The sequence below is a fragment of the Hylobates moloch genome, unplaced genomic scaffold (genome assembly GCF_009828535.3).
Source record: "Hylobates moloch isolate HMO894 unplaced genomic scaffold, HMol_V3 SCAFFOLD_17, whole genome shotgun sequence".
Lineage (NCBI taxonomy): Eukaryota > Metazoa > Chordata > Mammalia > Primates > Hylobatidae > Hylobates > Hylobates moloch.
In genome coordinates, this window is record NW_026652292.1 from 9,191,403 (window position 1) to 9,442,179 (window position 250,777).

Below are 250,777 nucleotides of genomic sequence, written 5' to 3' on the forward strand. Positions count from 1 at the left end.
CTGGTTAAAAATAAAGGTAGGAAAACCAGAAAAAAAAAAAAATGTTGCTTCACTGTTACTTTGCTTTGTACACTGCTATTGAGAAAGCTAATGCCAGCCTAATTTCCTTACCCTTCTAAGTAATATTGTCTTTTTGCAATATTTTTTCTTTGTCTTTAAAATTGGAAAATTTTTGTCTTTAAAATCGGAAAATTTTACTACACCATTATAGCCTAGAGTTGATTCTTCCATTCCATTGTTCCAGGCATATCATGGGCCATTTCAATATTTAGATTAAGGTTTTCTCTTATTTCCAGAAAGTTTTCTTGAAATATAGTTTTAAGTATTAGATCTGTTTCATTGTTTTATTTTTCTTCTTCTTCAAATATGCTTTCATTTATTCTTCTTTCTTGAAACATAGTTTTAATATTAGTTCTGGTCCATGGGTGGTAGTAAATCTTCTTCTCTTTCTCCTCCTTTGCTTCCTCCTCCTACTCCTCCTCCTTCCTCGGTATCATCTTCCTCATCTTCATTGTCTTCTTCTTCTCCTTCCCTCCCTCTTCCTCTTCTTCAGTTTTACAAATGTTAGATCTGCTTTGCCTCTCTTCCAATTCAATCACTTTCTATCTGGCCCTTTTTACTCCTGTCTTTATCTCATTGTTATATTCTTGGTTGTTTGCCTACCTTTATTTAATAGTCTTATTAAAATTTCCAGGTACAAATAGCTTCACTAATAAATTTTACCACTGCTTAAAAAAGGAATAATAGCATTTGTGTGTCTAATTCTACACAAACTCTATCAGAAAAGAGAAAATAAGGAAACACTCTTGAACTCAAATGGCCAGCATTGCCCTGATACCAAAACCCAAAAAAGACCTTCGCAAGAAAAGAAAACTAAAGATCACTATTCTTTATGAATATAGGATACAAAATTTTTCACCAAAATATTAGCAAATGAAATCAAGTAATCATAAGAAAGATTATTCATTATAACCAAGTGCAATTTATCTTCGCAATACACAGCTAGTTCAACATTCAAAAGTCTATTAATGTCATTCATCATGTCAGCAGACTAAAAAAGAAAATATGTGATCATCTTGACAGAAACAGATAAAGCATTTTGAGGAATGCTTTTAATCAAATGATTGACATCAATTCATTATTTGTAAAACCTCAGCAAACTAGGAATATAATAGAACTTTCTCAAGCTGATAAAGATCATGCTCAAAAAAACTACAGCTAAAGTTAACATAAAGCTTCATGGTGAAAGATTGAATACTTTCTTCCTAATACACGATAAAAGGCATGGATGTCTTCTTTCCCCACTCTTATACAATATCAAAGTGAAGATCTTCACCACAGCAATAAGGCAAAAAAAAAGAATGCATACAGATTAGAGAGGAAGAAATAAAACTGTCCCAATTTGTAAACAAAATTGTGAATATTAAAAATCACAAAGACAGCTTGGCCAACATGGCGAAACCCCATCTCTACCAAAAAATACAAAAATTAGCTGGGCATGGTGGCACATGCCTATAGTCCCGGATACTCTGGAAGCTGAGGTGGGAGAATCTCTGGAACCCAGGGACAGAGGTTCCAGTGAACTGAGATCACATCACTGTACTCCAGCCTGGGTGACAGAGTGAGACCTTGCCTCAAAAAAAAAAAATTATAAAGAATCTACAAAGGAACTACTAGTAAGCTTAGCAAAGTCATTGTCAATATATAAAAATATATAAATATACAAGTATATAAAAATCAGTTGTAATTCTATGTACAAGGAATAAAACAATTCTAATTACAAACTGAAGTTTTTTAAATACCATTTACAATAGTACCCAAAACGTAAAATACTTAGGTATAAATCCAAAAAAAGTGCAAGATTTATATACTGAAAACTATAAAACACTGACGAAAAATTTTAAAGACCTAAATAAATGTGAGATAGACCATGTTCATATATTAGAAGACTCAATATTGTTCAGATATTAATTCTCCCAATTTAATAGATTTAATGTAAACCCTTTCAAAGTCCCAAAGACTTTCCGGTAGAAGTTGATAAGAAATGCCAATGAAAAGACAAAGCAATTTCAATATAGAAAACAATGTTTAAAAGGAACAAAGTTGGAGACGTACCATCCAATTTCAAAATGTACTATAAAGCTGCAATACTTAAGACTATAGAGTATTAAATAAAGGATAGACACATAAATCAGTGGTACAAAATATACAGTTCCAAAATAGACTCACATTTACTTTGGCCAATTAATTTTCAACACAGATGCAATGGCAATTCAATGGAGAAAGAATAGTCTTTTGAACAAAGAGTACTCTACCAATTGGGTAGCCATATGCAAAGAAATAAACCTTAATCCATACCTTATCCCATAAAAACTAACCCAGAATGAATCATAGACCTAAACTGTAAAACCTAAAACTATAAAACTTCTAAAATTACACATAGAAGAAAATCTTTGTGACTGTAGCAAAGATTTATTACATATGACACCAAAACACAATTCATAAAAGACTGATTAAATTGGACTTCATCAAAATTAAAGACTTCTGCTTTGCAAAAGACACTATTAAGTGAATGAAAAGAAAAACTAGGCTGGGCACAGTGGCTCATACCTGTAATCCCAACACTTTGGGAGGCCGAGGCAGGAGGGTTGCTTGAAGCTAGGAGTTCAACACCAGCCTGGGCAACAAAGCATGACCCTGGTCTCTATTTTAAAAAGAGAAAGGAAGAAGGGAAAAACAAAAAAGAAAGAAAGAAAAGCCCACAAACTAGGAGAAAATATTGGCAAAACACATTGAGCCAGGCGCAGTGGCTCACGCCTGTAATCCCAGCACTTTGGGAGACCGACACGGGCGGATCACCTAAGGTCAGAAGTTTGAGACCAGCCTGGCCAACATGATGACACCCCATCTGTACTTAAAAAAAAATTTATATATACAAAAATTATCTGGGCATGGTGGCACACACCTGTAGTCCCAGCTACTCAGGAGGCTGAGGCAGGAGAATTGCTTGAACCTAGGGGATGGACGTTGCAGTGAGCCAAGACTGGGCCCCTGCACTCCAGCCTGGGCGACAGAGTGAGACTCTATCTCCAAAAAAAAAAAAAAAAAAGTCTGATAAAGGATTTGTATCCTATATATATAAGGAATTATCAAAACTCAATAGTAAGTAAACAAACAACCCAATTTTTAAAATAGTCAAAAGATCTGAACAGACAGTTCACCAAGGAAGATCCATAAGTAGCAAGCAAGCATATGAAAAGATGCTCCACAGAGTATGTCATTAGGAAAATGAAAAATGAGACCCTAATAAGAAACCAGTACATCAGGACAGAAGGGAGAAAACTAAGAAAACCAAGTGCTGATGAGGAAGCACAGCAACTGGAGCTGTCGTACACTGCAGGTGAGTATGCCGAATGGAACAGCACACTCAGGCAGCTTGGTGGGCCAGGCCCAGGGGCCCCCTGCTCTGTGCAGCCTGGGGTGGAATTATATGGTTTGGCTGTGTCTTCAGCCAAAATCTCATCTCGAATTGTAATCCCCATAATCCCCACATGTCAAAGGTGGGACCAGACGGAGGTAATTGGATCATGGAGGCAGTTTCCCCTATGCTGTTCTTGTGATCATGAGTGAGTCTCACAAGAGCTGATGGTCTTATAAGCGTCTGGTATTTCCCCTGCTTGTACTCTCTCTCTTCTGCCCTGTGAAGAAGGTGCCTGCTTCTATTTTGCATTCTGCATGATTGTAAGTTCCCTGAGGCCGCCCCAGCCATGCGAAACTGTGAGTCAATTAAACCTCTTTACTTTATAAATTACCCAGTCTCGGGTATTCTTCATAGCAGTGAGAGTGCAGACTAACACAGGTAGCAAGCAAGCATATGAAAAGATGCTCTACATAGTATGTCATTAGGAAAACACAGAATGAAACCCTAATAAGAAACCAGTACATTAGGATAGAAGGAAGAAAACTAAGAAAACCAAGTGCTGATGAGAATGCAGAGCAACTGGACTGTCACGCACTGTGGGTGAGAATGCCAAAGGGTGCAGCACACTCAGGCAGCTTCTCATAACATTCACACATAACCCCACTTGCTTACACAACGTCAACAAAAACTCACGTTCACAACAGAAAACCTGTATGCAAATGTTTATAGTGACCTTATCCATAATCATCAAAATGGGGAAAATCCAAATGTTTCCCTACTGGTGAATGGATAAACAGACAGGTACATCCATACAATGGACCGCTACTCATTGATGAAAAGTAATTAACATGCAACAACATGGATGAAACTCAAATGCGTTATACTAAGGGAAAGAAGCTGGACTCAAAGGGCAATTACATTCTCTGTGATTCCACTTATGTGGCATTATAGAAAAGGCTAAACTAATTGCACTCCAGCCTGGGCAACAGAGTGAGACTCTGTCTCAAAAAAAAAGAAAAGAAATAAATAAAAGGCTAAACTATAGGGACAGAAAACAGATCAGCGGTTACCAGGAAGTAGGAGTTAGAGAGGAGCTGACTTAGGGGGCACAATGGAATTTTGTGGATAATGGAATTTTTCTACCTCTTGATTGTAGTGATAGTTATGTGACTGTATGAATTGTTAGAACTCACAGCACTGTAAACCAAAAAGGGTGAATTTGTCTCTATGTAAATCATACCTCAATTTTTTTAAGTGTATGACTTTCATATTCTTCTGTTAACACCTGGAAACATTAAACTAAAACATTCCTACATAGCACTTACATAACTTATCATTATCAACCTACACTCAGAAGATATTTCTATTTTCTCAGGACAGAATATTGGTTTTTCTGAACAAATGATTGAAAACTGAAAGAAAATACTATCAAGCCCACTTTGAACCTTTCTCCTGCTGTGGGGAAAAATTGCCTATAAATTGCAAATCACTGTCCTTCATCATTTCCCTTCACACACAAATTGAGCGGTAAAATCCTGTTTCTTGTTTTAATTTCAGCAATAGTTCATTGGCTTCTGGGAAAGAATTCATCATAATCAATCTGATTATTTTCATGTTTGCTAGCAGTTTGCATGATTTGACCAATAGTCATATGGATAATTTGAAATATTTGTTTGTTCATATCAGTCTAACAATAATCCATTGTGTTCTGTAGCAAAGTAATTCTTTATGCCTAAAAAAAAAATCAGAATCATCTGTTTTAATGCAAACTCTCCTGATACAGGATAAAATTCCTGTCTTAAATGGCATTGAGTAAAACCAACCTGAAGAAATAATCACCAAATGACTGAAGACACAAAACACCTACTCGTGAGCCAAACCGTGAAGCAGAATAAAATGTAAATCTATCACGTACTTATCTCATCTCAGAGAACAGCTGAGCACTCAAGCTTCTCTTCTTCTTTTTGCCTAAGTGGGTAGAAATGTTTTCCTTTCATTTACTGGAAACAAAAGTGATGCCGCATCAGCAGATAGACTACGAAATGAAACATTAAAAAAAAAAAAAGATGATGCCTAGTTAAACGTAAACAAGGCACACGACAGGAGACTCCATTAGGGCATGAATTTTGCAATCAAAAACTGTATTGGAAGCCAGGCTCAGTGGCTCACACCTGTAATCCCAGCACTTGGGGAGGCCAAGGCGGGCGGATCACCTGGGATCAGGAGTTCAAGACCATCCTGGCCAACATGGTGAAACCCTGTCTCTTACTAAAAATACAAAAATTCACCGGGCATGGTGGCACGTGCCTGTAGTCCCAGCTACTAGGGAGGCTGAGGTAGGAGGATCACTTGAATCTAGGAAGTGGAGGTTGCAGTGAGCTGCGATTGCACCACTGCACTCCAGCTTGAGTGACAGAGTGAGACCCTGTCTCAAAAAACAAAAATTGGATTGAGGAAATTGTAAGTGTGGAAGGAAAAGGCCTATGATCCTATCAAGGACAGAAAGAGCACACAGCACATGCCAGGACCCACAGGGCCCAAGATGCAATATAGATAGGACAGCCAAAAAATACACCAAGTTAGCAGTGGAGGGAGGACGAGAGAAGTCAGCTCAACCAACCAGTGAACAGGAAAAAAACAGTAAGTGGAAAAGAATTCATAAATTGTAAATAAAATTAGAAACATGATCAATGTGAAATAAAGAATTCTATTTTGGGAACACACCCTCCCCAAAAGACACGTTTTGACACATCATAAATGAAAAATGTTAGTAGAGTGAAATGTTCTCTCAATTAGTCATTATGCTAAGAGAAAATCTGTTATTAAAAATTCCAGTTTGGACTAATTGGACTTTACGAAGGTCCTTACAGTCAAAACAGAGAAACAGAAGCTAGAAGAGAGCATCATTGAGTAGATTATTAGCTAAATAAACAATCAGCCAGGTGCGGTGGTCCCAGCACTTAGGGTGCCCAAGGCAGGTGGATGGCTTGAGCCCATGAGTTTGAGACCACCCATGGGCAATATGGAAAAACCCTGTCTCTATGAAAAAAAAAAAAATGCAAAACTTAGCCGGGTGTGGTGGTGTATGCCTATAGTCCCACCTACTCAGGAGGCGGAGGTGAGAGGATCAATTGAGCCCAGGAGGTAGAGGCTGCAGTGAGCCATGATCACGCGACTGCACTCCAGCCTGGGCAACAGAGGGAGAGCTATCTCAAAAAAACAAATAAGTATATAAATAAATAATCTCCAAAGAGTGCTTAACAACAGCACAAATCAGATACAACTTGTCAGCTAGGGAGGTCTCAGGTGTCTGATCACAGCCCTGTCTCAAAGTTTGTGTCTGTTCCTCTCAAACAACAGACAAGAACACTGATCGAATGGTTATTAAAGTCGCATGTGGCATAAAGTACACAGAGATAACCAAATGATTGGTTAAATTTACACCCCAAAAGCCCTAAATAACCCATAGCAATGGGGCAAATCTAACATGATGAAATTTAAAAAGGAATATATTTCAGGTTCCTCAGTTGCTTCAAAAACATAAAACCCACTTGGGTCAAAAATAACTCCACTTACATGGTTTATATAAGATATATGATGTGGCACATGTGGCTTATCAGAAGCATAAGCAAAAATTCCACCGAAGTTGAGAGTGTGATGTCCCAGCCTCACTCATGAGCAAGGAAAGGGGTGGTCTGTTCTCCTCTGCACTAGGTGGCCCACACCAGCGGCTGTGTCTGGCTCTAGGAGCCACATTCCAGAAAGATGATTTACAACCTAGCTTCTGTTAAGAAGAGTTACCAGCCTAGGGGACCACTGGGTTATGTAAAGAACTGTAAGAACAGAAGACTGGGGACACGAGAGACCTTCTGGCATTCCAAGTTCTAGCCCATAGTGAAAGTGTTAGATTTGCTCAGCCTGGTCCCCAGAGGATGAAATTAGGGCCAGTGGGTGGCAAATGCTAGACAGCCAGGTTTTAGCCAGATATAGGAAGACATTTCCAAGCTAGGTGTGGTCCCCGTAATCCCAGCACTTTGGGATGCCGAGCTGGAAGGATCACGTGAGTCCAGGAGTTCAAGGCCAGCTTAGGCAACAGTGAAACCCCATCTCTATAAAAACTTTTTTTTTTTAATTAACCAGGTATGGTGGTGCATTCCTATAGTCCCAGCTACTCAGGAGGCTGAGGCAGGAGGATCTCTTGAGCCCAGGAGGTCAAGGCTGCAGTGATTGCACCACTGCTCTCCAGCCTGGGCAACAGAGCAAGACCCTTTCTCTAAAAAAAATAAAAAAGAAAAGAGAAAAGAGGAAGACATTTCTGACAGGGGTGCCTCAAGGTAAAACAGGCTGCCTTAAGAATTGGGAGCAAATTGCCAGTTTCTGGACACATTTCTGCAGAGGCTCCAAAACCACAAAAGAAATATTTTAGATGAGGGCTGATGGTCATTTGGGGTTAGAAACCTAAAGGTTCCTCTCGGTGCTGTTTGTGTGTGTCATTTGCTCTTCACCCAATATGTCCTCTTTTAGACAATACAAAAAGCAAAAGAGAACGTGTCTTGGCTTTTATCCTGCTGTCAAAATCTGGTGCAGGAATAACCAGTTCTAAAAGGTAGCATTAAACTTTCAGAGAAGGCAAGAAAGGACAAGGAGGGCCAAGGGCAGAGGGAGGGCCACTGGAGACCAGATGTCACCCACCATGGCCAGGGGATGGGAAGGACCCACCGAGAAGGGGGTTCCACCCAAGGCTGCTCCCTTGCTCCTCCACGCTGAGTCCGAGGCCTTTCCCTGCCCACCCGCTGTCTGCCCCTTGCTAACTTTTTCAGTTCTTTAAGCTGCTGTTCTAAATCTCACAAATAGTGTATTTCTGTCTTTTTCTTTTATTATAAAAACGTAACAGAAAAAAAAAAAAGGGAAAGGACTTAGAAGTTTAAAATAAATCAAATCATGAACTAACACTATTTACCCAATGCAAGTCATCTGAAATTACCTTCTCCATCTTCGGGAAAGCTTCGCTCTGAATGCTAGTGGATTTGCCCTGAAGTACCCCAGCTCTGATTTCCGGAGCATTATTTACTACTGTACGTGGTCACGACAGTTCAGTCTATTTCAGTCCCACAGCAACACTGAGTATTTCTCTCTTCTATACTTGCTTTAAAAAGTTGCAACTCATATGTGGATCAAAGCTAATCTTCTATTTAAATGTGCAAGCCTTCAAAACCTTTTATTGAAAAGTCATAAACACAGTAAAAAATGCCGAAAATATTTTAAAATATATAATGAAGAAGAAGTCTTCCTCTCAGGTCCCAATCCCCATCCACCTTCCCCAAAGGCACAAGTGATGACCAATTTCTTGTATTAATCTATGCATAGATTATTTCTTTATTTTATTTATTTTTGTTTTTTTGAGATGGAGTTTTGCTCTTTCACCCAGGCTGGAGTGCAGTGGCATGATCTTGGCTCACTGCAACCTCTGCCCCCCGGGTTCAAGCAATTCTCCTCCCTCAGCCTCCCGAGTATCTGGGATTACAGGTGCTCGCCACCACACCTGGCTAATTTTTGTATTTTTAGTAGAGATGGGGTTTCACCATGGTGGCCAGGCTGGTCTCAAACTCCTGACCTCAGGTGATCCACCCGCCTCAGCCTCCCAAAGTGCTAGGATTACAGGCGTGAGCCACCGCGCCCAGCCTGCACAGATTATTTCTAACATGATATGCAAGTGCATGTGTATGCTCACACACACACATATGTGTGCATGCATCAACATGTGAACACTCTTTTTCACATAAATAGAAGCAACTCTCACATTGTTCTGCCTTGTTTTTGCACTCAACAAGGTGTGCTACACTTGTCACTATACCAATTAACTCACACACCACTGGCATGCAGAGGATGAAGTGAGAGTAACCTGAAAGTTGCGTTGGTTCATAAGCCATTTTTTCTAGGCAAGGGGAGCTTAGCTTTGAATTACAAGTGTAGAATTAGAACCTTCAGCAAGAAAGGAAATGGCTCTCCACATAAAAGTCTTTCAGTAGTGTCTTAAGAAAATGTAAAAGGAGTGCCTGCACGGCCCCAGAGAGGAACACCCCACCCCGCCAGTCCCCACCTTGTCGGTCCTGGGCTTGCAACAAGGTGTAAATCCTTCAGTGCTCATGTGCCTGCCATCCCCAAAGCAGTATCCCCACGCCATTTATTATTAATAGTATCATCATCCCCTCAAGCAGTTTCAGCTCCACTGAGCTACCTGCCTGGACTGCCCAAGTTACCTCCCTATGTACCAGGATTGCTTCTGTCAATGCTCAGGTTTGGAAGTTGCACGTGTCTCGAGAGGGGTCCTAATAAAGCTGCCTTTTCTATAAAGCTGGTTATGTTTAATGTGTGCTGGGCAGAGTGCATATGATAGCAGAGAAGGCTGCATCTTGGGAATCCCACATGAACTGGTGCAGGTCACTGGACAGTCTTCCTCACAGCTGCTCCATACACTAGCTGTGTACTTCACTAGTCTCCAACCAATGCCCATCCAGGCTGCATGCAGTGACTTCCTAATTAAATGATGCTGTAATTAACCTAGGAAGGCATAGTTATGAACTGAATTGTGTTCCCCTCCAGAATTCATATGCTGAAGTCTTAACTCCCAGGACCTCAGATCGTGACTGTATTTGGAGACAAGGTCTTTAAAGAGGTAACTACAGGGCCGGGCATGGTGGCTCATGCCTGTAATCCCAGCACTTTGGGAGGCCGAAGAAGGTGGATCATCTGAGGTCAGGAGTTCGAGACCAGCCTGGCCAACATGGTGAAACCCTGTCTCTACTAAAAATACAAAAACTTAGCCAGGCATGGTGGCAGGAACCTGTAATCCCAGCTACTTGGGAGGCTGAGGCAAGAGAATTGCTTGAACCTGGGAGGTGGAGGTTACAGTAAGCCGACATCGTGCCACTGCACTCCAGCCTGGGTGACAGAGTGAGACTCTGTCCCACAAAAAATAAAAATAAAATAATAAAGATATAATTAATATATTAAATATAATAAATATAATAAAATAAAAATAGCAATATGTAATCTAACACTTAAATCAAAGATCAGCGGGCATGTGAAAAAAAAAAAAGCCATGTGATAAAATCACAAAGGGTAAGTGCCTGGGATGAGGCGTAGGAAAGCAGAAAGGGAAAATCCCCTGCAAGGTGGAAGATTTACCTGCCTCACAATCCTAACTGCTAGCTGTGCTTTACCTGGATTTAGCCTAATGCATCATGTCACCCTGTCGCTCCTTTAACTCTCACAGTCCACACGAGAAACACTACAAAGCCACTTTACAGCAAACCCTATCGGACCGTGCCACTTTCATGCACCACCCAGTGTGGGATGCACATGCATTTTGTGAAATTATTCTGACATTTGGATTCTTTTAAAAGATAATTGTGTGGCCCACTTTTTCATTCCATGATATTACAGAGAAGAAAGCTAATTTGATTCCTTCTTTCCGGCTTTGAATTAAACCTAGTGATCAATGAACTAGTGTTTTATCAATCTTTCCTGGATAATGTTCACACCATAATATTAAATTAGAAAAAGAAGACATCTAATTTCCCTCACCTATAAAAGTTATATGATCTTTCTGCTCATGTTCAATTTGCACCAGTCCATTGAGTCACAAGTGTTCCAACTCCAATATAATCGTGATGTGTCATTATCACGGGAGCACCTCATTCTGAAGGAATAAGGTGTTCCGCCTAAGAGGAGTCCCAGATAACTAAAGTTTGCTATTTGAGCACAGGAACTTTATTATTTAAATGCAGCTATCCTTACATTTATATACCTGTACATTTTTCTATTTAAATATACAGCCCGCATTGTCTTTGGGGGATAATAAGTTCCTTGTGTTTAATAATTGCCATGGCAAGTGGTATTTCCATTCATCATAAAATCACTTATGTCATAGTGGAGTTCTTCCAGGAACATGACACTCAATGTAATCAGATGAGGAGACAAGCCCAGACGTTCTGAGGTTCAGTGGCAGCTCTGCTCCTGCTGAACTCAGGGCCAAGGCCCCGCTGGCCAGTGGATGGAGTGAGCCCCTGGCTTGGTCTTACCCCTCAGGATGGTGGCCTGCTCCCTGGACTCAGAGAAAAGCCTGACTGTTATTCTCCCATCTCTCTCACAGCCACTGCCATTCCTCTGGCCTCAATCTCATGACCTTAATTCTATGTGCCCAATCTTTCTGTTCCCTAAATTCTCAACATGGAAGCTGACATCTCATCTCTTCCTGCCAGCCACTTTGCTGGCCAGCCTACAGCCTGGCCTGCTTTGGCTCAGAGGCCCAATACTGATCCCATCCGTTGGGGAAGGGCTGGAAAGGGGCAAGGGTTGGTCCTCATAAGGCTGCTCCCTTGGCAATGAAGCAGTGTCACTTAAAAGAGGATGAGACACCACTAGTGACATATTCCCAACAGGGGCTTCAAGAATAGTCCCCCAGTTCTAATTGGCATGGGGTAAGCATCACTGTGTTAGCTCCAGCTAAACCCTCTGGGATCTGACAGACGCCAACTTTCTCTTCTGAGCATCCACACTTCCTGGCTGGATTCTGATACAGTTTACCTTCATCCATCACCTTTGCCAATATTTTGGCTACTTTGTTAGGCAATACCAGAGTGAAAAATTGCCACAGCGCCCTCATGTCTCGGGGGATGCTAGGTTTAGATGGAGTTACGTGACACACTTTTATTGCCAAAGTTTGCTTTAGTGCCTCACAGATCTTCCGCAGAGGTCTGCCGAAAGGATTCAGGTGGCCCTGCTCAGACTGGAAAACTCCTCATCGTTCAGGGTGATTTTAGGACTCCATGCCTGCCTGTAGATGGATCCCTTCTACAACATCCCCACCAAGTCGCTGTCCAGCCTCCACTCTGCATCTCCAGGAAGAAGGAACTGCGCCCACAGGCAACGCATTCTAACTTTTAATGACTTTGTTAAGACGGTACTTTGTATTGAGCTTAAACTTCACATCCCTTCGACATCCACCCAATGACCCTACTTTGCTCCCCAAAGCCGATCAGAACAGGTTTACTTCCAGGGAAGCAACTGAGTGTAACAAAGACCTGGTGCTCCTGTGTCTGGCTGTGATTCTGAGCAAGTTAACTACCCTTGATTTAAAAAAAAAAGGGAAGTCAGGGCTATGTCCCTGCGGAAGAGAAGGGTATACAGTGCATGGAAACCCCTGGCACACAGTCATGTCCACTACCTTCCTTTCATCTGCATGGCAGCCCTGCAGATATGTGAAAATACCTGTCATGCTGCCTCCAAACATCCTCTCGTCCAGAGTAAACATTCACAGCCTCTTTAATTGTGCTGCCTAGGATATGTTTTCAAGGCATTGACCATCCGGAATGTATTTCTGTTGATCAGTGTGGCTTCTGTTCCTTTTTTCTATTTCTAGTTTTTTATCTCATCCATTCTAAACCATTGTTAGTTTAGGGACAGGCCATACCAAAGGCATCTCCCATTGTGAACCAGGAAGGGGAGGCTCAGAGGAGACCCCACCCAAGAAGACCTCCCCATGGAGGGATGGTGCCAACTGTACCCCCAGTTGCCACGCACAGGGACAGTGGAACTTCTGGTGCCTGTTTAGCCAACCAGCTGGACTGTCATGCTACAGGTATGGTTGGCCTCTTCCCGGCCACCCCACTGGAGAATCCTTTGGAAGTATGGCTCCCTCCACTTCCCATCCTAATGAGGGCTAAGGAGATGTTGACTAGAGCTGGGAGAAGAGTGGATAGTGCTGGGGCTCAGGACTGGGGGTGGCTCTTCTAAGTTACCAGCTCCTATACTTGGTAACCCTACCTGCCAAGAACAGCAGTCTGAAAGTGACCTTCGTTTCCCTAATTCCTTTCTAATCCTGAGAAATAGTCTCCTCGCCTATAAAGCTCTCTGTGGTATGAGGGCATGGCTGAGGCTATGCTGTGGCTTGCCCATACGCCTAAGAACAGGATGCCCTCCTGGGGTGACTGGTGTTCCTCAGGAGCCATCTGATCACCTGGGAAGTCTGGTCCAAATGCACAGCCCTCTTGACTTGGTAGAGTTCCCCCAGACACCACTCCTAGGAGCTACTGTGAGTGGGGCTCCCTCCCCCTGGGAAGTCTCCATCCCTCACATGCTCCAGACGCACCTTCCAGTCCTCTCTGGGTGGAGAGAGTGGCCTCTCCATGCCTGCACTGCACAGTCGGCTCCCCTTGCCCCAGGTCAGCCTTACAACCCTCCTTCCTCCTTCAGGATGATGTAGGGTGCAAATAACACAACACTCATGTAAAGCAGCATAAAACACGGGCTTATTACTTCACATAACAAGACATCTTGCAGTACGAGGCTCAGGGTCAATGCAGCAGCTCAGCAGCATACCCAAGACCCAGGGTCGTTCTGTCTGTCTGCTCCACCAGCCTTGGCATCTTGGCTTCCATCTTCGCTTTTCCCCGCATGGTTACAGAGTAGCTGCTAAAGCTCCAGGCATTACCGTCTTACAGAGCATGTCCAAAAATAGGAAGGATGCTTGCTCCTCATGTGACACCTTCTATTAGCAACAAAAGCCTTTCCCAAAGCTCCTAGCAGACTTCCCCTCAAATCTCATTGGTAGGAACCAGGTCACATGCCCACAGCCCACCCTAACACCCATGGCAAAGGGGAATGGAATTGGGTAATTGATAGGGCCTCTCTTCACTGAGCACATTGATCCTGACACCTGAGAAATGGAGGGCTCTGCTCGCAAGACAAAGGGGCGGGGGTAGGAGGCAGGCAGTGTCGGCACACCACCTTCCCAGCCCCCTAGTGTCCCTGCTCCAGGACAGGCGAGCTGGGTCAGAAGCCTACAGATGTTACTGCACAGCCAGGTAAGAATAGCTCCATGGTTCGGATGACTTCAGGCATCTTAATGAAAGGCTGGTCACACTAAGGCACATAGGGCCCCAAGGGTACTTCTTGTTCTTCTGTTTGTTGACTTAAGTAGACTCCTGAAGTATGCACTGCAATGACTACGGTTTCTCCCAGAATGTGCTCAGCCAGCGATAAGCTAAGAAATAAATGCAATGGCACAAGCTCACAAGACTCCTGGACTTCAGAACACTTATTTCTTCACAGCCAGGTCTTTAACACCTTTGGCCACCAGGGAAAGTACTTTGGCAGAGGAATGGAATCCAGCTGCATGGCTTAAATGTCAAAAATCTTGCATTGCTTCTATACTGTTGAGTTGTAACGTATGTTGTGCATAACATCTCCCAGCAATGATGAACACAGTGTATCTGGAAGAAAGTCTCACTTCTTAACTCTTTTGAACTTGATCTCTCCTGTACTTAATGGAGCTAAGCATCTGAGGGAGTCTGAACACCAGAACTAACCGAGGGTCTGAGGAGTCCACCTGAGACATCTGGGGAGCACAGGGTTGCATTCCTGGGGGTCATGCTTTTGGAGGAAGATGCATTCAGATGGGAGTTTGCTTACGTCATCAGCCCAAGTGTTCATGGAAACCCCCATTTCTGTCTATCACAGGTCCTGTTAGGCTACATCACCCCTAAACTATACTTCTTTTGTTTTCGATTTTATCAAGTTAGCATTGGCCCCTGATTTCAATCTGTACCTGCATTTATAAATCCTATTTTTGACAGCCAACACAGTAGCTCTCATTCCCTGATTCATGTCATGTACAAATTTGATCGATGTCCTTAACCTAATAACTGATAAAAATTTAAATCAGAGAAGCCACACTAACCTCTGCAGGAAAATCCTTACTGTACAGTTTACTTAAAAAGCCACAATTTCAAAAAGCAATTAAAGATCCTGCAGACTCCAAATCACAACACTTCTATGAAACAGCCCGTTTGAGGCTGAGAGACAAGCATCATCTAATTCTTGTGAAACTAAGTGCTAAGTTATTAATAACTTAATTAAAAACAAAAATGCTAAGTTATTAATAACTCTGCACATAGCTTGATGCCTGTATTAGTCTGTTTTCACACTGCTGATAAAGATATACCTGAGACTGGCCAATTTACAAAATAAAGGGGTTTAATTGGACTTACAGTTCCACATGGCTGGGGAAGCCTCACAATCATAGCGGAAGGCAAGGAGGGGCAAGTCACATCTTACGTGCATGGCGGCAGGCAAAAAGAGCTTGTGCAGGAAACTCCCCCTTACAATAACCATCAGATCTCGTGAGACTTACTATCATAACAACAGCATGGGAAAGACCTGCCCCCATGATTCAATTACCTCCCACTGGGTCCCTCCCACAACACATGGGAATTCAAGATGAGATCTCAGTGGGGACACAGCCAAACCATATCATTCCATCCCTGGCCCCTCCCAAATCTCATGTCCTCACATTTCAAAACCAATCATACCTTCCCAACATTCCTCCAGAGTCTTATCTCATTTCAGCATTAACTCAAAAGTCCACAGTCCAAAGTCTCATCTGAGACAAGGCAATCCCTTCCACCTATGAGACTGTAAAATCAAAAGCAAGTTAGTTACCTTCTAGATATAATGGGGGTACAGGCATTGGATAAATACAGCCATTCCAAATGGGAGACATGGGCCAAAACAAAGGGGCTACAGGCCCCATGCAAGTCCAAAATCCAGCAGGCGGCAAATCTTAAAGCTCCAAAATGACTCCTTTGACTCCATGTCTCACATCCCGGTCACACTGATGCAAAAGGTGGGTTCCCATGGTCTTGGGCAGCTCCACCCCTGTGGCTTTGCAGGGTATAGCCTCCCTCCTGTTCATGGGCTGGTGTTGAATGTCTGTGGCTTTTCCAGGTGCACAGTGCAAGCTGTCAGTGGATCTACCATTCTGGGGTAGGCCCTCTTCTCACAGCTCCACTAGGCAGTGCGCCAGTAAGGACTCTGTGTGGGGGCTCTAACCCCACATTTCCCTTCCGCACTGCCCTAGCAGGCCTCACTGCCCACGAGGGCCCCGTCCCTGAAGCAAACTTTTGCCTGGGCATCCAGGCATTTCCATACATCTTCTGAAATCTAAGCGGAGGTTCCCAAACCTCAATTCTTGACTTCTGTGCACCCACAGGCTCAACACCACATGGAAGCTGCCAAAACTTGGGGCTTCCACCCTCTGAAGCAACAGCCCGAGCTGTACCTTGGCCCCTTTTAGTCATGACTGGAATGGCTGGGACACAAGGCACCAAGTCCCTAGACTGCACCAAGCACAGTGACCCTGGGCATGGACCACAAAACCACTTTCTCATAGGCCTCCAGGCCTGTGATGGGAGGGGCTGCCATGAAGACCTCTGACATGCCCTGGAGACATTTTCCCCATTGTCTTGGGGATTGACATTCAGCTCCTTGTTACTTATGCAAATTTCTGCATTCAGCTTCAATTTCACCTCAGAAAATGTGTTTTTCTTTTCTATTACATTGTCAGGCTGCAAACTTTCCAAACTTTTATGCTCTGCTTCCCTTATAAAACTGAATGCCTTTAACAGCACCCAAGTCACCTCTTGAATGCTTTGCTGCTTAGAAATTTCTTCTGCCAGATACCCTCAAGCATCTTTCTGAGGTTCAAAATTCCACAAATCTCTAGGGCAGAGGCAAAATGTCACCAGTCTCTTTGCTAAACATAACAAGAGTCACTTTTGCTCCAGTTCCCAACAAGTTCCTCATCTCCATCTGAGACCACCTCAGCCTGGACCTTATTGTCCATATCACTATCAGGCTTTTGGTCAAAGCCATTCAACAAGTCTCAAGGAAGTTCCAAACCTTCCCATATTTTCCTGTCTTCTTCTGAGCCCTTCAAACTGTTCCAACCTCTGCCTGTTATCCAGTTCCAAAGATGCTTCCACATTTTCGGGTTATCTTTCAGCAACATGCCAATTTACTATATTACTCTGTTTTCACGCTGCTGATAAAGACATACCTGAGACTGGGCAATTTACAAAAGAAACAGCTTTAATTGGACTTACAGTTCCATGTGGCTGGAATATCTTACGTGACTGGTAGCAGGCAAAAAGAGCTTGTGCAGGAAAATTCCCCCTTATAATAACCATCAGATCTCATGAAACTGACTCACTAACACGAGAACAGCACAGGAAAGACCTGCCCCCATAATTCAATCACCTCCCACTGGGTCCTTCCCACAACACATGGGAATTCAAGATGAGATTTGCGTAGGGACACAGCCAAACCTTATCAATGCCTCTATAAATCCACCAGGAACACTTCTAGAAAATGTTGAACACCTCCAAGGCCCCACAGAACCCTCCTCTACCCACATCTTCGTGGTAAGGAGCTACCATGGATCCCCCTCCAAGTGTGCCCAGACCATTACAGGACTGGCTACAGTGGAAGGCAACTGAGAGGCACAGAGCAAGAGCTGCCCTCCCACTAAAGCCACACACCACAGTAAGAACTCATTCTTCATAAGGAGATTGGAGCTACTGGAAAAGGGACAGACACTAGCTGCCAAAAACCTGGCTGAAGTCCACAACATCGCATCCCCTCATCTCAGACTCACACAGGTGCTCTCTACACCATCACACTGTTTACTTCTTTCAGAGAACTCCACACACACTAAGACTCCCTTGCTTATTTGTTTGTCTCTCCTTTCCAGAATAGGAATTCCATGAGGCCAGGGGCTTTGCATGTCTATTCACCGCAGAATCTCAGAGCTTCTTCTACAGTAGATACTGAATACATATTTGTTGAATAAATGAATTTGTCCCCAGATGTTACTCATTTAAATGAAAATTATCAAACTGACCAATTTTTATAAGTTGAGTTAAAGATGTGACCATCTTACTTCATTACATCTCCATTAAGACAGTTTGGTATTTCAGTTACAGGTGTATGACTGGGAGTTCAATTCTTTTCCGTGTTAAGTACAAATGACTCAAGCTACCATTCAATATTCACTTTACAGATATATGAAGCTTGTCTACTCACGTTCAAAGGTTTTCGTTAATTCATCTTTTATCTAAATCAGTCAAGTCTCTTCTCATAAATGAGAAATATTAAATAAGTGGCAGCTCTCAAGAAACAAAAAAGTGACTAGCAGAAATAATCTGCAACTTCTGTGAATAAGATTTTTCTCAGTGTCTAAAATAACAAACACCATTTATGGACCAAAGACTAGGTACCATGAGTTTTAGAAATTGGTCCCCAGTCCACTGTTATGTGTACCATTATCCCAATGGCAGAGATACACAGAAAGCCAAGACTCAGAGGCAGTAAGTTTTGGGTCCGAGGCCTCTTGCTGATGACGAAACTGGAATCTGAACCCACGTCGGGCTTACATTTACACATACATGTACACAAATGTACACACATACAGCTTAGATTCCATAAAATACAGTAATCTAGTAGTGGAGCACATTATTTCTAATAAATGTTACAAAATATAAACGCCTCTCTGAATCCTTTAGAAAATTAATTTTGCCATGAAGTACAAAAAGGAAAGAGATACAACTTAAGTATGAACAAAGTTATAGGAGACTGCAAACATTTGGTAATATATACTGTCTTTAAAAATCATTTCTCCTTATCGAGGCATTAAGCCATATTGTTTATAATGTGAAGAGCTATTGGCATCTTATTTTCCTACCCATAACCATGACCGTCACTTATTCATCTTTTCATGCATCCAGGTGCACGAAAAGGCAGTAAGTACATTTTTTAAGAAAACAGCATCAAAAGCAGATTTTAAATCTACCCGTTTTTCTTCTGTTTGTTTTCTCCAACAGTTAAGGAAAGTAATAGTAATTTCTCATTCCAAACCAAAGACAATTACGCTCCTTTGCTAAGGACACAGCTGTAAGTCTCTACAAGATCAGGGACGACTACAACACTTCAGAACAGCACTCTCAGTAAGGTTTATGCTTGAATGGGCGGCTGGAAATGCATCGATGTTCAGGGCCTCTTTTCACGGCCTCTGAAAGTGCTCGCATCATATGCCCACACTGTGTCTATCCCCTCCCCCGTGACGTGGTCCGGAGTCCAGTGTGGGAAAGGGAACCGGCAAGCAATGACTCGTGCATCATCCTCAAGTTCAAGTTCAAGTTTCTTCTCCAACTGCAGCATCTGTGGGGAGTAACAGCTATTATTTTAATGAGCAGTGAGTCAGAGGAAATGATCCCAAAATTTCCTCTATGTTTAAGAGTCCCTGAAAATACCTGAGCAAAAATTACTACTTGTTAAAAAGAGCACTCTGGGACACAAACACATGAACAAACAATCCACTGAAATACAGAAGATACACTGACAGCAGTTGTAAGAACATCTTCTAGTATTAATTATAAAATATGCCATTTTTAGCAGATGTCTATCATAGATTGTTTTCTAAATAAAATCAGGATGTGGCAGTAATTATAAGAAGAAGCAGTTTTAAATAACTTACTTCAACACTTCAACATACCTAGTCTCATATATTTAAGACATTATTTTTCCATAATTTTTTAAGAGAGAGGGGTCCTGTTATGTTGCCCAGGCTGGTCTCAAACTCCTGGGCTCAAGCAATCTGCCCACTTCGGCCTCCCAAAGTGCTGGGATTACAGGCATGAGCCACTGCGCCCAACCACATTTTTCCACATTTTTAACATCTCTGAAATCAGGACACATCACACAACACTAATTGTCTTAGAATTATAATTAGCAACTTTTTTGTTTCTCAATAGCAATGGTGCATCCTAAAATCAAGATCTACAGCCAATGAAATGTGGTATAGTTAGACCGTGAAAAAATATACACAATTCTACCAACTGGAAATATCATGAAATATTTCATAATTTTTAAAAATGTATCCATAATATACTGATAATGAATTTCTTGATAGTTAGCCTAACTTATACCACCGCTGTACCATTTTATTATCAATCTACCAATAAAGAGTTTTTATTATTTGCTAAAAGTATTGATATTTTAATTACATCAACAAATTAACAACTACTTAAAAATTTAACTGCAGATTCTAAAAATATATTACCACCTTCACCATCTTCACATCCTAAAAATACTTTTTTTTCTACTTTCTTCTTTTAACTTGCTATTTTGGGATGATTTCAAACTTCTAGAAAAGTTGCAATAACAGAACAAAGAACTCCTGTATACCTATACCTGGGTTCAAATAATTTTTTTTTTTTGAGACAAGATTTATTGCCCAGGCTGGACTGCAATGGTGTGATCTTGGCTCAATGCAACCTCCGCCTCCTGGACTCAAACCATCCTCCCACCTCAACCTCCTAATTTTGTAGAGATGGGGTTTTACCATGTTGCCCGGGCTGGTCCTGAACTCTTGAGCTCAAGCCATCTGCCCGCCTCAGCCTCTCAAAGTGTTGGGAATACAGGCGTGAGCCACTGCACCTGGCCTACGGGTTTACCGATTTTCAACATTTTGTCACATTTGTTCTCTTCCTCTCTCTCTGAACGTTTTTTTCCTAAACCACTGGAGAAAAGGTTGTATACAATATGCTCCTTTACTCCCTTAATACTTCAGTGTGTATTTTCTAAGAAAATATTTTCATACATAATCCCAGCACAGTTATATTCAGGAAATTTAACATTGTATTCCAATAGAATAATTCCAAATAACACTGCGATTCTGTCATTGTCCCAATAATGTTCTGTATAACATTTCCCAAGGGTATGATCCAGTCCAGGATCATTTTTGCATTTAGCCGTAACATTCCTTTGGTCTCCTTGGATGGAAAACAGTTCCTCAGTCTTTCTTTGGTTTTCGTGACAATAAAACCAAAGTGGCCCTGGCGGTGGGTCCTCTGATGTATGCTCACGAGCAGTGCAGTGTGTGGTCTCTGGCAACACCCCACCTGTGAGGCTGTGAACTTACCAGGCTCCACAGACACCCAGGAGGCCCTTCTGCTCTTGATGATGGCAAGGGGGGATCCGGTGTTTCCATTGTGTGGTTGCTTTTTCTCCTTTTATAATGAGTAGTGTGTGGGGAGATGCTTTGGGATGATGTAAATCCTGTTACTCATCAGAGAGTCCCCACACTTGAAGTAGCACTCACGGATGATTCTGGCCTGAATCAATCTGCTAATTCTGTCCTTTCTTCTAGATGTACGGTTGGCACTCTACCATAAGGAACGGCTTTCCCCTCACCTGATCTGCCTCTCTCTCTCTCCTTACCTACCAATCTGCTATAAGGACAAACACCTATATTCTTATTTCATTGGACGGATTATAATCCATTACTGTCCTTGTGTATTCGAATGCTCCAATTCTCCTAATGTGGCCACTGGGAGGCTCTTGCCGCTGGCTTCTCTGTCCTTTGGACATGCTGTTATCAAATATTGTGAGCACTTCCTTACATTCAGGCTCAATAAAATGTTCCTGGCTTTTGTATCTTCTCTTCCACAGTCCTGATTCAGCCTTTTTCTCCAAGATTCCTGGTTCCTCTTAGTGAGAAGTGATATTTAGAAAACAAGACCTAAGCAAAAATTACTCCTCTAAAAAGAAACAGATTAAATCAGGATGAAATTGATAGGGCTTCTATGATGGTTTTATTCCTGACCTATATCTTATAAAAGTGCTTAGAAAAACTCTTCTACATGACCGATGGTTGGAATGAACCAAATTCTAATTCTTCATTAGAATCAATGCCAAGATAACACAGAATAAATTCTATTAAGGATGGAGAAATTTCTATTCTTTTAACAGCCAGTATAGGATTAAAAAAAAAAAGTTCTGTTCCTTGAGGGAAAAATTAAATAAGCAAAGAATGAAACAATATGTGTTTTTCCAAAATATCAGAGATTTCTTATGGTAATTTTGTTCATAAAAAGGATAATTGTAAACTTATTCATGATGCTATTATTCTTTTCTCTTTTATAGTTTCTTTTATTTCCAAATGATTGTCATATGCTAAGTCAAGATAAACCTAAAAATGAAAGGAGCTATTTCCATCATAAGAAATTAACTGACTAAATTACACATAAATATGCAAAGAATCTGGTGCTTGATATCATACACAAAGAGAAGCCATGATGTGTCATGTCTGCCTAATGGAATTCAAAATTATTCATACAATTATAGGTTTCAAAGTGGCATGAACTCATCCTATTCTAATTACGTCTACAAAACTTTAAACACAGTTCTCAAAGGTATAAGATAACCCAGCCCCACCACACCTACACACCCTGCCCCCCAGGAACCCTGGTTTCACTGGGCCACCAGGGTAACTCACTCCTGGCACTTCCTCCTCCCCAGGCTCCCCTCTCAAGTCCTACTGGTTGCTCCTAATTTCCCAAACCTCTAATGCCAGGGTCTAGAGCCCAGGCCTTCAACAGCTCATCCTCGTGCTCCCCAGGGAATCTCTGCTACTCCCAGGCTCCATCTGTGCGGATGCCCAACAAATCTACATCTCCAGCCCACCCTCTGGCCCGAACCCCAGACTCCTTCTCACCCACCACCGCCAGCCTGATGTCATGTACACCCAAACTTCACATGCCCATGCTGACTTTCCCAGCCAGCTCCGCCTGCACCTTCCCCAGCATAGTTCAAGGCAACCCCAAGTGTGTGGCAGGATGGCCCCGTGGTCTAAGGTGCTAGACACAAGCTTCCACTTCCCAAGGCAACTCCAAACTTCCAGTAACTTGGGCCAACACCCTGGGGCTGCCTGTGACCCCGCCTTTGTCTCTCTCCCCAACGTTAGATCTGCCATCTAGTCCTGTGGATTTTATCTTCACAATGCACACAGAATTTGACGCTTCTCACCAGCTACTCTGTGGCCTGGACACCCGCAAGAGCTTATAACCTGTCTCCCAGCTTGTACCCACCCCTGCCTCCACATGGCAGCCTGTGACCCTTCTCAAGCCCAGCCAGCCCTGCACTCCTCTCTGCTCACCCAAGGCTCCTGCCCTTCCAAGGGCTGGTGTCCTTCCCATCCTGCTTCCTCTCTGACCTCCCCACGCACACTCATGTCACACCTGCCTGCTTGCCGCACTGCCCCCCACCCTGCCCGAGGCGCTCTTCCCTGCACGCCCCCTCCCTAACCTCAAAGGTCACCTTTGCAGGGATCCTGTCCCTGCCCCACCCCACCCTTGCTTTGCTTTGCTCCACAGCACTTTTGCTTCTGCTGTATGATGCATCTTCTACAGGCGTCTCATGTAATATCTGCTCTCCCCACTAGCATATGAGCACCTGGGGCAGGTGTGTTTTCTCTTGTACTCACTGAAGTATTCCAAGCGATTAGAACAGGGCTTGCTATAGTGGCCACACTTGTCAAATGAATGAAGGAAGGAAGGAAGAAAAAGTGATTCGGCTATGAGTTATTTTTCTTTACTAGAACATAACGATAATATTTTTGTTCATCAGTTCATAAAAGCCAAGCATGGTGGCTCACGCCTGTAATCCCAACACACTGGGAGTCTGCAGCGGGAGGACTGCTTGAGCCCAGGAGTTTGAGACCAGCCTGGGCAACATAGTGAGACTCCGTCCCTACAAAAACTAAAACCATTAGCCGGACATGGTGGACACACCTGTATTCCCAGCGACTTGGCTGGCTGAGACAGGTGATCGCTTGAACCCAGGAGGCTGGGGCTGCAGTGAGCCAAGATCACTCACTACTGCACTGCAGTCTGGGCAACAGAGTGAGACTCTGTCTCAAAAAAAAGAAAAAAAAATTCATAACAGAATTTGTAACTAAAATTAGTCATTCTTTGAAGTTATGAAAGTAGACAGTTTTCTGGGAAAAGCATAAATAATGGCTATACTTAGACCACATTGATTCATTCATTCAGCAACCGTTTACTGAGTGATGCCTGTGCTGGTGCTGTGGTGCTGGAGGCCTGGGCCAGCTAGAAGAAGAAAGGCCTGGTCCCTGCCCCTGAGCTGACGGTGCACTGCACACAGCAAGCACTGTCGAAGGCTTCAGACAAAGAAACACACAATAACCCATCTAAGGACAGGGCAACAAGGTACTATATGAGTGCAAAGCAGGCCGCTGGAGCTCGCCTCACTGTCATCAAGGACTGCCTTGCAGAGGAAAAGACAGCTGGCCCGTGAGTGGTCAGTGCTGTTCAATGAAGTCCAGAGCCAGGAGGACCACAGTCAGAAGGAAGGAAACAGCCCCAGGCTCTGGGAAGAGCAGCAATGGTGAGGTCCAGGGGGCCGAGAGAAGGACGGAGGGCTGGTGCAGCGCGCTGAGGGCAGCACGGCCCAGGGGAGGCTGGAGGGGAGCAGGGGCCACTGCACGCCAGCCTCAGGGCCACAGTGAGCGTTTGGGCCTTATCCCTAAAAACAGCAGGAAGTCACAGAAGGGTTTTACACAAGAACAAGGTTGATCTGCTCTGCACTTTGAAAAGATGCTCTCGGTGCATAAGCTCAAGTTAAACGTGGATGTTCACAACCCCACAACTGGCTTGACCAGATCCAGATGGGATTCCTGCTCCTTTGTAGATAGATACGTACCTGTGTAGAAATGCTAGGGCACCTCTGATTTTGAGCTACAACTGCACAGAGCTGTTAGGGATCATCAGTCTGGTATCAGAAGCAGGGGTGAGGGTTTACAGCCCCAGGGATTCCTGGCTCTGGACCTCCCCAAGGCTCCCCTGGCTCTCTGAGTATCTACCTGGGCATCAGCAGGGAACGTCACATGGCATGCCAGCTTTGTGGAGTCACCCAGCCACGGCTGCGATGGTGACTGGCACAGCAAACGCCCCCTCCCCTCATGGCCTCCACTGAGACATAGCTTGATGAAGGCTGAAAGTAGGGCCCTTCAAACACAAAACTCAGCCTTCCAAACCAACAGAAGCCATCCCGGCCCCCGCACCCCTGACTGACCCACCAGCGTGGAGACAGCAAGCTGGCCAAATCCCTATTACAGGGAACATGGACACTGTGTATCTTTCAGCTGCTCCCCTTTCTCCTTGGGAATAGTGAAATGCTGCATGTTCCTTATTTCAGATTTCTCTACATACAGAAGAATGGACAGTAATCACAAAAGTATTCATAAATAATAAGACTCCTATTTCCCCTGACCGAACAGCTCCATGAAGTGAGTCAGTCCACTTCAAACATGGTAAGCACCCGGAGTCGGCTCCACAGGTCCTGGAGTGACAATGACTACCAAAGGCCACTGCTGCCCCCCGCTGGGACAAGTAACCCCAATTTCATCATCCTGCCTCTCCACAACGCACGGCATTTCCAGTAAATGCTAACGTTCTATTTTTATAAAGCATAGATTCAAATTAAAGTTACTTGTCTACAAAAAGCTAACAATTCCATTTTAGAACAAAAGCCCAAACATCACAGGTAATAAATCACCATCAAAATTACATATCGAGCTATGATCCCAATCAGTTTTTTAAAAACAACCAGGGAGTGTGCCCTTCTACCTCATTTCACTCCTATAAGAAAAGGCTGAATACCAAAGTGTGGTCTTAATTTTAGGCCTAATGAGAATTATGAATGTACAGGATACTGTCACTTTCCAGAACATTTTACAAGACCGGGCACAGTGGCTCACACCTGTAATCCTAGCACTTTGGGAGGCCAAAGCAGGCAAATCACTTGAGGTCAGGAATTCAAGACCAGCCTGGCCAACATGGCAAAACCCCACCTCTACTAAAAATATAAAAATTAGCCGGGCGTGGTGGCAGGTGCCTGTAGTCCCAGCTACTCAGGAGGCTGATGCAGGAGAACTGCTTGAACCAGGGAGGTAGAAGTTGCAGTGAGCCAAGATCATGCCACTGCACTTTAGCCTGGGCAACAGAGCAAGACCCTGGCTCAAAAAAAAGAATATTTTATAAAAGCATTTCTACATTATATTTTAAAAGTAAAGAATATGGTATTATGCTGAAGGTCTTAGTAGTAGAAATACATTTCTCAAGCACTGAAATGTCTTATACAAAAATTTGGGTATTAATTAAAAAACAAAATAAAAAAAGGTAAATTGTCTTTTTAAAAAATTAAAACCCTATCAGCTATATCACAGCATTTTAGCAAACATCCAATTCTGCCAATTTTATTATGGCTACAATGTTAGACTTTGAAAAGTGAAAAGGGATTTCTTTCCATGGTCTGTGCACCAGCAATACAGTAAAAGCTTCCCACCATGACCACCCTTCCAAAGGCTAAGGAGGGCCATTTTCAGTACAATACTGTGGCATTTTCACTTTTGAAAGTACATAATCAAAGTTCAATACGCCATTCTTTAGCAAATCAGTAAACTGAGGTAAACTGAAACTACTCAATGCTCATCCACCCAGAAAATTATCTTCCTTCCAAATGGGAGGAATGATCAATTCAGAGGGAACATCCCATTAACTTTCCAGAGTGATTTCAGCGAAGTGGAAGTGAGCGGCTGTGAAAACTGCAAACTACGTTACACACGGGGACCTCAGAAAGCAGTTTCCAAACTGGAATGTTTAAGGCTTAGGGAAATCATTGAGAATTTCATCTGAAGCCAAAGTTTAAAAGTATGACTGAATCTTTTATGATTAAACTTCTAAGACTCTGGAGTATTTTATTAAATCAATGAACTGAAACCTAGTGTTCCCTAAAATCTCTGGGAGGCCATCACCGTCACACGGGTGAGTGGTGGTGTTGTGGCTGGAAGGGCCTTCAACATCATCTAACCCCAAACAGAGAGCAGGAAAGTGCGTACTCACCATTTGAGGCACACCGAAAATAACAACGTTCGAGTACTGCGAAAAAGTAACCTGAACAAGTGGGAAAAGAATCGGTAGATTACGTGCAAAAAGCCAAACGTTAAGCTTAACCTGTTTCACAGAAACGGAGAGCAGTTTTCCATTTTACCAAATGGTGGGTTTTGACAAACTCCTAAAAACAGCGGCTCTCCTTAAGATTTCACAAGGAAAAAAATGACATGTTCATGCTCTCATTCATTTTAATTCAATCCATTACAGTTTTCCACATGCTTCCCTGTAAGTCATCCCATCTCATCCTCAGGGCAACTCCATGCAGGGCTCGCCCCAGTGATCAGGTGTCAGACAGCTAGTGACCACACTGTGACCCCACTGTGACCAGCTGGTGGCACCAGGGCCACGTGTTCCCACACCAGTCCACTCTACACCACCAGCTTCACCAGAACACAAGAGACTGCAGAACCATCTGTGTTTTGTTGTTGTTGAACCATCCTTAAAATTTGAATCCCCCTCTTCTTCTCTAAAATACTATATAAAAAAGTACAATAAAATGGTCTTTAGTTGAAAAACTGGGGGGAAATGTGCTTTGCCAGTTAAAATTCTTATTGCCCAATAAAAGCCTTATTTACTCTATAGAGAGATCGTTTATGCACATACGGCATAAAAAAACAATGCAAGCAAAACTCAAGTGAATTTTTGTAAGCTACTGATGACACTATTACAATGGAAAATTCTTATTTAAGAAAAAGCATTTTATGGAACATTCCTAAAGCAAAATTACAGGGCACTTTTAGAGTTTTTAGCGTACAAATAAATTTGGAAGTATCTTATACTTTATGAGGATATGAAATAACCATGACAGCATGATTCTCTAGCAACCATCTCTGTGTCTCTCTAAATATACGAATATGCATACACACACACACACAGGCACACAAATGGAAAAGTCTAATATTTATCAATAATAACTTATAGGATTTCCAAATGAGATGAAAAATCTCATTATTTTATAAGAAACAGAAACGACAACATTTTAATTTAGTAAATAAATTCTTGGAATTCACAAGACCTATCACATAAAAACCTTAAACTTCTCTCTAAAGGAGACTATTTGTAAAATGTATCAATGTTACACATTTCATTATGCCAGAATATTCACTTGGATTTTAATTATTTTTCTTTTAATAAATTTTTCAGTTTTCAGTCATACTAATTTTGAATAATAAAATTTTCCCTTGGATCTCTCTAGGGCCATTCTCTGCCTTACATACCTTCCACAAATCCGAAATATAAAATTTGGCAGAACCATGCACACCTTCTCGCCAAGCGCGGTATCTGGAGTACCAAACTAGCCATGGGTTTAATTCATAACCAACTGCTGTGAACCCTTCCTTCGCAGCCGCTATGACCTGTGGAGAGAGGCAGGATTTATTCAAAATAAGAAGAAAAAATGAACATACATGGTCAAACAATATGAATATTTCCTATCGACGGTTTAAACATCCAATCAAAAAACGCCTCCTGTGACTAAGACCTCATTTAAAAATGTGTCTCTAAAGTGATACAGCTTTGTGGACAAGGTAACAGTCAACCCACGTAACTTAGTTTTCTTGATTGGTTAAAGATTTCACCTCAAGTATCAGAACAGACATTCAGGTTCACTTTGAACACCTCCATAATTGATTCTAGGTCAGCCAACCCCCAGGGAGGTCCAACAAAACACTGCTGAAAATCCACTGCATCTCTCCATCAGTGGGCTAGCACAGCAGCAGTGAAATGAATGTGTCTAGGAGGATGGTTTTGTCAGCAAGTAATAATATGCAATAAAAATAACCTGTCAATGAAAAGTCTGCAATTAGTTACATATTTCCTTTGTAGTTAATGACTGTTCACTCAAAACTGAAAAAAGGTAAAAGTAAAATGAAATGAATCCCAATAACGTCAACTGTGGAATCCCACCGGCCTCTGGAGAGTTGGAGAGGTGTGAGGCAGTCCAGGGTTCTCTCTGCCCATTCTGTCCTGCCCCATTCTTTCAGGGAGCATCCCTTGACTCAGCTGTCCCACCTAAGATGGTTCCCAAGTAACTGCAGTGCTCCAAGAAAACATTTCCTCGGAAACCACAAAGATACTGTTCAAATACGTAAAGCATTCAAATCTGGATTTTAAAATTTTCTCTTTGATTTCTTGATATGGTTTGGCTCTGTGTCCCCGCCCAAATCTCATTTTGAATTCCCATGTGTTATGGGAGGGACCTGGCGGGAGGTAACTGAATAACGGGGGCAGGTCTTTCCCATGCTATTCTCATGACAGTGAATAAGTCTCACAAGATCTAATGGTTTTATAAGGAGGAATTTCCCTGCACAAGCTCTCTCCTTGCCTGCCACCATCCATGTAAGACATGACTTGCTCCTCCTTGCCTTTCACCTTCCCCCATGATTGTGAGGCCTCCCCAGCCATGTGAAACTAAGTCTAATCAACCTCTTTCTTTTGTAAACTGCCCAGTCTCGGGTATGGCTTTATCAGCAGCATGAAAACTGACTAATAAATTTATTTTTTTTTTTCTTTTGAGACGGAGTCTCGCTCTGTCACCCAGGCTGGAGTGCAGTGGCATGATCTTGGCTCACTGCAGTCTCCGCCTCCTGGGTTCAAGCGATTCTCCTGCCTCAGCCTCCTGAGTAGCTGGGATTACAGGCATGCGCCACCATGCCTAGCTAATTTTTGTATTTTTAGTAGAGAAAGGATTTCACCATGTTGGTTAGGCTGGTCTTGAACTCCTGACCTCGTTATCTGCCCACCTCAGCCTCCCAAAGTGCTGGGATTACAGGCACGAGCCACCGTACCCAGCCACTAATAAATATCTTAGAAACAAATAGTGGCTCCCAGAGGGTGAGGGGAGGAGGGGAACAGAAAGTTATTATTTAATCAGGGCAGAGTTTCAGTTTTGCAAGATGAAAAGAGCTCTGGAGATGGGTGGTGGTGATGGTGGCATGGCAACGTGAATACGCTTCATACCCTGAACCATACACCTGCACATGGTTAAGATGGTAAACACTACGGTATGTCTATCAACACAATTTTAAAAGTAAAAAAAAAAGTTAAATTAAAAATATCTTAACTTTCTAAACTCCTCCTGATTATTCTAGCTCAGAATCACAAAATCAGTCTCTATGTCTGCAGGAGCTGGTGATAGAGCCCTGCTGGCCTTCACACTAAATGCTTCATAGCACCAGCCTTTCCCACTGCTGCTGGAACTTTTCAGCTCATCATTGGGATGAAGCCAAGGATGGTGCCACCCTGCCCACAGAGGAACCTGCTCTGAGACACCCACTTGCCCGTCAGTGGCCTTTTGTCTTTATTTATAGGTGCCCAACTGGGGTCAAGTGAGAGAAGTTCATAAGAAGTCTGATCTTCAGCTTAGTGAGGGTTAATCACTGGCTCTTTCTTATTTTAACTCTATATTACCCCACAGGAATTATTACTTATAATACATGGATAAATACAGACAAATATAGAAGCAAACAACTATGGGGCAAAAATGTAAAGGAGTGAAACACCATGATTTAACATGTTTCTTCTCATGCCACCTCTGTCGGCCTACGTATTTTAACAGACAATTTGATAATTACCAGTTAACTGTTCTTTTTCACCTGGCATGTCTACAGCATACTTCCTCCTTTAAGAACAAATTAAATCTGGGAAAAATGAATTCCAAATACGCTGGTAGTTTAATAGTTTGGTCAAACAAACATGAAATGAGCACTCTTTCAAGCTGTCAGATTTAGTAAGTCTTTGTGTAGCCTTATTAAATGTAAAGCAAAAATTTTAAGTTCTGGCTCCAAACCTTAAAATGTTTTAGCGGAACTCACAATGCGTCCGTCGCCACTACCAATGTCTACAAGGGATCCTCTTCGGCATCGCAACATTTTCACAACATTTTCAATCTGCTTTGCAGTTGCAGGTACAAACGGCAAACAGACTTTTCGAAGGGCTGGCGTTACAAACGGTGTGGCTACAGCATACACAGCCACCAGGGTCCCACCCACAAGCCCAGTAAGTAAGAAACCCCAGTTGCTTTTCTGCAAACTGTTGGCTTCAAAACTTGCAGGTAGAGCATGTCTTGACTGACTTTCTTCTTTAAGTGTTTCTAGGGGTACACCTAGATTGAAAGCAAGCAGAAAAGACACATGTAGCACCAAATCTGAAATCCAAGACAGTATTTTTTTCTACAATTCTCATTGACAAATAAACTCATGCTTTTTAAAGAACAATTTAGCTGAATACAAGCTAAATGTCAAGTGTAGGATCCCACAATAAGTTCTAAATCCTATTAAGATATTTTGAAGAACATTATTCAATACTACAAGAAGACTAAAATCTTTTCTTTCCAACATATTGATTTTTTGTGCGTCTAGGAGTCATCCTTAGAAAACAATGTATTCAAACTTATTGAGTAATTTATTAATTTAATATCCATTAGTACAAGTTTTAATCATGCACTACATATTTTTATGTTATGAACTAACAAAGCCTCATAAACAAATAAGCATAAAGACATCTAATTATTACCCAATTTCAAGTAGAATTAAAGGATTCCACATCAAATCTGGTCTGGCAACTACAATCCAGTTTCACCAATGAAATTTTAAAGTAATAGAAGAGACAAAAATCAGGTTTTACCAAATATCTTAAATAAGTATGGTTATAAAGAGACTTTTACAGCAGATCCAAAAAGAATAAAAAATAAGGCCAGGCGTGGTGGCTCAAGCCTGTAATCCCAGCACTTTGGGAGGCCGAGGAGGGCGGATCACGAGGTCAGGACATCGAGACCATCCTGGCTAACATGGTGAAACCCCGTCTGTACTAAAAATACGAAAATAAAAATTAGCCGGGCCTGGTGGCGGGCACCTGTAGTCCCAGCTACTTGGGAGGCCGAGGCAGGAGAATGGCATGAATCCGGGAGGCAGAGCTGACAGTGAGCCAAGATAGCACCACTGCACTCCAGCCGGGGTGACAGAGTGAGACTCCGTCTCAAAAAAACAAACAAAAAAAAAGAATAAAAAATAAGATCATCATTTTAGTACTATCATAAACATAAAATAATGCAGACCCCAATCACTGATTACAAAGAAATGAACGGTACCTTAAATATCCTTTTGAGATTTGTCCTTTAAAATGCATTTAAATGGGATCTCAAGATTTTGAAATTAATATTGACTTGAAATTGATTTTAAAATTGATTAATGAGGAGCACAGCACAGGAGGTAAACGCAGGACTCCTCCAGAGCCAGCCAAAGTTAGGATCCCAGCTCTGCCACCTCACTAATGATGGGACCCTGAATCCCTTGTCCTTGCTGAACCTGTTTTCTCATCTGCAAAGTGGGGGTCACAGGGATATTGTGAGGAGGAAATGAGTGGATGGAGGTAAAGCACTTAGAACAGGGTCGAATGCAGTTATAGGTTTCCTGTAACTGCTGTAAGAAATTGCCACAAAATTAGTGGCTAAAAATAACACCATTTATGGCCAGGCGCAGTGGCTCACGCCTATAATCCCAGCACTATGGGAGGCCAAGGCAGGCAGATCACCTGAGATTGAGAGTTCAAGACCAGCCTGACCAACATAGAGAAACCCCATCTCTACTAAAAATACAAAATTAGCCAGGTGTGGTGGTGCATGCTTGTGATCCCAGCTACTTGGGAGGCTGAGGCAGGAGAATCGCTTGAACCCGGGAGGCAGAGCTCGCAGTGAGCCGAGATCACACCATTGCACTGCAGCCTGGGCAACAAAAGTGAAACTCCATGTCAAAAAAAAAAAAAAAAAAGAAAAGAAAATCACCATTTATTATCATACAGTTCTGGAGGTCAGTCTGAAATGAATTGGCAGGCCTGCGCTCCTTCTGGGGGCCCTCGGGCAGGTTTTCTTGTCTCTTCCCGCTTCCAGAGGCTGCCCACATTCCTAGGCTCTTGATCCCACATCATTCCAATCTCTGCTTCTGTCCTGACATCACCTTCTCTCACATGCCTGGCTCCGTCTTAATTTATAGGAACCCTCATGATAATACTCGGCCCACATAAATAATCCAAAATAATCTCCCATCTCAAGACCATTGATTACATCTGTACAGGTGCAGGAATTAGAATGTGGACGTTCCTGGAGAGGACATTTTTCTTCCCACCACACCCGTGAACTATGGCAATCTATTCTAGTGCAGTACAAATTTGAACCCAAGACACACAGAAAGCTGACACACAGCAGTGGGTCACCCTCAGGGCAGCCAGCCAATCGCCAGCATCCCCCATTCAGAGCAGCTTTGTTCTTGATTCCTGAAGCCCCTTAAAATGAGTTGTAAAGCTGATTTCATAGTGGAAAACCAACTGGGTTGGGGGAGGCGGCGGTGGGAGGAAGAATGCTACTAGTGCTAGTGCTAGTATTAATGCTAGTGATGGTGGTAAAGAAAATTAACTTTAAGAAGGTGATGGCATTTGATAGAAAGCAAAAGCTCTAAATAATTTCAGTTATAATTTTGGCATTTTACGGAGGAACTTACAGGCATACCTTGGAAATATTTAGTTCCAGACCACTGCAATAAAGTGAGTATTGCCATAAAGCAAGTTACACAAACATTTTTGGTTTCCCACTGTATATAAAGTTATGTTTACACTATACTGGAGCCTATTATGTGCGCAATTGCACTGTTCAAAAACAATGTATGTACCTTAATTTTAAAATCCTTTATTGCTTGACATTTTGGTCTGATTTATCTTCAAAAAATTTTTTTTTAATTTTTAAAAAATAGTTTATTGCTAAGAAATGCTAATGATCATCTGAGCCTTCAGTGAGTCATAATCTTTTCACTGGCGTAGGACCTGGCCTTGACGTTAATGGTTGCTCACTGATGAGGGTGGTGGTTGCCGAAGGCTGGGGTGGTTGAGGCAATTTTTAAAAATAAGACAACAATGAAGTTTGCTGCATTGATAGACTCTTCCCTTCATGAAAGATTGCTCTGCGGCATGTGATGCTGTTTGACAGCATTTTACCCACAGTAGAATTTCTTTCAAATTTGGAGTCAATTTTCTCAAACTCTGCCACTACTTTATCAACTAAGTTTATAAAATATTCTAAACTCTTCGTCATCATTTCAACAATGTTTACAGCATCCTCACTAGTAGTAGATTCCACCTCAAGAAACAACTTCCCTTGCTCATCCATAAAAAGCAACTTCTCATCCACTGATATTTTATCATGGGGTTGCAGCAACTCAGTCTCATCTTCAGGCTCCACTTCTAATTCTCTTGCTATTTCGACCACATCTGCAGTTACTTCCTCCACTTAAGTCTCAAAGTCATCCATGAGGATTGAAATCAACTTCTTCCAAACTCCTATTAATGTTGGTACTTCGACCTCCTCCCATGAATCATGAATGTTATTAATGGCATCTAGAATGGTGAATCCTTTCCTGAAGGTTTTGAATTGACTTTGCCCAGATCCATCAGTGTAATCACTATCTATTTCATCTCTAGCCTTGCGAAATGTATTTCTTAAATAACAAGACTTAAAAGTCAAAATTACCCCCTTGATCCTTGGGCTACAAAATGAATGCTGTGTTGACAGGCATGAAAACAACATTCATGTGCTTGTACACTGCCACCAGAGCACCTGAGTAGTAACTAGGTGCATTATCAATGAGCAGTAATATTTTGAAAGGAATCCTTTTTCTGATCAGTAGGTTTCAACAGTAGGCTTAAAATATTCAAAAATCATGCTGTAAAGAAAGGTACTGTCATCCAGGCTTTGTTGTTCCATTTATAGAGCAAGGCAGAGTAGATTTAGCATCATTCCTAAGGACTCTGTGATTTTCAGAATGGCCAGTGAGCACTGGCTTCAACTTAAAGTCACCAGCTGCACTGACCCCTAACAAGAGAGTCAGCTTATTCTTTGAAGCTTTGAAACCAGGCATTGATTTCTCTTTAGGTTCCAATAGAAGGTTGTTTCATCCATACTGAAAATCTGTTGGCCAGGCACAGTGGCTCACGCCTGTAATCTCAACACTTTGGGAGGCTGAGGTGGGTGGATCACAAGGTCGGAAGTTCAAGACCAGCCTGACCAACATGGCGAAACCCTGTCTCTACTAAAAATACAAACATTAGCCAGGCGTGGTGGTGTGCGCCTGTAATCCCAGCTACTCAGGAGGCTGAGGCAGGAGAATCATTTGAACTCAGGAGGCAGAGGTTGCAGTGAGCCAAGATCAGGCCACTGCACTCTACCCTGGGTGACAGAGCGAGACTCTGTCTCAAAAGAAAAAAAAAGAAAAGAAAAAAAAAGGAAAATCTGTTTAGTGTAGCAACCTTCATCAACAATCTTAGCTAGATCTTCTGGATAACTTGCTGCGGCTTCTCCATCAGCACTTGCTGCTTCACCTTGCATTTTCATGCTCTGGAAATGGCTGCTCTTTCCTTAAACCTAATGAACCTACCACTGCTAGCTTCACACTTTTCTTCTGCACCGTCCTCACTTCTCTCAGCCTTCAGAGAACTGAAAAGAGTTAGGGCCTTGCTCTAGATTAGGCTTTGGCTTAAAGATATGCTGTGGCTGGTTTGATTTTCTATCCAGACCACTCAAACTTTCTCCGTATCAGCAATAAAGCTGTTTCACTTTCTTATGATTTGCGTGTTCACTGGAGTAGCACTTTTAATCTCCTTCAGGAACTTTTTCTTTGCATTCACAACTTGGCTAACTGTTTGATGCCAGAGGCTTAATTTTCAGTCTATTTCAGTTTTCCACATGCCTTCTTCACTAAGCTTAATAATTTCTAGCTTTTGATTTAAAATGGTAGAAGTGTGACTCATTCACTTGAACACTTGGAGCCCATTATAGGGTTATTAATCAGCCTAATTTCAATGTTGTTGTGTCTCAGGAAATAGGAGGGCCCAAGGAGATGGAGAGAGATGGAGGAATGGCCAGTGCAGCAGTAGGAACACACACATTTATCGATTAAGTTCACCCTTATTTGGGCATGGCTTGCAGAGCCCCAAAACATTTACAATAGAAACATCAAAAATCTCTGATCATAGATCACCATAACAGACATAAAAATAGTGGAAAATTTGAAATATTGCAAGAATTACAAAATGTGACACAGAGACAAAAAGTGAGCATGATGCTGTTGAAAAAATGGTGTCAACAGACTTGCTCCATGTAGGGCTGCCATAAACCTTCCATTTGTAAGAAGCACCTTACTGAATGGGGCATGTTGGTTCACACATGTAATCTCAGCTACTTAGGAGGCTGAGGCCAGAAGATTGCTTGAGCCCAGGAGTTTGAGACTAGCCTGGGCAATAATAGCAAAATCCCATCTCTAACAACAACAACAAAAAAAGGGCACTACCTGCAAAGTGCAATAAAACCAGGTATGCCTCCACTTGCTAAAGTGGTAGTCATGCATTTAATTATTTAAGAAAAGTCGGCCAGGCACAGCGGTTCATGCCTATAATCCCAGCATTCTGGAAGGCCGAGGCAGGAGGATTGCTTGAGGCCAGGAGTTCAAGAGCAGCCTGGGCAACATAGCAAGACCCTATCTCTACAAAAAATAAATTAGCCATGTGTGGTGGCATGCACTTGTAGTCCCAGCTTTTTGGGAGGCTGAAACAGGAGGATCACTTAGGCCCAGGAGGCTGAAGCTGCAGTGAGCCATGATCACACCACTACATTACAGCCTGGACAACAGAGCAATACCCTGGTATCAAAAAAAAGAAAAAAGAGAAAGAAAGAAAGAAAGAAAGAAAGAAAGAAAGAAAGAAAGAAAGAAAGAAAGAAAGAAAGAAAGAAAGAAAGAAGGAAGGAAGGAAGGAAGAAAGAAAAGTCAAGGCACATTTGTCAGGCCCTCTATAAAGAAATTATCTTGTGGACATTCCAATTGTACAGTACAGCAGTTAAGAAGATTTGGGTCACACAGTTCTGGAGTCTCAGAACTTAATTAGTTGTTTAACACAAGTTAAGTTGTTACTAAGGCATGGCTTTCTCCTTGGTAAAATTTAGAAATAATTTGTTTAAACACAATTCAAAATTGGCCAGGCACAGTGGCTCATACATGTAATCCCAGCACTTTGGGAGGCTGAGGCGGGTGGATCACCTGAGCTCAGGAGCTCAAGATCAGCCTGGGCAACATGCCAATACCTCATCTCTACCAAAAATACAAAAAATTAGCCAGGCCTTGAGGTGTGCACCTGTGGTCCCTGCTACTTGGAAGGCTGAGGTGGGAGGACTGCTTGAGACTGGGAGGTGGAGGTTGCAGTGAGCCGAGATCACGCCACTGTACCCCAACCTGGGTAACAGAGTGAGACCTCATCTCAAAAAAAAAAAAAAAAGATTTTGCAGTAATACTATCCTCATAGGATTCTTGGAACAGGTAAATAATGTAAACAAAGCATTTAGCACAAGCCTGAGAGGCTAAGTAATGACTATTCATTGCTATTATTATTCTCAATACTATCATTTGCAGGGAAGGGCTCAATTTTTAACAGCTTTGAGATATAATTCATATACATACAATTTGCCCACTTAAAGTATAAAATTTAATATTTCTTTTTATATTCAGATATATGCAACCATCACTACAGTCAATTTTTGAACATTTTCATTACCTCAAGAGGAAACCCCTTATCCTTTAGCTATCACCCCCGCATCCACCCTCTATCCCCCAGCCCTAAGCAACCACTAATCTACTTTTTGTCTCAAGAATCCCCTATTCTGGGGCCAGGTACGGTGGCTCCCACCAGTAATCCCAGCACTTTGGGAGGCCAAGGTGGGCAGATCACTTGACGTCAGGAGTTTGAGCCCAGCCTGGCCAATATCGTGAAACAACATCTCTACTAAAAATACAAAAAAAAAAAACAAAAAATTAGCCAGGCATGGTGGCACACACCTGTAATCCCAGCTACTTGGGAGGCTGGGGCAAGAGAATCGCTTGAACCGGGGAGGCAGAGGTTGCAGTGAACAGAGGAGCCAAGATCGCATCACTGCACTCCAGCCTGGGAGACAGAGCAAGACTCTGTGACTCTGTCTCAAAAAAAAAAAAAAAAAAAAAAAAAACACAACAAAATCCCCTATTCTGGACTTAAAGGAATGGAATTGTATAGTGTGTGGACTCCCGTAACTAACTTTTTTCACTCAGCATATCTTCAAGATTCATCCATGTTGCAACTTGCATCAGTTCTTTCTTTTTATGGCTTAATAATATTCCATTGTATGATATGCCGTATTTTTGTTTACCCATTTGTTCACCAAGTTTATTAAGCAAACACAAGTCAAATGACCCAAATTTCATTTAACCTGTGTAGATATGTACCGTTCAATTCAACCAGCAAAAGACATAATAAAAAGTTCCTGTTCTTCACAGCCTCCCATCTAGGCAGATGAGAGGTGGGGTCCAGGAGAGGCAGACACGTCAGGTTCTGAGAAATGCTATAACACAAACAAAACGCTACAGGTGTACAGGAGAGGTGGAGGAAACACTGATTCCAACAATAGGACCAGGAAGGTGTTGGCAGAGAGAATATTTGAGCTGGAGCCAGAAGCAGCAAGCCTTGGAACCAAGGTGTGGAAGGCAGGGAAAGCCTTTCTGGAGCACAGAGTGAGAGATAAGCAGGAAGGCAGGCCTCTGAAAGCCAAGCTCAATGTGTATTTTATTCTATGTGTACTGTGAGGAAACTTTTTGAGCAAAGTCACTATAATATTTGTATTTTTAAGAAAGGCAACACAGGCAATGAGTCTCTTGATGAAATCATTCTATTTTCTGTCCCAAGTTTTGATGCCTGCAAGTCTTGCAATGTCACAAACATTCGCATGGGGAAATCAAGATCCATACCCATTGCCAGAGCTTTGGAAAGAGTTACTATGTACATCCAGTAGAGGAGTACATCCAATATAGGACTACATTGTTAGCTCCCTTCAGCAAAAACAATTGATTCCTTTCTGAAATAGGGTCTCACTTTGTCGTCCAGGCTGGAGTGCAGTAGCACAATCACAGCTCACCATAGCCTTGACCTCTCAGGCTCAAGCGATCCTCCCACTTCAGCCTCCCAAGTAGCTGGGACTACAGGCACATGCCACCACACCCAGCTAATGTTTTTAATTTTTTTTTTTTTTTTTTTTTTTTTTTTTATAGAGACAGGGTCTCCCTATGTTGCCCAGGCTGGTCTCAAAACTCCTGGGCTCAAGCAATTCTCTCGCCTCAGCCTCCCAAAGTGCCTCCATGCCAGGCCCTGTATTGATTCTTATCAGTGAAAATCAGGCCCTTAATATTCAAAACTAAAATCAAGACTGTTTCTACAAATCCTTCTAATGGAACATGTTCAGACTCCCAGACTATCCTATATATAAATGGCAAGAAATTTCTGTCAGGTGTTCTTTGGAACAAGGAGCCATTCTATTAAATAACGGCTGCGGTGGCCACTGGCTACTTTCATTGAGCACTTAGGAGTCTATCCTTGAAAGTCAAACACAGGATGAGGTTAACTTCTACTGTGTCCAGGCCCTGCTTGCTTACTGACTTCTAATATTGGTTGAAAACTTCAATTTTCAGTGGCAGATTTGGATCAACTGAAGCTAGAGGCAGTGACAGATGTACAATAAGGTACTCAAGGTTCTTATCCAAGTTCAAGCCAAAAGAAAAAGGCCAGGAAGAGAGAAGGAGCCTGTTTGGAATAGTAACTAGCCACGTGTTTAAAGCGGGCTTATATCAGAATGTCACAACTCTTAAGGACTGTTCATTGTGCACTTGTATGTGCATACGTGTTTAATAACTACAGCATATGTTATGTCCCTTTAGCATATATTCTTATGTCCTTACGAACCCTTTCTTATACTAGTCTAATGTCATTTGTGTCCTTTTGACATACATGAGCTATTGATATTAGGAAAAATCCTCTCTCGCTCCCCAGTGTTTTGACAGGGAATAAACTACACAGAGGATGCCATAGGACATTCTATTTTTCACAACAATCGAAGGAGCCAAATGAATTGCAGAAGTCAGCATTTTTAATGAGGAAACACTGAATTGGTAAAGGTAACGTGAAATAAGACCTGACTTCAAAATCTAAAATGTCCTTCAAGTGTTACTCTACGTCTAGCGCGTAAGTATTGCAAGCATGAAGAGTCAACAGATCACCAACCATCCCATGACAAAGTCAGTCCTCCCTGTTTTGTCTTAGAGACAGAATCTCGCTCTGTCGCCCAGGATGGAGTGCACTGGTGCGATTATAGCGCACTGTAAACTGAACTCCTGGGCTCCACCCATCCTCCTGCCTCAGCCCCCGGAGTAGGTGGGAACAGTCGCCAAGTCTGTTCTTGAGTTTCAGGCCAGGGTCAAATGTTACAGTGCATGTATTCATTTCAGCATTTAGTGGGTGCCTAATAAAGTCTGGGAATAATACAACTTTATTAGTTAAGTCCCTGCCTATGGCAGTAGGGGAGAAGCAAGGCTGGAAACCTTCAACAAATAAATCTAAACCTATCAAATATTAAGTCATGATCTTGGAGGGCGGGGAGGAAGGCAGCATGAGAGCTTTAGAGGACAGCTGCGGTTGCCAAGATCTTTCTGAGGCAGCATAATACAGGGCTTAAGAGTGGGACCTGCCGGGCACCGCGGTGGCTCATGCCCAACACTTCGGGAGACCTAGACGGGTATTATCACTTGAGGTCTGCAGTTCGAGACTAGCCTGGCCACTACGGCGTAACGCCGTCTCTACTAAAAATACAAAAGTTAGCGAGCGTGGTGGTCTGTGCCTGTAGTCCCAGCTGCCTGGGAGGCTGAGGCACGAGAATCACTGGAACCCGGGAGGCAGAGGCTGCAGTGAGCCGAGACCGCGCCACTGCACTCCAGCCTGGGCAACAGTCTTGTCTCAAAAAAAAAAAAAAAAAAAGAGTGTGGGACGCATTGCATCAGGCTGTGTAACTGTTTCTTACTAGCTGTATAACAGTGGCAAGTTACTGAACCATTTGTGCAAAAGGTTAATTTATTTACCAACACTGTGTTCAGCTTGCCAGGCACCGTTCTCCTTGAATCTCACAGCAGCCCTGTAAGGTAGGCACTACTGTTACCACCGTCACTTTGCAGACAGGGAACCCGAGGGACAAAGAAGTTAAGGGACTTCCCCAAAGCCACAGCTAGGAAGAGCGGCAGAACTGCGATTCCAATCCATCAGTGTGCCTCCACTATCCCTATTCCTTAAGATCGTGCTAAAGGCTGAGTGACTTGCACTAAGTAGCCTACAACAGTCTCTGGGGAAACGCGCCCGCCGCCAAGGATCGCCAGAACCGGCGCGGGCACGGCGCGGCGGCCAGGAGCTCTGGGCACCGAACGCCAGGCTGGAGGCCAGGGCAGCCGCCCGCACCCGGTCACCAACTCGACAGTGGAGACCTCAGCTGACCGCGAGCCCCCCGGCCCGCCCGCACCCCTTCTCACGCCCGCAGGAGCCCACCATGCCGCTCCAGCCTCACCTCCTCCTCCCTCCATCGCGAGATTTCCAAGAGCGTTTAAAAAAAAAAAAAAAAAAAAAAAAAAAAAAAATACGGAAATGGATCCTACCATCTTCTCGGAGCAGGAGTGCTAAGAAATGAAGAAATAGTGCTTTAAGTCCATGAATTCCTCCTTGGGACCCACTATCGAGAAACCATCAATGGTAAAGTTTTAAAAAATGACAAATTCAATCTGCTCTTGATTTGTATGTCCTAAGATTTCCACTAAGTGTCTTCAAACCTCCCCCCACGGCTTCCTGGATAATAGAAGTTCCCGAAGGCCGCCGATTCCAGAAGATACTGTCTGGCGTGAAATTAGTCTCAGTAGAAACATAAGTCTCGCGCGTCTTGTGCTGCGCGTGCGCAAGCTTTTGGGTCCTCCCGCGAGAGGAAAGTGCGTTCTCGCTTCCGTAGCGGTCTCCGCCGGTTGGGGGAAAGTAACTCCGGCTGTTGCACCATGGCGTCCATGGGGACCCTCGCCTTCGATGAATATGGGCGCCCTTTCCTCATCATCAAGGATCAGGACCGCAAGTCCCGTCTTATGGGACTTGAGGCCCTCAAGGTAATGGCACAGGGACCTGCTTGAGGTGGGCTAAGGGGAGGCGGCCGAGGCCGTGGCTCTGCGCCTGCGCGAGCTTAGGAGCGACTCTGCCATGTGCTCCCTGGAAAGGTCGAGAATCTCCGTCTCCCGGCGGTCTCCGGCCCCTGCGCACCCCGCTCACTGAGCTCGGGAGAGGCCGGGGCCTAATCCTGGGCTCGGAATGTGGGGGCCAGCCAGGCTGGGCCACCAGCCCCCTTCGGAGCTGGGCGGGGCCGCTCAGTCCGGTCGCCCTCGGGAGCGAAGCGGGACCGCCTCCCCGCCCGGCCCCTCCAGCCTGACGGCCGCGTGGGACTGCGCTCCAGTGGGAAGGCGCCGGGGAGATGCTCCGTCACCTGTCGGTTAAGGCGCTGCTGCTTAACCTTTCGCTGGTCCACCCGCAACGGCCCTTCCGTTTTCTTTGTCACTCGTAAAGGTGTGGTCACTTAACAGGGTATTTCATTTCTGAGTGCTTTTTTGCCCACCCTTGAGGAGAAATAGCGAAGAGTGAAAAACGGACGCACATAACCGTAATACAAGGCGGTGTGCAGTGGGGACAGCTACGGAGAGGGTGCAGATAAGCGTGGTGCTGGAGGACAGCTTTAGATCGGGGTAAGAGGTAGCATTCTAGGGAGAGGAAACGGTAGAAGTAAAGGCTTGGGCAAGAATGCGCATGGCACGTTGTAGAATGGAAGAGCCATTCGGTTTTAATGGAGCATTGACTACTTTAACTTACAGTATTTCCCGAAGGTGGAAGTTATTGAACGCCCGACATGGAAAATACGACGTTATCTTTGGGGAAGAAGGGGAGCCATTGAGGGGGTTTTGAGCAGAATTTCAGTAGAGCTGCACTTCAGGTAGTAAAGCTTGAGATAGACCGAAGGGAATAAGGAAGACCAGAGGGGTTAAAGAAACCAGGGCAGGGGTGCAGGTAGGAAAGGAATGGTCATCTGAGCACCAGACGTTGACAGAAAATGCAGAGTAAGGGACACTCCGAGAGGGCCTTCAGGATTTGTTATAAAGTGAATTCATAATAGACCATTCCACCAGGTCTCAGGTGTCCTTGCTCACTTAGTGTCTTGGAGGTTTATTACACAAAGTTAGAAACAGTACAGTTACCCCATGGACTCTTCGTTTGACTTAGTGCTAGTTACACAACCTCTCGGAACCTCCTTTTCCAGTGGAGGTGGTACGCCTCCGTCAAGCTGAAGACTTGACAGTGATATTAAATGGAGTGACTTAGAGGGGCTGCACAGTGGTTGATCCATGGTGGGCACTCAGTATTTGTTTCCTTTCTAGAAAGAAAAAAGTTTCAAGCTACTTGTTTTATGTATTCCAGTTTATTTTCCACTTAAGAGGGACCTGCAGAGAAAGTAACATCCAATACACGCACCTGGTATAACAACATAACTAAAGCTAGGTGACTTTGCGTCAGCCATTTTGTTCTAACTGCCTGCATTTGTGCCCAGAAGTCTCACACTCTGAGACAGGTGTTATTTTACAAAACTGGGGACTTGGGCCCAGAGCAGTTGAGAAATTGTTCTAAAGAGCAGTTGCTACTAAAGAGCATTACCAGGGTTCAAGGCCACCTCTGTCAGAGTCAAAGCCAGTGGTCTAGAGCAGCATTCTCAAGTTTGACATTATTGACATTCGAGGTTGGATCATTCTTTGTTGTGGGAGCTCGTTTGGACAGTAACCTGGGTGTTTAAGTCTCTTAAAAGAGTTGGATGCTATGGGTAAGCATCCTTTGAGTGTTGAGGCTCAGCAGTTTAGGGATATACACTTGCTCCCTACCTCATAGAACGTCCAGCTAACTTGAAGAACCAAAATATATGGAAATTGAAGGCAATGGTAAAAGAAATGTATAGGCCAGGATGTGAACGTTTTAATGGTAATGGTCACAGTTCTTTCTCTCTGGTCGTTTAGAGCCTTAAAGGTAATATGTATTTTGTTGAGATTCTTCAGTTGTTTAACACTTAACTGTATAATATTTCACCTTAAAAATAAAGGCATTGACCGGGCATGGTGGCTCACGCCTGTAATCCCAGCACTTTGGGAGGCTGAGGCGGGTGGATCACGGGGTCAGGAGTTCGAGACCAACCGACCAACATGGTGAAACCCTATCTCTACTAAAGATACAAAAAGAAGCCGGGCATGGTGGCACGCACCTGTAATCCCAGCTACTTAGGAGGCTGAGGCAGGAGAATCGCTGGAACCTGGGAGGCGGAGGTTGCAGTGAGCCGAGATCACGCCACTGCACTCCAGCCTGGGTGACAGAGCAAGACTCTGTCTCAAAAAAAAAAAAAAAAAAAAAAAAAAACAGGCATTAGTTGGCTTAGGAAGGAATCATATTCTAAAACAGAGCAGGCCAGCCAGCATAATTCTGTTTTATGCATGTATTATGCCTTGATGTTTAGACTTTTCCCTCAGACTCTTCCCTCTGGAAACACACAGAAGTAGCAGAAGGAAGAAAAAGGTTTTTTCCACTTTCCCGAGCAGTAGGGTAAAATAGATCTCGGGATTTCGAGATCTCTCCTATTTGCCAAATTCTTTACATCCTTTTCTTTCTGCCTCTTGCTTTCTCCTTTAAAAAAAAAAAAAATTCTGTCACTCAATTTGGTAGCTAAATGTGAAAAAAAAAAACAGATAACTTTTCTATTGTCACTTTGACAGCTACTTACCTTCCTTAAGAGGGCCAGTTGTGGGCCAGGCACGGTTGCTCACACCTGTAATCCTGGCACTTTGGGCAGCCAAGGCGGGTGGATCACCTGAGGTCAGGAATTAAAGACCACCTTGGCCACATGGCGAAACCCTGTCTCTACTAAAAATCCAAAAAAATATGAGCCAGGTGTGATGGCGCGTGCCTGTAATCCCACCTACTGGGGGGCTGAGGCAGGAGGATCACTTAAACCCGGGAGGCGGGGGTTGCAGTGAGCGGAGATCATGCCACTGCACTCCAGCCTGGGCAACAGAGCAAGACTGTGTCTCAAAAAAAAAAAAAAAAAACTAAAGAGGGCCAGTCACTAACTTTCATCTATAAATATAATTATTGGGATTTCAGGTGGGTGGAGGAAGATTTTTAAAGCAAGAACATTTTTTCTTTTTATTTCGTGACGGGGTCTCGCCATGTTTCTCAGGCTGATCTCAAACTCCTGGCCTCAAGCGATCCTCCTGCCTCAGCCTCCCAAGTAGGTGGGGTTACAGGCTCTAGTACTGCATCCAGCTCAAAAGATTACAATTCTGCAGTAAATCATAGTGTGACAGTAAGGTGTTGTATGTTTACAGTTGGACTGTTTGTCATGAGTACAGGCCCCTCCTGATCTGCAGATGGGGAACCCGCAGATATAGAAGCCTAGATGCAAGGGACTGGAGCGTCTGTGAATTTGGGTATCCTCAGAGGCTCCTGGAACTGGTTCCCCATGGATGCTCAGGGAGGACTGTGGCTCCTGGAACCAATTCCGTCGTAGTCATACTGTCCCTCTTCTCAGCTGTAAATGGGCTGGAAAAGAATCTGTCTCGTTAATGTGTTGAAAATTCAGTGAGATAACACAAAGCACTTGGTTTTCTTTTACGTAAGAATTACTTATTAAAACTGGAGTTGTAAATGTCATAATACTTAAACCTGTCTGTTGCCCCTTAAATGTAGAAGCTTCTAGAAAATAGAAACTAAGTCATAAGTGATTTTTGTAATCATCAGATGTGTGCTTTTAACCATTGAAATTATATGTAACAGTGTTTGCTTTTTCTGTTTGTTTCATTAGTCTCACATAATGGCAGCAAAGGCTGTAGCAAATACAATGAGAACATCACTGGGACCAAATGGTAAGAGTCCACCATTCCGTGTTTTTTAGCAAAAGATTTAAATCATAAAACTGTCAATACAAACCTCTCTACAGATAGGTGGAGTATTGAGGGGAGGCATCTTACTTCCTTAGCACAGCCAGAATTTTTTAGTGTATTTCAGGTTTCTTAAACATGGTTATAATCGTGTGCAATTTTAGGTCGGACCTTTTTTTTTTTTTTTTTAACATGTAACATCATTTCATTAGCATTTTCCAAATCATAGTTGTCTTTTGAAATTAACACTATACTTAATGATGCTCCATAATTTTTTGCCATTTATGTTAGCCAATCTAAAAATGCCTTCATGCAGCTACTATTTTGTGTATGTCGAATTATTTGTATATAGTAAATTGCATAGATAAGAGCTGGGTCAAGAGGTCTTTTTTTATAGTTTGTGATACTGGTTGCCAGTTTCTTGCCCAAAGCCTACTAAACGTTGTTTTTTTTTAGGGCTTGATAAGATGATGGTGGATAAGGATGGAGATGTGACTGTAACTAATGATGGGGCCACCATCTTAAGCATGATGGATGTTGATCATCAGATTGCCAAGCTGATGGTGGAACTGTCCAAGTCTCAGGATGATGAAATTGGAGATGGAACCACAGGAGTGGTTGGTAAGAAAAGACAAAACATCCTTCCTTTCTCGCTTAAGAGACGTCGTTTAAGACCACAGGGCTAACACGCCTGCTGAGATTGTTGTCTCTGAATCAGAGCATGAAGAGACAGACAAATCCAAGTTGAAGAACACGCTACAAAACAAATGCCTTGGACTTTCAAAACTGACAGTGTTACAAAAGAACAGAAAGAGGGCTGGGGATTGTTAGGCAAGGAGAAATGTGTAATGATTGATTGGACACTGATTTTGTTTGTCTTTTAAGCTATAAAGGATGTTTGGGAAACGTGGAGGAATTTGATTATGGATCATGTACTACAATGCTGAGTTTCCTCAGTGAACTGTGACCATTATGTTGCAGATGTGTAGGAGAATGCCCTTGTTCTTAGCTGTATACCTAAATACTTAGGAGTGACACGTCATGGTTTCTGTAACTAATTCTCAAATAGTCGAACAGAAACAGTATGTACATGTAGAGAAAATGTGGCAAAATGTTAATAAGTAAACTGGTATTCATTTTAGTATTGTACCTTTTTTTTCTGAAGATCTGAAATCTTTAAAATGTTGGGGAGATTGAAGACAAGATACCAGTAAGGTTACCTTTTCTGCAGATGAAATTTGAATTCATTCAACAAATATTTATTGGATACCATTGTGTGCCAAGCACTGTTCTCTGTGCGCTTGGAGAGCTGTAGATTTAAACAAAATTCATCTTCGTGACCCTAAAATGAGGAGAAAGGAGGATGGGGGTGGGGGGAATAAATAATAAACAAATGTTTTAGTCTTATCACTTGGGTGAATTTCACTGAATACACCCCGGCCCAGGAAACATAATAGCTTTTTACCTCTTAGAAAAATGTTCTTTTTGCATTATATTCTTTAGTTACATTCTTTACATCACTGAGGGTTGAATGTTCATCTGTAAGGGGACACATGTCCTATTCGACCTTCACTAGAACCGAAACGAGGCTTTCTTTTAAAAATAGATGGTTTCTGCCTCTAAGATGACTTCCAGCTTAATTCTAGAAGCTGCTTCTTTCCATGATAGCATCTAACTTGTGCTGATTATACTAAAAGTGAAGTTTCGTTGTTTTCCTGAACTGATTGTCTGCTGGCTTATTTGCAGTCCTGGCTGGTGCCTTGTTAGAAGAAGCGGAGCAATTGCTAGACCGAGGCATTCACCCAATCAGAATAGCTGATGGCTATGAGCAGGCTGCTCGCGTTGCTATTGAACACCTGGACAAGATCAGCGATAGCGTCCTTGTTGACATAAAGGACACCGAACCCCTGATTCAGACAGCAAAAACCACGCTGGGCTCCAAAGTGTACGTTTCAGTAGACGATATGATTACACATTTGTAGAGGAGGCAGTTTGTTTGCCATTTCTTAAAGGCAACACAAAATGACCACTGGTGAATTTGTATCTATTTTGATTCTTTTGATTACTTGGTTTTGCTTTGTTTCTAATGTAGACGTAGACACATTCATTTTGTATATAAGTTGAGAACTGAATTTCTAAGTTCAGGTATAAATCTCCTTGACAATATTTGCAAAATACAGTTATTTTAATTTAGCAGAATAGGTTGTGTTAAAAATCAGCTAGGGCTGGGTGCAGTGGCTCGTACTTGTAATCTCAGCACTTAAGGAGGCCAAAACAGTAGCCTGCTTGAGCTCAGGAATTCAAGACCAGCCAGGACAACGTAGTGGGACCCCATCGCTACAAAACAAAAAACTAGCCAGGCATGGTAGCACACACTTCAGCAACTCCAGAGGCTGAGGAGAGGTCGAGGGTGCAACAAGCCGTGATCATGCCACTGCACTCCGGCTTGAGCAACAGAGTGAGACCCTGTCTCAAAAAAAAAAAAAAATCAACGAGAAAGGGTCCTACCTGGAGGATATGTGAATTTTCTTAACACTTCTTTCTATAATTTCTTTGCTGGGGAGCCACTGGGGGTGGGTTCCACTTTTTATTCAGCAAATTGCCGATCCAAAATTATAATTTAGTAAAGAGAGTCTTGAAAGTGACTTGCCTCTGGTGTTTTCAGCGTTTGCGTAGTATCTGTTTGCCAGGCTTACTGCCAGGTCGTATGGGCACTAAGACACAGCTCTTCTCCCAGGAGACTCTAAGCAACCTCAGCCAAGGGGTGCACTGATTATGAACAATGCCAAAGACTTGAGGTCTGTTGCCATAATATAAAAATCCAGTGTAAGCTGCTTTATTACATTATATTAAATCAGTGAGAGATGTTTTCAATTGTGTGCTTGTGGTAGTTTTAGCAAAAAGGAATGAGGGATCTTCTAAACTCAGAGTAGTCAGGGAAAATGCAGGAAAAGTGTCTGCTTCTATTGCCTTTTCCCCTGAGCAAAGCCTGTGTTAGGGCAGAAGCCTTCAGCAATGCGTGCTGTCCTCCTCTAACCACGGATCTCAGCAGAGACTAGCTCCCTAGGCAAGAGTGAGTACCCTAGGGGTAGCCTCTGTCACAAGTATAACACTTAATTTCTCATAAAAGGAGGACATCATCATTACTTGAAGTGTGCAAATCTGTTTTCTTGTTGCTTTATAGGTTGGCCTTGTTCTGTTTGCAAGTATTAAGTCATCTACTTAAGATACAACATGTTTACTTTCGTGGTTCTCTTTTATAGATAACCTACGATCTCAGACATTATTTCAAGTGCTAGGTTTCCCTAGTTGTTTTTCTTGGCTCAAAAATTAATTTATTGAGCAGTCTATTCACATGTTTCAAAGCTTTCAAAAAGGTAACACCCTCCATCTGTAATGGATGTTGTGGTGAATTCTTGGAAAGTTTGAATGCCTTGTCCAGTCCTTTCACTTCCCGGTTAGTGCTACACTTCATTGAGGTAAGATTGAATCTTCCTGAGTGATGACTTACCTTTCCCACTCTGTTCTGAACTTGTAAAATAGTAACAGTATTCTGTAAAAGTGGTGCGTTCTAAGAAGACCTTAATTCATGCCAGACTACAGTGGTTTCTTCAGTACATTCATAATGGAAGGAAATAGTAAATTTCAGAGTTAGCAAAAATAAAGATGTAATTTTTTTCCCATTTAAGTATACGGTCCCCTTTAGGGCCCATGTATCACAGTTTAAGAATCTGCCCCAGACTGTTGAAAATGCAGGTTGAGATGGCATTCCCTTCTAGAAGACTCAAAACGTCATTTTATTTATATCTTTGAGTAACATTGTATTATGTGGCCTGCTTTGGTTGCAGTAATTGTGAAACCAATGAAGTTTGTTTTGTGGTGTTTTCATCAGGGTCAACAGTTGTCACCGACAGATGGCTGAGATTGCTGTGAATGCCGTCCTCACTGTAGCAGATATGGAGCGGAGAGACGTTGACTTTGAGCTTATCAAAGTAGAAGGCAAAGTGGGCGGCAGGCTGGAGGACACTAAACTGATTAAGGGTGTGATTGTGGACAAGGATTTCAGTCACCCACAGATGCCAAAAGTAAGCCATTGCATTTCACAGCTTCGCACTGTTGGTTCACTCTTAATTCCACCAATTAAAATGTCCTTATGTTCCCCCATAGAAAGTGGAAGATGCTAAGATTGCAATTCTCACATGTCCATTTGAACCACCGAAACCAAAAACAAAGCATAAGCTGGATGTGACCTCTGTCGAAGATTATAAAGCCCTTCAGAAATATGAAAAGGAGAAATTTGAAGAGATGATTCAACAAGTAAGTCTCACCAGAGTCCTCAAACTCCCAAAGGATACAGTTAGGTTTGGTTAGTAAATATGTGTAGTCTTTCTTCAGTTCTAAAACATAGGAAAAAACCAAATTGTATAGAAAGGCATAAACAGGGAAGAATTCTAATTTTGTCTTAAAATGGTAGCGTGTTCAGGCCAGGTGCAGTGGCTCACGCCTGTAATCCCAGCACTTTGGGAGGCTAAGGTAGGCAGATCGTGAGGTCATCGAGACCATCTGACTAACACAGTGAAAACCGATCTCTACTAAAAACACAAAAAATAAGCCAGGCGTGGTGGCAGGCACCCATAGTCCTAGCTACTCAGGAGGCTGAGACAGGAGAATCTCTTGAACCCGGGAGGCAGAGGTTGCAGTGAGCTGAGCTCGCGCCACTACACTCCATCCTGGGCGACAGAGTGAGACTCTGTCTCAAAAAAAAATGGTAGTGTGTTCAGGGTCCTGAAAGAAGTGACCCTTTTACCTAAAGCTGTGCTTTCAATTGTACATACTATATTTGCTGTCCTGGACAAATTTAACGTAGCTTACCTTGCCTTTAAGATTTCTGACTATACCTTTTAGGCAAGAGTTAATGAGTAACTGGAGTTAAACCAGAATGCACTTATAGTAATCCCAGTTCTTCCCTCAGTTAAGTCTAGTTTGGGTGCATGACTACATTAGCGTAGGTGTGCTTTCTCTCTGACGTAGCAACTCCTCTTTGGGGGCTTCAGCCTTGGGAGTTGAAAACACCAGTACTCAAGAAGACAGGAACATGGGTTGGTTAGAGCATTATTTATCATAGCAAACCAACTAGAGACTATTTTCATGTCTGTTCTTGGGAAAGTTGTTGAATTTACTCATTGATGATATGGTTCTTTGTGCCTACGACGTACCAGGCTCTGTTGTAGGCACTAAAGGTACAGCAGGGAATGAAGCCAAGCTTGTGTCTTGAGGCACAGATCAGGGAAAAGTGGGTACAGCTCCATTACAGACACTGGTCAGAGACGTGACCTATCAGGAGAGGCCAACATTGGGTGAGAGCAGTGCCCCTGGGGGAGGAGCATTCCAGGCTGAGGACAGATGGGGTTGCTCTTGAGCCAGAAACGTTGTTGGCTTGTACAAGGAAGAGCCAGCCTCAGGGATTGGAGCATGCTGGCAGGAGCTTATACATAAAAGGCCATCGTCTGGGCCAGTGGGACAGTGGTCATGAGAATGGTGCCTCAGCTGTGCTGGGGGGTCACAGATAAACTGAGAGGCCAGGGATGTTACTGGATCATGCTGGTGAGGCACAGGTTGCTGAGAATGAGAAAGGAATGGTGATGGGGCTAGATGCTAAAATGTTAAAAGAATGAGAGGCAGGGACCCAAAGAGGAACATTGTAGGTGACTGAGGAGCAAGAAAGACCCCTCTCCTGTTTTGAGCACGTGAGAGGGAAAGCAGCTGCCATCTGAGGAGGGTTGCAGGGGCAGGCTGGTTTTCAGGGGTTGTGACGGAGAGGTTGTATAAGGAGGCTGCTGTTCTGGACTGAGTTCCAGAGGGTCAGGGAAGGAAGAGAGGGAGAGCCAGGCAGTAGCAGGTCGTCTGGGAGGCCTGATGAAGACAGGTAAGAGTTCTGGGACACGGTGTGGCAGTCCCAGGTGAGCACCAGAGGTGGGGTGGGCAGCCTGATCGTTGCCCTCCCAAGGAAAGGTGACTTTGCCATTCGCAGGTCGGGGTGAGGGTGCTTCTTACTGGAAGCAGGGTTGCCTCTGTGGGCGCCCGAATTAGTTTATGGATCCACTGAGGATTGTCCACTCAGGTGAGAAGGGCAAGTTGCAAGTGATTCATAACGTTGTTTGTTTAAAACATACTCAGATGAAACTACTGTAGGTATTTGTGACAGGACAGAGCTATTAGCTCTTGGGAAAGGGTGTTAGCTTTGTTTATTGACATTTCTGTTGGTTTTGCATCACTGTAACAACAGGGTGCAGCATGAATTACTGCTTGTGGTTTTTAAAGCATAGTTTAAACAATGAGGTGATCCCCATTGATAAAATATTCACTATTTAGAATTTGGAACTGACAGAAAAGTGGACACTTGCCTATTTCCTTCCTTCTCTTTGCTTTGCTTTTGTGTTTGAGTGCACCTGCCTTACACCCAACTGTGCCTCTCCTTTTTTCAAACATTGTAATGAAGAATAAATACCCATTTTCTCTTAATACGATTTGTGGTGTTTCTTTTCCCAGATTAAAGAGACTGGTGCTAACCTAGCAATTTGTCAGTGGGGCTTTGATGATGAAGCAAATCACTTACTTCTTCAGAACAACTTGCCTGCGGTTCGCTGGGTAGGAGGACCTGAAATTGAGGTAGGATGTTCCACGGGAAGAGACTTTGGGATGCAGGAGTTTAGCTTATGTGTTGAGGGGTGTTTTGATAGCCCTGCCTTAAATAACTGCATCACACCAAGGCTGGCAGATGAGGGGAGGGTGAGCTGGGAGAGAGGAAAGTGCTGGAATCTTTGTTACTGTTTGGATAACAGTGCTGTGTGTTTCTGGTGTTCCCTGGCATTTTGAAATTCTCTCCCTGTGTTGTCTCACTTGGCCCTGTTGTTGACTTATTAAGGCTGGAAGACCTGGTCTCATCCAAATACTAATGGCAGTCCCAGGCAACGATGCCTCGGTGGTTCTCACTGCAGCACGGTGCAAGGAACATGCAGGCTGGGTTCCCAGAGAGAGGGAGGGCTGCACAGAGGGGAGATGAGGGCATGAGCTTAGGGGACAGGCACCGGATGATAGATCCGGGCAGCACCAAAGCCCCAATCAAGACGCCCAGCTCCTCAAGAGCCTTGTTACCTAACAAGGTGCCTTGGGTTGAACTGGAGATGTTTTGGTCAAAGTGGGGCAGCAATTCTAGTGAACAAGTTGGTCTTAGATCAAGTTTTGCTCATTTGTGGCCCAGTTTTGAAAGTTAACTTCACCAGTACTGTCTTCGTGCTTCTCCCTGACCACCCCAATTAGCTGATTGCCATCGCAACAGGAGGGCGGATCGTCCCCAGGTTCTCAGAGCTCACAGCCGAGAAGCTGGGCTTTGCTGGTCTTGTACAGGAGATCTCATTTGGGACAACTAAGGATAAAATGCTGGTCATCGAGCAGTGTAAGAACTCCAGAGCTGTAACCATTTTTATTAGAGGAGGAAATAAGATGGTGAGAATTCAACTATTTGTCCTATTCTATTGCTTATTTTGCTTCATGGTCTGGCTTTTTTGCCTGTATGTATTTAACAGAGACACAGTCACCGTAAGAAAAATAATCATGTTTCTCAAATAGTGATGTATCATGGTGTAAAATTACTGAAGACCATGTTAAATTGTTAATTTCACAAGGCACATTTGCCTTTCTGCTGTCCCTTAGAGTATACAATATACACTATGAGATTTTTATATCTTTTTAATACTTAAACACAGTTTAAATATTCAAGTCCTGGATTTTAGAATGTTTGATACAATTACCTTAGGGATTGGTTAAGCTGTTAGTCCTAGCAACATAAAACTCATTTTAATAACAAATTACAATATGGTATTATTACCAAGGATGACTTACATCTGTCCCTTAGGTAGAAAAAGGGAACCCGAGTGAATAACCATTGACAATCTCTGTTCTTTGAGAGTGAGTTTTTAGCACATTGTGGTAAATCTTTGCGAGGTTTGTCAGTTTTTGACTCTTGCTTGACCGTGTATCCTCGAATGAGTCACTGGCCGCCTCTGCCTCTTGAATTTTGTTAACTACGTTGCAGGAAGGGAAGCTAGAAAGATACAGGTTATCCGATAGTGGAGGCCATCTAAATATTAGAGCACAGCCTCTCTGTCTTTAAAAAGGTGCCAGATATTTGGCTCTAAATTGAATAGATCTTGATCACATTAATTTAGGCAAAGCTGTTTTCCTTAGATCATTGAGGAGGCGAAACGATCCCTTCACGATGCTTTGTGTGTCATCCGGAACCTCATCCGCGATAATCGTGTGGTGTACGGAGGAGGGGCTGCTGAGATATCCTGTGCCCTGGCAGTTAGCCAAGAGGCAGATAAGGTAAGAGATATGTGGAGATTTAGTGAAAGACTCAGGCCTCGCTGGTGGTAGAGAGTGTGAAGCTGCGGAATAGCGAGGTGCTGGACGCAAAACGAACAAAAGCATCGTGAGCTGTGTGTAGGTGACAGGTGTTTTAATCTAAGTTAAATCCCACGTTCCTGTATTCAGATTCTGGTTACCATAAACTAGCATTTCTCAGCTGTTTTCAGCCAGTTCATCCTTGAAATAATCTCTAGTCTCTTAATGTTATTTGAAATTCAAAATTAATATTATAACTTAAAAAATAAAGCCATAAGAGCTGCTGTATTTTGAGACATCTCTCACATGTATGTGTACCCTCTGCCTGTATTCTGTGGTGACATTATAATATTCTGATAGATACAAAGATAAAGACAGCCTATTCTTAAAATTCTTCGTGAGCTGACTTTTCAAAGTGTGTGATAGTTATGTTTTCAAGGTGCCGCTGGGTTGTTTTGTTTCACCAAGTGCACTCACCATACCTCTGTACCTTTCCAGTGCCCCACCTTAGAACAGTATGCCATGAGAGCGTTTGCCGATGCGCTGGAGGTCATCCCCATGGCCCTGTCTGAAAACAGTGGCATGAATCCCATCCAGACTATGACCGAAGTCCGAGCCAGACAGGTGAAGGAGATGAACCCTGCTCTTGGCATTGACTGTTTGCACAAGGGGACAAATGGTGAGGAGCCGTCACGCCTCTGTGTGGGGTGTCTGATTTAAACTGAATAATCATCCACTGTATGTGCTGTGAGATGATGGTGTCTTTTTAAATATGTAAACCCACTTCAGGTATTCAAGTCCTGAATTTTAGAATGTTTGATTGCCGTAGGAATTGGTTAGACTACTAGACCTAGCAACATAAGACTCATTGTAATCACAGTAAACTGCATATGGTACTATCACCAAAGATGACTTAGGTTTTAATCTCTGGTTTTTGGGAAGTAATGCCATATTGCTGTTTTTACACAAATGTCTGTCAGTGGACAGCATATATATAACAGCTCTGAAGTGGGCTTTAGTTCGCAGTTCACTGTGTGGTTAATCCTGCACACTGTGGAGCGTTTTCTAAATGTAATACTATAACCTCTGTAGCCACTTGTGTAGCTCAGCTCCCGAAAAGATACGGTGACAGTAGCTTGTTGAAGCAGTGGTCTTGGGCATTTCTGTACGAAATCAGGCCGTGTCTGTGATCCATTCACAGAATGTGACAGTTTTTGCTTAAGGTATAGGTACATTGTGCTTTCCATGCTCATATTCCAGGGGTTTCAATAATAGCAACTCTTTGCGAGGCAAATATGTAATGTTTCTAACTTGAATGCCTGGTTGTACTCAAATTTAGCATTTCTAGGGCCGGGTGCAGTGACTCATGTCTGTAATCCCAGCACTTTAGGAGGCCAAGCCAGGTGGATCACCTGAGGTCAGGAGTTTGACACCAGCCTGATCAACATGGTGAAACACCATCTCTACTAAAAATACAAAAATTAGCCAGGCCTGGTCAGGGCAGGCACCTGTAATCCCAGCTACTCGGGAGGCTGAGGCAGGAGAATCGCTTGAACCCGGGATGCAGAGGTTCCAGTGAGCGGAGATCGCACTGTTGTACTCCAGCCTGGGTGACGCCTGTCTCCAAAAAAAAAATTAGCATTTCTAGATCTTTCTTGGAAGTATCTTACATTTCAGCTATGGTCACATTCACTTACTTTAGATTTCCTAAGTTAGAGTATGGATACTTTGTGGGATAAGATGTTACTGAAAAATTTCACCCTGTAGTTAGTCATTGAAGACAGCACCCTCCCAACAGCTCTCTTTACCAGGTTCGAGTTCCAGAGTGTCCTTGGAAGTAATGAAATTACATTCATCTGAAAATGAAATATAACTGAAATTAGTGGCTTCCTGCTTGGCTTCCAGGAGTTCGTATTTCTTAAGTCTTACTGTGCTTCCACAAATCAGGAAGAGCTGGTTATTGATAGTTTATTGTATGCTATTTTAGGATAATCAATGTCCTTGTATTTTTCAGATATGAAGCAACAGCATGTCATAGAAACCTTGATTGGCAAAAAGCAACAGATATCTCTTGCAACACAAATGGTAAGAATGATTTTAAAGATTGACGACATTCGTAAGCCTGGAGAATCTGAAGAATGAAGACACTGAGAATACTATGTAGCAAGATCTACTTCTGTGATTAAGTAAATGGATGTCTTGTGATGCGTCTACAGCTATTTATTGTTACATCCTTTTCCAGACACTGTAGATGCTATAATAAAAATAGCTGTTTGGTAACCATAGTTTCACTTGTTCAGAGCTGTGTAATTGTGGGGGTACTATCTCAACTGCTTTTGTATTCATTGTATTAAAAGAATCTGTTTAAACAACCTTTATCTTCTCTTCGGGTTTAAGAAACATTTATTGTAACAGTAATTAAATGCTGCCTTAATTGAAGGGGTTTGGGTGGTTTTTTTTGTTTTTTTTTTGTTTTTTTTTTGTTTTTTTTCTTAAAATAAGCTGTAGGGGGCCAGGCGCGGTGGCTCACGCTTGTAATCCCAGCACTTTGGGAGGCCGAGGCGGGCGAATCATGAGGTCAGGAGATCGAGACCACGGTGAAACCCCGTCTCTACTAAAAATACAAAAAATTAGCCAGGCGTGGTGGCGGACGCCTGTAGTCCCAGCTACTCGGAGAGGCTGAGGCAGGAGAATGGCGTGAACCCGGGAGGCGGAGCTTGCAGTGAGCCAAGATTGTGCCACTGCACTCCAGCCTGGGCGACAGAGCGAGACTCCGTCTCAAAAAAAAAAAAAAAAAAGCTGTAGGGACTATTTTAACAGCTTAAACATGAGCTCTCAAGATGCAGTTTCGTGTTGAGAGGAATATGGGCTTGATTCTCTTCCTATCTAAATGGGTGGGCCCTTTGATTGTAGAGGGTCCACCACAGAATTATGGGATGCCTTAAGTGTTGTTACTAGGTTGCTCACAGCCTAACCTAGCATGTTTAGAGCTGATGGAGACCCGTGTGAGCCTCTGCTTTCCTCTGGCCCTGGCCCCACCCTGAACACATCTCATGTGCAGAATCAGAACTAGCATGTGCAGAGCTGACGACCAGCACAGGCTTAGGGCAGTTCAGAACCCACTTGTTTTCCTATCAAAGGGACACAGTTAAGTGGAGGTTAAAGTAAATTACAGGAAATAAGGGAGAAATCTTGCAGTTAACCATGTTCAGATAGAGTGACTGAAATTAATTGTACTTGCTAAAGTAGTACTAGCTAACTGATGGGCCAAGACTTGCTCCGAGAACTCTACCTGGATTGTCTGTTCTCACAACCCAGTGAGGCAGAACACTTTCCTACTGCTCACATCTTACAGGTGAGTACTAATAATTTGCCAGCATCTCACCACCAGCAAGTAGTAGGGCCACGTCAATCCCAGGCAGTCTGACCCCAGAGTGGCCCAGCTCATCCTCTACCCTATTCTGCTATTTGCTTGTTAATGATTCTCTAGATTTTCTAAAATAATGTTTCTTAAAGAGCATCGTGATGATAAAGCTCATCATGAACTTTATCACTAGTTAAGCCACCTTAACTAGTCAGATTCCCTAGAATTAGGAGATGGTGACTTGTCTCAATTTGCTTAAGTGATGAATTTGGGTTACCTTCTCATGTGAACCTGGAGATTTACCAGTCTTAACTGTTGGGTCATTGTCTTCTCTCTATACATTGATGCATTGGATGTTTTGCTAAATAACTCCTGTGGATTTAGGAATGTGTGCTAATAGCATTCTTCCTAATTTTCATGTTTATATGGAACTCTGCAGTTGAGTATTGAAAGTTTTCAACAGTGTATTTACAAGGACTGATTCTAGCCTACAGAGAACATACAGCAGCCTTCTTTGGACCACAGTCTTATCCAAGGGGTCTATGGTTGTATCAGAAGAGCCGCTAAACCAATCCCGCTTTCCAAAATTGAACCTCACAGACATTCCTGATATTTTTTGTGGTTGAGAAACTGGTCAATTAACAGAAAAACTTAGAGATGTTTCACAAGCCTTTGATTTTTGTTTCATTTATTTGTAATAAACCTCTTCCAGGTGATGTCTTTTATCTTTCACATTCCACATCACTCAAGTTTTATTTTGCTGGTACTTTGGCCACACTCTCTCCTTCCCCATGTGGAGCAAAAGCAACTTAGGCTGCTTGACCCAAAGGCTAGATTCCCATGTGAGTCCCCATGTATTACTGCTGGTTCCCGATTTCTACACCTGCTGGATTCATTGGAGGTTTGTTAAATGTCCTGTTCTTAATTTCAGCCTACTCAATTTCTATGTGGGGGTGGTTCCAGGATGTCCTGTAGGTGCCAGATTTCATGAATGCTCAAGTCCGTGATAAAAATCATGTGGTATTTGCATATAACATACATCCTCTTGTATAATTTAAATCATCTCTGTTATTCATAATACCTAATATAAATGATATGTAAATGTCATACTGTATTTAGGGAGTAATGACAAGAAAAAATCTACATGTTCAATACAGATGCAATTTTTTTTCTCTGAATGTTCTCAACCTGAGGTTGGTTGAATTCAGATGAGGGTCAACTCTGCAAGCAGCCGCTGGGAGGGCTGAGAGGCCCATCTGTTACATGGGACTGAATTTCCTGAATCTCATTTTCTTTCTGTAGGTGAAACAGCTCCAACAGATTGAGGGTTGAGGGGGGCCAGAGGATGCTAACAGGGTAGTAACTGACTAATCAGTAATTTGTAAGCATGGAGAAGTTTCTCCAACCTAGATGTTCCTTGCAGGCAGCCTTGGCAGGATGGGGTCATCTAAAAGCACCAGAAAAGTGGGGACCAAAGGCAAATGGCTGAGAAAGTGTTGAAGGGCAGGAAAAGTGGGGAAAACATGACAAAGTAGTAAAAATGTAAATGTGTGTGCCCTATCACTGCTCTAAATGGTTTATGTACATTAAAACTGGTTTTCAAAGTCTGCTCCATGGATCCCTCGGCGTCCTGGGTCTTTTCAAGGGGCCTGTGAGGTCAAATGTATTTTCCTACACTAAAGTTACTGCCTTTTTCACTGTGTTGACTTTTGCACTGATGGTGCAAAAGCTGTGACCATTAAAACCACATCTTAGTGTGAGTCAAGTAGTGGCACCATACACTTTCAAAAAGAAAATCAATTTTTTTGGCCAGGTGCAGTGGCTCGTGCCTGTAATCCCAGCACTTTGGGAGGCTGAGGCAAGGGGATCGCTCTAGCCCAGGAGTCAGAGACCAGCCTGGGCAACATAGACCCTGTCTCTACCAAAAATAAGTTAGTTGGGCCTGGTGGCATGCTTGTGTGGTCCCAGATACTTGGGAAGATCCTTTTGAGCCCAGGAGGTTGAGGGTGCAGTGAGCCATGGTCACACCACTGCAATCCAGCCTGGATGACAGAGCGAGACTCTTTCTCAGTAATAAAGGATGAATCTTTGATATTGCATAATGAAATGTGTCAACAACTGGAAGATCTGCTCACTAGACCAATATTTGCCAAATATGCATATGATGTTACAGCATCATGCACAGGTACCAGACCTTTTCAAGATGCAAGATGGACCAGTGTGACAGAAGAAAGCGTATTCAGTCTATCACTTGTTGGGTTTTGCTGCAATATTGAAGAATATCCAGTTTTGTGAAAGGCAATTAAAATACTTCTCCCTTGTCCAACTACATATCTGTGTGTGGCCAGATCTTCATATTCCAGAACATGCTGTGGCCAGGCACAGTGGTTCATGCCTGTAACCCCAGCACTTTGAGAGGGTGAGGCAGGAGTATCCCTTGAGCCTAGGAGTTCGAGACCAGCCTGGGCAACAAAGTGAGACTCTGTCTCTACAAAAAAAAAAATTGTTTAATTAGAGGGCATGGTGATGTGTGCCTGTAGTCTTACCTACTTGGGAAGCTGAGAAAGGAGGATCCCTTGAGCCCAGGGGGTTAAGGCTGCAGTGAGCCATGATCATGCTGTTATTGGCGTTGAATCTGTACAGGTCTGCAACAGCCTCAATTCTCGCCTCCTTAGAAGAAAGAATTCGACTGAGGGGCATAACGCAGGAGAGACCAAGGCAAGTTTTAGAGCAGGAGTGAACGTTTGTTAAAAAGCTTTAGGCCAGGCGCGGTGGCTCACGCCTGTAATCCTAGCACTTTGGGAGCCCAAGGTGGGCAGATCACTTGAGGTCAGAAGTTTGAAACCAGCCTGGCCAACATGGTGAAACCCCATCTCTACTAAAAACGCAAAAAAATTAGCTGGGCGTAGCGGCAGGAGCCTGTAACCCCAGCTACTCAGGAGGCTGAGGCAAGAGAATCGCTTGAACCAGGGAGGCAGAGGTTGCAGTGAGCCGAGATCACGTCACTATACCCCAGCCTGGGTGACACAGCAAGACTCCGTCTCAAAAACCAAAAATAAAAACAAAAAGCTTTAGAGCAGGAATGAAAGAAAAGTACACTGGGAAGAGGGCCAAGCAGGCAACGAGAGATCCAATGCAGGGTTGGGCCTTTCAACTTGGGGTTTTATATGTTGGTGTACTTCCAGGGTCTTGTGTTACTTCTCCCCTGATTACACCCCTGGCGTGGGCTGTCGCATATGCAGTGGTCTGCCAGCACTTGGGGGAGGAGCAGGGCAGTATGTTTACTGGAGTTCTACACATGCTGACTTGAGGCCTTCTTCCCTTACCAGTCTAGCGTTCCAGTTAGATGACGCCATTTTGCCTCTTAATGCGCATGCTTGAGTCCACCTGCCCAACTCCTGCGAGCTTGTCAGGCAGCTGCTCATCACCAGTTTCAGGTGTTTTCTCTCTATTGGGAGACTGCCCTTCCCTGGCACCAGCTGTGACCAATTATTATTTTAGGGAGACAGTTAACAACCGCCTGACCATCACCTGAGGGTCAGCTGGCATCACCTGAGGGGGCAAAGAGTTAGGGGCCGCTCTTTCTGCCCTGCTCATGCCTGACTAGCTACCTACTGTTAACAGTGTCACTGCCTTCCAGCCTGGTCAACAGAGTGAGACCCTGACTCAAAAAAAAAAAAAAAAAGTGTAAAAGAATCCTAAAACCAAACCATTTGATCCTCATCATAATCCTAGTCATTGACAAGTCCAAGAGACACTGCATAATTTGAATGGACCACTCCCTTATGGAAATAAACTTTTTAACTTTATATGGTTTTCAGTCTAAGCAGCTGAAACTGTGCACTTAGCAGGATGTCTTATTTATCACATTATCTTGACGCCTACTGCAAAGACACAACTGAAGCCAGCAGTGTGTCTTTCAGCTCCTGGGCTCCCACTTCGTTTGCAGCAGCTCATCGTCCCTCACCTCCTGTAAGAGGCAGAATTCTAAAGCTGTGCTCCCAAGAGCCCATCTGGTTATTCCTTCAGGCACTGATCTAGATACTGTGAGAAGGGACTTCGCGGATTTCATTAAGGTTACCAATCAGCTGACCTTAAAAGAGGGCAATTATCCGGGTGGGTCCAATGCAGTCACACAAGCCCACAGAGGCTCACGGATCAAGATGAAAGATACAGCAGGAGACTCAAGAGATGGCGGCCTTGGCCAGGCACGGGGGCCCACACCTGTAATCCCAGCACTTAGGAAGGCCGAGGCAAGTTGATCACTTGAGGAAAGGAGTTCAAGACCAGCCTGGCTAACATGGCGAAACCCCGGCTCTACTCAAAATACAAAAATTATCCGGGCATGGTGGCAAGTGCCTGTAATCTCAGTTACTCAGAGGCTGAGACAGGAGCATCACTTGAACCCTGGAGGCAGAGGTTGCAGTGAGCTGAGATCACACCACTGCACTCCAGCTTGGGTGACAGAGGGAGACTCTGTCTCAAAAAAAAAAAGAACACCCTGAGGATTCCACATGCCACTGCTGGCTCTGAGATACAGGGAGCATGTGCAAGGACTGAAAGCTCTGGGAACTAAGTGTGGCCTCCAGCTGACAGCCAGAGAAAACAGGAACCCTGATACTACAGTCACAAGAAACTGAATTCTGCCAAAAACTCAAATACACTTGGAAGTGGCTTTTTCCCAGAGCCTTCTGACAGGAATCCAGTAAGCCAACAACCTTAATTTTGGCCTTGCGAGTCCCACAGCAGAGCAACCAGCCAAGGCTTCTGATCTACAGAACTGTTAAGATAATAAATTTGTGTGGTTTAAGTTGCTATGTTCGTGAAAATTTGTCACAGCAGCGATCAGAAACTCATACGCTTCTGTCTTGCCTCAGTGGGGGAGGAGAGAGGGAAGGGTACCCTCCTCCTGCCCAATACAATTCCAATGTCCTATTGATTCCATCTCTCGGAGCTTGTTTCTCATTTCTGCATCTGAGATTGTCTTTAGTGCTCCTCAGGACGCATTCTGGACTTATAGTAGGATTGCACTGCCCAGACTCCTTGTGGTTGGATGGGGTTCTGTGACTAGTGAGGGTCTCAGAATACAACACCCCAAAATTAAGGCTTCAGAAGCAGCTCTCTCTGACCTCCTTCCCTCCTGTTTCTGGCCCTTCATTCTGCCCTGAAGCTGAAAACCAGAATCCCTCTTCCCCTAGGCGGTCATAGAAACCAGAACCCCTTTCCTCCAAAGCCAGCCACAAAACCTAAAAGTATTACTCTAAAACCACCCCCTGTTGCCACTTCCCTGTAAAAACTGGCCATAAAGAAATTATCTGACCTATCTTGTTTGCCTGTAATTCATAGGACCCCCATTCCAGAGAGGGTCCTGTCTGATAACCAGAAGGAAGAGATGCTGCCCTGAGATGCCAAGAAGAGTCTCACCAGGCCTTGCTAGGGCCCCCACTCAGTCCACTGGCATTAGACCAGACCCTTTTTCTCCAACCGTATTTCCACGTGCTGCCCACACTTTGTTGAACCTAAGCATAAAAATGGACAGTTTCGTGGCTCATGACTGTAATTCCAGCACTTTGGGAGACTGAGGTGGGAGGATCACTGGAGTCCAGGAACTCCAGACCAATCTGGGTAACACAGTGAGAGTTCATCTCTACAAAAACCTTAACCGGGTGTGGTGGCACGCACTCGCAGTCCCAGCAACTTGAAAGGCTGAGGCTGGAGGATTGCTTGAGCCCAGGAGTTGGAGGCTGCAGTGAGCCATGATCACAGCACTGCACTGCAGCCTGAGTGACAGAGCGAGACCCTGTCTCTAAAACAACCAATCAGTAAAGGACAATTTCCCCTGTGTCTTTGGGTCATCGTTCTGATGGCTCCCACGTCACATAAAACTATGATCAAATAAATTTGTATGCCTTTTTTCCTCTTAATATGCCTCTTGTCAGTGACTTTCAGAGGGTGATATGGAAGTTTTCCCTTAACCCCTACACTAGTACAGTCCAGTGTCCTGTGGCAGCAGTATGATTTCCAGGTTAGAGCATGTACATGCCAAGGCAAGACCCTCCAAGGCTCGCTCTTCTGAGCACACAGTATAGTGCACTGTTCAAGGCAGTGGCTGCCCCATCCGCTGAGGCTCCCCGGAGGTGAAGATGATGTAGGTCCTCTGCCAACATGCAAGGGACATGGAGCATGGTAAGAATCCAGCTCTTCGCTGGTTTAGACCCTGAGAATAGGCTCCTCCTGTCTGTAAATCTTTCTTACCTGCACACACAGCCTCCCCTCCTCTGTTAGCACTTTCCAGCATGAATCTCACCTTAAAAAGCAAAAACCAGCCGGGTGCAGTGGCTCACACCTGTAATCCTAGCACTTTGAGAGACTGAGGCAGGAGGATCACTCGAGTTCAGGAGTTCAATACCAGCCTAGGCAACACAGTGAGACTCTGTCTCTTAAAAAAAGAAAAAAAGCCAAGTGTGGTGGTATGTACCTGTAGTCCCTGCTACTCAGGAGGCTGAGGAGGGAGGTTTGCTTGGGCCTGGGAGACAGAGGTTGCAGTGAGCGGTGATTGGACTACCGCACTCCAACCTGGGCAACACAGCCAGATCCTCTCTCAACAAAAAAAAAAAAAAAGAAAGAAAGAAAAAACCAAAGCATAGGAAAACAAAACCCTTCAATTTTGTCCCCTGGAGCCATCCCTTCCTGTTCACTCCGTTACTCTGCGGCACTGTTGTCAGCCCCCCTTCCTCTCCTGCCTTCCACCTTCTGCTCCCTCCACCCACAGTGATGGTCTGTGGACCCCGCCCTTCATAGAAACCACCCGTGCTGCAATCACTGTGTCCTGCTGCTGCAAATCCCTGGGGTGCTCTCTGAGTTGGAGTCCTCTTTCTCACACCCACAACCTTTTCCTGTCTTTTTTTTAAAAAAATTTCTCTTCCTTTTTGAAGCTCCTCTGGTGGCTTTCCTGGAGCTCTACCCTCTAGTTGCTCCCACATCCCTGGCTGCTCCCCACCTCTGGCCATTCCCCTCTGCAGCTGCCACTTAATATGCATTCAGGGAGAACCACCCTGGGTCCACCAGCATTTACTCAAGGCTGAGGCATGCTGATGACACTTCACCTACTGTTACCAGTGTGAATCTGAAGCGTCTACATCAAATCAAATCCTTGCCTCCTTGAATGAAAGAATTCAGCTGAGGGTCGTAAGGCAGAGGGACAGACTGAGGCAAGTTTTAAAGGAGGAGTGAGAGTTTATCAAAAAGTTTTAGAGCAAGAATGAAAGGAAGCAAAGTACACTTGGAAGAGGGCCAAGTGCCCTGTTTGGTCCGTGACTTGGGGTTTTATACACTGGCATGGTTCTGAGGTTTGCATTTCTTTTCCCTTCCAAGGGAAGATTCAAACTCTTCCTTTGGAGCAGGCTGTCCACCATCTTGCCTCTTAGGGTGCATGCCTGGGTCTGCTTGCCCAAATCCTGAGATCTTATCAGGAAGCTACTGATCACCAGCTTCAGATGTTTCTATAGGGAGACTGCCTTTCCCTGGTGCTGGCTGTGACCAAGTATTATTTTAGAGAGACAGTTTAGCAACCACCTGACCATCGCCTGATGGTCACTCGACATTCCTGGGGAGGTAGACCTCTCCTGCCCTGCTTATGTCTTCCTGACTACCTACTCTAACAATGCACCCCTGCAGAGTTATGTTATTTTACTGAGTTTATAGCTTTTACATTGAGAAAAACTGAGGGTCAGAGAAGTACATTGCCCAAATCCACAGCAAGCTAAACATGAAGCATGGACACATCCAGCTCTTCCCTCTCTCGCTTCTCACCCTCCCTTCTCACCCTCATCTTCCTCACACTCTCCCTCTGCCATACCTGCCACAGCCACCTCATGGATGACTTCCAACGTTACAGAGCCACATGGGTCTCATACAACTGCCCCCCACAACAAGCCTCCACACTCCTCTTCACGGTCCCCCAAAGCCCAGCTCTGTCCAGAGGGAGCGCACCCCATCCCTGGCTAAGTGAGTCAGGGTCTAATCCAATCCAGTCACCAATTCCCCTTCAGCTGATGCCCAGGTCCTCAGCCTCTCCCATGACACAGGGGGCACACAGCTGGGGGATTTCCCTCCCTCGCTAAAACAGAGGTGCAGGAAAGAGCTCCTTCCTTCCCTTCCTGTTGTGGCTGGAATTTGTAAGGCCCTAGGACCCAGAGAATGCAGGCACCAACCCGGGTCCTGACACCAAGAAACCCCCAAACCACCTTGGATCCCTGGAGGACTGTGTGGGAGATGCTTAAATGTTACCCTCTTAGCCACTGTCAGTCAGGTTTTCTGTTATTTGCAGCCCAAGAAAACTCAACTGATATTCCAGGCTGAACCAAAATTAAATTCTGTTTCCTCACAGCCCGCTTCTCTTCAGGATTCTGTGCTGGATAATCTGTGCTGAATTATCTCTAAGCCAACCTCAGGGTCTTGCTTCTTGGTGTCCTCTCAGTCTCTGCAGTAAAAGCAGTTGCATCTCTCAGCAACTCTCCACTCTGCTGCCTCGGTCAGTGTTATTAGTCTGTTCTCACGCTGCTACTAAAGACATACCTGAGACTGGGTAATTTACAAAGAAAAGAAGTTGAATTGACTCACAGTTCAGGATGGCTGGGGAGGCCTCAGGAAACTTACAATCATGGTGGAAAGGGAAGCAGGCATATCCTCATTCACATGGCAGCAGCAAGGAGAAGTAGAGCGCAAAGTGGGAGGAAAGCCCCTTATGAAACCATCAGATCTCGTGAGAACTCACTTTCATGAGAACAGAAGGGAGGTAACTGCCCCCATGATACAATTACCTCCCACCAGGTCCCTCCCATGACACATGGGGATTATGGGAACTACAATTCAGGATGAGATTTGAGTGAGGACACAGCCAAACCATATCAGTCAGGCTCACATCTCTGCTTCCTGCTGCTGTGCTCCTTCCCTCTCCAGAGGGGCCTAACTTTAATCTTTCTAAAATGCAAATACCATTGATAACTTCTGCCGCTCTCATCTAAAGGCCTGGAAAGCACATCTCCACCTTGGGACTCAGAGGGGCCCGCCCTACCTGGACTGGCTGCCCTTTTACAGAAGTAGGGGTGGGTGTGATCCTGAGGCCACAGGCATCCTTCTTGCTTGGTCTTTCAGAACAGGAATGCACTGAGTTTGCAGGTTGCTGGCGCCCCAGGACTGATAAGACTTTGCCCACGTTGGCCAGGCATTGGGATGAAAACAGCCCCAATCTGGAACTCAACGAGAATTAAGGTCTCACCTGATGGAGGGAGCTGCCTGCAGGGCCCAGGCCTGCATGGGAGGGAAAAGAAGTGGCCTTTTTGGTGTCTGCAGACGTGGAGAGGGGCTAAGCGGAGGCACAGATCTAGGCTTGAGGAGTTTGCCAAGTAAATAAATTATCTGGCTGTAATTGAGAAAAACCATGTTAACCAAAAAGCGACCGAGGCAGCTGTCAATCCATAGATGTTTATTTCGCCAAGGTTGAGAACACGCGCATGAAAACAACCACAAGCCACAGAAACATCTGTGAGCTGTGCTTTTTCCAAAGGGGGTTTCGGGCACGGCAATATTTAAAAAGGCAAGGGCAAGCAGGAGGGAAAAGACGGGGGAGGAAGGCAGTGAGGCAGAAGCTTGCATTCTTATGAGGCTCTGAGTCTCAGTAAATCTACATTCTATACATGAAAAAAAGGAAGCACAGGAAAAGTCAATTATGCATTTGTCTCAGGGATGATTTCTGGTCTGGTCTTTGTCCTCTCTGTGAGGATCAGCCGGTAATTGACATCGTCAGGGTGAGATCCAAAAAAACTTATTTCAGGGCTAGTTTATAGGGGGTGGATATAGCCTGAAAGCTCTAGCTGCTCACAAGGAATTTCTGTGTGAGCGCTCTGGGAGGGAGGTCACCTGGAGAGATGTGTGGCCTTCCATGGTTGTGGGATCCTGGCTTACGGATGAGGCTCTAACACAGGGTTGTGACATTGCAGCTGTCTGTTTGGGAAGGAAAGGAAGGCAGTATTGCACAGTTCCCAGGCTGAACTTTCCCTCTGGCATAGTGACTTTCAGGTCCTGAGCGTCTATTTTCTTTCACTACCAGCTGCAGGGCTGTCATAAGGCGGACAAACAGGATTAATGGAAAGTCAACAGGATGCAGCTGGGGATGTGAATCTTCCTCGCCAGTGTAGACTCGCAGGTGTGGCCAGTGACTACCCTGCTACAGGGTTAGCGCTCCTGGGGAGGTCAACTTTTCATTTCATTTTAATTCATTTAAATTAAAAAACTGAAGCAGTATAAAATATTTCTCCTGGGCTGGGGGCAGTGGCTCATGCCTGTAATCCCAGCACTTGGGGAGGCCAAGGTGGGCGGATCACTTGAGGTCACTTGAGACCAGCCTGGCCAACATGGTGAAACCCTGTCTTTACTCAAAATACAAAAATTAGCTGGGCTTGGTGGTGGGTGCCTGTAATCCCAGCTACTCGGGAGGCTGAGGCAGAAGAATCACTTGAACCCAGGAGGCGGAGGTTGTAGTGAGCCGAGATCACACCACTGCACTCCAGCCTGAGTGACAGAGCAAGACTCTGTCTCAAAACAAACAAACAAACAAAACTTCTCCTGAAAAAATGACAAGAAAAAATATTGTGGAAAGCTCTGTTGATCCCACCACACTCGGATCTCTGTTCGGTGTGTGCTAGACCCTCTGACCTTGGTGCTGTCAGCACTGAGATGACAGTGACGCAAAAGCCAGTGAATTCACTTCATTTAGATTGACGTCGTTTTGAAATGGATGCGCTTTTGCTTCAAAGTCAAATCAATTATTCTAAAACAAATGAAGCAGTTTCGTCAATGTGGGAGGTGAACTGTAAAGGAAATGACTTTTGATGCTAGACTCAGTTATCGGAAAACTTAAATATGTAAATCTACTGAACTATAAATTTTGTGAAATCTAAACACAAATCAAGTACTTCTTTTTTTTTTTTTTTTCCTGAGTCAGGGTCTTGTTCTATGGCCCAGGCTGGAATAAAATGGCACCATCTCAGCTCACTGCAACCTCCACCTCTGGGTTTAAGCGATTCTCCTGCCTCAGCTTCCCAAGTAGCTGGGATTACAGGTGCCCACCACCATGCCTGGCTAATTTTTGAATTTTTAGTGGAGATGGGGTTTCACCATGCTGGCTAGGCTGATCTTGAACTCCTGACCTCAAATGATCAGTCCACCTCAGACTCCCAAAGTGCTGGGATTGCAGGCATGAGCCACTGTGCCTGGCCAAATCGAGTACTTCTGATGAAAAGATAGCATCCAAATTGAGATATGTGTAAGCAGAAAATACACGCCAGATGTCAAAGAGGACAAAAAAAAAAAATACAAAATATCTCACTCATGATTCGTTATATTGATTACCCGCTGATGGAACATTTGTGATAAATTGGGTTAAAATGTATTATTAAAATTAATTTCACTTGTGTCTCTTTCCTTTTTTTAATGGAGCTATGAGAAAATTTAAAATTACATACATAGGGAAAAAAGCTAAAGTTGCCATTTTTTCCCTTTACCTTCATTTATCTGTTTGTCTAATAGTCACTGAAGAACAAACCTTTTTAAAGAAGTACGTGTATGACTTATATTATACTTCTATCTGCAGTGCTGGTTCAGAACACCATGACATTTGACCAAAGGACTCAGCAGAGGGAAGGCTGCCCAGGCCCCAAGCTCACCATGAAGGATACAGCCACACCCTTGGTTCATTTTCGCACGAATTTTAGCCCCTCCCATCTATGTTGAAGACTCTGGCTACTGGCTACGTGCTCACCAATACCGTTCCAGGGCAAAAGCCCAGCACATCTCAGGGATTTCCTGGGAGGCCGGATGAATGTGTGAGGCCTCCTGGGAGCAGCCCTCAGCAGGCAAGGGCTTTGGCCTGTTGGGGTCCACAGCTAAGTGTCCACAGTAGACCAGCCCTGCTCAGGCCTGGATTCTCTCAACATTAGGCAAAGGGTCTCCCCATACCCATTTGACAGATGCAAAAACTGAGGCTCAGGAAGCTCAAGTTTGGGAATTCTTTGAATTTTACGTTTCCTGAGCATCTATTTGAATATAAGTTGGACTTTCTCATACTAGAAGCAGGGATTAGTAACACAGTTTCCAGTTATCCAACTTCTCCCAGTTCCTCAAGGTGGTCGATCCAGACATCTGCCTTACAAAACCGCCTCCTGGCACCACCTCCCCGTGGACAGCTTGATACCACCTGCTTGACTTGTCCCACTGACCCCCACACCCGCATGGGCCGTGCTGATATCCTACCCACACTGACCCCTCTCAGTCACAGTGTGAGTCCCCAGGGCTCATGCCTGCTTGCTCTAAACCCCCCAATTAGAACCTCCAGGGGAAACCTGCTGAGATGACACCCTGGACCCCCAGTAAAGGCTTTGGCTCACAGCTCATCTCTCTCTCTTGTCCCCCACCTTCTGGTTGAGCCCATGTGTCCTGGATGGCTCCCCCATTTTGCTGGCCCTGCGAAGCGTGCTGCCCTCTGTTCTCTGGATCTGTAAGCAAATGATCTTCTGTCATTTCTTGGGTTCTGATGAGTTGCCTCCTCCAACCCATCCTAACTTCTTTCCTGGTCAGGGCTCTCCGGGAGAGTGGCTGTCTCAGTAGGAATAAACTGGACACAGGTCAGACGAGAGCCACAAGAGCACGTGCCAGGATAAACAAGCTTCCCGTGAGAGGGACACCTGGCCACAGGTTGGACACTTAGGAATCAGTCGTCTGCCAGGACAAAGAAGGATCCCATGAAAGGCACATGGGAAACACCCACGACCACATCCCCACGATCCCGTCACAGCAGGGCTAGAGTCTACAGTCACTCTCTACCGAGAAGGACGTCAAGACAAAATTAGGAAAAAAACTACAACATCAAGTCACTTGCCCAAAGTCACACGCACGCACCCCGCGGGTGCAGGTGCAGAGTTTCTCACCGGCTCTCCCCTTTACGCCACCACCAGAAACACAGGAGATATTTCTGAGGTAGCCTCAGGCCCTGGGACCCAAAAATGCCAGTGCTTGGAAATCCACTGCTTAGGAGACAACAGCTGGGTGACAACTCTAGCCCACCGTTTTCTGCTATCTTTTTAAAAAAGCTGCAAATTCAAAAATTCAAAAAATTAGTTTATTAGCTTAATATAATTAGGTCAATGGAATCCTGTTTTGATCTCAATACTTCCCATATTGCAATACATAAATGTGACAAATTCAGCTGTTTTGTGGCATAGATCTAAGTGTCTAAGCTGGACAGTTAGTCTACCCCAGTTTATAGTTCATGTTCTTCATGGCTTTGCAGCATTTGTCACTTTCTATGATGTGTTCAAAGACCAAAAAAGGCCACGCCTGACCTGTCAGCTGGTCCTTGAACACCTGTAGGTTTTTTTTTTTTGAGATAGAGTCTCCCTCTATTGCCCAGGCTGGAGTGCAGTAGCGCAATCTCAACTCACTGCAACCTCTGCCTCTGGGTTCAAGTGATTCTCCTGCCTCAGACTCCTGAGTAGCTGGGATTACAGGCACATGCCATCATGCCCAGCTGATTTTTGTATTTTTAGTAGAGATGGGGTTTCACCATGTTGGCCAGGCTGGTCTTGAACTCCTGACCTCAAGTGATCCACCCGCCTCGGCCTCCCAAAGTGCTGGGATTACAGGCATGAGCCACCACACCCAGCCTGTAGGTTTTAACTAGTAATTAGGGTATTACTCTATCATTCTCTATCATTCAAATTCTCCAGGTACTGATCTGGTTTTTATTTTATTTATTTATTTATTTACTTATTTATTTTTGAGACAGGGTCTCACTCTGTTGCCCAGGCTGGAGTACAGTGGTGGCACGATCTTGGCTCACTGCAGTCTCCACCTCCTGGGTTCTACTGATTCTTGTGCCTCAGCCTCCCAAGTAGCTGGGACTACAGGCGTGCACCACCACACCAGGCTAATTTTTGTATTTTTTGTAGAGATGGGGTCTCACCATGTTGGCCAGGCTGGTCTCAAACTCCTGACCTCAGGTGATCCACCCACTTGGGCCTCCCAAAGTGCTGGAATTACAGGCATGAGGCACTACACCCGGTCAGACCTTGTTTTTAAATTATGATTTGATGTACATGTTAAAAATTAAATTATCTCATGCATTACATCCTACTGAATTTGTGTTTCAAATGAAATAATGAATTTTAGGATTCCTACACGTATTTTATAAAAGTGAAAATTAAATCAAATGATCTAAGTATTTCCAAGCAAATTTTGGGGTGAAAGCTATTCTAGGAAGGCTTGCCCTTGATTCTTGCTACATGTACTTGTTCAGCCACTCAATTAAATTCCTTCTCGCCTCGTCAATGTAGGGCTTGTCTGCAGGTGAGCAATCTTCTCTCTTCCGATGCACAAACCCATGAGTCTGCCCAGAAAATGTTTTAATTTGATATTCAACTTTGCAGTGTTCTTTCAACTTCTGAGTCAGCAGAGATACCTGGTGTGCAAAAGATTTCATGATTTTAACCCTTTAGTGATACTTTCCATTCTCCAAATCTTCAGTGAGTGTTCATAACAGAAATTAAACATCAATGCTTTAAATTAGAAACAAGTTCCACAGTTACACTGAATTCTTTCCCACTAATTTTTTTCTTTTTAGACAGGGTCTCACTCTGTTGCCGAGGTTGGAGTTCAGTGGCGCCATCTCGGCTCACTGCAACCCCTGCCTCCCACGTTCAAGTGATTCTCCCGCCTCAGCCTCCGGAGAAGCTGGGATGACAGGCACCTGCTACCATGCCCAGCTAATCTTTGTATTTTTAGTAGAGGCAGGGTTTCACCATGTCGACCAGGCTAGTCTCAAACTCCTGACCTCAAGCGATCTGCCTGCCTCCGCCTCCCAACGTGTTGGGATTACAGGCGTGAGCCACTGCGCCCGGCCTTTACTGCTAATTTTATAACTAACACAGTTCTTATGTCTGGCAAAGGAAAGATTTCAGGGTAATGTAAAAATGATACATCTGTTATTTGAAATAATTTGCATTAATATATTAGTTACTAATATTATAACAATAATTTCTAAATGACTGCTTTTTTTTCTTAGAGTCAGGGTCTCACTCTGTCACCCAGGCTGGAGTGCAGTGGCACAATCGCGGCTCGCTGCAGCCCCCAACTCCCGTGCTCAAGCAATCTTCCTGCCTCAGGCTCCCAAACAGCTGGGACTACAGATGTGCACCACCAACCCAGCTAATTTTTTTATATTTTTGTGGAGAAAGGATCTAGCTAGACTGCCTAGCCTGGTCTCAAACTCTCAGCCTCAGTCAATCCTCCCACCTCAGCCTCCTGAGTTTCTGGAATTGCAGGCATGAGCCACCATGCCCAGCTAAAGGACTGCTTTTGAACCATACTTTTCTTCTGCTTTTTCCTTATCAACTGACTTTGTTTAATAAATCCTTGTCTTTAAGGTCACAGACGTTATTGCGATTTGTGGGTTAGCATGGAGGTGGGGCAAGAGGTCCTGTTTCTCCACCAGGTAACCAGGCCATGCTGAGAATACCTCCCTCAGACATTTCCTTAAGCATGTTTTGGGAAGGTTATACTTCCACAGTGGAATTATGTAAGTGGAACTGAATAAAACCCATCTTTAAAATGTTAATGTTGGAAATATTTGGAGCAACAAATGAATCCTTCAAGACTTCCCACTCCCCGTAGAATGTCAAATCGTGCTATTAAATATATAAATGAGGCCAGGCGCGGTGGCTCACGCCTATAATCCCAGCACTTTGGGAGGCCAAGGCAGGCAGATCACCTGAAGTCAGGAGTTCAAGACCAGCCTGGTCAACATGGTGAAACCCCATCTCTACTAAAAATACAAAAATTAGCCGGGCATGGTGGCGGGTGCCTGTAGTCCCAGCTACTCGGGAGGCTGAGGCACAAGAATGGCTTGAACCTGGGAGGTGGAGGTTGCAGTGAGCCGAGATCGCGCCACTGCATTCCAGCCTGGGTGACAAAGCAAGACTCCGTCTCAAAACAAATAAATACGAAGAGAAAAGATGCCAACTTACGTCCTTGAGTGGAATCACAACATCATTTTCAGCAAAAATGAACAAGGTGGGGTTCTTTAAATTGTAAATGTCTTCAGAATCCTTGACGATGCCTGAAAAACGAGCACAGAGGCATGATGTCGGATCCCCACACTCATGCCACAGAAAACTGCAACATTTGGGTTTGATTTTTCAAAGCAAAATCTCTGCTTTGTAGTCTTTATTTTCTTTTTTAGCCATTCCACAGAAATGGCCTCGCTTGTAAGATTAGCGTAAAAGAAGGCCAGGCGCAGTGGCTCACGCCTGTAATCCCAGCACTTCGGGAGGCTGAGGCAGGTGGATGGCTTAGGCTCAGGAGTTTGAGAGCAGCCTGGGTAACATCGCAAAATGCTGTCTCTACAAAAAATACAAAAATAAGCCGGGTGTGGCGATGCGTGCCTGTAGTCTCAGCTACTTGGGGGGCCTAAGGTGGGCGGATCGCTTGAGCCTAGAAAATTGAGGCTGCAGTAAGCCATGTTTGTGCCACTGCACTCCAGCTTGGGCAACAAAGTGAGACCCTGTCAAAAACAAAAAACAAACAAAAAAAACACCCCAAAGCCTGGGCACAGTGACTCAAGCCTGTAATCCCAGCACTTCGGGAGGTCAAGGAAGGGCGGATCATGAGGTCAGGAGTCCAAGACTAGCCTGGCCAACATGGTGAAACCCTGTCTCTACTAAAAATACAAAAATTAGCCGGGTGTGGTGGCACGCGCCTGCAATCTCAGCTACTCGGGAGGCTGAGGCAGGAGAACTGCTTGAACCCGGGAGGTGGAGGTTGCAGTGAGCCGAGATCATGCCATTGCACTCCAGCTCTGGACAACAGAGCAAGACTCCGTCTCGGGAAAAAAAAAAAAAAAAAAAAAAAAAAAAAAAAAAAAGGATTATAAGAGTACAAGAGAAATTTATTTAGTCAGATCTTCCTACTCTCTACCTCCCCACTTTATGGACTAGGAGTTAGGCCATTAAATAATTGAATGAGACCTCGTCCGCTGCTTAGTATGCAAAGATGCCGGAGCAGCCTGAGGAGTGTCCCGCTGGGATGTACGTTCATTTACAAAGAGGATCAATTTCAAACCTTCGCTTGAGAAGTTTCTCAGGTCTACACAAGCCCCACAGGTTCTGGCTTGAATGTACTGAGTAGTTTTATTTGTAAGAGGAGCTGTCTTTTGAATGGGTATTTAGACTCGCACCAGACCACGAATGTGGAAGTGTGGAAGTGTGAAACTGCCTGGGCCTAGCAGGTCAGTCTATAAAAAACAGTTTTTGGCCAAGCGAGGTGGCTCACACCTGTAATCCCAGCACTTTGGGAGGCCAAGGCGGGTGGATCACTTGAGGTCAGGAGTTCGAGACCAGCTTGGCCACCAATGCAAAACCTTGTCTCTACTAAAAATACAAAATTAGCTGAGTGTGGTAGCCCCAGCTACTCAGGAGGCTGAGGCAGGAGAATTGCTTGGACCCAGGAGGTGGAGGTTCAGTGAGCCAAGATCGTGCCACTGCACTCCAGCCTGGGTGACAGACCAAGATGCTGTCTCAAAAATAATAATAATAATAATAATAGTTTTCATCTTTCATCTCAGCATTCATTCGAGATTAATTCTGAAATTAGAAGCATGCTCTGCCTGACCCAGGTTGTCTGAAAACAACCTGTGGGTGTGTCCACTTCTATGGGAAAATAAGTAAGTAAAAGATTTGCAGCAAGTTACCATTTTAAGATAAGAAGAGGTAAATAACATAACTTTTTTTCCACTTCCTGCTGGCAGCAGAAGAGCTAAGTAACAGAGAGAGCCTCCTTCACCTGTAACTCCTCTTTAGGAGGCAGGGAGCCACGGGAAAGGTGGTCCCGCTCCCTTCCCCACTCTAGCAAAGCTACTCCATGTGGACGGGCCTTTTTTGATATCCCTGGGCCTGAGCCCGGCCACGCTCTGCAGCTCACGCACTGCACAACAGTGGCCAGAAGGTGGCGCCGGGGAGGCATCCACTCCTGACCGCCTTTTGCTAAATCGCGCAAAAGCATGGTCTGGACAAAGCATCTCTCAGCTCCATTGTTCCCAGAGGCAGCTGGCCACTGCCTTTTGAGCTTATGTCCTTTTGCGTTGTCCTAAGTCAATATTTAAAGGGGTTTTTAACTCTAAAAGTAGTTGAAAATACCACGGTGAGGAACCATTAGGCCAAGAAAGAATCATTAGTGTAACTTTATGATCTGCTTCAGATGGTCCCACGCCTAACGATGGTTCCACTTGTCATTTTTTGACTTTACAATGGTGCACAAGCGACACTCATTCAGTAGAAACTGTTCCCCAAGTACCCAGACTACCATTCTGTTTTTCACTTTCAGTACAGAATTCAATATACTGCATGAGCTATTCAAGACTTTATTATAAAACAGGCCTTGTGTTAGATGATTTTGCCCAACTGTAGCCTGATGCGGGTGTTTTGGGTAGGTCAGGTGAGGCTATGATGTTTGGTGGATGAGGTGGATTAAATGCATTTTCGACTTGAGATATTTTCTATTTATGATGGGTTTATCAAGACTTAGCCCCATTGTAAGTAGACGAGCATCTGCATTATTTTTAAAGGCTATATTTCCTATGTGTCTTTCTTGTTTTTGTTTATCTATTGGTCTGAATACTTCCGTATCATGAACTTAGCAAGCAGTTTCTATATACAGATATAATGTTATTTCATTGCTATAGTAACTTTGGTATGTTTTGGCCAAAAATGTATAAATTGCTATTTACATTTTAGACTGTGTTTTCCTTGGCTTTCTTTCCTTTATTTTATTTTAAGAGACAAGGCCTCACTCCCTGTCACCCAGGTTGGAGTGCAGTGGTGCATTCATAGCTCACTGCAGCCTCAAACCACTGGGCTCAAGTGATTCTCCTGCCTCAGCCTCCTGAGAGGCTGGGACCACAGGCATGTGCCAGTACACCCAAGTAATTTTTTTCTTTTTCTTTTTTTTTTTTTTTTGACAGAGTCTCACTCTGTTGCCTAGGTTGGAGTGCAGTGGCACGATCTTGATTCACGGCAACCTCCACCTCCTGGGTTCAAGCGATTCTCCTGCCTCAGCCTCCTGAACATCTGGGACTACAGGCACCCGCCAACATGCCCAGCTAATTTTTGTATTTTTAGTAGAGACGGGGTTTCACCATATTGGCCAGGCTGGTCTCGAACTCTTGACCTCACGATCCACCCACCTCGGCCTCCCAAAGTGCTAGGATTATAGGCGTGAGCCACCACGCCCGGCCTTAAAATTTTTTATAGAGACAAGGTCTCTCTATGTTGCTTAGGCTGGTCTCGAACTCCTGGGCTCGTGCCATCTGCCCATCTTGGACTTCCAAAGTGCTAGGATTACAGGCGTGAGCCATCGCGCCTGGCTGCCTTTGCTTTCTTTCTGTCTTTAGTGTGTGCATGTTTGTGTACAGTTAGAGCAATTTGTATCTTGGAAAAATCTTTCTTTCTTTCTTTCTTTCTTTCTTTCTTTCTTTCTTTCTTTCTTTCTTTCTTCTTTCTTTCTCTCCTTCCTTCCTTCCTTCTTTCCTTCCTTCCTTCCTCTCTTTCTTTTCTTTTTTTTTTGAGACAGGGTCTTGCTCTGTTGCCCAGGCTGGAGTGCAGCAGCATGATCATAGCTCACAGCAGCCTTGACCTTCTTGGGCTCAAGGAATTTTCCCACCTCAGCCTCCTGAGTAGCTAGGAATACAGGTGCACGTGACCACGCCTAGCTAATTTTTGTATTTTTTGTAGAGACAGGGTTTTGCCGTGTTGCCCAGGCTGGTCTTGAACTCCTGAGCTCAAGTGATCTGCCCGCCTAAGCCTCCCAAAGTGTTGGGATTACAGGCATTAGCCACCACCAGAAAAATATTTTCATAGATGTTGCTCATAAAAATATTGTGTGATATTGATCATCATTACATAAAAAAAAAAAAATGCTATCCCCTTCATCCTAGGTGAAGAAATGGAGAGTTCACATTAGGTGGCTTTCCCAAAGTCACACCACTGGGACCCAGACCTCTTGACTCCCGGTGACATCCTCTGGTTAATTGCATGACAAACCTCCACCTCTATTTTCAGATTCTTAAAACCCATTTCCATAAGATGGGCAGTCTTCACATTATTGGGGGTTGTGTTACACTGGATGGGGAGGCTTGTGATTGCTGTCACTCTTCCACCCCTCCCTTTTGCATGGAGTAAAAATGCACAAGGCAGATTTACCATAGACAGACACCCCTGCCCTGAATTCTGAGTATTTCACCATCAAATGATGGACAGCAGTTCCACCCCAGCAGAATCCCACGATGCCAATTTTCTGGGCATGACACTGTTGTTTCAGATACTTCAGGATAGCACTGATCTCTCTAGAACAGAAAGAAAAAATATTCAAGAATCAGGCTTATTTTGTGAACCCCTCAAAGAGCTGTGCTGATGATAACAGGGCTGTATCAGCAACTGTTTTTGAAGTTGCCAAAGATTCTTCTTCTGGGAGCTCCATCCTCACTACGTCTGGCCCAACTGATGCATCATCCCAGCACGTCTTCCTGCCAAGCCCAACCCTCCTCCAACTGCCTGACAGCTGCAGGCAAGCTGGGCTCTTCCCAAAACACAGATCTAACCGCCTCACTCCCAGCTGAGAGCTGAGCAGTCTTCCACAGCCTCGGGATGAAGGCCACAGCCCACAGCATGGTTTGTAAGACCCGAGTCCACGATCTGCTCCCTGCAGAATGCCCCAGTCTCCTCTGTCCCCTGAGTCTCCCAGGAGAAGGGTCTCCTCTCTCCTGTCTCCCATGACCAGCCATAACTACAGGCAGATGCCCAGACACTCTCTGATTTCACACGTTCACTCTCTCCCCAAATCTCCCCACTCTGCATTGCTCGTCTCCTCCCCCCACCGCCCAGTGAAGCCAAATTTGGAAAGCCATCAGGACTATTTCAGCCATGAGGGGACCAAGAATAGTGGCCCTTGTCTGGCAAATGATTCATGTGCAAACTGATTGTTTGGAACTCAGAACACATTCTCAACTAGAAGCAATGTACCAAAGTGGAGGTGGGCTGCACGCGTATGTTTATTGCAGCACAATTGCAAAGATATGCAACCAAAGTGCCCATTGACCAATGAGTGGATAAAGAAAATGTGGCCTATATACACCATGGACTATTACTCAGCCATAACAAAATAGTATATTTTGCAGCAACTTGGATGGAGCTGGAGGTCACTGTTCTAAGGGAAGTAACTCAGGAATGGAAAACCAAATACTGTATGTTCTCACTTATAAGTGGGAGCTAAGCTATGAGTAGGTTCACAGAGGCACACAGAGTGTGCACTCTCCCAAGCTGGAGTGCAGTGGTGCCATCTTGGCTCACTGCATCTTGGCTCACTGCAACCTCCGTCTCGCAGGTTCAAGCGATTCTCATGCCTCAGCCTCCCAAGTAGCTAGGACTACAGGCGTGCGTCATGACACCCAGCTAAGTTTTTTGTTTGTTTGCTTGCTTTTTGTATTTTTAGTAGAGACAGGGTTTCACCATGTTGGCCAGGCTGGTCTCAAACTCCTGATCTCAAGTGATCAGCCAGCCTCAGCCTGCCAACGTGCTGGGATTATGGGTGTGAGTCACCATGCCCAGCCTAAAAATTTTAATTAAAAAAAATCCCAGCACTTGAGACCAGCCTGGCCAACATGGTGAAACCTTGTCTCTACTAAAAATACAAAAATTAGCCGGGCGTGGTGGCAGGCGCCTGTAATCCCAGCTACTCGGGAGGCTGAGGCAGGAGAATTGCTTGAACCTGGGAGGCAGAGGTTGCAGCGAGCCGAGATCATGCCACTGCTCTCCAGCCTGGGCTCTGACAGAGCAAAAACAAAACAAAATTTTTTCTCCTTTGTGCCATGGGAATGATTCCATTGGCCATGGAGAAGTCCTACCCCGAGGTGAGGAGTAGTGTCTGAAAGGTGAAGCCCACCCAGCTCTCACCTCCCTAACCCATGCCGCGCACATGGCCACGTCTGCGGATAACTCACCTATCAATCTTCTGGGCATTTCTTGTTTTCAGCCACTCAGGGAAGATGGACCAGTCGCCAGAGGGGTCCCAAGGCTCTTGCCCTACAAAGAAGTCTGGAACAATGGTTCTGCAAAATATGGACATGAATTGATCTTAGTTTCAGAGTTGCTTGACTCAGTATTTTGCTTGCACTTATTTAAAAACTTGCTACGTTGGCGATTCTGGCTCAGAGAAAAGGAAAAGTAGTGGGTGTGAAGGCCAACTTTGATCGCAGCAAAGCAGCCACCTGGCACCAGGCCAAGCCATCTTAGGTTTCACAACCGCAGGTGCACAGCGTCTGGCAGCCTGCTGGTAACCCAGCCCTGCCAATGAGGAGGCTATCCACAGGGCACACTCCCATGGGATAGGCTGGCATGGGGTGTGGGGGCACCTGGGGGAGTGGGCCTGAGGCGGGTGGCTTTGAGGGCCCCTCCTGCCCCTCTCAGCCAGTCTGGGGGGGACTCCTGGCCTTTCACATGAGCCTCAGGCCGGAGGGCACACCTGGCTAACTTGTCCAGTCACTATGACCAGGCAATGTTCCCAGCCTCCACCAAGACGCCGACGAAGCACAGTTTCCTATCCAGAGGGTATGTTCTAAGACGGGCAGCAGAGCGCAAACAAGCCTGGCCCCCGTCCAGGTCGCTCTTCCATTGCAAGTCAACCCAGAGGGATAGAGCCAACCGCTCTGGTCAAGTCCTGTTTCCCAAAATAGAATTGCCACCTGGTTGGAGGAACAGGGCTCCTCCTATAGGGGTAGAAAGAACACTGAAACTGGAGGGAGAAAATCCCAGTTCGAGGCTCAGTACACCCCACGCTGCTGTGTGGCCTTCACAAGTCATGTCACCACTTCTAGCCTCATTTTCTCATCTGACAAATAAACAGCACGCTTGCACTGCCTAACCCCAGAGGATCCTCTCGATGGCAAAAAAAGTTGTATACCTGTGAAAGGGCTTTGTAAAACAGGGCTCTTTCCTCATCTTTTATTTCCTGACCCCTGCTAAAGGACCCGCCGTGAAAGAACAGAAACAGCAATGCCATTTGATCGGCTGCTTGGGCCAGTGATCTGGGGCAGCCGCAAAGCGCTCTCTTTATGGCCTGGTTTCCTAATCTGCAAAATGAGAGCAATAACATCTCCTCCCTCAAGGGGCTGCCAGGAGGGTTAAGGGCAATGAGCCCAGTCATGCCCTTAGCACTGCGTCTAGCTGAGCAACTGAAACTAGCTATTTATTTACTTATTTATTTTTACTGGGCTTGCCCCTAGAAAAGTTAAGTCCCCTCATATGGGGACGTGAAAAAGGAAAACTTCAAGGAAGGTCTTTTCATTCAGCACCAACTCTGCATGCCACCAGAGTGGGCATGATTCCTTTAAGCCAGTTTCTCTTCCTAGAAAAACAAGGTAGGCTCCCCTTCTGGTTTCCAGCTTCTCTTTCTATGAAAACAAGGGAAATCCAGCTGTGCACCAAGCTCAGGGCTGGTTGGGTTGACGCTTTCTGACGCTGGAGAGGAAGGAAGGTTCTGGCCCTCCTCTGCGCTTTACACCGGGGCAAATAAGAAGCAATCGGGTATCAGCCTTGGCCAAAGGTGGCCACGGCCACTTGGCCAAAGAGGTAAACTTGGGGAGGGAAGCAAGGTCTCACTGTGCCTCTTCTGAACCCCAGTCTAATTCAGATGGGGCCACGACCGTACGTGTATGGACCAGGAGGGGCCTTGGACACCCTGCCGTCCAAATGGGCCTGTGAAATCTGACATGAGGCTGAGCTGCTTGAAGGACCAAGTCACGGGTCCATTTGAGAGCTGGTGAGGTCGGCCCAAGATGTCCAGTGCCTGCGTCTGGCCGAGGCCCCACACGGGAAAAGAATTCTCAATGTCCAGCAAGTCTAGAGGCCAGGTACTCCCGGGAGGACAGGAAGCCCAGGGATGGGGTTAGGAGCACCAGGTGGGTGTCAAGACATTTCCCATCTATCTTCACGGCAGTGAGATAAGGAAGTTTCTAACGTACAAGAGATACTGTATAGTCAGACCGGTGTGGTTTTATTTTTTAAAGGGAACAAAATAAACCACTGAAATTTATATGAATTTAAACAAAGAAACACAACTTTATACATACGTGTATCCATTTCCTGAGATCATGTCAGCCATATATCTGGTATTGGGCAACTGCCAGCCAAATATATCTTGAATGACAATCACAGCTTTGCCTGCATCATTGGGGGATTTGGTGACATAAGCCTTGATGTGCTCGACTTGAACTTCACGGCCTAGCCCTCCATACTCAAGTCTGTGGCCAATGTCACACGGACAAGGATAGGCTTCGTTAGCCATTGCAGAGATTTAAGTCGAGCTATGGAGAGAGAAACATGTGTTATATTCTGAATGCTGCAAATCTAAAGGCTATAAATGGTAAGTAAACCTCAAATCAAGATTATAGAAAAACATGCATTTTAACTACATCTATGGTATTACGTAAGAAATCAATGGTAACTTCTGGTTCTGGCAACCCTGCAGAGTAAGGCTATAAACACTAGAAATGCCAGATTGAATAACAACAACAACAACAACAAAATAGCGATGAAAGAACTCATAGGGAAAAGGGACTCTTCAGGGGCCAGGATTGGAGAGGAAACAGAAAGCCAGAGTGAGGGTGACACCCACAGATGCTGACGGGGCCCTGTGATGCTGGGGACAGGGCCCGACCCAGGAGCACACCCTAACAGTCGGGTGCTTAGGATTTTGTGTCGACGTGTAGAATGAGCCATCCAGGCACATGAGACGGGAATCTGTAAAAGACCCACGCCTGCAATGTCGAGCCCCAAAGGTTCATGTCTCAGGGAAGGGGGCCAAAGCAAAAGGAGAAGAGCTCCATCCGCCAGGCTCAGGTGTGTGCAAAGAAACCCATCTCCGTCTAGATTCTGAGTGGAAGAGAAAAAAGAAAGCAATCCTCGGCCAGGCGTGGTGGCTCACGCCTGTAATCCCAGCACTTTGGGAGGCCAAGGCGGGCGGATCACGAGGTCAGGAGATGGAGACCATCCTGGCTAACACGGTGAAACCCCGTCTCTACTAAAAAACAAAAAATTGGCCGGGCGCGGTGGCGGGCGCCTGTAGTCCCAGCTACTCGGGAGGCTGAGGCAGGAGAGAACCCGGGAGGCGGAGCTTGCGGTGAGCTGAGATGGCACCACTGCAGTCCGGCCTGGGTGAAAGGGCGAGACGCCGTCTCAAAAAAAAAAAAAGAAAGCAATCCTCAAATGTATATCATGGTTGCAGAGTAGGAATACCTGGCTAAGAAATTAATACAATTGACCCTGGGCCGGTGAAACGCCTGGAACACCAGGCAGAGGCAAATGCAAATGCACTTTACCACAAGACTTCCACAATCCAGAGCAGCTCATCAGCAAAACCTATACACAAGAAGGTGATCCAAATAAACAAGAATCAGCGGACACAACACCTGGGAGGAATTTACAGTGGGAATAGGGTTTGAAATTCACCTAGAAATACTTGGTGAATCAAAATAGAAAACAGGAAGGAATTAGGAAATTAAAAACCTGTTCATTAAAAAGCAGGAAAGGAGGCGGCGAAAGCGGGAGAAGAGTAGAACGAGGAATTTGATTTGTAAATGACTGTGAACAATCAACTGAGATAACTCACCGCCATCAGGCCTGCCTAAATTTAAATAAATAGAAACAGGTTAAACTCACTAGCTGAGACAGATTCTCAACTTGGATTTGTTTTGTTTTGTTTTTTGAGACAAGATCTCGCCCAGGCTGGAGTGCAGTGTCACAAACGGCTCACTGCAGCCTCGACCTTCTCCCTGGGCTCAAATAATCCTCCCACCTTAGCCTCCCAAGTAGCTGGACTATGGCACACACCACCACAATCAGCTCCTTTTTTTAGAATAAAAATTTTATATAGATGAGGTCTCATTATATTGTCCAGGTTGGTCTCAAACTCCTAGGCTCAAGCAATCATCCAGCTTCACACTCCCAAAGTGTTAGGATTACAGGTGTGACCCATCATGCCTGGTTGAAATTAGACTTTTTAAAAATTAAGGTTCTGGACCAGGCATGGTGGCTCACGCCTGTAATCCCAGCACTTTGGGAGGCCGAGGCAGGCGGATCACAAGGTCAGGAGTTCGAGACCAGCCTCACCAACATGGGAAAACCCCGTCTCTACTAAAAATATAAAAATTAGCCAGGCGGGGTGGCAGATGCCTATAATCCCAGCTACTTGGGAGGCTGAGGCAGGAGAATCGCTTGAACCAGGGAGGCAGAGGTTGCAGTGAGCTGAGATCGCACCATTGCACTCCAGCCTGGGCAACACGATGGAAACTCCACCTCAAAAAAAAAAAAAAAAAAAAAAGAGCAAAGAGACTGTGCAAAAGACAGAGGGAAGATACAGGGATGAGCCTTTTTTTTTTAAAAGTGGAAGAAATCTCAGCCTATTTGTATGTGGATGAGAATGATACCATAGAAAGGTAAACAAACAAAACACAATCAATGACCCCGGGAGAGAGAGAACTGGAGAGTGCGAGGGGAGGGTCTGGCGCATAGCGGAGGAGCTGCCTTCTTTGACAGAGTGGACAGTCCTCATGCACCCAAGGGAGGCTGAGGACGTGGACACAGACACAGGTGGTGGTGGGTGTGGGGCAGGAGAGTGTGGATGCTCCCTGTTGGCATCTGTTTGCTCACAGAACTGAGAAGCAGAGTTAGCAGCTCAGGGTGAGAGGCGGGATGAGGGCTGGGGAGAGGATAAGCAGGAAAACAGGGCACCAGGGAGAAGTACTGTGGTCAGGGAAACGTATGGCTATTTCCTCCAGCCAGGTCCAGCAGCCGGAACAGGGGCAGAGCAGGCAGAGAGAGGGGGTCAGATACAATGGGGCTCTGTAGTCATGAGAGGGGGCAGGAGGGACCTGTCGAGGGAGGAAGGACTGGCCGTCAACGGGGCAAGGCTGCAGCACGAGCTACCCAGGTGAGAAAACAAATCACCATGGATTCCCACCTACCCCAGTGCACGAGCATATCAAATGGCTAGAAATATAAGTAGGAAAGGCGAAATTCAACAATCAGAGGGAAATACTGAATACTTTTTTCTTGTACTTTGGAATAAGGCAGAATTTCTTAAATTTGACCCAAAAAAACATAAACCAAAAAGAAAAGGATTATAAATCCCATTTCATTGTAACCAATTTAAAAAAAAAAGGAAAGACAACTGCAGAAAACTGAACACTAAGTGGATATTTGATGATATTGCAAATTATTGTGAATTTTGGCAGGGGAAGATGATGGCATTGCAGCCATGTGTTTTTGAGTCCTTGTCTTTCATAGATGCATCATGATATCATGATGTACACACAGATGACATGACCAGAGGTCTGGGATTTACTTCAAAATAGCCCCATTTGGGCTGACCGCGGTGGCTCACACCTGTGATCCCAGCACTCTGGGAGGCCAAGGCTGGTGGATCACCTGAGGTCAGGAGCTCGAGACCAGCCTGGCCAACATGGCAAAACCCCGTTTCTACTAAAAATACAAAAATTAGCCAGGCATGTGATGAGCGCCTGTAATCCCAGCTACTTGGGAGGCTGAGGCATGAGAATTGCTTGAATCCAGGAGGCAAAGGTCGCAGTGAGACGAGATCATGCCACTGCACTCCAGCCTGGGCAACAGAGCAAGACTCCATCTCAAAAAACAAACAAACAAAAACCCAAAATAGCTCCATGTGGGGTAGGGTGGACAAGGTGTCCACGTGCTGATGGTGGTGCAGCTGGAGTGTCCTGTGTACTAATGTCTCTACTTTTATATATGCCTGAGATTTTCCATGACAAAAAGCTTTTAAAATTGCATTAATAAGATAGTAACTAAGATGAAAGATTAATAAGATAATGATTAACATTAATATTAAAAGTCTCCATAAACAAAGTGAGAAAACAAGATAGACAAGGAGAAGGTATTATTTTAGGAACAGAGGACTTAGTGTCTAGATAAAATATATAAAGAATTCTTATAAGTCACCAAGAAAAAGATAACGCAATAGAATAATTCATATGAATGGACAATTTACAAAAAAGCACACCTGAATGACCCATAAACATATGAAGAGATATTCAACCTCACTGTTCTTAAGGAAACCATAATAAAAACAAGAATGAAATACGACTTTCCATCTTGCAGATTGGCAAATGTCTGTTAACACAGAGATGATGGTACACTTGTAGGGAAATGGGAGGGCATGTGAAATGATACAAACCCTGGAAGGGGTCTAGCAAAGTTAAAGAAGCAGATGCCCTGCACCCCAGATATCCCACCACTAGATATTTCCCTAGAGAAATTCATATCACATGTGGTGGGACACGGTGGCTCATGCCTGTAATCCCAGCACTTTGGGAGGCCAAGGCGGGGGGAATCACTTGAGCCCAGGATTTCGAGACCATCCTGGGCAACATGGTAAAACCCCATCTCTCCAAAAAAAAAAAAAAGGAAAAATTAGCCAGGCATGTGGTGTGCACACGTGTTCCCAGCTACTCAGGAGGCTGAGGTGGGAGGATTGCTTGAGCCCAGGAGGTCAAGACTGCACCACTGCACTCCAGGCTTGGTGTTAAGAGTGAGACCCTATCTAAAAAAAAAAAAAGAAAGAGAGAGAAATGCCCACACAGGCACACGCAGTGATTATGGAAAAATGTTCTTGGCACCACTAATAAGATGACAACACCTGGAACCAATCTAATTGACCACCAACAGGAGAATGAATAAACTGTAATTTATTGATCGATGTTGGTTGAATTGTGTTCCCCCAAAATACATGTTTAAGTCCTATCCCCCACTCCCCGTGCATGTGACCTTAACTAGACACAGGGTCCTTGCAGATGTCCTTTAGTTAAGATGAGGTCATACTGGAGTACGGTAGACCATAAACTCAATGACTGGTGTCCTTCTAAGAAGGGGATAATGTAGACAAAGACACAACAGACACACAGAAGAGAAGGCCGTGTGAAGATGGAGGTGGAAACAGGAAGGATGCACCTGCAAGCCAAGGATTGCTGGCCCCCACCAGACGCTGGAATAGGCAAGGAAGGGCTCTCCTCTACAGGTTTCAGAAAGAGCAGAGCCCTGCTGGCACTTTCAATTTGGACTCCTGGCCTCCAGAACTATGAGGTACTGTGTTGATTTAAGTCACCCAGTATCTGGTAATGTTATGGCAGCCCTAGAAACCAAATACATTCATAAAAAGTACATTACACAACAGTTCAATGAACAGGCTGCACCTGTAATTTATCAATACAATAAATCTCCAGACTGCACGGTGCTTCACGCCTGTAATCCCAGCACTTTGGGAGGTCAAGGCATGGTCATAGCTTGAGGCCAGGAGTATGAGACCAGCCTGAGCAACATAGGGAGACTCCATCTCTACAAAAAATTTTTTTTAATTAGCCGGGCATGGTGGCATGCACCCGCAGTCCCAGCTACTCAGAAGACTGAGAGGAGGATCACCTGGACCCAGGAATTCAAGGCTGCAGTAAGCTATGATCATGCCACTACACTCCAGTCTGTGCAACAGAGCGAGACCCAGTCTCTAAAAATAAAAATACGAAACTTAAAAAAATCTCAAAAACATAATGCTATGTAAAAAGACATAGCATTTTGATTCTAAATAACAACCAAAAAACATACATTTTGATGCTAAATAAATAACAACCAAAAATATACATTTTATTAATAAATATACTGTAGGAAAAGTATCACGCATGAGAATGAACTATCACCATTAGGACAATGGTTACTGGGAAGAGAGGGGAGAAAAAATGGAGATCGTGGGCTTTATTACATTTTATTTCCCTAAAAAGTTTTGATTTGAAGTATATAGGGCAAAATGGCATTATCTTTTAAACACGGGTGATGTGAAAGGGTGGCTGTTACATAATTTCCTTCACATTACTGAATATTCTTAGTGTTTCATAATTAGAAATAAAGTAATTAGATTTTGAGAAGAAATTAATAACTAGTTATCCAATCAAGGACAACTGGACTGTAGTTTTCTTGGTTTGGTTTTCATAAGCTGCATTATAGAACTATAATTAGTAAGACTCAACAATTCAACATTGTCATTTGACGCCGTTTCAGAAAAACTTTCAAGCCATGTTTCCCTCTGCTCTCACAATACAATGACCATCAGCACTACCACCAAAGGTAAGTGGGTGGGGCGGGGGGGTAGTGAGGGCCCAGTTCCCAAGACTGCCCTACCCCTCAGACACAAGCGGCAAGTCCAGGCCTGTAGAGCTTTCTTTTTTTCCGTTCTGTTCTGTTCTGTTCTGTTCTGTTCTGTTTGTTCTGTTCTGTGTGTTCTGTTCTCCTGTTCTGTTGTTCTGTTCTGTTCTGTTCTGTTGTGTTGTGTTGTGTTCTGTTCTGTTGTGTTCTGTGTGTTCTATTCTCCTGTTCTGTTGTTCTGTTCTGTTCTGTTCTGTTCTGTTCTGTTCTGTTGTTTTTTGGACATGTAGTCTCGCTCTCTCACCCAGGCTGGAGTGCAGTGCACGATCCCCGCTCACTGCAAACTTCGCCTCCGGGTTCAAGCGATTCTCCTGCCTCAGCCTCCCAAGTAGCTGGGACTACAGGTGCCTGCCACTACGCCCGGCTAATTTTTATATTTTTAATAGAGACAGGGTTTCACCATGTTGGCCAGGCTGGTCTGGGCTGACTTCTTATCTGGGCTGTTTGTTCTATGAGGACCTAGGGATCACAGAAAATCCTGGCCATTCCAGGAAGCCTCTAATCTGAATGTTTTTACTTTATTTTCAGTTGATATCCATTTTGCAAAAGGAATGCTTACAGCCAGGCGAGCAGCCCTCTAGGCTGATCCTGCAAGGTTATTCTCCTAGAGGAGAGGCCCATGTGTGTCGAAGGCTGGACTCCTGCCCAGACCCTCCCTGTGGGTACAGCAGCCAGGCCACACCTTGTGCCAGGGGCCAAGTCCACAATGGGCAGGGCGAACAGTTTCTACCCTGGCAAGTCTCAGGGAACATACCCTTGACCCTCAACTAACTGTACTATATTTTCTGTATATATCTTTCAGGATTTTAGCTTCCTCCTGCAAACGCACTGTAAATCAAAAATAAAATTCCAAGCCTCCCAACTAACTGAATGGACCTCTCCTCTTGGCCAAGGGAATTCCAAAGAAACCTATAAAACTAATTCAGGCCATGACAGGAAGGAAGGGCTGGGCTCAGTGGCTCATGCCCATAATCCCAGCACATTGGAAGGCCAAGGCTGGTGGGTTACTTGAGGCAAGGAGTCCAAGACCAGCCTGGCCAACATGGCGAAATCCTGTCTCTACTAAAAAAAAAAAAAAATTAGCTGGGCATGGTGGTGCACACCTGTAATCCCAGCTACTTGGGCGGCTGAGGCAGGAGAATCACTTGGACCCAGGAGACGGAGGTGTCTATGGTTGAGATGCCATGAATTAGGAAGCTACCTGGATGAGCACACACTGGCCCTCTTAGACATGCCAACGACGCCCCTGCAGAATCTGCTTTTTCTCTGGCTGTTCCCAGGCCTGGATAGGGTTCCCAGGCCTGGATAGGATTCCCCGGATACCGGCAAGGCTCATTACTAACCGCTTTATTTTAAATGGGCTTTGAAAACAACAGGTGGCATCTTCCATCAGCAAGTGGGACATAAATCTCAGTGGCCAGTGTTTCCAAGGCCTGCCCGACCCACATGGCTGTGGGGTGTAAACTGTCCAGTCGTTCTTGGCAACACCTACCCAGCATTTAGGATGTCCCACTCTTAGATCCATAGACCCAGCACCTCTCTTCTTAATACCCACCATAAGGAAAAGCTGCCGAATGTGGATACTGATTTAGATGCAAATATGCTCAGTTTTTTAATAGTTTTATATTAGTAAAAACGCTACAACCAGAATGTGTCACTGCAGGAAGATAGTTACAAGGAGTATTTAACGGCATGGAGGAAAGGCTCCTCCGTGCTAAATGGCCAAAACGAACGCAAGTTTGCATACGGTGTGATTTCCACTATGTCTTTAAAATGTATGGCGAAGCACACTACAGGAAAACACCAAAATGTAAACAGCGGCTGCTTCGAACGCTTGGGATCGTGGGGGCTGCTGTTGTGCAACGACAACGTATCACTTTTATGAAAGTCAGCTTCTGAAAACGGACTCTGGGAAGCTCCTTACCCGTGCACGCGGCAAAGACCTTCTTTGCCACAGTCAGAACACACGCGCGAGTTCAGAGGAGCGGGGCCCGGGCTTGTGTGCCCCGGGGACGCGCACGTACCTTGTCCCGCGGCCTGAGACTGCGCTGCACAGCGAGGAGACCGAACCCAGAGGAGGCGGCGTGGCGCCGGGCGGGGACGCGAGAGGGACTTGGACGCGGCGACCGAGGACGCGGGGATCCTTGCGGGGCCAGTGGCTCCACCCGGAGTCGTAGTCTCCTGGGAGAGCCGAGCCCGGAGGGGGCGGAGAGGAGGAGGAGGGAGGCCTGGGGGAAGAGAGGTCTGTAAAGTTGGGGAAAGGAAGGAAGGCCAGGAGGGAGGGAGGCGCAGTGGGGAGGAGAGGAGAGAAGGGAGGGAGGGAAATGTGAGGGGAGGGGAAGAAGTGGGGTGGTCAGAGGGTGTGGGAGGGAGGAAGAGGGAGGGAGAGATGGGACAGGCTCCAAGGTAAAGAAATGTGCAGGGAGAGGGGGTGGGAGGGAGGGAACCGCAGAGGGGAAGGGAGAAGAGAATCAGGAAGCCTTGAGGGAGGAGGCAGGGAGGCCAGGAGAAGGAAGACAGCCAGCCTTCTGTGAGATTTACGTGCGTGCCTGGCTTCCAAGACAAGTAACTTCTGTTGTAAATAAAAATTAAGCTATTTTGTGTGTATTTTATTTTATTTTAGAGATGGGGTCTTATTCTGTCACCCAGGCTGGAGTGCAGTGACACAATCATAGATCACTGGAGCCTCGAACTCCTGGCTTCAAGTGATCCTCCCCCTCAGCCTCCCAAAGTGCTAGGATTACAGGTGTGAGCCACCATGCCCAGCCGCAATTTTTTTTTGAGATGGAGTCTCGCTCTGTTGCCAAAGCTATAGTCACTCAGGCTGGAGTGCAGTGGCACGATCTCAACCTCCACCTCACTGCAACCTCCACCTCCCGGATTCAAGTAATTCTCCTGCCTCAGCCTCCCCAGTAGCTGGGATTATAGGCACGCGGCACCACGCCCAGCTAATTTTTGTGTTTTCAGTAGAGACGGAGTTTTATAGTGTTGGCCAGGCTGGTCTCGAACTCCTGACCTCAAGTGTTCCACCTGCTTCGGCCTCCCAAAGTGCTGAGATTACAGGTGTGAGCCGCTGCGCCCGTCCCCAGCCCCAAATTAAGCCTTTTTTTAAAAAAGAAATTAATACACGTTTCATACTTGCCTCCTCCTTTGTATTTTCTCTGGTCATCTGCCCAAGGCTATGATAACAGCTTCAACTTGGCTGCAGAAGTACACCCCTGTGGCTCACTCAAACTGGAAACATACAAGGAAAGGGAATTCTAGGAATATAGCTCAGCCTGGACAAATGGGCACATTAAAAAGCCATTGCACCATGGTGGCCGCACTTCCTGCCCTTCCCGCTGCAAAGGTGTTGTTATGCACTGAATGTTTGTGTCCCCTCCCAAATTTGTGTTGTTGTGTGTTGAAATCCTAACCCCTCTATGATGGTATTTGGAGGCAGGGCCTTTGGGAGATGCTTAGGTCATGAGGGTGGAGCCCCCAAGAATGGGATTTGTGCCGTTACAAAAAGAGGCAAGGGAGCTTGCTTCCTCATCTGTATGCCAAAAAGAGGACACCCACCAAGAACCCAATGCTGCTGACCCATCCCAGACTTCCAGCTTCCAGAACGGTAAGAAATAAATGTTGTTTAAGCTGCCCAAGTCTATCTATGGTGTTTTTGTTGTTGTTGTTGTTGTTGCTGTTTTTGAGACAGATCTTCCTCTGTCGTCCAGGCTGGAGTGCAGTGGCGCCATCTCGGCTCACTGCAACCTCTGCCTCTTGGGTTCAAGCAATTCTCCTGCCTCAGCCTCCCAAGTAGCTGGGATTCCAGGCGTGTACCACCATGCCCAGCTACTTTTTGTATTTTTAGTAGAGACGGGGTTTCACCATGTTGGTAAGGATGGTCTCAAACTCCTGACCTCAGGTGATCCACTGGCCTCGGCCTCCCAAAGTGCTGGGATTACAGGCGTGAGCCACCTCACCCAGCCTGGTGTTCTTGTTATAGCAGCCCAAACGGACTAAAACAGTGTTTTCCTGCTGGAGGTACACTAATTTTCCTTCAGACAGGACCTTTCAAAACCCAGTCTGAAGCATCTGCAGTTGAGTTATTTTATGGGCTTGGAATTTCTCCAAAATAATGGTTAGGGTTTTTCTTTTTTTTTTTTTTTTGAGATGGAGTCTCGCTCTGTCGCCCAGGCTGGAGTGCAGTGGTGTGATCTCGGCCCACTGCAAGCTCCGTCTCCCGGGTTCACGCCATTCTGCTGCCTCAGCCTCCCGAGTAGCTGGGACTACGGCTGCCCGCCACCACGCCTGGCTAGTTTTTTGTATTTTTAGTAGAGACGGGGTTTCACCGTGTTAGCCAGGATGGTCTCGACCTCCTGACCTCGTGATCCGCCTGCCTCGGCCTCCCAAAGTGCTGGGATTACAGGCGTGAGCCACTGCGGCTGACCGGGATTTTTTTTAAACATCAGAATAATTTAAAAAGTTACCAAAGTGTTATTATCCAGAACAAATTCAGGGTCAGCCCCAGAGAAAAAAATTTATTTACTTTTTTTGAGACAGGGTCTCACTCTGTCACCCAGACTGGAGAGCAGTGGGACGATCACAGCTCACTGCGGCCTCTACTTCCCTGGGCTCAGGTGATCCTCCCACCTCAGCCTCCTAAGTAGATGGGACCACAGGCATGTCACCCAATTAAGCTTTTTGTTTGTTTGTTTGTTTGTTTTTGTTTTTGTAGAGACAGGCTTTCACCCTGTTGCCCAGGCTGAAGAAAAATTCTTGTTTCCATCCTACACTGCGCAAATTGCTTGTGACACCCAAAAGGACAATTTTTCAGCTTCACCAATTTTAGTGCCAAACTCCATGGAAAAATAATCACACAAGTGATTACTTAACCTAGGCTCTTAAAAAAATTTTCTTTCTTATAGAAACCCTCAGTGGAAATGAACACTAAGATTTCATGGAGTTCCCTATAAATTAAAGAGCTATGACTCAGCGTTTGCTGCTCGTTACCCCTCCAAAGTTATTTTTATTTGTCATTATAAAATAGGTAACTAAATTCCAGGGACAGAATGAGTCCAAGCTGAATTAACAAACAGGGCAAGGTCAAAGTTAAACAAAATTGCTGACTCTGCTCAAACTCCTGTGATTTACACTGACCTTGAAGGCAAGGTCAGGAAAAGTATTCCTTGGAATTGCTCCTCTAAAGACACTTGGAACAAAATCAGAAAAAGTGCTGCTGTGTTTCAGAACATCTCAAAATAATACCTGAGGGCAAACACATTCTATGTCATCTGTTACCATTTCCTGGCCATGTTGCTGACTCAGCCTCCAGCCCTCCTTGGTGGAGCTGCAGGGAGCCTGCTGGGAAAGCACTGAATCCTGTGCACAGGGCAGGCACCACTGGTGAAGACAGGTGAGAGGCTGGGTAGCTGATTTCTAGAAGGTTCTTGAGCACCAGTCGGCCATCTTGTCATCCCCAGATAAAAAGCTTAAATTTGCTTTTTTTTTCACTTTTTATTAATGAAAATGTACAAACATATAGAAAGGTAGAAAGAAGAATACAATTAACTCCCATATACCCTGGGCCTAAATATAATTATCTTTAGTATTTTGCTAAACTTGCTTCATCAAATTTTTTTCAAAAGCATGGAAACTATAGACAACCTGACATTTCAACCCTTAATAATTTTGTAGTAGCCAGCCTCCAAGATGACTCATAACGTGCCCTGCCTCTGAGAAATCACAACCCTATGTAGTCTGCCACACTTAACATGGTTGGTCTGTGTGACCAATAGAATACAGACATAGTGATGGTGTATTAGTCTGTTTTCACGCTGCCAATAAAGACATACCCGAGACTGGGCAATTTACAAAAGAAAGAGGTTTAATGGACTTACAGTTCCACATGGCTGGGGAGGCCTCACAATCACGGTGGAAGGCAAGGAGGAGCAAATGACATCTTATGTGGATGGCGGCAGGAAGAGAGAGCTCATGCAGGGTAACTCCTTCCTATAATACGATCAGCTCTCGTGAGAGTTACTCACTATCACGAGAACAGCATGGGAAAGACCTGCCCCCAGGCCAGGTGCCGTGGCTCATGCCTTTAATCCCAGCACTTTGGGAGGCCAACGCGGCCAGATCACCTGAGGTCAGGAGTTTGAGACCAACCTGGCCAACATGGTAAAACCCGATCTCTACTAACAATACAAAAAATTAGCCAGGCATGGTGGTGGGCACCTGTAATCCCAGCTACTCAGGAGGCTGAGGCAGAAGAATCGCTTGAACCCAGGACAGGGAAGTTGCAGTGAGCTGAGATCGCACCACTGCACTCCAGCCTGGGTAACAAGAGCAAAACTGCATCTAAAAAAAAAAAAAGACCTGCCCCCATGATTCATTACCTCCCACCGGGTCCCTCCCACAACACACAGGAATTCAAGATGAGATTTGGGTGCAGACACAGCCAAACCATATCAGATGGTACGTCTCTTCCAACTTCCAACATTAGATTACAGAAGACTCTGCGACTTCCACCTCTCTCTTCTCTCTCTCTCTTTCTGTGTGTGTGTCTGTGTGTGTGTGTGTGTGTGTGTGTGTGTGTGTGTGTCTAGCCTTGTCTCTCAGATCACATGCTCTAGGGGAAGTCAGCTCCCAGCCATGTCTTGAGTAGCCTCTGGAGCAAAGAAATCTGTGACCCACAGCCATGTTCCTGGGCCATCCTGGACAAGAATCCTCCAGCCTCAGCCAAGTGTCAGATGCTATAACCCCATGGTAACCTCCTGAGAGACCCTGAGCCAGAAACTCCAGCTAAGCCACTCCCAGACTCCTGAACCTCAAACTGTGTAAGATAATAATGTTTATTATTGTGAGCTGCTAAGTTTTAGGCTAAATTATTACACAGCAATTGTTAGTTCACACAGATGTTGATACCTTTGATACCTGGAAGTGGGGTGCTGCTATGACGACACCTCATGTGTGAAAGTGACTTTGGAACTGTGGCTTTGGATTATCGAGAGTGTTAGTGAAAGCCTTGATTTACCTGAAAAAAACTGTTGATAAAAGATTCACGTCTTTTGTTTTTGTTTTGTTTTGTTTTGTTTTTTAGAGACAGGCCCTCACGCTGTTGCTCAGGCTGCAGTGGCATAGCCATAGCTCTTTGCAGCTTCAAACCCCTGAGCTCAAGGGATCCTCCTGAGTCAGCCTCCCAAAGTGCTGGATTACAGGCACATGCCACCACACTGGGCCTAAGACTCGGTTCTTTAAAGGTTGCAAGTGAGCACTTGTAGGAAAGTGAGGTCAATGAACTAGAACCTGGAGGAAGGGGGTCCTTGTTATGCAGTGGCAGAAAGTTTGGCAATGCTGTTGACTGCAGTTATGTAGATAGAAGCAAATTAGCTGGGTAATCTGGCCAAGGAGATCCTCAATTGGTGTTGAAAGTACTACCTAGTTTTTTCTAGTTCCTTCTAGTAAGACCCTAGAGGAGAGGTCAACAAAAGGAAAGACAGTTAAATATAAATGAGTTAGAACTGGACAGTTCTGGAAATTCTGAGTCTGCCTAGATGGCAAATGTATTAGGCCGTTCTTGCACTGCTATAGAGAAATACCTGGGCCAGGTGTGGTAGCTCACACCTGTAATCTGAGCACTTTGAGAGGATCACAGACAAAACAGGAGGATCACTTGAGCCCAGGAGTTTAAGACCAGCCTGGGCAAGGTAGTGAGACTCTGTCTCTACAATAAAATGAAAAAATCAGCTGGGTGTGGTGGTGCATGCCTGTAGTCCCAGCTACTGGGAAGACTGAGGTGGGAGGATTGCTTGAGCAAAGGAGTTCAAGGCTGCAGTGAGCCAAGATCACACCACTGCACTGCAGCAACCATCAGGCTCTGTTGCTCAAGATGGAGTGCAGTGGCATAATCTTGGCTCACTGCAGCCTCAACCTCCCAGGCTCAAGGAATCCTCCCACTTTAGCCTCCTGAGGAGCTGGGAATACAGGTGCGAGCCACCACACTCAGCTATTTTTAAAATTTCCTTGTAGAGAGAGGGTTTCACCATGTTGCCCAGGCTGGTCTCGAACTCCTCGGCTCAAGCTATCTGCCCACCTCGGCCTATCGAAGTGTTGGGACCACAGCACCTGGCCGTCAGACACTTACACAAGCAGATCTCGTGGGAACTCAGAGCAAGATCTCACTTATCACCAAGAGGATGACTCAAGCCATCCGTGAGCTTCAGTTTTGAATCACCCCCATGATCCAAACTCTGCCCTCCTACCAGGCCCCACCTCAAACATTGAGGATTATATTTCAACATGAGATTTGGGTGCAGACAAATATCCAAACTATATTAGCAAATTATGAAACAATTAAGAAATGGCTTCTAAGCAAAGATTAAATGCAGGTCTTGCCAGAAAAACTGTGGTCCAAGATGAACCCTTAGGTGTGACTGTAAGATTCCAAAGAGATATAAGGTGGCATCTCAGAGTACCACTGAGTCAGACAAAGGGCCTGCTCTATAGAGTAAAGGTGCACCCCACAGTCTCTCATTCCTAGAAGGAGAGTGCTTCTAGGAAGCTTAAGGGCTTTGTCCCTCAGCTGTCTGCAGAAGCCAAAGGTAGAGAACAGATTTGTGGGTGTTGCATTTGTCTATGGAGAGAACCCCAATAAAATTCACAGAAAATCCATAGTTTAAGAGAATTGTATATACGGAAACGTTACCAGCTTGGACTGAAAGGAACAGAGATAATACAACCTAAAAATAAGACCTTATTTGTTACTTTTTTTTCGGGGGAGGGGACAGGGTCTTGCTCTGTCAATCAGGCTGGAGTGCAGTGGCACGATCTTGGCTCACTGTAGCCTGGACCTCCTGGGCTAAAACAATCCTCCCACCTCAGCCTCCCCAGTAGCTGGGACTACTGGCACATGTCATCATGCCTAATGAGCCATGTCATCATGGCTAATTTTGTTTTTATTTTTTGTAGCAATGAGGGTTTCACTATGTTGCCCAGGCTGGTCTGGAACTCCTGGGCTGAAGTGATCCTTCCACCCCAGCCTCCCAAAGTGCTGGGATTATGGGAATGAGCTACAATGACTGGCCAAAAAGAAGACCCTAAAAATTCTACTGTCAAGCAGTGGACTGAGGCTGCTCCTCAGCCACACACGCGACACCTTTTTTTTCTCCCTTTGTGAACAGGGGCGTCTGGAGTAGTTATTCTGTGTTCTCTTACATGTTCAATGGGGAGGGAGAGGCAGAGGTAGACGGACAACCTATCGAGAAGAATTATAATGTAGAAACTGTATTTAAGGAAATAAAGTCCCACCTGGACTTGATTTAGATGATCTGGAGATAGAACTGATGCTACAGTAGGATGAGCCTTTGGGGAACTTTGGAAGGACTTGACGGTATTTTGCATGTGGGAAGGATGTGAACCTTTGGAGACCAGAAGGTGGACTGTGGCTGTCTGCTGGCTGGCCTGTACTGATTCTCACCTTCTGGCAGTAATACCCTTCCGTAGTCCCCAACCCCGCTGTGCCTCATCGCACCATAGTTGGTCTGTGAGACCAGTGACATGCAACAGAAGTGATGTACTATGGTTTGAATGTTTGTCCCCGCCAAAGCTCATGTTGAAATTTAATCCCAAATGTGGCAGTGCTGAGAGGTGGGGCCTTTATGAGGTGATTGGGTCATAAGGGCAAAATGGATCAATTCATTCACGGATTCATGGATTCAAGCATTTATCTTGGGAGTGAAACTGGTGGCTTTATAAGAAGAGGAAGATCTACCTGAGCTAGCACGCTCAGTCTCCCTGCCACCTGATGCCCTGCGCTCCTTGGGACTCTGCAAGCTCCGCCAGCAAGAAGGCCCTCGCCAGATGCAGCCCCTCAACTGTGGACTGCTTGGACACCATAACTGTAAGAAACAAGTTCTTTTTCTTTGCAAATTACTCAGTTTTAAGTGTTCTGTTATAAGCTACAGAAAAATGGATAAAACATAATAGGCTGTCACTTCTGATGTTAACTTATGTTTATAAGTGGCTTCATCTTGGCCTCTATTTTCCACTCTCGCTCCCTCTGTCAGATCACTTGCTCTGGGAGGTGCCAGCAGCGCTGTGAGGAGGCCCACGTGGTGAAGAACTGAGGCTGCTGGCCAGAGCCAGCCATGAACGGAGGCTTCCTTCCAGGAGCCATGTGGCTGGGTCATCTTGGACACAAATCCTCCAGCCCCAGTGAAGTTTCAGATGACTGCAGCTCTGGCCAACATCTTGATGGTCACTGCCTAAGAGACCCTGTGCCAGAACCATGAGCTAAGCCACCCCCAGATTCCTGACCCTCAAAAACTGTATGAAATTCTACATGTGCGTGTTTTACATTACTAAGTGTATTAAGCATGTGTTTCTTTTTCTTTTTCTTTTTTTTTTTTTGAGATGAAGTCTCGCTCCGTCACCCAGGCTGCAGTGCAATAGCACGATCTCAGCTCACTGCAACCTCTGTCCCCTGGATTCAGCAACTCTCCCACGTCAGCCTCCCAAGTAGCTGGGACTACAGGCACGCAACACCACACCTGGCTAATCTTTTTGTATTTTTAGTAGAGACAGGGTTTCACCATGTTGGCCAAGCTGGTTTTGAACTCTTGACCTCAAGTGATCTGCCCGCCTCGGCCTTCCAAAGTGCTGGGATTACAGGCCTGAGCCACCAGGCCTGGCCCAAGCATGTGTTTCTGATTTTTTCACAGGTGGGGCCTTACTGACCCTGGAAAGGCTGCCCTTCCTGGGGCTGGCCAGTTGCTACTGGAGAGAGTGCCTGCCTTTCGAACGCAAACCAACCAATCCAGAGCCCCTACTGCACCACCTCCTTCACTGAGCTCTCACAGTGTTGCAGGACTTCTCCTTAGTTCAGCTAAAGATGGAGTCTTTATCACCCAGCCACGAAAATTTAGGCTCGCAGACAATTGAAGAGTGAGAAAAATGGGGCTTACTGGGCAAAAAGAAAAAAATGGGAAAGAGAGACTTTTAACAAAGCAAGAGAGTGTGCTTCCTGCCTGTGGGCTTCCCGCCTCGCAGATTGAATTCCAGGTTCCACACAGGAAGAGGAGGGGCCAGGCTCCTCCCCGCTTCAAACTGCGCGAACTGCTGTGGCTCCGCTCCAGTGCCCAGGTAGGTCCGAGGCTCTGCCAGGGAGCCCTTCCCACCTGGCTGTCTCAACAGGGTTCTCAGGGCCACTCTCCACCTGCACTAATAACTCTAGGGCCAGGTACCAGACAACTAGAGTTGGCCCTTATGTCGCAGAGCCTGCCGAAAGTATTCAGACTCACCAATCCTCACACCTGCTTATCCTGCCTTCCCCATTCCTGCCTTCAAAAACCACAGTCAAGCCTCTTGTTAACATTTGCCCTGCTCCTTCTGCTTCTTCACCCACCACGGTGCTTCCCAACATAGCCACCTGTGGCATGATGTGTTTCTCTTTCTTTCTTTCGTTCGTTCGTTCGTTCGTTCTTTCTTTCTTTCTTTCTTTCGAGACACAGTCTCGCTCTATGGCCCAGGCTGCCAGGCTGGAGTGCACTGTTCTCCTGCCTCAGCCTCCCGAGTAGCTGGGATTACAGGCGCCCGCCACCACGCCCGGCTAATTTTTGTATTTTTAGTAGAGACGGGGGGGTTTCACCATTTTGGCCAGGCAGGTCTCGAACTCCTGATCTCAAGTGATCCACCTGCCTCAGCCTCCCAAAGTGCTGGGATTACAGGCATGAGCCACTGCGCCTGGCCGCTTTTGGTTCTTTTATCTCTGTAGTCTTTTTTAACCTAAATAATCCCATTGGTGATTTTAATTTTAAAATATGTCTACAATGCTTTTTCCTTTTCTTTCTCTCTCTCTCTCTTTCTCTTTCTTTCTTTTTCTTTCTTTCTCTTTTTTCTTTGTCTTTCTCTCTCTCTCTCCTCTCTCTTTCCCTTCCTCCCTTCCTCCCTTTCTCTTTTTCTCTCTCTCTCTTTCTTTCTTTCTCTTTCGTGACAGGGTCTCACTCTATCGGCCAGGCCAGAGTTCAGTGGCATATGGCGTGATCTCAGCTTATGGCAACCTGTTCCTCCCAGGTTCAAACAATTTTCCTGCCTCAGCCTCCCGAGTAGCTGGGATTACAGGCATGCACCACCACACCTGGCTACCTGACTAATTTGTATAATTTTAGTAGAGAGAGGTTTCACCATGTTGGCCAAGCTGGTCTGAAACTGCAGGTGTGAGCCACCGCACCAGGCCCCACAAATGCTTTGATTCTCCGCATTCAAAAGACACAGCTTCCCCTTGAGTTTGGGCTGTATTTTCTAATAACTAGAATCTGGCAAAAGTAAAAGCCTGTGCCTTGCGGCACTAGGTCATAAAAATCACGTGGCTTTCCCCTTGATTTCTCTTGGGCCACCTTGTGAGCTGTTGTTTACTGGTGTTTTAAGTGTTGGAGTAACTTATTAGTTGGCAATAGATAACTGAGACGGTGTCCATTTAACTCACTCCTTTACCATATTTCCTGTGAACCAGAAATTAAATTTAGAGGCTAGATTAGTTTCAGGTTAAACATTTTTGACAAGAATATTTATAGACTGTCTTAAGAACTTCATGTCACAATAAATCAGGAGGTACATGCTAGATACTCTACTATTAGTGGTGTTAAGTTTGATCACTTGGTTCCATTACTAAACATCTGATACCACGTGGTAGAGTAGATTATTGCTCAGAAATCCTCCCTGGCCCATCCAGTTCTCATAAGAGGGGTGTTTTTCTGATCCCACTGATACTTGGCTCAGCCATGGGACTTCCTTCGGCCAATAGGATATTAGTATACGTGATGCAAGTTGAGGCTTGAAGCACGCTAGTGTGCTTGGCCCTGCCTTCCTGTGTCTGCCATTACCACGAGAAGGGCTTGTCCCAGACAGCTGTCCTCCCCTGAACCTGAGCCCCAGCCAGAGTCACCCCTTGAAGCAGCACTGTCCAGCCAAGCCCAGTCTACATCACTGGCCTCCAGACCTGTGAAAATAATGTTGTTTTCAGGCACTTCATTTTGGGTTGGTGTGTTAGGCAGCACACAGCCAAACAAGATTGCTGCTCCATTCGCCAGCCTGCTTTTCTCAGACAATCAGCCTGCTGGTCCCTAGGTGTGGGCATGCAGCTGCCATGTTTAGACAGCAAGATCCTGCCCCCGGGACCATGGTGCAGCAGACTAGGGTGCACACCTGATGTAAGTTAAACCTTTGATTTAGGGTGACAGTAAGCTAGCTAGTGTGCGGGAATAGTAACGCATAAATTCAGGAGCCGTGGGTTGGCCATATTCTGCTAGGGAAGGAGGTCTAATGTGAGAAGAAACAATGAAGAAGATGAAAATTAGGGAGGGTCCTGCCAATGTTTTAGGTTCTGGCTCCCATCCCTTTCAGAGGCCCAGATCCACCCTGACCTTCAGTTCTAGCAAATTCCATCCTTAAAATTGTCCCTTTTACGTTTCAGATAATGTCACCTGTCAACTGAGGAATGACGAGGTTCATAAACCTAGAAAGAAGAGCTTTCTTCTCATAAAGGGCTGCAGCCTGCAGGGCAGCCATTGTGACATTGTGACAGGCTGAGAAGCAGAGCCTCCAGCCAGAAGCCAGAAACAGACCCTTCCAGGGGCAGAAGAACAAGACAGGAATTTATGCTGAATGAGGTAGCCAAATACACACATTCAATAAGCTATGGGAGGAGCATTGAATATAGATGAGAAGAGAAATATGCACATGTGCAGTCGAGCTCCATGCCTCTCCCTGGGACCTGTGTTCAAAAAATGGCAGGGTTAGCATGATCCGAGGGTGGAGTTTTCAGGCCTCTGACATCAAAAGATGAGTCAGAGGACATGAAAATCCTCACTGTGCATCCTTCAGAGACCTGCCAGAATGACTTCGTGGCCAGCAGTCTCTTATCTAACTGCTTCGCAGCCAGTAGTCCTCTTAGCAAGGATGCCGGTCAGTTATTTTGTCCAGACCACATGAGGGCAGGGCAGCATTAGGTGGCTGGTTGATACCAGGAGTGAAGCCTCTTTCCCAAGGGTTGGTTTCTGTTTAGGCCCCTGGGAAGGAAAGCCTCATGGTCGTTATCCAGGACATCGGGGTATAATGAGGCATGTCCAACCTTCCATACCATCATGGTCAGGAACTCAGTTTTCAGGGTTTCTCTGGGGTCCCCTTGGCCAGGAGGGAGTCTGGAGACCGTCAGTTGCTTGGGAGGCTTAGAATTTCATTTTTATTTCTCATACTGGATTTCTAGCAACTTTAAAAAAATTTTTTGAGACAGGTTCTCACTGTGTTACCCAGACTGGAGTGCAGTGGCTCAGTCTCCAGTGACGCGAGCTCCCTGCAGCCTCTGCCTCCCAGGTTCAAGCGATTCTTATGCCTCAGCCTCTCCAGTAGCCGGGATTACAGGCTGTGTCACTATACCTGACTAATTATTGTATTTTTTAGTAGAGACAGGGTTTCACCATGTTGGCCAGGCTGGTCTCGAACTCCTGACCTCAAGTGATCCACCCACCTTGGCCTCCCAAAGTGCTGGGATTACAGGCATGAGCCACTGCGCCCTGCCTATATTTGCAATTTAAGATTCGTAATACACATGCCTGAACCAACTTCATGCAGGTATGCCCCTGACCAGACCTATGTTAATTGCTTGTGGCTGTCATAACAGATGACCAGAAACTTGGTGGATTAAAACAACAGAAACATATTCTTTCACAGTTCTGAAGACCGGAAGTCTGGCAGGGTGTGCCCCCTCTGAAGACTCCAGGGGAGTGTATTATTCCCATCTCACATTGCTATAAACAACTGCCTGTGGCCGAGTGCGGTGGCTCACACCTGTAATCCCAGCACTTTGGGAGGCCTAGGTGGGCGGATCACTTGAGGTCAGAAGTTCAAGACCAGCCTGGCCAACATGGTGAAACCCCATCTCTACTAAAAATACACACACACACACACACACAAAATTAGCTGGGTGCGGTGGTGCATGCCTGTAATCCCAGCTACTCGGGAGGCTGAGGCAGGACAATTGCTTGAACCCAGGAGGCAGAGGTTACAGTGAGCTGAGATCGTGCCATTGCACTCCAGCCTGGACAACAAGAGTGAAACTGTCTCAAAAAAAAAAAAAAAAAAAAAAAAAAAAAAAAAAAAAAAAAAAAAAAAAAAAAAAAAAAAAAAAAAAAAAAAAAAAAAAGAAAAGAAAAAGAACCACCCGAGACTGGGTAATTTATGAAGAAAAGAGGTTTAATTGACTCAGTTCCACAGGCTGTAGAGGAAGCATGGCTGGAAGGCCTCAGGAGACCTACAATCATGGTGGAAGGGGAAGGGGAAGCTGGCACACCTTCACCTGGCTGGAGCAGGAGGAAGAGAGAGGGAAGGGGGAGGTGCCACACACTCTTAACAACCAGATCTCATGAGAACTCATGATGAGAACAGCAAAGAGGAAGTCCACCCTCCCACCCCCGTGATCCAGTCACCTCCTACCAAGCCCCTCCTCCAACACTGAGGGTGACAATTCGACAGATTTGGGTGGGGCACAGAACCAAACCATATCAAGGAGAATCCCTTCTTGCCGCTTCTGGAGGATCCACGTGTTCCTTGGCTTTTGGCTGTGTCACTCCAATCTCTGTCCCCCTCTTCATAGTGTCATTCTTCTCCTTGGGCTGCATCATCTTCTGTCTTTTACAAGGACACTGCTTGAATTTAGGGCCCACCCAGATCATCCAGGAAGATCCCATCTCAAGATGCTTGACTTAATCACATCTGCAAAGACCCTTTTTCCTAATAAGCTCACATTAATGAATTCTGGGTATTAGGGCAAGCACCTCATACCTCAGGCAGGATTCTTGCCAGGCCTCAGTCAGAATACCCTCAAAACTTGGTGCATCTGCCAGGGGCGGGGGCTCACGCCTGTAATCCCAACACTTGGGGAGGCCGAGGCAGGCAGATCACTAGAGATTGGGAGTTCGAGACCAGCCTGGCCAACATAGTGAAACCCCGTCTCTACAAAAAATACAAAATTTAGCTGGGCATCGTGGCTACTCAGGAGTTGGAGGCACGAGAATGGCTTGAACCTGGGAGGCAGAGATTGCAGTGAGCCAAGATGTTGCCACTGCACTGCAGCCTGGGTGACAGAGTAAGACTCCGTCTCAAAAAAAAAAAAAAAAAAAAAATTTGGTGCCTGTGTTATATCGATTCCAAACATACAGCATTTCAAATATCCACAAAAGTTGTGTGTGGTCTGAAAAATAAGAAAAAGCAAGATTCAAACAAGTCGTTCATATTGAAAGGAACAAGGATTGACATATTTATGGATCCCTATTAAAGTCAAAGGTGTTTGAATTAAGCAAAGTGTATAACTGGAGTGTAGCAACATAGGCCACACCAACACTTCTTCAGGTTATGGGGGTGGGTCATTGACAAAGCAACTGTAGAAAGGGCTCTGCATGTCGAATGGCAGTGGGAAGAGTCATTCTAGATCCCTGCAGCAGTGGGACTTGCATTTGCCTACAGTCCCTGACCTTAGTGGCCTTAATTAACCAGCATGGTAACTATCCTTTTTTTTTTCTTCCAGACTGAGTCTCCCTCTGTTGCCCAGGCTGGAGTGTGGTGGTATGATCTTGGCTCACTGCAGCCTCCACCTCCCAGGTTCAAGTGATTCTCCTGCCTCAGCCTCTGGAGCAGCTGGGGTTATAGGTGCGCACCACCACACCAGGCTAATTTTTGTATTTTTAGTAGAGATGGGGTTTCGCCCTGCGGGCCAGGCTGGTCTCAAACTCCTGACCTCAGATGATCCACCCGCCATGGCCTCCCAAAATGCTGGGATTACCAGTATTATGAAATGCAGGTGAGCCACCGCACCCAGCCATCTCTCTTTTTACTACTCAGCAACCTTGGCACACGCCACCATGCCTGAAGAATTGTTTTACGTCATTTTTTGCAGAGATAGGTGGGGTCTAGCTATGTTTCCCAGGCTGGTTTCCAAGTCTTGGCCTCCAGTGATCCTTCCACCTCAGCCTCCCGAAGTGCTGGGATTACAAGCATGAACCACCATAACCAGCCGGGTATGTATCTTTTGGTTGGAGAAGATTTATAATTAAGTACTGAAAACTTGTGAGACTCAAAACCATACCATAGTATTAATAGGAAATTTGTTTAAATAGGGATATGTGCATATTTGGTATTTTATGTTCTTAATATAGTTGAGAGAATTTGGCCTGTTAAAAAGGTCAGACATGTAACACAAAGTTAAAAGGTATAAGTAAATAGTTAATTTAGACTTGTGATTTAAGGATGAAGTCTTAATTAGTTTATTTACCATATTGAAATGCTTAGGAGAGAATTTGTTTTTCTTTGCAAATTTAATGCATTAGATTTCCTATAATTATTTAGTATTCAGGAATTTTTGTTATTAACTCAGACAGCAAAAGTACTCTAAAAGGAAATCAGTTACATTAAATTTATAAATGTGGTTGAAAAGGTTTGAAAATGGTTAATTAACTAAGTTAGGCTGCGCGCAGTGGCTCACACTTATAATCCTAGCACTTTGGGAGGCTAAGGCGGGCAGATCACTTGAGTTCAGGAGTTGGAGACCAGTCTGGGCAACATGGTGAAACCCCATCACTACAGAAAATAAAAAAATTAGCCAGACATGGTGGTGAGTGCCTGTAGTCCCAGCTACTTAGGGAGCTGAGGTGAAAGGATCACTCGATCCCGGGAGGTTGAGTCTGCAGTGAGCCAAAATCACACCACTGACTCCAGCCTGGGTGACAAAGTGAGACCTTGTCTCAAAAAAAAAACAAAAAAACTTTTTTTAAAATTAACTAAGTTAGTAAATAGGACCAAGTATTATCCAAAGACTTCTTAAAACAGATTCCTGAGTATCCTAGATGTATAAGAAAAATGAGATCTATAACCTAAACTTTAATAACTAATGAAAGAATACACATTTAGGATTTGTACATTTAATATATTGAAAATCAAAACGTAAAGCCAAAATGAACATCTGCATAGTTCCTCTGTACCTACAAACTACCCTCAAGGATACCAAAAACCTCGTTTTAACAAATCCATGCCATCCCTTGTCCATTTCTGGCTGCCAATGTATTGAATACTTTTTAAGGTCCAACTACAATGCACCAAGTTAAAATGTTTTTTTAATTCTTACCTTTCTGTAATTCGGATCACATGTTCAACTGCCCTGCTCTAAACCACCATTTTACTTGATTTAAAACTATTATGTGAACTTTAAGTGCTTTGCCTGAGTTGTCATGGTTTGTGAAATGTGTTAAGTCATGGTAGTTAAGCGGCAGAGCTCTGAGCTCTGGAGCTGACTGCTTGTGTGCAAATCACAGCTCTGCTGCTGTGCTCAACTCTCAGTGCCTCTTTGCTCATCTGTAAAAGGGGGTAGAAATTGTGTCTACTGCACACAAGCTATTTTAAGGATTAAACTATATGATTAACAGATTACATTGTATGTTAAGTGCTTAGAACAATGCCTGGTACTTGGTAAACATTCAATCAATAAATAAGATACTATCATGTTTGTGAACTTCAGTGTTCCTAAACTGTACCATGACATTGCAAGCTCGTTGTGCAAAGAGATCAGTCTTACTGAGTTGAATATAGAGGCAGGATTTCTCAATCTCTGCAGCAAGGTGGCTGGGTTCAAAGAAATGGATTCTGGATCCAATGCTTGTTCAAACAGCAGCCTTGGTGGGCTGACTAGAAAAACAGTCCCCTTAGTCATCAGTTAATTTTTCTGTCTACAAAGCAAGATGACAAAGGGCAGCAATGTGGAAGAAGATATCTCTTATCTCTGTTCCAAATGAGAGCTTTCCTAAAATCTGATGGACAGTGTGATGGTTAATATTATGTATCACTTTGGCTAGGCTATGGTGTCCAGTAGTTTGGTCAAACACGAGTCTGGTTGTTGCTGTGAAGGTAATTTGTAGTTGTGATTAACATTTAAATCAGTTGACTTTAAGCAAAGGAGATTTTTACCCTTGCTAACGTAGGTGACCCTCATCCAATCAGTTGGCCTTAAGAGCGAAGCCTGAGGCTTCACAGAGAATAAGGAATTCTGCTTCAAGACTGTAATATAGAAATCCTGCCTGAGTGTTCAGCCTGCCAACCTGCCCTACAGATTTCAGACTTGCCAAGTTCTACAGTTGCATAAGCCAGTTCCTTAAAATAAATCCCTATCTATGTTAGTCTGCTAGGGCTACCATACAAAGTACCACAAACTGCGTGGCTTAAACAACAGAATTTTATTCTTTCACAGTTCTGGAGGCCAGAAGTCCAAGATCAAGGTGCTGGCAGGGTTGGTGTCTGTAGAGGCCTTTCTTCTTGACTTGCAGATATCTGCTTCTTGCTGTGTCCTCACATGGCCTTTCTTCTGTGTACCTGCAGAGCAAGAGATCTCTTGGTGCCTCTTCCTCTTCTTACAAGGACTGCAGTCCTATTGGGTTAGGGCCCCATTCTTATGATTTCATTTACTCTTAATCACGCCCCTCAGGGCCCTATCTCCAAATACAAACACACTGGGGTTAGGGCTTCAACCTGTGAATTTGGGGAGGACACAATCCAGGGCAGAACTCTATCCATCTGTCTGTCTGTCTGTCTGTGTCTATCTGCCTGTCTGTGTCTACCTGCCTGTCTGTCTGTCTGTCATCTATCTATGTATCTTCTGTCTGTTTATCTTTCTATCCATGTATCTGTCTATCCATCCATCCTATTTGTTCTGTTTCTCTGAAGGCCCCTAACTGACCCAGCAGAATGAAATATGACACTTCATCATATACAGTCATTCAGCTGACTCCAGTGCTGGCCTTTATAATCCATCCAACCTGTTGGTTGTTTAACGTAAACGGTTACACCTAGATTTTCTTTTTTTTTTTTTTTTTTTGAGACAGAGTCTTGCTCTAGTGCCCAGGCTGGAGTGCAGTGGCATGGTCTCAGCTCACTGCAACCTCCGCCTCCCAGATTCAAGCAATTCTCCTGACTCAGCTTCCTGAGTAGCTGGGATTACAGGTGCACGCCACCACACCCAGCTAATTTTTTGTATTTTTTAGTAGAGACGGGGTTTCACCATGTTGCCCAGGTTGGTCTCGAACTCCTGAGCTCAGGCAATCCACCCACCTCGGCCTCCCAAAGTGCTAGGATTACAGGCGTGAGCCACCGCGCCTGGCCTGGTTACACCTAGATTTTCTAAAAATAAAAGTGATAATGCAAAAAAACAAAAACAAAAAAAAAGCTTAACTCCTCCCCCGAAACTACTTGCGTACTTTTTTTTTTTTTTTTTTGAGACGGAGTCTTGCTCTGTCACCTAGGCTGGAGTGCAGTGGCGCAATCTAGGCTCACTGCAAGCTCCACCTCCCGGGTTCATGCCATTCTCCTGCCTCAGCCTCCCAAGTAGCTGGGACTACAGGCGCCCGCCACCATGCCCGGCTAATTTTTTTGTATTTTTAGCAGAGACAGGGTTTCACCATGTTAGCCAGGATGGTCTCGATCTCCTGACCTCATGATCCACCCACCTCGGCCTCCTGAAGTGCTGGGATTACAGCCGTGATCCACCGTGCCCGGCCTTTTTTTTTTTTTTTTTTTTGAGACAGAGTCTTGCTGTGTCACCCAGGCTGGAGTGCAGTGGTACAATCTCGGCTCACTGCAACCTCTGCCTCCCAGGTTCAAGTGATCCTCCCACCTCAGCCTCCTGAGTAGCTGGGTCTACAGGCGCACCCACCACGTCCAGCTAATTTTTGTATTTTTAGTAGAGATAGGGTTTCGCCATGTTGGCCAGGCTGGTCTCGAACTCCTGACCTCAGGTGATCCACCCACCTCAGCCTCCCAGAGGGCTGGGATTACAGGTATGACCACCGTGCCTGGCTCTTGAGTAAATTCTTGAAATAAAAAGTAAAGTGTCATAAACTACTGTTTAATATTTCTGCTGACAAAGTAGCTTTGAAATCAACAGTGTTACAGGTTTTTGTTTATTTGTTGTTTCTGAGACAGGGTCTTGCTCTGTTGTACAGGCTGGAGTGCAGTGGTGTGAGCATGGCTCACTGCATCCTTGAGCTCCTGGGCTCAATGTGCCTGTGCCTGGCCTTACATTACTGTTGTTCCTAATTACCAGGCCTGTGAATATTGCATTACAGTTTTATGAATTAAAATGAAGAGGCCAGGCGCAGTGGCTCAGGCCTATAATCCTAGCACTTTGGGAGGCTGAGGCGGGTGGATTGCCTGAGCTCAGGAGTTCAGAACCAGCCTGGGCAATATGGTGAAACTCCACCTCTACTAAAAATACAAAAAATTAGCTGGGTGTGGTGGCACGCACCTGTAATCCCAGCTACTCAGAGGCTGAGGCAGGAGAATCGCTTGAACCTGGGAGGTGGAGGTTGCAGTGAGCCGAGATTGTGCCACTGCACTCCATCCTGGGCGACAGAGCGAAATTCTGTCTCCAAAAAATAAAAAAAAATGAAAAAATAAAATTTTAAAAATAAAAATAAAATGAAGACATGTTTATAGCAGTTCTGTTTGTAATTGCCCCGAACTGGAAACAACTCAAACATCTCTCAATGAATGAATGGATAAACAAATCTTAGTAACCCATATAGTGAAATACTACTCAGATTTTTTTTTTTGAGACGGAGTCTCACTCTGTCACCCAGGCTGGAGTGCAGTGGTGCGATCTCGGCTCACTGCAACCTCTGCCTCTGAGTTCAAGCGATTCTCCTGCCTCACCCTCCCGAGTAGCTGGGATTACAGGCACCTGCCACTGTGACTGGCTAACCTAATTTCACTTCTTTATTCATCTTTTATTGTATTTTTAGTAGAGATGGGGTTTCACCATCTTGGCCAGGCTGGTCTTGAACTCCTGATCTCGTGATCCACCCGCCTCGGCCTCCCAAAGTGCTGGGATTACAGGCGTGAGCCACTGCGCCTGGCCTACTCAGATATTTTTTTAAAAGTATTCATACACCTTAAAACATGAATGAATAAGTGAAAGAGGTCAGTCTCAAAAGCTTACCACCTACCTGACTCCATTGATATGTCACTCTGAAAGGTGACCCTGCAGGAAGGGAAACCTGGTGATTGTGAGTGGCTGAGGTCAGGGGAAGGTTTGACAGCAAAAAGGTACTTGAGGGGGCTTTCTGGGGGAAGGAAATCGCTCTGTGTCCTGATTTTGGTGGTGGATACATATATCTGTACTATCTATACACCTGTTAAACTCACAGAACTGTACACCAAACTCGAAAGTCAATTTTGGCTGGGCACAGTGGCTCACACCTGTAATCCCAAAACTTTGGAGGCCAAAGCAGGAGGATTGCTTGAGCCTTGGAGTTTGAGATCAGCCTAGGCAACATAGTGAGACCATTTTATAGTATGCAAATTAAAATAATGTAAAATACAGAAATAGACAAATATCATACAACATAGACAATAATTTCTTTTCTTTTCTTTCCTTTTTTAAATTTTTGAGACAGGGTCTTGCTCCCCTGCCCAGGCTGGAGTGCAATGGCACGATCACTGCTCACTTGTAGCCTCCATCTCCCAGACCTAAGCTCTCCTCCCACCTCGGCCTCCTGAGTAGATGGGATTACAGGCATGTGCCACTGTGCCCGGCTGATTTTTGTATTAGACAGGGTCTCCCTGTGTTGCCCAGGCTGAGCTGGGGCTCCGGCGATCCTTCTGTTTCGGCCTCCCAAGTGTTGGGATTACAGGTGTGAACTCACCACGTCTGACAATAATTTCTTGTTCTTTTTTCTCCAGGTATTTGCTGCTCAGAATTTTGGCAAATAGAGGAATAAATTCTGTTATCAAATTCCTTAATTTCAAGAGAACCCATGAAAGGAGTATCATCCAATCGGGTGGGTTTTTTCCACTAAAACAACAGAGAAGCTCTTGCTGAAATCATAACCTGGAGGCATAAGTTTTAATTTAAATTCTTGCAAGTGATGTCATGATGTCAGGGTGAGACCACGGAGTATAGAGAAACCGCATCCTTTTGGAAACAGCAGCGTCTGCTAGTGCAGAGAGAGCTGCTCTGAAGGAAGAGCAGAAAGGGAGAGCACGATTTCACTAATGCAAATAGCAGCGAAGTGCCAAGGAGGGCGGCCTCCAGCTCCTTCCAGTTGGGAGCGAGCAAAGCACTGGAAAGGGCAAAATGAGGCACAATCATCAAACCCCTTTATCAGGTTCTTTTTTTTTTTTTTTTTTTTAAGGCCGGGTCTCACTCTTGTCGCCTAGGCTGGAGTACAGTGGTGCGATCTCAGCTCACTGCAATCTCCACCTCCTGGGTTCAAGTGATTATCCTGCCTCAGCCTCCCAAGTAGCTGCGATTACAGTCATGTGCCACCATGCTCGGCTAATTTTGTGTTTTTAGTAGAGATGGGTTTTCACCATGTTGGTCAGGCTGGCCTCAAACTCCTGACTTCTGGTGATCTGTCCGCCTCGGTCTCCCGAAGTGCTGGGATTACAGGCGTGAGCCATTGTGCCCAGCATCAAGTTCTTTTTCTTTTCTCCCTGACTAGCTCTTAGTCTCAATGATCAAACTCCTCAGGCATGTTAAGTGGGTAAAGAGTATTTTATTTTGGCATATGAATCTAAAATCATAGGCTTTCTTGAACAACCTTGCTTTCTTATTTCAAAGGTGAAACCCTACTCTACTGTTCTGGAAAGTTTGGAAATGTCTCATTTCTTTAGAGATGAGGTCTATTTTTATAGGAAAATGAATCCATTTCGTCACCTTTTAGGATACTATTTGCATTAATTATGTACTGCTGCAGAACAAATGTCCCTAAAACGTAGTGGCTTAAAACAACAATGTATTGTTCCTCACGATTCTGCTGGTCTCCTCTGGGCTCACTGGGACTGGAGGGTCTATATGGCTTCATTCCTATGTCTGGGGCCTTGGTACAGCTGCTGGCTGGACTTTTCATCCGTGAGCCCTGGGTGTTCCAAGTGATTAAAAATGGAATTTACAATACTTTTTTTTTTTTTTTTGAGACGGAGTCTCGCTCTGTCGCCCAGGCTGGAGTGCAGTGGCGCAATCTCGGCTCACTGCAAGCTCCGCCTCCCGGGTTCACGCCATTCTCCTGCCTCAGCCTCTCCGAGTAGCTGGGACTACAGGCGTCCGCCACCACGCCTGGCTAATTTTTTGTATTTTTTAGTAGAGATGGGGTTTCACCGTGGTCTCGATCTCCTGACCTCGTGATCCGCCCGCCTCGGCCTCCCAAAGTGCTAGGATTACAAGCGTGAGCACCGCGCCCAGCCTACAATACTTCTTAAGGCCTATACTCAGAGGCTTCACAATGTCACTTCTGCTGCATTTTATTGGTTACAACAAGTCTCAAAGCCAGCCCAGAGTCAAGGGATAGAGAAATAGGTCCCACTTCTTGATTTAGGGAGAAGCAGCAAAGTCACATTGCAAAGGAGTGAGGACACAGGGACACTATTCACTGGGGGCCATGGCTGTAACAGTCTACCACACAATTGTTAGTGATGTTTAAAGTGGGTACAAACATTGATTAAATTGCTCTTGGCTCTGAACCATTAGTAAACTGGATGAAATTAGGCTAAAGATGAATTTTGGATTGGAAGCGCACATTCAGCTCAGCTTTAATGTAGTTAACCCTTATTTCAAAACTATGAGAAATCACTTAGAGATGAGTCAGAGAACCTTGACCCCCTGTTTTTTTATGGGGATTTTAACTACCAACTTAGAGAAAAGTAATGCAGAATCCATTAGCTATTTTAAATGCACTGTTATTCTCTAAGTCAACTGTCTTTGGTTTCCTAATGTCTAAACATTTCACAATTTGTGGAATTATGAAAGGATCCAGCTCCCCAGAGGATGTGAGCACATCTGAATACACTTATACACTACAGCCAGACCACTGTTAGCTTTCTGGGGCAAAAGACACAGAGAAAGATCAGGATAATCCTTGTGCGTGCAGCTCAGATTTGGCCCCTGTCGCCACAGGCTGCCAAGCCTGTCACATTCTGGCAATAAGGAGCAATGCTTGGATGGGACCAGGACCATGCTGACATCTGACCACCTCTGCAGTCTGGGCGAATTCCAAGAAATCCCTCAGAAGAAAGTGCCATGCAGAAATATCCTGGCGGGGGAACTGCCCACACACCTGTGCCAGTTATTCACCCTCGCCAGATTCTTCATGCTCTTTCCCACTTCAAGGCCCTTGCATTAGCTGTTCTCCTTGATCATGCACTTGACTCTCAAGAACATTTAGGTAAGTCATGTCCTTTCCAAAGCTTAGGGGCTTAAGCGAGGGACTTGGCGTCCTGGACGTACTCCCTAGCTAGCCACTCTATGTAGCCCTCAGTCCAGATCTTCAGCCTCCATCCATCCTTTGAGAATGTTTTATCCTCTGATCCCTTGAGATGTGGGCCCTTTCTGTGACCCAACAGCCTGTGCCAGAGCTCAGGGCCTTAATTCTGGAGGAGACGTGATGCTACCCTGGGACCGGGTCCTTCCGGGACACGAGGCAGCTGGAGAGCTCTGGGTGTGACAGAGGAATAGGGAAACGGAGAAGAAACACAGAAACAGAGAAATGAGAAAACGAGGAAGGAAAAGGGTGGCTCCTGGAGACAAATGTTTCCTTCTCCACACTTCTACTGATGCTGAGGTGGCCTTTAAAGTGCCAGCAAGGAGGAGCCAGGAGGGGTTTGCACATGTGTTGCTGGGCATGGATGGGGTAGTGTGTGTGCCAGGATGGGGGCCTTCTTGGGCAGTCGCTACTGGGTGGGGCGCTCCAGTCAAGACAGCTAAGGCTTTCTCCCAAACCAAAAGAACTCGCAAACTTCCCTACAAGTTCTGAGTTTTCTTCTGAAGCTAACTTCTTGGAACTCAATGGAGTGAAACCATCATGCTGTTAAAGCGTTTACGGGCTGTGTATGCCCTGGGGGCTGTCAATGTCACAGACAATGTCATTTCTCTCTCCCTGCACAAAACTAACTAAAATCTTGATGAATCCAGCTGGCTCTCCCCTCTCCCTCGCTATCCTCCACCTTTTATGCAGTCCTGTGGACATTCTGATCTGTTTCCTCCTCCCCATTCTTCCCTTCCCTCCCTTCCCTCCCAAGTATACTCTGAGCTCTTCGTGGTCTCTCTCTCCCAACTGCAGCCTCCTCCAAGACTCCATCTTCAGGCCTCCTTCCCTCACCATCTCCAAGGCCGCAGCTCCAGGACACAAGCTGACCACCCTGCCCAACCCCAAGTCCTCGACTGATGCTCAGCGCTTATAGGTTCAAGTCCAAGCTCCCTAGCATAGCACTGAAGTCATGGCTCAGTTTACCCTTCCAAGCCTGTCTCCCCCAAGTCCTGCCCTCCTCCTCTCATCACTGCCAAATACATCAAGCACTCCCACGTGGCTGGGCTTTAACCCAAGCTGCTCTCTCTTCCCAGAAGGCTCTTCTCTGACTTGCTGCCAACACACAAAGTCGCTTGGAGGTGAAGGCAAATATTAGTTCAGCTGGCAAGCTCCTCTCCACGTCCTCATCAAAGCCCCCAGCTCCATGAGCTTCTGGGCTGTTCCTGTGGATTTCTGCACTCTCTGTGTTGAAACATCTGTAATGGGTTATAGCTGGGAGTTGGAATGTCTGCCTCCCTTTTCGCTGAGAAGAAGGGGGTCTTTACAGGATCGAACCCTCCCTGGGTTCTGTCTCCTTCCTTTCAATATAGTGAGCAGTTCCTCCCACCTAGGTTCTTAGGTGTCTGGGAGGTCATCTATCCAGTGCTGGCTGTTGCAGATCTGTGCAGTTGCTTTTTGAACAGGACCCACATCCGTCTTCCCAAAATATCTAAAATTAGGTCTTTGACAGTTCCTGAAAATGTTAGTTATCATATAATCCAGCAACTCCACTGCAAGGTATATAGCCAAAAGAATTGAAATCATATTCCACACAAAAATGTATACCTGAATGCTCATAGCAGCATTATTCACAATAGCCAATAAATGGAAACCACCCAAATGTCCATCAACCCACAAAGGCATAAGTGAACTGTGATATATCCATACGACGGAATACCGTTTGGCAATAAGAGGAATGAGGGACCGATTCGTGCTACAATGCGGATGGGCCTGGAAAACATGCCAAGTGCAAGACGCCAGTTACAAAAGATCACATATTATATGATTTCATTCATGTGAAATGTCCAGAAATAGTCAAATTTATAGAGAAAGAAGGCAGATTAGTGGTCACCAGGGGCTGGGGCAAAGGAAGGCGTGAGAGTGACTGTGAATAGGTATGGCTTTCTTTTTAGAGAGGAAAAGGGGGTTGTGGTCATGGTTGCACAGCATGTGACTCATGGAGTTTGTGCCCTTGAGAGGAGGGACTGCTATGGCATGTGAGTTATATATAATTAGGCCTTCAGTGCTGTCAGCATTCTCATCCTTGGAGGGCCAGGTATCTTTTCTTTTTTTTTTTTTTTTGACACGGAGTCTCGCTCTGTTGCCCAGGCTGGAGTGCAGTGGTGCAATCTCGGCTCACTGCAAGCTCAGCCTCCCGGGTTCACGCCATTCTCCTGCCTCAGCCTCTCCGAGTAGCTGGGACTACAGGCGTCCACCACCACGCCCGGCTAATTTTTTGTATTTTTTTTTTTAGTAGAGACGGAGTTTCACCTGGTCTCGATCTCCTGACCTCGTGATCCACCCGCCTCGGCCTCCCAAAGGGCCAGGTATCTTTTCTGTTCTTTTTTTTTTTTTTTTTTTTGAGTTGGAGTCTCACTCTCACCCAGGCTGGAGTGCAATGGTGAGATCTTGGCTCACTGCAATCTCCATCTTCCGGGTTCATGTGATTCTCCTGCCTCAGCCTCCCAAGTAGCTGGGACTACAGGTACCTGCCAGCACGCCCAGCTAAAAATTTTTGTGTTTTTAGTACAGACGGGGTTTCACCATGTTGGCCAGGATGGCCTTGATTTCCTGACCTCGTGATCTGCCCGCCTCAGCCTCCCAAAGTGCTGGGATTATAGGTGTTAGCCACCGCGCCCCGCGGTAACTTTTCGGTTCTAAGCACAAGACAATTGTCTTGGGAAGAGCTCCCGGCTCTTGGCCTCAGTATCTTTTCTTCAGCCCTACATTTCCCCTTTGCTCTTTCCCCGCCTGTGATGGGGGCTGCCTGGGTGGGGCTGTCACAGCGGCAGGTGGGTGAGGAACCCCTAGACGCGTCCGGAGGAAGGCTCAGCCGGAGGGCGCCTGCAGGCGGCCAGGTGGCAGCCACTGGGGGCCTCTGGGGCCGAAGCCGGCGGAGGGGGAGACGCTGGGTGGTCTGCAACCCTGCCCAGACCCCGGGGTCTCATGTCTAGAAAAAAGATGACTCGTGACACCAAAGGAGCTCTTTAAAGCTTCCTCCACGCTTTTAGCGACAGAGCACCCCAGCCGTCCTGGGAGACCCCGAAGCCGAGCATATTCGAACTCCGAATCCGCTCGATCGCCGGGGACCTGCCATCTGGGTTCGGTTCCCCCAGGTCGCCACCGACCTTAGGCCGCGGGGGTCTGGGGGGCCCGGGAAGGAGACAGAAGGATAGGCGCCGCCCAGGGTCGCGGGGACACGGGCTGCGTCCTGGGTGGGCGCGATGCTCCCCCAGAACGACCGGAGATGGATAGTTTCGGGGGAGGGAAACGGGACGCACGAATTCGGGGCGCTGAGTGGGCGGAATGCGCCCTGACTTCCCCTCGCCGAGAGCCGGCTCAGAATGAGAGAGCGAGCGCGGAGTGGGAGGTGTGGGAAATGGCAATATTTGTATTAGGGAGAGAAGGAAACAGGAGTGTGAGCCGCACGGCTTGGGGGACGCAGGAGATCGCGGATCGCGGGGATAGCGCAGCGAGGCTGCCCGGGGCTGCTGGGAGGGGCCAGGCGAGGCCGGGGCGGGCCGGGTAACTGCGGCCGGCCGGACGGCGGCGGTCACCGGCTGCACCGTGGTGGTTCCACCACCGCACGGGGCGCTTGCGGTTCATCCGCTCCAACGAAAGCCGCGTCCCACGCTCCCTGCCGCCGCGTGGTTTTGCCTCTGAAACGCGCGCAGCCCGGCAGAGCGCGTCCCGCCCGGGCCACCCGCTCGCCCCCTCTTTTGCCTCCGGCGGAGGGGCAGCGGCGCCCCAGGGGCTGGCGGTGGTGTCAGGAGTGCGCTTTCCTTCTAGGCCTTCTCCCTCATGACTGGTTTTGTTTTTAGATTATAAAAATAATTTATATTATTTATTTAAAAATACATAAAATATATTGTGATAGCGCAGAATAATGGCCCTCCAAGAATGTCCACGTCCTAATGTCTGTAAACTGTTATATGGCAACATAAATAAATAAGGTGGAAGGCCTTTGCAGATGTGATCAAACTCAGGATTTTTATTTTTTTATTTGTATTTTATATTTGTTTGTTTGTTTGTTTGTTTATTGAGACAGTCTTCCTCTGTCACCCAGGCTGGAGTGCAGTGGCGCGATCCTGGCTCACTGTAACCTCCGCCTCCTGGGTTCAAGCGATTATCCTGCCTCAGCCTCCTGAGTAACTGGGATTACAGGCTCCTGCCATCACACCCGGCTAATTTTTGTATTTTAGTAGAGACAGGGGTTTCACCATGTTGACCAGGCTGGTCTTGAACTCCTGACCTCAAGTGATCCGTCTGCCTTGGCTTCCCAAAGTGCTGGGATGACAGGCGTGAGCCACAGCGCCCGGCAAGCTAAGGATTTTTAGACCGGGGATTACCCTGGATTACCCTGGATTATCCAGGTGGACACAATGTCCAGTGATCACAGGGGTCCTAGAAGAGGGAGGCAGGGGAGGCAGAGGAGAAGTGAGGGCAGAAGGAGAGGTCAGAGGGATGTGTTTGCTTCCAGGATGGAAGAAGGGGAGCACCGGCCAAGGGATGCGGGCAGCTTCTAGAAGTTGGGAAATGCAAGGATGCAGATTCTCCCTGAGCCTCTAGAAGGAACCCAGTTCTGCAGACACTTTGATGTTAGCCCAGTGCGACCCTCTGCATACTTCTGACCTCCAGAACTGTGCGAGAATAATCTGTGTTGTTTTAGGCCCCTCAATCTGTGGCGATTTGTTATAGGAGTCGTAGGAAATACATGAACACATACATTTAAAACATAAAGAAGTCACCTGTAATCCACTTCCCAGAATGAACGCATTCAGCAGCCTGAGGAGCAGGGCTGACTGATGAAAACACTTGAAAGGAGGAAGTGCTGTCTTGCTAAGGCTGGTGTGTTCGGACGAGGACACCGCCAATGATTCTCCTAAGATGGCCCGCTAAAAGGAACCAGGGCTCCGTGGAGAAATGGCAACTTCTGGGATTAAGGCTGGAGAGGAACAAGAGGAACCCAGAATATATTATTCTGGCAGACAGTGAGGAAGTGCCCAAAGAATGGTAGGAACTCATCCAAAGGACAAAAGCTTCAGGGGGCTCTCATTGGCCAAATCTGGACTCTTCTGAGTAACAATCATGTTAGTATTGAATTGTTACTTTTGTTTTTTGTTTTTTGTTTTTTTTGTAGCTGGGATTACAGGTGCCTGCCACTATGCCTGGCTGATTTTTGTATTTTTAATAGAGATGGGGTTTTGCCATGTCAGCCAGGCTGCTCTTGAACTCCTGGCCTCAAGTGATCGGCCCACCTCGGCTTCCCAAAGTGCTGAGATTACCGGTGTGAGCTACCATGCCCGGCCTATAACTCTTCTTACTTTATTATAAGCACAGTCTAAGAATCCATGAGTACCTACAGGTACAGTAATATAAATGAGAAAATAAAGAGGGAGAAGAAAACTCTTTCTTATCAACTAATAAACGCAGAAAGATAATGGAATAAGAAAATACCGCTTGGAACCACCATAGTAATGATTATGTCAGGGAGAATCATCAGTGAATGCTAAATTGTGAATGCTAAATTGTGAGAAGTTTGAGAAACAGGATTTGTATATGGTCTCAAACTATCTCCCCACAAGGGAGATTCCCAGTAATGACCGAGGGGAAAACAGTCACTTTACTGTGGGGAAACCTGACAAACCTTATTCAAACGATCAAAGTTAACATCACCAGCAACGGGACAAATAGGCAACACGTGCCTCTGGTGTGATGCAGCAGCCCTCCGTGATACAATAGCCCTTCATGGCGCTCGTGCTGGCCGTGCAGAACCTGCATTCAATTGTGAGGAAATACCAACACATCAAACGGAGGGACATTTTCCAAAACACTGGTTTCTGCCCTACAAAAATGTCAGTGTCATTTTTGACAAAGACTGAGGAACTGTTTCTTATTGAAGAGGACTAAAGAGGCCTGACAACTAAGTGCAGTGTGGATTCTGGATAGTGGGCCAGATGAAAAATATTTGTTTGTTTTAATTATAAAGGAAGTAAATCGTACTAAGGCATAGATGAACCTTGAGGACACTGTGTGCAATGAAATAATCCAGACACGCCAGGCGCGGTGGCTCGTGCCTGTAATCATAGCACTTTTGGAGGCTGAGGCAGGCAGATTGCTTGAGCTCAGGAGTTCCAGACCAGTTTGGGAAACATGGTGAAATCCCATCTATGCAAAAATTACCCGGGCATGGTGTCCCAAGCTTGCAGTCCCAGCTACTTAGGGGAGATGGAGTCTGCAGTGAGCCGTGATCATGCCTCTGCACCCCAGCCTTCAGCCTGGGTGACAAGAGAGACCTTTTCTCAAAAAAAAAAAAAAAAAAAAAAAAACTCCAGGCACGGTGGTTCATGCTTGTAAACCCAGCACTTTGATAGGCCGAGGCAGGTGGATCACCTGAGGTCAGGAGTTCTAGACCAGCCTGGCCAACATGGCGAAAACCTGTCTCTACTAAAAATATAAAAATTAGCCAGGCTTGGTGGCGGGCACCTGTAATCTCAGCTACTTGGGAGGCTGAGGCACAAGAATCACTTGAACCCAGGAGGTGGAGGTTGCAGTGAGCCAAGATCACACTGCTGCACTCCAGCCTGGGTGACAAAGTGAGACTCTGTCTCAAAAAGAAAAAAAAAAAAAGTAGAAAAAAAGAGAAATAATCCAGTAACAAAATGACAAATTATTGTGTGATTCCACTTATATGAGGTACCAAGAATAGTCAAATTTATAGAGACAAAAAGTAGAAGGAGGGTTACCAGGAGCTTGGAGGAGGGGAAATGGGGACTTAGAGTTTAATGTGTTCAGAGTTTCCATTTGGGGTAATGGAAGATGGATAATTACGATGGCTGCACAGCACTGCAAATGTAATGAATGCCATAAGTTGTACTCTTAATGGTTAAAATGGTAAATCTTACACATATTTTACAATAAAAATAATTTCTAAAAAAAAAGTCTTTAACTTTCAAATAAATGGGTAGACAATTGACAAAATTTACATAAGGTCTGTAGATTATATAATAATGATATGTCAAGATTAATTTCCTCATCCTGATAAATGTACTGTGGTTATGTAAGAAAATGTCAGCTGGTCCAAAGGTAGTGAGTTATCTCAATTGATTGTTCACAGTCAGTTACAGATCAAACTCCTTCTACTCTTTCCCCGCTTGTCACCACTGCACTTGACTAGTTTTAAGATAAATAAAATGTCTCTGTGTGTGTGTGTGTGTGTGTGTGTGTGTGTGTAAGAAATATACATTGGGGCCGGGCGCAGTGGCTCATGCCTGTAATCCCAACACTTTGGAAGGCCAAGGCAGGTGGATCACCTGAGGTCAGGAGTTCGAGAACAGCCTGGCCAACATGGTGAAACCCTGTCTCTACTAAAAATGCAAAAATTAACTGGGCATGGTGGCGCACGCCTATAACCCTAGCTACTCTGGAGGCTGAGGCATGAGAATCGCTTGAACCTGGGAGGCGGCGGCTGCAGTGAGCCAAGATCACACCACTGCACTCCAGCCTGGGTGACAGAGAAAGACTTTGTCTCAAAAAAAAAAAAAAAAGAAATAAAAGAAATACACATTGAAGTATTTAGGTGCAACAAGGCATCATGTCTATAATCCCCTAAATGGTTAGAAAAAGTAATATATACAAGTTATGCCTGTATGGACAGAGAGAAAGAGAAGGGTAAAGCAAATGTGGCAAAATGTTAACATTTGGGGAATGTATATAGGAATTTGTACTATTATTCCAACTTTTCTATAAGCTTAAAAGTAAGCAGTTTAAAAAATTAGAAGAGGATCAACCAACTGGAATGGGGCATGCTCTAAAGGAAACAATTCTAAGGCCTTAACGTCGAGAGGCAGTGAGCTATGTGGCAGCCAGGGCTCTGGGATGTCCTAATGAGGCAGGCTCAGGAACAAGGGGTGCAGTGTCCCAGCCATACTGATTGGTGGGGCAGAGAGAGGTGAGGAACGTTGGATTAGAAGCCCCATCCACTTACAGAGATGGGCCAGGATCCAAGGAGGCATGGTGAGCTGGGTTTGGTTCAGAGGGGCATCCATCCAAGGAGTTTCAACGGGAAGGTGTGATGGTATTTAATACTGAGTGTCAACTTGATTGAAGGATGCAATATTGATCCTGGGTATGGCTGTGAAGGTGTTGCCTAAGGAGATTAACATTTGAGTCAGTGAACTGGGAAAGGTAGACCCACCTTTAATGGTGTGGGCAGCATCTAATCAGCTGCCAGCGAATATAAAGCAGGCAGAAAAACGTGAAGAGGCGAGACGGGCTTGGCCTTCCAGCCTACATCTTTCTCCCCTGCCGGACGCTTCCTGCCTTCGAACATTGGACTCCAAGTTCTTCAGTTTTGGGACTCGGACTGACTCTCCTTATTCCTCAGCTTGCAGACAGCCTATTGTGGCACCTTGTTATTGTGTAAGTTATTACTTAATAAACTCCCCTTTATATATATATCTCCTATTAGTTCTGTTCCTCTAAGAGAACTCTGACTAATACAGAAGGTGAGGTGGAGAAGCCAGGAGACCAGTCCTGTTGCTGGGGGTGGAGGCAAGCATGCTCAGCAGCACCACCCCCATCCTCCGACTGCACACCCTACATGGGAGCATCTCATCAACACAGTGATGAGTGAAGTAAGCTGGACACAAAAGATCCTTACCATAGGATTCTATTCATGTGAAGCTCACATACAGGCAAACCAAACAGATGGTGATGAAGGTCATATCCATGTCCACAGGGGAGTGGATATTAGATAGGAAGGGCAGGAGGGAAGTTGGTGGGTCCTGGAAATGTTCTATATCTTGATCTGGGTGTTGGTTTCAGTTTATCAAGATGAGCACTTATTCTTTGTGCATATTTTTCTGTATGTGTAAATCCTCCATTTAAAAGGTTCGGATTGCCCCACCCCCACCTTGGCACAGACCACTGAAATCACAGTCATCTAAGTGAGGCATTCACGGAGATTCAATGGAGACACGATTTACGCTGTTTGTTATTTCGTTGCTAAGCAACGCAGTCTAAGCTGCACAACTAAGTGACACCATTAACAGCCAACATGATGGGGAGGGGTGGGTGTGCTAAGACAAGGATCTCAGCGTGATGGCCATGGATGATTCCTGCTCCCAGCCCCCATTTTGCTGTTGGAGGTGGGGGCTGGGGGTTGGGGGTGCAGCGAGCAGCACAGACCAAACAGAAGGCCTGGCCCCTCCTGGCGTGGGCTGGCTGCAGTGAGCCCTTCCTATGTCTGCCTGCTGCATCCATCGCTATGGCAACCACTTCCCCAGCACCGGGGCTAAAATCAGGTTCTGTGGGTGTCTCGGCAGTGATTGGAGATCTCCCCTGCCATAGAATTAAGTGGCCTGATGAGGAGACAAAGAAGTCACTGCAGGGAAAGGCTGAGACTCGCTAAGCAGGGCCATTCCTGCCAAAGTGGCACAGATTTGAGGCTGGCGCACAGGCCTCAGAGAGAGTGGTGAAGGCTGTCTGAAGGCAGGGGTGGGCAGGATGCCAACAGAAAGACCTAAGGACTGGTTAATATGAAAACGATGTGGAGATAAACAAAGACCACCCAATGAGAACAAGCAAAGGCTATTCAGGGCTTGCTGTAGGAAAGGAGGCGGCTGCCATTCCTAGCGTTTGGCAGAGACTTGAAGGCAGGCAGAGGAGTGGAAAGCTTCATAGTGGAGGAGGAGAGGCTCCAGGTGTGCCCTGAGTGAAGGCCGCTGGCCTGGGGAAGCCTCAGGTGGCTCACCAGAAGCGAGGCGTCCCATGCGATTGGTTAGGGGAGCATGTTGGGCTTTCTCTGGTCCTAAATTGGAAGCAGCAGGAAAAAGTAGGGAAGCCAGTAGTTATTGATGATGTCCTGACTGTTCTGGGCAGATTGCTGTGGATGTTGTGGTTTGGCTTCCTGGACTGGCTGCTGCAGATTGTGGGTCACACTTCTGCTGTCATCTATGGGCTGGCTGCTGTCTGTATATTCTGTCTATGCAGCAGTTGGGCAGGTCAAGAAAGAGGTCCCTACCATCTATCAATGAGGAGATGGGGCCCTTTGCAGTGTAGGGACACAGCTGTGAGGGCTACCTCAGGAGAAGTAGGACATGAAGCCTCACAGGAAGGAGGGCATAACAATGCCCTTGTCTGTTTGGGGAATACAGACGAGAAGAAAGGTCTATACATGTTTAGTACAGATGAACCAGTCCTTGATCCACAGTTGGTTGAAGTTGCGGATGCAGAACCCATGAGTACAGAGGGACAACTGTATATTTAAAGAGACATCTGTTAGAGAGCTACTCATCTGGGACTTAGGGAACTGACCTGATACCCGTTGTAACCACACGCAGCACAGGAGTTTGAAACTCTAGGCAAGGGAGGTAAGTGAGGTTAAATATCTGGCTGAACTCAGAAACCTCCAAGGAGCCTCATATGCTTTCCTGACACAGGCCCTGGGGCCATTTCTCAAGTGCAGCCACTCAGGAGGTGTGGGGCCTGGGCAACTCGCTGCACCTGAGTGTTCTCCGCCTCTGCCCTGGCCTCCTTGGGTTGGATGGTGCTGGCGCTCAGCAAGTGCTCGATCCATGCTAGATACTGTAATTATTTTAGAGCTTCTGAATAACTGTTTACAATTTCAATTAAAAATATTGTTAGAATCAATGTCAGTCTGTTGGTGCAGCCATGAACTAAGTGTCAGAAGCCTGAACTCAGAGTTGGGGAGGGAAGTGGATTGAAGGGCCAGCAGTAGAAACACAGCACCTGTGGGTACCAGGGGAGGGTACATGTAGTCCTGCCTCAGCTATCTGCCCTCCCCAGACTGGCCGATTTCCCCTAGAACTCTGTGTTTTGAGTGAGGGAGGCGCAGTTCTCTAAAAGAAAGGAAGATATTATTGCCAGGAGAAGAAGGAAGGAGAACTTAACAGACAAATATAACATGCATATGCATTCAACGTTTGTGGTCAAATAGAAGACTTAAGCCTAAGGGATCTAGCAATTCTAGTTAGATCCCGAAGTTACATCTAGGCAGTCATAATGGTGATCATTATGTGGCTTCTCCAACTGATGTAAAAATGATTCTCTCCCAGTAAAGCTAGGCAGTAGTTCCTAATCTAACTGTAGCCTTCGCCTTCTTTGAGGACAGAAATCAGGCCTTAGACTTGCCTAATCTGCTTGTTTTGGGGATCTTTCATAGCATATTATACAGAATAAGCACTCAAATGATGTCTGATGGTAATTGTCTTGTTTCAGTTCAGGCTGCTCTTTCAGAATATCATAGACCGAGTGGCCTAAATCCTATAAGAACACTAATCCCATCATGGGGACCTCGTCTTCTCGACCTCATCTAAACCCAATTATCTCCCAAAGGCCTCACCTCCTAGTACCATCACATTGGGGATTAGGATTTTAACATATGAATTTTGGGGGGACATAAACATTCAGTTCATAAAACAATAAAGACACACGAGAAGCTAACAAGAGAGATTCAGCGTCAGAGCTCAATGGTTTCCATGAATAATGGAGTGAGATATGCCAGATAATTCCTCAAGGTTCCTTTGGATTCCATGTGTCTAAGATAAAAACTCTTAGGAAGAGTTTCACTTTGGAGCAAATATACAATTTCAGGTTCGAAGTCAAAATATCAGATGAAAATGTATGATCTCTCCACAATATTTGTGGGGGATTGGTTTCCAGACCCTGCACCCAAAATCCATGGGTGATCAAGTTCCTTATATAAAATGGCATAGAATTTGCATGTAACCTATTCATATCCTCCCATATACTTTAAATGTCTAGATTACTTATAATGCCTAATACAATGTAAATGTTATGTAAGTTGGCGTACTATATATCTGTGTTTGTTTGAGACAAGGTCTCACTCTGTCGTCCAGGCTGGAGGGCTGTGGCGTGATCACAGCTCACTGCAACCTTGACCTCCTGGGCTCAAGGGAACCTCCCACTTCGGCCTCCTGAGTAGCTGGGACTACAGGCACACGCTACCATGCCTGGCTAAAAAAATTTTTTGTAGAGATGGGGTCTATGTTGCTTAGGCTGGTCTCAAACTCCCGGGCTCAAGCAATCCTCCTGCCTCAGCCTCCCAAAGTGCTGTGATTACAGGTGTGTGCCACCATGCTTGGCTTGTCATACTATTTCATTTAGGGAATACAGACAAGAAGAAAAGTCTACACCTGTTTAGCACAGATGAACCTATTCTTGATCCACAGTTGGTTGAATCCATGGATACAGAACCCACGAAAATTTACATATTTTTCAGACAGAGTCTCACTCTGTTGCCCAGGCTGGAGTGTAGTAGCACGATGTTGGCTCACTGCAGCCTCTGCCTCTCAGATTCAAGTGATTCTCCCACCTCAGCCTCTCGAGTAGCTGGGATTACAGGTGTGTGCCACCATGCCTGGCTAATTTTTGTATTTTTTTAGTAGAGATGGATTTCACTATGTTGGCAAGGCTGGTCTTGAACTCCTGGGTTCCAGTGATCCTCCCTCCTCAACCTCCAAAAGTGCTAGGATTACAGGTGTGAGCCACCGCACCCAGCCCAACTGTATATTTAAAGAGACTCATCAGTTAGAGAGAGACTCAACTGCATCCTAGGGAGCTGACCTAAGAATCACTGTAGCCATATACAGCACAGGAGCCTGAAACTCTAGGCTCAGCTGCAGCCTTTTCAGTGATGAAGTCAATGCTTAAGTCTAGACTAGCGATGAATAAGGTAGCTGTAAGTATGAATAGTTCGTCACCCACTGCTGGGTTTGCATCCTCTGCCAAATAGGCCCTACTTATTCGCTTCCTGTGGCTGCTGTAGCAAATTATCACAAACTGGGAGGCTTAAAACAACAGAAGTTTATTCCCTCCCAGTACTGGAGTTCAGAAGTCTGAAATCAAGGTGTTGGCAGGGCCACATTTCCTGCCGAGGCTCTGAGAATCCATTCCTTGTGTCCTTCAGCTTCTGGTGGCTGCCAGCATTCCTTGGCCTGAAGCTGCATCATTCCAATCTTTGCTTGAACCCAGGAGGCAAAGGTTGCAGTGAGCTGAGATTATGCCACTGCACTAAAAAAAAAAAAAAAAAAAAGAAAAGAATTGGAGATTGACACAAACAGAAAAAGGAGGTTTTATCTTACTGGAAAAATTATGGGAGAATTTTGTGATAAAGAGCTTAGAAGGTTTTGTAAAATAAACTTATCTTTATAAATAACAAGAATGTTTTTAATAACATGAACTTTCAAATTTCAGAATAATTTTAAAATTTGGCTGTCCTGCTTAATGAACAAGACAAGAATGAAAGGATCTGAGGACTTACTCCATTGAATACTTCATAAATGGTGAGACTTGGCAGCCACCACTTCAACCAAGTACTCAAACTCAGAATGTGAATCATGGCACAACCTGACTTTCTGGCCTCCTGATGTACTGTAATATGAAAAACACATAACCGGCCAGGCGAGGTGGCTCACGCCTGTAATCCCAGCACTCTGGGAGGCCAACGTGGGCGGATCACTTGAGGTCAGGAGTTCGAGACCAGCCTAGCCAACATGGTGAAACCCCTGTCTCTACTAAAATACTAAAAATACAAAATTACAAAAATTAGCTGGGTGTGGTAGTGTGTGTCCATAATCCCAGCTGCTCGGGAGGGTGAGGCAGGAGAATAGCCTGAACCTGGGAGGTGGAGGTTGTAGTGAGCCAAGATCACACCACTGCACTCCAGCCTAGGCAACAGAGTGAGACTCCATCTCAAAAAAAGAGAAAAGAAAAACACATAATCATCTATCAAATATTCTTGCAAAAACATGTTTAACTTGAATCAGATTAAGCCTCTAAGCCTACCTTCTAGTTTGTAGGAAATACAGGGGCTACAGGAACAAGCTAATGACACCAAGAGGAATCAATCAGATAAATCTATAATGAGGGACATTCATTGCATGAAACAATTGTTCTATAGTCTTCCAAAAGGCATTGTCATTGGAAACAAAAAGTACCGGGACCATTCTAGACTAAAGGAGATGGACTATCGAGACCATACCAGTGGCAATACGGGAAACCAGATTGGACCCTTGCTAAACAAACAAACGAAATTATAAATGTCATGCTTGGGACAATTAGAGAAACTTTAGAGTCTATATATTATTATGGTGTGGAAATGGTTTTCAAGGAGATTATTCTAAACTTAGGAGATACATGCTAAAGTATTTAGGGGCAAAGATGTTCAAATATATATATTTTGGCCAGGCTTGGGGGCTTGTGCCTGTAATCCCTGCACTTTGGGAGGCCAAGGTGGGAGGATCACTTGAGCTGAAGAGTTTGAGATCAGCCTAGCTAACATGGTGAAACCCCATCTCTACTAAAAGTACAAACATTAGCTGGATGTGGTGGTGCACATCTGTAATCCCAGCTACTTGGGAGACTGAGGCACTAGACGCACTTGAGCCCAGGAGGCAGAGGTGGCAGTGAGCTGAGATTGCACCACTGCACTCCAGCCTGGGTGACAGAGCGAAACTGTCTCAAAACAAAACAAAACTATATGTATATACACATTTTTGGAACTATATATATAATATACATATATTACATATAATATATTATGTATATTATATATATAGTTCCTTTCTGTATCATTAGAAATATATAATATATAAAACATATCTAACATATATAATATATTACATATATAATATATATTTTATATATATTATATAATATAATATATATATTAATATATAAAATTAAATATAAATATAATTATATATAATATATTTTATGTTATGTTATATATAACATATATAATTATATATGACTATATATATTTATATATATTATATAATTATATATGATTATATATAATTATATTTATATATTTATATATAATATATATATTATATTTATATGTTATAATATATATTATATGTTATATAAATATGTTATTTATATAATATATATATATGTTATATAAAAATATATAAATAACATATATAATATATAAAATATAATATATAATTATATATTATATTATAAATATAATAATGTTATATATATTATATATAATATATATAACATAATATATATTATATGTGTTATATATAACATAATATATATTATATGTGTTATATATAACATAATATATATTATATATGTTATATATAATATATTATATTTGGAAATATATATATACCAAATGATACAGAAAGGAACGATATCATTAAAATAAATATGGCTAAATATTAACAATTGTTGAATCTAGCTTGGGCATGCAGGTGTTTATTATATTAATCTTTTAACTTTTCTGAATATTTCAATATGTTTATAACAAAAGTTTGGAGAAAAGAACAACTGGTCTTCAAGGCCTTCATTTTAGTGACAATCTGGATTAAACTGTAAGTAATTTTTATGTGAATATTGTATAAGAAACACATGGTGCTCTATTTTGATTATTTGATTTAACTTGGTGTATATCACTGTTAAGCATATCTGCATGAAGTACTGAAAATGAATTCATTATAACCGAGAAATCCTGACGTAAGAGCGTAGACACACTAACCCTAATGTATGGTTGTTACTGGATTGATTTTTTCAGCTATGGTATGAATTTGTCTTTTCCTAAGAAAAGCATTCACACACGTTGCTATTTCAGTGACATAAAGTATCTCCTGGAACATCATACATTACTCATTCAGCCAAAATGTAGTGGCACCCTAGTATGTGTGAAGCCCTGTGTTGGCCTCAGGGATACATCAGTACATGAAACGGGGCCTCTGCCATTGGGAAGCCACAGGCCACAGACTCTCGCATGCCTAAGGACAGCCGTGCCCTCGCCCATAGAAAAGTGCAGGGTTCTCTGAAGATTTTGCTTGCATGCAACCTAAAAAATTATGCACTGCATATCCTCATTTCTTGATTAATACAATTTTATATTTCATGTTTAAATGGTGGCAAAAGATGTAATTCCAGTTTAAAAATTGAGATTTTAAAATAAAATTGTTTCATTACTCTTTTTTAAACAGTCATAGTGTAGTAGCTTTATAATCTGTTGTTTGCTAACTTCCACACCTGAGGTCTTTGTGGATGGTTTCTGCTACCTGTTGTGTGTTAGCTCTTGTGCTACATGTGTGTTATCACACACACACACACATATCAATGAATCTCCACAAATAAATTTCTAGGGACAATGAGTAGCACATAGGTACATTCTTCCACAGAGAATTTGTGTTTGCTTTTGCCAGGTGCTTAGGGGGTCCCAGCAGTCCAAGATTACTTCAAACTAAACTCACTGCTTAAGATTATTTGATCACGAGGGTATGAATTTGGGGTACAGTCTATGCCAGGGCGGATTCATGGGTATAAATTTTCTGGAATTTTTAAAAAATAAGGCTCAGATAAGTTCCCTAGAAGTCTCCAGGAGAAGTCAGATTTACTTGGTTCACCATTCCCCTGAGAGGGCAGCTGTGTGGGTCTTGGGTGAGGCTCCTGGTGGAAGGTCTCTTAACAGATGCCTTACCTTGGGCAGGCTCTGGGCTTTGACAGTCATCCTTTTTGCTGCTAGAAACTGTGAAATAGAAGTTCAAGTTTGCCTGGTTCAGCAAAACAAAAGCAGCCTTCATGTTCCATTTACTTTTTGGTATTCTCTCTTGTCCTTAGATTTTGGCCTGGTAGGCCAGGCATGGTGGCTCATGCCTGTAATCCAGCACTTTGGGAGGCCGAGGCGGACGGATCACTGGAGGTCAGGAGTTTGAGACCAGCCTGGCCAACATTGTGAAACCCTGTCTCCACAAAAATTTGAAAATTAGTCAGGAGTGGCGGCACATGCCTGTGATCCCAGCCACTCAGGAGGCCGAGGCGGGAGAATTGCTTGAACCCAGAAGGCAGAAGTTGCAGTGAGCAGAGATCACACCACTCCAGCCTTGGCAGCAGAGTGAGAGAGACTCTGTCTCAAAAAAAAAAAAAAAAAAAAAAAAAAAACTTGCTCTGTCCCCCAGGCTGGAGTGCAGTGGCGCATCTCGGCTCACTGCAAGCTCCGCCTCCCGGGTTCACGCCATTCTCCTGCCTCAGCCTCCCGAGTAGCTGGGACTACAGGCGCCCGCCAACATGCCCGGCTAATTTTTTTGTATTTTTAGTAGAGACGGGGTTTCACCATGTTAGCCAGGATGGTCTCGATCTCCTGACCTCGTGATCCGCCCGCCTCGGCCTCCCAAAGTGCTGGGATTACAGGCTTGAGCCACCGCGCCCGGCCAGTTACCTTACTATTTTTGTCAGGCGTTCAGTGCTTTTAGGAATCTGTTTTCTATATTTTATATAGAATTTCCAATTGTTGGTCTAAAAAACCCAGTCTGCCATAGTCTTAGAAAGGGAAACGAACATCACCACTTTTCTCAATACTTTAAATGAGAGATTCTTTTAACCTAGGATTCATGCATGGAGTTCAAGGCACCTATATACCCCCCTGAAATTGCATGAAATGTTTTGTGTTTAACCAATTTTTTCTGGGAACAAAATCCATAGATTTTATCAGATTGTTAAAGGTGCCAATGATAGAGACACCCTCAAATTTGATAACTATTGCTTTAGAGTTCTGTCAGTACCTAGTAATTTTAATTAAAAAATGATTTTAGAATGATTTCAAACTCACAGAAAAGTTGCAAGTAGAGTGCAAGACAATCTCCACATTGTCATCACCCAGATTCGCCAATGTTACCTCTGCCCTGATCCCACACACAATTAGTCTTTTTCTGAACCATTTGGGAACAAGCTTCAGACCTGAGTCCACATTACCCTTAAATGCTATAGTGGGTATTTCCCCAAACAAGGATCTTTCAAATCGAGAAGTTAACATTGCTACAAAACCATTCACAGAATCTATATAAGTTTCAGTTTTTCAATTTCAACTGTCCCAAGAATATATTTTTTTAAAAATTGGGCAGGGCGCAGTGGCTCGTGCCTGTAACCCCAGCACTTTGGGAGGCCGAGGCGGGTGGATCACGAGGTTAGGAGTTCAAGACCAGCCTGGCCAAGATGGTGAAACCCCATCTCTACTAAAAATACAAAAATTAGCCAAGCATGGTGGTGGGCACCTGTAATTCCAGCTACTCAGGAGGCTGAGGCAGAGAATTGCTAGAACCCAGGAGGCAGAGGTTGCAGTGAGCTGAGATCACGCCACTGCACTCCAGCCTGGGCAACACAGCAAGACTCTGCCTCAAAAAAAAAAATGTGTGTAATATTTACTTCACAGGATTGCTATGGATGTTCACTGGACATATTAAGGAGTTTGGTTAGTTGTCATTATTAGTTTGTTACAGTTACACTGTGTCCCCCTACACTTCCCCTATTACTCATTGCTTATTGGGGTATGGAAAGCCAGCATTGCTATAGTATTCTCGCAGCACAGTAAACACACACACACACACACACACACACACACACACACACACACGCTGGAATCATGGGTATACTATGTCTTTAATAAAGTATCTTTCTTGGCCAGGCACAGTGGCTCACACCTGTAATCCCAGCACTTTGGGTGGCCACAGTGGGCGGACTGCTTGAGCCTAGGAGTTCAAGACCAGCCTGGGCAACATGGTGAAACCCCATCTATACCAAAAACAAACAAACAAACAAAAAACTCACAAAAATTAGCGGACGTCATATGCCTGTAGTCCCAGCTACTTGACACTCGGGAGGCTGAGGTGGGAGGATCACTTAAGCCAGGGTAGTGGACTGTTGCAATGGGCCAAGATCATGCCACTGCACTCCAGCCTGGGTAACAATGTTTCAAAAAAAAAAAAAAAAGTATTTTTCTTGATTGGACAATGAGAATTCTAATTGTAATGCATATCTATTGTTTGGTCCTCCCCCTTCTTGTGGGAAATGGTCTTTCTCTACTTCCACAAGGTAGTGTCCATTGTTCTTACCTGAAATGGCAGTTACAAGAACATGACAATGTCCCTGTTCGTAAAGATCCTAGATCTTTGGCACAATCATTTGATTCAGGGACAGGCAACTAGCTGGACCAATGAACTGGCCTTCCCTGAGAATTTTTAACTTGGGACTAGAGATCATCATCCTTACCTCGCCTGTCTGATGATGAGGCAGAAGATGAAATGTTGGGAGCTGTCAGTGGCCTTGTTTCCATATGGAGGAAGCTGGTTCAACAGCATGAAGCCAATGTGCAGAGAGAGTGGCAGAGCTGAGGCATGGGGGCAGAGAGGCATTCTCGTTCTAGTAGTCCCAGCAGTCCCTCCCCTTCTTGGAGTCTGTCCATATCAACAGTACATTCCTCCCTTCTGCCTAACAGTTGAGTCCCTGTCAATGGCAACCAAGAGAGGTGTGAATGATTCATGTATTGAAATGGCTGTTGTGAGAACTAGTGCCTGACTCACAGTGGGGACTCAACAAATGTTGGTTTATTACTCTTATATTTAACGCCTAAAGTCTGAATGCGAAAAGGTTAGGGCAATTCCAGAAGGAATTACTATGCAGAAGGGAAAACTGATTAAAAGGTTAACTTTCCTTTGAACCTCACAAGGGAAGGCACCTAAAGACAAAAGGAAGGCTTCCTCCACGCCCCCCATACACACACATTCCCTTCATCCTAACCTGCCTCTGCAGCTCCGAGGGTCACATACCTGCCCTTGGCACTACTAGTACTTCCTCCAGCACGTCTCAGTCTTTCTTTCAGAATCCTTCGCCCTTATGCCATATAACATCTGATCGTCCTGATCTTTGCCCCTAGTATGAGCAGGCCAACACGTGCTCTGCTACAGGTCTTACAGGGAGGGTGAGCTCTTGGAGTTGGATCAGAAGGAGAGGGGCTGGGGAAAGAGCGTCTTCAAATTGTTTCTTTGGAGGTGGTATATATAAACATATTTAGGCAGGGCGTAGTGGCGCATGTCTGTAACCCCAGCACTTCGGGAGGCCGAAGCGTGAGGATCACTTAAAGACAGGAGTTGAAAATCATACTGGTCAACATAGTGAGATTGCAGTGAGCCATTATCACACCACTGCATTCCTGCCTGGGTGACAGTGCGAGACCCCTTCTCAAAAAAAAAAAAAAAAAAAGAAAAGAAAAAAGAAAAAATCATAAGCAAACAACAACAAAAAACAAATTTAAAGAATGGCTGTCTGCTTAATTCTCAGGGCCAGCCCTTGAAATCAGTGGGTATTATTATGTGGAGTTTGAGTTCTTTCATGCCTTGAGTAACATGAGTGACATCAGTAACATTAGTCAAGCGCTGTTCTTTCTGAAAGACTATATTTCATTATTTTTATTCTAAACCTTACTCTGTTTGATGAAGATTGGGGGAGGGGCCCTCCCAATTCCACCACTCACACATAACAGCGGTTGCTAGCATTCTTTATTTGTCCTAGGTCATCTGCATATTGTTTAAACATTCTTCGAGGCTGGAAAGACTGCTCCCACTCAGGCAATTCTGACGTGGCGGCCCTTCTAATTTATATTCTCTAAATAATTCTTCATTTAGAGAAACAGTCAAGGATTACAGTGAGGGAGGGTGACGTGCTGACGGGGACAGAGCTTGGCTTTTGATCATTCTTCCCTTAGCTCTGCCCAGGCAAGCGTCCCTAACTCGGGGTATCGGAACCGATCTCCCTTAGAGGAGGATTATGTTTCAACCCCCAGCCTCAGCGGTTTACTCAAATAGTCCTTACAGCCAAATGCAGAAGTCTCCCTGGGAGTAATTTTGGTGAAGTCAGCTTTTGCCTTTTTCATCACAGGCAGGCTTTAGTAGTTCCTCAAAACGTGCACTCCACAACTGCCCGGGTGCCAAACAGAAATGCTGATGCCTGGGCCCACTCTAGCCATTCGGCCTCGGCATCGCGGTGCGGGAGCGTGGGGCACAGACTCGCATTGTCACAGGCACCTCCTTCCGAAGAGCCCCGCGCCGGGGCCTTTGTCCCGCGCGTCGGCTGGGGCTGGCGCTAGGTTCTCGCAGCCTCCTCCCACCGCTTTGCGCCTTCTTTGTCCCTCCACAAGCCGCCATCAAAGCTCAGCTCCCATTAGGTTTCGGCCCCGCTGTCCGGCGCAGTCTCGGCGACTACCCCAGGTGGCCCGGCGCACGCGGGGTTTCGCCGCGCCCCAAACGAAGAGGCCTCCACTCCTTAGCCGCCGACCGAGCGTGCGCGCCGCCGCCGCCGGAAGTGACACCGCCGGTCGTTGGGGAGCTCCCGCCCCTTCCGCCTCGGCGCCCCGCCCAGGCCTCGCCCCTAGGTGTTCCCGCCCCCCCCTCCCTTGTCGCTCGCTTTCTGTCAGCCTCTCTCCCTCTCCCTCTCCCCTCTCCTTCCTCTCGCTTCCTCTCTCGCACCTGAGCGTACGCACCTGCCCGGGCCCGGCTCCCTCCTCCTCCTCCCCTCCCTCTTTCCCCGCCCGGCCGCGGGAGCCTCGTGGCTGCGTCACCGCCGCCCCCCCAGACAAGATGGACACCGCGGAGGAAGGTAAGTCGGCGACGCGCGGCGCCCGAGCCCTTGCGTCGGCGCCCGGGTTCGTGCCCCGGCCAGGTCCGCGGCGCTCGAGGTGGGCTGCCGGATCGCGGCGGGGCGGGCCCCTGGACCGTTTGCCCACCCGCTGGGCCTCTGGGCCGGGGAGCAGAAGGTGACCCTCTGCGCGCCCCCCGCCGTTTCCCGCCCGCGCCGCCGAGGGGGGCGGGGACCCTGCCGGGCAGGGCCCGGGGTCGGGACCGGGGCCTCGGGGCTGCTCCTGGCCGGCGTGGCCTCCCTCCCCGCCGTCGCGCGCTGGCCCAGAAGAGGGGGCCGCTGTCGCTGCCGCTGTCGTCCGGGGGCGTTTTCCGCACCCTTCCCCCACTGGGTTTTGTCTTTCTTTACGTCCTTCTGCCTATTGCTTGCCAGGCCCTACCCCCTCGCCACAGAACTTCTTTGTTGACTTTGAAACTTCGCGAAAAATACCCCGCCAGGTGACGGCCGAATGGAATGAGCTGACCCCTATTGAAAAGCCCGGTCCTCGGCTTGCCTGCCGCTCGAGAATCTGTTTACTAAACGGAGGGGCTCTTTTGTTGCGATCCATTTGGTTTTAAATCCTTGACATCTATAAGCAGGGTTCTGTTTGTTTTGTTTTGCGTTTGCGTGTGTTTTGGATACGGTTACATTGAACAAACTGACCCTTGTGAAATGAATACTTAAGATATAAACGTCCACACCTTATGTCTCTTCAAGCGCATTTTCTTACCCACTTGAAGGTAGTAGATTATTTTTAACCAGCTGTGTTTTTAAATGAGTGGTGAGTTTATAGAGGAAATTACTAAATTTTGCCTTTTTAAATGTTCCGGTTATCGGTGCAAATGCTTTTCTACTTTAGGTATATTTATGAGGATATAAGCGTCTTTCAATCTTATGGGTTGCGATTTTGGCGATTTTAAATGAAAATGAATTATCAAACGCCGTTATGGAGTGCAATAATGAGTGAAAAAAGTTTGATATTATCTATGTAATGAGTTGATAACGACTTATTTTTTTTTTAAGTCTTGCCTTTTATAAAAACCTCAACTGTAACGTGGCACTTGTTGTACATTCGCGTTTCATCTTCGTAAAAAGCCTGTGCAATAGGTAGGTATTATCTTTTATAAATGTGGAAATGTAGGCTTCGTTATTTTAATAGCTTGTCGAAGCTTTACACAGGTAGTAAGAGACAGATTTGAACCTAGGCATTCTGATTGCAAATAATTTCCCTTTCATTATGCCACAGTGTGTTTATTATATACACTGAGTGTAGCTAATCGCCACTGGAGACGCCTTTGGAAAAAATCGTAAAGCGAAACTGCTGAAGGTTGGGAACTATTTCTTTTTGACAGGTGGTCCTTGCGTGTAAATTTCCATCTACGTAGGTTTCACATCCTTTTAGATTCAGGTTTTAATGAGTAAATCTAGTAAGGCATGTATTTATCACAGGATAAGTATGGACGTATTATATTCAATTCTTATTCTTTTGGCCCGGGCATTGCTACTTGCATACTTTTATGGTGTGACAGTAATCTATGGTAATTCAGGAATTGCGCTTGAAGCACGTATGGAATCATGAAATATTTTCATTGTACTTCTAGTGCTTAAATATATTTTTTCTCTTGTAAAATTATAATCAGGAAAAGTATACATAACATTTATTTATTGAACACTGTTCCCTGTGTTCAATAACATGTGCTGAAGACTCAACGTGTAGTATGTGCTTTAGTAAACACTTTATATACATTTCATTTAATTCTCTCAACATCGTTAGGTAGTCGGCATTTTCATTTTACAGATGAGGAAACTGATGGTTAGTATGATTAAGTAACTTGTCCAAGATAATACAGGTAGTAAATGGCAGAGGCAAGATTCAAGCTCATGTCTGTCAGACTCTGCACTTAAATTAGATACTTATTTATGAGTGTATACTAAAAGTCCAATGTTGAAATTTGTTTTTGTCACTCCCTCTATAGGATGAATCATTTATGTAATTTGGTGGGAACTTTATTTTGCTTTATGAAATTATTAGTCATGAAATACAAGTGAATTTTAGTGCTGTATTCTCATGCCTGCTTTTGCAAAATTCCAGTTTTGAAGTCTTCTGACATTTTTACAATTAAATTTAAGTTGAAATAACACTTAAAGGAAAAGGGAGGGTTATAGAGGATTAAAAATGATAGAGCAAAGATGCCAAAAAACTAATAAAAAATTTCTATTTGTGAAATCAGTTATTACAGATTATTTCTTTAAAAAATGCAACTTAGGTTTTTTAAATCTGATTAGAAATTTTTTGGTAGGAGATATTCAAAATATGGCCAAACATAAAACTAAATTTAAAAAAAATCAGTATCACCTACTTTTGAAAACACTAATACTGTTGTGGTTCTGTTTTTTATTTATTTATTTATTTTATTTTATTTATTTATTTTTTTTCCGAGACGGAGTCTTGCCCTGTCGCCCAGGCTGGAGTGCAGTGGCCTGATCTCCGCTCACTGCAACCTCCACCTCCTGGGTTCAAGCGATTCTCCTATCTCAGCCTCCTGAGTAGCTGGGATTACAGGAGCGCGCCACCTCGCTCTGCTAATTTTTGTATTTTTAGTAGAGACGGGATTTCGCCATGTTGGCCAGACTGGTCTCGAACTCCTGACCTCAGGTGATCTGTCTGCCTCAACCTCCCAAAATGCTGGGATTACGAGTGTGAGCTACCGCTCCTGGCCGGTTCTCTGTCCTTTAAAAATATATTTTAATATTCTGAGCAAAGAGATTAAGAATGTTACAAAAACATCTACCATGCATATAGTGTGTAACTCTTCCTTTTAAAAATAGCACGTTGCTTGCTTCTGATGGTACCATATATGATAGTCTAATGCTCAGAATGTTACGCATTTGTAGTAATGCTGAGTTCCGACATGGACCTTTCATACTAATTGTTTGCTAGCTTTTAAAGATCTCTAAGGTGTCTTCAGTATTAAATTAATTTTTGTAAAATCAACAGGTTTATAGTCCATTCTCATAAATACAGGGATGGATAAATCATTCTGTGTAAATGTTATTTGTATGAGTGCAGATGTGTTATGTCAACTGCTATCCATCCTCACATTTTTAAACTTCAGAGCTCTAGGAGACCTTAGACATTTGCCCTCCTCATTTTATGGGTTAGGAGTCTGATCCTGCAATGCACTGAGATTTCTCAGTTTCAAGGAAAAATCTATCCTTTAGTCAAGGATATACTTTTTTTTTTTTTTTTTTAAGGAAAAGCACTACAATATTGGAATAGATGTTGCAAGTGTTGATGTGCAGTTCTCAAAGATAATATTAAACGTTTTGTCATAGAATGCCCACATTTTGGCTCAGTGATATAAAGCTGAGGGTTTTTTTTTTCTTTTCCATTTTGTTAAATTACTGCTTGTATTAGCACAGCATAATACAAGGTCTTAGTAATTTTATTACAGAATACCAAAGCGGTTGTTCTTTATGCTTTATGGAACAAATTCATTTGAAAAGTGTGAAGCTAAAGAGTAGTATGGTTGATCATGTTCTATATCACTATGGCAAAAATTTGAGGTAACTTAAATTTGGAAGAAATGAGTTAAAAGGATAGAAAGTTGTCAGAATCAGACAGCTAGTTCCTCTCTTTCTAGAACCACACGGTCTTCTTTGTTTCCAGAGATGTCTGCTGCATGTTTCTTACCACACATTACCTTTCACTGTTTTGGCACGCTTGTGACCAAGCGTACATTCATTTATTCGTTTAATGTTTATTGAGGACCTGTTATGAGCCAGGCACTATTTTATGCATTTGGGCTAGGCAAGGAACAATATAGAGAAAATCCTTTCTTTCATAGAGCTTACATTATAGTTATTAGCTTAAGACAAAATAAACATGTAATAAATTATATGGCATAACTAGAAGGTTATAAATGCTGTGGAGAACAGTGAATTGGGAGGGAATAAGAAGTGCCATGATATGAGGGCACGGGTTGCTGTTTTTTTTTTTTTTTTTTTTTTTTGAGACAGAGTCTTGCTCTGTCACCCAGGCTGGAGTGCAGTGGCGCGATCTTGGCTCACTAGGGGTTGCAGTTTTAAATATAGCAGTAAAGGAAGGCCTCACTGAGAAGGAGCAAAGGAGAAGGAGTTAGCCATGCAGATACTCTGGGCAGAGCATTCCAGGCAGAGGGAATATACCTATGTGAAGTGTCTAAGATGGGAGCATGCCTAGAGTGTTCAAGAAATAACCAGGAGAGCAGTGTAGCTGTAATGGAGTAAAAGAGTTGGAGAAGAGTAAGTATAATATGAGGTCAGAAAGATATGGAGCCAATGGGGAGAGAGCAGGTAGGACTTCATTGACTTTTATAGTGAGATAGGGAGCTATGGGAGGGTTTTGAGCTGAGGTGAGACATAAGTTGTCTTGATACGCAGCCAGCTTTCTGTATCTGTGGGTTTCGCATCTGCAGATTCATCCAATGTCAGATGGAAAATATTTGGAAAAAAATAGATGATTACATTTGTACTGAACATGTACAGCCTTTTTTTGTTGTCATTATTCCGCATACAATACAGTATGATGACTACATAACATTTATGTTATAATTATTCTAAGTAATCTAGAGATAATTTAAAGTACAGTTGACTCTCGAACAACATGGGTTTGAACTACGTGGGTCCACTTACACATGGATTTTTTTCTTCAATAAATATATTGGAGGCCGGGCGCGGTGGCTCACGCTTGTAATCCCAGCACTTTGGGAGGCCGAGGCGGGCGGATCACGAGGTCAGGAGATCGAGACCACGGTGAAACCCCGTCTCTACTAAAAGTACAAAAAAATTAGCCGGGCGTGGTGGCGGGCGCCTGTAGAGAGGCTGAGGCAGGAGAATGGTGTGAACCCGGGAGGCGGAGCTTGCAGCGAGCCGAGATCGCGCCACTGCACTCCAGCCTGGGCTGCAGAGAGAGACTCCGTCTCAAAAAAAAATATATATATATATATATTGGAAAAAGTTTTGGAGATTTGCAACAATTTGAAAAAACTTGCAGATGAACTGTGTAGTCTAGAAATAGTGAAAAAGTTAAAAAGTTATGTCATTAATGCATAAAATATATGTAGGTACTAGTCTGTTTTACTCACTATCATAAAATACATACAAATCTGTCATGAAATGTTAAAATTTATCAAAACTTGAACACACAAACATGTAATGGAGACTGTACATGGCACCATCCACAATTGAGAGATGTAAAGAAACTTAAAGATACAATATTAAATCGTAACTGCATGAAATTAACCATAGTGCATACTGTGCTACTATAATAATTTCATAGCCACCTTCTGTTGCTGTTGTGAGCTCAAGTGTTGCGAGTATCCTATCTACTTAAGACTTATACACACAAACATGTAATGGAGACTGTATATGGCACCATTCACAGTTGAGAGATGTAAAGAAACTTAAAGATACAATATTAAATCATAACTGCATGAAATTAACCGTAGTGCATACTGTGCTACTATAATAATTTCGTAGCCACCTTCTGTTGCTGTTGTGAGCTCAAGTGTTGCGAGTATCCTATCCACTTAAAACGCCTTATGAAGCTAATCATCTCTGCATGAGCATTTCATCTCTCCAGTAAATTGTATATGGTAAAAAGTATCTCTCTGGATTCTCTTGTATTTTTCATTGCATTTAGTGCAGTACCCTAAACTTTGAGTAACATGATGGGATCCATATGAGGTGCCACTAAGTGATGCTGGAAGTGCTCCAGGAAGCTGAAAAAAGGCATGACATTATGAGGAAAAAGTCGAATTGCTTCGTATGTGCCATAGATGTGAGGTTTGTAGCTGTGGTTGCTGGCCATTTCGGAATGATTTATCTTGTAAACAGACAGGTATCAATAAATATGGTACAGTGCTGTAAATGTATTTTCTTTCTGATTTTCTTAATTTTTTTCTCTAGCTTTACTGTAAAAATAAAGTATATAATATAGAATACAGTATATAATATTACAATACGTATTGTAAGAATACAGCATATAATACAGTATGCGATACATATAATACAGTTTATGCATTCATGGCACAATTTTATTTTTTTTGCTCCTTCTAGGCTACATAGTTCATCTGTTTTTTTTAAATTGTGAATTTCCAAAAAATTTTCCAATATATTTATTGAAGAAAAAAATCCACGTATAAGTGGACCCATGCAGTTCAAACTGTGGTGTTCACAGATCTGTACTTTAAATTATCTCTAGAGTACTCATAATACCTAGTATAATGTAATACAAAGGCTGGGTGCGGTGTCTCACACCTGTAATCCCAGCACTTTGGGAGGCAATGGCAGGCAGATCACCTGAGGTCAGGAGTTCGAGACCAGCCTGGACAACATGGCGAAACCCTGTCTCTACTAAAAATACAAAAAATTAGCTGGATGTGGTGGCAGGTGCCTGTAATCCCAGCTACTTGGGAGGCTGAGACAGGAGAATGGTGTGAACATGGGAGGTGGAGCTTGCAGTGAGCTGAGATCATGCCACTGTACTCCAGCCTGGGCAACAGAGCAAGACTCCGTCTCAAAAAAAAAAAAAAAAAAGGTAATACAAAATATTTATTAATCTACTGTTTATGTTGTATTGTTATGGTAAGGCTTCCGGTCACCAGTAGGCCATTAGTAGTTTTTGGGGAGTCAAAAGTTGTATGTGTGTGTTTTTTTTGGTTTTGTTTTGTTTTTGTTTTTGTTTTTTTTGAGACAGAGTTTTGCTCTTTTTGCCCAGGCTAGAGTACAGTGGCACGATCTCAGCTCATTGCAACCTCCACCTCCCAGGTTCAAGCGATTCTCCTGCCTCAGCCTCCCGAGTAGCTGGGATTACAGGCATGCACCACCGTGCCTGGCTAATTTTGTATTTTTAGTAGAGATGGGGTTTCATCATATTGGCTTGAACTCCTGACCTCAGGTGATCCGTCTGCCTCAGACTCCCAAAGTGCTGGGATTATAGGCGTGAGCCACCACGCCTGGCTGTATGTGGATTTTTGATTGTGCAGGAGGTCGGTGCCCCTAACTCTTGTTCAGGGGACTCCTGTATATGGAAGGACGTGCATAGGTTACTTGGAAATACTATGCTGTTTTACATAAGGGACTTGAGCATCTGCGGATTTTGGCACCTGTGGAGTTGCTGAAACCAATCCCCCAGGGTTACTGAGTCTGTCTCTTTCCTGGTTAAGACAAGTTTTTGTTTGTCTTAAATTCAAATTTCTGGAAGCTAGAATCTCACTGGCTCATGTTGGGTCAGTTGCCTGTCCTTTTAATCCAGGTAGCTGGGTGGTGGTGGGAAAGGTAATGTAAGAATAAGAATCATGACTGGCTGTGTCCGTTCTTGAGCTGGTAAGACAGTCCAAAAGGAATCTGCTACATTGCTCAATTAGAATACTTTTTAGACTGAAGTCCTGTGAGTGATTATTGCTGGGCTGTCCACTTCCAGACGCCTACTTCCCGTTTCTTCCAGGCCAGGCTTACTTTAGTGGGTTTTACTTCTCTCCTATAAAGATATGAAGATCACTTATTTTTAGTATAATACAGGTAGAACAGAAAGAATTCTTAAAAAGTGAATAGGAAGTAAGACCCCCCCAAGGGAAAACTTAATAATTCAGACTATATTTTAGAATGCTGTTGCAGTAGGCTAGATGAGATATAGGAGTTTACATTAAGGTAGAGAGGATGGAAAGAATGGAAAAGAAGAAATAGACCGAGGTAGAATTAATAGAACATAGTAATTGAGGAGGTAATATAAGGAGGAGGAGTTAAAAATGATTGATTTTTAGACTATTTCAAATGGGAATGGAAAGAGATAAGTAGTTCAGTTTTAGACATTGTTTTAGTTTGCAGGGGCTGCTGTAACAAAGTACTACAGACTGGGTGCTTAAGAGAAATTTATTTTCTCAACTCTGGAGGCTAGAAGTTTGAGATGAAGGTGTTGGTAGGCCTGGTTTCTTCTGAGGCCTCTCTCCTTGGCTTGTAGATGATTGTCTTCTGTGTCTTCATGTGGTCTTCTCTCTGTATGTCTTGATGTAGTTGTCCGTTTATGTCCTAATCTCTTCTTTTAAGGACGCTAGTCATATTGGATTAGGGCCCACTCTAAGGACCTCATTTTAACTTAATTACCTCTTTAAAGATCCTGTCTCCAAATAAAGTTACATTATGTATACATGCAGGTTAGGGCTTCAACACATGAATTACGGGGGGAGGGGGAATGCAATTCAGCCCATGATAGACATGAATTTTTTTTTTTTTTGGGACGGAGTCTCGCTCTGTCGCCCAGGCTGGAGTGCAGTGGCACAATCTCGGCTCACTGCAAGCTCCGCCTTCTGGGTTCACGCCATTCTCCTGCCTCAGCCTCTCCGAGTAGCTGGGACTACAGGCGCCCGCCACCACGCCCGGCTAATTTTTTGTATTTTTAGTAGAGACGGGGTTTCACCATGGTCTCGATCTCCTGACCTCGTGATTCGCCCGCCTCGGCCTCCCAAAGTGCTGGGATTACAAGCGTGAGCCACCGCGCCCAGCCAGACATGAATTCTTGAAGGCTTGGAAGACTGAAGCATTCCCTGTACACTTATTTTTTATAACTTCATTATAATATCTTTTTTTTTTTGAGACGGAGTTTAGCTCTTGTTGCCCAGGCTGCAGTGCAATGGCACGATCTTGGCTCATGGCAACCTCCGCCTCCTGGATTCAAGCGATTCTTCTGCCTCAGCCTCCCGAGTAGCTGGGATTACAGGCATGCACCACAGCACCTGGCTAATTTTGTATTTTTAGTAGAGGCGGGGTTTCTCCATGTTGGTCAGGCTGGTCTTGAACTCCTGACCTCAGGTGATCTGCCCGCCTCGGCCTCCCAAAGTGCTGGGATTACAGGTGTGAGCCACTGTGCCTGGCTATAATACCCTTTTTACTTTCCTGTCTCTCTTCTTCCCTTCTGTCACCTCTTAATGTATTCTGTAAAGATGGAATCAGGTTAATAAAGTATAATTTACACACAAATTTACCCTGTTTAGGGTGCAGTTCTAACACTTTTGAAATAGAATATTGGAGATTCCATGTCTTTTTTGATTACTTCCCCATTTACCAAATTTTGGGTACATGTCTACTATGTATCTAGGACCTGTGCAACAATATTTTCTGCGTGTTTCATTTCTTCATTCCAAGTCCTTGAAAAGTGTCAAGAGGCATTTCTATTGAATGGAACAGTTTGAAGAGCATTGATGTAGCTAGAGTAGTGGTTTTCAAAGCTTTGTCCCAGGACCTCTTTACATTCTTAAAATTGTGTTCCCAAAGGACTTTTGTTTATGTGGGTTTTATATATAAAGATAGATATTTACCATATTAGAAATGAAAAATGAACACAAATTATTTAGAATATTTAAAAGTAACAATAAACTCAATATATGTTAATAAATAACGTTATCTGGATTATTATAAGACAACTGGATTCTCATCTCTCCCTTTGCAGTCACTTTGTTAAATGTTTTGGTTAGCGTATATAAAAATTTGGCATCACACAGATTTATAGCTTGAAAAGGGATGAATATTTTCAGATGTTTGTATGTTCTTTGATACTATGTCAAAACTCGACAAGTGGTAGTTTCTTAATGTATCTGAAAACATGGCAATCACCTTAAAAAATTAAATTGTTAAAGTCCGTTGGTCTGATAGTGTAGGATAGAGAGTCCAGAAATAGATCCACACATACATGGACAGTTGATTTTTGGACAGAAGTGCAAAAGCAGTTGCATAAAATATAAAGGATATCGTTTTTCAACAAATGGCACTGGATAGTTGAATAGCTGTAGGAAAAAAAAAAGAACTTTGAGCTATAGCTTGTGCCATATACCAAAATTAACTCAAAAAGGCTGTTAGACCTCAATGAAAAACCTAAAACTATGAAACTTCTAGGGGAAAATATAGGAGAAATTCTTCGTAATCTTGGGTTAGACCAAGATTTCTTAGGTATGACTCCAAAAGCATGATCCATAAAAGAAGTGGATAAATCGGATGGCATCAAAATTCAGAATTTCTTTCAAAATTAGAAAGACACTGTTAACAGAATGAAGACAGGATACAGAAAATGTGTCTTATAAGGGGCTTGGAGTATATAAAAACTCTCAGAACTCAGTAATAAGAAAACAAATAACTCAGTTTTTAAAATGGTCCAAAGATTTGTATAGACACTTCACTAAAAAATACATGTACATGGCTATTAAGCATACGAAAAGATGCTAAGCATCATTAGTCAAAACCATAATGAGATACCACTTCACACCTACTAGGATGGCTATAATCAGAAAGAACAGGCAATTGTTGGTGAGCATTGTAGAAAAATTGGAACCTTCATTTGTTACTGGTGGGAATGTAAGATAGTGTGACTGATTTTGGTAATTCCTCAAAAAGATAAACTGAGTAACCATATGACCCAGAAATTTCATTTCTGGGTATATACCCAAGAGAATTCAAAAATGTATTCACACAAAAACCTGTATATGAGTTACCAGTATTATTTATAATAGCCAAATAGAAACAACCCAGTGTCCATCAACTGATGAGTGGATAAATGTGGTCTATTCATAAAATAGAATATTACCCAGCAATTCAAAGGAATTAAGTACTGATGCATGGTACAACTTGGATAAATCTCATAAACATTAGGAAAAGTGAAATAAGCCAGTCACAAAAGAACATGTTTTCTATGATCCTATTTGTGTGAAATGTCCAGAATAGGCAAATCTATATATAGAGAAATTAGTGGTTGTCTGGAACTGGGGAGAGCAGACAGAGTAGGAAGTATCCACTAATAGTTACAGAGTTTCCTTTTGGGATGATGATAATGTTCTAAAAGATTATGGTGATGGTTGCGTAACTGTAAATATACTTAATTGAAGTCTTTAAATTGGTGAACTTTATGACATATAAGTTATATCTCAATAAAATTGTTAATTAAAACTACTGTGAGATATCATTACATACCTATTAGGGTGGCTAAAATGGTAATAGAATGACTGACCATACCAAGTGTTTGTAAGGAGGTAGAGCAGTTGGAATTTTCATATACTGCTGGTGGGAGTGTAAAGTGGTACACCACTTCTTCTAGGGAGCAGAAAGCAACCTTCCAGGGTACAGGTGAGCCAAGGTTGATGTGCAGGTATGCAGAGGGAGTTGGGATATACTGTGTGTACCTGTGCAAGTCCTGGAGTGTGTTGGGTCCTCATCAGCAGGGCTGTATGAAGGTGTTCATTAAAACAAAACTACTGATGGTGTGGCAGGAGCTAGAAAACACCCCTTTCTTCTTAGATATCCCTCCAGCACCCTCTACTGACAAAGTTTAACTGTCCCAGGCAAAAATAAAAAGAAAAAAAAAAAAAAGAAAAGCTTAGGGTCCCTATCACTGAACAGGGACTGAAAGGGAGGATTTAGAGTTGAGAAGGGGATACAGGGATAACTAGCTCATTACTGCTGAAATTGTTGGAATCATTGCCTGTGCTGCTGAAGCTTGATGTTGCCCACAGCTGTTGGCAGAATCTCCACCATGACTTGCGTATCTGTTAGCAGGAGTCTGCAGTACCTGCCATTAGCTGCAACTGCTGGTTTTTAGAAACAAGTAGAAAATGGTTTCGCTGTTTCTCTGCTTCTTTTTTATTTTTATTTTTGAGATGGAGTTTCGCTCTTGTTGCCCAGGCTGGAGTGCAGTGGTGCAATCTTGGCTCACTGCAACCTCTGCCTCCCATGTTCAAGCGATTCTCCTGCCTCAGCCTCCTGAGTAGCTGGGATTACAGGCACACGCCACCACTCCTGGCTAATTTTGTATTTTTAGTAGAGACAGGGTTTCACCACGTTGGCCAGGCTGGTCTCGAACTCCTGACCTCAGGTGATCCACCCACCTCGACCTCCCAAAGTGCTGAGATTACAGGTATGAGCCACTGCACCCAGCCTCTCTGCTTCTTCTGATCTCACAGAAGTGCTTCTCATTGACAGACTCTAACAAGCCTAGTTGGCAAGGAGGCCAGAAAGTACAGTGTTTAGGCTTCCAGGACCAACAGTACAGGTGAATATTTAATTTAGTAATGATAGTAATCTGGTGAGCTAAAATAAGTAAACTTTGGGGTACATAGAGAATTGGAATTTTTTTTTTTTTTGAGACAGAGTTTCGCTCTTGTTGCGCAGGCTGGAGTACAATGGCGCGATCTCGGCTCACCGCAACCTCCGCCTCCTGGGTTCAAGCGATTCTCCTGCCTCAGCCTCCCGAGTAGCTGGAATTACAGGCATGTGCCACCACACCTGGCTAATTTTGTATTTTTAGTAGAGGTGGGGTTTCTCTATGTTGGTCAGGCTGGTCATGAACTCCCGACCTCAGCTGATCTGCCCACCTCAGCCTGCTGGGATTACAGGCACAAGCCGCTGCACCTGGCCGAGAATTGGAATTTTTAAGCTGTGTTTGCAAGACCTAATTCCCAAACCCATATATTTTGTTTATGGGTATACTCTCACCCTCAAAAAGGAAATATTTTTTGTAAAATTTGAGCAGTTAAACATTTTTTTTCTGCTTGTAATTGTAAAAGTAGCAATTAAACACTATATACTTGGGGACGAGAAAGGAAGAAAAATTACCCATGTTCTCTTCTGACCAATTACAGTGGCTATCATTTTTTTGCATTTTCTCCTTTAGGCTATGGTGTTTTTACTTAGTTGGAAATAAAGGAGTGTGGTCATTTAAAAATGTTATGTTTCTTTCCATATTAGCAAATAGTTATATATACATATATATGTATATGTATGTATATTTTTTGAGATGGAGTTTTGCTCTGTTGCCCAGGCTGGAATGCAGTCACACAATTTCGGTTCACTGCAACCTCCGCCTCCTGGGTTCAAATGATTCTTGTACTTCAGCCTCCTGAGTAGCTGGGATTACAGGCGCATGCTGCCATGCCTGGCTAGTTTTTGTATTTTTAGTAGAGTTAGGTTTTGCCATGTTGGCCAGGCTGGTTTCAAACTTCTGGACTCAAGTGATCCATCCTGCCATAGTGCTGGGATTACAGGCATCAGCCACTGCGCCCAGCCTTATATTTGCTATTTTTAGGGGACTGTATACATTCCATATAGTGAATGTGCACCATTTATATAGCTACTTCCCTATTTTGGGATATATAGGTAATCTGCAGACACTTTGAGTAATATTTTTAATATATTTTCAAAATTGTCTACTGTAATTGTAGCTACTAATTGTAAAAATTTTATTGATAATTACATATTAAACATTCCTTGTTTACTTCAGCCAGATGAACAAGGTCGACATTAACAGTTATATGTGGCATACTGCCGCAGTTATTACTTGAGACTGTCACTATGACAGTTACTGCTGCTACTACTTGAGACCGTCATTATGAGACTGAGTGAAGGGGGACAAATGTAGAAATGAAAACTTAAGACGAAAGAAACTTTTAAAGGAAGGGTCCAGGGGAAGAAAAAGAGAGCTCCCTGCTTCTAGTGAGCAAAGGCAGCAGCCTAGCTTCCACAGCCCTTCGTATTTATTGGGTAGAAAGAGCAGGGGGGAGGTGATAACGATTGGTCAGCTGCTTAATTGATCACAGGCTTCAGATGTACCTAATCACAAGAAACACTGAGCTTGGGGCATGACTGCCTTCAGCATTCCTTCTGGGTGGCATAGGCAGTTTGTCAGTTTGCCAACATTCTGCGTTTATGAGAACAGTTTGCTGTTCACTCTTAGAGCCTCCAGTGGTATACTGAGTTGATCACAACCCTCAATCTTTCGGCCTCCAACAGTTATAAATCATGTTGATGGCATATCCCTTGATATGATATAATAAAGATGCCACTTTATGTGATTTTTCCTTCCCAAAACCCATAGCCCCAGTCTGTTCGTGAATCGTGCAATTTCCAATAAACGGACATTCTACAGTATACCTGATCAGTACTCCTTAAAATTGTCAAGGTCATCAGAAACAAGGAAAATCTGAGAGACCGCCTGAACCCAGAGGAGCCCGAGGAGACATGACAACTAAATATATGTGGATCCTAGAACAGAAAAGGGACATTAGGTAAAGACTAGGGAAATCGGAATAAACTATGGATTTGAGTTAATGACAGTGTATCAATATTGGTTAAGTGTAACAACAATGTAACAAATCCTAATAAGATGTTAATAGTAGGGGATATTGTCTGCTGGGTATATGGGAACTCTGTACTCTCTTAATATTTTCTGTAAATCTAAGACTGTTCTAAAAACTAAAGTCTGTTAGTAATAAAAAGTAATCCTTTGTATATTAAATTATCACTGTTTTAACACCAGAAGTGGAGAGATTTTGAAGTCTTACATCAAAGAACTTTCAAGATAGATAATAGCTTAAGAGTTATAACATGTACCCCAAAACATAGAGTTTTATTTTTTTCCTCATACTAGGCACTTAGGATAAAATATTGAACTGTACTGTTGGCTAGAAAAACTTTGATGGAATGGGTTGACTTCCACAGTAGGCTCCAATTTGATAACCTCCTCTCATTGGTGGTGGTTTTCTTTCTTTCTTTCCCATCTCCTGGGCAATCTCCATAAGAATTTGAAAAATTACTAAGGATTTGAAGTTTTTTTTAATTAAAAAAACCACTATTGTTTATTGAGCCAAGCTCTGTGGTGGAATCTTTAAAAGGTATGCGTGTGTAAAGACATTAGGTATTCAAATACAGCAACAAAAAGTGCTACAGGATTAAATACAAATTTCCCTTTGAAAACCAGGAAGAGCTTTGCCATATTGTTTCTAAGTAGGTTTGCGTTCATAACAAGCAAGATGCATTGATTTTACTTTGGCCTGAGCAAGATTCATAATTTTACTGCATATGAGTCTGATGGGGGAGAGCCTCAATCTGCCACAGAACCTACTTCGTGGTTTAATTTTTACTAAAGGACTTTAAGCTGAGCCCTTTGTAGGCTTCACTCTCTTTTTGTAGCCTTGGCCTTGTTACTCTGTTGAGGTTTTGGGTGGTGGGATTGGAACTAGTATACAAAACAGGCTATTTTTTTGACTTTGTATGTTTGTAATAGTCGTACTTGCTTCATGTTTTTGCAAAGCTGCTAAGATTCTGTATAAAATAGGATCAGCTAAGTTATGTCGTAGTCACAAACTACTCTAAACCTCAGGAGCATAAAGCATCAAAAGGTTAATCACTTCTTGGCCAGGCACATTGGCTCACACCTATAATACTGGCAGTTTGGGAGGCCAACGCCAGAGGATTGCTTGAGCCCAGGAGTTTGAGACCAGCCTGGGCAACGTGGTGATAGTGAGACCCTGTCTCTACAAAAAATAAAGAAAAATTTAGCTAGGCATGGTGGTGTGCCCATGTAGTCTCAGCTGGGAGGCTGAGGCAGGAGGGTCACTTGAGCCCAGGAGTGTTTTTTGTTTGTTTGCTTCTTTTTGAGATAGAGTCTTGCTCCGTTGGTTGGTTGCCCAGGCTTGAGTGCAGTGGTGTCATCTCGGTTTGCTGCAACCTCCACCTCCCAGGTTCAAGCAATTTTCCTGCCTCTGCCTCGCGAGTAGCTGGTACTACGGGTGTGCGCCACCACGTTCTGGGTAATTTTTAGTAGAGATGAGGTTTCACCATGTTGACCAGGCTGGTCTCAAACTCCTGATCTCAAGCAATCTGCCCACCATGGCCTCCCAAAGTGTTGGGATTGCAGGCGTGAGCCACCATGCCCAGCCAGGAGTTTGAGGCTGCAGTGAACTATGGTTGTGCCATTGCACTCTAGCCTGGATGGCCTGGATGACAAAGTAAGGCTCTGTTTCTTTAAAAAAAAAAAAAAAAAAAAAGTTAATTTTCCAATGTGGGTGGAGGGGGAAGTGCTTTTGCTAACTGTAGTCACTGGGGAACCCAGCTTGATGGAAGCTCCATCCCTTACTGCATGCTTCCACGCCCATTGAGGCAGGGAAAATGCAGTGTGATGAATTGTGTTCATTGGCTTTCAAACACTTCTACCAAGAAGGGATACTTGTCATTGTACCTCATATTTCATTGACTAAAGTAAGTTACATGTCCATGCCTAATTTCAGAGGTGGCAGGGAAATGCAGTTTCAGCGTATGCCCAGAAAGTGGAAAGTGAGAAATATTTGGTGACCAATGCTGATGATTTCCACAGTCCCTAACAACATCAGTTTCTGCCTGGTTGGATGAAAAACATGTGCTCATTGGGTGTACACTTCAATCTACAATTTCATTAGATGACATTTTAGAGAGGGAACAAGTATTTTTTTCATGTCATCCTTCTTTCTTATTTGTTCGTTCTTCCCACATGTCTGTGTAGACACTACTGTAGAAGGCCTTTCGATTTCATTTTTCAAATTAAAGTATTTAAATACAGTAAAATTTACCTTATTTAATATCTATTTTGACAAATACATGCAGTCATATAGCCAGCACAGTCAGGGTATAAAATAGTTCCATTACCCCCCCTTGCAAATATCCTTTACCCTTTTATGGTCAACTTTGTCCCCCATTTCCAGCCCCTGGCAACTACTGATCTGTTTCTGTCCCTATCGCTTTGCCTTTTCCAGAATGTCATAAATAGAACCATACAGTATGTAGTCTTTTGAGTCTGGTTTCTTTAACTTAATATAATGTTTGAGGGTTATCCACATCATCGTTGCATGTATCACTAGTTCATTTCTTTTTATTGCTTAGTATTTTATTGTAGGGATGTACCACAGTTTATCTATTACCCAGTTGTGGAATTCTTGAGTTGGTTATTTCTAGTTTTGGGGAGTTAAGGATGAAACCATTATACATACTCACATAGGTTTTTGTGTGAACATAAGTTTTCATTTTATCAGGTTAAATATAAATAGGATTTCTGGATTGTCTGGTAAGGGTGTTTTTATTTTCATTTTTTTGCCCTTTCAATAGGTACGGGGGTATCTTACTGTGACTTTTTTTTTTTTTGAGACAGGATCTTGCTTATAAACCCAGGCTGGAGTGCAGTGGCGCCGTCATAGCTCACTACAGCCTCAACCTTCCGGGCTCAAGCAATCTTCCTGCCTTAGCCTCCTGAGTAGCTGGGACTACAAGCAGGCGCCCTCATACCCTGCTAATTTTAAAATCTTATTGTAGATATGGGGGTCTCCCTATGTTGCTCAGGCTGGTCTTGAACTCCTGGGCTCAAATGATCCTCTTGCCTCAGCCTCCCAAAGTGCTGGGATTACAAGTGTGAGCTGCCATACCTGGCGTTACTGTGATTTTTATTAAAAAATTTGATTGTGGTAAAGTATATGTAATAAAATTTACTATTTTAACTATTTTTAAGTATATACTTCAGTGGCATTAAATACACCTTGTTGTGCAACCATCACCATCTTCTTGTGATTTAAATTTGCATTTCTTGAATGACTTGAACATTTAAAATTTTTTATTCCTCTTTTGGTGAGTGTGTTCCGATCTTTCGCTGATGTTTTTTCAAACCATTTTCTTTCTTTTTTTTTTTTTACCTAACCCAGCACAAAGCTGACTTGTTTTTTTAGTTTTATTACTGTTGAGACCTTGATTAGTAAACTGGACAAAGAACTTGAACAGATAATTCACAAAGAAAGAGAACTTGGTAAACTGTGGAAATGTTCAGGTTGGCAGTAATAAAACTACTTTTTAATTCGCTGCTGTACTACCTGGTTATTTTTCATCTTTATATTTCAGTAATGTATGTTTTACTAGAGGGAGCAGTCTACCGTGCAAGTGGGAGAATATGATAAAGTTGGAGGAGCAGATAAATAGAATATTGACATTATGAAAAAAATAAAACATTCACGATAACCTGATTGCTTGATGAAGGTAGTTGTGGGGAAGAAGCATGATAAGATCAAAAGGAGAGTACTCTTGGAATTGGGAGCTAGTTTTTAATCCTCATTTGGTGCTTGGTTGATAATTACTTGGTTCTCAGTAACTGAAATAGAATTAGCTATTCTTAGATTTCCAGCCAGTTTTCTGAAAGTGTGACAGTTCAGTAATATCCTAGATCTCTTGTATACTGCCTTCTCCTTACTCTTGTGTGACCTTAGATGTGTTATATTACCCTTCTCCTTTCAACCTTAGTTTCCCAAACTATGAGATTGTTATTGAGGGGAGTAAATGACAGAATACATTCTGAGTGCTTAGAACTGTGTGTAGAGATGGTAGGTGTATTAGTCTGTTTTCATGCTGCTGATAAAGACATACCTGAGACTGGGCAATTTACAAAAGAAGGAGATTTATAATGGACTTACAGTTCCCTATGGCTAGGGAAGCCTCACAATCATGACGGAAGGCAAGGAGGAGCAAGATCAGTCACAGGGATGGCAGCAGGCAAAAAGAGAGAGCGAGCTTGTGTGAGGGAACTCCTGTTTTTCAAACCATCAGATCTCGTGAGACTTATTCACTATCATGAGAACAGCATTGCAAAGACTTGCCTCCATGATTCAATTACCTGGGTCCCTCCCACAACACGTGGGAATTCAAGATGAGATTTGGGTGGGGACAAAGCCAAACCATATCAGTAGGTAATGAAATAAAGGGTAGTTCTTAACTGACGTCAAAGTAACAAATGAATGTTGTGCTTTTTTACACCTTTTTTTTCTTTGAAGCAGTGGCTAGTCTTTTAAAACGCCTTCGTTAAAGTTTCTAGTACATTATACCAAATAGAAATTAAAAGACATACAAGGAGCTGCTGGCTGGCGTCTATAAATCCCAGCTATTCAGGAGGCTGAGACAGGATGATTGCTTAAGTCCAGGAGTTTGAGACTAGCCCGGGCAACATAGTCAGACTCCATCTCCTAAAAAAATTAGCCGAATGTGGTGGTGTGCTCCTGTAATGCCCACTCCCCACAGATATTTCAAAATAGTAATTTTTATTGCTGCCAATGTGAGTGGGCCAAAAAAAAAAGAGACATAGAGACATGGAAGATCAAATGCCAATTAATTACTTAAAATTAATTTTGAGAATATGAAAACATCATTTTGGATTTTGATGCTTTCTGCTCCATAATGGAGCGGAAAATTAATTTTCATTTTCCTTATATTCGTTTTTCTCCTAAGACCCAACTGAGGGGGGAGAAAACCCACAGCATCTTAAAGATCTTTATTCTTTTATCATGTCTGTGTACAATTGTTAGTGGATATAATGCTTTATGAAATGTGGTCATTTCAGTAGTTTTATAAAATATGTTTTGACTTAAAAGCATGTAGCAATAGTGATCATTAATCCATTCATTAGAATTTTTTATACTTCATTATACAATTGACTCTGTGAAAATAGATACTAGGGAGATTTTAAAGAGTTATTAATACTGCTTAGAAATAATGATATGTTAGAATTCCCTTTAGGATTATTTTTTTTCCCCACTTGAGACCTAACCTGTCATTGTTTTCATATAATCCAAACCACTTAAAGTAACAAATGGATTAATGCACTTGTTCTTCCTCTTGACGAACTCCTTGAAGAACAATTTTGGAAGTATTTATTAATTTGCTCTAAAATAACAACACTCATTATGTGTTAATATAAATACTATTTTTCGTGAAAATAACTATTCCAAACTCCCAAAATTGATGAGGAAAGTGGATTTTATATTTGCCAATCTTTTTAATACCTATTTTAATGAGAAGCAGCTGGGTCTTTTCATCTCTAGCCGCAATCATTCTATTGTCTCATATAGCCTCTAGAAAATACCACTGCAAACTGGCAAGACAATAAGTGAAAAAGAAGTCTTAGGGGCTGGGCATGGTGGCTCACGCCTGTAATCCTAGTGCTTTGGGAGCTGAGATGGGAGGATTGCCTGAGGCCAGGAGTTAGAGGTTACAGTGAGCTATGGTGGTGTCACTGCACTCCAGCCTGGGTGACGCAGCAAGACCCTGTCTCTTAAAAAAAAAAACAACAGCAACAAAAAACTTAAGTGTTACTAGGATAGTAGTTGTGTCTTTTCATTCTCTGAGTGAGCAACTTGGGATCCCAGTTCTCTTCTCTAGGCCAAGCAGAGCCCTGGGGCTTGATTTTAGAGTTGTTGGGTTTGCTTAGTATCTTGTTTGTTGGTTTGTCATTCAGAAGGACAGGGCTCTTCTGAAAAATCAGTGCCCTAATTCATGTGTGTGTCTACATCCTTCTAAGTGGAGATCCATGTCTCTCTCCCCACTCCACCTGTCCTGTTCCACCATTCACTAGCTGGCCATCCACTTGGAGTGAGCAGTGCTTCCTGTGGGTGAGTGTGCCCTCAAGTTTGCCACTGCTTTGGTCCCGACCACAGCTTTCTCAGGCCACATAGGGCTAGGTTGCTTAGGTGGCAGTGTTTGTATCATGGAATGAGCCCACCAAGTGACCAATTGCTGTACCCACGTGGATATCACTCCACCTGTTGTCCTTGCATCTCACAGGCAGCAGTGTGCCAGCGGGACTATCTTTGCCATACCCCAGGCCATAGTCAATGGCCAACCCGTCACGATGTTCCTGGAGGGCAGCGTCCCACGGGTGGGACACCGTTTGTCATGCTGTGGCTGCTATACCCTACTTCCTACTTGCACAGCCATCTGAATGTGGGCTAGGGATCCCAGACCCTATGCCTGGGATCTGTACATCCACACTTGCACCCACCCTCCCTGGTAGATCCTACAGTAGTAGCACATGCCAGTCTCAAAAGTTAATCCACGGTGTTGTTGTGAATGGCTGGATGAGGGTTCAGCTCCTATATAGATAACTGGTTATTGTAGAACTGATCCACACTTGCGGCTCCAGTGACTCTGGTGATTCTTGGTAACCTAGATCAATCACATTTTCTCCCCACCCCCGCCATGGCCCTGTCACTCTTAGGTGGCAGTTGTAGTGCCTACTGAGGCAACCACTGTGACCAAGAATCTTAATAGGGAATCTCAATTTGGTTCTGCAGAGAGAGAGCCTGATAAATTAATACCCTATCTAAAGAATGCAGCAGGCGCACAAATTACCCACTCCCAACTCTGGAGGATAGTGATTAAAACAACATAGAACTCTTTCAAGGCCCTGTAGTTGGAAAGAGTCCAGTTTAAATCCTTTAAAGAGGATCTGTTGCAGGACAAGCCTGGTGCTGGCAGCCATGGTAATCCCACTTTCAATGTGGTGTGCTGAATTCCTGGCAGTTAAAATGCTTGTTTTTGGATCTTAACATGCTGCCGGGGTCCATTGCAAGAAAGTCCATGCTTCTTGTCTTTTGGTACCTTATGGGCTCTTCTTCCCTGAGTTTCCCTGGAGCTGAAGTGTGCACTTGAAGAAAAAGTGTTCAAAGTAGCATGGGCTGCCTGGATACTGCTGGTGGGAATCATGGAATGGGAGCGTGGTTCTGTTTTGTTTGTGTCAGAACTTTGAGGAAGCTGATTAAGCAGGGCAGTTGGGGCATTAGTATTGCACCGCTAGGACTCAAATTCTGGGCCAGTAATAAGACTGATCAGAGTGAAAGCTTTTGCCAAGGATGTTTTCATTAACCAAGAATGAAGGTGAAAGTGGGAAGTTTAAAGATGTTCAGGTCCTGTGTAGTTATGAACATAAATGTGATGTTGACCACTGCATTAATGCCCATGACCCACTAGCAGCTTCCAGGAAACCAGAGCCCTTTGGGTCATGGTAGGGGGAAGGTCTGTGTTCATAGCTGAAACCTTTTCAAAGGCAACAGCAGTAGAGACAGCTTAATTTGACTGAACACGAGCAACCTTACCCGCTTCCAGCACAGACAGGATTGTCCCATTGATAGTTATTCTGTGGGTGGGGGTGCATGGCTTTTCTACTTGATAAAGAGATTTGACTAGTAGTTAATCGATAACCAGGGAGACTAGCATGCTAACCAGTTAGGTGAGCATTCGGCATCCCCCAATTTAGACAAATGGCACTCAGCCGTCTGAGATTGAGCAGTTAGGCTCTGGATCGCCCAACTGGTTAGCACACTAAGTAACCAGATAGAGCTCTCCACTAGCCTAGAAAAGGCATGCATCCCCACCCACAGAAGAGTAGCCACAGGCCTGTGATGCTCTTAAATGCCACACTCTTAACCACGCACCACACTGCTCTCGGCATGTGCTCACTTGAATCCAATGGATGCCAGAGACCTGTTAAGTCCATTAGTGATGGGGATCGGGATTGTAGTAAGTCCTCGTTAAGGAAGAATTCCCCGTGAGAGAGCAGGCCGAAAGTGTGCCTTAAGTTTCTGCCCGTTCTCCCTCCAATAGGCCACTAGGGATTGGCTCTTGGCCCTGATGGATAGCTGAGAACAGTCTAAAATAAAAGTTGTAACCAGGGTTCCCTAAGTGGACTCGGGTAGGAGCTTTAGAGCCAGAGTGCGAAGGATCAGTCGCGGTTCCTCTGCCATCGTGCTGCTTCGGGGCCACTCCAGGCAGAAGGACAGACGAATGTGCCCCTAGAGTCTTGTAGTGCTGGGCATGAGGGGTGGGCTGCAGTCCAAGGACCCCTTAGCACTGTCCCTTCTGCTTAAGGTGGCTTCCAGCTCATCTCTCTGTGGCCTGGTGCCTTTGTGGCTTTGGGATATCCCCTCCCCCTACCAACCCTTAGAGTGTGTGTGTGTGTGTGTGTGTGTGTGTGTGTGTGTTTCTGTGTTTCTGTGTCTGTCTACCTCACACTCTTGTGGGATGGGGTGACACGAAAAGCATGTCTTCTAACTGCTGTTATTGTGGTGAGTCCTCAGATGTGTTTTGTGGAGTTTAGGCTGTTAGGACTTTAAACCGTTAAATTGTTAAGACTGGAGTTTAAAACTGTTAGGATGCTAATGGTGACCTGATTTTACATATTTTTATTATTTGTTGTGGAGAGTGCAGTTTTAAATAAAAACATCTGTTTCTCTTATTTTCGGCTTTGGTTTATTTAAAATCTGTCATACAGAGGAACAACTTATCTTTTAATACATTATTTAGGAATTTTTTAGTTTTAGATATACACTTGAATAGCAACTTAATCACAACTTTCCGTTCAACATACTATTAATGTTTTGTCAAGTGATAGATCCTTGCCTTAATGTCCAATATTTTGGTTTGTGCTTGTTTCTTGTTTTTTTAAAAAAGTTATAACCAAAGGAAATTCAAATTTCCTTTTTCATTGGCAGACATATGTAGAGTGTGTCGGTCGGAAGGAACACCTGAGAAACCGCTTTATCATCCTTGTGTATGTACTGGCAGTATTAAGTTTATCCATCAAGAATGGTAAGTCATACTTTTAGAAAGTTGTGTAAGTCTGAGCTTCAGTTTTGTCATGTATACAGTAACGGATCATTTCAATGTACTTTCTCTGTAATTATTTTTAAAATTTTTATTGTATTGTCCTGAGCACAGGAAACTAAAAAAGCCCTTTTATTGTAAAAATTCGAAAATTTGGAAAAGAAATTATCCATTAATTCTTAATACCATGGCTGTTATTTTGGTGTATCCTCTTCCAGGTACACGTAATTACCCATTATTTGTTTCTACCATGGAGAGCTTATTTTGTTCTGTGAAAGTGGTACGATTTTCTAGTTTTGCTTGGCATAATAGTAGCTTACATTTATGAAGTACTTTTTGCCAAGAACTGTTCTTAGTGTTTTGTACATCTCAACTCATTTTTAATCCTTATAAGAAAACTGCGATGAGGTGGAGTATTGTTATTATGCAGATGAGGAAATTGAAGCATGGGAAGGTTAGATAACTTGTCCTAGGCTACATAGCCAGCCAGTTAGTGGCAGAACCAGGATTCAGACCTAGCTAGCAGGTACCAGTATTCTCAGACCAGGATTAAAACTGATGTTGATGCTTGGAGATTCTTTCATGTTCATTTTGCTTTGAGGAAATTACAGTTTTGATTAATTGAACCTTTTTTAATGGTGGAAAAATGTGTTGTTTTTATCTCTAGCTATTGTAGTTTTTTATTCTTAGAAGGCAGTTACAAGAAGTTAAGAATATTCTAAATTTGAAAATTTTGAAACTAAAAGCTCTGTGATATATATTTTTAATAAAAACAATGTTTTCAACAGAACTGTAATGTTTCTATGTTGTAAACACTGTACTTACCAATCTATTTACAATTACAGCTTAGTTCAATGGCTGAAACACAGTCGAAAAGAATACTGTGAATTATGCAAGCACAGATTTGCTTTTACACCAAGTAAGTTCTTTAGACATTTTCACTGCATTTTTTTTTGGTTATCACTCGTGGCATAAAGGTGTTTAATATGATCAGTTGACAGAGGAAGGGGGAAAAAAGTGCTTAAGCACTTTAAAGCAACTATTTTCAGCTTGATTTTCTTTGATAGTAATAGGAAGTATTGATATTTTATTTAGGAAAATATTTTTAAAAACTGTATGCTCTCATTTATCACACACATAGGTTTGAGATTTGTGGGGTGTTTTTTTTTGTCTTTAAAATTTTTTTTACTTTTAATTATACACAGGTTCGAACATATGCAAAAATCTAACAAGTCCACATGTACCCATCACTTAGTTTCAACTCATAGCCTGTCTTGTTTTACATATGCTCTTGTTCCCTGCCTCTTTATCCTTTTATTTTTTTCTCCATTATTTAAAAAATAATTCTACCATTTATAATTTCATCTGTACATACTTCAGTATGTATCTCTAAAAGGTAAGGGTTCTTTTTCAAAAACGTAACTATAATACCATTATCCACCTAGGAAAATAAACAATGATGCCGTGATTTCATCAAATACACAGTACTCTTCAAATTTGGACTACATTTTGAGTTAAAGTTGTATAGGTTAGAATGATAGTCATAAAGATAAAGCTTTTTTTTTTTTTTTTTTTTTTCTTTTTTTTTTTTTTTTTTTTTTTGAGACAGAGTCTCGCTCTGTTGCCCAGGCTGGAGGGCAATGGCGTGATCTCAGCTCACTGCAAGCTCTGCCTCCCAGGTTCACGCCATTCTCCTGCCTCAGCCTCCCGAGTAGCTGGGACTACAGGCGCCCACCACCACACCTGGCTAATTTTTTTGTATTTTTAGTAGAGACGGGGTTTCACCATGTTAGCCAGGATGGTCTCGATCTCCTGACCTCATGATCCGCCCGCCTCAGCCTCCCAAAGTGCTGGGATTACAGGCATGAGCCACCGTGCCCAGCAAGCTTTTTTAAAAAAAATAATAAAAAATAGAGAGGGGGTCTCACTATAGTGCCCAGGTTGGTCTTGAACTCCTGGCCTCAAGCAGTTCTCCTGCCACAGCCTCCCAAAGTGTTGGGATTACAGGCTTGAGCCACATTGCTTGGCCAAACAAAGTTTTAAATTACCGTTTTTTTCATGAGACTAACTTTTAAGGTCAATGTTTCATAAGCCTTTATAAAATATTTTGCGGCCTTTAAGGTTTTAACTATAATTCCTGTGCCTATTAATATTTCATATGTTTCATCTTAAATAAGTAGAGGACTGTGCTAGCAAATTATTAAATATTTGAAGCATAATTTTTCATTCTGGGATCCCCTATATTGCCTTCCCTTACAAAGGATTTTCGTGTTTTAGTTGTGTGTGTTTGTGTGTGTGTGTGTGTTTTTTTTTTTTAAGCATCTTGAGCTTCTCAATATAAATGCTGTAAATTCGTGTTTTACTTTGTTTTTATTTGATGAGTATAAATGATTAAAGTTATTACATTTTCACTTTTGGAGCTGTATATTATCATAAAAAAGTCAATTCTGTTATTTTGTAGTCATTAATTTTCTGTACTACGTAAAAGCTGTACAGCTTGTCAAGATTCATAGGAAACTAAGACTAAATAGTTGAGTATCTTCATGAAATTCAGTTGATAGGAAATACGTGGGCTTTTACTTTGAGGCCAATAGAAGCTTGTTTTGTACATTTTAATTTTCATTTGATAGTTACATTCTCTCTTTTATCTTTTGCAAAAAATCTCTATTATTACTGGTTTTAATGACTTGCTCTTGTATACCAGATATCCTATTGAAGTCAATGATCTGTGGGCATGTGTCATTAAATGTTGCTATTTGTGGCCAGGCGCTGTGGCTCATGCCTGTAATTCCAGCACTTTGAAAGGCTGAGGCAGGAGGATCACTTGAGGTCAGGAGTTTGAGGCTAGCCTGGCCAACATGGTGGAAACCTTGTCTCTACTAAAAATACAAAAATCAGCCAGGTGTGGTGGCAGGCACCTGTAATCCCAGCTACTTGGGAGCCTGAGGCAGGAGAATCACTTGAACCTGGGAGGCAGAGTTTGCAGTGAGCTGAGATTATGCCATCGCACTCCAGCCTGGGCAACAGAGTGAGACTCTTGACTCCAAAAAAAAAAAAAAAGTTGCTATTTGTCAGTTGTTTATTTCTCGGTGGTTATAGGTGTGAACCGTTTTGTGATAGTGTTCTTATAAATTTTAGATCATTGCTTTTAAACCCTGATATATCATAATTTCTTGTTTTGGCCTTACTGGAGAAAGAAGTGTTTGTTTTTCCTTTATGTTCTTTCCGAGCCACCTGTGGTATAGGTTTTTAATAATAAGCAGTGGTTTTTTATTGGAACCATTTTAAAAGGGAATCCTTTTAAAATGTGGCAGAATTTTTCTTTTTCTCAATGTGTTGAGCCACATTTCACAGAGTAGTGGGAAGATCTGAATTTATCATTTGAAATTTTAAGTATTATGCTAACATTGGGAAAGTGGCTAACAAATGTCAGTGGGATGTTTGCTCCCACGTGAAATGATCTGCTGCAGACTGTTGTGCTTTTTGAGTGCTATTTAATGCTTATATTTGGGGGAGTGTTGATGGCATGTTGTCAGCTTCATCTTTTGTTCCTGTTTACTTTATTACATCTTTTATAGTTTGGGAAACCAGATGATTATATTGGTTGAATATTAAAATATGTGTAAATGGGCCTTGTATGAGGTTCATGGCTATTAGCAAGGGATGTGAACATCTTTTGAATTTTTTTTCCTGCTCAGAGGACTTTGTTGATTTCTACATTTCACATGTGATTTGCCTCATAAATGACTTCTTGGGTAAATGTGATATTGTAATTATTTGGTTTATTTATTTTAAATAGGAAAAAAAGCACAAGGCAAATATTGGAAGTTTAGTTAATGTCTATTTTATATTTATGAATTAAGCTATTTTCGAATCTTCATGAAGTTGTAAGTACTTTTTTTCCGCTTATAGTTTATTCTCCAGATATGCCTTCACGGCTTCCAATTCAAGACATATTTGCTGGACTGGTTACAAGTATTGGCACTGCAATACGATATTGGTTTCATTATACGCTTGTGGCCTTTGCATGGTTGGGAGTTGTTCCTCTTACAGCATGTGAGTATTCAAGCCTCTGGTTGGAGTTATTTAAACATTGCATAACTACTTAATATTATAAAGCAATATTACATCATATTATTATTTGACTGATGTTTAGTTATTTGATGTCAGAATGTCATATATTAGGAAAGCCTTACTTAGAAGATGTTCATCTGAACTAAGAATGAGTTTATCAGGTCAGTTTTTTGAATGAATGTGGGAAAGAACACAGCATACAGAATGGCTAACCATGAAAGTTCATGAAAGCATGGAAAAAATCAAATCAAATCATAATTAGATATGAAGTATACTAGAGTTTTCAAGGACTACAAAAGATGGCCTGGCACGGTGGCTCGTGCCTGTAATCCCAGCACTTTGGGAGGCCGAAGTGGGCGGATCACGAGATCAGGAGTTTGAGACTAGCCTGGCCAACATGGAGGCTGAGGCAGGAGAATTGCCTGAACCCAGGAGGCGGAGGTTGCAGTGAACTGAGATTGCACCACCTCACTCCAGCTTGGGCAACAGAGCAAGACTCTGTCTCGAAAAAAAAAAAAAAAAGGACTGCAAAAGATGAATTCTTTTGGGATTCCGCAACCCTCCTTTAAAAAAATACACAGCCAGGCGTGGTGACTCACGCCTGTGATCCCAGCACTTTGGGAGGCTGAGGTGGGAGGATCACTTGAGGTCAGGAGTTCGAGTCCAGCTGACCAACAAGGTGAAACCCCAGCTCTACTAAAAATACAAAAATTAGCCGGGTGTGGTGATGTGCGCCTGTAATCCCAGCTACTCGGGAGGCTGAGACAGGAGAATCACTTGAACCTGAGAGGCAGAGGTTTCAGTGAGCTGGGATCATGCCACTGCATTCCAGCCTGGGCAACGGAGTGAGACTTCGCCTCAATAAAATACAAATAAAATTTAAAAATACTCATACATGTAATGGTCATAAATAATTGGGAGGCTTATCTTTCAGATATAGGAGGCTCTTTGGGAGGGTAATCAACCCCCCAATCAATCCAAAGAATCCTCTTGGATTCTTTGTTCTTATAGACATGGAGAGAAGTACGTAGTATATGGGTGGCAGAGTATACAGATAAGATTCATTAGAGTTAAACAAAATGTTTAATTAGTATAATTAATATCTTCATGTCTCCTTAAAATATGATAAAATAATCTCGATTACCTATGGAAATGAAATTCTTGGAAGATACACCAACTAGCAGAATATAGGTACTGTTGAAGAGTGAGTGAGCTAGAAAATTGTATCAAGGAATTCTCCCAGGATGATACTCAGAGGGACAAAGTAGTTACAAGTATGAGAAATAAATATTGACAAATGGAGGCTAGTCTAGTCTGTCTAGTAAGTAGTTCCACAAGGTAAAAGAGTTAATGGAGATGAGGAAACAATTGGTGTCTTTTAGATTGAACGAGAAAGCTGACCATGGTAAAGGAAAAGTCTCACGAACCTAGACATATTCTCCAGTTTCCTAGAGCTGGGTAAGGTGGCGATGGTGATAGAGGTATAGAGATTGTGTGCTTCCAGATTATCCTACAAAGTAAAGAAAATCAGAGTGGCATCAGACTTAAAATTAACAATGTTGAATGCTAGAAGACAATGGAAACTCAAAATTTGATGTTTTTGCACCTAAAATTCCCTTTCTGCAAATTACTCTCAGATGGAAGGACAAACTACAGATGTTTCAATAGATGTGAGGGATTGGAAAGTTTACTACCTTAAACCTTTTTGAAAAAAACTGAGGATATACTTTACTAAATGAGCAAGGAATCAAAGAGAAAGATGTGAGATACAAAGAAGTGTTTCATATGGCTAAGTCTCAATTGTTAATCTGCAATAATTAATAGTTTTTGGGTAACAGCCTGAAACTAAAATTCCAGATGATCTTAACGTGGGAGAAATTGTGACAGGAAGATAGAAATTAAAGCTTTTAAAATTGCTTGTCTCATTTGTGGCGAGATTATAGATGTTCTAGATGTAGGTAAAAAAATACAACTGTGCGTTAAAAATGTAGACTAGACTTACAACTACCCAGAACTGGACTCAAAACTACACTGTTACATTACTAATGACAAAAGTGCCACCACAGATCAGTGGAAAAAAGATGGTCTTTTCAGTAAATGGTATGGCAACAATCAGATGGCCATACAGAAAAAAATGAATCATATCATTACCTCAACCTAACACAGAAATTAATTTGAGATGAATTTAAAAGCCTGAATGTGAAAGTTAAAAAGAAACTTCTAAAATAAAATACAGGAGAATAAGCATAAAACAAAATATTAGTAAATTGAACATAATTAAAGTTAAGAACTTCTGTTCATCTTTAGACACTTTTAAGAATAAAAGGCAATTGAATTCTGGCACTCAAAAAAAAAATTGAAAGCCATGGAGTGAGAGAAGATATTTGCAGTACACATATCCAACAAAGGACTTATATCTAGAGTATATAAATCAATAACAAAAAGGCAAACATATCCCAGTTAAGCAGTGGACAGAGGTTTGAACAGGTATTTCTGGAAAAATAGCTAACTATACTAAGCTCTCCGTATCTGTGGGTTCTGCAGTGCTGACTGTGGAATTTGAGCATCTGTTTATTTTGTTATTGAGGAGAGTCCTGCAACCCATTCCCCATGGATACCAAGGGATGACAGTAGCCAATAAACACATGAAAAAGTGCTCAGCATCGTTAGAGAAATGCACAAGGAGGGTGACTAAATATAAAATTGTAGACAGTGCCAAATGTTGCTTAGGACGTAGAGCATCTGGAACACGTATACAGTGATCGAGGGGGAGTGCATATGTTGTAACCACTTTGGAAAACTGGCAGTATCTACTGATGCTAAATATTACAAATACCTTATGATCTAGCAGTTCCATTCTTGGGAATATAACTAACAGAACAAAAACTTTCTGTTCACTAAAGGATATGTGTATAAGAATGACCACAACAGTTTTATTAATAGTACTTAAAAACTGATTATCAGTCAAATGCCTATTAATAGTAGAATGGATACATTGTGGTTTATTCATGCAATGAAATACTACGTAGCAGTGAAAAAAGAGCTGACTATTGTGACATGGAATAACATGGATTAATTTTGCTTCTTTGACAAAAGCAAGCCAGGCACAAAATTGTGTGATTGCATGTGTGTGAAATTTTAAAACAGGTTACATTCATCTACAGTGATAGAGATCTGAATAGTGGTTACCTTTTGCAGGGGCTGTTGCCTGGGAAGAAGCTTGAGGGAGCCTTCTGGGGAGCTGGAAGTGTTGAACATCTTGATTTGGGTGGTAGTTACCCAAGATATACATATTTTAAGAATTCACCCATCTGTACACTTAAGATTTATGTAAAATATGCTTTAACAAAGACATAACAAAACTCAAGGGCAAGTGCTAGAAGAATAGAAATAGGATGAGTGGGAAACAGCGAATAAAATTTGGAAATTGCAAACAAAGGCAGGAAAGAAAGGGAAGGCAGAGGAAGGAAGTAGGGAAATAAAATTAAATACGTCTGTAATCATAAGGGTTTAGATTTCTCTGTTACGAGAGAGCTTCATAGATGTGTAGGTATAAAACTTGCACTACTATAAGAGATAAATACAAAGCAGCACAGGTTAATGCTAAAGAGATACAAAAATAGTTTTGTTAGCAAATGGCTTTCAAAAAGCCAGAGCAATATTAATCATATCATTCAAATGTATTAAATGGGACAAAGCATTACATTTCATATTAATAAAAGGCATAATCCACTAAGAAAATAGAATTAAAGAACTTTTATACACCAGAAAGCTGGGCCTTGAAATACGTAAAGCATTCACCCTCCTAGTGAAAGACTTACATGCCTCTTTGAAATCAGTAGATGAAATAGGCAAAAATAAGGACTTACAAGATTTAACAGTTATTAATCACGAGCTTGATTTCTGTTCTGATTTGTTTATATACAGATACACACAATTTAAATTACATCACACGATACATATTCTGTAACTTTTCTCTTTAGCTTAGCATCGTATCCTGGTGGTCTTTCCATGTGAGTGAGTGTTGTGCTGTCTTATTTTTTTTTAACGATACACAGCACTCTGTAGTAAGAAGGCCTATTGCATATGAATCCATTTACCTATCTAAACATTTGGTTTGTCAGTTTTACATTGTTGCAAGCATACTTGCCTGAGTATTTTATAAACATGTAAGTAATTTTTGTTACAGAAAATCTTTTCCTACCTTTCCATTTTGACTTGGTTTTGAAAACAGCCATTATAAGTCACTGAAAATCTGAACTGAAGTCTCTGATACAAGGCTGTATAGGGAATGCTTAAGCTAATACCCAAATACTGGTTTGAAAGAAAGCCTCAGGTTTTTATTCTTGTGCCCCATTTTCAAATCTGTGGTCTGTTATCTCATTCTGTCTAGAATTCTGCCTTCCTGACTAAAAGACTTTCTGCCTTGATAGCAGTACCTTCACCCATACTTTGTCTTTCTCTAAATGGCCAGAATTTAGAATAATATATTCTGTATTTTAGAGGACCTGTGAATCTGTGCTTTTAAAATATTGGTTGTCAGGTTGCCATTTATGGCATTGCAGTACATACTCTACTGAAAAATTCTCTTAATTTCAAAGACTTATACCTCCAAAACTGAAACTTTTATTGTCATGAGCAGACAATGGATTTTGGGATTATAGAATTTAAAAAATTCTTTATATTATAATTTTGGAGATCTTTACTTTAGATTTTTCTTTTCAAACATCATAGCTCATTCAATAAAAAAAAAAAAGCAAGTAAACCTAGAGAGAATCTAAGCGCTAAACATGATTGTGTAACATTTACTCTTCATTGTCACTATATTTGTGCTTGACCATGTTTTAAAAAATTTAATATTTTGAGACTTAAGCTTGTAAAGACTAAATATTTATCTCAGTGGCATTTGTGGCGTTCCACTTTACCTCTGCTTTCTTGAGCAGCTACGTGAATTCATGATGCGAGTTGTGACTGTATGCCATCATGCTCTTTTTCGGTAGGCCGCATCTACAAATGCTTGTTTACTGGCTCCGTGAGCTCACTACTGACACTGCCATTAGATATGCTGTCAACGTGAGTATTGAACCTCTGTGACGAATGTTTCATGATGTAGATGATGCTTGCTTTTTTCCTTGCATATTTATTTTTATTATAATTTGTAAATCTTTTGTTTTGAGAACAATAATTTATGTCTATTACACTAACAGTTTTATAGCTGCAGTAGAAGTAGCTGATAAATGTAAATGACATTTCTTTTAAAACATACCTGTTTTATGGGACTGTTTTGTAATGATGGGATGACTTTTCTTTTTTTTTTTTTTTTGAGATGGAGTCTTGTTCTGTTGTCCAGGCTGGAGTGTAATGGTGCGATCTCAGCTCACTGCATCCTCCGCCTCCTGGGTTCAAGCGATTCTCTTGCCTCAGCCTCCAGGGTAGCTGGGATTACAGGCACTCGCCACCATGCCTGGCTAATTTTTGTATTTTTAGTAGAGACAGGGTTTCACCATGTTGGTCACTCTGGTCTCGAACTCCTGACCTCAGGTGATCCACCCGCTTCGGGCTCCCAAAGTGCTGGGATTACAGGTGTGAGCCACCACGCCCGTCTGGGATGACTTTTTAAATAGGCTGTCATGCAGTTTGAGATATATACTACTGTCTTATGTTCATAAGAGTTTTTTTGTTTTGTTTTTTTAAATGGAGCCTTGCTCTATTACCTAGGGTGGGGTGCAGTGGTGTGATCTCTGCTCACTGCAACTTCTGCCTCCTGGGTCTCCTGCTTCAGCCTCCTGAATAGCTGGGATTACAAGCGCGTGGCACCAAACCAGGCTAATATTTTGTATTTTTAGTAGAGATGGGGTTTCACCATGTTAGCCAGGCTCGTCTCAAACTCCTGACCTCAAGTAATCTGCCCACCTCTGCCTCTCAAAGTGCTGGGATTACAGGCATGAGTCACTGTGCTTGCCCAAGAGTTCATTTTAACATGTGTTTTTAACATACACATTTGAACTCAAATTTATTTTTTAAATGTTTTACATGATCATTAGAATATAAATGCTAAGAACTTGCCTGTAGTTACGTTACTATATCTTGACATTAAGCATTGTTGCTTGCCTTATATTGGCAGGCTTCTTTTCCCCTCTCACCTGATTGGCTTGAGGGTCACCTGAATTGCTTTCATTAGACTACTCATTGACTCCAGAGGACCACTGGAAGCCTAGTGGGCTAGTCAAAATAAATTATAAACATGGCTTGGTTTTATAGTCCTAAGCTGCCTTTTACAGTTTGAAAAATTGAGCCAGTTTTTCTGATAGCATTTGTGACCACACTACTTTTTTTTGAATAATATTTTATACTCTCTATAGAATTTTTTTTCTGTGAAATTTTACTTTAAATTTCCTTAATGTCTTATCAGTTTCTATATATTCTGTAGCTTAGTAATTGAGGTCATCTCTAGGTGCACTGTATCAGTTATCTATTGCTGCAAAACAAACTGTCCCAAACCTTAGTGGCTTAAAACAGCTACCATTTTATTTGCTTATAATTCTGGGGTCAGCAGTTTGGGCTGGGCTCAGCTGAGCTTTTCATCTATTGGGCTTGCCTAGGTCACTCAGCTGTTTTACTGGGGCTTAATGATCTAAGATGGTTTGTCTGAGATGCCTTGGTTCTCCTCCTTGTGGCTCTTATCTTCTAGAAGGCTAGTGGGATTTCTTTACATGGTAGTCTCAGGACGGCATTCTAAAAGGGCAAGAGAAGAAGCTTGCAGGCTCTTCTCTGGGCTCTGGAACTTGGGCAGCATCACCTCTGTCCAGGATTCACAAAACCAGCCCAGATTAAAGGAATAAGGAAAAAGGACTCCAGAGTTTGTCACCAAATGTTTAAAATCTGTAACAAACAGGATTATTGCTGATGGCAAGGAAGATGTAAAGGGGATATTTTGGTCCCAACCTTTCAGAATTTAATAGCCTGGAGAGTTCCTTACTAAGGTGGTAGTTAGGATTTGTCTTTTGATTCAGGACATATTGCAGACTATATTTTCCTAGAGGCCGTACCAGTTTAGTTTAAGTTTGGAGCTGCTGGGTCAAGGTCTACCAGATTGACCCTTCTCAGGTTTTCTATGGAGGAAAAAAGTGATTCCATTAAAATAATGGATTTTCCAATGGCTAAGAGTCCAGAGGTTTTTGAGTTATCTGTGAATAATTCTGAAATCATAAACATGGACTAGGGAAGGAAAGATAAGCCTCTTAAGAAAGGAAAAGGACAAAATGGTCTTCAGTATCACGATATTTGATGCATTTTTTCTTGTATGATTACTAAAGGAACCATACTTTGCCTTTCTGGATTTGTTGAGAAACTAATACACTTTTGGTATGATTGCAGTTAGCATCAAAACTTGATTTGCTTTCTAAATGAAAAACTTTTTTTTTTTTTTTTTGAGATGGAGTCTCATTCTGTACCCATGCTGGAGTGCAGTGGCTCAATCTCGGCCCACTGCAACCCCTGCCTCCTGGGTTCAAGCGATTCTCCTGCCTCAGCCTCCCGACTAGCTGGAATTATAGGTGCACACCATCATGCCTGGCTAATTTTTGTATTTTTAGTACAGATGGGGTTTCACCACGTTGGCCAGGCTGGTATCAAACTCCTGACCTCAAGTGATCCGCCTGCCTTGGCCTCCCAAAGTGCTGGCATTACAGGCATGAGCTACTGCACCTGGCCAAGCGACAAACTTCTATTAAATTTATAATAGACCTCTTTGTCTTACATATGGCATACTGAATATCTCTCAACCTTCATTTCTTTATGTTGTCATTAGACTTGTCTGGAGGAGCTTCTCCTCTTTTCTGATTTGATGATTCTGTTAATTTTTGTGGGTTCAGGTGTCAGCTAATCAAGTTTTTAAACGTGTGTAAAATAAAGATACAGAAATTCTTAGAGTTGGACAGAGTTTTTAACCTTTGGTAAATTACATAAATTTAATGCATGGCGTTTGTCAAGTGTTAGACTGCTTTTGTCTGTTTTTGCTTGCTGCCTTTCTGTTTCTAGGCCATTTTCAAAAGATAGGCTATGGATAGGTAATTTCCATATAGTTCTGATGGTATTTGATGCCTAAATAAGGTACGTAATACAAGTACATAAATATGTATAGGTTCTCTTATAAATAGAATTTCACCGTAATCACAAATTGTTCTTTTGGAGAAACTTGAGATTTTCATCCAAAAAATTATGATTTATTTTTCTGGCTGTTTTTTTTTCTGAGACTTTAGTATAAGAAAATTTTTTACCTTTGTTTTCCTAATTTTAAGTGTTCTTTGGAGTAATTATATGTATTTTTTTTTTTAATAGGGAAAATTTGTTGGCAGATTGTTTGCAGGGTTGTTTTGTGGTGACATGCACACTGTGTGCATTCATCAGCCTGGTGTGGTTGAGAGAGCAGATAGTCCACGGGGGAGCACCGATTTGGTTGGAGCATGCTGCTCCACCCTTCAATGCTGCGGGGCATCACCAAAATGAGGTAACTCCCCTACCCCAAAATTGATTTTACTTAGGTAGGTCATGAGAATTATTGTCTCTCTCTAAGACTCAAACTCTTGACTTCCATGTCCCTCATAAACATTCTTTTGTTATTACAAAGGAGGGCAGTGGAAAGGTTTGGGTGAAGATGAAGAGAGATGTGAAAAATCAAGAAAGTGGTATTATGACTTTGCCTCTTAATTTTCTAGCTAGAGTGGGAACAGCATTGGGGGTATACTAAAGTCCATGTGCACAGTCTTACCCACTGAGCAGAAATTTGAAAACATTTCCTCAGGTGTTTGATAACAAAGCATGTATGTATATATGTATGTACATTTTTTAAAAAATGTATTTTCATCCCTGATGCTGTCAATAAAGACAAAGGCTGTCTCATGAAGAGGACTACAGAATGTTGTTTTTAAGAGAGCCAGATTTGTTAACCATTTTCTATAATGCTTTGTGAACTGTTAATCCGTTAAATTATACTGAATGAATATGTACATGTGCTATGAAGTGAGGTTATGTTCTTATATACTAAAATTGATCCCACATCGGATACATTTAAAAAAGATGTCTTTGAAAGGTTTTCTTTTTAAAAAGAATTTAGTAGAGTTTATATTTGTTTTTGTTTTTTGAGATCGGGTCTTGCTCTGTCACTCAGGCTGGAGTGCAGTGGCATGATCACACCTAACTGCAGCCTCACAACCTCCGGGCTCAAGAGATCCTCCTACCTCAGTCTCCTGAGTAGCTGGGACTACAGGCGCAAACCACCATGCCTGGCTAACTTTTTAAGTACAGATAGGGGCTTGCTGTGCTGGCCAGGCTGGTCTTGAACTCTTGGGCTCAAGCAATCTGCCTGCCTCAGCCTCCCAAAGTGCTAGGATTACAGGCATGAGCCACTACACCTGGCCTAGTTTTGTTTTGTTTTTAGCAAGAATAATGTGATTTGGAAACAGAGCAAAACAGACAAGTGGATCTAAATTTCTGGGCTTTTCTGTGATTTTAGGCTCCAGCAGGAGGAAATGGTGCAGAAAATGTTGCTGCTGATCAGCCTGCTAACCCACCAGCTGAGAATGCAGTAGTGGGGGAAAACCCTGATGCCCAGGATGACCAGGCAGAAGAGGAGGAGGAGGACAATGAGGAGGAAGATGACGCTGGTGTGGAAGATGCAGCAGATGCTAATAACGGAGCCCAGGGTAATGGCTGCTTGTGTGTCCTCATTCTTCAGCACTGCAAATCTGTTCTCAACTTGCATTGAGGAAAAGGGCTGGCGTTTTCAAATTTTAATGTTGTGAAGTTCTGTTTCTAACTTATTTTTACTTTATTTTGGCAAACTGGCATTTATGGATGTACATATGCATAAATATGTTTTTTTCTATGAAACAGGGCATGTTTTGTGTTTTAAAATCCTTTTTACACAGGACTTTTTTATTTTTATTTTTTTTTGAGACTGAGTCTCTGTCGCCCAGGCTGGAATGCAGTGGCGCTATCTTGGCTCACTGCAAGCTCCGCCTCCTGGGTTCACGCCATTCTCCAGCCTCAGCCTCCTGAGTAGCTGGGACTACAGGCGCTCACCACCACGCCCAGCTAATATTTTGTATTTTTAGTAGAGACGGGGTTTCACCGTGTTAGGCAGGATGGTCTCGATATCCTGACCTCGTGATCCGCCCGTCTTGGCCTCCCAGAGTGCTGGGATTACAGGCGTGAGCCACTGCGCCCGGCCTACACAGGACTTTTTTAATAGGATAGATAGGAAGAAACTATTTTTTACGTTGGATTAGGTACTACTTTTTTTAAATAAAGGACTTTGATACAGATTTACCTCATTCATTTGCTTCTCTCTTTCCATGTCCCTTAAGTCAGTGCAATTTCTAAAATTGAAAAAGAATCTTGAAGTGTATACTGCAGACAAGGTGCCATCTAAATAAATCAACGTCTCGTTTTCTAGCAGTGTAAACTCTAGAATGTAAAATAAGATCCAAGACAGGAGATGGGTAGATCACCTGAGGTCAGGAGTTTGAGACCAGCTTGGCCAACATGGTGAAACCCCATCTCTACTAAAAATACAAAAATTAGCTGGGCGTGGTGGCGCATGCCTGTAATCCCATCTACTTGGGAGGCTGAGTAGGAGAATCACTTGAACCCAGGAGGCAGAGGTTGCAGGAAGCTGAGATCATGCCACTGCACTCCAGCCTGGGTGACAGAGCAAGATTCTGTCTCAAAAAAAAAAAAAAAAGATCCAAGACAGGGTCTACCAGTCAGCTGTCAGTCACTCACTTCCCCTCCTACCTCCCACCACAGTTTTCCTGTCAAGCTTTGCACTATCTCTAGTTCTACTTGACATGCCTGATATTTTTGTGTCTCTTTGTGTCAGGCACTCTGTTAGACACTGAGCATTTAACTGTGACCAAAACATTAGGCTGCTGCATTCCTGGAGTTTCTGGTTTAGTGAAAAAGTAGGAAATACACATCATGATAAGTGTTGTGCAGGTTGCTCTGAGGGTGCTGTTGGGGAGAGACCTATTTAATTAATCTACTTTTTTTTTTGAGACAAGGTTTTGCGCTGTCACCTGGGTGGGAGTACGGTGGCAGGAACACAGCTCACTGCAGCCTTGACCTTTTGGGCTCAAGTGATCCTCTCACCTCAGCTCCCCAAGTAGCTGGGACCACAGATGTGTGCCACCATGCCCAGCTAATTTTGTTTTTGATTTTGTTTTCTTGGTAGAGATGGGTTCTCCCTGTTGTCCTGGCTGGTCCTGAACTCCTGGGCTCAAGTGATTCTCCTGCCTCAGCCTCCCAAAATGCTGCGATTATAGGCATGAGCCATTGTGCCCAGCCTAGACCTATTTTAAATAAGGTTTTCCAGGTAGCTCAGAGTACCTGGTATTTGAGTGGAGACCTCTGAAGGATGAGAAAAAGTGACTTGTGTAATGGTAACAGGGGGCCTTTGCAGGGAGAGGTCAGAGGCTCTGAGAATACAGCCTGCTGCTACCCTTGGGTCTGGCCATTATTTCTCTCTCTTGATCTAATACAGTAGCTCCTAACTATTCTTTCTCCTTCCATTCTTGCTCCACATAGTTCATGTTACTCTGCTGCCTTTAAATCTTTTAGTAGTTTTCCCATTACTAAAGAGTAAAATCCAGACTCCACATTCCTCTTGTATGATCTGATTCTGTCTTTCTACTACCCATATCATTACTCAGAATGTCCTTAGTCCCCTGGCTTCCTTACTTTTCTCAAATCTGCCAGATTCTTTCCTGGCTTAGAGCTATTGAATTCCTCTCTTTCACATAACCCTATTTATTCCCTTTCTAGCATTTATCTCAATCTAGAATTACCTTACTGTATATGTATTATTTATTTATATGTATGTTTTTATTCTTATTTGTTCCCTGACAAGCAAATACTCAGTGTGGAAATGTGGCTTAGCTTCTCAACAACAGCTTACAAAGTACTAAATTTTACTATTTTTAGTGCATTCTATTTTTTTTATTATTTATTATTTTTAGTTCAAGTTCCATCAGTAATCTTTAAATTGCAATTATATTTTCAGATGACATGAATTGGAATGCTTTAGAATGGGACCGAGCTGCCGAAGAGCTTACATGGGAAAGAGTAAGACCTTTTTCTGTCGAGTATCCTGGTGTTTTAATCCTAAAATATATTTTAAACTTTGGTGTATTTAAATGTATACACTAGTGTTATCATTACAGTTGATGAAAAGTTACTAGAATTTTCATTCCTAGTGAAAGTTAAGTGATACACTGTTTATGGTCAAAATATTGTGATGTTGGTGACTTTTTTTGCCTTACAAAATCTTGCTCCATTTAGGAAATGTTTTACCTGAAATTGTGGACTTTTGAAAAACAAAATAACAATTTAAATTTAAGTAGTATTTTCATGCTTCAGTTGACAAAAATAATACAGTTTTATTATGAAGTAGTCTTAATTAGCTGTATATCTTGAGTAACAAATCCAAGATGGAACTTTTTTAAACTTTATAAATCATGTAATTTTGAATAAAAGGAGACCCAAAATATAAAACTCTCATTCAGAAACAGAATTATTTTTATTTTCTGAAAATGATAGGAAGTATTGGAAAGTATAGGAAGTGGGCGAGGACTGTGTTTAAAGATATTGAAAGGAAAATGAGGCTTTTCATAAATTAGAATAGAAAGTTTTGTTGCATCTTAAATTAATGCTTATCATTTTTGTTTATTTTAGATGCTAGGACTTGATGGATCACTAGTTTTTCTGGTAAGTAAAACTATTTTTTTTTTGAGACGGAGTCTCACTCTGTCACCCAGGCTGGACTGCAGTGGCGTGATCTTGGCCCACTGCAACCTCCACCTCCTGGGTTCACTCCATTCTCCTGCCTTAGCCTCCCAGGTAGCTGGGACTACAGGTGCCCACCACCATGCCCGGCTAATTTTTTGCATTTTTAGTAGAGGTGGGGTTTCACCATGTTAGCCAGGATGGTGTCGATCTCCTGACCTCGTAATCCGCCTGCCTCGGCCTCCCCAAGTGCTGGGATTACAGGCGTGAGCCACCACGCCCCGCCAAAACTAATTCTTTTTAATAACAGAATTGGAGTTGTCTTAGTGATTCAGAAACTTCACATTTATAGTATGTAGTAAAGGTCAAGATGCCCTTTGGCTTTTGATTACTTTATATGTTGAAGATTGTATGTTTAGTGTGCTGAAAATATTGAAAAAGCATAAAGGTAATATTTTAAAAAAATTATTAAATATTTGATTTTTAGCAAAGAAAATAAACCCCAAAGTTAATGGTAGTTAAAAAGAACTTGGTCTTCTTTTAAAGTTTCATCTTGCAGTGCTTATTGCCTGTACTGGTAGAAGCAAAGCAGTTTTGCATATTTTCACAGTGAGACACCCCAGGCTGATGTTAGGTTTTCCTGTTTGCTAAACCCCACCTGTCTTTACCTAGGAACTTTGCCGTATTAGTAAAGATTGCACCTCTAAGGTGAGGAGCAATTCTTTAAAGAACTTGTTCTTTAAAGAAGAAATGATGCTGTTTTCAGGTCCTGTAATATGAAGTTATTTGCCATTTGGGATTTTTAAATAGCTTAAGATGACTTTGGCTGCAGGTAGCAGAACCTCTACTGGTTGGAACATTAATATAACAGGAAGTCCAGAGGAAGAATGGGCTTGAGGTTGCTTGATCCATAGGCCCATCAATGTCATCAGACACCCAGGTATCTCCATCTGTCTCCTTTGCTGTCCTCAGTGTTGGCCTTCTCAGGCTGGCTCCAGATGTTAACCAGAAGAGGATGTTGAATTTAGCAGTGTGTAGGTTTTTAGGAACATATCTGGCATAATTCCACAGTTTAGTGGGAATGTGATATTAATGAGCTTCTAGTCATGGTTTGATCACAGTCAGTATAGAAAGCATTATTTGGCCACGTACTGATTTATATTTCTTACTCCGTCAGTTCCTCATAAATGAAGAACAGAAGTCGTTGAGATAGTGGTGTTGACTCAGACTCATTTGAATTATTGGAAAAACCTTTGACAGGATGAATTCATTATTTTAGTAAAAAATATTTAATATGTATAGTGTGCCAGCTATTGTGATAGGCACTGGAGAATTCAGTGCCTATGAATTCAATGCATATGAATGAGACGGGGTCCCTGTTCTCAAAGATGCTGTGTAGTGTGGTAGAGAGAAATGAACATGTAAACAAGGAATATCTTGGAGACTCAGTGACAAAAAGTGTGCATAGGACAGAAGAGGGGCACAAAAGAGGGTTTGATTAGATCTTAGTGGAATGGAGTTTGTCAGCAGGAAATTTTCAGCGAAGATAACTTAGAGGTTGAAGTATAAAATATGTTGGGGATAGGGAAAATTTAGGAGCCCTTAAGGCAGAGAGGTTGAAAAAATTGAGCCACCATGGTGAGAAGAAATGTAGGAGTCATTTACAAACTAATTACCCTTCTTTGTGGAAGATTAGGGGACCTGACCAGAGAAATCCTTTTTTTAGACAAAAGATCTTTGGAAGGATCATTTAACTTGATGGTTGGGGAAGGTTGTGGGCATGAATGAATGGACTTGGGCAGTCTGGTCAGTGTCAGCATGGGGCATAGCTAAAGTGTGTGTAACATGGCTGAAGGAATAGGCAGATAGCTGTCACCTTAGAGGTGACAGTATGTAACTGTGGGAGGTGACCAGATGGTCAGGTGAGACAGGACAAAGAAAGTCAGGCCACCATAGGGAGTGGAGGGACCAGAGGAGATCAAGCTAGAGTTTTCCAAAGGAGTGGTAGCCAGGCAATAGTGACCTTGTAGGTGTCAAGAAGGCAGATTGGACATTGAAAGAAACACTGCAGTTGACATTAACATGATGTTTACAATTAATTTGGCTTTCAAATTTTTCTCCATTTGAAATTTTTCAGTGTCATTTGATTTAAATGAAATCTGGTAATTATGAAAATCTGTGTAATTTGTGGTAGATTATTTCTAAAAAGGAAGTATTTATAAATGAATTTGTTTTTTCTACATGTAACATTTCTGAGTTTTATTAGGCTTAGTTGTATGAGCTATCTAATGAAAAATGAAAGTTACATATTATGTCTAGATTGAAATCCCAAAACAAGAGAGGGAAAATTTCAATCTTAGCTGTTTTTACTATTTGGCTCTAGCTAAATAAGTGGAATAGTCCAATTAAATGTATGTTAAATATGAATTTAATATGCTTTATTGATGCTTTTTTCCTTTAGGAACATGTCTTCTGGGTGGTATCTTTAAATACACTGTTCATTCTTGTTTTTGGTAAGTTGTGTTTGTGCTTTTTTTTTTAATAGTATTATGGTAGGAATTTAGTTTTGTAGGAGTCTTGTTACAGGTTTAGTATTATTATTTTTTAACATAGAAATAAATACTAAGCGGTATATGAAAATAGTTTCAGGTACAAACCCTGTATAGCTAGGCCCCAGACAGACAGATACTTTCCTAAGCAGCAGTGACTGCAGTTACCTACCTGTCTCTCCCTCTGTTGGGCATTTCTGGGTTTTTTTTTTTTTTTGTAGAAGCTGGTTTTAGACCGACTTGAAAATATACAGTTTCCCATTTCTGGAACTAGTTTTCTGCTGATTGTCTGTGTGCTCTTCCCTATGGTGGAATATCTTGTTTTCATCTGTCAAAATCCTGACCAATGCCTTCTAGAGATCTTTACTTGGGGGCTGTTACCAGAGCTGAGTGTAGGCTTGTGGGAAGACAGTAAGCCTTCCCCAAATGTGAGCGCCCCTTAGAACCAGATTCCAGCACATGCAAAATCACTTCCAAGCACTTCTGCGAGGGCAGCTGTGAGGATTCTTTGACAGCACACAATGGTCCCTCCCATTGGGAGTAATTAGAGGAAGAAAGGCAAGGTTGAGGAGACACTGTTGACAGAGGTTTTTCTCCTTTCCAGAAGAGGTAAGGAAAACTAAGTTGAGTAAACCAAGGCCTTAGAATTCAGTTTCTGTATCTCTTAGGGGTGAGGAGGTAGGGTCTGATAGAATGGGGTTGTTAGGTGTCCTATGATTTGTATCTCAGAGACCTCAGGCAACATATCCCTATATAGGGATAATCTATGAGAAATTCCTTCCTTAGTACATGGGATTTACCCCTCAGCTCTGCTGAAGAGGATGAGTAGAGATTTCCCAAGGCTTCTTCCACCAAATTCCAAGTTATTCGCTCTGTTGGGGACTACATTGTGATGTGTAAAACAGATGTCTTTAATAAGAAGCCATGTGGTGTAAGGGGCTTTGAATATTTGGACTGAGGATGAGACCAAAAATTGGTTTCTGTATATTATCTGTAAAAGAGAAAGATAAATTTACTTGTATTTTGTTAACAAAGTATTTTGGATACTTCCATTGATTTCTTAATTTTTAGTAGATACTCACAAAGGTGCAGATTTATTAGGATTCTTTGTTCTCTTTGCATGTGGGGGTGTCTGTATGTTATTCTGCATATATTTTTCATTATGTAAAATAATTCATATATAAACTGTGAAAATGTTATGATCTTGACTGCATTTTTTTTAGAGAAAATATAGATTTAAGTCTTTACTCTTGCAGAAAAGCTTAATGCTAAATTAATGTTTGGAGAAACAGGTCACATTTAAAACATGAATTATACAAATAAGAACTCTCATTTATGGAAATCAAATCTAAGTAAAGCTTTTTCTAATCCAACCTCCTGAGCTTATACTGCGAAAAGATTTTTTTAGTAAACTTATGTTTTATTATATAGTTAGGATCTTTTGAAATGAAACAAGTTTTCTTCCATTAGGAACATACTTTTTCTTTTAATCATTGGGATTAAACACCCTCCTGTTTTTTTCTTGCATGGGTTGCTCTGTTGGAAGTTTTCTACAGGCAGTTTTTTGGCTCTTGTGGTCATATGCTTTGCAGAAATATAATTTGACAAAGCTGTGGTCTTCCAGTAGAAGGCGACAATCCTGAGAAATTGTCCTTAATTTCAGGATGCCTTTCCATTAGTTTGTGTGTAATGGGATGGAAGTTGATTGTTGCAACTGGTGTTTAAGGTTAATAATTATTTAATATATCTGCTAATAGAGTTAAAACTTGCCCCTCCCAGGGGCCTCGTTGAGTCGTCTTCAGACTAGGATATGAGAGCAAAATAGGCAAAATTCAACATACAGTTTTTTTCCTTACCTTTTTAAATTTCTTCTGCTTTATATTACACACAATATGTTAGTAAACTAGTATGTATATATAATTTATAAATAAATTTAAATATATTGGGAATACTTGTTCAAAAAGATTCCTACCCATGAAATAGAAAGGGTTAGAGGCCAGATCCGTAGTAGGTTCACTCTGACTTCTCTCTCCATGATTGAGTTTCCCACTCCTCTGGTAATCTACTGTGATGTCGATTTATTTCTACCATAAAGAAAAGGTAACTACATTTTATTATTAGCAATGAAGTAAAATTTAGCCAGAAAGCCTTGAGGAAAAAAGAAGACTATAAAAATTCTTGCTATAAAGATTTTAAAAAGACTTTCATACTTAGCTATAATGCCATTATCTCACCTTACAAAATTACTAGAATTTAATATTTCCTAATAATCCATCATATTCAAACTCTCTGGGTTGTCCCCTTAGATACTATTTTGCAGTTGGTTTCTTCGAAGACCCAAATAAGGTCCACATATTACTTTTAGTTGTTAAGTCATAAGTTATTAGTCTTTTAATCTAGAGTACTCTTCTCTTTGCTTCCCCCAACTCATCCTATTTGGCCATTGATTTGTTGCTGGGATTAGATTAACTGTTCTAGCAGCATGTCATGTTTTCCATCTGTCCATCTGCTTCCTGGATGTCCTCTGCCTTTATCCTTTGTCTCCCATATTTCTCTTAAACTGGAAGTCAGATCTAAGGGCCTTATTAGATTCAGGTTCAATACATCTGGGACAAATCCATCACTGGTCACACTGTGCCTATTAATAGTATATGTGAGGAGCTGAGATACATGATGCTGGATTATCCACTTTTATCACTGGATTCAGCTGATATCAACCTGGGCCTCTAATCTTAGGTTTTGTTTTTCCCTTTACCATTATAAAATAATCTGTTGGGAGTGATATTTTAGTGTCTTAGTGTTCCATCAACCTTCCACTTAATGATTTTTATTAGATCTTGATGATCCTTGCCAGAATTATTTACTGTATTAGGGGTGTCAGAATGGTGATTTTTAAATTGTCATTTTTTACATTTATTGGCTGACTTTTCTGAAAGAAGAAGAAATTCTTATCAATTTGGGACTATTCAGTCAACCCTAACCTGTCTGTCCAGGGCAAGTAGGACAGATGCTCATATTTTCGCCATTAATTTTGGTTTTCAGAATAAGGAATTGGTGCATTAACTATTCCCATTGGTGTGCTAACTGCTTCCAAAACATCAAAGTGTTTTCTTTGATGTTGCTTTTTCTCTTTTCGTGATTATTATTTTGGGCTTTTCCTTTTTTGAGCATCATAAACTCATGGATTTGTGTATGTTCAGTGTTTTTCCATCAGTTTTGGTCATTAATCTTTTTGATGCTCATATTATCCTCTCTTTGGCCTGTTTTCACAATGGTTTCTGTGTTGATTTGGCATGGCCCTATTAGACCTTAATAGTTTTGTTGTTCTCTAGTTACAGAGAATGTCCTAGGCAGTATATTTTTAGCCTAGTTCTGGAATCTTTCATTTCTCCAAGAAGCCCTAGTTCCTTTTAGTGGGGGATTGTAGTAGGAGTGTTCACTGTTTTGATGTTGAAGATTTCATTGAATTTTTTCCCCCCTTTTAGCATTTTGCCCTTACCATATTGGTCATTTCTCCCTTGTTGGTTTGGGATTTGAAGAACACGTGAGTATAATACTTTTACAAAGTTACTTTCATTCATTACTCCCAAATGTGATTATTAATCAAATAGTATTCTAAAGAGTTACATCATTTCTTCATTGGCATTATGCAAGGGAATAGTTAGGCAATACCGTCTCAGTTCTTTTTTTAAAAAAAATAACAGTGGCTCAAGAGATAGTGGTCATGTTGCCAGCTAATGAAAATGTGCTCTGAAATCCATTCAGCTGGGTGGGCCTGAGGCATACCGTGGGAAACTTTCCCACAGGCTGATTTTCTGTCCATCTCAAGAACTTGTATGTTCTCTTCTTTCCCTTTCCCCAGGTGCCCCCTGCTGAATATAGAAAAGTAACAATATATCAATCAATTAAAAAAGGATAGACTATTTTGGAATGATGGGTTGTAGTGTTTTCTAGAGTGCTTTAGTTTTGACATTTTATCAGTATTTTCCAGGGGTAAATAAATTTTGGAAGGATTATTACTTCTCTATAGGGGCCCTAGAACAATTTAGTCTTTTAAGGAAGAGCTGACTATCTGGGATCATATGCTCAGTTTGTATATTTGAGATCTGAGAGATCACATTCTGAAGTCTTCTAATATTTAGTACACCTCTGATTCTCTCTAGTTGAATGCAGGAACTTGAAAGGTTCAGATAAGTGTTTTGAAAAATTTTGACTTTCCATACTTTTGCCACTTGCTATCTGAAACTCAGGCATCAAAAAATACCGACAGGCATTGTTACTTTCAAAATTCTTTCTGTGAGTTGAGAATGGGACAGATTTGCAGAGCAAGGGAAACTTGAACAGTTACTTCTAGTGGTAGGAAATGAAGTGGCTAGGATATTACCCAGCTGGTAGGTGACTTGGGCAGTGTGTTCCTGCTTTCAGTGGTTAGCCTTTAGCAAATCTGCTTTAGAGTGAGAGTACAGGGCAGGCTGTTGTATTACAGTGCTCTTGTTTTTGTAAAATTTAATTCGCTCTACTGTTATTTTGTCTCCTTGGGTAAAGTGTTATTTTTTTTTTTTTTCATTTTTTAGTAATATATAACAGTCAGTGAGAGAATTTGGTTTTCAGAGATGTCATCCAAAGGAGATTTTACAGTTGTTTTCTAGTTATAAATTGTCTCGACAATTCTCTTTTAGTCATTTGGATTGTTTAATATGGGAAAACTGGGGTGTAGGACATGTTGTAAGATTAATTTTATTTACTTTTTTCTTATTTCCAGGTCCAAGCATCTCATTTTGAAGGCCTAATCACAACCATAGTTGGGTATATACTTTTAGCAATAACACTGATAATTTGTCATGTATCCTTTAATGAACCAACTTGGGTGTTCACTAATATTCATACCAAAGAACTCTTCATTAATGGTAAAACTTGTCTCTCCCTGTCATCTTAGTAAAAGTTGTAGGTATTTGCAGTAAGGGTCAGTGTGGACAAAATGTGGAATAAATTAATTCTGTCAAAAAATACTAAATGTTGGCTAAGTAGTTACCTGTTTCATTGTACCTTTAAATACTCAGTTTTTCCTTGACCTGATGCTGTAGGGCTTGGCAACTCTTGTGAAATTTCATAGATCTCGTCGCTTACTGGGAGTCTGCTATATTGTTGTTAAGGTAATTCCTGTTATAACTTAAAATTGGAAATGATTTCTCTTACATTTGGGTGATACTGATGACCTTTATTTTCACTTAAGGTCTCTTTGTTAGTGGTGGTAGAAATTGGAGTATTCCCTCTCATTTGTGGTTGGTGGCTGGATATCTGTTCCTTGGTAAGTTGAGTATTCATTATTGTATAATAGCATAATTTCAAGGCTTCAAAAAAGGAAGTCTTCAGCATGGATTCTTTTTAAAGGAAAGTAAATATTTGATAATTTGCTTATTCTTTTGGCAAGAGTATCAGTATAGAATCTTAATTTTTCTTGAGTACCTGAGTTTTTGAGGCTTTGTGCAAATTTTTGATGTCAGGATAGTTTGGATGGAATCTTTCTAATAGTGGAGAATTTTATTGCCCATTTTGCTGTCTTAAATTTGTGTAGATAATCCAAGACATTATATACATAGAGAATAATTTGATAAGGAAACTGTGTTTGTAGTAATAAATTTAACCCTAATCATTTGATTTAACTAAGATGCTCAGTCTTGATTATAATCTTTAATTGCTGTTAGTGATAATCAGTTTTTGATTGTTTCAAGAATATTTTATGTGTAGAAAAACTGCCTTTGGTGCTGAGATAACATTTACCCTCCCATACCTTACTTTTAAAACTTCTCAAGAATGCAGACCTATAACCAAGAAAAGGTTTTACATTCATCAAAAATAGTTCTTTAATATAATCAGTAATAATAAAGCTTTTACCAGTTGGTTTATCATTCTTTATATTTGAAGCAGTAGCCAATCTTGTATATAGTTCTGTGACACCGTGGAATGACATTAAGTGAACTGTAGTTCTAGGAATTGTTCCTTGCATGCAGATTGATTATTTATTTCCTAGGAGATGAAAATGTTAACTTGGCAAATGTAGGGGGCACAGATCTCTCTTACCTGTCCTGTTTTGGCTCAGGAAATGTTTGATGCTACTCTGAAAGATCGAGAACTGAGCTTTCAGTCGGCTCCAGGTACTACCATGTTTCTGCACTGGCTAGTGGGAATGGTATATGTCTTCTACTTTGCCTCCTTCATTCTACTGCTGAGAGAGGTAAGTCCACAGGGAAATGCTGATGCTGTACATTTATAAAAAGGACTTTTGCTTTCACCACCAGTCATGTCTCAAAGGCTACGATGATTTCCTACCTAAATCATATTCTCTACTATTTTATTCTAAGATGGAATAACTTATAGGGGACTTTGACTTAATTACTTTAAACTGTTTCTGTTGTTTGTCTCCATAATTGGCAAGTTTTAATATTTCTGTCTGAGTCTGAAAGACGATTCAACTGAGGAAAAAGATAAGAGTACTCATTTTATCATACTTCGTATATACTTTAGCCATCCTCTGATACAGACTCTTGGAATTTTCTATGATGTGAGTGTCTCAGACTTCAAGGAACTGTACTGCTGGAAATAACCAAAAGGATATGGTTTTGCAGGATCAGACATTTAAAATCATTTTGATTTAGGCGCCTTAAGTATAGAATTACAATGAGGGTCCTTTATGATTCCAGTTCACTGGCCTGATGGATTACCTTTATTTATTTTTTTATTTTGTTTACTTTTTGATACTGAGTCTTGCTCTGTTGTCCAGGCTGGAATGTAGTGCCATGATCTTGGAACCTCCACCTCCTGAGTTCAAGCGATTCTCCTGCTTGAACCTCCCAAGTAGCTGGGACTACAGGAGCCCACCACCATGCCCGGCTAATTTTTGTATTTTTAGTAGAGACAGGGTTTCACCATGTTGGCCAGGCTGTTATTGAACTCCTGACCTCAAATGATCCACTCACCTTGGCCTCCCAAAGTGCTGGGATTACAGGTGTGAGCCACTGTGCCTGGCCTGATACCTTTATTAGTCCTATTTTTGGAATCTGGTTCTTAGTGATTTGAAGATGATGACAGCAGATGAGTATTTGATTAGTGCACATCTCAAGCTCAGTCATTCCCCAAATACTGAATGCTCACTGTGTGCCGGACGCTATACTGCGTTCTGGGGTATCAGTGAGAAACAAAGGCACAATTCCTGTTCTCCTCGATTTTATAGCCTGAAAATGAATACAGCATTGAAAATGTCAGCTTACATGGAGATGGGTGATGGAGATGTGCAGGGTGTGGAGGACCAGGTTGACAGGTCCAGTGGGAACGGAACACAAAAGCACAAAGGCTGCATGCTGCTCTTGGTGTACTTTGTTCTTTGAAAGATTTGAGGAAGAGGAGGAGGGGTCAGGGACCAAAGCATTCTCTGAATCATACAGTATAATTTCAGTAAATTCTCTTGGTAACTAAAGCTTTCATTCTTTCTTTGAAACAAATGGTTGAGAACTAAAACAAGTACAGAAATGTGTTTCTTAAAAATGTAATTATATGTGAACTCCAGATTACTTCATTAAGTGAATAAAATGCTTTATAATGATTTCTTTCATTTTATCAGTGTGGTGGTTTTTGTTGATATAAAATTTTAGTATTTGGAACTTAGGCAGAACCTTAGAAATCACACACTGTAACCCCTTGTTTGGGAGATGGAGAATAGAAGTTTGGGCAGATTTGATGTGTTACAGAGGATAACTCAGTGAGTTTGGACCACATAGAACTAGTACCCAGACTCTTCCTTTACACTATCACCTACAGCCTCTTGGGTGATGATTTTCATTCACAGGGGGAAGGCATAGATAGTAAATTGAAGATACTGAGGCTGTAGGGTTTCTTAATTAAGGTAACTCCTGTGTGGAAGTGTAAGACTGAAATCAGACCATCTATTTAGGACATTTATAAATTGCAACATAACCCTTTTACGACAGTAACGGTTGTATTTATTTTTCATCTCAGAGGTCTAGATTTCTTGACACATTGGACCCAATGAATGTTTCCCCCGCCCGCAGTGAATGATGATGTCAAAGGACATCATCAGACACAGGGTAGTTTTCGTAAAGTTCTGGTTTAGGAACTTACTTTCCTAAGAATACCATATACATTTTCTGGGGCCCACTTTAGATGCCAGAATAATTCTAAGTGCTTATCTTTCTGTTCAAGTTTTAGCTCATATATAGAATTTGAAGACATTGGTGAATATTTATAGTATTTAAAATGTATTTGCAGGTACTTCGACCTGGTGTCCTGTGGTTTCTAAGGAATTTGAATGATCCAGATTTCAATCCAGTACAGGAAATGATCCATTTACCAATATATAGGCATCTCCGAAGATTTATTTTGTCAGTGGTAAGAAGATGTTTCCATTGTTTTTTTTTTTTTGAAGGAAGTGTGCTAACCTATAGTTTTGTTTAGTTTTTTTTTTTTTCCAGTTCTCAAGCGGACTGATGGAGTATATTGAATAATATATTTATCTAAGCCTGTGGTATTCAGTTGTCAAGTAGCTGTTTTATTGGTTACTTTGTTAAAATAAATATGTAAAAAGATACTTACTAAAAGGAAGATACTTCCTTGTTCCATAGTAGTATAATTCAGGGGTCCCTAGCCCCCATGTTTTGGCTGGGTACTGGTCCATGTCCCGTTAGGAATGGCCGCACAGCAGGAGATGGGCAGCGGGCAAGCAAGCATTACCACCTGAGCTCCACCTCCTGTCAGATCAGCCTTGGCATTAGATTCTCATGGGAGCGGGAACCCTATTGGGAACTGCGAGTGCGAGGGATCCAGATTGTGTGCTCGTTATGAGAATCTAATGCCTGATGATCTGAAGCAGAACAGTTTCATCCTGAAACCCCATTGAAAACTGATTTCCATGGAACTGGTCCCTGATGCCAAAGTGGTCGGGGACTACTGGTATGATTGATTGCTAAATTACGGTTGTTTGAATTACGTTTAATTTGCATTGAAGCAATGGAGACTTATTACTGACTTGTAAATTAAACTCTTAACAGAAGCATGTCAAAGTTTTCCCACCCAGAAGAAGAAATTACATAGTTAAATCTAATTTCTTTCATTTTTTTTTTTTTTTTGAGATGGAGTTTTGGTCTGTCACCCAGGCTGGAGTGCAGTGGTACGATCTTGGCTCACTGCAACCTTCACCTCTGTGTTGCAAGCAATTCTCGTGCCTCAGCCTCCCAAGTAGCTGGGATTACAGGCGCCCACCATGACGCTCAGCTAATTTTTGTATTTTTAGTAGAGGCGGGGTTTCGCTATGTTGGCCAGGTTGGTCTCAAACTCCTGACCTAGTGATTCGCCCACCTTGGCCTCCCAAAGTGCTGGGATAACTTCGCCCAGCTGTAAATCTAAGTTTTTCTAAAATAAAATTCTAAAGTAACATTACGTCCTTTGAAAGCTTTTGTAGCCATTAACATGGGGTCAAGTCTTAGCTGGTTACAAGTGATTTATTAAGTTGCAGGCATTTTTGCTTCCTCATTTTAAGTTTCTAGCTCATTCCTTAGGTAGCAAGTGGTGATTATCCTTTGTGGCTTCCGTTTTAGCATTTGTGTCCTAGATGGGAGGTCCTTACAGGAAGAGGGGCAGGCATCTTAGGAAAACATTTTTATACAGAATGACTCAAAGATAATGTGTAGAGTGGGAACCGCTTGGGCTTTGAGTAGACACAGGCCTGGACTGCATATTGCTTGAGTGTGCTCAGAAGTCTGCCTGTCTTGCACAGGAGTGATTGACTCTTATAATGGTGTCATACCCTGTTTCCTTCTGCAGATTGTCTTTGGCTCCATTGTCCTCCTGATGCTTTGGCTTCCTATACGTATAATTAAGAGTGTGCTGCCTAATTTTCTTCCATACAATGTCATGCTCTACAGGTAAGTTTTAAAAGTTTAGAATAGCTTTACCAATTTATCTCTGTTAGAGATTTGATATTCAGATTACATTAAACATTTAAAACATTTCTTATAGATACTGGAAATCATCTGACAATTAAATTTTGCCTTATTCTACCTTTATTTTTATTTAAAATTAAATTTAATGTTTAAAAAATTTTCTGGACCTTTTCCACTTTGCATAAATTTTGCCTTATTTTAGATCAGATAAAATTAGTACTTTCATTTTCTAAAGGAAGATGTTTATTTTTGCTGCACATAAAGTATGCATTTGCACAGCATTGAAATGTTTTACCATATCTAATGAAAGTGTATCAGCATCATCTTTATTTTGAAAAGCACATTATAAAGAATAAAGCCAGAGTTGCACATTTAATTATTAAAAATAGGGTACAAGGCTTGTAGATGGAAAATCTTTTTTGCTTTAAAAACTTAAGTGGGCTAAGGCCAGGCGTGGTGGCTCACGCCTGTAATCCCAGCATTTTGGGAGGCCGAGGTGGGCGGATCACCTGAGATTGGGAGTTTGAGACCAGCCTGACCAACATAGAGAAACCCTATCTCTACCAAAAATACAAAAAAATTAGCCATGCGTGGTGGAGCATGCCTGTAATCCCAACTACTCGGGAGGCTAAGGCAGGAGAATCACTTGATCCCAGGAGGCAGAGGTTGCAGTGAGCCGAGTTCGTGCCATTGCACTCCCACCTGGGCAACAAGAGTGAAACTGCGTCCCAAAAAAAAAAAAAAAAAAAAAAAAGCTATCCGGAAACCTACCACTACCGGTAATCTCTACCACTCATCCTATATGCTCTTTCTTTAGGGACTTGCATTATCCCCACAGTCATTATCCCAATTGCAGGCAAATTGGATTATTTCCTCAAGTTTACTTCTAATGAGTCTTTAAAGTGTTATCAATTCTAATTTCTTAAAATCTTTTACTAATCTAACTCGATTTGCCACTTACTTAATTCAGGCCTTCCTCTTGCTCTCCATTCATCCGCAACACCTCTGCCTCTAGATTTTCTAGAACTTTGATTATTTTACCCCTGTGTTTAAAAGTTGTCAGCACTTCCTCTGTAATCTATGTGATATCTACACCATTTAGAATGAGATGCAAGGCTTGGCATAATCTCATGTTGCTTTTTCAGCATCTTGTCTCAGCATTGACTGACTTCAGTTCTTTTAATTGTGCTACACTGCCGTTGAGGCTCCCCTAATTTACTTAGCTGTTTGTCTTTTTCTCTCTGTTTACAATGACTTGCTTGTCCACGTTTGAGTGGCAAGCATTTGATATTCTTTTTAAAATCCAGATTAAGGTTTTTAAATTTAAATTTTATTTTTTTTATGAGAAAGAGTCTCGCTCTGTCACCCAGGCTGTAGTGCAGTGGTGTGATCATGGCTCACTGCAGCCTCAACCTCCTGGGCTCAAGTGATCTTCCCACTTCAGTGTCCTGGGTAGCTGGAACTACAGGCGCAAGCCACCACACCTGCCTAATTTTTGTATTTTTTGTGGAGACCGGGTTTCACCATGTTGCCTGGGCTGGTCTTGAATTCCTGAGCTTGAGCCATCTGCCTGCCTCAGCCTCCCAAAGTGTTAGGATTACAGGCATGAGCCACTGTGCCTGGCCATCATTCCATCCTTTAAAATTGTCTTCATCATTGTATTTCTTTTTATAGCATTTGTTACATTACTTTACAAATATGTATTGTTTTATCCAAGATGGCAGAAATCATGTCTTATTTAGGTCTTTTTCTCTCTGTCTCTCTTTTTTTAATTTAAAAAAATATTTTGTGGAGACGGTCTGACTATATTGCCCAGGCTGGTCTTGAATTCCTGGCCTCAAGCAATCCTTCCACTTTGGTCGCCCAGAGTGCTGGGATTATAGGTGTGAGCCACTGCACCTAGCCTCTTATTTGGATCTTAATGCTTTGCATAGGAACATGATTGTTCAAAAATATAAGGTTTACTGTACACAAAGTAAAATCTGGAATTTGTATTTTATTAAATTAGAATTGGAAAATACTTACATCCTGATTATTTAAAGTGGCAGAAAAAATGCCAGTAAGTAGTTTAAAATGCAGCATCAGTTTATGACTTTTAAAATTGTTACTCTTTTGTGATAAAACTTTATTTTTCTACACTTAGGGTTTTTATAGATTTGGAGGATTTCTTACCTTTTAGTTCATGTATAGTATGTATATAATTCCAGTCATAGTGAGAACCGGAAACACACACAGGTCCAGCTTTATATGTTGTTGGGATAAACCCATTGTGGTGATCAGTTATACCTAGAAGGTTAGCAGAGTTTTTTGTGCTATAGCAGTATTTAGTTCATTCATCCATTAAACAAAATCAAGAGCCCATTATATGCCGGGTACTTTTCAGTGTGCTAGGGACATAACAGTGAAAAAAACAGAATCAAGAAAAAATCCCGCTCTAGTAGAGCTTACATTTTAATGGTGCAGATAGACATTAAAATAGATGAAATATACAATGGTGCCAGTGGTCATAAGTGTTATGGGGGAAAATTCATGTTGGGAAAGGGGATAGAAAGTGGGCAGGATGGGGTTACAATTTAGGAATGGTGACTGGTAAAGACCTGAGGGGGTGACAGTTGAGGAAAGCCCTGAAGGAGTTGAGAGAGTGAGCCACGTGGATCCCTGAAGGCAGAATATTCTTGCAGAAAGTAGGTGCAGTGGCACCCAGGTCTGTTTGAGGACCTGCAGGGAGGCAAGTTTGTCTGCAGTAGAAGGAGGAAGGCAAAGAAATGGCCCTGAAGTCAGAAAGGTCATGGAGAGCCACCTCCTAGAGAGTCTTGTAGGACATAAGCACTTTGGCTTTTACTTGAGTGAATTGAGGAGCTCTTGGAAAGCTTTGAGCAAAGGAGTGATCTAACTTAGGTTTCAAGAGGATCATTCTGACTGCTGTGATGAGAGGAAACTGGGTTGGAGTGGCTAGGTCAGAAACAGGAAGCCAGCTGGGAGGATAATGCAATGATCCTGGTGAGAGGTGAGGGTGGCAGAGATAAAGGGGAGGTAGCAGTGGAGGCCATGAGAAATTTTTAGGATATTGTTAAGGTACAGTCAAAAGGATTCTCTAGCTGTTTGGATGTGAGGTGTCAAAGGAGTGACCTTTTGTGTAATATGCTACTAATATAGCAAGTGAGGAGAGAACCGAGACCTACCCATCAGTTTAGCAAACTGAAAGTCATTGGTGACCCTTATCAGAAACAGTTTGGTGGAGTTTGTGGGGAAAGCCTCACTGAGTTGGAGAGAGAATGAAAGGAGAGGTAATAAAGACAGTAAGTTTATTAGACTCTTAAGAAGTTTTGTTGTAGTCCCATCAAATAGTAGTCATATGCAAATACAATTCACATTATAAATCCTGGCTCTTTCAGTGATGCTCCAGTGAGCGAACTGTCCCTCGAGCTGCTTCTGCTTCAGGTTGTCTTGCCAGCATTACTCGAACAGGGACACACGAGACAGTGGCTGAAAGGGCTGGTGCGAGCGTGGACTGTGACCGCCGGATACTTGCTGTGAGTGTAGGCAGCTGACTCCTTGGACATGCATGTCATTTGTGACTATTGAATAACCTTTCTGGAAAAAGTATGTTCCATGGCCCACTCAAGAAAAATTAGTTTTCATAAGAGACAATTTAGTAATATTTGCAAGTGCATATAATACTTCTAAATAAAATTTTTTTTTCTTATCATTGTCCATCCTTTCATGGAGAATATATGCATATTTTTGCCCTCTTATAGAAGTTTGCTGCTGGTCTAGCTTTCATGGAGTAAATGTCTTTTTTTTTTTTTTTTTTTAGCGCATTGAAAACCAGTTTACCTTTATTTAGACCAACTAACTTACCTTTATTTAGTGCTCATAACCTGGTAAATGGGTTCTTCTCAGATTTGATTTCTCAATATTTTAGTGAACATGTTGCATTTGATTTTTTTCCCCAAGCTTTGTATACTCTATATTTATTTAAAAGTTGAATCTTTAAACGTTTTTCACTTTGGCATCTTGTAGGTATCTTAAAGGTGAAGTACAGATTTGGTTATATTTGCTTGAACATCTGTCCTTCTCTAACTGCTTCCTCTTCCAGTCTCATTTTTGACTTAACTGATTTATAGCTTGGAGGTTTTACACATTTATAGCTTGTAGCTGTATGTTGCAGTAGTCATCTGCAGAGAAGAGAAGAAATTTCTCTTTTCCTCCTGTGGATCCTTAACAATATTGTACATTGTAAGTATGTACTTACACCTTGTGCTTGTAAGTACTTACATCTTGTAATTACAAGTGTACTTGTAAGTATCTTGTACATTGTACTTTTTTCTTTCAGTTACTGATTTCTTCTCAGACACTGGCTGAAGAAAACATAAAATAGGTTGAATTTATGGGATATCCTACAAGTTAATTAACATTAAATTTAGAAACGTTTAATTTAAAGCAGGTAGGAACATTTAGACCAAAATTAGGTAATAATGTGGTGCACAAATTCTGTATTATACATTTTCTACCCTTTGTAGTAAATATGAAGAAAATGAGTGTCATGTCTGCCATTTTATTGTGACCTGAAGTGAGACTTGTTACTGATGTAATTTTTGCACAGGGATCTTCATTCTTATTTATTGGGAGACCAGGAAGAAAATGAAAACAGTGCAAATCAACAAGTTAACAATAATCAGCATGCTCGAAATAACAACGCTATTCCTGTGGTGGGAGAAGGCCTTCATGCAGCCCACCAAGCCATACTCCAGCAGGGAGGGCCTGTTGGCTTTCAGCCTTACCGCCGACCTTTAAATTTTCCACTCAGGGTAGGTGCTATACAGACTTAATCACATACAGAGGTTTTTTTTATTTTGTTTTGTTTTTCAAATTGCTGTTGAGAATTGGTGCTGTTAGCATGCAGTCCTCTGTGTAGACATGTTCCACATTTTATTACCGTCATTATGTAACGTAAATGATTTGGTAAGTTTATCAAATTTTAGAGATAAGTCAAAGAGTTGGGATTCCCTGGGCTCTTGCTCCCTATTTAACAGGAAAAGACTCTAGAGTAATTAAGAAACTAACGTTATTGATACATTTCAACAATGTGTCAGGAGCTAGAATGGGCATTTTGATGTTCTCTCGTTTAATCTCCACTCAAATACTGCAAAGTATAGGCGATAATTTCATGTTTATAGCTAAGGAAACTGAAGGCAATATTGGTTAAGAATGTGCCTATTCCATGTTCGTTAGCAAGTGATCAATCTTTGTGCAACTCAGAGTTTTGTCAGAAATGTAAGCTGATGACTGCTATATGATTACAGTGAAGTCATTTATATCGTCTGTTATTTTAAAATGCCCTTTAATAATGACGTGGGCTTGTGAGTCCTATCATTTTAAAACTCGGGCAGATTATTTAACCTCTCAGCCTCACATTTCTTTTTTTGTAAAAATAGTCATTATTATACCTTTGTAGATTACTGTGGGTCACATGTGTTCAGTCATTCAGCAAACATGTCTTAAGTGTCTATGATTGATATTTTCAGTGTCTGTGAGGATATAGAGAGCATACATGGTCTTTGCTCAGAAAGAGCTTACAGTTTACTCAGAGATGAGAAAGACAGTGGCAGATTTGAGTTCTCATGCTGGTGTTTACAGTGGGTGCTGTGACTCCTTCAATCAAGAGCCACTCTTTCTTAATATGGGCCTAAAGGAATCTTCCTAGAATAGGTGGTGCCTGAACTGTCTTAAACATTGAGAGACCTGTCAGAGAGTGAAAAAAAGGAAGTGGGAAGGGTATTCCAGGAATATGTCAGGACTAGGGCACATTAGGTATGGTGGGCTTGAAATTGCAGATAAGGGAATTGTGTTGTTTTGTTTTTGAGACAGGGTCTTGCTCTATTGCCCAAGCTGGGTTGCAGTGTTGGTGATCATGGCTCACTGTAGCCTTAACCTCCTGGATTCAAGTGATCCTCCTACCTACTCAGCCATCCGATTAGCTGGGACCACAGGTGCATGCCACTACACGTGACTAATTTTTATATTTTTTGTTGAAATGGAGTTTTGCTGTGTAGCCCAGACTGTTCTCAAACTCCTAGTTCAAGCAGTCTGCCTGCCTCGGCCTCCCAAAGTACTGGATTACAGGTGTAAGCCACTGTGCCTGGACTAATTGAATGTATTTAGAGGGTGAGGTGTGTGTCCAGGAGAGGTGAGGAACAAGGGGAGAGATGAGGGGCCATGGGAGCGGTGAGGGATAAGGTCGCGAAGAGGTGAGGGACAAGAGGAGTGGTGGGAGATAACGCTCTTGGATGGGCAGGAACCAGATAATGGAGCACCTTGAGCACCCTCTGCACGAGGCCACACTCACTGAATTGTTCTTCTGCTCCTTTGTCCCCTTGAGGGGCATATCTCTGTTCCTGATTCAGTGGCTTATTCTAGAGGACTTTGCTGCATAACCTTGAGGAAAGCATGAAGGTCATCTTTTCCTTTATCTCTTAATAGCAGATCTCATAGTCAGCTCCCTTTTTTTCCCCTTGGTCTTTACTCAGCTCTCTCGCCTCTCCAGAGACAAAAAAGGCCTTCTGAGCAACAGTTACTTTCTGGCCAGATCAGAGACAGAATCAAAAAATGACTTTTCAGGCAGTTAGAGCTGACAAAGCCTCAGAGTCTCCTGGGTTTTGTCATCTGTCCTTTTCAGGCTTCCCACCAGAGCTCTGCCCTCTGGTCTTGTGGAGATCCACCTGGTAAGCTAGCAGGCAATTCACAGTTGCTGCCTTTCTGCTTAAGGAAACTGGTTTCCTCCTCTCTGTGTGATCGCTTTTTATCTGCACTTCTGTATTAGTCTGTTTTCACACTGCTAATAAATACCTGAGACTGGGTAATTTATAAAGGAATGAGGTTTAATTGACTCATAGCATTCACATGGCTGGGGAGGCCTCACAATCATGGTGGAAGGTGAATGATGAGCAAAGTCACATCTTACGTGGCAGCAGGCAAGAGAGCTTGTGCAGAGGGACTCCCATTTATAAAACCGTCAGATCTGGTGAGACTTATTCACTACGTGAGAACAGTATGGGAGAAACTGCCCCATGATTCAGTTATCTCCACCTGGCCCTTCCCTTGACACCTGGGGATTATTACAATTCAAGGTGAGATTTGAGTGGGGACACAGTCACACCATATCAGCTTCTCAGTACAGGAGCACTAGTTTATATGGCTATTTACATTTCGATTTAATTAAAATTAAATAAAGTTAAAAATTTCATTACTCATTTACACTAACCACATACCAAATGCTCAGTAGCCACATGTGGCGTAGTGGCTACTGCATTGAGCAGTGCAGATCTAAACGTTTCTGTCATTATAGAACATTCTGATTGGATAGCACTGTTATTTGATTAAAAGGTGAATGTTTTTAATTTGTAATGTTTTATTTTAATAACAAGGGAAAATTTAAGCTGAATTTTATTTTTATGCTCTCTGATTAAAACATATTTGCTATTTACTTGTGAGATGTGTGTATGTGAAAATGGATACTTATTTTCATTTTGGCCTAAATCATAGGTAATTTTACTAAAAATAAAAATTTTATGTGAAGTTGCAGGAAACCTGGCAACACAAATATAGACGATTTCTTTTTAATGGGAAGATTGTGTTGATTCTTTGATAAAAATACATTGAGCACGTGTTCTCTATGCACTCTTTTATGTTTTACTTTGCAGATATTTCTGTTGATTGTCTTCATGTGTATAACATTACTGATTGCCAGCCTCATCTGCCTTACTTTACCAGGTATGAGCTTGTGCTAGCCTTCAGCTGATAGCATCATTAAGGTTATTTATTTAGCTATTTGACAGAGTCTTGCTCTGTTCCCCAATCTGGAGGGTAGTAGTGTGATCATAGCTTACTGCAGCCTTGAACTACTGGGCTCAAGCAATCCTTCCACCTCAGCTAGGTCTATAGCTCTATTTAGGAATTCAAAAAGTGTAATCTGTATTCAAAAAGTATAATCTGTAGGAAAAAATATACTGGAAATTTGGGTCTTGCTGTTCTCTCTAGCCTATTGAGAAGTAATCATATAAAGTAAGTTACTAAATTATGTAAATGATCTTACCCAAGTGATTGTTGTGGGATGCCATAGAGTTTATTCTGAACAACTTTTTGTATGAGGCACTCCCTTAGACTGCTCTCAAATCCATTTTTCACATTCCAGTATATTCAGATAGTCTTAACTTTTTCTAAGAAAATTAATATGGTATTCTTTGATTATTGTGCTTTAAAATGTTATTTTGCCCACTCCTTATTAAAATAAGCTTAGTTTTCTGTCTTGATGAATGAGCCAATTGGAAGAAAGTTACTCCAAATTATTTGTAATGTTTCTAAATATTAAAAGTATTGACATCACAAATAAGAGGAAGAAATTCCCCACTTTTGTCCTATTATTTGCATAACAGTTTCATTTGGTGATAAAAACAATGAAAATATTAATTCCTTCAAAAGCTTTTTTAGACCTAAAAGAATAGGTAATTGGCCTGACAAGTCAGAGTGTATGTCCCAGTAGAGCTCGCCTCCATTGAACTTACCTTGTCTTGGTTGTGATTTCATCAAATTGTGTACTCTTTAGACACTGTGGTTTTTGTCTTTTGTTTTTTTGATGAAGACATTGATATATCGAATGTGATATCTTTTTCCTAATGTGAAAATACTAACATAACAACATGAAGATTACAGTTCCCTTTACCTAGCCACATGTCTCATTTATCAGCTTTTCTATTTTCAGTATTTGCTGGCCGTTGGTTAATGTCATTTTGGACGGGGACTGCCAAAATCCATGAGCTCTACACAGCTGCTTGTGGTCTCTATGTTTGCTGGCTAACCATAAGGGCTGTGACGGTGATGGTGGCATGGATGCCTCAGGGACGCAGAGTAATCTTCCAGAAGGTTAAAGAGTGGTCTCTCATGGTATGTGTTTGTAATAAAAGACTGATCTTGTCTGTTAGGAATAGTGAATATTTTTCCAGTCATCTTAAATTTTTTTTTTGGCACATTTATTTCCTTACTATATTGTTTCAAGAGAGTTGATTTTTTGAATTAGAAGAAATATTCTTTCAAGATAGTGGCTTTCTAGTTCATTCTTGTTCAGAGTCTTACATTCAGATATATGAAGTTTAAAAGAAAAACAGGCTAGGCACAGTGGCGTATTCCTGTAATCTCAGTACTGTGGGAAGCTAAGGCAGGAGGATTGCTTGAGCCCAGGAGTTTGAGACCAGCCTGGGCAACAAAGCAAGACTCCATCTGTATTTTAAAAAGTATATGTATATAATATATTTTTACTGGATCACTTAGTAGCATGTTTTTCTTTATACAGGCGCATGCACACACCCACACATGCTTATATTACTTACTTAAGGGCCTTACTGGACACTTCATAACATTATTGCTCTCAGTAACACATTTGACTCCCACAAATGTAGGATAAAAAAAAATACTGTAAAATGATTATCTGAGTGCAGTGCTCTATGTATGTGTGTAATGTTGGCTGTAACTGGTAACTATGTTTAGGTTACTGCTTACACCTTTTCATTTGTATAATCAACTCTAATTTTTTATTGATTTATATTTTGATTTTGATTTCATTAGAAGTTTAATAGCCATTTAATATTAATGAAGAAAAATATAAAATCCGTTTTTATAGTGAGAGATTCATTATATATTATGGAGGGGTTAAATTGCTATTTAATCCATAAGATAATGAGACAACCATATTTAAAATACAGAATCCAGCTAATTCCAGTTGTCATTTGATAGCTTCCACATTATTAGAAAGTGCCATGTAGAGAAACAAGTACTTTGTCTTCCACACACATCATATTTAGTCTCTTGTTGAAACAGGTGTGTTTTCTGAGACCACCCGAAGTAAAAGAGAGGTCATCAGGATCCAAGGCCACTTTAAATCATTTTTTTTTGGTCAGAATTTCATCATTACTCTTTTATAATGTCTCCTCTCTGTGTCAGCTTTATTTTCATTTTGCCATTTAGTCCAGTTGCTAGAGCTGCACTGTCTGGTATACTAGTCATGTGGCTAAATGGCTACCACGTTTGACAGATACAGGGCATTTCTATCAGTGTGGTAAGTTCTATTGGACCATGTTGTTCTTTGAGGGAGCCAGTTTGATCACCTTTATTAATTACTTTAGGATTGTGCAGAGCCCTTCCTGTATACCAGTCCACCTCAAGGTTCACAGATCAGCCTGTGTATGGGTGGGCCACTGCTGGAGCAGGGGCTTTGGACAGTCGGTGGCTTTTCTTGGGCAAACAGAAGCCTAGTCCTGAGAACTGGATTGTGAGAAAAAAACAGCCCAGCCAGCTGTGTGCTTTTTATGTAAGAGACTTGAGCACCTGCAGATTTTCTGGGTCCTAAAACCAGTCGCCGTGGATACTGAGGGATGACTGTGGTTGCTCTGTTAGGCATCAGTCTCAAACCTCAAAATGGAAATAGAGTTTGGCTCAGTCAGAAAGATCCTCTTTAATGATATGGGCTTCTGTTTCCTAATAGATCATGAAGACTTTGATAGTTGCGGTGCTGTTGGCTGGAGTTGTCCCTCTCCTTCTGGGGCTCCTGTTTGAGCTGGTCATTGTTGCTCCTCTGAGGGTTCCCTTGGATCAGACTCCTCTTTTTTATCCATGGCAGGTAAATGTATGTCTTTTGCTCATGTTATTTTATTAAGGATTTGAGATCAGAAAATAATCCTAGCCAGGCATGTGGTTACGCCTGTAATCTAGCACTTTGGGAAGCTGAGGTGGGAGGACTGCTTGCACCCAGGAGTTCGAGACCAGCCTGAGCAGCGTGGCAAGACCTAGTCTCTATAAAAAAATGGCTCATGCGTCTGGTCCCAGCTACTTGGGAGGCAAAGGTGAGAGGATCACAGGAGGTTGAGGCTGAAGTGAGCCGTGTTCATGACACTGCACTGTAGCCTGGGCAACAGAGTGAGAGCCTCTCTCAAAAAGAAAAAAGAAAAGGAAAAAAATACAATTTTTAATTATTTTAGGTGATTTTAAGCAGCTGGTTTAGAAAGACTATTTTTTTTTTAAATCTAGGAACTCATAAAATTGTTTAATGCTCTTTAATTGATCTTTTGTTTCAGAATATGCAGGTCTTATAACTCCTTTAAAAGTGCTTACTTTATAGGTTAAAATGTTACTAACCATTTAGTCTTCTCTAATACTTGAAAATACAAACTAATAGTCATTGATTTTTATTCACCTTTGAGGTAGAGTGAATTGTCTTATTCCTTTTAACTTGGAGGCTTTAATACTTTTGAATTATTATAGCATGTTTTCCCACAAAGTCACAGATTCATTAAAAAGAGTATCCTGGCTGGGTGCAGTGGCTTATGCCTATAATCCCAGCACTTTGGGAGGCCAAGGCGGGTGGATCACCTGAGCTCAGGAGTTGAAGACTAGCCTGGACAACGTGGTGAAATCCTGTCTCTACCAAAAATACAAAAAATTAGCCAAGCATGGTGGTGTGGGCATGTGGTCCCAGCTACTCGAGAGGCTGAGGTGGGAGGATCTCTTGAGCCTGGGAGGCCGCGGTTGCAGTGAGCTGAGATCATGCTACTGCACTGCAGCCTGGACGACAGAGTGAGACCCTGTCTCCAAAAAAAAAAAAACCAAGAGCATCCTGAGGGAACCCATGTAAGTCACAGCAAAGGTCTCAAAGCTCATGGAAAAAGAAATGGAACTTTTCTATCGTATTTAGAGCCTGAGGTTTTTAACATCACAGAATTAAGATCTCAAGTTCTTAGTAGGTATTGGGGGAAAAGAGCTAGGTATTGACTTCAGTCTTTCAAAGGCTTTTTAGCTTTGTTTTTATCTCTTAGTATATTGCAGTGGATTTTTCAGAAAATGAAAATTATTTGGGCCATATTTCCCTTTCTCTGCTTTCCAGATGGAGAACCTCCACAAACGTCATTTACCAGAAAATTTTTATTTAAGTGCTTTTAATGGTGTACCCACACCCCGGATGAAAATGAGGCTAGTGCAGTTAATTTTCCTGAGGAATTTACACTCTGATGGGAAAGGTAGGCAGGTACACAGGTGTTGCGTGGTGTGATTAGGGGAAGCACAAGGAACTGTGGCATTGTGCAGGAGAGGCATTTAATCTAGTTTTGGGAGTTTCAGGTATGGTTTTCCATAAGCGATAGTATCTAAGCCAACCTAACCAGTAGAGAACAGAGAAGTGGGTAAGAAAGGAAGAAGTATATTCCAGGAGGGGGATGGGCAGACCTGGCATGAGACAAGGCATGCATATGTGGGGAACTGCCTCCTTTCTAGTCTGTTTCATAGACTAGAATAGGTGAGAAATAAGTAATACAAAGAAGTACAGAACTGACTTGTGTTTTGATTTATGACTTTTTAACTTTTTGATGGTTGAAAGCAATACACATTCAGTAAAAACTACTTTTGTACTCCTACACCTATCCTGTTTTTCACTTTCAGTACAGTATTCAGTAAATTGCATGAGATATTCATTATGTAATTATAAAATAGGCTTTGTTAGGCCTCAGTTATACTACAAGGCAAAAAATAAAATAGGTTTTGTGTTAGAAGTTGTTGCCCAACTGTAGGCTAATGTAAATGTTCCGAGCACATGATGATAGGCTGGGCCAAGCTATGATGTTTGGTAGGTTAAATGTATTAAATGCATTTTTGACTTATGGTGTTTTCAGTTTAAGATGGGTTTATCTGGACCTAACATCATTGTAAGTTGAGGAGGATCTAATTAAACGTGTTATGCCTTTCTGTAAGAGCCGTATTCCAGAGTAGTCAAACAGTAGCTGTAATTGAAGGAAAGAGCTACCTTTTTTTTTTCTTTTTACAGAAAAATGCCAGCAAATAAAGGTAGAGAGATTAACACAATTAGAAAAATACTATTTTGCAATACCTAACAAAATAATTGATTATAGCAAGGATTGTTAATGGATGTTGAACCCAACAGATGAAAGGTTGATCAGTCTTCAGTTGCTATTGCTGTGTAACAAGTTATCCCACAACTTGTGGCTTAAAACAACCATTTTAATTTTGTCCATGGAGTCTATGGGTCAGATATTAAGACAGGGCATATCAGTTTGTCTCTGCTCTGTGCTATCTGGGACTCAGCTGGGAAGATTCAATGGCTGGGAATGATTTGACAGTTATGGATGGAATCATTTGGCTGGAAACACACAACTAGTGGAGAGGTCAGGCTGACAATACCCTAACCCAGTCAGTGATCACTGAACAGTGTGAGAGTTGATGCTTGTTGTTGGTTGCTACGCATCTGGGGCTGTTGACTGGAGCTCCTATATGTGCCTGGGCTGCTTCATAGCTAAGTAACCTCAAGGTATTTGGGCTTCTTATGTTGTAGTTCAGGGAAATGAGTGACCCCACAAACAAGAAGCTGCATCATCTTTTATGACCCCATGTCAGAAGGCCTACAACATCACTTTTCAGTACATTTTACTGGGTATAAGCAAGTAACAAATGTTGGCTAAGATTCAAGGGAAGAGGACATAGACACCCTACCACATGATGGGAAAAGAATTTGCAGGTATGTTACATTGCAGTGTGAAAGTGGTTATTTGCATGGTGGCAAAGTGTCACCTTATGGATTACTTGATGGCTCAAAGGGAAACACACAACTAGTGGAGGGGTCAGGCTGACAATACCCTAACCCGGTCAGTGATCAAGCACAGTACTGCTACAAATGGGACAAACAGATACTATCTGCCTTTTAATGTTACGCAGCAGGAGCCCTGAAAAAGGCCAAAGCATCCCGTGACATCAAGGAGCCGTCTTGGCACTGTTAGCCAGGCCTTAGTGTTCTCCTGTTGGACATAAACAATTTGACAGAACATCAACATCATACACCGTCATTCTATGATCAAGATAGAGGAAGACAAAAGCAAGGCCCTCTGTAATCATGTCTGAACACAGACAGAACATGAGCATTATTCAAACCACAGAAATGACCAAACATTCCCCTTTACCTGCTAACACAATTGGTTACTGCCTCATTACCAATTACAGTTTTAGCTTCTGCCACTTTTTCTAGATAAGATTTATTTATTAAGATAACCATTCACAGATTACTCTGCTTTCTAATAGCATCTGATACCTGCTTCCTTAAATCCTCCCCCAAATCCCTAACATAAGCTGAAATCCTATAATAACCCCTTTCTAGCACTCTTACTGAGGGGCCCCAAGTTCTCCATGCTGCGTTACTCCCTTGCTGCAATGAGTAATAAATGCAACTTGTTCTAGTTATACTTGTATTTTTGGTGGTCTTTACAGTACTCAGCATTACTTGTGAAATCATCATCACCTTAGAGAATTCTTTGGTACTATCAAAGTTTAAAAATGCTTATATATTATGACTCAGCAATTTGGCTTTTCAGAACCTACTGCGAGGCATGAGCAAGGCTGTTTCTGCAAATACATCATTTTTTATAGCAAAAAATAAGAAGTGATCCAGATGTCCACCAGTAGAGAATGCCCAAATAAAATGTGGAATATCAATGCAGCAATTGAAAAAATGAAGTAGAGATACTTGTTTTGATATCAGTAGCTCCCAGACATGTTTCTGAGTCGGGGGAAAGCACAAGCTGTAGACAGATAATGTGCAGCGTGTGATCCTTAATGTTTTGCATTAAACCCCCAAGTTTTTGAAGGAACAGCTTGCTTTTTCTTCATTCATGACTTTAAGCTACTTGCCTTTCCTGCAGCAAGTGGCTGCAGCTCTGTGGGATAGTGGGCCATTTGGAATTCTAGCAGAGCAGCTAGTGTGGTGTGTCCTGTCTGGCAGGAGAGGACTGCAAAGCAGTGGGTTTTTAGAGAACGCGAATCACAGTGATCTTGGACCTCCTTGGGTAAACATTAATCTCAATTGGGTGTCTGCTGGACTCCCATAAGGCCAAGAGAAAGCTGAATTGGTGGGTTGTTGCATCTTCCCTGCCTGTGAGAAAAAGCAGGGAGGCTTTCTTCATGTTCCTCAGTAGGAGACTGTTAGACGGCTATCCCAAAGATCTGAAGAGGTAAAAGATCCTTTTGAAGCCCTTTAGGATATTCTCAGCCAGGCCCAAGCCTCCTCGAGGCTGCAGAGGAAATTATAACAAGTGCTTTATATGCAGGAGGCTCAGCAGCCACAGAAAGGAAGTCAAGGCAGAGCAGTCAGGACACATGCCAGTTTGACAGAGCACTGCTTGCAGAGCCATGAGCTTCCAGAGAGAAGAGCAAACACACAGGACGCCGAGTGCAGTATGTTCACACGCACACACAAGCAGCAGCTCTAAAGCAGAACGCAGTTGTTGTGGAGCTGTATGGCATAGATTTCAGACAAATCTAGTAGTGAGAAAAGATGTGGATAGTCACCACTGGGCTTGGCTTGGAGGCTTGGAAGATGAATGCAAAGCACTGGGCAAAATGGAAGAGGAAGTTGAGAAAGAGAAATGTTTAGGAGGGAACATCTAGGAGACCTAGCATACTGATAACGGGGGTTCCAGAAGGAGCAAATGTGAGGCAGCATTGATACAAAAATAGGAGAAAATTTAACTGAATTGAAGAAAGATATGATTCTGTAGTTTGAAAGGGCTCATGAGATTTGGTAAGATTGAGATCCAAGATAAAAACACATAATTGGGTGTATCTTATTAGACACAGGGAAATCATATACAAGCTTCAAAAAACTGCATTGTTATTGGACTTTTTTTCTGTAGCACTGAAAACCATAAGATCAGAGAATTTATAGACAACTGGGTAAAAGGGACAAAAACCAAGCTTCCTCTACGTAGACAAAAAATCATTTAGCTGTTCACCTATCAGGATGAAGATTGATATTTGAGGGTATTCAAGAATTCAGTGTGTGTATCAACCTCTCACCCCATTTGAAGAAGATCCTTAGAATAACCAATCAAACCAGTAAAGAAATGGAAACATTGGCCTCAAGATGGTAGACAGTGAAGAGGAGAATTAACAGTCTGAGCAAAGTCCATATAAAAATGATACTACATATTTTCTATGGAATATAGATGTATAGATGCAGCTGAATGCATGGGGAAAAACGTGGATGGTATGTACCAAAAGCTAATAGTAGTTATTGCTGGGGAGGGATCAGGATTTAAGGTAGTGGTCACAGAGGACTCCAGTCTTCTCTGTAAAGATTTTGGTTTTATGTAAGAATCAGGCTAAATGTTACATGTGGTTTCTTTTTTTTTTTTTTATACCGTTTTTTTTTTTGTTGTTGTTGTTTTAAATAAGCTAGATAGAGACCAGGTTATAAAGGGTTTTGTGTGCCTTGCTAAGGACTTTAGGGTTGTTAAGCAGGGAAGTTACATTCATGGTCTGATTTGCATTTAAAGAGATACTTGGTGGTGGTGGGGAAGGGGGCTGTGGGGAGGGAGGAAGTAGTTATCACTCTGACTGTCTGGTGGAGAGTTGGAGAGTGGGCAGGCCAAGAGTCCATTGCACCATGAGGAGGAACCTAGTAACAGTTCCCCAGTAGAACCACAAATGCTTCAAGCTAGAAGCTATTTGTGAGCCTTTAGAATGGTTTCTTAGGCCAGACTTTGCTCCACAGTCTTAATTTGACATAAATCAGCTCACTTGAAACCAATGAAATAGCCTAAAGATAGTTTGAAATAAAATCTTGGCATTTATTTTATTTGCTTTTTGAGATATCCATTAATGTCCAGACTTTCTCTAACTCTTGGGAAAACAATACAGATTTTTAAAAGATAGAAGAACAATTTTTGATGGACACATTGAATTTGAGCTGTTGAAGAAAAAAAATTCTCTGGGTTTTCAGTACATTAGTCTTTTGTAAAATTGTTGCCAATCCTATAGAACTTCTATTTTGATGTGAAATAATGTAAGAAAATTAGACATCCTCTCTGCTGTGTTTATTGTTAAAAAACAACAGAAATGTGTTAAATGGTTTTTAATTCCCTAGGACTGGGCACTTGGAGTCCTGCATGCCAAAATCATTGCAGCTATAACATTGATGGGTCCTCAGTGGTGGTTGAAAACTGTAATTGAACAGGTAAGCAAAATCAGTTTTCAGAGAAAGACATTCTGGAATTGGTTGTGTTTATGTTTGGCAGCTATAACTGTTATTTCTTATCTTCCTACCTTGCTGAGTTTTCTACATTTTTTTTTGATGGGCATATATAACTTTTTTTTTTTTTTTAAGACAGCAGTTTTGTTTTACCACTGTAGGGGAGGAAAAATAATTTTTTTCTCAACCCTTGTTTTTTTTAGTTAAAATGGAACCCTTAAATAAAAGGCAACAGAAAAACAGAAGTTTATTAAAGTACATATTTCATATACACATGGAGATACCCAGGGAATGAGTAATTTCAAAGAGGTGGCTTTGAATTCCAACTAATCTTCAACAAAGAATAATAAATTTTTAGAGAAGTGACAAGATGAAGGAAAAGGACTTTGAGTCTCTAGGGGTGGCAAGTAGGGGGAAGCAAACAAATGGCAGATGCGGCTCCTTAGTAAAGCTTGGCAGTGTTGGTTCCTCTGGTGCCATCTAGAGGCCCAGAAAGGCCCAAAGCTCCCTTCAGTGGGTAATCTTTGTCCTTCGTGGTGGAGGAAAGTCGGGTGGGCTACCTTTTGTCTTTATACATTTATATTCTGCTTCTAGGCAATAGAGGGAGGACAGAAAGTTTTCCTGCATCTACTCTTTCTCAGTTGCATTCAACTCAAAACAATCCCTATGCCTAAGAGGCATATTTTTAGGGTGGCATATTGTGGTCTTCTATACTCCCATGAATTTTCATCAACCACGTTTAAGCCATCCTGTATCTGAAGGTTAACCAGTAGCTTACAGTATCTAGAACCCTGTTCGTAGTGGAGACAAAAATGAAAATATGTGCTTTTTTCTGGTGAAGGTTGATATTAATGTTTCTAAGCCTGTAGTAGATTTGGAGTGGGGGAAAGGTTATTGCTCGAGGTAATTAAAGAAGACAGAGGAAAAAACATTACAAAAGGAGAGCTGTTTTGGCTTGATCTAGCTACATAGTACCTAAGACTATTATTGTATTACAGAACTGCCAGATAATTTGATTGTCGTGACAATACCTTGGAAAAGGTAGACTGTGCTTTAGCACTCCAATAATAAGACTAGGAAGTAGTATGGTAATTCATTTAAGGAAAATCTCTATCAAAAATGGCCAACATAACAGATTTTGCTACTTCTTTATGCTTTAGTTATCTAGTAAATGTACTTGTGGGGACCCCTCTTATCCTTAGGCCAGTGCCACATAAATAAGACATAACAGTTCTGCAGCAGTAAAGTACACCTCTTTTTGATGTATGAGAAGTAAAGGCAGTAGTTAGCCAAGCATGCTCAAGAAAATCTGTTCAAAAAGTGCCTGTATTTCAAGATTTTGATTCTTAGGAGTTGGGGGTTAGGGAGCCAGCAAATTGCAGTGTGTTTGTGTGTGTCTCTAAAGTATGGGTTAATTCTGAAGTCCACCAGGAGTGTGATGGATTGGGGGCTTCTGGCTTCATATCCCTTCAGGATCAGAGTGCAGGCCAGTACACTCTAGAATGACCAGGTTAGCCTCTGGCCCTTGAAAAAGGAGCACGGAGATGAGGTTTATTCATACTGGAGGCTGTGGAACATCATTGATCTTCTAAATAATATGCTATCTTATTCATTGTTTTCTCTTGCATATGTGTGTGTCTGTCTCTGTAAATTGAAGAAAAATGGTTGGGAATGGTTGAGAAACACTGGGATGCCTTGCTTCATTGATTAAAATACATTTGGGTTAACTAGATGTCTTTGGGAATGGCAGCATGCCTTTAAAAGGTTAAGCATGTTTGCCACTCAAATTCTGAGGTGATGGGGTTCAGTTGTGCTACATTCAGTCATAGCTAAGAGAGGTTTAAGTGCTGCTGGTGAGGCAAGAGGAGAAGAAAATAACAGCCTTCTAAGCCTTGTTTCTGCCTGCACTCCATCTAAATTTTCTGTTCCCGAGGTTTTCCCATTTCCATCCATTCTTTCCTCTGCATTACTCTTGTAGAGTTTTCTGGATAAGATGATGGAAATATTCTAGTAACTCTTGGACTTGCTTTTTTTATATTCACTATAGAATTCTTTCATACTAAATTTTTAAATACCTTTTGACTTGTTAAAATTTGATTTATGCAAGCTTTTCAGAAACGTTTCCTGCTTCAGTGTTTTCTCATCATACTCAGACAAAATGAATGCGATATTGTATAATAACAAAATATTACATATTACATATCTCTTACATAAGATGTATGAAGTTACTTCAAGTAATGTGGTCTTGAATGAATACCACTGAATGTCATCTGATATTGTATAATGCAAGTAGAGTATAAATTATTCTAGATTAGTGCCTTATTTCATCACTTAGCAGAGCTAACTGCAGAGCGTTAGTGGGTAAATACATTTCTTCAGAAACTCGTGGGCACTACGCTTATGTTGGTATACCAGAATTTGCCTTGACTTTAGAAAAAGTAACCAGTTTGACTATTTTTGGGTTGGCAGATTCAGTTGTGTGGAGATTGCTCTATTAACCTGGAGGAATTTGTCCTGTATTTTTGTTCTAATTGTTTTTTGTAATGTTTCAGGTTTACGCAAATGGCATCCGGAACATTGACCTTCACTATATTGTTCGTAAACTGGCAGCACCAGTGATCTCTGTGCTGTTGCTTTCCCTGTGTGTACCTTATGTCATAGCTTCTGGTGTTGTTCCTTTACTAGGTACGTAATGCTGGTTGTGGAGCCTTGAAGGAGCACTTTTATTAACTTTTATTAACATTGGACATTCTTTTTACCCCTAGTCTCACTCCATGTGCTCTATTTGTAAATGTGAATGCAACTAAAACAATGATTTCAAAATACCACTTTTCTTAGATTTGACTACTCTGGGTTAGAGGATCATAAAGCTCTTTGATACAGTCCTTTTCTCTACCAGAAGATAAAATTTGAAATGTACATGCTGTACAAAATAGGCAGGATCAGATTTCCTTCAAGTTGTCTTCTTCTGACTAGAAGTGCTGTGGTCATATAAAATTAAGTAACAGTGTTGTCATATTTAAGTTTTAAAGAAATATTCTTTGGCATAAAAGATCCAAAGAGGAGATGCTAATGGGCAACATGTTTATACTTGGAAATACACTGTCTTGTTGATTGTGTACTGAAGAACCCTCATAGATCCTTAAACCCAGCATATTTTCAAAATTATAAGCAGAGGCTTTTCCTTCCCAAATCTTTTTCTTCTCCAGAATTCCGTCTCTCAGCAGCAAACATTATCATCCAACAAATTGGATAAGTCAGAAACTTTGAAGGCTATCCATGTCACCTTATTGTGTCCTCCATGTCCCTCTGGTCTCCAGGTGTCCCATTCTTCCCTGAAGAATCTGGTCTCTCATCTCTGGAGCCTTTGCTCCTGACTTGTTGAGTCATTCATCTCCTACCCTAACTTTGGCACCTTCCTATCTGGTTTCCCAGCCTTGAACCTGCCATCACTAATTCCTTCTCCACACTGGGCACAATGACCTCTCAAAAGAATGAATCTCATTGTACCTCTTTGGTGAATATTTTTTCATTGGTTCCTCTGTGGCCTTTAATGCAGTCCAACCTTTTGGCATAGTTTACAAGGCTCCTCCTTTTGCTTTGATGTGGGCTTCAGTTTGACCTCACTCCATGTCATATACGCTGACTTTTGATTAAACAACCATGGAATGGCCTCTTATCAAACACACCATGTCCTCTTCTCTCCATAACTGTCTAATTTTCATTTGTCTTATCCATCTGCCAGAAATGACCCCTCCTCGCTTTAACCATGAGAGAAGAGCTTAAAAAAAACACACAACCGAACTTGCAGTGTAACATGTATACTTGTATGTTACCTTACTAGGTCAAGAAATAGAACTTTTCCAGCCCTTTGGAAGCCCTCTGCGTGTGTGCCCTTCTTTACCTTTTGCCACTGGTTTGACTTCTAATAGTCTCATTGCTTCTTAGACAGTAAAGATATTAGCCATGTGCAGTAGCTACTTGGGAGGCTGAGGTGGGAGGTTGCTTGAAGCCAGGAATTCAAGACCAGCCTGAGCAACATGGCGAGACCCAACCTCTAAAAAAAATAAAAATAAATTATCTGGGAGTGGTGGCGCACACCTGTAATCTCAGCTGCCCTGCAGGCTGAGGCAGGAGGATTGCTTGAACCCAGGAGTTCAGGGCTAACCTCAGGTTGTGACACTCCAATCTAGCCCAGGCAACAGGCCAAGACCCTGTCTCTTAAAAAAAAAAAAAAAAAAAGTTGCTAAACACAGGTTTGTATAGAGAGAGGCTAAGCAATGTATCCCTCAATCTGCAGGATGGCATGGGAAACAGGGAACAGTTAAGCTGAGGGCCCACAGTGTGCAAACTGCATCGTTTCCTGGTTCCTTCTAAGTAGAAACTTCAAGGCTTTTATTTGGTTTGAATTGTGACTATGCCAAGTATCATAAATACCATATTAAAATGCAAATACATATTTCCTGCAAAATATATTTCAAAGCTCATTGCTTATTATTATTATTATTATTATTATTTTTTTTTTTTTTGAGAGACAGAGTCTCACTCTTTTGTCCAGGCTGGAGTACAGTGGTGCAGTCTCAGCTCACTGCAACCTCCGCCTCCTGGGTTCAAGCGATTTTCCTGCCTCAGCCTCTTGAGTAGCTGAGACTACAGGCATGCGCCACCATGCCCAGCTAATTTTTGTCTTTTTGTTAGAGACAGGGTTTCACCATGTTGGCCAGGCTGGTCTTGAACTTCTGACCTCAGATGATCCACCTGCCTCAGCCTCCCAAAGTGCTGGGATTACAGGCATGAGCTACCACGCCCAGCCCATTGCTTATTAGTTGAATACATCATTAAAATTAAATTAGTTTAACTCTTTAGAGCAATCTCTTTACTGGTTTTGTCTAGGGTAGAAATGCCCTATTTTCTTTTTTATTCTAATTAGCATATATTATGTTCTGCCCATTAATAGTATATAGACTTAAGAATTTGGATTTCCAAACCAGTCATTCATGTTTTCATTTTTAAAAATTTTATTGTGAGCTTTTCTGGAAAGACTTTGGAAGGGAAAAAGAGTGGCAAATGAAAAATGTTAGTACCTGTTTTGCCCTGTTTAGATGCTTTATGTAATTCTTACATGTTATTCTTAGGGTAGCTTTTTAATATGTTTTGTCAACTCTGTTTTAGAAATGGGAAATTGAGGTTCATAGAGATTGAGAATCTTACCCCGAAGTCTAGTTTTTAAGGAGTAAGAGCAGCATTCAAATTTCAAACTCAGCTCCAGAGCTTATGCACAGCACACTGTTGTGGTGTTTGGAATAATCCACCTGAGGGTATTAATTTTCTGATTTCCTCGGAAGTACTTGCTCTGATTTTAAAGCCCCTCAGTCCCCTCTGCCAAAGAAATATTAAAACTCGTGAGTTAAATATAGAAAAAGAAATACATGTGTGTTCTAAAAGTTTGAGGATATTTTTTATTGTATAAGCACAGTTTTGGTTTTGCTTCTTTAAACTGTGGTGCAGTTGAAATGTATCAATGACACCACTGCTTGTGGAACATGAGAAGTCATCTCATCCAGTTCCTTTTTTTTTTTTTTTTTTTGAGGCAGGGTCTCACTCTGTTGTCCAGGTTGGAGTGCAGTGGCGTGATCTTGACTCCCTGCAACCTCCACCTCCCAGGTTCAAGCAATTCTCCCATCCCAGCCTCCTGAGTAGCTGGGACTACAGGTGCAACGCCACCACACCTGGCTAATTTTTGTATTTTTTTGGTAGAGACAGGGTTTTACCATGTTGGCCAGGCTGCTCTAGAACTCCTGACCTCAAGTGATCCGCCCGCCTCAGCCTCCCAAAGTGCTGGGATTACAGGCGCGAGCTACTATGCCTGGCCTCCTTATTTTACAAATGAGAAAGTTGGGGGTCAGAAAGGGCTCATGACCCACACAGATTGTAGAAAGTTAACAGACCTGGGGCTTAGAAAGCTTGTCTGCCCCAGTCCATTCTTCTAGGGGAAGGACATGTTTACATTTCATGTCACTATTATTTCACATACACTTAAAAGTTTTTCTTTTTTGGTTTTCTAGGTGTTACTGCGGAAATGCAAAACTTAGTCCATCGGCGGATTTATCCATTTTTACTGATGGTCGTGGTATTGATGGCAATTTTGTCCTTCCAAGTCCGTCAGTTTAAGCGCCTTTATGAACATATTAAAAATGACAAGTAAGTCTGGCGTTCTGTTCGTCTCTTGTTTAGGTGTTTTCACTTCTTAATTTATGTATCCGATGTGACAAATCATAGGAGGGAAACATGCTCAGATTCTGGATATACTTGGAGGTGGGATTAGCAAGGTTTGCTGACAGATTGTGACATGTGAAGGAGAGTGGAATCAAGGACTTAGTTGGCCCAAACAACAGGGAATATGGAGTTGTCATTTATGGAGCTGGAAAAGACTGGGAGAAACTGTTTTGGAGAGGGAGTTTTTTTTGGTGGTGGTTTGTTTGTTTTTTTTTTTTTTTTTGAGATGGAGTCTTGCTCTGTTGCCAGGCTGGAGTGCAGTGGTGCGAACTTGGCTCACTGCAACCTCCACCTCCCAGGTTCAAGCAATTCTCCTACCTCAGCTTCCCAAGTAGCTGGGATTACAGGTGTGCACCACCACACTCAGCTAATTTTTATATTTTTAGTAGAGACAGGGTTTCACCATGTTGGCTAGGATTGTCTTGATCTCCTAACCTCGTGATCCACCTGCCTTGGCCTCCCAAAGTGTTGGGATTACAGGCATGAGCCACTGCACCCAGCCAAGAGATTTTTTAATGCCCATTCCAAATAGTTTTTCAGTCTGTTTTGAAGTGTTTTGGTCTGACAGTATATTAAACAGTTTTAGATAAAAATAAGAAACCTACATTAGAAACCAGCAGTGCCTGCATAAGCCCCTCTTGCTTATGGAGGGCCACTAGGTTACTCTGAGGTTGCACAGAGAGGCTTGAGGGTTACTGCAAAAATGTTGTGGGACTCTCTGTTTTGAGAAAACCTTTGAAAACTCTGTCATTGATTTCAGTGAGAGATTGAGGAAAGCCAAGGAAAACACCTTCCTGGGATAATATTTGACCTTTATGTCCGAACTGTAGGCTGAATCATCTGCTTCAATGGGTTCTAGCAGAGAAAGTGAGTTTATGGTTTATCCATCTCAGTCGGCCAAGAGAGTCCCAGTTTATACCTGCTGCCTTTGTGTCATTATTAACACTACCCCCTTTTACTTGTGCTTGTCCCCCCCTTGCACAACAAATTATAGAGTTACCTTGTTTACTCTGAGGAGTAAGATTTTTGAGAATGAAATTTATAGTGTTCAAGACTTCTCTAAAGCATTTACTGACAGTAAAAAATACAAGTACACTTAGGCAGTCAGAGTACAAAGGACTGTCAACTGAAAGAAGGGGAAGGGGTATTTTCAATGATGAAAATCAACTTTTTAGCACTCAACTTTTTGGCAGAGGCGTAATTAGTGCAAACAGAATGACAAGCAAGACATGCCCTCAGGGAACTTTCTGCCTGCTTCTTTCTTTACGCTGGGCTCCTGCCTTTCTGCACCCTGCCCTTCTCAGCCTTTGCTAGGGGTCTATTCCCATTGACCTCTTATTTCACATGCTTTATCCTCTTCTGCTTTTTCCTGTAGCCCAGTGTCCTCTTTCCTCTTTTCCCATCTATTCCTTCATGCAGAAAGGTGTTGAACTGTAGACTTAAGTGAGGGCATGTCTTGTTAGCTGTTGTATATGTACTCTTTAGCACAGGGTTTGGTCTGCAGGAGGTGCTAAGAGTGTGTGTGTGTGTGTGTGTGTGTGTGGTGGGCTTGAGTATGAGAGAGTGAGTGGTGGTGGAAGAGAGGGAGTTGGGTTCAGCATCTCCTTTCTCTGCCACTGAATTACTCTTTGGACTTGTACAATTTAACTTGGTTTCTGTATGCTTTTTATTTACTTGCTTTGTCGTTGCCATAATGCTGACCATATTTTTAGTGTATCTTGCTATTTAGTCATTACTGCGTGCCAGGTAGTGCTATGTATATTTTAGTAGATATTGCTCAGCCTTCACTGTTTAAAATATTTACAAAATTCTCAAAGTTTTAAAATCAGTGGTTGGTTGGGGAACAGTGGGGTAAGGAATGGCTAACTTCAAGAAAAGAAGGTAAGACAAAAGAAAAGGAAGAAAACAGTGACATTATGGATAAAGATGCAGTAAGATTAGCATACTTTTCAAAAAGTGACATATTAAGCTACTGGACATAAACTGCCAAAATATTTCCTTAGGCTTGTGTGCATTTACAGAAAAGTGATAGATGAAAGTCAAGGTGGAGAAGGTATTGGTGAAAAGTAAGAGTTCCCACAGTGAACCCTTAAAACATGCTAAGCCTTTGTCACTGGGCTTCATACACTTTCCCTTTCTTAAAGCAATGCTGCAGCATGGGACTATCGGTCTCATTTCACTGATGAGTAAATGGAGGAAAGGGACGAAGGAAAGCTGCCTGGCAGCCTGTCATGTGCAGGTTTCACTCTCCCTCAGTCTCCTTAACTCAACTCTATGGGCTTTTACTGGACATTCTCCCTGATCTGCATCTCTGCCTCCAAATGGGTGCCCTTCACACTTGTGCCCAGCCACCTACAGCTTGTTGCCATCCAGCTTTGTCCCTGCTGTCCTCTTGGGATCAGCCTGCAAGCCATCTGCTCACATTAAGTAAGGCAGGCCTTCAGTGAGCCTTCAATGCAGCTGTCGCCCTTCCCAGGCATTGGAGATGTCTGTCTCCTTGAGTAGGATCTCCTGCCCTGTCGCTCCAACTACAGTAACATCCGCCTTGTTTCTACAGCCCTGTGGCCTTTGCCATTGCCTTCTCTCTCCTTTCATCACGTACATAAGTTAGGAACACTTGCCATTCTGTTGTTGAACCATATTCTCCCACCTCCTGTCACTCACACTCACTCACTGCAATGCTGTCTTCCCTTTGACTTCACCGAAATTTCTCCTTTGATTTATCCTTTCTTCTCTGTAACTAGAGCTTCCAGTTTTACTTTCACCCCTTCCTACTTTTTTTTTTTTTTTTTTTTTTTAGAGACGGAGTCACACTGTCGCCCAGACTGGAGGGGAGTGGCACAATTTCAGTTCACTGCAACCTCTACCTCCCGGGTTTAAGCAGTTCTCCTGCCTCAGCCCCTCTAGTAGCTGGGCCCACACACACCCAGCTAATTTTGTATTTTTAGTAGAGATGGGGTTTCACCATGTTGGCCAGGTTGGTCTCAAACTCCTGACCTCAGGTGATCCACTCGCCTCGGCCTCCCTACGTGCTGGGATTACAGGCGTGAGCCACCGTGCCCAGCCCCTTCCTAGCTATCTGACGGTCATGTTTTTAGTCTGTCTCCTTAGATCTGCCCACTAAGTTGTTTTATAAAATCTGAACCTTAACAGATAAATCCACTGCATAAGTTTACTGTATCCCTCCTGTCCTCCACATGTCTGAGTTTTTGAGACCCCCTAAACCACTGACTGAAACATGTCCTTCACTGCACAGCATTGGAGGCCTTCCAGCCTTTGCTGCTTCTGCAGCTTCCTACAAACCCATACCTAGGTAGACGTGCCGGCCTTTACAGGTGCCAGAGTCCCTTTGACTTGCCCAACCATTGACGGGTTTTAAGTAGGAGTTAGATTTAAAAGACATATGAGTGTTTTACTCTGTAAGTTCATACAAGAGAGTAACCACCTTGTTTTTGCAACCTAGGTACCTTGTGGGTCAACGACTCGTGAACTACGAACGGAAATCTGGCAAACAAGGCTCATCTCCACCACCTCCACAGTCATCCCAAGAATAAAGTAGTTGTCTCAACAACTAGACCTTCCCCTTTACACGTCCTTTTTTGTGGACTTCTCTCTTTGGAGATTTTTCCCAGTGATCTCTCAGCGTTGTTTTTAAGTTAAATGTATTTGACTTGTGTTCTCAGCATTCAGAGAGCAGCAGTGTAAGTTTCTGCTGTTCTTCCCTGGATCTTCTGACATTACTGCTGTCTAAGATTTGTATATGTGTAAATACAAGTTCCTTGATACCCTAAAACCTTGGATTAAACAGAATGTGCATTGTACATCTTTAAACAAAATGTATATTAATTTATTAAATCTAGTTGTCACTTTATTTTGGACTTGCTGTGATCTCGACAGGAAACGTGCCACAGAGCAGTAGTGCGCAGGCAAGACTTTTCAGTGACGTCTTGTGGAACGCAGTTCATGATGTCCTAGCAGCTCTCACTAAGGGAACTGTACATTCTTTCTTTCTTGGCTATTCAGACCTTACCAAGAACGTTAAAGGAAACAAGTAGAAATCAGCAGTGGAGTGTCTGTGGTAAGAAAACATGAACTTTATGCTTCACTGTTAGTTGTTTGTAGAAGTTATTTTGTATAACACCAAAGCTGTTGTACATTTTCTACTGCCTGATTTTTTTTCATGTGTCTGTGTTTGTAATATTGTATAGTATCTTGTGCTAGGTGAGGAAATTATTTTTAATTTTGATAATTTAATATTCCTAGTGTGATCAGCATTGGGAGTTGGGTTTCAGTGCTTGTTAGGGGCATGTCTATACTTAGAGAAAAAAAGTCCAAATGAAGATTTTCATTAGTCAGCCACCCCGCCCCCACACCCGCATCCTCCCTTTTCTTCCACACACAACTATCTCTTTATTTTTCGTAGCAGTGGCTGAAAGTCCTGCAAGGTCATAAATCTTTCAGAATGACATCACCAACTGTACTGCATCTTACTGGATTTAGGACTTCTGAGATGCTTGTGAAGTATAGATGTGGTTGTGATCTTAGATTGACAGCATTAGAGAAGACTGGTTAGAACATCTGGTCTCGCTGGTTAGTGCGTCGTTGGCTGAGGACTAGGTGTGCATTTCTCCTAGCTTTTCATTAGGAAATCCCAAAGTTTCCAAAGCTTTTTGTTTACAGAATAAAACTTCAAATAAAACCAATTCATTATTTGTCCAGAAGGAAGCTTGGCTGAGCTGGCCTTTTAACATAGGAATGTATTTCATTGGAAACATTCTGAAAAATCTCAGAGAACTGAATGCTTACAAACTTTGTTTTCCCTCATAACCAAAGCTTCAGATTAGAAGTTTAGAAAAATAGAATGGTTGGGTACATGATCTAAATGTTTAATGCTAAAGGTATATTGTAAGGGTAGTGTTTGTTTTTGAACGATAATTTAGAAGGTCTCATAGAAAGTGTATAACATAGGTCCTCAGAAACTATAAAAGAATTTTCATATAGTACTAAAATTCATAGACTAAAATCTGAGGATTTTTTAACATTTGCAAGTCAGCCAAACATAAGCCACCAAAATAAAGAGCAATGTGTTCTGGCTGTTTTATACTTCAACAATATTTTCCCTAAGTGGTAAGCAATTACTTTAAAACATATTTTTAAAAACATCAGTATCGGGAGCTGCGGTGGCTCCAGCTGGTTGTCCTAGCACACAAGGAGGCAAGGCAATGCGTTCGAGGCCAACCTAGGCAAAATTGGAAAAAAAAAAAAAAAAAAAAAAAAAAAATCAGTATCAGAAATAATGCTTGACATAGGATTCAGTGTTACACTCTTTGGCACTTTGGAGTAGCCTTTTCTCTCATTTGAAATAAGGTCTTTGTTAGCCCTACCTTTACTCAGAAATTTAGTCCTACTATAAAAAATTAGGAGGATTTTAAAATATAATGCTGCCTGTCATGGTGTATTTCTAAATTGCTCTCTTTGGGAGAAAAACATTATTATTGAATCGAGCGTATAACTTTATATATATATATATATATATTCCCCCCCCCCCCCCCACCCCGAGACAGAGTCTTACACTGTTCCCAGGCTGGAGTGCAGTGGCATGATCCTGGCTCACTGCACCCTCTGCCTCCCGGGTTCAAGCAATTCTCCTGCCTCAGCCTCCCAAGTAGCTGGTACTATAGGTGTGCGCCACCACGCCTGGCTAATTTTAGTTATTTTAGTAGAGATAGGGTTTCACCATGTTGGCCAGGCTGGTCTCGGAACTCCTGACTGCAAGTGATCCGCACTCCTTGGGCTCCCAAAGTGCTGGGATTACAGGTGTGAGCCACCATGCCTGGCCAACTTGATTATATTAATTTTGGGGTTTTTTTGTTTTGTTTTTTAATTTTTCAGAGAATTTGTGGATCTTGGTATAAAGTCATTGGAACGTATCTGTTTTAACAGCAAGAGATCCTAGGCAGATACTTCAAAAGGTTAAAAATTCTTAATCCTACAGAATTTTAAATGAATCTTACCAAATGTTTTGTAAACAAACAATATGAATGGCCAAAAAATTGCCCTCCATTTTACTGGCAGGTAATTTATATTGTCTTACTTAAGAATTCTCCCCTAGTTTTTCAATTGTACTTTATCCTGTTGTTTTCAATGAGATAAGTATTTTCATAGGGAAAGCATTTTCCAGCATAATATTTGCTTGGGTAGCATCCAGGTTTTATTATTAGTATTAACCAAGAGCCTTTTAAATATTGAAAACCCATAGTTCAGAAAATGTTAGTATTGCTGCCCTTCTTCACATAAATTTTTTTTTAATTATACTATAATTTTGTTTAATTTTATATTGGGTTAAAACAACCTTCAAGAAGGCTAATTAGGAAAGAAGACCTTTTTGTTTTATTTTTACTATTTATATATAGAAGACAAATCAGCATTTGGGGTTAGTTTTACATGACCAGTTATCAAACGGTCATAGTATGAAGTGTGCAGTTGTTCATTATTAGTAAATTATGTTTGATTTTTAAACTATTTAGTACTAATAGTTGAGATGAAAACTGAAGGAAAATGCCAACGTGACATTTGTGTATAGCTAGCCTTAAAAAACTTCCCATGTTTTTAGGTGATTTTTTCCCCCCTCTTAGTACTCTGGAGAAACAATGAAGATGGGCCATCTCAATTCCAGATGTAACCAAAAAGTAATTTTTATTTCAACATTTAATGTAACTTATTATTGTGGATTCTTGTCTTGTGTATTTTCTTTCCCTTATTCAAGTAATAGAGAATAACTTTCCTTCAAATGATTTGATCCAAGATGTGTCATTTCTGTATTGGCAAAATGCCACTATTAAAGTGTAATTCTTGAATTTAGGTTGGATTGATGACTTTTTAAAACAAAACAGAAACACTGGACATTTCTACATTGTATTGTGTTTGCGAATGTGCGTGAACACATGCACATGTGCAGGAGAATGTAGTGCCATAAGAACACTGGCACTTTTTAAAACTTTCCAAGCTAGCTACTTATTTTCATTTTCAGGGTTGAGTACTCTAAGCTCTCTACTTACTGTGAGAAGTTTTCTACATTGTAAAATTAAAAGATTATATTTAAAATACTCCTTTAGGATGTTATTCAGCCATCAAAAAAAAAAAAAAACAGCTAAAATGTCTTACCACTAAAGTATTATTAAAAGCCTCATTTGTGGAGATTCGCTGACTTCCTTGGTTAAGCTGTCTTGTATTTACTTAATTTGTTCCCTCAACCAGGTGTTTTCTTTTCAGCCTGTTACTGTCCTGTGCCATTTTAAAAAATAGCCATCATGAGTAAGGGCTTCTTTAAAATAATCCCTGACAATATCTTTGGCATTAATACGACATAAAGATAAGACAGTATATGTATGTTTTCATTCCTGTTTTGTACGAGTGCCTCATTTTGTAGTCATGAAAGTAACATAGTACCTTAAATAAAAATGTAATGACTAATCTAAGGTCTAGGAATAACTATCGTAGAAGCTAAGTAGAACGCTTAGTTTGGGGTGTCAATTTTCTATCAAAGCAAACACCTTAGGGTACCCAGACCAATTTTATGTATATATATTCTGAAATGCTCCCTTTTTTATGTGGTCATTTGTTGCCTTCTAAGTTGAGAGGACAAAACTGAATAAAGTGAATGTTAGTTGTAGTCTAGTTTTTTTGTTTGTTTCTGTGTTATTGCAAATTGCTTTAAGATTGCAGAAATATGCATTATTAGCCAGCATAGATAATCCAGATGTTTTAATATAATAGGAAGGAAAAATAACTCCAGTTAAATGTGACTGTGGTGACTCCCTTTTATGTATAAATTTAAATGCATAGTTGCAGAGGACACATCCCTCCCCTTCTGTCTCCCTAACTTGATTTGTAGACCATCCTCACTGGGAAGAGTAAGGCCCCACATTCTGTGCAATAGCAAGCCACTGCCCACTTCTGCATGTCTGCTACGACATCAGAAAGTCAGTTTCACTAAGGTTGTCTTTTAGCTGAATACTTAGACTAAAAGCAATCAAATCCATTGTACATACTTGACCATATGTCCCAGATAAAAAGGAAAGACTTGCATGATGTTTTTTTCCTTCTGAGTGCCCTGAGGAGATCCTTTTGCTTCAGACTATTTCTAATTTTTCTTTGTTTATAGGTTCGGAATTTTTTCCATGATTGTTTTCCCCCAAACAAGTGCATTTTTATTTACTTTAAGTGCAGGAGTGATAGAGGAAATGCTGTTTGAACCATAGACATCTTTAATCTGTGAAGTTGAAATTTTTCAGCAAAGGAAATTGCATGGTGAAGTTCAGAAACTGGCCATTAATTTCCCCCTTCCACTCCACAGTTCATAGCTACTCTTGTTGCAAACATATAGTGATAAGGAGAACTAACGTATCAAGGGGCTGAGAAGGTCATGTTCCCCTCCTCCTCAATGCTTTTATTTTGGTGTGTGTTTTGTTTCTAGCACTGTACTTAGTACTATAGTTGAATGAGGTATGATGTCTCCCTTCAAGGAACTCAGAATGGAACAGAAACATGAGCAAAAGATTGTATTACAGAGGTATGAATAAAATGCCATGGGGAACACAGAGAAAGGTTCACCCAGGAGAGATGGCCTAGCCACTTCCTTAGTGACTGTTTGGTGTATGTAGGTCCCCCTGCCATTACTCTTTCAGCCTTCTGCAGTCTAGTTCTACTTAGTCACACACTTCTCTAAGACCACCCATACGTAAACACTACATAGAGGCCCCTTTTTGCCTCATTTTACATTGTTTAGTTATCATTTTGAAACTTTTCTTTACATATGTAACAGTGCCGGAGTTTTTCTGCTTCTCTGTGTTTGTTCAGTAACTCTTCTTTAGGATACACCTAAAGATGAGAAGCTTCATACCCAGTACTCCCATTCATTCACTCATATGTTTTTGGGATCAGTCCCTTCTGCTGGCTGTGCATTGGTCTAATGGAATAGAATAGAGTCCAGAAATAACCCAACATGTATGTGGACAACTGATTTTTGACAGAGGTGCAAAGGTCTTGAAAAAATGATGCTGGAATAATTGGGCATCAGATGCAAAATTAAAAACAAATTGATCCATATCTTAACACTGGCAAAGATTAAAGTCAAAATGGATTATAGTTCCCCAAAACTGTATAATTTCTAGAAGACAACAAGGAAAGCATGTTCAGCCTTGGGTTAGGAAAAGATTTCTTAAATCCAACACCAAAAGCACAATCCATGAAGGAAAAATCGATAAATTGTGCTTTATCAAAATTGAGAACTTCTCTTTGAAAGGTACCATAAGGAGAACAAAAAGACAAGCTGTAGAGTGGCAGAAAATATTTGCAAAACATTTCTGATAAATGACTTGCATCTAGATTACATAAAGAAGTCTCAAAACTGAACAAGTAAACCCATTGTTTACTTAATCGCTGTTTCTCCTGAGCTTGCTGCTTCTGCCCCTGCTCTCCTTTTTTCCATTTGTTTTCAACATTGAATCCAGAATGTTCTTCTTGAGATCCAAGTCAGATCACACCAACCCTCAGAACTCTCCAATAGACGACTATGGCACTCAGAAGTCCACAATAGCCTTCAACGCTGGGCAAAACATGAAGCACCCCTTTCCCCCTTTCTCTGACCCCATCACCTCTGTGTTCACCCCGCTCCTACCGTCCTCCCTGCCTCCAAAACAGGTCAGGCCTTAGTGCCTTTGCACTTACTATTTGCCATACCCAAATGTTCTTCATTCAGGCTCTTCAGCCTCTTCATTTCTATCCTGAAGTGTCATTCTCACTGAGGCTTATCTAGAGCTGCAGCTACTGGGGCATTCCTGTCTCATCTCCCTGCTGTATTTTGTACTCCCAGCTCTCTTTAGTACTTTTAAACATACTATATGGTTTACCTTTGTTGTTTATATTTGCATGTTTTTTCCCACTTGAATGTAAGCTCCAAAGATTTTATTTTTTTAAACTGAATTATTACTGTATTCCCAGAACAATTTCCTGGCAAATATTTGGTACTCAATAGTAATGCTAAGTTAGTAAATAAATGATGGATTTAGAATCAAAATAATGTGTCTATGGCCAAAATAAAACCTGAAATCCCTGCCCTGTTTCCCAGAGGTAACTGCTGTTAATAGTTTAGTTATGTGCTTCCAGACATACCGTCACAGAATCATTTATCACAATAAAGGTGTCATACTATGCAGATTGTTCGACAAGATGCTTTTTTTCACTTTACACGGGCATCTTTTCATACCATTGTGTGGCCAGGCCATGATTTGTTTTCCAAAAGACATTTACCCAATTTATATGGTAAAGATTTTTGTCCATATTACTGTTTATAGTATTTCTGTAGGATAAGTTCCCAGAAGTAATATTGCACAATCATCGAAAAATTTTAGTGTTAAAATTACTGCCCCATAAAGGTACTAATTAACATCCCTCTCAACAACATAGAAGATTCCTTTTTTTTTTTTTTCTTTTTTTGGGTGGGGGGGCCGGGGACAGAGTCTTACTCTGTCGCCCAGGCTGGAGTGCAGTGGTGCCATTTCTGCTCACGGCAACCTCCACCTCCCGGGCTTAAGCTATTCTCCTGCCTCAGCCTCCCAAATAGCTGGGATTACAGGCACGCGCCACAACGCCTAGCTAATTTTTGTAGAGAAGGGGTTTTCACCATGTTAGCCAGGATAGTCTCGAACACCTGACCTTGTGATCAGTGCTGGGGTTACAGGCGTGACCCACCGCGCCTGGACCGATTTCTTGTTTTCATACTGTCATCAACCTTAAATACAAGTATTTCCAGTTTTTGCCAATGCTGTTAATTTAGAAATGTGTATGTATATATTGTCTGGTGGGTGTTTGGATGGAAACGATCAAAATCGGGCAACTTCCCCAGTTTCTTTGAAGGGAGGGCTTGCCATCGGCCCCTCCGGGAAGTAGCTCGCTGTAGTTCTCCATCTTCCTGTTTTGAGGAACGCAGGAGCAGGTGGATCTGGAGTCTCATCCATACGGTGGCTGTTAACCGCAACTGCAGCAGCCAGCCAGGTCACCCCCTAAAGCAAAGTTAACACCTGGCGTGGTGCCTTGGTCAGCACCCACCAAATTCGAGGTTTCTCCTATCCTTCCACTGGAGGCTCTTTTGACAGATGTGATTTATTTCCTCCTACAGCCAGTCACATTGGCTCAAGCAGGCTATCGTAAGAAAACAAATACAATATTGTTTTAGCTGGAAACTGCCCACTGTCTAAGTGGCTTTTTAAATGAAGAACTCAGGTTCACTACGGGACGGCTTAGGCCAGGGAACAGCAAGTGCGAAGTTCGAAGCCCGAGACGTTTGGAGGAGCGGTCCCAGGCGCAGGCGGGTCCCGCAGCGGGGCCCGTGTCGCCCAGGCGATCAGCCCTTTCACTTAACCCGCTTCCCTCCTAGCAGGCCCGAGTCCCCTCGCCTCAGCCTCACGCAGCCAGAGCAAGGAGAAGAGGGAGTCCTTCGTGAGTTCGCCGCTCACATTTGGAGGTGGGAAACCGATCCGAAGACCCTTTTGTAAGCGAAACGTTCAGCTCGCGCGGCTCTGAACCACTGGGGAGCAGCGGCTGCTGCGAGCCGGACTGCGCCAGCACCTCCTTGTCCCGCCCGGGAGCAGCCCCGCCTCGCTCAGGGCCGCGTGCGCGTGCGCGGCTCCAGGGGCGGGGCTTGCTCGCGTCCCGGTTGCCTGGATACCGAGCGCGTCGGTAGTGCCGGCTGGTGCTCGGGAACTGCAGGGTCTGGGGTGTTGTTGGAGGGGTAGTTGGTCCTCATTTCCCCCGAAGCCCGCGGAGGAGCGGGTAAGAGCCCCGCGAAGCCGGCCCCAACCTCGGGAACGGGATGGGAGGCGGCCCTGGCCGCGAGCCCCGCGCTGCTAGCGGCTCCACTGCGCCCTAACCGACAGCTGCCCTTCTTCCTCGCAGCGCGCCGCGATTCACCAGCCTGGTCCCTTCTGCGGAGAGCGATGCCGCTTCCCGACACCATGTTCTGCGCTCAGCAGATCCACATTCCCCCGGAGCTGCCGGACATCCTGAAGCAATTCACCAAGGCTGCCATCCGCACCCAGCCGGCCGACGTGCTGCAGTGGTCCGCGAGGTAAGCGCCCTCGGCCTGGGGAGCTGTCCGGTCTACGTGCCCAAGCCAGACGAGCCCAGAGAGCCCTCCTCCCGGACCAGGGGCCCTACGCGGCGCTCAGCGTACTTAAGAGTATCAGGCACAACTTTCCCCTTAGCATTGGTGACATCTATACTTGAGTGTGTTATCTAGGAACCATTTCGATTTATCGACCATGAGACCCGAAATTATTGCAAAATGCTCACCTACAACGTAATGGCAACTCAGTTGTTTAAAAGTGTTTATGATGAAGATAGACTAAAACTTAACGAAGCAATTGCATTGGGCAAAAAAGTGTCTGCATTATGTTAAAAAATTACACGGTTGCGGTCACTTTGTGAAATGACTTTACAAAGAGGAATATTTTAGCTAAGTTCCTCATCTGGAGAGAATCCTCTCAGAGCTATGTATACCCAGAGCTGGTTAAATTTATTAGAACCGGAACGACCGTGGTCATACTGAGGTCATCATCCCTAGAGTGCTCAGGGTAAACTGTCCAGCAAATGAACCTTCATAGTTTTTTTTTGCCACAAACATTCCAACACTTTCCAGGAACAAACATTCATAATCTCAAAGTTACAAGTCAACAGATCTTAGAGGCATTAAAAGAAATTCCCTTGGTTTTACAGGAGAGCTCTTTGCCCCTTTTCAATAAACAGATGTAAAACAAAAACTCACTTTTATGATGACAAGAGTCAGCACAGGTGTAAATTTAATTTAAATATTTTAGTCATCAACATTTCAAATTTTGGCTGGGCTTAGTGGTTCATGCCTATAATCCCAGCACTTTGGGAGGCCAAGCTGGGAGGATCACTTGAGCCCAAGAGTTTGAGACCAGCTTGGGTAACACAGCAAGACCCCATCTGTATTTTTTTTTTTAATAAGAAAACTAATTTAAAAAGAAAAAAAAGCCAAATTTTGCTGGCTTTCTCTAAACTCTATAACCACGGTGAATTAGTTTCCTTTGGCTGCTGTAACAAATCACCACAAAACTTGACAGCTTAAAACACAGACATACATTCTTGCAGTTCTGGAGGCCAGAAGTCCAAATTAGTTTCACTAGGCTAAAATCAAGGTGCTGGCAGGGCTTTGCTCTTTCCAGCGGCTCTAAACTAGGCTAAAATCAAGGTGTTGGCAGGGCTTTGCTCTTTCCAGCGGCTCTCAGGAAAACCCAGCTCGTTTCCTTGCCTTTTCCGGCTTCTAGAGCTGCATTTCTTGGACTCCTTGGCTCATGTCCCCTTCCTCCATTTTCAAGGCCAGAATCTTCAAATCTCCCTCTGCCTCCTTCTTCCAAGGACACTGGTGATTGCATTCAGTGGCCATCCAGATAGTCCAGGGCAGTTTTCCCACCCAAGATCTTTAATCAGTCCACAAAATCCCTGTTACCATGTAAAGTAACATTCCCAGGTTCCTGGGACATGGACCTGGATACCTTCGGGGCTGTTATTTTACCCACCAACTGAGCTACTTGTCCATCCAGTGCTTGCCTTCTGAGAAACGCTTTTATTAATGGTTTCTGAAAGACTCTTTCAGAGTTCTTGCTAAAGAAATATAGCCTCCGGTTTTAACCATTATTCAAGCTTAAATAAAAGGATTTATAAGAGTTTGTGCTCTACAAAAAAATTCCAAGATTTAGCAACATCTTCTTGGAAGATTAAATTATTTTTAGTAATACCTTAGAGATAGTTATTTTAAGCTTCGCTTTATTTATTTAGTTATTTATTTTTCAGACGGAGTTTCACTCTTGTTGCCCAGGCTGGAGTGCAATGGCAAGATCTTGGCTCACGGCAACCTCTGCCTCCTGGGTTCAAGCGATTCTCCTGCCTCAACCTCCCAAGTAACTGGGATTACAGGCACTTGCCACCACATCCGGCTAATTTTTGTATTTTTGGTAAAGATGAGGTTTCACCATGTTGGCCAGGCTGGTCTCAAACTCCTGACCTCAGGTGATCTACCCACTTGGGCCTCCCAAAGTGCTGGGGTTACTGGTGTAAACCACCGCACCCAGCCTAAACTTCACTTTAAAAGGCTTAATCAGGCTGGGCACGGTGGCTCACGCCTGTAATCCCAGTAGTTTGGGAGGCCGAGGCTGATGAATCACCTGAGGTCAGGAGTTCAAGACCAGCCTGACCAACATGGTGAAACCCCGTCTCTACTAAAAATACAAAAATTGGCTTGGCGTGGTAGCACGCACCTGTAATCCCAGCTACATGGGAGGCTGAGGCAGGAGAATTGTTTGAACCCAGGAAGTGGAGGTTGCAGTGAGCCAAGATCGTGCCACTGTACTCCAGCCTGGATGATAGAGCAAGACTCCATCATAAAAATAAATAATGCCCTCCTGGCCTCCCAAAGTGGTGGGATTACAGGCTTGAGCCACTGCACCTGACCAAGAACAATTTTTGAGTTTAGGAGAAAACCCAGGCATTATTCATTCGGCAGTATATATGTAATTATAGGCTCAAATGTGTTTCAGCTGTTACAGGACATAATCTGTCAGGGACAGCTATTCAAAAGTAACTTGAGTAAGGCAGGACTTGGTAAGTGCAAAAATGAAGGGTCATGAAAGCTAAGCAAAGCGTGGCTTGGTCCTTGAGAGATTTTGTAGGAAGAGAGATGGGGGCTTGGGCGGGGTGGAGAGGATTCCAGGAAGAGGAAGCAGCACAGGAAGAAGGGGGTGGAGACAGGAAGAAGAAAAACCATCAAAACCAAAACAGGAAACCAGGATACCCACGGACATAACTGCTATAGAACAAGCAAGTAGGCTGAGCATGGTGGCTCACACCTGTAATGCCTACATTTTAGGAGGACGAGGTGGGCAGGTTACTTGAGCTCAGGAGCTCGAGACCAGCCTGTGCAACGTGGCAAGACCTTGTCTGTACTAAAAATAAAATTATTTATTTAAAAATAAAATGCTGGCCGTGGTGGTGCGTGCCTGTAATCCCAGCTATTCAGGATGCTGAGGCAGGAGGATCACTTGAGCCCAGGAGTTGGAGGCTTCAGTGAGCCATGTTCACAACACTCTACTCCAGCCTGGGTGACACAGCAAGAGCTTGTCTAAAAAAGAAAAAACAAACAAACGAAAAAGATGAAGCAAGTAGGCATTCCTCTTTGCTCAGGTTAGGGTTCTTTTCAAAGGAGCTTTTCAGGTGGGCAAATATCAAAGATGAGCCAGCCTCCCCCTAAGCCTGTGGACTGCACTGTGAGGGGAGTCGGCTGTTCCTTATGATACCATCGTGCAATTGTGCCTCACACAGGACAATGAGCGTAAGAATCAGTCAAGTAATAGAGGCTGCTCTGGCTGGCGTGTGCCTCAAGGGAACTGGCAGAGGGTAACATTAGTTGGTCTCGCCTCAAAAGCAGGCTTTCCCAGCCTCAGCCTTACTGATAGTTGGGGAGGGCACAGGAGGAAGGGGCGTCTCGTGCATGATGGGACTCAGCAGCCTCCTGGCCTGCACCCACCAGATACCTGGAGTACCATCCACCCTCTGTTGTGACAATCAAAAATGTCTCCAGGCCGGGCGCAGTGGCTCACGCCTGTAATCCTAGCACTTTGGGAGGCCGAGGCGGGTTGATTGAGCTCAGCAGTTTGAGACCACCCTGGGGGCAACATGGTGAAACTCTGTCTCTACTAAAATATAAAAAATCAGCTGGGCTTGGTGGTGCACACGTGTAATCCCAGCTACTCAGGAGGCTGAGGCCGGAGAGTAGCTTGAACCCGGGAGGTGGAGGTTGCAATGAGCTGAGATGGCGCTACTGCACTCCAGCCTGGGCCACAGAGCAAGACTCTGTCTCAAAAAAAAAGAAAAAAAATAGTCTCCAGAAATTGCCAAATGCCTTTTGGCTGGGGAGGAGGGTGGTGGGCGGGGGAAGGAGGAGGAGCATTATCCCCCACTGAGAACTCTGCCTCCAGAGGCTGTATCTAGCTCGGGATTCCTTGCCTGAGTTATGAGGAATTACCCCCATGAAACAGGTGAAAACCTGGATTAGTAGGAATGTGGCAAAACGAGGCACCCATTCTTCATCTGCACCCTTTAGGTCTTTAGGTTCACATTTGTCTAACTCACTGCTGCCTTCAAATCATTAACAAAGCCACAAAATGGAGCTGAAGTTGTCTTACAAAGCAGGAAAACAAAGTCAAATTTGAGGGGTGTAAAGAGAGAGAAAGGATGAGATATGAAGTTTATTTTAGTCGATCAAATATCGACTTATCCATGTTTATCTGTAGCAATGTTTCTAACTACTCATGGCTTTAGAATTGTTATCTGTGGCCCTGGTGGATGCTTTGATGTTCATTTTCCTGGATATGCTGTCTCTCTTCATCATGCCAAAGTCATTGGGGCCCCAAATGATGTGGCTTCAGCATCGCCACCTCTGGCAAAGATACCAAGGGGCGTGAGTTGCTCAGAAGGTCTTCCCTGGCACCCCTCCCACCACGAGCCAGAGGCTGGGTGTGGGTTCCCTCTTGACTTATTGCCCCAACAGTTTCCCACCCTTGCCCCCAACAAAAGCAGCAATATCAGTGTCCCAGAAAGGAACAATTAAGGAGAAAAATACCAGGCAGGAAAAGTGGGGGTGGGGGGAGGGAAGCCAGGCCAGCACCTGCCATTCCCAGTGTGGAAGTAGGTGACCTGTGTGTTCCTGGGCTGCCTCAGGGTTGAATATGCAGACACGCTTAAAGTCAAGCACCTCAAAAAGCAGCAAGGCCAAACCCACCTGTCAAAAGTGGGAAGACGGCCGGGCACAGTGGCTCACGCCTATAATCTCAGCACTTTGGGAGGCCAAGCTGGGAGGATCACTTGAGGCCAGGAATTCCAGACCAGCATGGGCAATGGAACAAGACCACATCTCTACAAGAAATAATTAAAAAGATTAGCCAGGTGTGGTGTGGTGTGCCTGTAGTCCCAGCTACTCAGGAGGCTGAGGCGGGAGGATCCCTTGAGCTTGGGAGGTGGAGGCTACAGTGAGCCGTGATTACACCACTGCACTCCAGCCTGGGTGACAGAGTGAGACCCTGTCTCAAAAAATTTAGGAAAAAAAAACAAAGAGTAACACATGGAACTCCAGCTGATTGTGAAGTGGGAGGGAGGAGGGGAAGAATCACACACGTTGAAGGAGCTTCTGCCAGTGCCAGCCACTGCGCCAAGCCCTTCTCACACAGTGCTCCCCGACCCTCCAACAGGGACTCTCATTATCCCCTTTGCCAACAGAGAAACTAAGGCATGCAGAGAAGGTTAAGTCAGAGAACTAAGTAGAGGAACCAGGACATAAGCCCGGGATGTTGGTCTTTAGAGCTGTCCTTCCTAATCACCGTTGTTTTGGGGGGTTATTTAAGAAGTTGCATTGCATAGCTGCTTTTTGTGTATCGATGAGCTCTCAGACATGTCTGTTATTTATTAGCTATTTTTCAGCCTTGTCGAGAGGAGATCCACTTCCTGTAAAGGACAGAATGGAAATGCCCATGGCAACCCAGAAAACAGACACGGGCCTGACTCAAGGACTCCTGAAAGTTTTGCACAAGCAGGTATGGGGGGGTCTGTGGCCTCGGGCAGCTGGCCTGTGCTTTCCTTACCGTTCACTGTGCATTGATGACAGAGCAGGGCACACCCCAGCAATGTATTTCAAACCTCCCGAGGTCCCTGAAGTCCTGCTTTCCCTGCCATGCATCGTCAAGGTTGATTCAAGGAAGAAATATGTTGTGTTCCGGAGGTCTTTTTCTAGCTTCAACAGCTCTGAGTAACTATCCAGGGGTAGATTTTAGAAAAGTGAAATATAGTTTCTTTTAAATACAAAATTTACATGGCACTAGATTCTGCTGGGCAAAATATACAAAATTTCAGAACCTGGGGGGTTTCCAGTCATTCTCCAGGTGTGCGTTTGTGAAAGCTGTGTGCAGGCCTGAGTAAGTCTCTGCCTTCTCTGTCTGGAAGGCGGGGCTGGCCTTTGGCCCCCAAGGTCGGCAGCAGCCTCTGGTGTCCAGTTCTGTGGAGAGCCTGGGCCCCCTTCCTGCCTTGCACTTCTTTGCCCCACACGCCATCCTGTTTTTAGAGACATGAGGTACTAGAAAGTGGGTCACGGAGCAAGGCTAGGCGTTCCTCATAACTCGGTTCTTTTGCTAAAAGAGACACCAGTGGCATAACCAGTCTGATTTTCAGACTGACTTATCCCCATTCTACATTGTGAAATGCTGTGCTTCTGTGCAGGATACAGTGAATTCTGAAACTAGGACTTTTCCATGGCTACCTTAAGGGAAATGAAGAACTCTTGAATGGTGTAGCTTGGGAAAAGACATGCTGAAATTGCTCAAGCCTTTTCATCCAAGATACTGCTAGCAGATTGCAGAAGTTATCAGTTTTGATAGATTGTTTAAAATAGTAGAAGGAAGGCCGGGCATGATGGCTCATGCCTTTAATCCCGGTACTTTGGGAGGCTGAGGCAGGCAGATCACTTGAGGTCAAGAGTTCAAGACCAGCCTGGCCAACAAGGTGAAACTTTGTCTCCAATAAAAATACAAAACTTAGGGAGTGGTGGTGCGCACCTGTAATCCCAGCTACTTGGGAGGCTGAAGCAGAAGAATTACTTAACCCTGGGAGGTGGAGGTTGCAGTGAGCCGAGATCATGCCACTGCACTCCAGCCTGGGCAACAGAATGAGACTGTCCAAAAATTAACAAATAAATATATAGTAGAAGAAATACAGTTATTTTCAGTTTTAAGATCTCTCCTATCTAACTGTTAATGTGTTTAGGGGCTGGATTTTTAAAATGTTTTTTACTGAGGTTTATTTTTTATTGTGAAGCATTTCAGACAGATAGTGGAATATCGTATACTCAATATCAGTATGCCTGTTTCATTAAGTCATAACATGATGCCGTATTCGCTTCACCGTCCTTTTTTCATGTAAGAAATAAAAGGTTGCCGCTCGCTGCCTTCCCTGCCTCCCCTCCCCAGGGCTGACAGAACCCACTGTCATGCATTTGGAGTTCATCTGTCCCCTGCATGGGGCAGGTTACTTGGTGTATGTTGAATATTCACAGCATTCTATTGTTTCCCAGGTTTTAAAACGTACATAAATTGTCATACTGTGTTTTCCAAACAGTGTCACCACAAGCAGTATGTGGAATTAGCAGATCTTGAGCAGAAGTGGAAGAACTTGTGCTTGCCGAAGGGAAAATTCAAAGCGCTCTTGCAACTGGATCCTTGTGAAAACAAAATCAAGTGGATAAACTTTTTAGCACTTGGATGCAGCATGCTTGGTGGGGTATGTACCTATAAATAGCATATTAGTAATTCTGTGTCATCATGGTCCCAGCTTAAAAATAACTTAGGTTTCAGTAACTAAAGGAAACACTTTAGTAACTTTGTCTTAGAAAAGCATTTCCCCTCCGCTCCAGGCCTATTATATTAATATTTTCAGGCTTATAGTTATTTTAATTTACAGAAATTATTTATAAATGCCTCAATTTAAAAGTTAATAGTAGGTGAAAGATATGGATACTATTAAAATATATTTAGGTTTTAGAAGAAAATGCATCAATGACTTTTTAAAACTACAAATCATTTTGTAAACTGATAACTGTTTTGCTCATCTGTGGAAAGAGGCATACAATTATTTTCTACCTTAGTAGAAATCTAATTATTATTTATTTATTTATTTATTTATTTTGAGATGGAATATTGCTCTTGTTGCCCAGGCTGGAGTACAATGGCGCAATCTCGGCTCACCGCAACCTCCGCCTCCCAGGTTCAAGCAATTCTCCTGCCTCAGCCTCCCGAGTAGCTGGTAGCTGGGATTATAGGCATGTACCACCATGCCTGGCTAATTTTGTATTTTTAGTAGAGACGGGGTTTCCCCGTGTTGGTCAGGCTGGTCTCGAACTCCTGACCTCAGGTGATCTGCCCACCTTGGCCTCCCAAAGTGCCGGGATTACAGGCGTGAGCCACTGCGCCGGCCTTAGAAATCTATTATTAATAACTAATAGATACAGCGCAACTTTGCTGGTGTTCAAGTATAAGCCAAGCGACTTAGGAATAAGACATGATCCTCCAGGTGGCGAGGCGAGCCTGGGAGGTTGGGGCGAGAAGGGAGAGGTTGGAGCTGGGATGATGTTGGCAGGGCTTCCTTTGCAAACCCAGAGTCAGTCTTCTCAGCTAAAGTCTTGCTGTGAGACATGGTGGTTAGTGGTTGGGTGAAGGAAGAGTAACCGGGCATCCGCCATGTAAAGCTTGTGAAGAAAGGGGGCAGAGAAAGGAGAACAAGCTCCCTTTACTACATAGATGAACAATTTGATTGTCCCTCCTCCCTTCAGTCTGTGGCCCCAGCGTGTATAACTGGGTGCCCATGGTCCTTGCTTCACAGCCCTCACTCAGCTTCGGTCCATGCACAGAGCTCTTTCATTCCATTTTCATTAAAACAAATTACTTGGCCGGGCGCAGTGGCTCACGCTTGTAATCCCAGCACTTTGGGAGGCCGAGGTGGGCGGATCACGAGGTCAGGAGATCGAGACCACGGTGAAAGCCCATATCTACTAAAAATAGAAAAAAAAGAATTAGCCGGGCGTGGTGGCGGGCGCCTGTAGTCCCAGCTACTCGGAGAGGCTGAGGCAGGAGAATGGTGTGAACCCGGGAGGCGGAGCTTGCAGTGAGCCGAGATTGCGCCACTGCACTCCAGCCTGGGCGACAGAGCGAGACTCCGTCTCAAAAAAAATAAATAAATAAATAAAACAAATTACTTGAAATGGGTGGTAGTAAACACCCGCAAGCCTACCCAACGTGGTCACTAACGCACCGACAGTCACTTCCAACCACCGTGGCCTCCTCCCACGTCCTGTCCCCCTGCCTGGTGGCCTGAAGCAATGACATTTCTAAAGCTCCTGCTTCTCACTCCCTGGCCTCTGAAACACATGCTTCTATGTGTCCCCCAAGAGGTACATTGTGGAATTTTAGTTGGTTTTGACTTGATGAAAAGACAATTGTGTTGTCAGTAATTTTCTGAAATTTTCATCCTGAATTATATGACTAGATGTATTCATCTGTACATCACAGGCTGCGTTGTTCATTCCCTTCCTCCATGTCACATCTGAGTGCGGAGCAGTTCACCAGCTCCGCGGATGGCCCCAGTGGGAAGCTCCGTGCCCTCAGGGAGTCGGGTGTGGTGTGGCTGTAGAATGAGCAAGAGTTTTGTTGTGTAACTGCTCAAAGGCAGTGGAGGTGCTTCCTGTCAGCCCCGAGCTAATTGTGCCAAGGCCTGAATGTTGGCAGGCCCGGTACCCTCCAGTAGCAAGGACAGGTGCAGATGGCACCAGGGGAGTGTCTCAGGGGTATTATCAAGATAGACAAAAGCAAATACGTTTAATTATTGGAGACATTTTTATGTCACTTTGTTAATCTGGAACTCTGTGAAATCTATCTATCTATCTATCTATCTATCTATCTATCTATCTATCTATCTTCTATCTATCTATCTATCTATCTATCTATCTATCTATCTATCTATCTTTATCTGTATCTAGCTATGTATTTTTTGAGATGGAGTCTCACTGTGTCACCCACGTTGGAGTGCAATGGTGCGATCTTGACTCACTGCAGCCTCCCAGGTTCAAGCGATTCTCCTGCCTCAGCCTCCCGAGTAGCTGGGATTACAGGCATGCACCACCATGCTCAGCTAATTCTTGTACTTTTAATAGAGATGGGATTTCACCATGTTGGCCTGGCTGGTCTTGAACTCTTGACCTCAGGTGATCTACCAGCCTCGGGTTCTGGGATTACAGATTACAGGTGTGAGCCACTGCACCCAGCCTAAAATATATATGTGTGTGTGTATATACATATATATTTTTTTTTTTTTGAGAGAGAGAGTCTTGCTCTGTTGCCCAGGCTGTAGTGCAGTGGTGCCATCTGGGCTCACTGCAACCTCCGCCTCCCAGGTTCAAGTGATTCTCATGCCTCAGCCTCCCAAGTAGCTGGGATTACAGGCGTGCACCACCACACCTGGCTAATTTTTTGTATTTTTAGTAGAGACAGAGTTTCACCATGTTGGCCTGGCTGGTCTTGAACTCCTGACCTCAGGTGATCTGCCCGCTTCGGCCTCCCAAAGTGCTGGGGTTACAGGTGTGAGCCACTGCACCCGGCCCTGAAATCGATATGTTAACAATATAAAATTGTATGCAATGTTTGAATTAATGTTGGTGGTTTCTGCCTCTAAGCTTAGTTGTAAAATTTTGATTTTAACAATGATGAGAAAGTAGAATAATTCATGTTTTTGGATCCATCTTTATAGTTTTCACCTTCCTAATTGTGAAAATTAGCACTAGATTTAAAACACAATTGAATCTGATTTGAAAAATAAGGCCTCTTTTCCATGTAGAGTGTGTGACACTAGATGGAGACATTGTGTTAAGGATAGAGCTTGGCCGTCTAAGCTGACTCCTGGGGAAGGGACATCACAAACAACACACATTCTTTTGTGTTCTTCCTATCATATGTTACTTGACCCACAGAGAATCAATTGACACCAGGAAGCATGCTGTGTGTCACTGCGGGTTCCTGCCTGTCTCCTAACTTGAGCCACCTTTGCCAGCAGGACTCCAGATTTGCTCTTGACTCCTTCCGTAGGTGCTGGAGGCCTCTCTTGGTTGTAGAAAGCCACAGCCACCCTCTGCTCTGGTCCAGTGCAGCTGTAGACTCAGGGTCAGGTTCAAGTGTGGAAGCTGACCTCTCCTCCCTCAGAGGAGCATGTGCTCGTCTGGGGTCCATGTCTGCTGCCAGGGATGCCTGCTCTGCCCTGGCTCCCGTGGCCCACAGAGTGCTGAGCATGAGTTCAAACACCCGTCTCGGGGTGTGCTGGGTAGACAGGAGGTGCTCGGACCCGCCAGGCCTTGGTGTGGACACTTGGTGTTGACCCTGTTGGCCCTGGGTGGCTTGGAGGTGTGCTAAGAACACAAAGCTGTGAATTCAAGGAGGGGTTTCTTCGTGTCGTTCAGCGTCATAAGCGTTCATTTTTATGCTTTAAAAAAATACCTTCAAAAAGGAGGAAATAAAGAAGCGAAGTGCGATGAGAAGAATTTGTGGTGGGTTACCACCTGCAGAAGTTTATTTCACATAGGATGCTGTGTAATTGGTGGCTAGACACTGCCTGCGTGAGCAGGATAGATGTCATTCCTGCCCTGTGTCTATGGTGGGGGCATGGCTTGTGGCAGGTGTACTCTCTGTGCTGTTTACATTTATTTCTCTTAGAAATCACTTTAGTGAAATTCATCGAGTTCAAGATCTCTAAAAAGACTGGAAACCTCTGCTTCAATTTCTGAGTCATACGTATCATTCATTCCACAAATGTTTACTGTGCATTATTTTGTGCCAGGCCCTGTTCTAAGTGCTGAAGGTTCTGGAGTGAACAAAATGGGCAAACATCACCAGATTCTTGGAGCTGATGTCCTGTTACATCCTTGGAGCCCTGAACACTGCTTACTTATTATATCAAAAGCTATCAATTCAGGTTAAGGGGCACCGTGAGCTGCCCCAGGCAGGTGAACAAGGACATTAAATGGCCATCTGGGTGTTAAGAGATTCCTGTCCTCTTTCTCAATGTTTTGATGTGCTTGCATCGTGAAATGACCATATTTATATGTTGTGGCTTTTATTTAAATTTTTTTTTTTTAAGAGACAGGGTCTCATTCTGTCACCCAGGCTGGAGTGCAGTGGCATGATCATAGCTCACTGCAGCCTCAACCTCCTGTACTCCAGCGATCTTCCCACCTCAGCCTCCCAAGTCACTGGGATTACAGGCATGCGGCACCACATCCAGCTGATTTTTTATTTTTTGTAGAGACAAGTATCTTGTCATGTTGCCTAGGCTGGTCTCAGTTCCTGAGCTCAAGCCATCCTCCCGTCTTGGCCTCCCAAAGTTCTGAGGTTTATAGATGCAAGACACAGATCCTGGCTGACTTTTATTTTTCCGTTTCTATAATGCCATTAATGATCCTGAGCATTAAAGCTGTGGATCAAGATGTTTTGTTTTGTCTTTTAAGCATGGAGATCTTTTTTTAAGATAAGAAAATTGTGAACCAAATCCTTCATCCCCATACTCACATTGACAGAGTCAGTCCGTCATGATCAAAACAAATAACATTGACTGTAGTCAGGCTTTTAAACGCATTTGAACTTCCTTAGTCACAGAAGCATCTCTCTTCGTTTACAAGCGCAGGTGCACACGTGTCTAACGCAGCTTTCCATCTCAACACGGTGCACGCAGTGGGCGTGATTTCTAGCGTGTGACTGTGTGCGGGAGTGCGCAGAACCCTGCGTGTGTGTTCTCTGGAATCCTCTCAACAACCTTTTGAGGAAGGCACCGTCAGGATTGCCAGGCTGGTGCCCCAAGGCAGAGAGAAGCTGAGTCACAACAGGTGACCTGGAAGTGGGAAGAGGGGAGGATTCCTCCTAGTGGCTCCGTAGCCCAAGGAGTGTGCAGCCCACAGGTTAGGAGCACCTTATTCAAGTTTACACCTGAGATTTCCTATCTTGGAGAACAACAACTCCTCAGGACGATCATCAAAATCATTTTGTGTCCTGAAGTGATTCATCCCCTGGAAGGCATTCAGCCTCGGCCTCCTCCTGACAACACACGCTTTGCAGCTCTCAGAACATGGCCCCATCCAGCTGTGCTACAGCATGTCAGGTTCAGTGACTGACCTGTGGCGGTGCCCTGTCGGTCCGACGTGACGGCCACCTGCGCCAGTGACAGAGGCTGCATCCTGGCTTACTCCTTGCTGCCGTTTCCTTCCAGGTTTCCCCAGCTAGGGCTCGAAAGCGCATTCGGAAGTGTCCAAGAAAGGCCAACAGAATTCCTCATAGCCCCTGCAGCCGGGTGAGAAGACACAGCCACGCCCCCACCCCCCAGTGGGAGCCTGAGGCCACAGGCATGTTTAGGAGCTGTCCCTGAAGACAAAGGAGCTGCTCGGGCTCCTGACTCCCCTGGCCCCAGCTCCAGTTCCCCTGATTGCTCATCTCCCTCCCTCTGTGGGAAAGAGGCAAGGGCTACGCTCCACTGACCAACCTGGCCCCATCCGCCGGAGATTCCCATGGGCCGCTGTGGCCTCCCCATCCCTGTCCTGCACAGGGTATCACACCCCAGCCACAAGGTGAACTGCTCCTTCCCATTCAGGGCCTCCTACCCTTCCCTGCTGTCAACCCCAGAAATGGTTTTAAATTAGAAAACTGGAGAGGATAATAGAATTCGATGAAAAGGCCCTTCAGCTCTTGAAAACGCAGTGCTGGGTTAGAGGCTTTTAAAAACCAGTGCTGGGTTAGAGGCACAGCTTCACTGAAGTCCAGTCTCTACCCCCAGCACAGGCAGCCATGCCTCAGAGGGGGACTTCCTTTGTTCTGATTCTGTGTAAAACGGGCCAATTTTTGTTTCCACGCCAGCTGAGAGGTGCCCTTGGGGAGGTGTGAGGTGACTGTTGAGGAGTCTCGTGTCATCATGAGAGCAGCTATAATTTGGAAACTGAAAAAGCCCACAGAGTTGGCACGCCAAAAATGCCCGGAAAATAGTGGGTGCCCCCGTGCCTGTGTTCTTCACACATCTCCATTTGAATTTCAGATTATGAATCAGGTGTAAATACTTGGTTAAAAACTAAGTGCTTGGCTGGGTGCAGTGGCTCACACCTGTAATTCCAGCACTTTGGGAGGCTGAGGTGGGTGGATCACCTGAGGTCAGGAGTTCGGGACCAGCCTGACCAACATGGTGAAACCCTCGTCTCTACTAAAAATACAAAAATTAGCTGGGTGTGGTGATGCGCACCTGTAATCCCAGCTACTCAGGAGGCTGAGGCAGGAGAATCGCTTGAACCCAGGAGGCGGAGGTTGCAGTGAGCCGAGATTGCATCACTGCACTCCAGCCTGGGTGACAAGAGTGAAACTCCATCTCAAAAAAAAAAAACAAAAAAAAACGAAGTGCAGCTTGCCAGTCACCTCTGCCCAGCACATATCGCGCATGGGAGAATAAATCAGCAACACAACAGACGGCAGCATGGGGCAGTCATGCCAAGGAGAGGGTCTTTTGGCTGGTGTGCAAGTGACTGTGCCACCCACAGGCCTTTGGAATTGAGAAACAAATTTTAAGAAACGTAACTCACAGCACAAGATCAAGCAAGTTGCCTTATGAATCCTTCTGGGTATAAAAATTGCTGCAGATCTTATTGTCAGAAACGTTGACATGGGTAGTGTCATCACGCCTTTGCAGAGGAAGTGATGCTCGAGTGTTTTGATGTATTTTTCCTTAAATACCGCTTCCTCTGAAGCCTTGGAACAGCGCGTTACACAGATCTCATCTGCCTGCTCCATCCACGCCAACTCCTTCCTTCCCGACTCATCCTTCCTGAGGCCCCGCAATCCTGCACACGGTGGTGACGGACTTCCATTTGTGTCGGGTGTAAAAGCAAATCCCGTCATAACAACATGTCTTTGAAAGTTTCAAGCAAGGAACGTGGATTGTGAAATACACGACTCTACTTTGAGCAAATCCTGTCTTGGGGACAGTCTTTTAGAGGAGCCACATGTGCAGTGCTCCTGGAGCAGTGCCTGCAGCTCCGCAGAGCGGGTTGTGCACTTTTCCTAGAGAGAGCATCATGTTGCCCGGGGAGCTGCACTCACTCCCTAACCGAGCTGTCCACCTCGGCAGCGCCAGGTGCAGCCGCCACCAGCACTGCTGGCGTGGGAAGGGGGTGGAAATGGGAGGAACTGCCCCATCAGGCCGCTGGGGACAGGGAGATCAGTTCTGTTCAGGGCTCCATCTCCTGCAGCCAAATATCTGGGTCCTCAAATAGGCGACGTCTCTGCCCCAGGTCTTGTTCCCAGAGCCCGCCTGGCAGCTGCTAGATGTAATAAAACGGAGTAGTCACTGGGGTGAGCTCAGAGGCCCATTGGCTGCGCTCCAGTCCTGGCTGGGTAACTTGGGTGATTGCTGAGCCCCTCTGGGCCTGGCCAAGGGGTCTGTCTGCTCCTCACAGTTACCACACGTGGTGACTGTCATTATTCTCACTCCCAGAGGAGGACAGCAGGCGGTGTTATCAGCTTTGCTCTGACCATGGTGTTCTGTAGGGAAGGCTCATTTTGTCCCATAGCCTGGAGTGGGCTCGGAGCCCTTTCCTGTCCCTGAGGATGTGGGGTTTATTCCTGACACAGCCACTATGGAGCCAGACAGGCCTGGCCTGGCTTGTGGCGGCCCTTTCCCTGCGTCTGCAGCTCTCCCGTGAGGATGGTGCTCTGCGCTGGCCCTACTGTGTTTGTTTCTTGCGCTTCCCTCGGAAGCACAGCCCCAGATTCATCCCTGCAGGCGATTCCCCAGGGATGCCAGCCGCCTCCGTGGCTGCTGCAAGCAGGAGTTCTCAGTCTGCCCTCACACCCCACCCAGCAGCCTGTGGGTACCAGCCTGCTCGGGAAGGTCCTGGTTCTCAGTCATGTTTGCCAAGCGATGTGGTGGAAATACTCCCACTACGGCTGAGCTCAGGCTGCCAGGGTGAAGTCCTCCAGCTCACACAACTGCCGGAAGCTTAGCAGTCAGCTCATGAACTGGCTCCAGCACAGCACCGGGGGGCTCTGAGGAAATCCTGTGCCACCCACCAGTCCTTGTCCTTCCTGTCCTGTCCTGTGTGCTTTGACACAGGAGATTGCTCTCTCCACCAGCAAACGCTTTTCTTCACTCACCAGCAGCCTCCCTCCTGGCTGCACCTTTCAAGTCCCCAGGCTGGTCCCTCATCTCCCCAGCTCTTGGTGGTATGGCAAGTCCATGCACTGTCCTCCCACCTCAGCAACCTCATGGGGCTCGGCTGTATACACCATCCTGCTCGTATACACTGCCCCACCTGTGTATACCATCCCCCGCTGTGTACACCATGCCCCTCATGTACACCATCCCACTGTGTACACCATCCCCCTGTGTACACAATCCCCCTCGTGTACACCATCCCCCGTGTACACCATCCCCCCCATGTACACCACCCCGCCTGTATACACCATCTCGCCCAGCTCCCAAGTCTCCTCCGTGAGCGCTAGGCCTATTAGGTAGCCACCTGAGTCACCAGTTCCACTGGGTGCCTGACAGACATGTCAGTGGAAGTCACCTCAAACTCAGCTTCTCTCTGGAACTTCCCAGTTGATAGCAAATCTACCCTTGCAGCTGTTCAGGCACCAAACATTGGAACCACTTTCTCTGCCCACATGCAACCACCAGGGAGTTCTGGTAACTCCACCTTCAGGAGAGGCTGAGTCCGGCGCTTCCCAGCTGTCGGCTGCTGCCACCCAGGCCCCTGGCTGGATTATTCCAGCAGCCTCCTCGTCGGGTTCCCGCCTTCCACCCTCCTCACTTCTCTTCACACATTGGCAGAAGGACTCCTTAGAAACACTCCACAGTGCTCCGTCTTTGTTTGAAACCCTTTGACACCTTTCCATAGAACCCAGCCAAAGCCCAAGTCCTCCCTGGGTCTGTAAAGACCCCCGTGATCTGACCCCACCCCATCCTGCTGACCTCATTTCCTGCATTCCTGCCTCTCCATGGCCTGCTCTAGCTATCCGGAGCTCCTGGCTGTTTCTGGAGCACACAGAAGTGCCCCTGGAATTCTCCCAGCATCCCACATGACTGGCTCCTTCCCCCGGGTCTGTGCTTACATGCTCCCTGCTCTGACCTTCCCTGACCACCCGATTGAAAATGTCACCCTCCACCCCGGCACTGCCTGCCTGCTGCTCTGGGCACACCCCCTTCCAGAGCACCCTAGAATCCAGGTGTTGTGGCTCTCCCACTTGACCAGGATCTCCACATGAGCAGGCGTTAGGCGTCTGTTCACTGCTACATCCTGGTGTGTAACAGGCACTTGGCGAATGCGGAGGGAATGAAGGGTTGTTGCCATGTGTGTGTGTTGGCGAGGGGGGTTACATTTAAGCAGCCACCCGTGTGAGCTCACCTTCATCAGTAGGCAGCGTGACCATCCAGGCAGGTATGAGATGGCCACTCTGGCAAGGATGGCCTTCACAGAAGGGACTCAAGGTGGGGACTGAGGGGAGGGTCCCATAGGCCAGCTGTGGAATTAGGACACCTGCCCCCACAGCTTACCCTGGCCAGGGTGTTGAAGGCTGCAGGTCATGATGTCTTGGTGTGGAAGGAGAAAAGGAGACCTGGGCTATGTATTCTCTTTTGAAAAGATAGCAATCTTATGTTACATGGTTCCCCCACCACCTTCAAACAAACAAACACACAAACAGCTCATGGTTTTTCAACAAGGATGAACTGAGCAAGTTGGAGGTGGGAGGCCATGGGCTGGCCCCGGGGGGCCCTGGTGCTCAGGCCCTGCAGTTCCAGCGCCATGCAGCCTCTAGTCTCATGAAGACAACCTTGGCCTGTTAGCTGCCCCCGCCCCCACCCCCCGGCAGGGACTTGGCTGGGAGGGCAGGTGCTGAAAGTGTCTGCCGTGTGGAGGCAGGAAGGCTGCCCAAAGGACGGGCTTTCCCACTGAAAGCGGAGAGTGGGCTGCTGTCTGGGATGAGCCCAGCAGTTTGGAAGAGTGTGAGGGAGATGAATGGTCTGCAGGGAGGAAGTCTGGTTGCTGTGCTGGAGCTGAGACAGAGCCCAGAGCCTTCTGTGTGGACAGGGACAGAGCCCTCCCTTCTGCTCGGTGGGCAGGCATCGGCAGACACCCAGGGCCTCCTTGTAGGCATGCAGGCCGTTGGCTGCCAGCCCTGCCCTCTGCAGGCAGCACCTCTGGCTGGTGGCAGAGTTCATTCAGCCCCTGGGCATGTCCCCGGGTGTGTCTCTGGGCCAGATAGGGCTGTACACATTAGCTTAGGAAGTTGGTTTTAAAGACATTGATGCTTCCTTTTGTCTGTAACAGTCATTTCTATTTTAATAGAAAATAAGATCTGTGAATTAGAATTTTTTCCTGGTCAATTGCACCCCATTCGAACCTTTCCTTTTGATTTTTCATTATAGCAATTGTACATTCACCTAGTTCTCAGTTCAGACTGAGAGCGTACTTTTTGGAGAATTTCTGTCAAATACGCTAGAGTGGTGATTCTGCTGGTGCCTGCTTTCAATGTGAGTGATGCCAGGAGTAACTGTTTTTCTCCCCACCCGGCTGTGGTGCTCCTAGTCCTTGAACACTGCGCTGAAGCACCTGTGCGAGATCCTCACGGACGATCCGGAGGGCGGGCCCGCTCGCATCCCCTTCAAGACGTTTTCCTACGTCTACCGCTACTTGGCCAGATTAGACTCAGACGTGTCTCCCTTGGAGACGGAATCCTACCTTGCCTCTCTAAAGGAAAATGTGTAAGTATGCACCCTCTCTAGGATTCAGGAATGTTGACCATGGGAGAATTTCCTGTTTCACTTTCCCCTTGTACGGAAAAACTCAGTTTTTCCTTTGCTCTCACACCACAACAGTAGTCAACACAGAAGACTGCTGTGATCAAATGTGTGAAGGTTTTTCCTCACCAAAAAGCAAGCAAGCAGTCCTGCAGCAGACACCAGCTGTGCGTTCTCATTCTATCGCTACCATGTCTACCTGGAGATAGCGTGAGATCCCACAGGTTGAGGGCTGAGTCCCCAAGACTGCCCTCACCCTGCCCCATTTCTGATGCTAGTTGCAAGCCACAGGTTATTTTGCCTGTGCTTCTGACTGACTGGCTCTAAATCGGGGTTCCCACAATTCCTCCTTGGGTCAATTAATCTGCTAGAATGGCTCATAGAACTCAGGGAAACACTCATGTTTACTAGTTTATTACAAGGATAAACAGTCAGAGGAAGACAGACACAAAGCGAGGTCTGGAAGGGTCTGGAGCATGGGGGCTTTTGCCCCCATGGAGTTGGGGTACGTCCCCTCCCTGCCCTCGAATGAGCTCTTGTTCACCTTCCTGTTGGTCTCGATGTGTTTAGCTTCCGGGAAACTTTCTAAGCCCTGTCCTTTTAGGTTTTTTTTTTTCCTGGAAGCTTCATGATTGATTAAATCATTAGCCATTAGTGATCACCTAAGCCATCAGCCCCTCTCCCCACCTCCAAGGTTGGGCTGGGCTGAAAGTCCCACCCCTCTAATCCTGCCTGGGGCTCCCCAGTTACCAGCCCCATCCTGAAGCTACCTGGGGCATCAGCCAATCATGAGCATAAAGAAAGAACTCACTTTGGAGATTCCACAAATTTTAGGAGTTGTATGCCAGGAGGTGGAGTTGAAGACCAAACATATATTTCACAAGATCACGTCCCTTGTCTGCAATAACTTTGTCCCAACGAATCCCGTGTTTAGCAGAAGGTTTAGGCACGCCTGATAGTATTCAGGGTGTGCGTAAGTGGAGCTGCAGATCAAAGGCCATCAGCGAAAGCAAGCAGCACCTCAGAAGGGAGCCTGACCTCTCCTGTGGCTCCCACCCATGCGGGCTGAGACTCAGGTTAATTTAGACTTTAGAGGGAGAGAATGTATCCTGTCATTAAGACTTGTTTATCCCAGATCTATCCTGATTCCTATGTACAGCATGTCAGGTGGTATTAAACTGTAGCATGTTAAAAAGTGAGATAGAGGCTGGGCACGGTGGCTCACGCCTGTGATCCCAGCACTTTGGGAGGCCGAGGCGGGTGGATCACTTGAGATCAGGAGTTCAAGACCAGCCTGGCCAACATGGCAAAACTCCATCTCTACTAAAAAAATAACCAGGTGTGGTGGTGGGTGCCTGTAATCCCAGCTACTCAGGAGGCTGAGGCAAGAGAATCTCTTGAGCCCAGGGGCCAGAGGTTGCAGTGAACTGAGATTGTGCCGTTGCATTTTAGCCTGAGCCACAAGATCGAAACTCCGTCTCAAATAATAATAATAATAATAATAATAATAATAAAATAATAAAAATTTAAAAAGTGAGATAGAATTAATTTCTCCACAATGAAATGTAGACATGGATTACTGTTGGTGGACAGCCTGACAGTAGTGCCACGGACACAGGATCATCTGCAGAAACTTGAGGATGTCATTGACATCAGTCACGCAGTTCTCCCTCTGATGAACTTGCTATATGACTCCGACACATTGCATGTTATATTGTATTTGCACCAGGCTGCATGTGATGTAAGGCTGGTTCTGCTCTGAAGCATGACTTGGAGCTAACATTCCAATATAATGTCCAGTGTTCTGATCACCTGTAACATTTTTTAACAAGATTAATGAATCCTCCCTTTAAAGACAAGATGCAGAGTAAAAAGGAACAAAGCTCTTGGGTCCTGCGGAATTTCTCATTTGTTCATTCCATAAACCGTCATCGGGTGCTGACTCTGCACCCTGCACTACCTATGGGGAGGCGGAGAAAGCAGCCCGGGGCCGGTGGGGTGTGCAGAGGTGGTGGTGACAACCGCAGGGTCCGGGGAGCTGTGGTGCTGCAGAGTAAGCCTGGTTAACAGCAAGAAAGGGCCTTCTAGGTGCAAGGGCAGGAAAGGGCCCAGGTCCTCCAGGCTCCAGCCCCAAGGGAGTTGGGGTCCCTGAGGTCTTCCCAGCACTTCCCCTTGGGACCACTGCCCCCCAAGTGCTGGTTATGGTTTGTCCCTGAGCCCCACACCTCTCATCTCGAATTGCCCACAGTACCGTTTATTGAGCACCTGCTCTGTGGCAGGCAGTGGCGCAGGTGCCGGGGATGTAGTCAGTGAACAGGTCACGCCCCCACCCCTGGAGTTTTGCCCTGTGAAGCAGACAGACATCAGACAAACAGATTTGAAGACAGCAGGTCATGCTGAGTGGCAAGAGGACAGTAAGCCAGGGACGGGGACCAATGGGGGCTGGTCCCAGGGCCACCTTCTGGCACAGCACACACCCCTGCTCGCCTCAGCCTCCTGAGAAGCCCCCTGGCCTGTTGTCACCACCCAGACTCTTGTCCCCTCCTCCCACCCTTTCCAACCGGCCATGATGCCGCCTAGGATGCAGGCCACAGCACCAGGAGCTGGTGCTCAAGTGATCCGTCAGCCTCCGCCTCCCTTCCTGCCCCAGTGGAGCCTGTGTCCTGCACCCTGCCCCACCTGTCCCAGCCCTCCTCGTCTCCTTGTCCCTTCCACACTGTTTCCTCTCCTTCCTTCAAACTCACATCCCCTCTGCCTACCATGGGCTGAGCCTCTGGACTCCATGGTCCCCCGTTTTCCTCCTTCCTCTGTCATCCGCTGTCACTCCAACACTCCTGTCCTCATGGAAGATGGCAGCTCCCAAGCCGTCCCTTCTCTCCGCCTTATTCTTGACGCCATCCTGGCTGGTGTCTGCAGTCACACGGATGACGCAGTACTTTGTCCCCAGCTCTCCTCCTGGTGCCCACAGCCTCTGCTTCTGCACCGCCATCCGGGTCATGCTGGGCCCCTTCTCCTGCCCGATCCGTGCACCTCTTCTCTTGTGCTCTCTGACGTGGCTACTCCACCTGACAGAGCCGCCTAGGGATGCTGGTGGTTCCATCTCATTCCAAATCCATGTCCCAAGCCTCCAAAGAACTGGGACCCTGTGCAGCAGCCCCTTCTCCCACCCCTTTCCTGAGATCACAAGTCATCAAAAAAGAAAAACCTATGCATATAGTACCCATCTTTTCACCTAGAAATACAGCTACATTTATTATACGTTTTGATGCACTTTGCACAAGAAAATAGAATGCTTCATTTTTGGAAGTAAGAATTACTGATGAGCAACCATAAATAGTTTTTAAAAGTAGACCTTTTAAATTATATTGCATTTTATAAAAATGTTACTAAGTGTGCAGTGAGAAATAACTAATAAATATCTTTATCTGTTTCCAATTTAGAGACGCCAGGAAGAACGGCATGATAGGACTTTCAGATTTCTTCTTTCCAAAGAGGAAACTTTTAGAAAACCTTGAAAACTCTGAAGATGTAGGCCATTAATGCAGAGAAGAATACATTTTCATGTCAAAATAGTGCTCTTTAAAATCCTGGTACCAAATACAACTTATCCTGAATCACACACCGCTGTAGTGTGAGTGTTTCTCTTAATGGGAATTTAGTGTGACAGTGCTTCGTGGGGCCTGTTTCATGATTGCTCTTCACTGTGTCTTTTAGGGATCTTAAGTGTAAGAAGTCAATAACAGTAAAATGATCTCCTTTAGTAAAATCATCTATTTGGAGACAGCAGTGTCAGAAGTGGGGTTGGGCAGTTTGAAAAGTGGCTTTTTGGGCTGGGCACGGTGGCTCACGCCTGTAATCCCAGTACTTTGGGAGGCCGAGGCGGGCAGATCACGAGTTCAGGAGATCAAGACCATCCTGGCTAACCCGTCTTTACTAAAAATACAAAAGAATTAGCCGGGCATGGTAGCGGACGCCTGTAGTCCCAGCTACTTGGGAGGCCGAGGGAGGAGAATGGCGTGAACCTGGGAGGCAGAGCTTGCAGTGAGCCGAGATCGCGCCACTGCACTCCAGCCTGAGCGACAGAGCAAGACTCCGTTTAAAAAAAAAAAAAAAGGGGGGGGGCTTTTTGGCTGGGCGCAGTGGCTCACACCTGTAATCCCAGCACTTTGGGAGGCTGAGGTGGGAGGATCACTTGAGGTCAGTAGTTGGAGAGCAGCCTGGCCAACCTGGTGAAACCCCGTCTCTACTAAAAATAATACAAAAATTAGCCAGGCGTGGTGGTGGGCACCTGTAATCCCAGCTACTCAGGAGGCTGAGGCAGGAGAATCTCTTGAATCTGGGAGGCGGAGGTTGCAGTGAGCCGAGATCACGCCACTGCACTAGAGCCAGACTCCATCTAAAAATAAAAAAACAAAGTGGCTTTTCTTCTTCTTGACTCCAAGTTGGCGGAGGGGCTCGCTCTTTGCTCCCTGCCCACCCCTCCTAAGACTCCCTGGGAAGGGCATTGGCAGCTGAGGCTGGATCTTTTCTATGAAAGGTGGACCCCAGGGACCCTGCTGCCTGGCCTAGCGTCCGTGGCTGGGGGAAGTTTGCTGGACAGCAGCGTGATCCACTTGAATGGAAAAAAGCATCGAAGATCCTTTATTTGTTTCCTTTTATAAAGTTTTCCAAAAGGCCATTATCAATTAATACATTTCAGGTTAGCTTCCAGGCCAGGGCTCAGGCCATGGAGAGAACTCATGCGAATGCCTGTCTGGGGGCCCAAGGAGCAAGTGTGGGCCCCTCTAAAACTTAGAGGGACAGATTACATGACGACTTTGGGGACAGCTTGCTAAGCGTCCATTTGGCAGCATTTGGGATGAGACGTGCTTTCACTGTGACTATCTTGTAGGGAGGTGATGGGGAGGGGAAATAAAGCCTCTGCCTCTTCTAACCCTGGAGGCTGCTCACGTTTAGCAAGAGAATCTCATCCAATGCTGACCAGCTCAGCATGCAGCACAGCATCACTGGGCCCAAGAAAAGACATTTGGAGAGGAGTTTTGTAAGCCCGAGCACAGGTGAATATCACCGTAAATAAACTCCAACGTGAAAATCTGAATGTATAAAGCATAAATCGGGAACAGCTTTTCACTCAGTCAAAAAGGCATGTGGTGTTTCAGTAATAAAAAGCATGAAGTGTGGAGACAGCAGCAGCGTGGGTGTGATTAGACCCGCCCCTGCTGGTGAACAAGCCCTGGCCTTTGTTCCCGAAAAGGCTTTTGTCTCAAAAAGTGGGTTTTTCTTGGGAATGACTTGGTCATAGAAGGAGAAATAGCATTCTGTAAGAATCGGTCAGGGCTGCCAGAACGAAGCACCGCAGACCCAGTGCTTACGTAGCAGAAACACTTCCTCACTGTTTTGGAAGCAGAAGTCCAAGGTGAAGGTGTTGGCAGGGCGGGTTTCTCCGGAGGCCTCTCTCTGTGGCTTGTGGATGCTGTCCTCCTCCTGGGTCCTCACATGGTCTTCCCTTGTGCCTCTCCGTATCCTCATTTCCTCTTCTTATTAGAACACTGGTTATATTGTTTTAGGGCCCATGCTAATGACCTCATGTTAACTTAATTACCTTTTAAAGATCCCGTCTCCAAATACAACCACAGTCTGAGTTACTGGGGGTTCAGACTTCACCTTGTGAATTTTGTTGGTGGGGACACAAGTTCCTCCATGCCACATTGCTTCTCCTAGCCCCCAGAATGGTTTTAGCCTGACTTAGCAAGTGAGGGCTCTGAAGTTCAAACAGATTTTCACATAGAAACATGCACTGGCTCTACAGGTATAAAAAGAAATGTAAATAGGAAAAAAAAAAAAAGAAAAAAAAGCAAAACAAAACACGAACTGGCCTTGTCCAGTTGACACTGTAAACCAAAAAGTATGTGAGACAGATCTCAATCAACTTCGAAGTTTATTTTGCCAAGGTTAAGGACGTGCCTGGAAGAACAAAACCGTAGGATCACAGAGGCAGTCTGTGGTCTGTGCCTTTCTGCAAGGGTGATTTCCAGGGCTTCACTGTTGAAAGGGGAGAAGCGGGCTGGAGGAGGGAGGGGAGGGTGTGGTCGTTACTGAATCCACAGGCTGCAAAGGAAAAGGAGCAGACAGGGAATCGCCAGTTACATATCGTATGGTCTCGTGCTCAGTAAATCTGCGCTTCACCCAAGATAAGGTGAACTCAGAGCTGCTACCTGAGGAGATTTTAACCTTTTCTCAGTAGCTCTCTGCTGAGGAGCAAAAGGAAAGGCAGCTTCCTGCATGACTCGCTTTCAGCTTCATTTGTTTTCCTTCTGGCAGAGTGAACTGGGGTCCCAAGTTTTTCTTTTCCTTTCATGACACCGTCTGAACACCTGTATCGTCTCAGAGTAGTGACCAAAATGCCAAGGCCTCATTCGGAGGAGAAGTACTCATCTGCCCAGCCAGACCCAAGGTTTTCAGAACACTTCCTAGCGTGGACTCTGGGTCTGGAGCAGAGTGGGGGTGGGCGCCCACCCAGGTCCCTCCCGTCCCCTGAGTGCTAGGCCACTGGCCGGCTCAGCATGAGACTCAGACACACAGCCCTTAGATCACCCACACATCGGATTCTCCTGCTTCATGCTCTGTCCCTGTCCCTCCCCCAACACAGTTGGGGGTCTTCGTCTGGTTCCTGGTCACTCTTAGCTCCAGCCCCCAGGGGTTGTCCCCGCCTCACCATTGGGGCTCCAAGTGCCCAGAGGCCGAGCTCCATCATGGGTGGAAGATGAGCTAATTTTGTAATTAACAAAGCATAAAGAGGGATCACTCTCCATGCCATGTAGTGGGGGAGCTTTCAATATCTTGCTCTAACACCTGATTAATGTGCCATGCTTCTGTGAGCAAAAAAGGGGATTGTTTGTGCTTCATAAACCGGATTCCTAAGCCCAGAATACTCAGGCAGAGGGCTTCCTCTCATCAAGAAAAACACGTTCCCTATTCTGTTGATTTTGACTCTTCTTGTTACAAGGCTGAATCATCTATATTCCCCTTCACAGCCTGCAGTTATTTCTTGTTAAAATAGCCACAGGTAGTTGGGCTTTCAGTGAGATTGTCACTTGGCTTTAGGGGGTAATTCAAATGGTTTACTTAATAACTACAAGCTTTGTTGCAAATATCATTAACTGGTCAATATGTTGAATAAAATAAACTGTTCAGGTGGCTGGTGTGTTTGAAGAAAGTAGCTCTGGGAGGAGAACAGCAGAAACCCCTTTGCTGCAATGAGCATGGGAGGAGGTGCCTGAGGACCCTAATGGGGTTGGTAGGGGCTCCAGTACAAGAACGGGGGATTTGCTAGCACATGGAGAGGAAGCCACATCTGGATTTAGCACCTCAAGAGACAAAGACAATTTTTCCAATTGAAGTCACTTTAAAAATAAACTCTGAAGATGATGGAGCCTTTGCTGACACCGTGGCTTATGCCTTAATCCTAGCACTTTTGGAGGCCAAGGTGGGAGGATTGTTTGAGCCCAGGAGTTTGAGAACAGCCCTGGCAATGGAGTGAGACCTCTTCTCTACAAAAAATTAAAAAAAAAAAAAAACTAGCTGGAAGTGTTGGCATACTCCTGTGGTCCCAGCTACCTGGGAGGCCAAGGTGGGGGGATAGCTTGAGCCCAGGAAGTTGAGGCCACAGTGAGCTATGATTGCACCACTGCACTCCAGCCTGGGCGACAGAGTGAGATTCCATCTCTAAAAAAGAAAAAAAAGGTCCCTGGCATTCATATAGTGTGACTTTGAAAAATGTCTGCTTTTCTTTAATTGCAGTGTGGGGACGGGGGTGGTGGGAAGCAGAGTTGAAAAAGCTATAAGATGCAAATCAGTGGACGGTGGTTGTATCTTATGACTTAAAGAACGGTCTGTCCCATTGAAATATATGTCTTAAGTCTTTGTCCAGGCAGCAACAACCAGTGGCTTATTTGGTTTCAAGCTAACTTTATTTGTTAGCTTCTGTATTTTTCATCTCCAAAGAAATTGGAGTATATTTCTTCTGTTGGTTTATGAGGTATAGGAAAATAATGAAAGCAGAGATGATTCCAGAAATATGTGCTTACCCAGCATGGTGGAGTTCTGAGGCAGCTGGGCAGAGCCAATGATTTGCTTTTGAAATGATTGTGCTAAAAGTCACTCGTTGAACTTATGATTAGTTGTTATGTCTTGGCAATCACTAGCATACTTGTGAATTCTCATTGTGTGAGAGAATCTAACTTACAAATCATTTTCAAATGTAGTGAGATTTTTATGTATACTCAATTTAGCAATTAATGAGGAATGAACACAGAAATCAATCATTTATTGAGTCTGATTTTGCTATTTCCATAATTTGCAGCCAATAATTTTTTTTCAATCTTAAACATTCTCAGAGGTCGATGAAACCCTTGTAGGCCTGCAGCTTTGTGCCTTAGCGTCTCAAGAATGAAATGTGTTCAGGTGCCCCGTCCCCCAAGGAAAATCTCAACTCTATTACGTCGCTTTGTACAATTGGTTTTTCCTGGTTATTGAAGGGGATCCCCACCAGGATCCCATGAAGTGGACTGAAGTAGGATTAACCAGCCTTTAGAGGGGACTGGCCTAGAACTAAGATGCCAGGGGCAGCCAGGTCCTCCTTCTGCCCAGGGTCCAGGCCCACCCACCTGGCCTCACATTCCCGTCCCTCTCAACTCTTCCATCCAAGAGCATTACCCGTATCTTTCCCATTTCCCCGTTCTGGCTTTTGGTGAGGTCAGAAGCCCCCACAGGTGAAAGAAACCGGATGGATGGGGCTAGGTTGATGTGCACTGTTTCCTGGAACCTTCACACCTTCCTCAAGGTTGGAGCAGAGGTCCCACGCTTTCCTGTGCTGAGTTGGAGCCAGTTGGCCTGGGATATGGAATGGCTTTCTGGGCACGTGTCCCACCTCAAACCCCAGTCCCATTCTTGAATCTCACGTAAAGTATTAGCAGGGCATGACCAGGAGAGCCACACAGCGTCCATGAAGTGTGCTGGCCGTGGGGCCTCGGGGCTGGAAGGACGTTTGGGTTGGGATAATATTCGGGCTTAGGTGAAAATGCATTTACCCAGCACCTGCTAAGAGCTGGACCCCCTGCCATGTGCGGGTTTTGCAGTTAATTAAGTTCTCGTCCCAGTGGCAGGGAAGGCTGTTGTCGTTGCCTCTGTGTTATGGAGGCACACTTCCTTGTCCAAAGTCCCGCAGATGGAAAGACAGCGACTGTTACTGGGTCCTGGCAGTCCGACTCCAGAGCCTGGGAGCCCAACTCCAAAGGAAAGGTGAAGAGGAAAGTGGCTCGGAGGGAGGAGACAGTGATGAGTGGGAGAATTTGTTCCTTGATTCTCTTTTTTTTTTTTTTTTTTTATTGAGATGAAGTCTCACTCTGTTGCCCAGGCTGGAGTGCAGTGGTGC

General features: G+C 43.4%; 6 protein-coding genes and 1 long non-coding RNA gene across 11 annotated transcripts; 4 read left to right on the plus strand and 3 right to left on the minus strand.

Moving 5' to 3' along the window:
- Positions 1-19,248: 19,248 nt before the first annotated feature.
- ATPSCKMT (ATP synthase c subunit lysine N-methyltransferase) lies at positions 19,249-41,533 on the minus strand. The gene is given in 5 exon segments (XM_058430223.1): positions 19,249-19,480; positions 27,025-27,075; positions 28,293-28,430; positions 30,888-31,177; positions 41,516-41,533. Coding segments are annotated over 5 exon segments (702 nt in total). The 5' UTR covers positions 41,532-41,533; the 3' UTR covers positions 19,249-19,273.
- A 389-nt stretch (positions 41,534-41,922) lies between these two features.
- On the plus strand, positions 41,923-56,789 carry CCT5 (chaperonin containing TCP1 subunit 5). 2 transcript variants are annotated; one of them, XM_032135920.2, is made up of 11 exons: positions 41,923-42,095; positions 45,872-45,932; positions 46,404-46,568; positions 47,694-47,892; positions 49,840-50,032; positions 50,115-50,264; positions 52,497-52,616; positions 53,268-53,453; positions 54,195-54,332; positions 54,849-55,029; positions 56,365-56,789. In XM_032135920.2, exons 1-11 carry the CDS (start codon positions 41,991-41,993, stop codon positions 56,490-56,492), a joined length of 1,626 nt encoding a protein of 541 aa, XP_031991811.1. In that variant the 5' UTR covers positions 41,923-41,990; the 3' UTR covers positions 56,493-56,789. The 2 variants fall into 2 exon arrangements, with proteins under 2 accessions (XP_031991811.1, XP_058286186.1); XM_058430203.1 differs by lacking the exon at positions 41,923-42,095 and adding an exon at positions 42,452-42,546.
- A 14,084-nt stretch (positions 56,790-70,873) lies between these two features.
- On the minus strand, positions 70,874-90,501 carry CMBL (carboxymethylenebutenolidase homolog). Of its 2 annotated transcripts, none has more exons than XM_032135921.2 (6): positions 90,119-90,501; positions 81,944-82,177; positions 79,817-79,924; positions 78,021-78,163; positions 73,794-73,885; positions 70,874-72,229 (listed from the first exon to the last, which is right to left on the minus strand). In XM_032135921.2, the coding sequence occupies exons 2-6, from the start codon at positions 82,156-82,158 to the stop codon at positions 72,050-72,052; spliced, it is 738 nt and encodes a 245-aa protein (XP_031991812.1). In that variant the 5' UTR covers positions 82,159-82,177; positions 90,119-90,501; the 3' UTR covers positions 70,874-72,049. The 2 variants fall into 2 exon arrangements, with proteins under 2 accessions (XP_031991812.1, XP_058285953.1); XM_058429970.1 differs by lacking the exon at positions 90,119-90,501 and adding an exon at positions 88,071-88,097.
- A 16,768-nt stretch (positions 90,502-107,269) lies between these two features.
- On the minus strand, positions 107,270-134,578 carry LOC116457074 (uncharacterized). Of its 2 annotated transcripts, none has more exons than XR_004244901.2 (3): positions 133,770-134,480; positions 132,509-132,742; positions 107,270-107,486 (listed from the first exon to the last, which is right to left on the minus strand). It is a non-coding gene; the product is annotated as an uncharacterized LOC116457074 (long non-coding RNA). The 2 variants fall into 2 exon arrangements; XR_009210443.1 differs by lacking the exon at positions 107,270-107,486 and adding an exon at positions 126,213-126,505 and having other exon boundaries at positions 133,066-134,578.
- Positions 134,579-134,600: 22 nt separating this feature from the next.
- Positions 134,601-216,404, plus strand: MARCHF6 (membrane associated ring-CH-type finger 6). The gene is made up of 26 exons (XM_032136032.2): positions 134,601-134,890; positions 158,035-158,131; positions 158,992-159,065; positions 162,059-162,202; positions 167,221-167,293; positions 170,561-170,729; positions 171,735-171,924; positions 174,282-174,343; positions 174,953-174,985; positions 177,465-177,516; positions 181,038-181,096; positions 182,315-182,395; positions 182,637-182,705; positions 182,786-182,860; positions 183,653-183,787; positions 185,836-185,955; positions 187,387-187,487; positions 190,901-191,038; positions 192,112-192,316; positions 195,209-195,278; positions 196,267-196,448; positions 198,043-198,177; positions 204,475-204,564; positions 207,132-207,264; positions 210,645-210,780; positions 214,319-216,404. Exons 1-26 carry the CDS (start codon positions 134,872-134,874, stop codon positions 214,407-214,409), a joined length of 2,733 nt encoding a protein of 910 aa, XP_031991923.2. The 5' UTR covers positions 134,601-134,871; the 3' UTR covers positions 214,410-216,404.
- Positions 216,405-222,322: 5,918 nt separating this feature from the next.
- Positions 222,323-244,963, plus strand: ROPN1L (rhophilin associated tail protein 1 like). 2 transcript variants are annotated; one of them, XM_058429971.1, is made up of 6 exons: positions 222,323-222,379; positions 222,811-222,982; positions 228,398-228,521; positions 230,095-230,256; positions 241,133-241,308; positions 244,785-244,963. In XM_058429971.1, the coding sequence occupies exons 2-6, from the start codon at positions 222,852-222,854 to the stop codon at positions 244,882-244,884; spliced, it is 693 nt and encodes a 230-aa protein (XP_058285954.1). In that variant the 5' UTR covers positions 222,323-222,379; positions 222,811-222,851; the 3' UTR covers positions 244,885-244,963. The 2 variants fall into 2 exon arrangements, with proteins under 2 accessions (XP_058285954.1, XP_031991688.1); XM_032135797.2 differs by lacking the exon at positions 222,323-222,379 and adding an exon at positions 222,563-222,687.
- On the plus strand, positions 243,737-244,777 carry LOC116456916 (uncharacterized). Its single transcript, XM_032135796.2, is given in 3 exon segments — positions 243,737-244,374; positions 244,376-244,424; positions 244,426-244,777. Coding segments are annotated over 3 exon segments (720 nt in total). The 5' UTR covers positions 243,737-243,910; the 3' UTR covers positions 244,633-244,777.
- Positions 244,964-250,777: the final 5,814 nt, after the last annotated feature.

Coding starts and splice junctions, on each gene's coding strand:
- CCT5 (XM_032135920.2), top strand. CDS start 41,991: ATGGCGTCCATGGGGACCCTCGCCTTCGATGAATATGGGCGCCCTTTC. Junction 50,033..50,114: donor GTCACCCACAGATGCCAAAA/GTAAGCCATTGC, acceptor GTTCCCCCATAG/AAAGTGGAAGATGCTAAGAT. Junction 53,454..54,194: donor TTAGAGGAGGAAATAAGATG/GTGAGAATTCAA, acceptor TGTTTTCCTTAG/ATCATTGAGGAGGCGAAACG.
- CMBL (XM_032135921.2), bottom strand. CDS start 82,158: ATGGCTAACGAAGCCTATCCTTGTCCGTGTGACATTGGCCACAGACTT. Junction 73,886..78,020: donor GGCAGGGGTGTCTGTCTATG/GTAAATCTGCCT, acceptor CTCGTTTTTCAG/GCATCGTCAAGGATTCTGAA. Junction 72,230..73,793: donor TTGTGATTCCACTCAAGGAC/GTAAGTTGGCAT, acceptor TTTGCACACCAG/GTATCTCTGCTGACTCAGAA.
- MARCHF6 (XM_032136032.2), top strand. Junction 195,279..196,266: donor CATCTGCCTTACTTTACCAG/GTATGAGCTTGT, acceptor TTCTATTTTCAG/TATTTGCTGGCCGTTGGTTA. Junction 210,781..214,318: donor GAACATATTAAAAATGACAA/GTAAGTCTGGCG, acceptor TTTGCAACCTAG/GTACCTTGTGGGTCAACGAC.
- ROPN1L (XM_058429971.1), top strand. CDS start 222,852: ATGCCGCTTCCCGACACCATGTTCTGCGCTCAGCAGATCCACATTCCC. Junction 222,983..228,397: donor GTGCTGCAGTGGTCCGCGAG/GTAAGCGCCCTC, acceptor GTTATTTATTAG/CTATTTTTCAGCCTTGTCGA. Junction 228,522..230,094: donor TGAAAGTTTTGCACAAGCAG/GTATGGGGGGGT, acceptor TTTTCCAAACAG/TGTCACCACAAGCAGTATGT.